This window comes from Rhinoderma darwinii, chromosome 7 (genome assembly GCF_050947455.1).
Source record: "Rhinoderma darwinii isolate aRhiDar2 chromosome 7, aRhiDar2.hap1, whole genome shotgun sequence".
NCBI classification, from domain to species: domain Eukaryota; kingdom Metazoa; phylum Chordata; class Amphibia; order Anura; family Rhinodermatidae; genus Rhinoderma; species Rhinoderma darwinii.
In genome coordinates, this window is record NC_134693.1 from 89979068 (window position 1) to 90267425 (window position 288358).

A 288358-nucleotide genomic window follows, 5' to 3' on the forward strand; every position below is an offset into this window, starting at 1 on the left:
CAAGGAATAAAGGAGAAAAAACACCAACATTTGTAAAGCAATTTCTCTCGATTACGGAAATACCCCATATGTGGTCATAAACTTATGTTTGAACACATGGCAGCCCTCAGAAGGGAAGGAGTACGCTGTAGGGTTTGCACGGAGTGCCCAATCCTATCCACTTGTTTAACACTCTGCCCATTTTTCCTCGCCATATTTTGAGACCAGAACTTCTTTATTTTTTCTCCACCGGAGCTGTGTGAAGGATTATTTGTTGAAGGACAATCTGTCGTTTTCATTGGTACCACTTTTTAAAATAAATTTCTTTATTAAGTTTTTCTGTCTTATAATACAACAAAAGATATTACATATCAAATCAGACATATAAAATACCCCCCCCCCCCCCCAATATAAGTGGAGTTTGAAAAAAATAAAAGATAAATAAATAAAAGACCTTTATTCGGAGCTCAGAACATAGGTATTTTCTTTGTCATTTAAGTTAATAAACCAGGGTTTCCATTTACTATAAAAATTATCTTTCATAAATTTACTAAAGTAATAAGATTTTTTAAATAGCAAAATCTTATAGACCTGCCCTTTCCATTCATGAAAGTGGGGGGGGGGGGGGGATCTAAATGAAATCCATCTTTTCAAGATCTCCAAACGTGCTAAAAAAAAAGCAGTTGAACTCTATCTTTATTATATACTTTATCAATTTCAATAGAATCCCCTAAGAGAAAGATCTTGATCAGGCCAAAGGCGTAAAGTCAATTTAATACAATCTATTATCTGTGACCAATAGCGATGTAATTTGGGACATCTCCAAAGCAACTGTACTAGGTCTGTACTTGCAGATCCACATTTGGGACTGTCATCTATAGTGCTATACCCCATTTTAACCAATTTTTTCAGCGTGTAGTGATAACCCCTTTAGTCTGTGACCTATTTAGTAATGTGTCCCCTATACCAAAAGGTTTTATCCTAAATCTACTTTTTTCCTTAGTGGTATGCTAAGCATGTGATACTGGAGCTTATAATAACCAATTGTGACTTGGAACCCTAAATTCATTTTGAATGGAGAAGAATGATTTTAACCCTTTCACGCCGCAGCCCTTTTTCAGATTTTCATTTTCGTTTTTCCCTCCCCACCTTCCAAAGGCCATAACGCCTTTATTTTTCCGTCTATATAGTACTATGAGGGCTTGATTTTTGCGGGACAAGTTGTAGTTTTTCGTAGCACCATTTATTTTGCAGTATAATGTACTAGGAAACGGGAAAAAAATTATTTGTGGGGTAGAAAATGAAAAAAACAGTGATTCCGCCATGGTTTTTTGCGCGACATTTTTATGGAATTCACTGTACAATTAAAACAACATATTCATTTTATTGTATGGGTCAATACGATTACGCCGATACCAAATATGTGTAGGTTTTTCTATATTTTACTACTTTTACAAGTAAAAATCTAAGTGTAAAAAAGAAAATTTATTTTGTTTCGCCAAATTCCGAGAGCCGTAACGTCTTTATTTTTCCGTCGATTAAGTGGTATAAGGGCTTATTTTTTGCGGGATAAGCTGTAGTTTTTAATAATACCATTTTGGTGTAAATGTGACGGTTTGATCACTTTTTATTTCATTTTTTGTGGGAGATTAGGTGAACAAAAAATAGAGATTCTGGCGTTTACAATTTTGTTTTTTTTACGGCGTTCACCGTGCGGGTTAAATAATGATATATTGTGATAGTTCAGACTTTTACGGACGCGGCGATACCAATTATGTTTATTTATTTAATTTTTTACTATGCTCTAGGGGGAAAATGGGAAAAGGGGGGTTTTTTGAACTTTTAATATTTTATTTTTTTTTACACAAAAAAAACAACTTTATTTAACTAATTTTTACATTTTTTATTAGTCCCCCTAGGGGACTTCAACCAGCGATCATTAGATCGCTTGCACGATATACTGCAATACTAATGTAATGCAGTATATCGTGATTCTGACAGTCTCCTATGAAGCCCTGCCGGAGGCAGAGCTACTTAGGAGTACCAAGATGGCGGACCTGGGGGACTTCGTCAGACCCCCAGGCAGCCGTGTGAACCAACGGCTCCCCCCGATCTCGCCGCAGGGGGGCCGTTGAGACGTTACAGGGGGTCGACCCCCTGTTTTTAGTAATTTAAATGCCGCGATCTCTATTGAACGCGGCATTTAACGGGTTAAACAAGCGGGATCGCACTAAAGCGCGATCCCGCTCGTAACCCGGAAGTGTCGGCTGTAACACACAGCCGACAGATTCGCTCTATGGAGCGGACTCAGCCCGTGAGCCCGCTCCATATTCCCCCACCCGGCGTGCGTCGTATATATACGGCGGATGTCGGGAAGGGGTTAAATCACCATTTCTGAATAAATGTGAGACTTGATTGAGACATGATCATAAAGCCCCAAAAGGCCAGTCTATCCTTCGCTTCTTTCCAGACCTTAGATTGTAATTTTGATAGTGGATTTAAAGAGGCTCTGTCACCAGATTATAAATGTCCCATCTCCTAAATAATCGGATCGCGCTCTCGGCGCTGTAATGTAGATAACAGTGGATTTTATTTTGAAAAACGATCATCAAGTTATGAGCAATTTTAGATTTATGCTAATTAGTTTCTTAATAGATAACTGGGCGTGTTTTTACTTTTGACCAAGTGGGCGTTGTAAAGAGAAGTGTTTGACGCTGACCAAAGTAAAAACACGCCCAGTTGTCTATTAAGAAACTAAGTAGCATAAATCTAAAATTGCTCATAACTTTCTAAAAAATGATCGTTTTTCAAAATAAAAACCACTGCTGTTATCTACATTACAGCGCCGAGAGCGCGATCCGATTATTTATGAGATGGGACATTTATAATCTGGTGACAGAGCCTCTTTAAATGCACTATCAAAATTACAATCTAAGGTCTGGAAAGATCACATTATGTAGGAGATAGGGCATTTATAATCTGGTGACAGAGCCTCTTTAAAGAGTAATTTGGTTTGGATAATACACCCGATTCCAAGAGTTGAATAACATATTTCCACACCCCTTGACCCTCTTCAATTAATATTGACTCATTAACTGACATACTATTCCAGAAAGTTAACTGTTGTAAATGACATGCCAAGAAATATATTTAACAAAAAAGTCAGGCCTAAAAAAAACACCCTCATAAATTGGGATACATAGCTGATCGGATTTAATTCGGGTTAGTCTACCTCTCCATATTAGGTCATTTATGATAGATTCAAGAGTTTTGAATATGTTTTTGGTTAACTAAACTGGTGCATTGCCAACAACATGCAATACCATTGGCAAAACCACCATTTTAAACAACGCTATATGTGAAGAATAATGGGGTAACAATTTATTCCAGATTTTAATCTTTTGTCTAAATTTTCCAAATAAGGGAAGTACGTTCAAAGGGATATATTCAGACAACCATCTGGATAATTTGATCCCCAAATATTGAAAGGAGTCTACAACTTCAATATCTACTTCCCCCCTCGCCATATAAGATGGATCAAAGGCCATAATTATTTACTTAGACCAGTTAATTTTAAGACCCGAACAGTTCCCAAACTGTTCATACACGGCAACAACATGCCCCACATCCCCGAAATCTCTTAAGAGTAGCATGTCATCGGCGTACAGTGAAATCTTCTCCTCGCTATCTTGAACCCAAAAAACTCTTATTCCTGGATAAGATCTAATCCTTATCGCCAATGTCTCTATCAGAAGGTTAAATAAGAGTGGGGATAAGGGGCAACCTTGACGGGTACCCCTTGATAAAGAAAAAGTGGTAGAAAAGGAGCCCCCCATACCTACCCTAGCGATCGGGTTATAATACAGACGTTTTACCCATTTAATAAAGTTCTCTCCCAAACCATATCTTTGCAGCCCCCCCAAAGGAAACTCCATTCAACTGTATCAAAGGCCTTAGCTGCATCTAATGACAACAGACCCCCATTATGGTATCTATCTCTTCCATATGCAATATTAACAAAGGCTCTTCGAATACGAAAATAAATAGATTTTCCTGGGAGAAAACCAGTCTTGTGAGAGACCAACAGCGAAGGGATTACCACCATAAGTCTGTTGGCTAGAATTTTAGCAAGAATTTTCAAATCGGTATTTAGAAGCGAGATAGGGTGGTAAGCTTCCAAATAAGACAGGTCCTTCTCAGTTTTTGGTATTAATAGAATAGTAGCCTCTTCCATCGAAGGGGAGAGCTTGTCCTGGAGATAGGCATAGTTATATAATTGAAGAAGATGTTCTACCAACACATCTTGATAATAAATTTAAACCTCATACGGAATTCCGTCTATTCCGGGGGCACTATACTTTGGAAGATCTTTAATTACCTCAGATATCTCTTGCAAAGAAATTGAAGCCTCTAACCCTCCCCTCTGATAAAACTGGAAAAATTTAAGAATCCAAATAGTTCACCAGGTGATCATTAGTATTTTGGCACTTAGATGCATATAAATCCTGAAAAAAATCCAGCAAAATTCCCCTAGTACCTCTTTAGGACCTGTACACCACCCAGGACCCTCCTTTTTCCTAATCGCAGAGATAAGAGTTTTGGGACCCTGAATTATTATATTTGCCAGGAGTTTCCCACCTCTTCCCATTTCAAAATAATTACTTTCCCCCATCTCAAATTAGTCCTTTATTGCCTTCCGAGCACAAAGATCCTCATATTGACATTTCAGAGCTCACCACCTTTGATTATTACCCTCAGAGGGATCATTAATATAGGAAAACTCTCCCAATTTAATTTTAAGGGAGAATTCTGTTTGATTCTCTCTCTGCTTTTTTTCAGATGCCAATTTAACCATAATGCCCCTAAAATATGCCTTAAAGTTATCCCAACATTTCTGGAATAGGGGCTGAGCCTGCATTTAACTGAAAAAAAAAAAACCTTATACTGGGAGGCCAAGTCCCCATTAACCACAGAGTCTTTAGTCAACTACAGGCTAATTCTAATAACTCGCGACAACTGGGGGGCAGGGGAGGCTTCTACCATAAGAGGAGAATGGTCTGACACCCCTCGGTACTCATAAATCAGCTTTTTAATTAACCTCAACATAGAAAGATCAACGATCGCTAAGTCAATTCGAGAAAGTTAGTCTTACTATTTGTTACAACAGCTTTTTTACGAAGTCTATTCATATCATCACTTGGTGCAATATTAAAATCCCCTATAATGAGTAGCGGACAATCTCCCTTATCAGCAAGATAAGATAGTATTATTCTAAAAATGTCCAGAGAAGAGGGAGGGGGATTATATATTGCCACAATGACAGAAAGGATACCTTCGAATTTACCATATAATGCCACAAATCTGCCCTCCATATCAATAAAAGGTATTGAATATCTGCACGTCAACATTCCTATGGATAAGGATTGATACACCCCTAGAATATGAGAATATTGAATGGTAACTTTTACCCATCCATGATCTCTCAATTTGTCTTTCCAATCCTCTAGCAAGATGCGTCTCCTGAAGACATATTACCGTTTTTTATCAAATCAAAAACTGCCAAGCCTAAGCCCCAAACCCCTTACATGCCAAGATATAACTTGCATATTTAAAAAAATAAAATAAAAAAAATATATATATTTTTATTCAAAATAATATAATAAAAAATAATAACAAAAAAAAACAATATAAAATCGAGCCCATACCTTCCCATCCCAGCCCCTTATTTAGCTCACAGGTCCTCAACCTTGCGAACTTCCAAACCTTGCAATACTCCTCCCCCACCCACCTACTCCTCCATCAGTTACAAACATCATTGAAAAATAAAAAAGACCATGCAATACTCCTTTCCCACCCACCTACTCCTCGATTAGCTATTAACAGAATTTATATTGAGCAAGACCAAAAGGAGGAAAAAAAATTAAATTAAAAACAAAATCAGGAAAGTATTTTCCCCTAGAAAAATTATAGAGTTATATCTTCCTGGAGTCCATCCAGGAAACTGCCTCCTTGGTAGAATAAAAAAAACAAACCTGTGGTCTTCAAAAAAAGACTCTTAGCCTAGCTGGAAAAAGTAGTGAATACTGCAGGCCTGCCTTCCTCAGCCTATTCTTCACCTCGATGAGTTTGAACCTTTTTTTTGATGTTGCTTGAGAATAGTTTGGATAGAGGGCTATTCTAGCTCCATTATAAGTGAGATGCGAGGCAGATCTTGCTTTCCAAAGGATAAAGTCTCGGTCTCCAGCGCTCAGAAATTTAACTAATAGTGGTCTCAGTGGAGCCCCTGGTGGTCTAGTTTTCAATGGTAACCTATGGGCTCTCTCAACTGAGAACGTATTTGACAAAGTGTTTTCCCCAAATTTACCCACGAACTAGGACTTGATGAATTGTACATAGTCTGCACCCTCAGAGTTCTCAGGAAAGCCAACCCGACGTCTATTAGCTCTGCGGGACCGGCCTCCCAGATCAGTCACTTTGTCAGATATGGACACGGTTAGAATGTTTCAGCGCTAACAATTCTTTTTGTAAAGTCACTATAGAGTCTTTAGCGTCTGATATCCTGACTTCAGCTGTATCAATCCCCACATTTATTTTAAAGATCATCTCTTATCAGAGAAACATCTGATCTAATGCCCCCCATTTGTAGTGCAAGACCAGCCACTGCCTCTTCCATTTTCCTCAGAGTACACAGAATTTCAGTAAGAACTGGGGTCCCCCCTCGTTCTGAGCCCATTTCTGCTCCACTCTCTATCTCAGGGTCTGAGAGGTTTTTAAAATATTGTTTTGGGCTTACAGGATCCCCACCTCCTTCTCCCCTTTTAGATTGCAAAGGGTTAATACGAGTAGAGGAAGTTGTGGCTGAACTTAAGAAATTGTCCATTTTAGATGATTTTAAGGGGGCACCCCCATTTATCCGTCTTGACACTGCCTCCTCAGGTTTTTTTCTTGGTGGCATGGTATCCCAGACTTTCCACCTCAATCAGAAATTCAGGCAGATTACGTAGTCCAGGTCCTAGATATTCAGCTAAACGCCAGTACATTCAGGTCAGCCGCTGTAGTAAGGTGATCAACCAGGATAGGTTTTACTTTATACTAACCAGAATGGTTCTATATGTAAAACCAAAGTAGGCACCCGCAGGAGATCAGCAGGTCAAAAGGGAGAGTACGTTAATAAGTACAAGACACTGGCAGAGGGGTATGACCAGCAAAAACCATGAATCTTCAGGTCAATACCACCTCAGTAGAGCCACGTTGTCCCTCTGACAGCAGAATTTTATTTATATATATATATATATATATATATATATATATATATATATATATATATATATATATATAAAAAACAGCAACAGCATCCATGTCCGCTCACACGCTTCCTGAAAAAAACCCAAGCAATTCTGACAATTTATTTTTTTAGTGTTCACCATGGTATTTAAATTACATTTTACTTTATTCTGCGGGTCGATATGATTACAGCAGTACCATATGTATAGTTTTTTTTTAAATGTTTTTCACCGTTTGCACAATAAAAATCATGTTTTTTTAAAAATAATAAACTTTTTTGTGTCACGATATTATGAGAGCCATAACTTTTATTTTTCATTACAAAAAAGCTGTGTAAGGGCTTGTTTTTTGCAGGACGAGTTCTAGTTTTTATTGGTCCTATTCTGAGGTACAAGCGACTTTTTGATCACTTTTCATTCTATGTTTTGTGAGGGGCGGTGACCAAGAAATTGTGTTTTTTAAAAAAAACAATTTTGCTGTGTTCACCGCGCGGGAAAAATAAGATTATAGTTTTACAGTTTGGGTCGTTACAAACGCTGTGATACCAAATATGTGTACATTTTTAATGTTTTCATGTTTTTCCTATAATAAAAGGCTTTATAGGAAAAAAGGCAGTGTTTTTTAAAACTTTTATTCAACATTTTTATTAACTGTTTGTTTTGTCCCACTAGGACTGGACTTCTGATCTTTACTCCAAGGGTATGTGCACACGCCTACTAAAAAACATCTGAAAATATGGAGCTGTTTTCAAGGAAAAACAGCTCCTGATTTTCAGCCGTTTTTTTCTTTTTTTTAGCAAACTCGCGTTTTTCATGGCCGTTTTTGGAGCTGTTTTTCTATAGAGTAAATGAAAAACGGCTCCAAAAACATCTCAGGAAGGGACATGCACTACTTTTTACAGGGCGTCTCTTTACGCGACGTTTTTTCAAAACGGCCGCGTCAAAACATGCCCCGTGGGTACAGAACGCTGTATTTCCCATTGAAATCAATTGGCAGATGTTTGGAGGCATTTTGCTTCAGATTTTTCTGAGGTATTCGGTCGTTTACGGCCCGAAAATAAGCCGTGTGCACATACTTTAATACCCACATAGTGCAATGCATTAGAGCGGTCAGCTATTCACGGAGAGCAAGCCTATTCGGCCCCGCCTCCGCTACAAGAGCAGATATAGCTTACCAAAACAGGGAATTGCACGTTGTGTGTCTGCACAGAAAACGAGTTAGTCAATAAAAGTCCTAGGCATCGATTCAAGCAATGTATAGAGGGGAGGTGCGGCAAGAGTAAATCTAGAAAGTAGTGACTGGTGCTCCACTGCATCTGTAAAATGGCACACTGTGATAACTTAATTTAAATTATGATCAGGGAGAGGTCTGCAGCACAAATAGCGGAGCTTTGAGGGGAAAAGCTTCATAAAGATACTGTACAGAAGGATCCAAAGCTCTGCGAAAGTTTTTATTTTCCACTAGAGGTTTGGTTTAACCCCTTCCCGACATTTGTCGTAAGTATACGTCATGGAAAGCCTATGCTTCCCGCAAAATGTCGTATACTTATGACAAATGTTTGGCACCGGCTCAGAAGCTGAGTCGGTGCCATAATCGCCGGATCTCAGCTGTATCTTACAGCTGACATCTGGCTGTAATGGCGGGGACCGAAATTAGCTTCGATCCCCGCCATTAACCCCTTAAGTGCAACACTCAAACGTGATCGCTGCACTTAAGGTGTTTGCAGCTCATCGGAACCCCAGCAATGAAATTGCCGGCGTTCCGGTGGCTGCAATCGCAACCGGAGGCCTAATACTGGCCTCCCGGTCTGCCTAGCACCGAAGCCGGTCAAGATCCGCCCGGCGGCGGAGCCTGATCGGCTTCCGTAGCCGCCGGCAAGATGGCGCCGGGTCAGGAGCTGATCCGGCGTCATCAGCGGTAGAAGTCAGCTGTATGTTACAACTGACATCCACCTGTAACGGCAGGAACCGGAGCTAGCGCCGATCCCTGCCATTAACCCCTTCGATGCAGCAATCGAAAGCGATTGCTGCATCGTAGCGGTTACTAGCAGATCGCCAGCCCTGATAGGCAATCAGGACTGGCGACTGCTGCTATGGCAACAGGAGACACAATGGTCTCCTGCTCTGCCATTATGGAAGCCGATTTAGGCCCCGCCGGGAGGCGAAGCCTAATCGGCTTGCTGTCAGTGAATGACTGACAGATCTAATACATTGCACTACGTAGGTAGTGCAATATATTAGAAAAAAAAAAATCTGACCGTTGGAACTTCAAGTCCCCTAGTGGGACTTGAGAAAAAGAGTAAAAAAAAGTGTAAAAAAAAAGTGCAAAAAATAAAAGTTTGAAAACAATAAAAGTTTCAAGTAATAAAATAAAACACAATCCCCCTTTTACTCTCAAGTACTTTATTATTAAAAAATAATATTAAACCATACGTATTTGGTATCGCCGCGACCGTAACGACCTGAGGTATCAAAATATTATATTATTTATTGCACGCAGTGAACAGCGTAAAAAAAAAAAAACTTAAAAAACTTTACCAGAGTTTGTTTTTTGGTCACTTTGCCCTACAAATATTAGAATAAAAAGTGATCAAAAAGTCGCACGTTACCAAAAATAGTACCTATAAAAACTATAGCTTGTCTCGCAAAAAACAAGCCCTCATACAGCTCCGTCGACAAAAAAATAAAAAAGTTATGGTTCTCACAACTTGGCGACAGAAAAAAGACATTCTTTTTACAAAAGTAAATCTTATTGTGCAAAAAGTTGTAAAACATAAAAAAGTGCTATAAATGAGGTATCGCCGGAATCGTACTGACCCGCAGAATAAAGTTAACTTAATTTATAACGCATGGTGAACGCTGTATAAAAAAGCTGTGCCAGAATTGCGTTTTTTTGTTTACCTGGCCTCCCAAAAAATAGGATAAAAGGTGATCATAAAGTCGCATGTACCCAAAAATGGTACCAATAATAACTACAGCTCATCCCACAACAAACCAGCCCTCATACCACTACGTCTGTGAAAAATAAAATTAGTTAAGGCTCCAATAAGTCAGGAAATAAAAAAATATGCAGTTGTGCAGCCCGAGGGGAACATTTCTTCTGTTTCAAGAGGCAATTTATCAAGGACCTAAAATTAGGGAACCAGGAAGGGGAGGGCCCAAACATATCCGCTGGAAGAGACGGTGCCCGTATTATACCAGGACAACACTTCACAGCAAAACTCCCCAAACTGCAAAGTTGCGGAATGTGGACCAAAAGGGGGATAAGAATGGACACCATTTATCAGTGTGACACCGGCCTGTGCAGAAAGGATTGTGTCACAGCGTCACACACATCTATGGATTATTTTATTGTTTTTTTACCCCATTATTATACCACCTGACTATGCCCCTTATATACTCCGCCCGGCTTACATGTACCCCCACATTATAAATGGAAACATCAGCAATACTCAAACAAAACTACCACCAAGCAAAATCCGCTCTCCAAAAGGCAAATGGGGCTCCCTCCGCTCTGAACCCTACAGCGTGCCCTAACAGCAGTTTCCTTCCACATATATGGCATCGTCATACCCGGGAGAACCTTTTTAAAAATTGGGGTGTGTGTCTCCAGTGTCATAAGCTGGGCATGACATATTTGCCACTGAATGGCATATCTAGGGAAAAATAAATTTTTTAATTTGCACTATCCGCAGTGCAATCATTTATGGAAAAGACCTGTGGGGTGAAAATGCTCACTACACCCCTTAATAAATGCCTTGAGCGGTGTAGTTTCCAAATGGGGTCACTTCTCAGGGGTTTCTTTTTTATTATTTTTTCACATCTGAGCCTCTGCAATTGTGAACTAATACTTTGTAAATCGCCAAATTAGGCCTCAATTTTAAATGGTACGCTTTCACTCCTGAGCCTGGTCGAATGTTCAGGCAAAAGATTAGTGCCCCATGTAGGGTGTTTCTAAAACCAGGAAACCCAGCATAATAATTAGAGAGCTGTCTTGTTATGATGGCACAAGCTGGGCACCACATATTGGCATATCTACGGAAAAAAATCCCATTTTCACTCTGCAACATCGAGTGCACACCAATTTCTGCCAATCACCTGCAGGGTTAAAATGCTTACTACACCCCTAGGTAAATGCATTGAGGGGTGTAGTTTCCAAAATTGGGTCACTTCTGGGGGTTTCCACAGTTTTGGGCCCAGAGGCGCCCAGAAACCAATCCAGCAACATCTGCACTCCAAATGGCGGTCCTTCCCTTCTGAGCCCTGCCGTTTGCCCAAACAGCAGTTTATGACCACATATGGGGTATTGCCGTACTCGGGAGAAATTGCTTTACAAATGTTTGGTTCTTTTTTTCCTTTATTTGTTGAGAAAATAAAAAAAATTTGCGCTAAAGCTACATCTTATTGAAGAAAAAGGATTTTTATTTTCACTGCCCAATTCTAATAAATTCTATGAAACATCTGTGGGGTCAAAACGCTCACTACACCCCAAGATGAATTCCTCAAGAGGTGTAGTTTCCTAAATGGAGTAACTTTTTGGGCGTTTTCATTGTTTTGTCCCCTCAGGGGCTTTGCAAATGGGACATGGCCTCCGCAAGCCATTCCTGCTAAATGTGATCTACAAAAGCCAAATAGTGCTCTTTCCCTTCTAAGCCCCGCCGTGTGTTCAAACAGCCGGTTATTACCACATGTGAGGTAGTGTTTTACTCAGGAGAAATTGTTTTACAAATTTTGTGGTGCTTTTTCTCCTTCAGTCCTTGTGGAAATGAGAGAAAATTAGCTAAACCTACCTTTTCTTTGAAAAAATGTAGATATTAATTTTCACAGCCTACTTCCAATAATTTCTGTAAAAAAATCTGTGCGGTCAAAATGCTCACTATACCCCTAGATAATTTCCTTGAGGTGTGTAGTTTCTCAGATGGGGTTACTTTTGGGGGATTTCCACCTTTTTGGCACCGCAAGAGCCCTTCAAACCTGACATGGTGCCTAAAATATATACTAACAAAAATAAGGCCCCAAAATCCTCTAGGTGCTCCTTTGCTTCTGAGGCCAGTGCTTCACTCCAGTAGCACGCTAGGGCCACAAGTGGGATATTTCCTAAAACTGCAGAAACTGAGCAACAAATATTGGGTTGCATTTCTCTGGTAAAACCTTCTGTGTTATAAAAAAAATAGTATTAAAAATTTATTTCTGCAAAAAAATATTACATTTGTACATTTCACCTCTACTTTGCTTTAATTCCTGTGAAATGTGTAAAGGGTTAAGACATTTTCTAAATGCTGTTTTGAATACTTTGAGGGATGAAGTTTTTAAAATGGGGTGACTTTTTGGGGGTTTCTAATATATAAGGCCCTCAAAGCCACTTCACAACTGAACTGGCCCCTGTAAAAATAGCCTTTTGAAATTTTCTTGAAAATGTGAGAAATTGCCGCTAAAGATCTAAGCCTTGTGATGTCATAGAAAAATAAAAGTATGTTCAAAAACCGATGGCAATCTAATGTAGACATATGGGGGATGTTAATTAGCAACAATTTTGTGTGTTATAACTGCCTGTCTTTCAAGCAGATACATTTAATTGAGAAAAATGCTAATTTTTGCAATTTTTCGCTAAATTTTGGTGTTTTTCACAATTAAATTCTGAACATATCGAGCAAATTTTGCCAGTAACTTAAAGTGCAATGTGTCACGAGAAAACAATCTCAGAATCGCTTGGATAGGTGAAAGCATTCCAGAGTTATTACCACATAAAGTGAAACATGTCAGATTTGAAAAATGAGGCTCTGTCAGGAAAGTCAAAAGTGGCTAAAGAGGGAAGGGGTTAAAGGAGACCGGTCCAAGGGCGCATTAAAGCATCTTATATCAATGTACAATCTAGCCTTTAAGAACATACATCTACCAATGTAGATAGAAAAAAAAAAAAAGAAAGCAAAGAACCCCAGTGCCCACCTCATGAATGCCAAAAAACAAGTAAACACATCTTCCATGATCTTTATTTACATATAGCAAGGTATTTATTATTAGTCTGTATATCATTGAGAAATTAAAAAATATATATATATTCACACATATATACACATTGTATATACACTTACATAAATATACATTTACATATTATTTACACACCTCTTGCCTATTACATGCAATCATAAATATGTATTTCTAGATCGGACAAGCTCCTTTGTTTGTATGTAATCTTTGCTGTAGGTTTTCCTGATGAGTCCAATGTCATTTAATGAAGTAGTCCTGTGACATGAAAACGTGTACACACAAGACGGACATATCGTGTGATTCATCGATATGCTTGACTTAAACTACAACGTTTTGGAGGTAGGAATGTTTAAAGGGGTTTTACAGTTTTATACACGTCTTATTTAAAACCGCATTAACTGAAATGTTGCACTAAACCTTATATAATCTCAGACCGCCACGTATTACCAGAACAAAGTATCTGTAGAGTAAATCCATTTGGCGCTGCTCGTCACCAAACCTCTGTGCACTTCCAAAAGGGGTTTGTATACTCTATTGAGCCCTTTCATTCTTTCATCAGTGGATGTTTCAGATCATGTACGGTGTCTGTATGATCTTCTTACATTATATAGATGATGTAGCAGAAGATCACTTTGGCAAGACTTCTCCTTAAGGAGGATCTGTCACTAGTTTATTAATACCTTATCTCCTAACTAATCTAATAGGCGCTATGATGCTGATAACTACAGTGAAATTGTTGTTTTTTTTAAAAACTTATTATTTGCAAAGTTATGAGCATTTTTTGAAATATTCTTATTGCCAAACAGGAGGGGACTGTTGCTTTTCAAACTGCGCGTTGTAATGTTTTCTGTATGACGCTGTCCAATCAGCATACAGCTTCTCCCCCTTCCCTGCCCAGCAACATAGAGTGATCATATAGTATACAGATTCCATTCCCGACTGTGTTTTTAACTGGTGATATCTCCGGTTGTTTCACAGCTAGAACTGTTCTGGTCCACAGCCAGAGATATTGTTATTTGAAGTGATCCCCCTTCCCTCCAGCTTAAAGAGGCTCTGTCACCAGATTTTGCAACCCCTATCTGCTATTGTAGCAGATAGGCGCTGCAATGTAGATTACAGTAAAGTTTTTATTTTTTAAAAACGAGCATTTTTGGCCAAGTTATGACCATTTTTGTAGTTATGCAAATGAGGCTTGCAAAAGTCCAAGTGGGTGTGTTTAAAAGTAAAAGTCCAAGTGGGCGTGTATTATGTGCGTACATCGGGGCGTTTTTAATACTTTTACTAGCTGGGCGCTCTGACGAGAAGTATCATCCACTTCTCTTCAGAACGCCCAGCTTCTGGCAGTGCAGATCTGTGACGTCACTCACAGGTCCTGCATCGTGTCGGACACATCGGCACTAGAGGCTTCAGTTGATTCTGCAGCAGCCTCGGCGTTTGCAGGTAAGTAGCTACATTGACTTACCTGCTAACGCTGATGCTGCTGCAGAATCAACTGTAGCCTCTGGTGCCGGTGTCCTCGCTCGTCTGACACGATGCAGGACCTGTGAGTGACGTCACAGCGTGATCTCTCGAGAACACGCTGTGTCTGCACTGCCAGAAGCTGGGCGTTCTGAAGAGAAGTGGATGATACTTCTCATCAGAACGCCCAGCTAGTAAAAGTATTAAAAACGCCCCGATGTACACACACAATACACGCCCACTTGGACTTTTACTTTTAAACACGCCCACTTGGACTTTTGCAAGCCTCATTTGCATAACTACAAAAATGGTCATAACTTGGCCAAAAATGCTCGTTTTTTAAAAATAAAAACGTTACTCTTATCTACATTGCAGCGCCGATCTGCTGCAATAGCAGATAGGGGTTGCAAAATCTGGTGACAGAGCCTCTAAGTCTCTCACACTGTGTGAAGCAGCGTAATGCTGATAGGACAGTGTCAGATGCTGTGAGGTAGCTCCACCTCAGGAGAATCGCTGGTGTCAACAGCCACTTGTCTAGTATAGGCTCATTTGCATATTTAGACAAAGCTCAAAACTTAAAATAAAACTCTTTGGGACACAATTTTCACTGGGATTATCAGAGTGACAGTGCAGATTAGATTAGCCAGGAGATTGGGCATTACTAAACTAGTGAAAGGGAAATCATTTTTTATAGATTACAAACTTTAAGTACGTATAGTGTTGTCCTAAATGAGATGTACAAAACAAACAAATCTTTACTAACAACACATAAATTACTTTTTATTTATTAAGAAGATGGACATCAGCAGTGACCGGTACACCAACAAGACATAAAGTACCTAGCCAACATGCTAAAGTGGAAAGGAACTGGAGAAAACCAAAAGAGGAGAGATAAGATTAATTCACTACATTGGGAGAACACATTTTCTTTTAGAACAAATCCATTTTTATACAAAAAATTTCATTATATATAGTGTACAGTGAAAGAGATAACAATGGGGAAAATGTATTAAGACTGAAGTTTCATACACCAGTCTTAATCTAAAGCACGTTAGTGTAAGATGCGCCTGATTTATGAAGAGGTGTACGCCTCTTACTTAGCTAGGCGTCTCGCTCTCCGTCCGCGCACCAGAAAATCTAGCTCCTAGCTGGCGTAGATGGTGTTCTAATTTACGCCAGTGTTCTTGCCTAAATTATAGTATATGTATTGGGCTGCATTGGCCCGGCCTCCTTCCACTAAGCCCAACCACTTTTTGAAGTGTCAGAGGTGGCATAAAATAGATAAGTGCCAAAAATGTTTGCACAAAAAGCAAGCTTTACACAAATTGCCACTTTCCTACGCCAGAAAACTGGCATAGTGGGCTCCATGAATTCCCCCAATTTCACTAAACCACTGAGCTGAAATCAATGTTCTGACACTGCATTCACCGGGTTCCATGACTCTTAGGGTATGCTCACACGCTTAACAAAAAACCTCTGAAAATACAGAGCTGTTTTCAGGGAAAACAGCCTCAGATTTTCAGGCGTTTTTGAACCTGAAAATGAAGTTTCTTTTAATTTGGAGCTTCTTTTGAGGCTTCTTTTCAGGAGTTTTTCATAGTCTTCAATGGAAAATCAGCTCCAAAAAACGCCTTAAGGAGTGACATGCACTTCTTTTTACAGAGAGTCTTTTTACGTTCCGTTTTTTTACAACAGAGGCGTAAAAAGACGCCCCATATGAACTAAATGCTGTTTTTCCCATTGATTTCTATGGGCAGATGTTTGCAGGCGTTCAGCTTCCGTTTTCAGGCGTTTTTCGAGGCGTAAGCGCCCTGAAATACGCCTGAAAACACTGTGTGTGAACATACCCTTATTCTAATGTACGTCTTCTGCTTATTATATAAGGAATGTGGAGAAATGTCTTCAGATCAGTCCTCACTGGTATTAGAGCCTTAAGTCACAAGAAGCTACGTATGGGGACGAGCGTTCGTTACTTTGATAGCTCGTCCCCATACATTGTCATGTCGGCAGTGATGTGCTGCCGACCACGATAATATTTAAGTTTTTTTAAAACGATACGATCAGCAGATCGAGCGTTTGCTCGTTCATCTGCCGATTGCTGCCCTGTTCACACAGAGCAATTATCGGCAATGAGCGTTCTTTGAACGCTTGTCTGCCCGATAATTGCCCAGTGTAAAACCCCCTTTAGGAAAAAAATGAAGCGGTCTGAAGTAGAGACCAGCATGCATATGAAGGAGTGTCCCACAGCCGTATATACTGAGAGACAAAAGGAGTACAAGTCCTCGAGTTTAGAGGTCCCAGCTGAAGAAACCAATTTCAGTGGCCTTTTTACTGTAAACTATCTATTAACATTAGTTTGTTCTGGGCACAATCATCATTACAGGCTCGTTTCTATAGGTTTGACAGGATTTTATGACAATAAAGCACAGGATTGGATATGCACATGTGTGGATAGACAGTCTGTTCCTAAACCCTGTACGCCCTCATTATTCGGAGAAAGGCTTTTGGACCAATTGTAAAGCTGCCAAAAAGCAATTTTATAGTTTATATGTTCTTAAGTTTAGACTTGCATGCTTACAGTTCTGGCAAGTCTCTAATGCTCTACAAAGATCTCTTTCACAAACGAAGGGATTTGCCATGATAGTTTCTGGACTTGTTGGCATCTTCACACTGTATTCATCTAATTGAGAGGTCAAATGAAAAATGATATGTGAAGGATAAGCCATGTGGAAACAGCAGCCTTTCTTGCAGTAGTAACAGGATTCCCTTCCTGTAAAACGATACAAGTCCCTTTTCAAATGATGTCTAATATTGCCAAATAGCTTCAGATTATAGAAAATCAGGATAAAGGCTTCTAGTTTCTACGGATAGATATGATAAATCTAAGGACTGTATGGTCAAAAGGAATCACGCAATATCACCACCAACAAGAACGATTTTCACAATGGATTTTTCCTCTTGTGTAGATATATCAAGGATTGGAGAAACATACCTGCAGCTGCTCTGCTCCAGGGTCCCCATGACAACACTTACTATTTGTGCTTTAGCAGTTCAGTAATGTCATTGTATGGATTTCAAATCACCAGATCAATGTCCACAAACTAACGCTATTCAAGGCGGCTCATGTGAATAGAGATTTGGATACTCACAATGTTCCTACAAGGCTGAACAGCCAGAACACGATAGGAAGAGTCGGTGACAGGACGCTGAAGAAAAGGAGATGCGGGCTTCCAATCTTCAATGTCAAATCAACAATATATCCAGACATGACAGTAGTAAAGAGCGTTTTAGTTACCTCTTTAATATGCAGAAAAGAAGCATTATTTAATGCTTTTGGTGCTTCTTCTTTAATAGTGCCAAGTGACTTGCTTTCTCACCTTTCCATTCACAGCACAATTATTTAAGACCAATATCTCAGCATACATCTGCGGTTGCAATAAAAAATCTAACTATACACAGTGGGCCTAAAGACTTCTGCATACAAAAAAAGGTTCGTTTTTTCCCATAACAATCAATCAGATCATTCTTGCTTGCAATGGAAAAAATAAAACCTGGAATCTGGTTGCTATGGGCAACACAGAAAGCTTGTATGTACAAGAACGGGCATATGTACCAGAGGAAAGTGGCCTTGTTGGCCACAGAAAACAATCAGCTTACCCGTTTTGCTTTTCTGGTTTAGTTAAGAATATAAAAGCCAGACTGAAATGGTTTTCGATGGGATTACAGGACACTACATGAATCCAAAACTTCTGAGGCACTGGCACTTACAAGTATATGGTCTTATAAATGGTGCAATAACAGACACACATAGTGGCTGGAAATCTAAACTTAGTCTGCTTTTAGTGCTCTAAAATTGTAACATTTTTATTAATGCCAACAGAAAATGGGACAATTTTCATGGAAATCATGTAAAGAATTATTTGTGTTGTCTTAGAAATATGCACCAGGTTTGTACAAAAAGAAAAAAAGATTTTCAGATTGTAACGGTCAATTATCCATCTAAACACAAAATGCTAATCTTGTTTATTGTGGAATATAGAAATCTCATCAATAAAGCAACTGTTCTATTCGGAGGTGATTACGGGACTCTTATTTATGGTGGTTTCCATTGGGCTGGATAGACGCACAGCATTTTCAGGCATTTATCACAGCGTTTCTTCCCCACAAAAAAATGCTGCGGCCAGTGAATTTAAAGTTGATGATAAAATATCACAAAGCCTACTTATACAGCGTTTTGGTTTTTGCTGTTTTTGGGGTCAGTGGGGTTTTCCAAAAAATGCAGCCTGCTCTAGGTATGGTGTTTTTATAGCGTTTTTCCCATAGGCTTCTCTCTAGGACTTCATAAGTGCATGTACAAAATTACGCTTTATTAAAAAAACACAATTAAAAAAAAAAACGCATGTTACAAAAAACACGGTTGTTTTTACATGCATTTAAAGAAAAATAGTCATAAAAAAAAGTGGCCTTGTTGTCTAAAACAGCCAAACTTCATCTTTTATCCTCTAAACTGTAAGGGAAAAAAATGAAACACAATTTAGTTTGTCGGAAGATGTAAGGATAGTGTCGGAGGGCCTCTTTAACGCAGTTTATCTCCTATTCAGAGCAGTAGCTTCACTGAGCAAAAGTTCTACATACAATTTACTTGTGAATAAACACAAAATAGCTGGTGTGCAAATTTAACCCTTACAAGCCAACAACCCACATTAGTGGCATATACTTTTAAAATCGATGCAGTACTGTCTAAAACTGGAGTGATCATAAAAGAATACCAAAATTATCTAGGAATACAGCATTTTATGGTCCTTCTGGTGTGGTCCCTGCTGAAATGTATACAACACAATTCTAAGTACCGTATTTTTTGGACTACTAGGCTTCGTTCACATCTGCGTCAGGGCTCCGTTCCAAAGGTTTCCATTTCCATCACCATAGATTTCAATGGTGACGGATCCGGTGCCAATGGTTTCCGTTTGCCTCCATTGTGCAAGGGTTTCGTCGTTTTGACGGAATCAATAGCGTAGTCAAAAGCTCTGACAGTACGTCAGAATGGAGCCCTGACGCAGATGTGAACGAAGCCCACACACACACACACACACACACTTTTGTCAAATCTGACTGTTCAATGAGCAAATTACACAGACATTTGTACACGCGGCACAGTGAATATATGCAGGTACTGACCTGCGAGGACCTTCTAGCCAGCCCCCTCCAGATTCACCACCATTAACCCCTGCCTCTTCACAACTCTGATGTCTGGTGAGTTCAGGGAAATATGAGGACACTGTAGCTGCCAATAAGTTGTATCACTGTCCGATATTGTATCAGGGCACTGTGGATGGCATTGTATGGGGGCACTGTGGCTGGACTGTGGTTGGACACTGTGGTACTGTATGGCCTGAATATCAGCCCTAGGACATGTACAGTAAAAAAAAAAAAAAAAACTTGTTTTCCCTTTTATGCTTTCAATTATGAGTAAGTCTTATAGTCCAAAAAAATACGGTAATAAAATGGTACTAAAACTCAATTTAAAATACATTGACACAAAACAGGACCAGGGAGGTAGATAGGAAGAAAAGGCAAGATTAAACCCTTTATGCCAAGCTAGATAGTTAAATACATTACTATATGATATCCTCACTTATAGTGTAATAGTAGTCAATCATACCATCAATAATGCCCACAGCATGTATCATGACAACACCGACAATGGAGCGCCTCAATCAAAGCACTTTCGGCTTAATAGTGAATCATGTCTTTTCTGTGTTGCGGCTTATACAGTGCAGCAATTCATTCACAACCAGTAAAACAATAATGTATAAGCCCAACACTCCTACATGAGCAAATTATTATGGTTGTTCCCTTTTATTACCCCTTACCACCGTGCGGAAAAAAAAAAAAAATTCCCTTTATAGGGTATAATATAAAATATAATCTATTCTCTTTATTTCATCCACATTGATACGGTACCTAAAAAAGGTTCCATTTGTTCATATTCATTTCTGAAAAAGTGCCAAGCCTTCAGAGACATTACTTTTTGCAGTGTCTTGTGTGCTTATTCTGACCGGCATCATATCCTTCACCATTAAGATTATCTGTTCAGGCTCTTTACGATGACATCTGAACGATAAACATTTTTCAGGTTTCTTTTAAGAAATACTTTGGGAAGTGTGGAATCATGATAAACTTGTTGATATTTGAGCACATTTAAAAATGGAAGAACCGAGTCGGAGCAAGTTACTTTAGCGCTCCAATGATCCCAGCTTAACGCAACACCCAAAAAGTTGATCTTTTTTCATCAGTCTTTTTCTTAATAATCCCACATGACTGCTGCCTGTTAGATGGTGACCAGGCTCTGTGCATAATATACACTCAGGTTAACATTTGGCAGAAACATTAATTTATAACTCAAAAACGCCAAGTTAAAATAAACGCCTTGTGCAAAACACAAACAGCACCCCCCCCCCAAAAAAAGTGCATCATACTTTCATTCTTGACACTATTTTTCCGTTCTTTCAGAACCTACAATGCATTGGCACTAATGTTGATGAAGTTACAGCGATATAGCACATACTCTCCAAAAGAAGTGATCATGTGGCAGAAGAGTATCACAATGGATTTCCAGGTTCATGCTAGTGAGCGTTAATGGGGTTATCCAGGAAGTGAACATTCTTTAGTAGGGGCTGCAGATTATATAAATAAACCCCCCAAAAAAGCAGTAATTACCGATCCTTGCCCCTGTCGATCTAGTGCTGCGACTCCAACGGCACACCCGGTGCTGGTTAACATGCACGTAGCATGTAACCGCTGCAGCCAATCAGATGGCTCGGCAGGGATCTGTGGTGATGAATCGTATTGCTGGCATAATGCCAGAAATACAAAATATGGCTGCTGAGCCCTCTGATTGGCTGCAGAGGTCACATGCTATGTGCATGTTAACCACCGGAAGTGCCACTGGAGTCTCAGAGCTGGATCAACAGGGGCAAGGATCTGTATGTACTGCTTTTTTTTTCATTTGAAGCCCCTAATAAAAAAAATTCACTTCCCGGATAAGGGTATGTGCACACGATAGCAGGCTTTTACGTCTGAAATGACAGACTGTTTTCAGGAGAAAACAGCTGCCTCGTTTCAGACGTAATTGCTCCTCCTCGCATTTTGCGAGGCTTCTCTGAAAGCCATAAATTTTGAGCTGCTCTTCATTGAGTTCAATGAAGAACGGCTCAAATTACGTCTGAAAGAAGTGCCCTGCACTTCTTTTGACGAGGCTGTATTTTTAGGCTTCGTCCTTTGACAGCTGTCAAACGACGACGCGTAAATGACAGGTTGTCTGCACAGTACGTCGGCAAACCCATTCAAATGAATGGGCAGATGTTTGCCGACGTATTGTAGCCCTATTTTCAGACGTAAAACGAGGCATAATACGCCTCGTTTACGTCTGAAAATAGGTCGTGTGAACCCAGCCTAACCCCTTTAATAGATTATAACCGATCTGATGCAAAGGAGTGTTGCTTGGAAATTACAGAAACCTTTAATAAAAGGCTCAAGCTATTTTTTCTCCCTACAATAAAGTTAGCATGCATATGAACTTGGAAGTGCATAGTCATACTCAAGTAAAATATGCAACATGATCAGTGTAACCCTTTCCTTGCTACAGGGGTTAGCAAAGCGCTGCGTATTCCCTGCAACATAAAAAGAGATAATTGGAAAGACATGTATACATGCAATGTTACATAAACAGCTGCACTGATAAAGACATACAATATCACTGTTGAAATACCACTGTGGAAGACCTCGCCACCATCAATCTCCTGATAAACCAATCCCTTAGCAACAACCCAAAAAGTTCATCACCCATCCTACCAAGCAATCTAGTGTCAATGGATTTTTCATCACAACTCCTTTGGTTAGTGGTAAATCTCATTTCCAGTGGATTCACAAGGGAGAAGATAAACAAAATTCTAAATGAAGAGTTGAAGCTGCTTAAGAGTACTACAGATTTCAACATTACTTCCCTTACCATTCACCTCAGATGTAGGGGTTTTTAACTAAGTAGCCAAATCGTTGGGGAGTTTCCATGATAAATTTAGGGGCATACATATGCTCATGGGGGTCGGCTGCTGGATACTCTTGTTTGGTTCCATCAAACCAACCCCCAGTCTTTATAAGCCATCTGATGTAGTTTAAGTCTCTTTTGTCTTCATAGTCACCCCATCTTGGAAAATCTCCATTTTGTGCTGAGATCAGCTTAAAATGGATTCCTTCTGGAGGGAAGCACCAGGAGCAGTGCCAGCCAGCAAAGTGTAAAGGGCTTCCCAAAGACCACTGAACTAAAATGTGCCCAGTTTTATTTTCATACTGACGGAAGTTGGGCATAGTGTAATACTCCCGTCGGCGAAGGCGGATACCATCTGTGCCATATACAGTACGAAGCATTCCAATGGTGCAACCAGAAATCACTTCCAAGGTCCCTGGCTGCTTCCAAAAGAAGCCATAGAGTGATTTGCGCATATGGAAAGCAATGGGCTCTGTCCAGCCCTCATAAAGCTTAAGAAATAGCACTCCTTCCCTGCTGGGGATCTCATCTGCATCATCTATAATGAAAAGGTCATCATCTCGCAAGTTGCGCAGGCGACCAATCCCATTGTGTGTCAAAAATGTCCGCAGATAGTCATCTGCTATCCACCCATCTTGTTTCCCACCTTCCGGGAAATGGTCCAGGAACACATAGACTACCTTGGATTTAACGTAGTCAAACGTTCCATTGAGAAGCATTTGGCGGAATAAGAGAGGACGCGGCTCCCCATATGCTGTAAAGTTTGATTCACATATTAAGAAAACATCCACAGCCCCCTCCAGCTCACGGAGCCGTGCCTCCAACAGATCAAATTCATGATTTATATTGATGGCATTGATAACACGACGTGGTTTCAGCCGTGGGGTTAATCGATCCTTTGTGGGGAGATTGGAGTGTTGGACCACTGTTGGCACCCCACAACTAGGTCCATGCCAGCCAGGTAAACAAACACATTCCACCCATTTCCTCCGTTTCTGCGTTTGCTGCTGCGACTGTCGAGAAATGCTAGGCGATACCTTACGTGGAGAGGACCGTTCTGGCTTCTCAGAAGGCAAGCGGTCTTGTGACTTTGTTCCTGGTTTAAAACATACACCGCCAGATTTAGTTCTCACAAAATACTCTCTTGTATCTTCCTGCAAAAAAAGTTCCTTCAGGTGCAATTCATCTGTGCTAATGCCTTGACTATGTCCTGAAGGAGGAGGCCTAGGTTGCTGAATGGCAGCCTCAGGTGGTCGGTAGTATCCAGGTGTGCGTAGAACCTGGGTGCCATCATCTGTCCTTCCTATGTGTTGAGGTATCAGAGACCGGGACTCCCAAAAGAAGCCAGAAATAAAATTTGGACTAAGAGAAACCAAGTCCTTTGACAGTGAAACATAAGACAGGGCTTTCAGAAAATGGAGAACTGAGATTACACACAGGCCAGCCATGCAAAGGAGCAGAAACATCTTGTGCCACCTCATCTTCATCCTGTAAAGAAGCAGAAACAACAGTCATTCATCAGGTCATTAACATTTTCACAACCCAATTTAAAAAAAAACCAAAACACTAGCGTAGACACAATAGGGTGACACATGTGGTTTTCTGTAGCCCACCTATCAGCTTTGTTGTGTTAGGCTTCGTTCACATTTGCGCTCCGTTCCGACTGAGCTTTCCGTCGGAACAGAGCCCTGACAGACAGAAACCATAGGTTTCAGTGGTGACGGATCCGGTGGTGATGGAAACGGAAACCTATGGTTTCTGTTTGTGTCTGTCAAGGTTCCGTTCCAGAAAGCTCAGACGGAACGGAGCCCGAGCGCAGATGTGAACGAAGCCTTAACTGGAGATGAGCAGATTCATCTCATTTTCATTAGAGGGTCAGCGAGTTAGAGGACTCACACACTATGGACGGTTTTTCATTGGAAGATAAAGTAACTTTGGCTAAAACCTTACAAAATATGCATATGCAAGAACACAAGAGTTAGATAAATACACACAAAATGAACTTTGGACTTGGAGTGTGCAGTCTAAGTGGTGACTTTGCAAAGGCAGTTACGCTGTACTAGTACACTGTGAAACTAAAGCTGTAATGGGACATATTTCATAATGGTCATGAAACAGGAACCCACCATTTGACCTAGAAAAATAGAAAGAGGAAGAAAGTACTCTTCTGCTATTGTACAACACAAAAGCGCTCGACATACACCAGCAACGTTTTTATTAATGAAAATTAAAGGGCCATTTCCATCCCATAGGTGGTATTCACACGTTGTGATCAATTCATGTTTTTTGCTGCGATATTCCCAAAATTTGTGGAAAAACAACAAATTGATCAAGACGTGTGAACATAGCCATAAAGTGAAGTCCCACAACACCCGGCCACCCCACTGTGCAGGCAACCAACCCCATTTACTTAAATAGGGACGTGCTGCAGTCCCTGCACAATGGGTGGCTGGGGTGCTGCTGTGCAGGGAATAGTTAGGACTAAATCAGCGCTACAGCCTTTTCATTTTTAGGATCATTGGCGTCTCAGAGGTCAAACCCACACTGATCATAAAGTAATGGCATATCTTTGGGATAGGATATTGGAATAATCCTTTAATGGTCTTAATGTTCTAATTCCTACATTTTAGTTTATCTACTTCTAGACATCCACAGAGCATATAGCTATAGGTAATCAATATGTCACATTTCTATCCTAAATTGTGTTTCCATGGTGCAAACATTTGAAAACTCACATAAAAAAAAGAAGTCAGCCAAAGTTCCTTAACATGGAAACATGATGTAGTAAATTCTTCAAACCAAATAACTATTTACTCAAACCTTATGACAAACATTCCACAGAAGAACTAGAAATGTTTCAGACAGAACAAACACTTTATAGACCGTCACAGACATGGTAACGTCACCTTCTGCCCACAGGCATTATATGCAAGACCATTATACATAAGAAACCATTTAAAGGGCCTCTGTCAGGAGACAGACTTATATAATGTGAGGTTGTACCGTCAAGAGCTCACACTATACAGGAGCAAGAACCCAAGTTTACTTTGAGGGGGGGGGGGTTAGTGGGGTGACTAGTTTGAAATATGCATGACATCCGGCTAAAACGAACTCGAGAGAAGTAGAATAAGCTGCTGTCTGACAGTCAGCATCCTCAAGATTGTTCTCAGTTAGGTTGTTTGGGAGGTGGGGTTGTTTTAAATGTTCAAACCTGTCTCCTAGCTTAGTGGTAACATAAAATATCAAATAGCAGATACCCCAAATAAAATACACATTTACATTTGCTGACTCCGCATAGTGCAGGGAACATAATGGACTGCCAGACACCACTGAGGAACAAAAGGATTGAACAGGAAAAGTCCATCTGTCTGACTCATGTTTGGTTTGGTCAGGCTGAGAAAAATCTATTGTTTATGGCTAGATTTAACAGCCCCAACGTAGCCAATATAATTGACAGGTACCATTAAACTCTACAAGTGTATGTATCCATAAATCACTTGAATGGGAGAAGGCTGCAATACTGTGAACCGCCACTACAAGTGTATCAGCAATTCACAGTACGAGCATATAAGGAATGAAGCGGAAGCAGCGCTCATGCGAGTGCCCCTGTAAAACAGCTGATCTGCGGGAATGTTGGGAGTCGGACCCCACCGATCAGATATTGATGGCCATCAATTTCTAATGACTGCACGCCCCCTTTAAGGGAACTGAACAAAATGTTTTCCCAGATATGTATTTACGCACAAATGTTGAAACAAATACTTGAATAATCTTTGTGCAGAATTAAACCATGATTGGACTACGCAATTATATAATAGTCCACAAGCCTGTGTAGTTATGGCATATCTCACAAAGAGTAGACAATCTAACCCTTCTTTCCCCCTGACCACAAGCTGGATTGCCCAATACACATTTAATCGATGACTGATCCCACTAAAGTTGGCGTGTTTGGCAGACTGATATAATGTGTATGGCCAGCTTTAGTGAGTCACTGCCAATTATTTTAGCAGCATTGGTCACAAATACACACAAGGTCACAGCTGCCCACAAAGACACAGAGAAACTTTGGAATGTATTACAGACATATTTTTCACAAAAGTCAGCTTCTAAGAAGACTTCATTTGGAAATATGGCAAATGCTTCGCTAAGTCTGAAAAAATGATTCACATATGTTAAAGTTACATTAATCAAGACCAAAATCCTGATACTATGACCTTGTGGCCAAAGGTGAGTTTTTCTCGAATTTTTAAAAGAGGAAGTTTGAAGTCCCTTGCCAAACAGTATGGGTTATAACTACTAAAAAAAAAACCTGCAAAATTAGCAAAACTATTTCCATAACAATAGGGTAAGATGTAGGGGAGCGGTCACTGAAGACTTGGTGAAACCAGATTACCAGTAGGGTAAGATCACATTTAGTGGCTGCTGGGGGCTGAACACTAAGCCAACATGCGGTTTTGCCACAAGTCGGTGAACAGACAGACTGAGTCCACCCATAGTACCCTCTGTCATATACACATGCCTATATGTTGGCTCTACTATATATTTAAACATAACATGCCTCACTGACTGATAATTTCACAGCGGTGTTCGCAAGACAAGCAATTAGAAAAAACAACTCTATATGTAAGCCCCTCCCCAAAAATTTAAAATAAAATATGAAAATATGAAGGAAACAATGTTATCCTCTTTAACCCCTTAATAACCAAGCTTGTTCGGACCTTCATTACCAAGCCAGATTTGTCAAATCTGGTACGTCTGAATTTATCAGAGAATAACTCTCCAATAGTTTTGCATATCCAAGTAATTCTGACATTGTTTTTTCGTCACATGTTGTACTTTATTTTAGTGGTAAAAAATAAACTGATACGATTTGCGTAAATTAATTTAAAAAAAAGACAAAAATGTATGAAATTTTGTAAAAAATAAAATTTTTCCCTATTTGGAACTGCAATATGTCATAGGTACATACATACTGTACAACTTTTTTAATTAACTGGTTCCCGACCGCTGGCTGTGTTTTTACAGCCAGCGGTCAGGGTCCTTAAAACCCGCGCCATAAACTCGGGTTTTAACTTGCTGCCCGAGCGATCGGGCAGCTGAATGTCGGGTCTCTGGCTGTCAGGGACCCTGAGGAAAAGATAGAAGCAGCTTTCACTGCTTCTGTCTTCTCTCATCACTTGTACACAGCGCTCAATAAACGCTGCGTATAGGAATAGAGGCAGCGGCCGCGCCGCTGTCTCTATTGCTCCCGCTGTTCAGGTGACTGGTCACATGATCGCTGGGTGCCATTAGTGGCAGGCTGCTGCTGGGTCTTACTATACCCAGCACAGCCTTATTAGTGACAATCGTCACTATGAGAGGGCTGATTTCCCCTGTAACTGGGGCATCGCCAGTTACAGTGGAAAAGCATGGTGTAAAAGAAAGAAAAAAATATATATAAAGTCCCCCAAAGATCTTTTTTGACTTTTGAGGGACAGACCATAGTAATAAAAAAATAAAAGTGCAAAAAAAAATTTAATAATAAATACACATAAAATAATCACCTAAAAAAAACAAAACTTTCCCCACCGCCAATCATTATTGTAATGCTAGCGCTGACCCGATTCCCCTAATATAGACATATAATATATTAAAATTTACAGTAGACAATGACCTTCACAAATAAAAGGTCTATTTTAGGGTAAAACGGTTTTTACCCCCAAAAAATAGCTGAAAAGTAAAAAAGCTTATTTTTTTACTATTATTTTCAAACTTTAAAGAGGCTCTGTCACCAGATTTTGCAACCCCTATCTGCTATTGCAGCAGATCGGCGCTGCAATTTAGATAAGAGTAACGTTTTTATTTTTAAAAAAACGAGCATTTTTGGCCAAGTTATGACCATTTTTGTAGTTATGCAAATGAGGCTTGCAAAAGTCCAAGTGGGTGTGTTTAAAAGTAAAAGTCCAAGTGGGCGTGTATTATGTGCGTACATCGGGGCGTTTTTAATACTTTTACTAGCTGGGCGTTCTGAGGAGAAGTATCATCCACTTCTGTTCAGAACGCCCAGCTTCTGGCAGTGCAGACACAGCCGTGTTCTCGAGAGATCACGCTGTGACGTCACTCACAGGTCCTGCATCGTGTCAGACGAGCGAGGACACCGGCACCAGAGGCTACAGTTGATTCTGCAGCAGCATCAGCGTTTGCAGGTAAGTAGCTACATCGACTATAACTATAACTTTTTTATTATTTGGGCTAACAACGTGATTTTTGTTATTTTTTTTTTTATTTTATATTTTTTTGTTTTTTCCGTAGACAATGCAGTCTACGGAAAAAAAATAATAAAAATCACGTTGTTAGCCCAAATAATAAAAAAGTTATAGCCATTTAACGAACACATGCTGAAAAAGGGCTAAACTATGTCTGGTCCTGAAGGCTCAAAATAGCTCGGTCCTGAACTGGTTAAATATATATTCCATCTCTTTACTCTATTTTGGCAGCACTTTTGAAAAAAATAAATTAATTTTGAGTAATTTAGGAGACTTACAAATTTAATAATAATTTTATAAATTTTGAAGTACATTTTGTTTTCCTGCACCAAGCTAGGTTTTCAGGGCCTTATAGGATGACAGAATGATGGAAACCCCCCACAAATGACCCCATTTTGAAAACTACACCTCCTAAGGTATTTATCTGGGGGTGTAGTGAGTATTTTGACCCCACAGTTTTTGTTTTTTTTTAAAAATTCATGCAAAGCAGGTGAAAAAAAATTACAAATTCCACTTTTTCCACAAATGTGTCATTGTAAAGACAGATCTCTTTGTGAAGCGAACAGGAGAATGAAGAAACACACCCCTAATTCTATCACCCTGTTTTTCCTGTTTTAAAAAATACCCACATTGTGGCCCTAATATGCTCCCTGGACACACGACAGGGCCCAAAAGGAAGGGAGCACCTGGAGGCTTTCAGGACACATTTTGCTTGAAAATGTTTTAGGCCCCACTGCACATTTGGAGAGGTTTTGAGCTGCCAGAACAATAGAAACTCCCATAAATGACCCCATTTTGAAAACTAGACCCCTTAAGGTATTTATCTAGGGGTGTAGTGAGCATTTTGACCACCACAGTTTTTTTAAAAATGTAATGCAAAGGTGGAAAAAAAAAGAAAAAAATTCCAATTTTTTCCACATATGTGTCATTGTAAAGACAGATTTCTTAGTAAAGCGAAGAGGAGAAGAAACACACCCCAAAATCTATCACCCTGTTTCTCCGGTGTTCAAAAATACCCCCATTGAGGCCTTGATCTGCTTACTAGACATGTGGCTGGGCCAAAAAGTGAGGGCGCACCCTTTGGCTTTCCGGGCACAATTGAATAAATTCTAGGCCCCATGTCATGCATTTCGAGGCATTGAGCTAGCTGAACAAAAAAAGCAAAACACCCAGAAATTAGCCCATTATAAAAACTAAACCCCTAAAATGTATTCATCTAGTGGTGTATTGTGCATGCGGACCAACAATTTTTTAAAGGAGGAAATAATGGGTATTATTTCAGACACTATGGGTATATATGGTTTTCTTCAAATTCTTCTTACATTTCCACATGAAATAGGGGAGACGTGGTAAAAGGTTATTTCGTTAGAAATATGCCACATTAACACATTTGTGCGGCACACAAAAGAGAAGTAAAGCCGTGTATTCATAACGGATGCATCTCGCTATATACGTATTTGCCTGTACTTATAACTATGTCTTGCTGAAGAAGGAGTTGTCCCACATCTGTGCCATTATGAGGTCATTGTGGACAGAATTCTGTCCGAATATAAAATCAGTCAGAGAGGAACAAATAAACTGTTCTGGAGTGGCGGGCAATATCTTCAAACAAAATGGAGGAAAATGTATCCTATGTTGCAAATTCGAGTGTTCACTAGATAGAACACCACCTGTAGGGCTGTCATGACAAGCTTTTTTTTTTTTCAGTGACTGGTTGTACAACGTCTCTTTACCTCCATCAATCCCTATATGAGGGACGAACGTGCCAAGTGATGCGGTACACCATAACCGATCCCTGCACGGCAAGGTAGGAACCGCTATGTGAACAAAACAACCAAATCGGTTAAAGTATATATAAAATGGGCAGCGTCCAAAACCATCTATAGGAACAGTAAAGGATCACTAATCCCCAAAATGTCAGTATTTCCAGAAGCATTGTCGGGTGCAAGAGTTCCTGCAAAAATCCGAATGTAGTAAAGCCCATAGTGTATTGATTAGGAACAGCTTGATTATTAGTGATCCTCCAAATAAAAAAAAGTTCATGCCCGTATAACCATACAGAAATATTAATAAAAATAACAGCTTTGTTCGGCAGGACATAGTCATAAAAACAGTCAAAAGAAACAAAATTATCAAAAATATGAAAGGGGTAAAATATTTTCAGAAAAAATTAACTCTACTATCTCTCCCAAAAGAATTCCTCCCCACTTGGAAAGGCCACAAACTAAAATGAAAATAGAAATTAAAATTGACTTCCTAAAAAGACCCCTCTCCCCCATTTTGGAATTCCCTAAATAAAAATTAATAACTGTAAACTGTGTGGTACGTTTCAAAACAGGGGTAGTTGCAGAGTCCTGGTTGAGATGGGCACATCGGGCAGTAGAAGAGACTATCCCTCCTCCTTCCATGCTTACTGCATACCCGGCACCTTTTTGAGAGATATCTTAGCATCTTGGTGGAAGGGACGGGGGTGAAGTGGCGCTCTGCAAGTCTTCGCACATCCTCAGACTCGTAGGCTTGTGCAGTGGCATTGGTGTCAAATAGGAGACACTCAATAACCTCCTCCTGGAACTGAAGGAAGGTGAGCATTTCTTGTTTTTTATTTTTATAAAGCACAAACCCATTATAGGTAGCAATCTGAATTAGGTAGATTGCTACCTTTTTATACCAGGCCCTGGTCTACCGCTTCAAAAAATACGGTTGAAGCACCTGGTCCGACAGATCTACACCCCCCGTGAATTTATTGTAGTCTGTCACACAGACAGGCTTACGCTTTTCCACGGTGGCCCCACTCTATCTAACAGCCACCGTGGTGTCTGGATGCAGAGTGGACAACATATAGATGCCCTGCTTATCATTCCACTTTACTGCAAGTAACTCCTCGCTTGCCTGTGCGAATGACGCCCCCCTTTCCACACGTCTGGACACCAATTGTTTTGGGAATCCCACCCTGTTTTACGGACTGTCCCGCAGGCCCCCTGCATTTGCAGTATGGAGAGATTTAAAAAGGGGGACACTGCTATAAAAATTATCAGTGTAGACGTGGTACCCTTGGTGTAGGAATGGCACCAGTAGGTCCCGCACAATTTTTCCGGATGTGCCAATTGTGTCAGGGCACCCTGGGGGATTAATTTGGCGGTATTTGCCTTCATAAATCAAGAAACCGCAGGTGTACCCTGTTGTGCTTTCGCACACTTTATACAATTTAAAACGCCATATTTGGCTCGTTTGGAGGAGATGAACTGGCGGAATGAAAGATGGCCTTTGTATCTCATCAGGGATTCATCCACCGATAAATTCTGATCTGGGGGTGTAGAATTTGAGGAAAGATTCTTGTAGGAGGGAAATTAACGGTCTCAATTTATTAAGGCGATAGTAGCCTGGGTCATTTCTTTGGGGGACTTGGGTCTTATCTGTATAATGCATGAAGCACATTATGGATTCATATCGGTGTCGGGACATAACTGCTGCAAATACAGGGGTAGCATGGACAGCTCTTGATGCCCAGTAGGAGCGGATAGTTCGTTTTTTGACTAACCCCATATTTAGCGTTAGGCCTAAAAAAAAAAATTAAGCTCAGGGACACTAGTGGGGGTCCATGATAAGTACACGGATGTGGGTTTCTGTGCAGTAAACTGTCTAGCATATAGATTTGTCTGTTGGACAATTAACTCCAGGACTTGGTCACTGACAAATATGTGAAAGAAGTCCAAAGGGGTATAATTAGCAACATCCACTTTTATTCCTGGGGTTGCTGAAAGTTGCGGGACCTGGGGGGAAAATTTAATTGCGGGATCCCAGAACACAGGAGGGACTGCACCACTAGGCCCTGCACCTGGGGATTCGACTGTGACAACTGATTCCACCAATATAGGGCTATGGGGTCCAGAGGTAGAAGTAGAACTTGAGTCATCACGGTCTGCTTCAGAGGTAGAACTTCTTTCAGAGTCTGTGTCACTACCTGAACTGCCAGAGCATAGCAAGGGGCACGCTTGCTCCGCCGTAAACCTTCTGAGCCATTATTTGGGTAGAACTGTGATTGTTAGGCTACTGACTTTTTTTAATTTTTTTTTTTAAAAGAATGTTCTTATATTTTCACTAAGTAGATAAGTAGATTACTAAAAGCAATGCAGAAAAAAATGACGTAAAACTGGCTAACAGGTAATAAGCAGACACTGCCAGAAAACGCACTGATCACTTGATCACTTGAAGTTTGTGTATTTTTTTACTTCACTTCTATAGCTCAGGATTTGGTTATAGTGTCTCTCTCTTCATTCACAGATCAACTACAGTGAGGGGAGAGGAAGACACAGCTCATGTCCTGGCTGTATTTGATAAATATAATAACATAGATCACTGTGATCACAGTGACGATGTCAGCAGGGACCACTCAGATTCGTCCCTGGCTGTTACTATTTGCCGTATGCTGCCACAGGCAGCATTGGCAATATGCGAACGGCGCATGCATGTGCCATTTTGCTTATCAGGGGGGGGGGGGCTTTTGGGGATCGGGTGTCTGATAGGGGTGCTGGCCCTTACTTTTTACTATTTCTCTCTTCTCACAGAATATTTTCTGTGAGAGAAGAGAGAACACTAACCGCTGCTGTTTTTACGGTGATCGCCGTTATTCAGTGAATAACAGCGATCACGTGACCGGGGACTGGACAAAATGGTCCTTGTGTGTGCTCCAAGGCCTCAGCTACCTCCGTAGCTGAGTACACAGAGTTTAAGCGCCTCCCAGGGGTACTATTTAATGCCAAAAAACCCCGCTGTGAAAAGGCGGCGCTCTGGCATAAGTATCCTTATTGGCCGCCGTGAAAACACGTATAGGCGGTCATTAAGGGGTTAAAGCAATGCCGTTTTCTATTTATTTTCTGTTCAGTTTATTTACTTCCAACATTTTGATCAGATACCATTATGCTAATTATTTTCATAACTATGTAAACAAAGGCGTTCATTTGGTCAGAATCGTTTTTCCACTTAGATCAGCTACATGGCAGTCATAACTGCAGTATCAGTTACAACTCTGTGCATGCATTGATAAGTCTTAAGGGTATGTTCACATAGGTCAGATTTGCTGTGGAAAACTCTGCAGCAAATCAGATTTTGAAAGGAATTCCGGACGAAAAGTCTGCACCAAATTGTGTTTGTTAAAGCCCATGCTCACCTCCCCTGGCTCTCCCATAGCGACTTGTGCTTGTTCCTATAGGCTTGTCTAGTTTGAGACGGCCTACTGGAATGAGGTTTCATCCCATGTGATGCTGCAGCCCGTTATGTGGAGCAGTGGCCACATGGGAGAAAACGTCAAAATGTAGAGACGGGCACATTTAAAAAATAATAGTCAACAACCTGTTAAAGTTGAAAAAATGTATATATATTCTTTGTATAAATATTATAATATACAAAATCACTATCAAAATAGTGCAGAAGTGCAAAAAGTAGTCCCCCCATATGGAGAAGTCCTTTCGCTCAGATTGGCTGGTAAGAGGTCTTGTTTTCCAGACTAGAGATCTGGAGGACTTCAGCAGAGACCTAAGTGGAGGGTAAGACGGCGTTTGACTATGCCAGGTGCGAGGTTTCGGCGGTCCTCCCATTTCTCAAGCGTGTCAGGCAACATCCGGTGCAAGCTTAAATAGTGAAAGTGAAGCAACGGATTGTGTCAACAGATGTGAGTAGAAAAAAACATATTTATGAGATTTAAAATGTAAGCTTGATAATAGTTAGAGGTATATATATATATATTATGTTTTTTAACGTATTATACAGTTGTATCAATATTATTTAGATTTTCTATCCTCTAAAATAATAGATGTAGCTAGTTAATGTGATATCCTGATTATTTATATACTTCAGTAAATGTAATCGGAATATATTATTTTAATGCAGTATTCTTATGTTCAAGATGATATATATTTTTTATAGAAAAATATCAGAGTTGCAAATTTCATTCATTCCTATTGGATTAACACTATTAAGTGTGTGTATCCAGAAAACTTCTCTTTGGAGTAGTTTGGTTTTAATGCAATCGTTGTCGTTTACCATCATTTCTTCAAGAATACGCCATTTTAATTCATAAACTTTGTTTCATTTCGAAAATGTGTTTGGCTACTGTCGTTTCGCCATGTTTTTTTGTGGTGTACTGACTGGTGTTATGGTTTGTTCCTTGGTTTTTTGACCATAGGTTTTGATCTCAATCTGTGTTCATTAATGTGTGTTTTAATTAAACGAGCTGTCTGACCGACACACACTGCCACAAGGGCATTTGAGCATGTATATTATGTTTTTGCAATTGAAATTATAAAAAAACAAAACACAGAAAATCAGAAAAAAAACTATTTCAAAGGGTACATATCCCTGCATGTCCGGTCTCAACTGCAGTTCTATCATTAAAGGAAACCATTCCAGTCACCCAACTAAAAGGTCTCAAAATTTATCACAAAGGATATTATAATTGCAAAAAACAATAGCCAAACACTTTTTTGAAATGAAACAAAGTTTATGAATTCAAATTGTGTATTCTTGAAGAAATTATGGGAAACGACAACGATTGCATTAAAATCAAACTACTCCAAAGAGAAGTTTTCTGGATACACACACTTAGAGGCTCTGTCACCACATTATACGTGGCCTATATTGTACATGATGTGATCGGCGCTGTAATGTAGATTACACCAGTGTTTTTTTATTTCGAAAAACGATCATTTTTGACAGAGTTATGACCTATATTCGCTTTATGCTAATGAGTTTCTTAATGAACAACTGGGCGTGTTTTACTTTTTGGCCAAGTGGCCATTGTACAGAGGAGTGTATGATGCTGACCAATCAGTGACCAATCAGCATCGTACACTTCTCCCCATTCATTTACACAGCACATAGCGATATAGCTTATATCGCTATGTGCAGCCACATAAACACACTATAACGTTACTGCAGTGTCCGGACAATGAATATACATTACCTCTAGTCAGGACGTGACGTTTATTCAGAATTCTGACACTTCGCTAACACAATCCCGACACTACAGCACAGCAAGCGTAATCTCGTTTGAAATGACAATTTACAGCGTAATCTCGCGAGATTACGCTTGCTGTGCTGTAGTGTCGGGATTGTATTAGCGAAGTGTCAGGATTCTGAATACATATCCCATCCTGGCTGGAGGTAATGTATATTCATGGTCAGGACACTGCAGTAACGTTATAGTGTGTTTATGTGCATGCACATAGCGATATAGCTATATCGCATTCTGTAGTGTAAATGAGTAAAGATAAGTATATGACGCTGATTGGCCAGCGTCATACACTCCTCTGTACAACGCCCACTTGGCCAAAAAGTAAAACATGCCCAGTTGTTCATTAAGAAACTCATTAGCATAGAGCGAATATAGGTCATAACTCCGTCAAAAATGATCGTGTTTCTAAATAAAAAAAACTGCTGTAAACTACATTAAAGCGCCGATCACATCATGTACAATATAGGCCACTTATAATGTGGTGACAGAGCCTCTTTAATGGTGTTAATCCAATAGGAATAAACGAAATTTGAAACTGATATTTTTTTATAAAAAATAAATAAAAAAAATATATCTTGAACATAAGAATACTGCATTAAAATAATATATTCCGATTACATTTACTGAAGTATATAAATAATCAGGCTATCACATTCAGTAGCTATATTATTTTAGAGGATAGAAAATCTAAATAATACAACTGTATAATACGTTAAACATTATATATACACACACCTCAAACTATTATCAAGCTTACATTTTAAATCACATAAAGATGTTTTTTTCTACTCACATCTGTTCACACAATCAGCTGCTTCACTTTCACTATTTAAGCTTGCACCGGATGTTGCCTGACACGCTTGAGAAAGGGGGAGGTCCCCCGAAACGTCGCACCTGGTCAAACGCCGTCTTACCCTCCACGTAGGTCTCTTCTGAAGTCCTACAGATCTCTAGTCCGGAAAACAAGACCTCTTACCGGCCAATCTGAGCAAAAGGACTTCTCCATATGGGGTGACTACTTTTTGCACTTCTGCACTATTTTTATAGTGATTTTGTAGATGATAATATTTATACAAAGAATATATATACCTTTTTTCAACTTTAACAGGTTGTTGTCTATTATTTTTTGATGTGCCTATCTCTACATTTTGACTATTTCTGGGATTAGTGAAGCATCTCAGAGGCACATAACACCCTCGTGTCTTATAAGGCTGGGTTCACACGACCTATTTTCAGGCGTAAACGAGGCGTATTATGCCTCGATTTACGCCTGAAAATAGGGCTACAATACGTCGGCAAACATCTGCCCATTCATTTGAATGGGTTTGCCGACGTACTGTGCAGACGACCTGTAATTTACGCGTCGTCGTTTGACAGCTGTTAAACGACGACGTGTAAATGGACTGCCTCGGCAAAGTAGTGCAGGGCACTTCTTTGCAACGTAATTTGAGCCGTTCTTCATTGAAGTCAATGAAGAGCAGCTCAAGATTTACGAGCATCACAGACGCCTCGCATAATGCGAGGAGGAGCTTTTACGTCTGAAACGAGGCAGCTGTTTTCTCCTGAAAACAGTCTGTCTTTTCAGACGTAAAAGGCACTTCTCGTGTGCACATACCCTAAGGTCTACTCATTCATTTTATGCACACATGGGAGTAAACGTCATCCCCAGAGGCCAGCTGCACAAAGACCTTCCGGGCAAGCGGGGACCTGTCACTAAAGGAGAGCCAGGAAAGGCGGGTATGGTATTTGTTTTTCTAGTCGCAATTTTTGCTGCAGAAATGCAGCTATTCCGCAGCAAAAATATACAACATGTAGAATTTGTTGCAGATATTTACTTCCCCATTGAACTCAATAGGAAAAATCTCTATCAAATGCACAACCATTCTGCAGCACAAATGCTACGAATATATTAATCCACAACACAGGTCAATTTCTGCATGGAAATTTTCGTCAGCGTGTGGATGATATTTGTTATATCTCATCCACTTTGTTTCTACTGTACAGCCTCATCCACACGAACGTGCTTTTGCGGCCGCAATTCCCCCGAATTGTGGTTTTCACGGTCAGTGCAAGGCTGAGGAGCCCGCACCGCAGAAAGAACGGGCATGTCTTATTACGGCAGTGTTCTGCGGTCCGTGCTCATTGAAAATAATGGCCACGGCCATGTGCACAGCCCACGATTTTCAGGCGGCTCGCGGTTGTCACTTCGCGGCCGGCCGACCTGAAAATCACGGCCGTGCACATGGCTACGGTCGTGTGCATGAGGCCTACCTAATACGTTGCAGATTTTCCAAGTTGTCAGTATAAGAAATACAGATCACGATTTTGGGAATTCTACACATCAAATCCTTACAGAACTAACTACAATGCAATGTGAATTACATTATTAAAATCCCATTCACAATCAGCTCAGATTAACGGATCAGCTATGGATTTCGCACATTTATGGAATTCATCCATTTAAATTGAATGTGAAAATACTTATGCAGAAGTCTGGCAAAATTGCTATGTAAACAGCCACACCTGCTGAACGTAGTGTTAGGGTATGTTCACACGGCCTATTTTCAGACGTAATCCGGGCATTTTATGCCTCGAATTACACCTGAAATACGCCCCTAATACGCCTACAAACATATGCCCATTGCCTGCAATGGGTTTTACAATGTTCTGTACCCCAAGCCTTTATTTTACGCGTCGCTGTCAAAATACGGCACGTAAAAATGACAGCTCGTCAAAAGAACTGCAGGACACTTCTTGAGACGTTTTGGAGGCGTTTTTAATTGACTCCATTAAAAAACAGCTTAAAAAACGGCCGTAAAAAATGCAGCGAAAAACGCGAGTTGTTAAAAAAAACGTCTGAAAATAAGGAGCTGTTTTCGCCTCAAAACAGCTCCGTATTTTCAGACGTTTTTTGTCACTGCCTGTGAACATACCCAAATAGTGACATGTAACCAAGCTGAAAAAGCATAAAAATGGGGCATCTTCCAGGTTAATGTGGACAGTTTTAGTTTTTCAGTATTGGCAGACAACGTGGTTGGATCTTAAAAGGTGGTTTTGGTCTATAAAAATTGTGTGCAAATGGTTTGAATGCAGTAAGATTAGTCACTTACTACTGTACTGTCTGTAGCTGAAAGGTCTCTGTAAGCCAGGTCACATGACCATTATCCTGGTGTTTATCTTCTGCTTGTAACTGAACATGTGGCTACAGTATCTCCCCTCTCCCTGTAGTATGGGACTTCACACATCACATGCCTCTTATCTCCACTGCTTCCTCCCGTCTCTTCCTGTCTCTGGGGGAATCGTGTTTTACATACTGGGCAGTAGATAGTGCTGAGAGGCGTCTCAGTAACAGACAGCGAGTAATTACACCACTATCCTTTCACACTACCGCTACAATACGTTTAGCTCTCTTCCATCAGAGGAAAACGGAAAGCATCGCTTCTGATAACATTGAAATCAATGGTAATTCTAATTACTTTCTTTCAGATTGCTTTCTGTTTGCCTCCGTTCGCTAGGTTTCAGGTTTTTTCATGGAAGTGCTGCAGACTGCAAAAACGGAAACCTAGCGAACGGAGGCAAACGGAATGCATTTGAAACAAAAAAATATTACCATTGAAATCAATGGTAATTCTAACGGAAGCAATGCTTTCTATTTGGACTCTTGTTCATCTCTCCTCCAACGGGAGAGAGCTAAACGGTGTTTAACGGTAGTGTGAACTTAGCCTAATAGAAGCAGCTATAAATATAGGCAATGTCTGTGAGAGGAATCATGGGAACTTTAGTCCGCTACATAAATAGTCCCACCCACAGAAAGCCCTGGCAGCATCAAAACACAGATGCTGTACCAAGCTGGCTAAGATAATGAAAAATGACTACATTGGAGCTATAGAGGCATCACCTGGTGATAATTCAGACAAATAGAAGTACTTTTCTGTATCTTTTTAGGAGCTCGGAAAACCCCTTTAATAGTATATTGTGTAAGCTATTAGGACATCCACAATAAAGATCGAAAGATTTGTCTGCTTACCATAGGATCTGTCGAATATGGCAGAAATTTAGTTTTAAAATTGGACAAAGATGTAGGTGCCCAGTGGTCAAGCATGGGCCCCCTACGGGCTGAGTGAGCGGTAGAAGCAATTTGAACCTGGCCATTGCCGCACACTCTATGTGAACTAGAGACAAATTCTAATAAACTTAGTTTTAAAAAACGATGCGGACTGAAAACAGACTGATAAAGCTCTACTGGGATTTTCTTAAAAAACAAACAAAAAAACAAAACAAAAACTCATGTATTGCGAAAGGCTAAAAACTAAAATGATGCATGTGCTAATGCAGTTTTAAAATAAAAGCGGACAGGGAATAACGTCAACTCAGACTGAGGGCATAACCTTGAGAGAAAGTGCTAATTTTTCCATTGAAGTAACGTGCTACACACGCAGATAATTTAATATAGAGAGCAAAGTTCAAGTGAGCATTCCTTTCCCTTTAAGAAAATCTATAATTTCCACTTTTACAAGACTATGGATACAGTTCTAAGTCTTGCGGCTTCCTCTAAATGTCTCATTGCTAATGCAGCTTAGACATGGGCTACACACAAACCTATGTAGCTAGTCTGCTTGGGGAGCATACGACCATCATATCATCCAATGAAGCATTCTGCGTAATGAATGCAAAAATATGACTGTTTGTTGAACGAGGATGAGCGGCACCTGAGCTAGCCCATAGGCAACAGACCCTTCTTTCCGATATGTCACAAGTTTAATCTGTTTTCATAGAAATGGAGTTAAAAAAGTTTTATATAAATATATACTTGGATTGATGCCTCACCACTCTTCCTCCGGACTCTGGGACCTGGATTTCCAAATGAAATGCAAAATTTACTTTCATCTGAAAACAGGACTTTGGACCACTGAGCAACAGTGTTGGTCCACTGTGTTATATCAAGTCCAGAGTCAATGCAGCCGTCTACCAGGAAATTTAGTGTTCAATATTTTTTCTTAGTTTTAATAGAAGAAAAGGAAAAAAAAAATATAAAAGCAGTCACCTCAATGACCAACATGTTGTTTTAGTGATACAAATATGGGTATTACAGTAACAAAAAGTAAGAACGCATTAACATGACAGGGAAGATAACCAGTACATCGTCATTTGCAATCCACATTTCAAGCATGCCCTGTTCACACTGAGTTTTTTTGACTCGTTTTTTTGATGCGGAAACCGCGCCAAAAAACTCCTCAAAAACCGCCCGAAAATGCCTCCCATTGATTTCAATGGGAGTTGGACAAGTTTTTTTACCACGAGTAAAATAAACGTGTCGCGGTAAAAAGAAGCGTCATGACCCATCTTGAGGCGGTTTCCGCCTCCAAAACCCCATTTCAATCAGTCAGAAAGAGGAAAAAAAACCTCGACGAGTGTTTTGGCGAGTTTTTGTCAAACCACTGTGCAAAAATCTACTGGAGCAGTTTTTGCAGGAGGAATTTTCCTCCTGCAAAAAACTCAGTGTGAACACAGCCTAAATCTCCTAGTATGACTCATATCTTCAGAAACATCAATAAGCTGAAAATAAAGTTAAACATAAGTAGATGCATAGCTTTTCTGTAGACAAAACAATAAAGTAATAGAAGAAAAGAAGAAGAGGAAGAGAAGGGGGGGAAACAGAGGAAGGATGAAATGGATAAATAACGTTTCCATGGACCCCAAGTCTTGTCAAACTCATCCTGTCTATTCATGAGTTGACTGTGAAGTTGATCATTGACCATTATCCATGATAAATTGTTTTTAACCAATTCCATAGGGATTGTGAGTGTGCGCCAAGACTTATCAATAGCCAATTTGGCTGCCAAAGGGTCATATCGGATCAGCCTTTTGAGGTGTCTAGACACTGGGGGCAATGATCCATTTAGTAAGGCAATAGAGGCATAAATTGGTACATAAATGTTGGTTAGAGATTTGATAAATTCAAATATCTCTTCCCAGAATTTAACCACTATAGGACAAACCCACCAAGTGTGGAGGAGGGTGCCTTCTTAACCACAATGTCTAAAGCAACCCGAATCATATGAAGGATAGATCTTAGATAACCTGGATGGAACCATGTACCATCTAAACAGAACTTTGTGGCCAAGTGTTAATAGATAATTTAGAAATGTGGAATGCCGTATCACGCCACTAATTAAGATCCATCTCCCTCCCAAGCTCCGACTCCCATCTAGTCATATAAGATAATTTAGTGCTCGGATTAACTAGCCCAGAATAAATAGACGACATCTTACCCCCAGAAAGAGGGAACGTCTACCAGGAAATTTTAGAGCACTTCATGCTTCCCTCTGCTGACAAGCTTTATGGAGATGCTGATTTCATTTTCCAGCAGGACTTGTCACCTGCCCACACTGCCAAAAGTACCAATACCTGGTTTAACCCCTTCCCGCACCTTGACGTTAATGCACGTCAATGTGTGCAGTAAGTTCGCGCACCTTGACGTGCAGTAACGTCCGTGCTTTGGCAGTTAACCGCAGCGCGACACTACACCGCAGCGGCGGTTAATTGTGCAGGGTGTCTGCCCTGCATACCCCGTTGCCGATCAGCGGCCCATCGCCGCTGATTTCGGCAGTTAACCCCTTAATTGCGGCGTTCGATTTTGAACGCCACAAATAAGGTGTCTAGCGCCGATCGGCAGCCCCCATGTGAAATCACGGGGGCTGGCGATGGTACACATGGCAACCGGACGCCAGACAATGGCTTCCGGGCTGCCATGTACAGAAGCCTATGAGGACCAGCCTCTGCTGGTCCTCCTAGGCTTCCAGTCAGTGTGACTGTGACGTCACAATGACAGTTAGAATACATTACACTACGTAGGTAGTGTAATGTATTCCAGCAGCGATCAGAGATGCAAGTCTAAGTGTCCCCTAGTGGGACAAGTGAAAAAAAGTTAAAAAAAAAAAAGAATAAAAATGTTTTAAAAAAAGTGTAAAAATAAAAGTTATAAGTGATATAAACAAGGACTGCTTTTTTTCCTATAAGTCTTTTATTATAGGGGAAAAAAAATTAACACGTAAAAAAAAGTACACATATTTGGTATCACCGCGTTCGTAACGACCCCAACTATAAAACTGTAATATTATTTTTCCAGCACGGTGAACACCGCAAAAAAAATAAACGAAAAACAATGCCAGAATCACTATTTTTTGGTCACCACCCCTCCCAAAATATACAATAAAAAGTGATAAAAAAGTCGCATGTACGCCAAAATGGTACCAATACAAACTACATCCCGTTCCGCAAAAAACAAGCCCTTACACAGCTTTTTTGACTGAAAAATAAAAAAAAACTTATGGCTCTCAGAATACGGTGACACAAAAAATAAATGATTTACTAAATAAGATATTTTATTGCGCAAACGCTGCAAAACATAAAAAAACCTATATACATATGGTATCGCTGTAATCGTACTGACCCGCAGAATAAAATATAATGGTCATTTATAGCCCAGGGTGAACTCTAAAAAATTAATAAAAATCATTGTCAGAATTGATGGTTTTTGGTCACCTGGCTTGCCGAAAAATTGAATAAAAAGTGATAAAAAAAAATGGCATGTACCCCAAAATGGTACCAATGAAATCTACAGATTGTCCCGCAAAGAATAAGCCCTCACACGGCTCCGGTGGTGAAAAAAAAAAAAAAAAAAGTTCTGGCTCCCAGAATATGGCGATGCAAAATGTGCAGTGTTCCAAAAGCGGATAAGATCAGGCGCCATTTATAAGTGCCACAAAGGCCACATATCTGCGGATTATTTATTTACCCCATTATTATACCCTCTTATTATGACCCTGATGTACTCTGCCCAGCCTACATATGCCCCCACATTATAAACTGAAATACCAGCAAAACGCCAAAGCTACTACCAAGCAAAATCTGCGCTCCAAAAGCCAAATGGCGTCCCTCCCTTCTGAGCCCTACAGCCGTTTAGGTCCACCGATATGGCATCGCCATACCCGGGAGAACCCGGTTAAAATTTTATGAGGTATTTGTGGCACAAACTGGGCACAACATATAGTGCACTAAAATGGCACATCAGTGGAAAATTGTAATTTTCAATCTGCACCATCCGCTGCGCATTAAACCCTTCGCGCACCATGACTTAATAGCATGTCGTGGAGTGGGGGGGGGTGATATATGGAGCGTCTCACGCGCTGAGCCCGCACCATATGCTGCGGGTGTCAGCTGTGTATTACAGCTGATACCCGGGACTAACAGACAGAAACAGCGAACACGCTGTTACAGGAGCCTGTAAAAACGACAATATACTGCAATACATGAGTATTGCAGTGTATTCTACCAGTGATCTAACGATTGCTGGTTCAAGTCTCCTAGGGGGACTAATAAAATGTGTAAAAACAAAAGTAAATAGTTATTATTAGTGGAAAAAATGAAATAAATATTTAAAGTCCAAAAAGAAACCCTTTTCACATTTTTGTAAAAAAAAAAAAAAAAAAAAAAAAAAACACACAAAATTGGTATCGCTGCATCCGTAAAAGTCCAAGCTATTACAATATACCATTATTGAACTAGCACGGTGAACGCCGTGAAAAATAAAGAATTTTAAACGGTAAAATCAGTTTTTTGGTCACCTTCGCTCTACCAAAAAATGTAATAAAAAGTGCTCAAAAAGTCTTATGTACCAAAGAATGGAACCAATAAAAACGACAGCTCGTACAGGGGTATAGTTTCCAAAATGGGGTCACTTTTGGGGGGTCTTTACTGTTTTGGTACCACAAGACCTCTTCAAACCTGACATGGTGCCTAAAATATATTCTAAAAAAAGGAGGCCCCAAAATCCACTAGGTGCTCCTTTGCTTCGGAGGCCTGTGTTTCAGTCCATTACCGCACTAGAACCACATGTGGGATATTTCTAAAAACTGCAGAATCTGGGCAATAATTATGGAGTTGCATTTCTTGGGTAAAACCTTCTGTGGTACAGAAAAAATGTATTACAAATTAATTTTCGAAAAAAAAAAAAAAAAATGAAATTTGTAAATTTCACTTCTACTTTGCTTTAATTCCTGTGAAACACCTAAAGGGTTAAAACACTTTCTGAATGCTGTTGTGAATACTTTGAGGGGTGCAGTTTTCAAAATGGGGTGATTTATGGGGACTTTCTAATATATAGGGCCCTCAAAGCCACTTCAGAACTGAACTGTTCCCTGAAAAAATAGGCTTTTGAAATTTTCTTGAAAATATGAGAAATTGCTGCAAAAGTTCTAAGCCTTGTAACGTCCTAGAAAAATAAAAGAATGTTCAAAAAACGATGCAAACATAAAGTAGACCTATGGGAAATATAAACTAGTAAGTATTTTGTGTGGTATTACTATCTGTTTTACAAGTAGATACATTTAAATTTAGAAAAATGCAAATTTTTGCTAATTTTCTTTAAATCTTCGTGTTTTTTACAAATAAATATTGAATTTATCGACCAAATTTTTTCCCTAACATAAACTACAATATGTCACGAGAAAACAATCTCAGAATTACTTGGATAGGCAAAAGCATTCCGGAGTTACTACCACATAAAGTGACACGTCAGATTTGAAAAATCGGCTTAGTCCTGAAGGCCAAAACAGGCTCAGTCCTGAAGGGGTTAATAACCACAGTATCACTGATTGATTGGCCAGAAAACTCGCCTGACCTGAACCCCATAGAGAATCTATGGGGCATTGTCAAGAGGAAGATGAGAGACACCAGACCCAACAATGCAGGCAAGCTGAAGGCCACTATCAAAGCAACCTGGGCTTCCATAACACCTCAGCAGTGCCACAGGCTGATCGCCTCCATGCCACGCCGCATTGATGCAGTAATTCATGCAAAAGGAGCCCCGACCAAGTATTGAGCGCATATACTGTACATACTTTTCAGTAGGCCAACATTTCAGTATTAAAAATAATTTTTTAAATTGGGCTTATATAATATTCTAATTTGACACACTAAATTTACTGTTAGGCCTCATTCCCACGACGCGGTTTCCCGGCCGGGTGCCGGCCGTTCATAAATCGGCCGGCACCCGGCTGCATTAGGAATAATAGACCCCTAATGGGGCCATTCACACGACCGATTTTTTGACGATCGGGAAAACCGGCCGTCAAAAAATAGGACATGCTCTGTCTTCGGCCGGGTAATACACGGCCATCACCGGGATGTGTCCCGAGTGATGGCCGGTTTTTCCGGCGTTTGCGCTCTATCTCCTCCTCCTCACAGCGCAGCGTGCATGTGAGGAGGAGGAGTTGATGCCATTCTGACGAATGGCTGTGCGCTGTACACAGTGTGGCAGGGCCGGGGTGTACAGCAGGTGGAAGGGAGCGCTGCGCTGGCTCCCTTCCCCTGCTTGTTTTAAAAGCGCCCTGGCCCGGCGACACCTTCGATGGCACCGCTAGCAGCTGCTGCTGCAGCTGCTACTACTGCAGCGACGCCACTATAGCAGAGCAGGGAGTTATCTCCCCACTCTGCTATGTGCTAGACGCACTTTAGCTCCTTGAAGGAGCGGAATCCCCGTGTTTTCGGGGATTCCGCTCCTGGACAGAGCGCTTGATGTCTCTGTCCATATCTGGGCAGTGACATCAGGGGAAACTCCTGAAGCGGAATCCCCGAACATATGGGGATTCCCCTTCAGGAGTTGCCGCTGATGTCACTGTCCAGATCTGCCCGGCCCGGCACGGATGCAAAACTTTATGCAAACCGGCCGGGCAAAATGGCCGATTTTACCGGCCGGCACTCGGGCGGGACCCGGTCGTGTGAATCCCGCCTTAGCCATAATCAACATTAAAAGAAAAAATATAAATCAAAATAATCATAAAATTGATCACTCTGTGCGTAATGAACCTATATAATATAGGAGTTTCACTTTTTGATTTGAACTACTGAAATAGAATATCAAAAAGTAAAATTTAATTAATTGAGAAGGACTAATAAAATATATATTTATATATAAAACATTTTTTTTATTTTTTTATTTACTTCCCCTAAAAAAAACAAACAAAGAAACCAGTGGTGCCAGGGTTCGGCATGTGGTGGAACGGGTGGACAAATTGCTGGGAGGGGCTGGTGATGATCCAGCTGTCGTGGTCCATGTCGGTACCAACGACAGAATAAATGGTAGGTGGAGGAGCCTTAAGAATAATTTTAAAGAACTAGGCTACAAACTGAAGGGAAGGACCTCCAAAGTAGTATTCTCAGGAATACTGCCTGTGCCATGCGCATCACAGGAAAGACAGCGGGAGCTCAGGGGAGTTAAATGCATGGCTGAAGTCTTGGTGTAGAGGAGAAGGATTTGGGTTCCTAGAGCACTGGGCTGACTTTTCATTGGGGTACAAACTGTATTCTGCAGATGATTTGCACCTAAATGGAAGGGGGTCCGCTGTGCTGGGGGAGAGAATTCTAGCTGGGGTGGCGGAGTATTTAAACTAGGGCTGAGGAGGGAGGTCAATGTAGAAAAAAAAGGGGTAGCCAGGTTAGAGAGGGGTCAGACTATATTGGTGGGGGGAGAAACAGAATGTGGGGAGAGGACTAGACAACAAGATAAGGAGATCCTTTCGTTACAAAACATCAGTGTAAATAAAAAGGCCCGATTAATGTCAAATCACATTTCTGATAATAAAAGTGAAAAACTGACAGGCAAGTTAAAGTGTATGTTCACAAATGCCAGAAGTCTAGCAAGCAAAATGGGGGAGCTGGGGGCCTTGATACTGGAAGAAAATATAGTTATAGTTGGTGTTGCTGAAACATGGCTGGACTCTTCACATGACTGGGCTGTAAATCTACAGGGTTTTACACTTTCGGAAAGACAGGACAAATAGGAAAGGTGGTGGTGTATGTCTGTATGTGAGAAATGATATGAAGGCGAGTGTGAAAGAGACAATAGTGGGTGAATACTGTGAGGAGGTTGAAACCTTGTGGGTGGAACTAGAAAGGGAGGTAAACACTGAAAAAATTACTTTTGGTGTAATCTATAGACCCCCCAATATAACTGAGGAGATGGAGGGTCAGATATATAAACAGATGGAGCAGGCTGCACAGGCGGGTACTGTAGTGATAATGGGAGATTTTAATTTCCGGGATATTAATTGGTGTCATGGTTCGGCTTCAACTGCAAAGGGGAGACATTTCCTCAACCTGTTGCAGGAAAATTTTATGAACCAGTTTGTGGAAGACCCGACTAGAGGTGAAGCTCTGTTGGATCTGGTCATTTCTAATAATGCAGATCTTGTTGGGAATGTCAATGTTTGTGAAAACCTCGGTAACAGTGATCATAATATAGTTACATTTTACCTATACTGTAAAAAACAAACGCAGGCTGGGAGGGCAAAAACATTTAAAGAGGCTCTGTCACCAGATTGGCGCTGCAATGTAGATTACAGTAACGTTTTTATTTTTAAAAAACGAGCATTTTTGGCCAAGTTATGACCATTTTTGTAGTTATGCAAATGAGGCTTGCAAAAGTCCAAGTGGGTGTGTTTAAAAGTAAAAGTCCAAGTGGGCGTGTATTATGTGCGTACATCGGGGCGTTTTTAATACTTTTACTAGCTGGCCGTTCTGATGAGAAGTATCATCCACTTCTCTTCAGAACGCCCAGCTTCTGGCAGTGCAGACACAGCGTGTTCTCGAGAGATCACGCTGTGACGTCACTCACAGGTCCTGCATCGTGTCAGACGAGCGGGGACACATCGGCACCAGAGGCTACAGATGATTCTGCAGCAGCATCGGCGTTTGCAGGTAAGTAGCTACATCGACTTACCTGCTAACGCCGATGCTGCTGCAGAATCAACTGAAGCCTCTGGTGCCGATGTGTCCGACACGATGCAGGACCTGTGAGTGACGTCACAGATCTGCACTGCCAGAAGCTGGGCGTTCTGAAGAGAAGTGGATGATACTTCTCATCAGAGCGCCCAGCTAGTAAAAGTATTAAAAACGCCCCGATGTACGCACATAATACACGCCCACTTGGACTTTTACTTTTCAACACGCCCACTTGGACTTTTGCAAGCCTCATTTGCATAACTACAAAAATGGTCATAACTTGGCCAAAAATGCCAAAACGTTACTGTAATCTACATTGCAGCGCCTATCTGCTGCAATAGCAGATAGGGGCTGCAAAATCTGGTGACAGAGCCTCTTTAATTTTAAGAAAGCAAATTTCCCCAGGATGAGGGCGGCAATTCAGGATATAGACTGGGAAGAACTAATGTCAAATAATGGAACAAATGATAAATGGGAGATTTTCAAATCTACTTTGAGTTATTATAGTGCAAAATGTATTCCTATAGGTAACAAGTATAAACGACTCAAATTAAACCCCACATGGCTTACACCTTCTGTGAAAGGGGCAATACATGACAAAAAAAGGGCATTTAAAAAATACAAATCTGAGGGTACAGCTGTAGCCTCTGTAAAATATAAAGAGCTTAATAAAATCTGTAAAAATGTAATAAAATTAGCAAAAATACAAAATGAAAGGCAGGTGGCCAAGGATAGTAAAACAAATCCTAAAAAATTCTTCAAGCATATAAATGCAAAAAAGCCCAGGTCTGAACATGTAGGACCCCTAGATAATGGTAATGGGGAGTTGATCACAGGGGATCAAGAGAAGGCAGAGTTACTAAATGGGTTCTTTAGCTCTGTATATACAACTGAAGAAGGAGCAGCTGATGTAGCCGGTGCCAGTGCTGTTAATATATCAGTTGATATACTGAATTGGATGAATGTAGAGATGGTCCAAGCTATATTAAATAAAATAAATGTGCACAAGGCCCCGGGACCAGATGGGTTACACCCTAGAATTCTTAAAGAGCTTAGTTCAGTTATTTCTGTCCCCCTTTTCATAATATTCAGAGAATCTCTAGTGACTGGTATAGTGCCAAGGGACTGGCGCAGGGCAAATGTGGTGCCTATTTTCAAAAAGGGCTCTAGGTCTTCCCCAGGTAATTATAGACCAGTAAGCTTAACATCCATCGTGGGGAAAATGTTTGAAGGGCTATTGAGGGACTATATACAGGATTATGTGACAATAAATAGCATTATAAGTGACAGCCAGCACGGTTTTACTAAGGACAGAAGTTGTCAAACTAACCTAATCTGTTTTTATGAAGAGGTGAGCAGAAGTCTAGACAGAGGGGCCGCTGTGGATTTAGTGTTTTTGGACTTTGCAAAGGCATTTGACACTGTCCCCCATAGACGCCTAATGGGTAAATTAAGGACTATAGGTTTAGAAAATATAGTTTGTAATTGGATTGAGAATTGGCTCAAGGACCGTATCCAGAGAGTTGTGGTCAATGATTCCTACTCTGAATGGTCCCCGGTTATAAGTGGTGTACCCCAGGGTTCAGTGCTGGGACCACTATTATTCAACTTATTTATTAATGATCTAGAGGATGGGATTAATAGCACTATTTCTATTTTTGCAGATGACACCAAGCTATGTAATATAGTTCAGACTATGGAAGAGGTTCATGAATTACAGGCAGATTTAAACAAACTAAGTGTTTGGGCGTCCACTTGGCAGATGAAGTTTAATGTAGATAAATGTAAAGTTATGCATCTGGGTACCAACAACCTGCATGCATCATATGTCCTAGGGGGAGCTACACTGGCGGATTCACTTGTTGAGAAGGATCTGGGTGTACTTGTAAATCATAAACTCAATAACAGCATGCAGTGTCAATCAGCTGCTTCAAAGGCCAGCAGGATATTGTCGTGTATTAAAAGAGGCATGGACTCGCGGGACAGGGATGTAATATTACCACTTTACAAAGCATTAGTGAGGCCTCATCTAGAATATGCAGTCCAGTTCTGGGCTCCAGTTCTTAGAAAGGATGCCCTGGAGTTGGAAAAAATACAAAGAAGAGCAACGAAGCTAATTAGGGGCATGGAGAATTTAAGTTATGAGGAAAGATTGAAAGAATTAAACCTATTTAGCCTTGAAAAAAGACGACTAAGGGGGGACATGATTAACTTATATAAATATATTAATGGCACATACAAAAAATATGGTGAAATCCTGTTCCTTGTAAAACCCCCTCAAAAAACAAGGGGGCACTCCCTCCGTCTGGAGAAAAAAAGGTTCAAGCTTCAGGGGCGACAAGCCTTCTTTACAGTGAGAACTGTGAATCTATGGAATAGCCTACCGCAGGAGCTGGTCACAGCAGGGACAGTAGATGGCTTTAAAAAAGGGTTAGATAATTTCCTAGAACAAAAAAATATTAGCTCCTATGTGTAGAAATGTTTCCTTCCCTTTTCCCTTCCCTTGGTTGAACTTGATGGACATGTGTCTTTTTTCAGCCGTACTAACTATGTAACTATGTAACTATGAATATAAATGTTATCATTTTTCAAGTTCTCTGCTGGCAAGTGTATTGGTGGTTTTTGCTTTTAATTTTTTGTATATTATATAGATAAAGGGGTATTCCTCCTATCTTACACATTTGTAGCATATTTTCACAATATGCCATAAATGCCTGATAAATGGGACTCTCATATATCGGGGAATGGGACCCCATTTGCTGATTTACAGGAGCCGCTTTCCTCAATTAATTGAATGTAGCACTGGGAGATTTTAGGCTTGCAGAATTGTGTAAGCAGCTCAAGACCCAGGATCAGTACAAGACAAATAATGCAATGTATTTGCAAAGTTACTGAACTTTTTATGAAAAATTGCAGTCATCAGTTCTGCATTTGTTTTTTCCTATTTTTGTGCTCTGTCCTGCTAGCAGAACGGAAAAAATGGAAACGCCAGATCCGTCGCATGACGGACACTAATGGCGCTTGACAACACTTTGATTTGAATGGGTTCCGTCGCTTTTCTATCATGGTGTCCTTAATTTCGCCTGCGTTATTTTGTCCGGCAAAAAACTGCCACAAAGGGAGGATACAATCTCCTTAATCTGGCATTGCCCCCTTCTCGCCGCAGCCCTTTTTAGTTTTATCCTCCCCACATTCCAAAAGCCATAACTTCTTTATTTTTCCGTCGATATAGTCCTAGCAGGGCTTGACTTTTGCGGGACGAGTTGTCGTTTTTCGTAGCATCATTTATTTTGCCATATAATGTACTAGGAAATGGGAAAAAAATTATTTGTGGGCAAGAAAATAAAAAAAACAGCGATTCCTCCATGTTTTTTTGCGTGCTGTTTTTACAGAATTCACTGTGCAATTAAAACAACATGTTAACTTTATTCTGTGGGTCAATACGATTACGGCGATACCAAATATATAAAGTTTTTTCTATATTTTACTACTTTTACAAGTAAAAACCTAAGTGTAAAAAAAATAGAGATTCTGGCGTTTCCAATTTTTTTTTTTTTTACGGCGTTCACCGCGCGGGCTAAATAATGATATATTGTAATAGTTCAGACTTTTACGGACGCAGCGATACCAATTATGTTTATTTTTTTTATACTATGCTCTAGGGGGAAAATGGGAAATTATTTTTTTTTTTACTTATAATTATTTATTTTTTTACATTAAAAAAAAAACCAACAAACTTTAACTAATTTTTTACTTTTTTTATTAGTGAAGTCCCCCTAGGGGACTTCAACCAGCGATCATTAGATTGCTTGCACGATATACTGCAATACTAATGTATTGCAGTATATCGTTAATAGGTACACAAAGATGGCGGACCTGGGGGCCTTCATTAGGCCCCCAGGCAGTCATAGCAACCATCGCCCCCCCCCCGCGATTACGTTGCGGGGGGGGGGGGGGGCGCTATGAGCTGTTAGAGGGGGTCGCCCCCCTCTTTCTAATGATTTAAATGCTGCAGTCGCTATTGACCACAGCATTTAACGAGTTAAACAAGTGGGCTCGCGCTTGAGCGCTATGCTGCTCGTTACTCTGAAGTGTCGGCTGTCACAAACAGCCGACACCCGCATGGTATGGAGTGGGTTCACTCCGTGAGCCCGTTCCATACTTCCCCCTACCCGATTTTGGCGTATGGATACGTCAAATGTCGGGAAGGGGTTAAGGGGATTTGATATGTGCCAGATTATCAAATGTTCTATATTATTAGATGCTCATAAACAAAATGATACACAATTTACATAGGAGGGTAGCGAGCACAGCCCAAAATAAAATGGTGAAATACATATCTGCTGCCTTTCTCATCTTTCTTGAACCATTACAGTGTCTGATGTACGGTTTAGCATGGTATTACATATGCCACCCCAAAAAAACATAAACAAAAATCACTGGAGATAAAAGTCTGTGGTGTTTTATTATGGTTAACATAAAATACTTCCATAAATTATTAAAACCAAAATGAATAAAGAAATAATTTCCAATAAATAAAAGCGTCCAATATAAATAAAACCCACTAATAAAACACCGCGACAGAGAGTCATTTATAAAAAACAAGGGAGGGAGGGGCTGCTTCAAATGACAAAACGCTGATCGGACCAGACAACAGGGCTTTATATCATCTGGGATTTCCCACCGCTCAGCTGCTGCCACCAATCCCTGGACTGTTGCCAACATCTGCCTGGTCACGAGGTAACCTGTGGAAACTTCCGGAAAAGGTAAATACCAACCTACACCCCAAAAGGAGGGGTGTGGAACAGACCAAAAACAACACAGACCGGTGAAAAGAAAGGAAATAGAAAATAAAAGGAGAAAGAAGGAATGAGAGAAAAGGGGGGGGGGGTGATCCCATTTGTCCCCCACGCTATACGCTCTAAAAGGGGGGGGGGCTCTCGTTATATCTAACATACAGTGTCATTACATTGCCATCAAGAAGCCAGGGCCAAACTAAACCTAGAAGCCAGGTAGTCACAGATATTTTCTCCTGGTGACTAAACTTTTTGTATGTTTTTGTTTGTGAACCCCAAAACATTCCACAAAGGCTACACATCATAGAGAGTAATCTAAAGAGAAACGCCAGTCAGAGCTGAAAATTTCAGCAACCTGTTCAGATTCATTTTCTGGGATATGGGGTGCAGGGATATAGTACGGTAGTCAAAGTTGTTAGAGCAAGCGCGTGCTACAGGTCAATAATCTAGAAAGTTACATGAGCCAAAAGTGAGCTTTGCGTTGTCACTTCCATTCCCCACACCTCATGGCAGGTCATACAAAGTGCATTACTCAGCAGGTGAAACACAGGAAAATACAGCTCCCAAGGAATAAAATGGAATGATGGAAGAGAAATTCATAATAATAATAATGATAAATAAAAAATGAACAAAAACCATCTTCACGATTGAGCCGAGGAATGTATATTGTGGCTCGAATTACTTTAACAACTGTCCGCATGCACATGGCAGATATGTGTGCAGAAGTACGTGCAGCTTATAGTTTTGTACGCCAATTTACTAAGGAGCCACAGGGACTTCGTGCCACGGTGTTATGTTCCATCATATGACATATGAACTGAGCGGTTCTCTACAAAAAATAAATGCTTCTAGGGATGAATACCTACGTACACACGGTATTTGATAGAGCAATTTTTTCTGTTATGACATTAGAAAGAAAAAAGTATCTGTTCTCCGCCATATTATATCTGAGGCCTATAAAGCTACAGTAAGGCCACAAGCACCTATGGCATATCTCCCAACTTTTGAATTGGGAAAAGAGGGACATTTTAAGCCACGCCCATAACCACGCCCAATATCCCGCATAAACACATCAAATCACGGCCAGATCCTTCTGCAAATAAGCGCACATTCTCACTGCGGATCTCTAGACTGTCTGGATATCACAGATATTATGGATCCGGTTATGTTGTCTTTATGTTACCTTTTTCCTATCTTGGGTATAACATTTGCTCATCACGGCAGCAGCAGCTGCAGGACAAACCAAAAGGCTGTGAACAATTGACAGGTAGTAGAGTTACATGATGGGGATTTTTCTTTTCCCAGTTGTGTAACTCTGCTACCGGTCAATGGAAAAATCATCCACCAGAGCCCCTGTAGATTGCGCCACACACAGCCCCCCCTGTAGATTGCGCCACACACAGCTCCCCCTGTAGATTGCGCCACACACAGCTCCCCCTGTAGATTGCGCCACACACAACCCCCCCCTGTAGATTGCGCCACACACAACCCCCCCTGTAGATTGCGCCACACACAGCCCCCCCTGTAGATTGCGCCACACACAGCCCCCCTGTAGATTGCGCCACACACAGCCCCCCCTGTAGATTGCGCCACACACAGCCCCCCTGTAGATTGCGCCACACACAGCTCCCCCTGTAGATTGCGCCACACACAGCCCCCCCTGTAGATTGCGCCACACACAGCTCCCCCTGTAGATTGCGCCACACACAACCCCCCCTGTAGATTGCGCCACACACAGCCCCCCTGTAGATTGCGCCACACACAGCCCCCCTGTAGATTGCGCCACACACAGCCCCCCTGTAGATTGCGCCACACACAGCTCCCCCTGTAGATTGCGCCACACACAGCCCCCCCTGTAGATTGCGCCACACACAGCCCCCCCTGTAGATTGCGCCACACACAGCCCCCCTGTAGGTAGCGCAACACAACCCCCTTATACTTTGTGCCACAATGCCGCCAGAGCGGAGAGCGGTAGTGGTAGCCGGCCCTACTGCTGCCGCTCTCCGCTTTGCTTTGATGTCACTCACCGTCAGATTAAGGCAGGAGTCTTGCAGCGGCGTTCTCACTGGTGTCGATGCCGGCCCGGGAGTGGACCAGTCCAGTCACCTGACCTGTTCCTGTGAACTATCTTACAATCTTTCTTAGGAAAAAATAGCTAAAATAATAATAACTTTACCAAATATTTTCCTTAATTTCTGTTGGGTGTGCTGATTTATCTCATTTTATTTAGACCCTGGGCCTATCTAGTAAACTGAACCCGGATCTAAAACTAGTGTTATTTTGTATCTATTATGGGGTTAAAACACCAGTTTTCCAACAAAATCTGCAGTGTATCTTTAGACAACATGCACATGTAAGAAATTAAAGGTTTTGAAAAATGAAAGCCACATATAGTGTTATATGTTATATCATGTAGTGTATTTTATTTGGGTGAATCAAAGATGGAAGATCATGGGTATAGTTGAATGTCTCAATGACATGTGTCTCATCAGTATGCAAGATACCTATTGTTTAATCTGATTCTCACAACAAAAGGACCCAGACATTCACAGGTATCTCTTACAGATGCTAACCGGTAGTGTGGACAAGGCGGCTCTATTCACACGACAAGGTCCAAGTGTCGGCCGATAAAAACGGCCGATTCGTTCCGTTTTTCTCAGCCGTTTTGCATCCGTTCCGGGCCGTGTTTCCGTTTTTAAGCTAGTGCCACACAGCCCCCTGTAGGCAATGCCACACAGCCTCTCTGTAGGTAGTGCCACACAGCCCCCCTGTAGGTAGTGCCACACAGCCCCCCGTAGGTAGTGCCACACAGCCCCCCTGTAGGTAGTGCCACACAGCCCCCGCCCCGTAGGTAGTGCCACACAGCCCCCCCTTGTAGGTAGTGCCACACAGCCCCCCCATAGGTAGTGCCACACAGCCCCCCCCATAGGTAGTGCCACACAGCCCCCCCCATAGGTAGTGCCACACAGCCCGCCCCCGTAGGTAGTGCCACACAGCCCGCCCCCGTAGGTAGTGCCACACAGCCCGCCCCCGTAGGTAGTGCCAAACAGCCCCCCCCCGTAGGTAGTGCCAAACAGCCCCCCCCCGTAGGTAGTGCCACACAGTCCCCCCCGTAGGTAATGCCACACAGTCCCCCGTAGGTAATGCCACACAGCACCCCGTAGGTAATGCCACACAGCACCCCGTAGGTAATGCCACACAGCCTCCTGTAGGTAGTTCTACATAGCACCGCCTCCCCCCATAGATGGCACCCCTCCTACCTTTCTGTAGATCGCACCACCGTTTCAGGAGAAGTCCCTGACTTCAATATCCATATATGGACAGTGAAGTCAGGGACTTCTCCTGAAGCGGAATCCCCAATCCCCGGCCACAGTGTTGCCGAAGCTGTGGCCGGGGGATTCCCCTCCTACAGGGAGCGAAAAAATACCCTCCTCCTCCTCCTCACATGCACTTCGCACTGTGAGGAGGAGAGACCAACCGACGGAAGACACGGCCGTCACTCGGAACACATTTGAGTGACGGCCGTGTATTACCCGGCCCCATTGACTTCTATGGGAGTCGGGTAGCCGGGAAAACGGCCGAAAATAGGGCATGTCCCATTTTTTGACGGTCCGGTTTCCCGGGCCATCAAACAAAGAAATAAATTTAAAAAAATAAAAAACGGTCGTGTGAATAGCCCTATTTGGGGTCTATTGTTCCTACTGCAGCCGCGCGAAGGCCTTAGGCTCAATTCACACAACAGAGTACGAGTGTCAGCCGATAAAACAGCAGCTTTGGTCCGTTTTTCTTGGCTGTTTTGCATCCGTTCCGTTTCTATTCCGAGCCGTGTTTCAGTTTAACGGACAATTTTGATCCGTTTTGCATCAGTTTTTTTCCCGTCCGTTTTAAAAACAGATGAATTTCATTTGTAAATCTTCTGCCACACACTTCCCTCTGTAGATACTGCTACAGGCCCCCTGTAGGTAATGCCACACAGCCCCCTTGTAGGTAGTGACACACAGACCCCCTGTAGGTAGTGACACACAGACCCCCATAGATGGCACCCCCTGTAGGGAACCGCTCCAGGAGAAGTCCCCGACTTCAATGTCCATATTTGGACAGTGAAGTCAGGGACTTCTCCTGGATCGGAATCACAGGCTACAGCATTCATTCTGTCCTGTCATTCTTGCACTTGGGGTAACTGCAGTATCCTTGTTAAACTTGTATTATATACCTTTGTACCTTTTTGTTTTTGTGGGGCTAATTTTTAACCTGTAATTTTTAATATATATTCATTCAATAAAATATTGTTCATATTTTTATCATTATTGGCTTTCTAGCACAAATTTTTTCCTTAGTCTTGCCTCATTAATTACTACAGAATTTAACCCCTTCCCTCTTTGGCCACTTTTGAGTTTCCTAACAGAGCCTCATTTTTCAAATCTGACATGTTTCACTTTATGTGGTAATAACTTCAGAATGCTTTTACCTATCCAAGCGATTCTGAGATTGTTTTCTCGTGACACATTGGACTTTAAGTTACTGGCAACATTTGCTGGATACATTCAGTATTTAATTGTGAAAAATACCAAAATTGAGCTAAAAATGTAAAAAAATTAGCATTTTTCTAAATTTAAATGTATCTGCTTGTTAGGGTAAGGCCACATGATGCGTCGTTGACGCGGTTTTGTTGCGTTTGAAAAGCGCATGCGGTCAGCTGCATGCAATTTTTGTCTCTGTAATGCTGTATTCTGTTGCGTTTTTAAAGAGGCTCTGTCACCAGATTTTGCAACCCCTATCTGCTATTGCAGCAGATAGGCGCTGCAATGTAGATTACAGTAACGTTTTTATTTTTAAAAAACGAGCATTTTTGGCCAAGTTATGACCATTTTTGTAGTTATGCAAATGAGGCTTGCAAAAATCCAAGTGGGTGTGTTTAAAAGTAAAAGTCCAAGTGGGCGTGTATTAGGTGCGTACATCGGGGCGTTTTTAATACTTTTACTAGCTGGGCGCTGTGAAGAGAAGTAACATCCTCTTCTCTTCAGAACGCCCAGCTTCTGACAGTGCAGATCTGTGACGTCACTCACAGGTCCTGCATCGTGACGGCCACATCGGCACCAGAGGCTACAGTTGATTCTGCAGCAGCATCAGCGTTTGCAGGTAAGATCGACTTACCTGCAAACGCTGATGCTGCTGCAGAATCAACTGTAGCCTCTGGTGCCGATGTGGCCGTCACGATGCAGGACCTGTGAGTGACGTCACAGATCTGCACTGTCAGAAGCTGGGCGTTCTGAAGAGAAGAGGATGTTACTTCTCTTCAGAGCGCCCAGCTAGTGAAAGTATTAAAAACACCCCGATGTACGCACATAATACACGCCCACTTGGACTTTTACTTTTAAACACACCCACTTGGTCTTTTGCAAGCCTCATTTGCATAATTACAAAAATGGTCATAACTTGGCCAAAAATGATCGTTTTTTAAAAATAAAAACGTTACTGTAATCTACATTGCAGCGCCTAGCTGCTGCAATAGCAGATAGGGGTTGCAAAATCTGGTGACAGAGCCTCTTTAAAATAAATAATTGATTGACATAGTTTTACCCATGTTGGGTTCCTGCATATAGTTCATTACAATGCATTGCAGAACTGTTAGCAAAAACGCAAGCAGTTCAGCAACAACTTTGGCAGCGCGGTCATTAACTGCATGCAGTCGGACATTATGAAGATGCAGTTAACTGCACAAAAAAAACAACACATTGTAATATAATAGCAGCAGTCTGTCCATAAACATTTCACCATTGACTTCTATTGAAAAATGACTTGCTGCAGTTTAAAAACGCAACATAAACGCACTGTGAACGCACTGTGTGGCCTTACCCTAAGACAAATAGTAATACCACACAAAATGGTTGCCAATTAACATCCCCCATATGTCTACTTTAGATTGGCATCGTTTTTTGAACATCCTTTTATTTTTCTAGGACGTTACAAGGCTTAGAACTTTAGCAGCAATTTCTCACATCTTCAAGAAAATTTCAAAAGGCTATTTTTACAGGGGGCAGTTCAATTGTGAAGTGGCTTTGAGGGCCTTATATATTAGAAACCCCCAATAAGTCACCCCATTTTAAAAACTTCACCCCTCAAATTATTCAAAACAGCATTTAGAAAGTTTCTTAACCCTTTAGACGTTTCACAGGAATTAAAGCAAAGTAGAGGTGAAATTGACAAATTTCATTTTTTTTTGCAGAAATTCATTTTTAATACAGAAAGTTTTATCCGGGGAGAAAAATCTCTATATTTGTTGCCCTGATTCTGCAGTTTTAGGAAATATCCCACACGTGGCCCTAGCATGCTAATGGTCTGAAGAACCGGCCCCAGAAGCAAAACAAGCACCTAGTGGATTTTCTTTTTATTACAATATATTTTGGGCCCCATGTCAGGTTTGAAGGGCTCTTGCGGTGCCAAAACAGTGGAAACCCCCATTTGGAAACTACACCCATTGAGGAAATTTTCTAGGTGTATAGTAAGCATTTTGACCACACAGTTTTTTTGCAGAAATTATTTGAAGTAGGTTGTGAAAATGAAAAATCTAAATTTTTTCAAAGAAATGTAGGTTTAGCTATTTTTTTCTAATTTCCACGAGGACTAAAGGAGAAAAAGCACCACAAAATTTGTAAAGCAATTTCTCCCAGGTAAAACATTACCCCACATGTGGTCATAAATGGCTGTTTGGACACACGGCAGGGCTTAGAAGCGAGAGCACGCCATTTGGCTTTTGGAGCTCAAATTTAGCAGGAATGATTTGCGGAGGCCATGTCACATATGCAAAGCCCCTGAGGGAACAAAACAGTGAAAACGCCCAAAAAGCGACACCATTTAGGAAACTACACCCCTTGAGAAATTAATCTAGTGGTGTAGTAAGCATTTTGACGCCACAGGTGTTTCATAGAATTTATTGGAATTGGGCAGTGAAAATAATATGACATAGCTTTAGTTTAAAATTTTTCATTTTCTCAACAAATAAAGGAAAAAAACAACCCCAACATTTGTAAAGCAATTTCTCCCGAGTACGGCAATACCCCATATGTGGTCATACACTGCTGTTTGGGCACACAGTAGGGCTCAGAAGGGAAGGAGCGGCATTTGCCTTTTGGAGTGTAGATTTTGCTGGATTGTTTAAAAATCTAAATCTTTCACTAGATATGCCATTTCAGTGGCAAATATGTCGTGCCCAGCTTGTGCCATTGGAGACACACACCCAAAAAATTGTTAAGCGGGTTCTCCCGGGTATGGCGATGCCATATATGTGAAAGTAAACTGATGTATGGGCACGCTGTAGGGTTCAGAGGGGAGGGATCGAATTTTGGCTAGTTTTGTTTGAAGTATTACTGGTATTTCAACTTATAATGTGGTGGCATATGTAAGCTGGGCAAAGTACATCAGGGGATTAGTCAGGTGGTAAAATAATGGGGTAAAAAAATAAAAATAAAATAATCCATAGATATTTTGCTGTGAAGCAACTGATAAATGGTGTCGTTTCTTATCCCCCTAATGGTCCACACTCCGCACCTTTGCAGTTTGGGGAATTTTGCTGGGAAAGTGTTGTCCTGGTATAATACGGGCACCCTCGCTTCCAGCAGATGTTTGGGCCCTACCGTTGCTGGTTCCCTAATTTTAGGGCCTTGAAACACAAGAAATGCTTCACTCGGGCCGGAACAGTTGCATATTTTTTCTTTCCTGGCTTATTGGAGCCTTAATAAATGTAATTTTTTTGTTAGGCGTAGTGGCATGAGGACTTTTTGTCAGCGGGGCAAGCTGTAGTTTTTATTTGTACCATTTTGGGGTACATGGGACTTTTTGATCACTTCTTATCCTATGTTTTGGGAGGCCAGGTAATCAAAAAACAAATTCTGGCATAGTTTTTTTTTTATACAGCGGTCACCAAGCGTTATAAATTACATGTTACCTTTATTCTGCGGGTCAGTACGATTACGGCGATACCAAATTCATAGCACTTTTTTAGGTTTTACAACTTTTTGCACAAAGAATGTATTTTTTCTGTCGCCAAGTTGTGAGAACCATAACGTTTTAATTTTTTAGTCGACAGAGGTGTATGAGGGCTTGTTGTTTGCGAGACAAGCTATAGATTTTATAGGAACCATTTTTGTATACATGCGACTTTTTGATCACTTTTTATCCCAATATTTGTAGGGCAAAATGACCAAACAGAAATCCAGGTGTAGTTTTCTACGGTCTTTTTTTACGTCATTCACCGCATGGAACAAATATCATAATAATTTTATAGTTCAGGCCGTTACGGTCGCAGCGATACCAAATATGTATGGTTTATTTCTTTTTTTCAATGATAAAGGACTTGATCAGGGAAAAGGGCGATTGAACATCCAACTATCTGATATTTTTTCTTCTAATACATTGCTTCACCTCCCAGCGGGGCCTAATTGGCTTCCGTAATGGGAGAGCAGAAGGCCATTGTTAGGCCGCCTGTTGCCATAGCAGCAGTTGGCAGCCCTGATTGCATGGCAGGGCTGCCGATCTGCTAGCAAACTCTAACATGCAGCGATCGATGCATCTAAGGGGTTAATAGCAGGGATCGGAGCTAGCTCCAGTTTTTGCCGTTACAGGTGAATGTCAGCTGTAACACACAGCAGACATACACTGCTGAGGACGCTGGCTCAGCTCCTGAGCTGGCATCATCTTGCCGACGGCTTCGGAAGCCTTTCAGGCTCCGCCTCCTGAACGCCTTCCATGATAGGCAGACAGGGAGGCCAGTATTGCAGCCACCGGAACCCTGGCAATTTCATTGTTGGCGTGCCGATGAGCTGCAAACACCTTAAATGCAGCGATCGCTGTTGACCGCAGCATTTAAGGGGTTAATGGCTGGGGTGTAAGCTAATTTGGGTCCCGCCATTACAGCCGGATGTCAGCTTCTGAGCCGGTGCCATGCATTTGTCGTATGGATACGGCAAAATGCGGGAAGCACTAGCTTTCCATGACGTATCCATACGGAAAATGTCGTGACGGGGTTAATGTAACATCTGGCTGCAGAAAGTTTGGCATAAAAAACAAACAAACCCACCCAGGAAATGGCACTAAAAATGCAAGCAAACAATGTTATATTTACATAAAGCTCCTAGTGCAATTCAAATAACGGGCTAGATAATGCTATAGACAAAGCATTCTCCCTTGGTTAAAGCAGAGGCCACTCCTAAGTATGAAGTTAAACAAAAGAGAAAAGACGGAGCATAGAAGCCATATATGTATAAAAATATAAAAAAAATTATTGATCACATAAATGAGACAGACATATTTTAAAAAGGTACAAAAAGGACAAGAAGACTCTATAATGTTCCAGTTTAAACATGAGAGGCAGACTCCCTATATCTATATGGAAATATATAATGCATCCTAAAAGTAGGAGTATAAGGAATGGGTGGTAGAAAAATCTGTGATCACTGAATCCTCATATAATATCAGTTAACTATAGACATAATAGTCAAATGATTTTCAAAAAGTTATATAAAAAGGACAGTTAGTCGCAGAAGAGTTTTCCACAAACCTTACCCATGTTGGTACTCATGGAAGTCTGGATACCATGTAAAGGGCCCCCTGAGGAAGCACATACCGCGAAACGCACGTTGTAGCTAAACCTACATTTCTCATTACTGCCCCCTATATTTCACTCATATTATCACTTGCACATACACCATTCATTTATTATTTTTTACTACACATCCCATGCACCACACGCCACTCCCCTCAAGACTACTGGGAGTGGCCATTATTATTTAATGCACCCGTTCACTCTCCTTCATCAGCGTTTCTGACCTGTCTGTGTCCTTTTGTAAGTATGGCCTTTTTGTTGTTGTTTTGTGTATATATGTCCCCTTGTTTTTATCTGTATAGTTTGTACAGCGTTCATGCAGTGGAAACTATGTAACAACTGCTGTGAACCCGCAGGTGCACATAAGTTTTCTATAAACAATTCGTCACACTAAATTCACAGGTAAAACCATTGCGGAGAATGTACAATGATTTCCGCACCTACAGTGAGGTTCCGCTGCAATATATGCAGAAAAAAAATTACCATTTGCTGCGGATTTCTGTGACTGATTTAAGTGTGATTTTTTTTTTTCAGATCTCGCTGCAGGTTTTCCCTTTGCGGATAATCTGCAGATTAGCCTGCCTGTGGGAACATATCCTAAGGCCTCATTCACAAAGTGCAGACTTTGCATGTATTTATTTAAGCCAAAACCAGGAACAAAACCTAAACAGAAGAAATATAAAAAGGAATGCCTTAAAAGTGTCCCCTCTCCTGGACCCAATTCAGGTTTTGGACTAAAAAAAAAATCATATGAAGCAAATATGCACTTTTTGAATAAGGCTGGATTCACACGAGCATGTCCGGTCCGTAAAGGACGGAACGTATTTCGGCCGCAAGTCCTGGTCCGAACACACTGCAGGGAGCCGGGCTCCTAGCATCCTAGTTTTGCACGAGGCTAGGAATCCCTGCCTCTCCGTAGAACTACTGTCCCGTACTGAAAACATGATTACAGTACGGGATAGTTGTCCCGCAGTGAGGCAGGGACTTCTAGCGTCGTACATAACTATGATGCTAGGAGCCCAGCTCCCTGCAGTGTGTTCGGTCCGAGACCTGCGGAGGAAATACGTTCCGTCCTTTACGGACCGAACATGCTCGTGTGAATCCAGCCTAAGGGTATGTTCACATGCAGTCGTTTCAGACGTCATTTTACGCCTCGAATTACGTCTGAAAAAACGCCCCTAATACGCCTACAAACAGCTACCTATTGCTTTCAATGGGAATTACGATGTTCTGTTACCACGAGCCTTTATTTTACGCGTCGCTGTCAAAATACGGCGCGTAAAATGACGGCTCGTCAAAAAAAGTGCAGGACACTTCTTGGGACATTTTTGGAGGCTTTTTCATTGACTCCATTGAAAAACCGCTCCAAAAACGTCCGTAAAATATGCGACTTGTTAAAAAAAAAGATCTGAAAATCAGGAGATGTTTTCGCCTGAAAACAGCTCCGTATTTTCAGACGTTTCTGGTCACTGCGTGTGAACATACCAAGTCTTAAGGGGAGGTCGGTTCATAGCCATCCACCGAACAAGCATTTGGCTAAGGGTATGTTCACACGAGGGCGTCCGTTACGGCTGAAATTATGGGGATGTTTCAGCCTGAAAACATCCCCGTAATTTCAGCCGTAACGGCATGTGCAGGCGCTTGAACGCCGCGTCAATTACGGGCGTAATTGGCGCTGCTATTCATTGGAGTCAATGAATAACTGCTCCAATTACGGCCAAAGAAGTGACAGGTCACTTCTTTGACGCGGGCGTCTATTTACGCGCCGCCTTTTGACAGCGGCGCGTAAATTACGCCTCGTGTGAACAGACAAACGTCTGCCCATTGCTGTCAATGGGCAGATGTTTGTCAGCGCTATTGAAGCGCTATTTTCGGACGTAATTCGGGGCAAAAACGCCCGAATTACGTCCGTAAATAGGCCGTGTGAACATACCCTAACAGCTCTCTGAGGGTATGTTCACACGCTTAGCAAAATACTTCTGAAAATACGGAGCTGTTTTCAAGCAAAAACAGCTCCTGATTTTCCGAAGTTTTTGTAGCAACTCACGTTTTTCACGGCCATTTTTTAGAGTTGTTTTTCAATGGAGTCAATGAAAAACAGCTCCAAAAACGTCCCAAGAAATGACCTGCACTTCTTTTTACGCTGCGTATTTTGAAAACGACGTGTAAAATTAGGACTCGTGGGAACAGAACAGCGTAAATCTCATTGCAAGCAGTGGACAGATGTATGGAGGCGTAATGGTGCCGTTTTTTTCAAGCGTAATTCGAGGCGTAAAACGCCCGAATTATGCCTGAAACCACTGCGTGTGAACATACCCTTATGTGTATGACCGGCTGTAGTATGAAATGGCAGAGAACCTAAGATAAAAGGATCCAAAAAAAAAAAGACGAAAATAGAAAATAAAAATTCACTCAAGACATTGCATATAATAAGGCCTTATTCACATGACAGGGTTTCCCGGCCGGGTGACGGCCGTTCATAAAACGGCTGTAACCCGGCCGCAGGAGGAACAATATACAATATACCCCTATTCACACGACCGCTTATTTGACGGGCCGAGAAACCCGGCCGTCAAAAAGTGGGACATGCCCTATTTTCGGCCGTTCACCCGGCCCCCATAGAAGTCTATGGGGCCGGGTAATACACGGCTATCACTGGAATACGTCCCGAGTGACAGGCCGTGTCTACCGTCGCTCGCTCTCTCCTCACAGTGCAGAATGCATGTGAGGAGGAGGAGTTTATGCCATTCGGACGAAGCGCTATATGTTGCAGGTAAGTTTCTACAATGTGGGGGTGCTGTATACAGGGGTACTGTGTGGCAGGGCTGGGGTGTACAGCAGGTGGAAGGGGGCACTGCGCTAGCTCCCTTCCCCTGCTTGTTTTAACCCCTTCCCTCTTTGGCCACTTTTGACCTTCCTGACAGAGCCTCATTTTTCAAATCGGTTTCAATTTATGTGGTAATAACTCCGAAATGCTTTTACCTATCCACGTGATTCTGAGACTGTTTTCTCGAGACACATTGGACTTTAAGTTACTGGCAAAATTTGCTCGATATGTTCAGTATTTAATTGTGAAAAACACCCAAATTTTGCGAAAAATTATAATTTTTCTCAATTTAAATGTATCTCCTTGTAAGACAGGCAGTTATAACACACAAAATTGTTCCTAATTAACATCCCCCACATGTCTACTTTATGTTTGCATCATTTTTTGAACATCCTTTTATTTTTCTAGGACGTTACAAGGCTTTGAACTTTAGCAGCAATTTCTCACATTTTCAAGAAAATTTCAAAAGGCTATTTTTACAGGGGCCAGTTCACTTGTGAAGTGGCTTTGAGGGCCTTATATTTTAGAAACCCCCAAAAAGTCACCCAATTTTAAAAACTTCACCCCTCAAAGTATTCAAAACAGCATTTAGAAAATTTCTTAACCCTTTAGACATTTCACAGGATTTAAAGCAAAGTAGAGGTGAAATGTACAAATTTCATATTTTTTTAAAGAAATTTATTTTTAATACAGTTTTTTTTATAACACAGGTTTTACCAGAGAAATGTAACTCAATATTTATTGCCCAGGTTCTGCAGTTTTGGAAATATCCCACATGTGGCCGTAGCATGCTACTGGAACGAAGCACCGGCCTCAGAAGCAAAGAAGTACCTAGAGGATTTTGGGGCCTTATTTTTATTAGAATATATTTTAGGCACCATGTCAGGTTTGAAGGGCTCTTGCGGTGCCAAAACAGTGAAAATCCCCCACAAGTGACCCCATTTTGGAGACTACACCCATGGAGGAAATTATCTAGGGGTATAGTGAGAATTTTGACCGCACAGTTTTTTTGCAGAAATTATTGGAAGTAGGCCCTTAAAATAAAAGTCTACATTTTTTCAAAGAAAACGTAGGTTTAGCTAATTTTTTCTCATTTCTACAAGGACTGAAGGAGAAAAGGCACCGCAAAATTTGTAAAATAATTTCTCCCAAGTAAAACACTACCCCACATGTGGTAATAACCGGCTGTTTGGACACACGGCAGGCTTAAAAGGTAAAGAGCGCTATTTGGCTTTTGGAGATCACATTTAGCAGGAATGGTTTGCGGAGGCCAAGTCGCATTTGCAGAGCTCCTGAGGGGACAAAACAATGAAAACGTCCAAAAAGTTACTCCATTTAGGAAACTAAAACTCTTGAGGAATTCATCTAGGGGTGTAGTAAGCATTTTGACCCCACAGATGTTTCATAGAATTTATTAGAATTGGGCAGTGAAAATAAAAACAATCCTTTTTCTTCAATAAGACGTAGCTTTAGCGCAAAATTTTTCAATTTCTCAACAAATAAAGGAAAAAATAACCAAACATTTATAAAGTAATTTCTCCCGAGTACGGCAATACCCCATATGTGGTCATAAACTGCTGTTTGGGCACAGGGCAGGGCTCAAAAGGGAAGGAGCGCCATTTGGAGTGCAGATGTTGCTGGATTGTGGGCTCAAAACAGTGGAAACCCCCCAGAAGTGACCCAATTTTGGAAACTACATCCCTCAATGCATTTACCTAGGGGTGTAGTAAGCATTTTAACCCTGCAGATGTTTTGTAGAAATCAGTGTGCACTCGATGTTGCAGAGTGAAAATGGGATTTTTTCCATAGATATGCCAATATGTGGTGCCAAGCTTGTGCCACCATAACAAGACAGCTCTCTAATTATTATGCAGTGTTTCCCAGTTTTAGAAACACCCTACATGGGGCACTAATCTTTTGCCTGGACATTCGACCAGGCTAAGGAGTGAAAGCGTACCATGTAAAATTGAGGCCTAATTTGGCGATTTACAAAGTATTGGTTCACAAACCCCTGACAAGTGACCCCATTTGGAAACTACACCCCTCAAGGCATTTATTAAGGGGTGTAGTGAGCATTTTCACCCCACAGGTATTTTCCATAAATGATTGCACTGCGGATGGTGCAAATTAAAAATTTATATTTTTCCCTAGATATGCCATTTCAGTGACAAATATGTCATGCCCAGCTTATGCCACTGGAGAGACACACCCCAAAAATAGTTAAAAGGGTTCTCCCGGGTATGACGATGCCATATATGTGGAAGGAAACTGCTGTTTAGGCACATTGTAGGGTTCAGAGCGGAGGGAGCGCCATTTGCCTTTTGGAGAGCGGATTTTGCTTGGTAGTAAATTTGTTTGATTATTGCTGGTGTTTCCATTTATAATGTGGGGGTACATGTAAGCTGGGCAGAGTACATCAGGGGCATAGTCAGGTGGCATAATAATGGGGTAAAAAAAAACAATACAATAATCCATAGATTTGTGTTACGCTGTGAAGCAATCCTTTCTGCACAGGCCGGTGTCACACTGATATATGGCGTCCTTTCTTATCCCCCTTCTGGTCCACACTCTGCACCTTTGCAGTTTGGGGAATTTTGCTGGGAAAGTGTTGTCCTAGTATAATACGGGCACCGTCGCTTCCAGCAGATATGTTTGGGCCCTCCCCTTCCTGGTTCCCTAATTTTAGGTCCTTGATAAATCGCCTCTTGAAACAGAAGAAATGTTCCCCTCGGGCCACTGCAACTGCATATTTTTTTTTATTTCCTGACTTATGGAAGCCTTAACTAATTTTATTTTTTCATAGACGTAGTGGTATGAGGGCTGTTTTTTTGTGGGACGAGCTGTAGTTATTATTGGTACCATTTTGGTGTACATGCGACTTTTTGATGACCTTTTCTCCTATTTTTTTGGGAGGCCAGGTAAACAAAAAACCGCAATTCTGCCATAGTTTTTTTATACAGCGTTCACCAAGCGTTATAAACTACATGTTCACGTTATTCTGCGGATCAGTACGATTCGGGTGATACCTAATTTATAGCACTTTTTTATGTTTTACAACATTTTGCACAATAAAACTACTTTTGTAAAAAAATTGATTTTTTCTTTCGCCAAGTTGTGAGAACCATGACTTTTTAATTTTTTGTCGACGGAGCTGTATGAGGGCTTGTTTTTTGCAAGACAAGCTATAGTTTTTATAGGTACCATTTTTGGATACGTGCAACTTTTTGATCACTTTTTATTCCAAATACGTATGGTTTATTTTTTTCAATAATAAAAGGACTTGATAAGGGAAAAAGGGCGATTGTGTTTTATTTTATTACTTTTATTGTTTTCAAAGTTATATTTTTGTCACTTTTTTTTACTCTTTTTTCAAGTCCCACTAGGGGACTTGAAGTTCCAACTGTCTGATTTTTTTTTTCTAATACATTGTCTACATAGATCTGTCAGTTATTCACTGAAAGCAAGCCGATTAGGCTTCGCTTCCCGGTGGGGCCTAATCAGCTTCCGTAATGGCAGAGCATTGTGTCCCCTGTTGCCATAGCAGCAGTCTCCAGTCCTGATTGCCTGTCAGGGCTGGCGATCTGCTAGTAACCGCTACGATGCAGCAATGGCAGGGATTGGAGCTAGCCTGCCATTACAGCTGACTTCCACCGCTGATGATGCCGGATCAGCTCCTGAGCCATCTTGCCGGCGGCTACGGAAGCCGATCAGGCTCCGCCGTCGGGCGGATCTTGACCGGCTTCCGTGCTAGGCAGACCGGGAGGCTAGTATTAGGCCTCCGGTTGCCATTGCAGCCACCGGAACCCTGGCAATTTCATTGCTGGGGTTTCCGATGAGCTGCAAATAGCTTAAATGTAGCGATCACGTTTGAACGCTGGATTGAAGGGGTTAACGGCGGGGATCGAAGCTAACTTCGGTCCCCGCCATTACAGCCGTATGTCAGCTGTAAGATACAGCTGAGTATACGACATTTTGCGGGAAGCACTGGCTTTCCATGTCGTATACTTACGACAAATGTCGGGAAGGGGTTAAAAGCGCCCTGACACCTCCCATGGCTGATGGCGCCACTAGCAGTATCTCCCTGTTCTGCTATGTGCTAGCCCCACTTTAGCTCCCTGAATGAGTGGAATCCCCGTGTGTTCGGGGATTCCACTCCTGGACAGAGCGCTTGATGTTTCTGTCCATATATGGACAGTGAAATCAGGGGCAACTCCTGAAGGGGAATCCCCGAACGCTCTGACCGGGGATGCCACACCAGGAGCAGCCAGTAATGTTCAGTGTCCATAAATGGACACAGACGACAGGGGCTTTTCCTGAAGTGGAATAGCCGGACACATGGGGATTCCACTTCAGAAGTTGCCCCTGATGTCACTGTCCAGATATGCCCGGCACGAAAACAGAACGGATGCAAAACAGATGCAAACTGGCCGGGAAAAATGGCCGATGTTATCGGCCGACACTCGGACCCTGTCGGGACCCTGTCGTGTGAATAAGGCCTAAGTGTTCCTTGTAACCACCATATATAGCAGTCTGTATGGCCCAATTATGCAAATACTGCACGACGCAACTCCTCTGCCGAGGATATGGAGTCCAGCACTTTGTAAAATACATAGTCCCAATGTAAAAATAAGACCTAAAGTTAGAACGAACCCCTTCAGGCTGGATTCACACGATTATGTTCGGTCCGTAAAGGACAGAACGTATTTCGGCCGCAAGTCCCGGACCAAACACACTGCAGGGAGCCGTGCTCCTAGCATCATAGTTATGCTCGTGTGAATCCAGCCTTAGTGTGACGGCACAAGTGTATGCAACTAAAAATCAATTCCATTCATCTGAATGGAGGTCGCTTTCGCGGCTGCTGCAGGGATTTCTGCAAGTTCCATTCAGACAAATTAAAATTCCTGCTGCATGTGACTGCACCCTAAGGCCCCATGCACATTCTGCAGATTTGTTCATAAACAGGAGCCATTGCAGGAGCACAGCTACATGTTTATCTGTGCGCTGTATTCATACGTCTGTAGCCAGGTAACCTCAGCAGGTCAGTTGGTTGGTTTTTAAACACAGGTGAATAAAGCAAAAAGCCTCATACAAGAAGCCCGCATACAACTGCTGCTAGAGGAGACTGGGACTTTTTAGGACTGTATGGTCTACTTAGAAAGTAAGTGAGGAGTCCAGGAGCAGATGATTAAAAATTACAGCCCCCCCCTCTCCTACTCCTGTATACTTCGTCCTTTACTTATGCACATAACTACCGTATGTGTCTGTCTGTCATTTTAGGGCAGGGTGCACCCTAAGGCCCCCTGCACATGCTGCAAATTTTTATGCTTGCTGCAGAATCAACCCCATTCAGATGAATAGATCGCATACATTTCTGCATCAAAATCTGCGGCGTGTGACTGCACCCTTAAAACCTCATTCATGTACTACAATTCTATAATCAACATACCATTCTCTCAAGAAATATTAGGAGCAAGTTGTGCCCCATTTTACAGTTTGTATCAACAGTTAAAAGCAGCACAATGACTTTATAGGTACATATATAGATCTATATTGGTACATACCTGAAATAAAGCAGATTTAGAGCACACTCAAAATACTGCCCAGTTTGACTTTATGGCTCATATAGGAAACATTGCTTCAACTCCAGTAAGATAAATGGTTTATTCCCTTTATCATAGATTATTCTATTTGATTATTTTCTTTTTATGTCCCTGCCTATTGAGCAGGCAGTGCTGCATGCTTGAGTTCTGATAGTGAACAGCATAGTGTAGCAGATAGGGGTGGTGGCTTTACTTAGCCCTGGGTTTATAGCCACAATTGAGTTCAAAAGACAATCAGATAGCCTTGAGTTTAAAGTTCCATCTGTCCTCAGCGTGTAACTCAAAATCAAATGATAACAGGAGCCATTGCAGAAGCACAGCTACCTGTTTATCTGTGCGCTGTATTCATACGTCTGTAGCCAGGTAACCTCAGCAGGTCAGCAGGTTGGTTTTTAAACACAGGTGAATAAAGCAAACTGCCTCATACAAGAAGCCCTCATACAAGAAGCCCGCATACAACTGCTGCTAGAGGAGACTGGGACTTTTTAGGACTGTATGGTCCACTTAGAAAGTTAGTGGGGAGTCCAGGAGCAGATGATTAAAAATTACAGCCCCCCCTCTCCTACTCCTGTATACTTCGTCCTTTACTTATGCACATAACTACCGTATATGTGTCAGTGGGTAATTTTAGGGCAGGGTGCACACTGCGTTTTGTTTTTTTTCGTTTTTAGAATGCATTTTTTTGTGTTTGGTAGATATACTCCTACATCTATCAATCATTGCTAAAAACGTAACAAAAAATGTACAGTGTGAACCGAGCCTAAAACCACCTTTTTAAATCAGTTAATTAAATTAGCACAGGAAGCTGTGGTGAGATATTAACCACTTTATAGCCACCAGTTGGATAAGCAGTGGAGAGGCTTTCTGGGTCTTAATCTGGCCATACACGAGAGATAAAAGTCAGCCAAAATAGCCAATTGTAGCCATTTCGTCCGATGACTGCTTTAAAAATGAATGCAAACGATCCTTCATAATGGGAGACAGCAGACTAAAATGCCAAATAGCCTGCTAAAAATGTGATCGGCCAGGTTGGAAAACTTCAGCAGAAACTACATGTGTAAGACATGATTCGCTGAATTTGGCCAATCATTTGCCACTTTCAACCAGCCCTAGGGAATCGTTTTTTTTTTTTTTTTTTTAAAAGGAGTCCCTGATCAGCTAGTATAGTCTTTTCTGTTGCTGGTGGGATTGTTCGTATGAAGAATCTCATGTACGATTCATCCGCTGCATTGAGGCATATCATTGGCTTTTATGTATATGGCTGGCTTTAGTAAAACCACAGTGTTCCCCAATTCTAAGGGTATGTTCACACGGCCTATGCTCGGAAAAACGGCCGAAAAATCGGAACTAGAACGCCTCCAAACATCTGCCCATTGAATCAATGGGAAAAAAGGTATTCTGTTCCGATGGGCCGTTTTTTTATGTGGCCGTTTTGAAAAACGGCTGCGTAAAAAACGGCCGCAAAAAAAAAGTGCAGGACGCTTCTTGGGACATTTTTGGAGCTGTTTTTCATAGACTCTATTGAAAAAAGCTCCAAGAACGGCCGTAAAAAAAGCTACGAAAAACGCCGCAATAATCGCGAGTGGCTTCAAAACGTCTGAAAATCAAGAGCTGTTTTCCCTTGAAAACAGCTCCGTATTTTTCAGACGCTTTTGACTCAGCATGTGAACATACCCTAAGACCTCAGCCATAACGCATCAACTCATACAAGTGCAGGGGCCCTTACTGTACCGCAGTACAAATCCAACAGAAGAAAATTGTGGCATGCTCCATCAGATGCCTTATATATGGAGGTATTCTTACCTAGAAGCAGGAGCGTAGCTATAGCGCGAAGGGGAAGAGGTAGCAGCATTACTCGAGCCATGGTGCCTGTGGGGACCCATAGGCCGCTCTGCCACATAAGAAGACACCAGTATTAAAAATAGCGCATGGTAGGTGATAGGTTTTGCATTGAGGCCTATGGGCTTCAAGTCATGCCTCTGCTGAGGCTGGGTTCACACGACCATGTTACGTCCGTAATGGACGGAACGTATGTCGGCCGGAAGACCCGGACCGAACACCAGGCAGGGAGTCGGGCTCCTAGCATCATAGTTATGTACGATGCTAGGAGTCCCTGCCTCGCTGCAGGACAACTGTCCCGTACTGTTTTCAGTACGGGACAGTAGTTCCACGGAGAGGCAGGGACTCCTAGCATCGTACATAACTATGACGCTAGGAGCCCGGCTCCCTGCACTGTGTTCGGTCCGGGACTTGCGGCCGAAATACGTTCCGTCCATTACGGACGTAATGTGCTCGTGTGAATCCAGCCTTAGAAGTTTCAAGCGGAGAATAGCTCCGTACATACAGCAACTAACAGGACATGGTACATCAGTAGAGGGAGGCTGTATGGCTCTGTACTAGGGAGCAGTACGGCTTCTGTGAGCTGTCGTGTGCATGGGACCTAAGTAATGCAACGTTTGCATACAGGTATTTGCAGCCACAATGGATTAGGTGACGCATATATCTTTCAATTATACTTCCCCCTTCCTGTAGCCTCCACTCCACTCCTTTTAGAAAAAATATGCACAGAAAAAACTGCAACGCAACAGGAAAGTGTGAACTGGATCTAACAGCATAGCGTGAGCTGGCCATAAAAATTGGACAGCTGTCTGCCAAACAATCATTCATCCTGATTCACACGTAGTTTTTTTACAATTACAATTTGTGGTGCAGTTTTCTTTTGGCCAATGCCAGAAGTGGATTCAAGATGTTTGACAATTAGGGTATGTGCACACACACTAATTACGTCCGTAATTGACGGACGTATTTCGGCCGCAAGTAGTGGACCGAACACAGTGCAGGGAGCCGGGCTCCTAGCATCATACTTATGTACGATGCTAGGAGTCCCTGCCTCTCCGTGGAACTACTGTCCCGTACTGAAAACATGATTACAATACGGGACAGTTGTCCTGCAGAGAGGCAGGGACTCCTAGCATCGTATATAACTATGATGCTAGGAGCCCGGCTCACTGCACTGTGTTCGGTCCGGTACTTGCGGCCGAAATACGTCCGTCAATTACGGACGTAATTAGTGTGTGTGCACATACCCTTATAAAGAAAAGACGTAGGGCCAGATAAACTAAGAGCTTATTCAGACGAACGTATAATAGGTCCGTGCAACGCGCGTGATTTTCAGGCGCCTCGCACGGACCTATGTTAGTCTATGGGGCCGTGCAGACTGTCTGTGAGTTTCACGCAGCGTGTGTCCGCTGCGTAAAACTCACGACATGTCCTATATTTGTGCGTTGTTCGCGCATCACGCACCCATTGAAGTCAATGGGTGCGTGAAAATCACGCGCAGCACACGGAAGCACTTCCGTGTGACGCGTGTGATTCGCGCAACAGCAGTAAAAACTATGAATGAAAACAGAAAAGCACCACGTGCTTCTCTGTTTACAAACATACAGAGTGTCATAATGATGGCGGCTGAGCGAAAATCACGCAGCCACGCATCATACGCGGTTGACACACGGAGCTGTTTAAAACGGCGCATTTTTTGCGTGCGCAAAACGCACACGCTCGTGTGAATCCGGCCTAAGACTAATATTTCAGTCAGAAGATCGTAGGAATTAGATGCGAGTGGAGGACAGGCATGGCCTGTACGCTGATGGCGTCGGCTGTCTGAATCTGTAGCTCCGCTTCGAGCCCCACGCCGAATAATTCGGATTTAACCAGCTTTTCTCTGCTGCTATAATCCACATATCTGCTTCTAGTGCGTGGTGGAGATGGGGCATGTGAGGAAGGGTTGAGCTCCGGCTAAACTGACAGTGTATTTCCTAAGATCTTCACCCGTTGCTGGGGGGTAGAAAGCGCGCCAAGCACTTTACCTCCTTCTGGATGCGGCCTCCCTCCCTCTTCCCCGGCCTCTTCTCTAGGTAATATGTCGGATGCTGCGAGTGGAAACTCGCCACAGCTCTCCCGGCAATCTGTAACGCAACCTGTAACGGAGGAAAGGATGAAAATACTGTGGGCCAAACTGCGGTCCTCTCTGCAGGAAGATATGCTGAGCCTGGCTCGAGACATTAAACGTGAGTTATCCCATACAGGGGAGAGAACCTCTAAACTAGAGGAAAAATGGCAGAGATTACCTCTTCACATAATGAGCTTACAGATGCCAATGAGGCTTTGGCGAATGTGGTGAACCATATAGTTAACAAAGTTAATGATATGGAGGACAGGCACAGACGAAATAACATCAGACTGCGTGCCATTTCTGAAGCTGTAAGCACAGAAACCTGGAAATACTGCTTAAAGATTTAATTATGCCAGCTTTGCCAAAAGTAACTGCTATGTGTTTAATTATAGCCAGAATACATAGGATCCCAAAACCTTTAAATCTAGCACCCTCTATTCCTAGAGATGCCATTGCAAGAATACATTTATTCCATATTAAAGATGCCTTTGTGAGAGCTTTAAGAGCTATCCCCATACCCCATACTTGGCAAATGAAGTTTAATGTAGATAAATGTAAAGTTATGCATTTGGGTACCAACAACCTGCATGCATCATATGTCCTCGGGGGAGCTACTCTGGGGGAGTCACTTGTTGAAAAGGATCTGGGTGTACTTGTAAATCATAAACTAAATAACAGCATGCAATGTCAATCAGCTGCTTCAAAGGCCAGCAAGATATTGTCGTGTATTAAAAGAGGCAAGGACTCACGGGACAGGGATGTAATATTACCACTAAAGCATTAGTGAGGCCTCATCTAGAATATGCAGTTCAGTTCTGGGCTCCAGTTCATAGAAAGGATGCCCTGGAGTTAGAAAAAATACAAAGAAGAGCAACAAAGCTAATAAGGGGCATGGAGAATCTAAGTTATGAGGAAAGATTAAAAGAACTAAACCTATTTAGCCTTGAAAAAAGACAACTAAGGGGGGACATGATTAACTTATATAAATATATGAATGGCACATACAAAAAATATGGTGAAATCCTGTTCCATGTAAAACCCCCTCAAAAAACAAGGGGGCACTCCCTCCGTCTGGAAAAAGAAAGGTTCAACCAGCAGAGACGACAAGCCTTCTTTACTGTGAGAACTGTGAATCTATGGAATAGCCTACCACAGGAGCTGGTCACAGCAGGGACAGTAGATGGCTTTAAAAAAGGCTTAGATAATTTCCTAGAACAAAAAAATATTAGCTCCTCTGTGTAGAAATCTTTTACTTCCCTTTTCCCATCCCTTCGTTGAACTTGATGGACATGTGTCTTTTTTCAACCGTACAAACTATGTAACTATATATGAAAGATGAGATACTCTACCGACATAAATGTAAATGGGCTCCTGACTATATTCTATACTTGGGTATTTTGCTGCCAAATAGTATAGGGAATCAGATTAATATTAATATCCAAGCTCTACTAACAGAGGTGCCGATTATGTTACATATTCTCAACACCATCTGTCTTGGATTGCAAAAATAAGTGTTGTAAAAATGTTCATCTTGCCTAAGATTGTTTATAAATTTAGATGTCTTCCTCTATGTATACCCACGCGAATCCTTCAACAACTTCAGACGGATATGATGAAACTTGTTTGGGGTTCTTTTAGATCTAGAATGAATAAGTCTGCTTTATAGCCGTCTATCAAAAAAGGAGGGATGGGAGTTCCAGATATCATCAGGTATTATAGGCCAATATAGCTGATCAAACTAAAGAATGGTGGGCACCTACCAAATTTCAACAATGGATGAGTATAGAAGAATCATATGTTAGAGGATCATCTCTTAAAGAAGCTATGTCACCAGATTTTCAAACCCCTATCTCGTATTGCAGCAGATCGGCGCTGCAATGTAGATTACAGTAACGTTTTGTTTTTTTTCAAAAACGAGCATTTTTGGCCAAGTTATGACCATTTTTATATTTATGCAAATGAGCCTTTCTTAAGTACAACTGGGCGTGTTTAAAGTTAAGTCCAAGTGGGCGTGTATTGTGTGTGTACATCTGGGCGTTTTTACTTGTTTTACTAGCTGGGCGTTGTGAATAGAAGTGTATGATGCTGACGAATCAGCATCATCCACTTCTCTTCGTTAACACCCAGCTTCTGGCAGTGCACAGACACACAGCGTGTTCTCGAGAGATCACGCTGTGACGTCACTTCCTGCCCCAGGTCCTGCATCGTGTCGGACGAGCGAGGACACATCTGCACCAGAGGCTACATCGACTTACCTGCAAACGCTGATGCTGCTGCAGAATCAACTGTAGCCTCTGTCGCCTGGTGCAGATGTGTCCTCGCTCGTCCGACACGATGCAGGACCTGGGGCAGGAAGTGATTGCCCGCAAGTCTCGGAGGTAATAGCATTAGTAAACCAACAGAACAAAAATGTATAAGAAATAGAGACCATGGTTTGAAGGTTCACATGCAATTAACTTACCTACATCCGTAATATAATGGATACATTCTTAAGGGGGCGAATTACATAAATCTTAAAAAATTATCTAAACCTGTAATTAATGCAGAATTTATAAAATTGCTACTAGTAATGGTTGACTCTTTGATTAGAAATGGCTGTATGACTGCTGTCTCCTGTTTTCTTTTCTGTGTTTTGACTATGTTGGATATGTATTAATGGTATATAATTCATATGGAACTACCTAGATTGTATACATAGAGATGGTTTTTTTTTGTATGTATGTTTTAAAATTGTCTGTTTGAAAAATAAAAAAATCGATTGAAATCAGGATGTGAGCAATTTAAAAGTGGCGCACATCTCTTAATAAATTAGTCGCATATTGTGTTCGTGCGCCTCAATGCTAAATCTGCAGCAGTTCAGAGGTTCAGTAGATTTCCGCTATAATTTCTGCCAGTCGTGCGCCTAGAATTGCCAATATGGTATTGCAAACTGTTTAATAAATGATTGCCCTACTACTTTTTTCTTTTGTATCCACTCCTGTGTTGGCCAAAAAAGACTGCAACCAAAACTGCCTGTGAATCCAGTCTAAATATATAGTATGGACAAACAGTAGCATTGTATAGGTCTTGGGTTTTGTACAGAATACCCACATAGGGGCATGGAGGCCTCCCGTATTTTCATATGCCTCTCTACAAATCAAACAGAAGAAAATAGTGGCATGCTCCATCAGATGACATATGTAAGGAGGGAGTATAGCGTCGTAGATACTGCACCAGAGTGAGCATGGTGTACGCTGAGACACGTAGTTCCTATGGTTCACTAGCCTGTACAGCCTAAGGTAATTTCCACATGGCAGTATTTTGGCCAGTATTTTGCATCAGTATTTGTAAGCTAAAATCAGGAGTGGATCCGAAGCATGGAAGAGGTACAAATGTTTCCAATACACTTCTTCTCTGAAGGTTCCACTCCTGGTTTTGGCTTAGAAATACGGAAGAAAAATACTAATCAAAATTCTGCCATGTGAAAGTGACCCAAGTCTGAAGCCCAAGGGTTTAGTCACACGGTGCACGTACATTTTTAATCGCAATTTGGCTCGATTTTGCCAATTGCGGTGCGGTTTTCGGGCACCTTAACCCTAAATCTGATTCTTGACATTTATTCTTTCAGCTCGAGTTCCAGGCAGGCTTGTCTGAATTTTACACGGTAACTCTTTATAATAGGTGTGTATAATTACTTATTAATATGTATTTAACAACAATTAAAACTTAACTAGATGTAAATGTTATCATCATAATATCTGAGATTGCTCTTTTGCTTCTCCAGAAATCTGATTTAGGCCTTTGAAGATTTGATGCAGATTTTGCATGTATTTATTTTCCAAACATGTTTTTATTCTAATTTTCCTAACAGAGAGATGAAAAGGAAATTATTGGAAACCAAGTCGATTGAGTACCAAACAGGGTAGCAAAGAAGCTTATGTCATCAGTAACCCGGGAGAAACACAATCACATACAAAAATACTAAATAGGGGTTCTGTATCCCTCCATTTCAATGGAATGAGTAGTTTAGATGCTTCTATAGATTTTGCATGTATTTTTGAAGCCAAAACCTGGAACGGAACCTAAACAGAGAAAATAAATAAAGGAAGGCATTATAGGTCTCCCCTCCTGGATCCAATTCTGGTTTTGGCTTTAAAAAAAATGCATGCAAAATCTGCATTAAATCTGCACTGTGTGTCAAGGCCTTAGGGTACAGTCACTCGTGGCAGATTTTGTTGCAGAAATTTCTGCGACTGAAAATCGGTTCCATTCATGTGAATGGGGTTGTTTCTGCAGCAAGCACAAAATCTGCTGCGTGTGAATGGGATGGGGCTTTAGGGTGAAGTCACACACGGCAGATTTTGTTGCATAAATTGGAACTTGTAGAAATCCACGCACCTGCTGCAGAAACAACTTCATGCAGACGAACAGAACTGATTTTCAGTCACTGAAATTTCTGCAACAAAATCTGTCGCATTTGAATCCATCCTAAGGGCGGATTTACATGAACGTGTAATACGTCCGTGCCACCCACGTGTTTTTCACGCATGTGGCTAGGAGCTATGCAAGTCTATGGGGCAGTGCAGACTGTCCGTGATTTTTGCGCAGCGTGAGTCCACTGCGTAAAACTCACGAAAGGTCCTATATTCCGGCGTTTTTCGCGCATCACGCACCTATTGAAGTAAATGGGTGCGTGAAAATGACGCGCGCCCCACGGAAGCACTTCCGTGGGACGCGCGTTATTCGCGCAACAGCAGTAAAAGAATGAATGTAAACAGAAAAGCACCACGTGCTTTTCTGTTTACAAACATTAAAACGGAGTGTCATAATGATGGCGGCTGAGTGAAAAGCACGCAGCCGCGCACCATATGAACATGATACATGGAGCTGTTAAGTGCCTTTTGCGCACGCAAAACGCACACGCTCGTGTAAATTCCCCCTAAGGCTGGATTCCCACGTAGCGTAAACTCTGTGGAATTTCCGCAATGGCATTCTGTGTGGAAATTCCGCAGCATTTACAGTAGCAGCAAAGTAGATGAGATTTTGAAAATATCATGCCCATGCTCCGGAAAAAAAATTCTGCAAAAATGTTTTTAACTTGACCTGCGGTGCGGAATTTATGCTGCGTTTTCATGGCGTTTCTGTTGCAGGTTTTCCCTATTGAATACAATGGGGATTCAAAACGCGCAAAAGATAGCCAAGTGTGGTGACATTTACGGCGGAATCTCATCAAAAAACGCAATTCAGAAAAAATGTAATAAAATCATACATGCCCAGAACTCTCTGCTTCTTCCTCCCGTCCGTCCTCCTGTGATGCTTCATCCCATGTGATCGCTGCAGCCAAACACAGGCTGCAGTGGTCACATGGTCTGCAGTGTCATCAAGGGAGGGCAGACAGGACGGCAAAGGAGGGACGCGTCACCATGACAGCGGCCGCGGTATGAACGTTTTATTTTCCCTTCCTAATGCTGCTTTCCACAGAGGAAAATCCGGCTGAAAAATCGCACCACAACGTGGTGCGGTTTTTCGGACAGAATGTGCTGCAGGTTCCAGGTCGGATTCCCTGCCTAGTTTATACGCAGCGTATCAGGGTATGTTCATGCGTAGCGTAAACCCTGCAGAATTTCTGACCGGATTTTCTGTGCTTACATTCTGCAGCTCACTGCAGTAGCAACAAAGTGGAAAAGATTTGAACAAATCCTCACGGTGCAAAAAAAAATAATTATGCAGGAAAGTGAGAATCTGCTTTGCTATGTCAACTTACATGCGAAATTTCGGAACAGAAAATCTAGGCGGACATCTCACAGTGTTTATGCTTCGTGTGAATCACACATGGCGTATGTGCGTTGTATTTCTACAGCATAAAAATATGCTGCGGAAAACTGTATAATAATCCTATTTGATAAATATCCTGCAAATCTCAATTTCTTGCGGTGCAGAATATCTTTCCCAGACTTCCATTGGTAAGTTTTCCGCAGTTTTTATTTTTGCACTGAGCTAATACAAAGCAAATACGCCACGTGTGACTGCACCCTAAGGGCTCATTCAGACGAGCGTGATTCTCGCCTGTGTGCTGTGCGTTTAAACAACGCACAGCACAGACCTATTGATTTCAACGGAGCCATTCACACATGCGTTGTTTTTCATACAGCGTGTGTCCGTTGCGTGAAACTTATTGGTACATTTTCATGCACCTAGCCTCCCATTGAAGTCAATAAGTGCTCGAAAACCACGGACAGCACATAGATGCACATCCGTGTGCTATACGTGTTTTACGCATCAATTACATTAAAAAAAAGAAGTGCTTGCGAGTGTGTGAAAAACATGCCACTTGCAAAGCACACTGTTGCAAAACGCAACACACACAGACCGATTCTACACGTGTTTTTTACGTGGCTGTAGCCTTACTGTGACATGGAAACAGTAACTGTTGCTGCTTAAATTATTACCCTTTGCTCACAAAATTGCGGCAAATATCTGGCACAAATACGTCACAAATATATCTTGCTGCAGATCTGAAAATCTGCAGCATGCCCTAAAATACATGCAGATTATTTTACACCATGTATGAATGTTTTTGTTTTTTTTAAACCTCATTCACTTGCATTGTACTGTGCATTGTTGCAGAAATCACGCCACGTGTAAATGTAGCATTGAACTTCTTCCCGCACATGTATGGTTTCGCTGCAATACCAATGCAATGCATAACAAAGTTAACCTGAATTTAAATTGTGCTTTGAACGATGAAAAAAACCCGGCATAATTGCTTTTTTTTTTCATTACCCCGCAGAAAATAAGCTAGTCAATTTATATGTACCCTGCAAAGTACTAAATACTGCCGTGTAAAAGTTGTTCAAATGCCAAGCCGCGCCTCTTAAAAACAACTTTTACAACACCAACGGTAAGGTAAATATACCATAAGGAAATATAAGTAATGTTATCCCTCTCCTTTGTGCCGTGATCCAATCATCCCTTTGATCTAAAAGATCTTCTATATACATATCTGCCAACTTACAAGTATCGCAAAGAGGGACAATCATGGCAGCACGCGTACATTTTTTCCATTTTAAGGGAATCACGCCCACACAGTATCATGCTCTTATAGTGCCTCACACACAGTATAATGCCCCCATAGCTGCCCCCTTACAGTATAATGCCCACATAAATGCACCCATACAGTAGAATGCCCCATAGCTGCCACCATACAGTATAATGCCCCCATAGCTGTTCTTATACAATATAATGCCCCCACAGCTGCCCCATACAGTATAATGCACCAATAGAATCCCCCATACACTATAATGCAGCCATAGCTTCCACCATACACTATAATCCCCTCTAGCTGCCACCATACACTATAATGCCCCCACAGCTGCCCCATTCAGTATAATGCCCCTGTAGCTTCCCCCATACAGAATAATGCCCCATACAGTATAATGTTCCTCTAGATGCCATTATACAGTTTAATGCCCCCATAGCTGACCCATACAGTATAATGCCCCATAGCTGTTCCTATAAAATATAATGCCCCATACAGTATAATGCCCCTGTAGATTCCCCCAGAGTAATGCCCGATACAGTATAATGCCACCCTAGCTGCCAACATACAGTATAATGCCCCTTAGCCTCCCATACAGTATAATGCCCCATAGAGTATAATGCCCCCTTAGCTGCCCCTAGTGCCAGTGCCCACATAGTGTCACAGTGCCCAGATAGTCCCACACTCTGGCTGGGGATGACAGTGGCCATGTAGATTGCGCCACAGTGTCTCCTGTAGATAGTGTCCATGTAAATAGTGCCATCCCAATATTTGCTGGGTGGCGGTGTTTTGGGGAATGTGGGGTGCATGGCTGGCTTTAACCCCTTAATGACCGGGCATGTTTGTACCTTAATGACCAAGCCAGATTTGTCAAATCTGGTATGTCTGACTTTATCAGAGAATAACTCTGTGAAAGTTTTGAATATCCAAGTAATTCTGACATTGTTTTTTCGTCACATGTTGTACTTTATTTTAGTGGTAAAAGTAGACTGATACGATTTGCGGAAATTAAGTAAAAAATAGAAAAATGGAAGAAATTTTGTAAAAATTACCATTTTCCCCTATTTTTAACTGCAATATGTCACATATGTACACACATACTGTACAATTTTTTTAATTAAATATATATTTCTATCTCTTTACTCCATTTTGGCAGCATTTTTGAAAAAATTAAATAAATTTTCAGCAATTTAGAGGACTTACAAATTGAATAATAATTTTATAAATTTTGAAGTACATTTTGTTTTCCTGCACCAAGCCAGTGGTGGAAACCCCCACAAATGACCCCATTTAGAAAACTAGACCCCTTAAGGTATTTACCTAAGGGTATAGTAAGTATTTTGACCCCACAGTTTTTTGCTAAATTTAATACATAGCAGGTGAAAAAAAAAAATAATTTCACTTTTTTTCATAAAAGTATCAGTTTGAAGAAACACACCTCAAAATCTATCACCCTGTTTCTCCTGTTTTCAAAAATACCAACATTGTGGCCCTAATGCGCTGCCCGGACACACGGCAGGACCCAAAAGGAAGGGAGCACCCGGAGGCTTTCAGGACTCATATTTTGCTTGAAAATGTTTTAGACCCCACTGTACATTTGGAGAGGCTTTGAGCTGCCAGAACGATAGAAACTCCCCATAAACGACCCCATTTAGAAAACTAGACCCCATAAGGTATTTATTTAGGGGTATAGTAATTATTTTGACCCCACAGTTCTTTGCTAAATTTAATGCATATTAGGTGAAAAAAATAATAATTTCACTTTTTTCATAAAAGTATTTGTTTGAAGACCGATTTCTTTGTAAAGCGACCATGAAAATGAAGAAACACACCCCAAAATCTATCACCCTCTTTCTCCTGTTTTCAAAAATACCCACATTGTGGCCCTAATGCGTTGTTTGGACACACGGCAGGGCCCCAAAGGAAGGGAACACCCGGAGGCTTTCAGGACTCATATTTTGCTTGAAAATATTTTAGGCCCCAATGTACATTTGGAGAAGCTTTGAGCTGCCAGAATGATAGAAACTCCCCATAAACGACCCCATTTCGAAAACTAGACCCCTTAAGGTATTTATTTAGGGGTATAGTTAGCATTTTGACCACACAGGTTTTTCGCTAAATATATTGAAATTAGTCTGTAAGAATTAAAATGTACTTTTTTTCTGAAACATAGAAATTTTTATTATTTACAAGGAATAACGAAGAAAATGCACCCCAACATTTGTAAAGCAATGTCTCCCGATTACGACAATACCCCATATGTGGTAATAAACTGCTGTTTGGACCCACAGCAAGGCTCAGAAGGGAAGGAGCGCCATTTGGATTTATGATTTTGCTGGAATGGTTTTCGGTGCCATGTCGCATTTGCAATGCACTGGAGGGACCAAAACTGTGGAAACCCACCAAAAGTGACCCCATTTTGGAAAAACCTTCAAGGAATTTTTCTAGGGGTATAGTGAGCATTTAGACCCCACGGGTCTTTTGCAGAGTTTATTAGAATTAGGGCGCGAAAATTAATATCAACATTTTTTCCACTAAAATGTTGCATTTTCTCATTTTCACAAGGGATAAAGGAGGAAAAAAACAACCATTTTTTTATAAAGCAATTTCTCCCGAGTACGGAAATACCCAACATGTTGTCATACGTTTTTTCATTAGAAATGAATTAACCCTTTCAGGACTGATCCATTTTTTGCTTTCATATTTTAGATTTTCACTCCCCGCTTTCCAAGAGCCATAACTTTTTTATTTTTCCATCAATAGAGTGGTGTGAAGGCTTATTTGTTGCGGGACAATCTGTATTTTTCATCGGTACCATTTTGGGGTACATGCGATTTTTTTTGATCACTTTTTATTCAATTTTTTTGCAATCCTGAGCAAAAAAACAGGAATTCTGACACCGTTTTTTAGGTTTTCTTTTTGCAGCGCTCACCGTACGCTATAAATGACATTTTTACTTTATTCTGCAGGTTGGTACGATTACGGCGATACCATATGTATATAGGTTTGGTCCTTTTTTTTAGCGTTTGCGCAATAAAATGACTTATTTATAAAAAAAAAAAATTCTGTGTCACCATATTCTGAGAGCCATAATTTTTTAGTCAAAAAAGCGGTGTAAGGGCTTGTTTTTTGCGGGATGGATAGAAGTTTTTATTGGTACTATTTTCGGGTACATGCAACTTTTTGATCACTTTTTATTCTTTATTTAGGGAGCGGTGGTGACCCAAAAAAATTGAGATTCTGTTGTAGTTTTTTATTGATTTTTTTTGGGGTGTTCATCGTGCGGGAAAAATAACATTATAGTTTTATAGTTGGGTTCGTTACAAACGCGGTGATACCAGATATGTGTACTTTTTTAACGTGTTCATTTTTTTTTCTATAATAAAAGTCTTATTATAGGGAAAAAAGCATTTTGTGTTTATATAACTTATAACTTTTATTTTTACACTTTTTTTAAAACATTTTTATTACTTTTTTTTACTTTTTTAACTTGTCCCACTAGGGGACACTTAGTCTTGCAGCTTTGATTGCTGCTAGAGTACATTACACTACACACGTAGTGTAATGTACTCTAACTGTCCTTGTGACGTGACTGTCACACTGACAGGAAGCAGAGGAGGACCGGCCGGACGCTGTTCCTCCGAGGCTTTCGTGCATGGCAACCCGGAGGTCATTATCTGACCTCCGATTGCCGTGACAAGCATCGGTAGCCCCCACGATCACTTCGTGGGGGCTGCTGATGTGCTTCAAACCACTTAAATGCGGCGACGGCAATCCGTCGCCGCACTTAAGGGGTTAACTGCCGAAATCAGCGGCGATGGTCCGCTGTCCGGCAAGACTGATGTCTCAGCTGTCGGGGACAACTGTCAGCGCGGGTCTGTCACTCTGTGTTTACACAGAGTGACAGTTTGAAATGCGGACGAAAATGAACGTCATGGTGCGGGAATTAGCAGCCGACCATGACGTTCATTTTCGTCCTTGGTCGTTAAGGGGTTAAGTTCCTCCTAGGAAGATTCTGCTTGCACTTGAGTAAAGTGCTGATTTATTATTGATTTGCTGTTATTTTATTATTTTCTTTCTTATGATTTACTGTACTGATAGGGGCATGTTCCTTACCTAGCTACTGACATGGCGGACACCTCTATACTTCTGATTTTTATGCACTGGATTAGCTGCATCTTCTGCTATAGTATCGCTCGTTGTTATTATCACAATGCCCTTGTCGCTTTGATGTTTCTGTTTCATTGTAAAGAATTGTTTATGGTGAAAATCACAATAAAAACATTTGTCAAAAAAAAATAGTGCCACCCCCCTGTAGATAGCGATCTCCCCTCACCCTGTAGCCATTGGAACTCCCTCTAGTGGCGAAATCCCCAGCCAGAGCATCAGCAACACTCTGTCAGGGGATTCCACTCCAGGAGGAGCCACTGCCGTCACTGTCCGTTATGGACAGTGACGTCAGGGATTCCCACTAGGAGCGGAATCCCCGGCCATAGCTTCAGCAACGCTCTGACCGGAGATTCCGCTTCAGGAGGAGACACTAACGTGAAGGGGTTTCCTGGGCTACGCGCTTAAAGAGGCTCTGTCACCAGATTTTGCAACCCCTATCTGCTATTGCAGCAGATAGGCGCTGCAATGTAGATTACAGTAACGTTTTTATTTTTAAAAAACGAGCATTTTTGGCCAAGTTATGACCATTTTCGTATTTATGCAAATGAGGCTTGCAAAAGTACAACTGGGCGTGTTGAAAAGTAAAAGTACAACTGGGCGTGTATTATGTGCGTACATCGGGGCGTGTTTACTACTATTACTAGCTGGGCGTTGTGTATAGAAGTATCATCCACTTCTCTTCACAACGCCCAGCTTCTGGCAGTGCAGATCTGTGACGTCACTCACAGGTCCTGCATCGTGTCGGCACCAGAGGCTACAGATGATTCTGCAGCAGCATCAGCATTTGCAGGTAAGTAGCTACATGGACTTACCTGCAAACGCCGATGCTGCTGCAGAATCATCTGTAGCCTCTGGTGCCGACACGATGCAGGACCTGTGAGTGACGTCACAGATCTGCACTGCCAAAAGCTGGGCGTTCTGAAGAGAAGTGGATGATACTTCTCATCAGAAAGCCCAGCTAGTAAAAGTAGTAAACACGCCCCGATGTACGCACATAATACACGCCCAGTTGTACTTTTACTTTTCAACACGCCCAGTTGTACTTTTGCAAGCCTCATTTGCATAAATACGAAAATGGTCATAACTTGGCCAAAAATGCTCGCTTTTTAAAAATAAAAACGTTACTGTAATCTACATTGCAGCGCCTATCTGCTGCAATAGCAGATAGGGGCTGCAAAATCTGGTGACAGAGCCTCTTTAAAGTAGCGCTGTGCCTGGAGTCCTCTGTATTATTGCTAATGTAGGGAGCAGACTGTTCCCTGCTTCATCATTGGGTTCAACTGTATCTGTGTTCTGAGGATGCAGGTACAGTTGGCACCAGCCCCCCGGGACACCGCCCGAAATCTGGGACTGTCCCGCTGAGTTCTTATGTGATGTGCAGGTGCTCTTCTGTACATAAACAAAATTCCCTTCTCTTCTGAAATGATAGAAGGTTGTGTTTGCCTCTGCCTGACCATTTGCCCACATAAACACCTCCTATGGATTTTGTATACAAAAAAAGACGTCTTCATGTGGGAAGTCCGTAAACATGTGAAAGATGTCTGGGCGTTGTGCGTCTATGGCTAAAGATTTGACTCCTGGAATGCTAATAAAAACACGTCTTAAAAGGCTCTAGAGATTGGCATAAATCTGCTGATGGCCCATACATAACACAAGCTGAGACAAGCTGTGATGCTAATCTCATAAGTCTTTTATTACATCACTATAAAATGCCTGTTATATTACTATTTATTTATTCTATCCAATGCCATGTCTTCTCTTGTTAAAAATTGGGGTAGCAGTAATACTATAGTAGAGATAGGTTGTAGAATTGTGTAAAAAAAAAAAGAAGTCATCTGAGCTGCTATTAACAATTTTTTAAAATGTTGGCTACTGACTTTATATTGTTTTCTACAAAATCTACAATATTTATATGACTTTTCGTCTTTGGTTAGCAGTCATCTGTGATGGTGGCTTGGTATATGTATGTCTTTACTTCCCCGGACCCTGCCTTGCGTTAAATGTCTGACTGCCTACACTTTTCACCCCATGTACCAATCAATTTTCCTCCCTCTCCCCACTGAAGTAAACATACACACACAGTCGAGCATGCTTGTTTATGGGGAGGTCGGGGAGCGGTCTACCAAACAAGGAGCTCTCTCTTCCCCAAGGCAAAATCCATGTAAGACCAGGATATTGTATCATAGGCTTTTTGAATGTCGAGCGAAAGGAGCATTGAAGCCACATTCCTCTTGCGAGCCACATGGACCAAGGATATGACTCTCTTGGTACAATCGCTTGTTTGTATGCCAGGGACAAAGCCAGCCTGGTCCCCATGGATAATCACGTCAAGGAAGCAGTGAACTCTGGTCGCCAATATTTTTGCTAGAATTTTAATATCGGTGTTCAGGAGGGATATTGGCCTGTAATTGGTCATTTGAAGGGCGTCCTTTTGAGGTTTGGGGATCATTGCAATATGGGCAGTAAGGGTTGGTGTAAAAAGGGTCGTATCAGTTCTGAGAGTATTAAAGAATTGGGTTAAATACGGGGTTAGGAGCGGGGAAAGTTTTTTATAATACAATGGGGAGAAACCATCTGGACCAGGGGATTTGGAGGGTTTTAACTCCTTGATGGCCGCCTGAACCTCCGTCTCGGATATCTCGGCCTCCAAGGCTTCAAGGTTGGAGGGGGTGATATCCGGGAAGGTCAGATTGGCAAACAGGCCCTCAGCCCTCAAGGGGTCAAAAAGTGGAGGGGAGGAGTACAATTTGGAAAGGAAAGTTTGAAATTGGGAAGTAATCTTATTAGGGTCCGCTGTTACTATGCCGGAGGCTGTCCGTAATCTAATAGGTTCTTTTGGCACAACGGGAACTCGCAGTTGGCGAGCTAAAAGTTTACCTGGTTTATTACTTTGCGAGTAATAGCGCTGTTTGGACCATCGTAGCTTACGTTCTACCTGTTCCGTTAATAGAAGATACCAATGCTTTATTAGCAGGTGAAGGGGTCTGTTTCCAAGCACATTTTTTTTCTTCTAACGTTCGATATAAGTCTGCTATCTTCCTTTCTCTGTTTTTCTTTTTAATGGACCCCAACCTAATGAGTGCCCCCGCAAGGTAGCTTTATGGGCTTCCCATAAAATAATCGGTGAAGACGTGGAACCCACATTCAGGTGAAAGTATTCCTTAACAGCCACTTCAACCTGTGCGAACGAATGTTTGGTCGTCAAAAGGGAATCGTTAAGGCACCAATAAAAAGGAGAGCCCCCGTGGGACTAGAGAAGAAAAGGAAACCTCCACGGGATTGTGATCAGACCAGGGCGCGCTTAATATCTTAGCGGCGGAACAAAGCGGTAGTGATCTCTGAGACGTGAATATGTGATCAATGCGACTAAAAGAGGAATGGGGGTTAGAGTAGAAAGTAAAATCTTTTATAGTGGGATGGAGTTCCCGCCATAGGTCCTGGAGGTCGTGGAGGCGTAGCATGTCTCTAAACGTAGAGGAAGGAGTTTGAGGTGTGGATGGAGTCAGAGCCGGGGATTTATCTACAGAGGGATTGATTACCAGGTTCGAGTCGCCCATGACCACTAATAAGCCCCGGCGATTGGCGTCTACCAATTTAAATAAGTGAGAAAAGAACCCTGTTTGAAAGTCATTAGGTCCATAATATCCCACTAAGGTCACGTTTACGTCAAATAGAGTGCCAACTAAAATCACATAGCGACCAGTAGGATCAAGAATTTCCGTGTTACAAATAAAAGGGAGATTCTTTCTGAAGGCAATAACTACCCCACGTCGCTTTTCATGAGCGTATGCGCCATGGAAAATGGGGAAGTGTGCGCTGAGATATTGTGGTCTAGAGGCGACAGAGAATCTGGTTTCCTGAAGGCAAAAAATATCGGCGTGGCAAGCTTTATAGAAATGAAATGCCTTCGAGCATTTGTGTGGGGAGTTAAAGCCTTGGATATTATGAGAGATTATTTTCAAGGCGGAGGTAGCCATATGAAGGTTCTATTAATTCGGCAGGGAGCTCTGACCGACGGGGGGGGGGGGAGGGAAAGAAGGGACGGGAAGAAAGGGGTGAAAGAGACAAATTGAATAAAAAGGGGTATAGAAAAAAGTATGCATTTGGAAATCGAGAGATAGAAAGTGCCCAGAAATGGCAAAGAAGGGTGGACAGTAGCACGGGGGTACTACTGATAGAATCCGGGGTCGCCAACACCTGGGCACAAAGGTGTGGTAACGGCATGCCGTCGAGGCGAACCCGAAAACTATGCCGTGACAGAGAGGGGAAGTCAAGCAGGAGCGTGTGGACAGAAAGAGGGGAACAGTAATAGCCAAGAACGTTCTGCTTTAGATGGCGGACCAGGCACGCCGAGGCACTTGCAATCAAAAAGTAAAAGTAAAACATGGCTGTCATTCGGTATATTAGAATATCACATACAGTACAATAGCGCAAGCCGCAGGACCAGGCCTGACTCCCACCTCCCCCAAACCGTGGGGCGGCGAGTGCCAAGCAGGCCGGATCACGGCCAAGAACCGGGCCACTGCACTGGTCGGCATCCACAACTATAGCCAACAGCGCAGGCCGCTCTCCAACGGGCCACACATGCAGCGCCACCAAAAGGCAAGGCAAAGCATGCCCGGCCCCTCGGATTTAAGAAATGGCAACCACCTGAACACATGAACAGATAGGGGGAACAGCGACAGCCACGAACAGTCTGCGCGAAATGGCAGACCAGGCACGCCAAGGTACATGCAAATAGAAAGTAAAACATGGCTGTCGATCGGTACATTAGGGTATCACATTTAATACAATACAATATCACAGGCCGCGAGATAGCACGCCCGACTCCCGCCACCCCCTTATCCGTGGGGCGGCAAGAGCCAGGCCAGCCAAATCACGGCCAGGAACCGAGCCACCGCTCCGGCCAATATCAATAAAAACAGATTACAGCGTAGGCTACTCCCCAGCGGGCCATACATGCAGTGCCACCAAAAGGCAAGGCAAATCATGCCTGGCCGGCCGGACGGAGAAATGGTAACCACATGAATGTAGAAAAGGAGAGGGGGTTAGTACCAGGCTAATGTACATTACATTCAGATAGACGGCAAACTATTTTAGATACGGCGAAACATGGCACCTATGGCAGCTAACTTCTCAGAATAGAGATCAGTCTCCGTTTTAGATAAACCGCTACACAGGGTGAATCGCACTGGAAGTACTCATCCATCAGCTGGGATCGTCACGGACATCAGGCATGGCTCCAGATCTCCCAGGCGGTCTGCAGGGAGGCACCTTGTTCCAAATGGGGTGAAGCGGGGGCCTGTCGAGGCGTACTTGAGAGAGTTGACTTGAGCCGTCAGCGTCTGCCGGTAAAAGTTGCAGGGTGACTAAAATTTGCTTAAGGTCGTCAGCCGAGCTGGCCGAATAATATTTGTTATCCAGGTTTCTCATGCTCCGCCGTTTCTGTATGGTGATCGGGGAAAGATCAGCAAAAATTTGGTACTCATGTCCCTGAAACAGAAGGTTTGAAGCAGCTCTGGCCTTTTGGGACAGAGTTTCTTTAGTGGCGTAGTAGGTGAGTTTCACCACTATATCTCGTGGTTTGCCATCCTGTCGTTTAGGGCCGAGTAACCTATGGACACGGTCCATTTCCAGCCTGTCTATAGGAAGACCCGGTGCCAACTCTTGGAATAGAGCTGTAATAGAAGAATTAAGGTCCTCATAGGTTTCGGGCAGACCTCGTATTCGGAGGTTTACCCACCGCGCACGATTCTCGAAATCCTCTAGACGGAGCATTGTAGAATCCAGGTCTGCTCTCAAGTCAAATTCAGCATCGTGCGCATTCAAAATTTCTATGGTGTTGTCCATCTTAGTTTCCAGGACGTTCGTCCTGGCTCCCAACTCGCGTGTCTCCCGGGTAAGATCTCTGGACAGCTTGGAGGCGGTAAGTTGCAATTCTTGTTGTAGGAGCTGTTTAAATTTCTGCAGCAGAGAGGCATCTCTGGTGGTGAACTGGGGTTCAGGCAGCTGAGAACCGTCCTCTTGAGAGTCAGTGATGAGCTCAGGCGAGGCCTGTATTTCGTCTTCGGAGACAGTCGACATGGCGGGCGAAGTTGCGTTCTCAGGCGTGGGGGCAGGGACGGAGGACTCTGGTGGTTTCAAGTCCTTTCGCCCCACCATACTCTTCCGAACCATGAATAAACTGGGCAGGGGGTCTTCCGAAAGGAAAAGAGGGGTAAGATAGCGAGGGGATTCACCTCAAATATTAGCTTTTGTTAGCTGTTGTGCCCAGGAGTCGCGGAGCTACCTCAGCATGCGGCCATCTTGGTTAGCAGCTCGCGAGCGCCCCCATATTTTCTTCTTTTTAATATTTTAACATTTAACCTATTCACTACTGCTATGGTCAACGTTATGTCTTCCCTTTCCTGCATGCAGAAGTTCACATAATGCAATATGGTAAATGGAAATGTAAAGCACATCTCTGAGGCAGTAGGCTATATATATATATATATATATATATTTATTTTTTTTTTGTTTTTTTACATACACATATTTACATATATATATATATATATATATATATATATATATATATATATCTCAACAAATAAATGATCGCAGCACTCCAGAAGTAGTTGCAAAAAGAATTGTGGTTTATTTAACCCATGAGGAAATTGCTACGTTTCAGTCCTGTCAGCAGGACCTTTCCAAGCATGAGAAAGGTCCTGCTGAGAGGACTGAAACGTAGCAATTTCCTCATGGGTTAAATAAACCACAATTCTTTTTTGCAACTACTTCTGCAGTGCTGCGATCATTTCTTTGCTGTTCACACAACCTATTTTCAGACTTAATTCGGGCGTTTTATGCCTCGAATTACGCCTGAAAAGACAGCTCCATTACGCCTGCAAACATCTGCCCATTGCTTGCAATGGATTTTACAATGTTTTGTTGAGACGAGGCGTAATTTTACGCGTCGCTGTCAAAAGACGGTGCGTAAAAAGACGCCCGCGTCAAAGAAGTGCATGTCACTTCTTTGGATGTTTTTGGAGCCGTTTTTCATTGACTCCATTGACAAACAGCTCCAATTACATCCGTAATGGACGCCACGAAAAATGCGAGTACTTGCAAAAACGTTTGAAATTCAGGAGCTGTTTTCATCTGAAAACAGCTCCGTATCTTCAGACGTTATTGGTCACTGCGTGTGAACATACCCTTACTGTGTATGCTTGAAGTGCTGCTTTTTTCTACCCTGTATATGTATGATATATATATTTATTTATATATTAGAATTCTATCAGCTGATTTGGCTGGCAAAGTGATATGTATGGTGGGATGTCTGACAGCGTTATAAGGGTATGGGCACACGATAGCAGGCATTTACGTCTGAAATGACAGACTGTTTTCAGGAGAAAACAGCTGCCCCGTTTCAGACGTAAATGCTCCTCCTCGCATTTCTCTGACAGCCGTAAATTTTGAGCTGCTCTTCATTGAGTTCAATGAAGAACGGCTCAAATTACGTCTGAAAGAAGTGTCCTGCACTTCTTTTGACGAGGCTGTATTTTTACGCGTCGTCGTTTGACAGCTGTCAAACGACGACGCGTAAATGACAGGTTGTTTGCACAGTACGTCGGCAAACCCATTCAAATGAATGGGCAGATGTTTGCCGACGTATTGTAGCCCTATTTTCAGACGTAAAACGAGGCATAATACGCCTCGTTTACGTCTGAAAATAGGTCGTGTGAACCCAGCCTAATGGTAAATTAGATCTCTTTGGGCTGCTCACCTTTCCCACAGGGATTAATGTGCTTGTGAAAAGGAACAATAAACCTAAAAATGCATGATAAATATAAACAGGAGTTACACTTGTTCACATTGTCAGTCTGCAGGTTTTTCTGCATGTTCCTGAAACAAATGGTCTTGTAGAAATCCTGCAGAGAACACCAGGGTTAATCTCTTTTATTTTTGGCTTGTAAAAGGCAAAGAGGTGGGGCTAAACAAACTGAGTGTCTTACTGCAGACAGTGCCATGGGGGGAGGCTCCTGCTGTAGCCAGTTCTCTAACAGATAGACACAGGATTGTCAGAAGTAGGGAAATTCCTGATCTCCTGGAACACATATAGAATAATTCTTAATATATTTCTCAGTATTAATTGCAATGTAAGGCAACATAGGATCACAGACAAGCAGGAGATTATTGCTGAGATAATTAAGAGGAATATTTTTTTGAATTAATTTGTGGATTTTTTAAATAGTCATCTGCATACTTGGTGCGGCGGATCCGGCACTCTGATAATTTAGTTCACAAAGCAGAACAACGGAATTGGCGAACGCAGATGTGAACAGAGCCTTACATCATCTACAAGAAACAGGAGGCAGTCTAGAGATTAATCCGTGACAAAATCATTCTAGCAAGGAATAGAGAGATCTGCAGCGATCAGCCATTACATTCTTGGTTTGTTGCTATGCAATGGCCCAGGTACATTCTGCCAGATATATTATTCAGAAACTTGCAAGAAACTAGTGACATCAGGGAGTTTGCCTTTAACAAATGGAACATTATTGCTTATTGCTGATACCTTTGTACAAGCAGGGCTCTACTTTGCATCTTTTTAGTAGTTATGAATTTAAAATATTGTGCAGATTTTGACATCGACATTTGCTATGAAGTTTTCGTCTTCTATTTTGATCATGAATGGAGCAATAGTGAGTCCTAAGTGACAAATAAAGAGCTTTATTTGTGCTCTGCCTAGTTTAATGTCACCGTAAAGATCTTGTTTTCTAGATGCAGAATTTGCAGAGGCGGCAATCTCGCAGCCTGTGATTTTCTTAGTTTACTCCAAAAAGCAGATGTGTTTGCAGCCATAACCCAGCTTGTCTGTAAATAAGTAGCCATACGTTTATCAGCCTGTGTACCATTAGTGCACATTCCATCCATGTCAGCTGATACAGCCAGTATATTACGCCTCCATATGGAGCTTGTGAAATTCTAGGTGTATTAGATGTGGTGTTTTATAATTAAAGTTACAGGCTTTGATTTTAAATGTCATAAATTAGCATTACCGGAGAACAAGCGGTCTCAGTCTGTGTGGATGTCAGCCCTGCAGAGCAGACCCGGTGGACAGGCTATTGTTACAAGTGAACACAGAAGGCATTTCAACCACAAAGAATGCCATTTTGAGTGCAAGTGAACACAATACCATCATTTACTTACAGTTGTTAACTCATAGTCTCCTCTGCCAACTCAGTTTATTTTTTTCTATATAAGAATGAATGATTGAAACAGGGGTGAACTAAAAATTACCATGGGACCAGAGCCGTGCCCCTGTATTCTCAAACAGCATATTTAAGCATGCTTGGTCGGCAACTTAGAATTACTTAGCCCTGGTTCACATCTGCGTTAGGGACTTCATTAGGGGCCTCGTCGCAGATCCGGCCAAGAATACCGGAAACAATAGTGCAGCATGCTACACTATTGTTTCTGGTAAAACCATGGACACCAGTGGGTTCTGTCGGCTGGTCGTGTCCATGGTACAATGGAACCGGCGCTTCTGGTTTCTGACTTGTTCTTCTCCTCTATAGGAGCAGGACAACGGAATGGCAAATGCTGGTGTGAACACAGCCTCAAGGCCCTATTTCACCAGCCGATTTTGGCCAATGCAGCGAGCGCCGATCAACGAGACAGCTCATTGATCGGCACTAGTCTGCTCCTGTCACAAGGAGCTATGGATGGGGACGGGCGGTTGTTACTACGATCGCTCGTCCCCATACATTATTATCATGTCAGCAGCGTGCCTACCTGTTTACACAGGGAGATGTGCTGCCGACAACGATAATATTTTACTTATTTAAAACAAATACCATCAGCAGATGAACGAGTGTTTGCTCGTTTATCGGCTGATCGCTGCCCTGTTTACACAGGGCAATTATCGGCAACCAGAACGCTAGTCTGCCCGATAATTGCCCAGTGTAAAACCCCTTTTACTCTGTCTGATACGCTACACTATTTCAATAAAACAAAGAATATATCACAATCATGTTGGGTTATCCAGAGACCTCCTGTTCTAGAATTTCCCCTTAGGGCTTATTCACAGGAACATAAAATACGTCCGTGCTACGCACGTAATTTTCACGTGCGTCACACGGACCTATGTTACTGAATGGGGCCGTTCAGACGGTCAGTGAATTTCACGCAGCGTACGTCCGCTGCGTGAAACTTACGACTTGTCCTATATTTGGCCGTGTTTCGCGCAGCACGCACCCATTGAAGTCAATGGGTGCGTGCAAATCGCGCTCGGCGCACGGAAGCACTTCCGGGTGCTGCGCGTGATTCGCGCAACAGCAGTACAAACGATGAATGAAAACAGAAAAGCACCACTTGCTTTTCTGTTTGTATAAAACCAGAGTGTCATCATGATGCCGGCTGCGCGAAAATCACGCAGCCGTGCACCATATGCTGATGACACACGGACACGCTCGTGTGAATCCGGCTTTAGTATGTGAAGGTAGGAATTGCACCAAGATAGCAATTTTTTCTCTACCTGGAATGAAATAATGGCCCCCTGCACAAGGGATGAAAGTGCAGCGGAATCTCTGTGGGGAAATTCCGCAGCGTTTATGCAAGATAAATTGATAAGTTGCAGATTGTACTATACCGCAAGTCAATTTCCTGCACTTGTTTTCTTTGTTTCTTTTCCGCATGTGGATGAAATTTGTTTTACTACTGTAATACGCTGCAGAATCGCAGCACGGAAATTCTGCAAATTTCCGTCCCGTGTTCTGTCTCACAAGTTCATATTTGGCGGATGTATCAATGGATTTGCCATGAATCTCTCACTTTGATTGGCAAAGGATGAAATCCAAGGTGAAAACCCGCAAAATAATTAACATGCTGTAGATTTAAGAATTCGCAGCATGCCCTGAATTCAGCACAGATTTTTTTCTGATACATGTGGATGGGCTTTTGAAAACCCCATCCACATGCATTGTACTGTAGTTAGTGAGGATTTTCAGTGCAGAATCAGCCTTGCACCCTTCCCTAGGTAAAGTGGAGGATTTAAAGTGGACCTGTCACTAGTTTAGTAATGTCCAATCTCCTAACTAATCTAATATGCGCTGATAACTCCAAAAACGTTATTATTTTAAAAGTTATGAGCTTTTTTTCTAAATATGCAAATGAGGCTATACTAGACAATGTGGCGGTAGCGCCGCTCTTTCTCTGAGGGCGTTGTTTGTGTTGTCTGTAAGACGCTGTATGATGATGGCTCATCCAGGTAGACTGTCCCTGCATTGACCGTCTCATCCAGGGACCGTCTTTCTGGAAGAGCGCTGAAGCGATGGGTTGAAGGAGCTGTGACCAGAAATGTAAACACAGCATGATCTCGTGGAGATCACGATGTGCAGCGTCATACAGAAAAAAAAATAACACAGCCCACTTTGGCTAGTATAGCCTCATTTGCATATTTAGGAAGAAGCTCATAATTTAAAATTATATTAATTATTAGATTAGGTGATGGGGCATTACTAAACTAGCGACAGATCATCTTTAAGAAGAACCTGTCACTATGACAGACCTATTAAAAGGACATCAATTATGATGCAGTCTGTGACACCTGTTTCTAAGTAGGTGTATGTCATATGATCATCTTCATACCTGCTAGATGAGAGGGATGATATGATACACCATGTGAATCCACAGATCCAAAAATGTTTTGGGGTATTTTCCAGTCCCTCCCCCCTAATTTAGCACATTGGAGGGGCTGTTTAGTAGATGCGATAACACTCACTAGTAAAGCTCCATTAGGACATCACACTGATGTTCTGTCATAGTGACAGGTTCTCTTGAATGTATTCAGTCATTTAAGGTGTTATCTTGCATCATAAAAGCTTTACAGTACATATATCTGTGCGAACAAGTGATCTAGCACACTGGATCAAGGTGCATTGACAGAAAAGATAATGCTATGCATAATTTAACTTCCTCCTGAATACTTAATACATTCGCGTTCAGTGTAATTTCCCAATATAAATACTGAATAGGCCAACACCTCTTTTTTTTTAAAAAAAGAAGAAATGCTGTAGCTTGAAGTCTAGACCCATCTATGAGTAATTACTGTTTATAGTCTCCACCGATTTAGCAATAATAAGCTAATGAATATAACTATAAACCTGTGAGAAGGTAATGTACTAAACACAGTATATACTTGCTGCAGAGAAAACACCACAAATTATTCAGAACAGGTAACTAGGTGTGTCAGGTGGCACTGATACTGCGGTCCGAAAAATACGCACGGCAGGTCAATGTCTGCTCTGAATTTTTACGCAAAATGTGGATGAGATTTGTTAAATCTCATCCATTATGCTGCTATTGTATTCTGTATTCTGTGGCAATTCCGCAGCATGTGCCCTTAGGCTATGTTCACACGGAGTATTTTGCAGGCATAATTTCTGCCTCAAAATTCAGTTTGGAAGTTTGAGGCAGATTTTCCTCTCCCTGCACGCCGATTTTCGCAGCGTTTTTCGCCTGCTGCCATTGGGCGCTGCGGGCATAAAACGCCACGAAATACGCTTTCTCTTGCTCCCATTGAAGTCAATGGGAGGTCAGAGGCGGAAACGCCCGAAGATAGGGCATGTCGCTTCTTTCTCCCGCTCGCGGGTTTTACCGCTCGCGGGAGAAAACCGCCCCCCCCCTCCCATTGAAATCGACGGGAGGCATTTTCGGGCCGTTTTTGACGAGTCAAAAAGCTTGTAAAAAAACTCAGTGTGAACATAGCCTGAAAGTGTAAATAAACTTTTTAAAAACTTTTGACATGTCAAGTTTTGATTGGTGGGGGGTCCGAGCTCTGAGATCCCCACCGATCACTAAAATGAAGCGACGGAAGCGCTCAGGTGAGTGCTGTGCCGTCTCGTTTCTGAACGGCTTTTCTCAGCTTTAATCAGAGAGGTATAAGGATTAGGTTATGTGCTGCACATACAAAATCAAAAACATCTGAAAATACGGAGCTGTTTTCAAGGGAAAACAGCTCTTGATTTTGAGACGTTTTTAATCAAACTCGCGCTTTTCGCGGCGTTTCTGGAGCTGTTTTTCTATAGAGTTTATGAGTCTTTTTGGCGGCCCTTTTTTTACGCAGCCGTTTTGAAAAACGGCCGCATAAAAAAACAGCCCGTGGGAACAGAATGCTGTTTTTCCCATTACAATCAATGGGCAGATGTTTGGAGGCGTTCTGCTTCTAATTTTTTGGCCGTTTTTCGGGCTGATCAGAAACTAAGCAGAACAGTACAGCTTAGTATCGAAATACATGAATTAACGGTATTGAACCGTTTGAGGGTGCATGGCATCTAAATAGTATCGATCAACACTGAGATCCAATGAAAACATGGATAGGAATTTGCTGCTCACTGAGCAGGCACACACTGGAGAAGATGAAGGATGGTAGCATGGAGATTTAGGCTGATGAGGCAGCTAGCAGGGTGTCAAAAGGCAGGTTAAAGGGTAGAGTGTCAGCGAGGCTTGTCCTGATCTAGCACAACCCAACAAATTTGCCAGTTCAGGGGTAGCGATACTGCATCAAGGCACTTCTTCTAGCAGTCTTCGGAATGTTTGCTCCAGTAAAGAGGGGAATAGGAGCACAGGACAGGCCAAAATGGTGCTGGTAGTGGGGGATTCAATTATTAGGGGTACAGATAGGGCAATCTGTCACCCGACTTCTCTGTTGGCTGTTCTGTGAACGCTTGTGTGCCCGATAACCGGTGTAAAAGGACCTTTAATAAAGAGGCTCTGTCACCACATTATATCTTGTACATAATGTGATCAGCGCTGTAATGTAGATTACAGCAGTGGTTTTTATTTAGAAAAACGATAATTTTTCACCAAGTTATGACCTATTTTAGCTTTATGCTAATGACTTTCTTAATAGAGAACTGGGCATGTTTTTACTTTTGACCAAGTGGGCGTTGTGGAGAGAAGTGTATGACATTGACCAATCAGCGTCATACACTTCTCCCCATTCATGTACTCTGCACATAGTGATCCTGCGTTGTTCACTATGTGTAGTCACATACACACACATTAACGTTACTGAAGTGGCTTGACAGTGAATAGAGATCGCTTCCAGCCAGGACGGGATGTCTATTCACAATCCCGAACCTTTGGTAACATTTATGTGTGACTTACTCACACAGCACATCGAGATCACGCTGTGCTGTCATTTACAGCGTGATCTCGCGAGATTACGCTTGCTGTGCTGTAAGTCCCACACAAACGTTACCGAAGTGTCGGGATTGTGAATAGACATCCCGTCCTGGTTGAACGCGATGTCTATTTACTGTCAAGACCCTTCAGTAACGTTAATGTGGGTGTATGTGACAGCACATCAAGATCTCGCAAGATCACTATGTGCAGAGTAAATGAATGGGGAGAAGTGTATGACGCTGATTGGTCAAAAAGTAAAAACACGCCCAGTTGTCTATTAAGAAATTCATTAGAATAAAGCTAAAATAGGTCATAACGTGGTGAAAATAGATCGTCTTTTCGAAATAAAAAAACACTGCTGTAATCTACATTACAGCGCCGATCACATTATGTACAAGATAGGTGTAAAGGATCTGCCAGGCACAGCTTCGGGGTTAACGCCCATAGATAATCAGTCTGCACCTGCTTCTATGTCTGTGAGACTGACTCCATCTTCCACCACTCAGGGTGGCAGGCTTAGGAGTGGGAGAACCTATCACAGCCTGGCCAGACGGAGCTAGCTCCCGCCCTCTGTCTATTTATACCTGCCTTTCCTGTTCCTCCTTTGCTTGTGATTCTTCTTGTTTGGTTTCCTGGCCCTGCTGCAGCTTCTTGTACCATTGTCCTTGATTCATATTGACCCCGGCTTGCTGACTACTCTCCTGCTCTGCGTTTGGTACCGCGTACACTCCTGGTTTTGACTCGGCTTGTTTACTACTCTTCTGCTCTGCGTTTGGCACCTCGTACTCTCCTGGTTTGACTCGGCTTGTTCACTTCTCTTGTTGCTCACGGTTTTGCCGTGGGCAACTGCCCCTTTCTCCCCCTAGCTCTGTGTACCCTTGTCTGTCGTGCACTTATTGAGCGTAGGGACCGTCGCCCAGTTGTACCCCGTCGCCTAGGCGGGTCGTTGCAAGTAGGCAGAGACTGAGTGGTGGGTAGATTAAGGCTCACTTGTCTGTCTCCCCACCCCCGTCATTACAATAGGGCACTTATAATGTGGTGACAGAGCCTCTTTAAATTAAACTGGGGTGGAAGGGAGGGGTTAGAAAAGTTAAGGGTAGGTCTAAATTGAAAAAAATCTCTAAATTTATATATGCTAACCGGCGCTAGAAGCCTGATAAATAAAATTGATGAATTGGAATTAATAATGTCAGAGGAAAAGTATGACATAGTGGGGATAACTGAGACATGGCCGGATGATAGCTATGACTGGGTGGCTAAGGTTTCATTCACATCTGTGTCAGAGCTCCATTCAGGGGTTCCGTCGGAGCTCTCCATGAGGGGAACACATGAACGGACCCTGACTGAAACAAACGGGAACCATAGGTTTTCGTTTGCATCATCATTGATTTCAATGGTGACGGATCCGGTACAAATGCTATCCGTTTGTCCACATTACGCAAGGGTTCCGTAGTTTTGACGGAATCAATACCATAGTCGACTGGGCTATTCATTCCGTCAAAACGACAGAACTCTTGCACAATGGGGACAAATGCAATCCATTTGCACCAGATCCGTCACCATTGAAATCAAGGGTGATGCAAACGGAAACCTATGGTTTACGTTTGTTTCAGTCAGGGTTTGTTCATGGGTTCCACTGACGGAAAGCTCCAACGGAACCCCTCAATGGAGCCCTGACGTAGATGTCAACGAAGCCTAATAAGGTTACAGTCTGTTCAGATAGGATTGTTAAAAATTTGTTTTGTCAAGGAGCCACAAAACACAACTTCAGGAAGGAGAAGTTTGGTCAGCTGAGAGATGCCTTTAACCTCCTTGACTTGGTCAATGTCCTCAAAAATAAGAGAACTTATACTTAACCCCTTCCCACCGCAGCCATTTTTCAGATTTTCACTTGTGTTTTCTTCCCCACATTCCAAAAGCCATAATTTTTTTATTTCTACGTTGATATAGCCGTATGAGGCTTGCTTTTTACGGGACAAGTTGTATATTTCCACAGCACCATTTATTGTACCATATAATGTAGTGGGAAACTGGAAAGAATGTCTTTGTGACGTGGAATGGGGAAAAAAACTGAGATTTCTCAATTTTTTTAGGGAGGCTTTTTTTATGCCTTTCACCATGCAGTAAAAACGGCATGTTAACTTTATTCTGCGAGTCAATATGATTACGGTGATGCCATTTATATAGGTTTTTTTCAATGTTTTACTACTTTTACAAGGAAAAAATAGAGTTTACAAGGAAAGAATTGAGTTTTAAAAATAAAACTTGTATTTTGTTGCCATATTCTGGGAGCTACAACTTTTTTTTCCGATGACATTTTATGTCTGCAAAACACGGACCAAACACCATTGAATAGAATGGGCGAGACTGATCCGCAAAAACTGAAAGGAATATGATCTGCTCTGGGTTTTGCGGATCGGACACACGGATCCGCAAAACAAAACGGATATGTGTATGGCCCCATAGAAATGAATGAGTCTGTGTGCTAGCCGTTAGAAAGACGGATAGCCCACTGAAGAAAATAACTGACGTGTGCATGAGCCCTAATTACTATCTTAGGCCCCATCCACACGACCGTAGATTTCATCCGTAATTACGGACCCAATAATTTCTATGGCTGACTGACAACTTGGTGTCTGGGCCACAGAAAGCTTCCAGTAAAAATATTTTCGTAACTGTCTTGTACTTAAAGCATGATTACAGTACGGGACAGTTTTCCTGCAGCGAGGTAGGGACTCCTAGCATCGTACATAACTATGATGCTAGAAGCCCGGCTCCGTGCAGTGTGCAGTGGGTCCGGTCCGGGAAATGCGGCCGACATACGGTCCGTATTTTACAGACCGAACATGCTCGTGTGAACACGGCCTAAGGGTGCAATCAGCAATCATACGTGGCAGATATTTAAATGGAACTTGCTGAAATCCATGCACCTGCAGCAGATTCCCTTTCACAACACTATTTATTCTAAAAAAAAATATGCCACAAAAAACGCAACACACATTAACACATTTTCTTTTTATATCAGGCTAAAAAACAACAATTGAGGTCTGCAGAAGAAAAAAACGCCACTAACTGGCTGAAAAAAAAACAACCTGTAAAAACAACCCTATACTAGGATTTAAAAAAAAAAAAAAGCCACCGACCCAAAAAATACAGACAAAAAAAAAAAGCCATTAAAAACACACTGTTAGTACGTTTAATATTTACCATCGGACTTCCAGCTAAAATCTGGCTCCAGCGGTTTTTGCACAAAAAAAACGCAACTAAAAATGCCACAAAAGTGACATTTTTTGCTAAAAACGCTGTGAATGGCATCTTAAAGAGGCTCTGTCACCACATTATAAGTGCCCTATATCCTACATGAGGAGATCGGCGCTATAATGTAGGTGACTGTGATGCTTTTTATTTAAAAAAACTATCTATTTTTACCACTTTATTAGCGATTTTGGTTTATGCTAATGAGTTTCTTAATGCCCAAGTGGGCGTGTTTTTACTTTCGACCAAGTGGGCGTTGTACAGAGGAGTGTATGACGCTGACCAATCAGCGTCATGCACTCCTCTCCATTCATTTACACAGCAGCATCGCGTTCTTACTAGAACGCCATGTGCAGCCACATACACAGACATTAACGTTAATCAAGTGTCCTGTTAATGAATATACATGACCTCCAGCCTGGACGTCATGTGTATTCAGAATCCAGACACTTCTGAATCTTTTCCGTGAGATTTCCAGCAAGGGAAACGAAATCTCGTTTACCTCGTAATCTCGCGAGATTACGCGTGGCTTGCTGGAATCTCACAGAAAATATTTAGAAGTGTCAGGATTCTGAATACACATGACGTCCAGGCTGGAGGTAATGTATATTCATTATCAGGACACTTGATTAATGTTAATGTCTGTGTATGTGGCTGCACATCATGTTCTAGTAAGAACGCGATGCTGCTGTGTAAATGAATGGAGAGGAGTGTATGACGCTGACTGGTGACTGATTGGTCAGCGTCATACACTCTGTACAACGCCCACTTGGTCGAAAGTAAAAACACGCCCACTTGGCTATTAAGAAACTCATTAGCATAAAGCAAAAAAATCGCTAATAAAGTGGTAAAAATAGAGTTTTTTTTTTAAATAAAAAGCACTGCTGTCACCTACATTATAGCGCCGATCTCCGTATGTAGGAGACAGGGCACATATAATGTGGTGACAGAGCCTCTTTAAGGGAAGAACGACTTGCTAAGTACACATGGTCTTTGTTGAGGAAGGCACAGCAAGTTGCCAGAGATGATTTTCTAGTCACCATTGTGGCCTTGCAACTGTTTTTCATAAATGTTACTCCAATATAATTGAATAATTAGTCACTTTATTATAACAATAATAAGAATGCAAATAACATGTTTGAAGGGTATTCATGTAAAAAAAATAAAAAAAAATAGAGCAGACAAAAAAATAGAGTATTAGCAGTTAGCCTACCAAAATGTACACCGGTTACAGAAAGAAATATGTATCATTGCTCCATAGAGACCGCTCCTGTGGCTCCTTTAGGGTCCATAGAGCTCAGAATATTACCATGCCACTTCATCAAGGGTGGCGTGAACGTGCATAGTACCCTCTCTATAGGCATCACAACATAACATACAAGGCAGAAGGAACCAGTCTGAAGTTCAGGCTACCTTTATCTTCAAAAAGGAATGGGAATTGCAAACTAGCACGGGCCTTTTCGGAGATAGGAGGTGTTGCTATATATGGCAGTAGCAGGAATGAGCGCAGTTTAAGGCTGGATTCACACGAGCATGTTCGGTCCGTAAAGGACGGAACCTATTTCGACCGCAAGTCCCGGACCGAACACACTGCAGGGAGCCGGGCTCCTAGCATCATAGTTTTCCATGACGCTAGGAGTCCCTGCCTCGCTGCGGGACAACTGTCCCGTACTGTAATCAGTATTTCCGTCCTTTACAAACCGAACATGCTCGTGTGAATCCAGCCTAAGTCCTGCCATGAGTGCATTTTATTTGCAGTAACTCCCAATAAGTACAATAACAACACAAGATGATTTTGCCTACTAGGTCCAACCATTCACAAATGATCTGATGAAATACAATGCAGAATCGTACTAGCTAATGCAAGGATGAAAGACTGAGAAAGGATCTTCAAATTAAATTATGGGTGCATTAAAACAAAAAATCAGCACTAATATAAAAATATCAAAATCAGTAAAAATATAATAGTCTGGATGCCTTTGAACTTTGATGTTGACAACGATTTTAGGGAATACGGGTGGATGGCAAAGAAAACAAACAAGGGAATTCTTGACCTCGTTGTTCTAGCACAAATGACCAGACTGATTCAATAATAGGAATCACAAGTTTGTCATTTAGAAGCCTAAAGTCCAAAACAAAAGCCAGGAGATTCTGGAAGCACACTAATATTATGTATTCCAGGAGCCAAAAACGACTTGTCCACATTTAAAATCTCATATCCCACCATTGATGGCATATCGACAGGATATGCCATAAAACCCCTTTTGGGGTATAACCCCATAATCCTCAACAATCCCAAAAATGAAGAGGCGGTAGTATTAGGTAAAGCACATTGGCCCCTATATCGTTTACCACAGCATCACTCCTGACCAGGTGTAATTTGAACTGCAACTATAACAAGGTTGTGTTGTAATTTTCTATATGCAGTGACTGGTGTCATTAAAAAAGCTGACGGGGCTGCGGTCCTTTAGTTTTACGTATTGGTGGTGGTTGGCCCCCATCGATGTATCCTAGTAATATGTCATCAATATCTGTGATTAAATAGCCCTTGTTCCATTTTGCCAACTTTACAATTGATCTTGCTAATTTTTGGTATTGCCATAAGCTTTATGTTTGAATGCTCACAACAACTAAAGGGATTTTCACATCTTGGACATTTATGCCATATCCACAGGATATGCCATAAATGTCTGATGGATGCGGGTCCCACCGCTAGGACCAGCACCTATCTCTAGAATAGTGATTTGCCGAAGGCAAGAAAACGCCCATTATTTCCCATATACCTATGTGTTGTAACTAAAGCATAACGTTACGGGATGTCATATCATTGACACCGAATGTCACATATCGAAGGGGTAAGAACTTTAGAGAATTCCTGGTCCATAGTCACTATTCCAAACAGACAAAAAACACACACAAGGGAATGTATATGGCAAAAAGTCTATATACAGTAAATATAGTATATATAAATTTTATTAATGACTGTTACACCACATAAACACTACATTTTGGGTTAGCCCTAATCATCAATATTAAAATATTTAAATGCTGGAAATAGATCAGTGTGTGTTTGTAATGAATCGATATAATATAGGAGTCAGACAATTAGATTATTATATAAGCCCATTCATTACACACACACTGATCTATTTCCAGCATTTAAATATTTTAATGTTGATGATTATGGCTAACAGTTAATGAAAACCCAAAATTTTGTGTCTCAGAAAATTAGAATATTATATAAGCCCAATTAAAAAAATTATTTAAAATACCGAAATGTTTACCTACTGAAAAGTATGTACAGTATATGCCCTCAATACTTGGTCGGGGCTCCTTTTGCATGACTTACTGAATCAATGCGGCGTGGCATGGAGGCGATCAGCCTGTGGCACTGCTGAGGTGTTATGGAAGCCCAGGTTTCTTTGATAGCGGCCTTCAGCTCGTCTCCATTGTTGGGTCTGGTGTCTCATCTTCCTCTTGACAATACCCTATAGATTCTCTATGGGGTCTAGGTCAGGCGAGTTTGCTGGCCAATCAAGCACAGTGATACTGTGGTTATTAAACCAGGTATTGGTACTTTTGGCAGTGTGGGCAGGTGCCAAGTCCTCCTGGAAAATTAAATCTGCATCTCCATAAAGCTTGTCAGGGAAGCATGAAGTGCTCTAAAATTTCCTGGTAGATGGCTGCGTTGACTCTGGACTTGATATAACACAGTGGACCAACACCAGCAGATGACATGGCTCACCAAACCATCACTGGCTTTGGAAACTTCACACTGGACCGCAAGCAACTTGGATTGAGCCTCTCCACTCTTCCTCCAGACTCTGGGACCTTGGTTTCCAAATGAAATGTAATATGAAAACAGGACTTTGGACCTCTGAGCAACAGACCAGTCCTTTTTCTCCTTAGCCCAGGTAAGACACTTCTGACGTTACCTCTGGATCATGAGTGGCTTGACACAAGGAATGTGACCGTTGTACCCCATGTCCTGGATACGTCTGTGTGCGGTGGTTCTTGAAGTACTGACTCCAGCCGCAGTCCACTCCTTGTGAATCTCCAGCAGATTTTTTGAATGGTCTTTTCTTGACAATCCTTACAAGGCTGCAGTTATCCCTTGTGCACCTTTTTCTACCACACTTTTTCCTTCCTCTCAGCTTTCCATGAATTTGCTTGGATACAGCACTCTGGGAACAACCAGTTTCTTTAGCAATGTCCTTTTGTGGATTAACCTCCTTGTGGAGGATGTCAATGACTGTCTTCTGAACAACTGTCAAGTCAGCAGTCTTCCCCATGATTCTGTAGCCGACTGAACCAGACTGTTAGGCATCATTTACACGAGCGTAATATACGCGCGTGCTTTTCACGCGTGTCGTACGCACCTATATTACTCTATGGGGCAGTGCAGACAGTCCTTGGGTTTTGCGCAGCATGAGTGTGCTGCGTAAAACTAACGACATGTTCTATATTTCAGCGTTTTTCGCGCATCACGCACCCATTGAAGTCAATGGGTGTGTGAAAACCACGCAGGTCGCACGGAAGCACTTCCGTGCGAACTGCGTGATTCGCGCAACAGCTGTCAAACTCTGAATGTAAACAGAAAAGCACCACGTGCTTTTCTGTTTACAAACATCCAAACGGAGTGTCATAATGATGGCGGCTGCGCGAAAATCACGCAGCCGCGCATCATACACTGATGACACGCAGCTGTTAAGTGCATTTTGCTCAAGGAATGCGACAGTGTACACCATGTCCTGTTTACATCTGTGGGTGGTGGCTCTTGAAGCACTGACTCCAGCCGCAGTCCACTCCTTGTGAATTTCCCCCAGATTCTTGAATGGTCTTTTCTTGACAATCCTTTCAAGGCTGCGGTTATCCCTGTTTCTTGTGCACCTTTTTCTACCACACTTTTTCTTTCCTCTCAACTTTCCATTAATATGCTTGGATACAGCACTCTGGGAACAGCCAGCATCTCTAGCAATGTCCTTTTGTGGCTTGAGGGTGTTGATGACTGACTGTCTTCTGGACAACTGTCAAGTCAGCAGTCTTCCCCATGATTGTGTAGCCGACTGAACCAGACTGTTGGACCATTTAAAGGCTTAGGAAACCTTTGCAGGTGTTTTGTGCTGATTGGAGTGTGACACCATGAGACTACAATCTTGAACTTTTACCCAATATTCAAATTTTTGGGATTGGGATTTCATTAACTGTTAGCCATAATCTTCAACATTAAAAGCAAAAAAACGCTGGGAATAGATCCCTCTGTGTGTAATGAATCTATATAATATATGAGTTTCACTTTTTAAATTGAATACATAAAATCTTTAATGATATTCTAATTCATTGAGAAGGACAGGACTCCCTAATCATTTCAGACTAGGGATGTCACGATACCAGGATTTGGACTACGATACCGATACTTTGTGTAGTATTGCGATTTCGATACCAAAGCAATACTTTGCCAACAGTAATAACAAAAAAAAAGTTCTTCCATTTTCTGATGTGAGGCGCGTGGTGTGATGATGAATTTAATCTCCGCATGCCTCACATTAATTGTAATTAAGCCAATTATGTTTCTCAGTCATAATGGGTTAATGTGTGAGGTACATGATGGGGTTAATTACTATTAATATGAGGCACATGGAGGTTAAATTCATCACACCTCGTGCCTTAGGCCTCATTAACATGAGCGTGCGCAAAAGCCACTTAACAGCTCCGTGGGGCAGCAGCATATGATGAGCGGCTGCGTGCTTTTCGCGCAGCCGCCATCATTATGACACTCCATTTGGATGTTTGTAAACAGAAAAGCACGTGGGGCTTTTCTGTTTTCATTCATCCTTTTGACAGCTGTTACGCGAATCACGCTGTTCGCACGGAAGTGCTTCCGTGCGACATGCGTGGTTTTCACGCACCTATTGACTTCAATGGGTGAGTGATTCACGCAAAACGCCCAAAGAACAGACATGTCGTGACTTTGTTTCAGCGGACTCACGCTGAGTAAAAATCACGGACATGTCTGCACGGCCCCATAGACTAATATAGGTCCGTGCAACGCGCGTGCAAATCACGCGCGTTGCACGGATGTTTTTCCCGTTCGTCTGAATAAAGCCTTACATTAATAAGTGAAAGCAGTTTTTATTTTATCCTTTTTACAGCGTACACATCATAAATTACGCAAAAAAATTGTTGTGCAGGTTCTTACGGCCGCGCCAATACCGAATATGTGTATGTTTTATGTATTGAGACTTATTTTAATGTTTATTGTAAAAAAAGGTGTATGTGTATTTTTTAAAATGTAATAATTCTGTATATTTTTACTTTATTTAAATGCCAGTACATTAGCCTGTGTACGTATAGTACACATGCAGTTGTTAGGCCATACCTAAGTCCTTCAATAGACCCTGGGCTGTCTGGCCATATATGGTATGGCCCTCGATCGCGTCACAGGAATTCCCTGTGACGCGATCCAGGGGCATCCCCCCTTCTCATTTTCTCCTGAATGCTGCAGTCAACTTTGATCGCAGCATTCAGGGGAATAGCGGCGGAGATGAGAGGTTTCTCTGATCTCCGCTGTTATAGAGCGGGGCTGCGGCTGTGTAATACAGCCATTGCCCTGTTCCTGACATAAGTGCGTGCGCGGATTACATGAGGTGATGCGGCCGGCTCTGCACTAATAAGCGACGGTTCAGGAGCTGAACACAGAACATGGGGGTGTTTTGCAGCGCGCCTGCCATGTTCTGTCTTCAGTGCCGCCGCTCATTAGTGCAGCGCTGGCCACATTGCATCATCCTGACGGCGCGCACTTGTCAGGACTGAGGAGCAGGTCAATGACTGTATCACACAGCTGCAGCCCCGCTCTCATACGTTCATGTGTTACAATGCTGAGCTGTGCGGCCGCACAGCTTAGAATCGAAATACATGAAAAAGCGGTATCGAAAAGGGGATAGTTCAGCGTTCGGCGCCAGTAGCTCCTATACCCCTGAAGACGCCACGTCTAGTGGTGAAACATGTTGGGGGGGCCATCTTATTTTTATTGATTTGCGCATGTGCAATAGTAGTCTTGAGATGGCTGCCGCGATCAAGACACTGCATGATGTTATTCCCTAGTTTATAAAAGGGGATAGTTCAGCGTTCGGCGCCAGTAGCTCCTATACCCCTGAAGACGCAACGTCTAGTGGTGAAACATGTTGGGGAGGCCATCCTATTTTTATTGATTTGCAGTTCTCTAAATAGCCGTACCCGAATGCGGACTGCAGCCGCTTATAGAAGATAATACATGTCTTGAATAAATCAATGTTACGCCGTTAGGAGGTTGTCCTCCCTTTTACATCAATTTGCAACAGTGTTGTAACACTTATAGCATTCATTACCTCTGCTATTAGACCCCAATATAATTTTAAAATATTAATGGTTAGTTTGTTTTGTCTCTTTTTATTTGAAAATAATAAAAGTTATGTTTTAGTTACAACACATAGGTATCTGGGAAATAATGGGCATTTTCTTGCCTTTGGCAAGTCAGTGTTTTTGATTATAGTATATGTGCCCACCAGCTAGCTGGGTCTATTTGCCTTTGTATATCTCTAGAATGGGGCCCCTTCACCCCCGTCCTACCTTGCTCATCTTCCGCTGCTCTCCAACCACTGTTTGATGAGGTTTTTTGAAGTGATGGAAACAACTATGCATGCAAAGCTACGCTGTTTCCACAACTCCAATATAAGTAAGCTGCTGCAACATATTGTCCGGCTGCCTCTGCAGTCAAATAATGTAAACACGTACAGTGAAGTGGTTTTTCACCAACTTTTATTTATTACATGGAAGCATGTGAGTAGCATTATTTTACACGCACCCTTTAGTTAGGTGCTATGAAAACAATTGCTGTGTCGACCATTGCGTTCTTTTCCTCTGGAGGATACCTGAGGCCTCTGTGCTTTTTAGCTTCTAGGTGTTTTGCAACCTAAAGTTTGTTCCAAAATAATGAATCTTTTGAAAAGCCTCCAAATAGTCCGTCTATTGTCAAATCAAAGTTCTGGAATAGTCCAGATATGCTAACACATGTTAAAGGTTGTCACACATTCATGTAGCGCAATTATTACTAATAATAATAATCTTTATATAGCGCCAACATATTCCACAACACTTTACAGTTCAAAGGGAACATGTACAGACAGTATCAGACCTTACATAGTGACAAAGCTAATTAACAATTAAAAGAAGGGGAGTGAGGTCCCTGATCACAAGAGCTTACAATCTATGCAATTCTTTTAGCTGTGTTTCACTTCCCTTTTACAATTATTGCAAAGTTATGCCACCAACACAATTAGGCTATGTCTGGCCATATGCCATTCATTTTTGCCCGAGGGCACAGCACATGAGTGCTTTCCATGCTAACACTTTGTCAACTCACCAAATCTCCAATAGCCTTTTTACAGCTATTGATTATACAGAACAATTAGAGCAATCATTTAATTTTTGTGCCCTGCATCATAATTACCCTGTTCAATGGCTACTGTACACTACTGAGTGCCAGGGACAGATAAAATAACAGTTTCCTTTGGAGAAGCTTTCCACATATGATCTTTAGCTACTCTCCCCAGAGGCAGCAGGAATTACACTATATGGACAAAAGTATTGGGACACCTACACTTTAAACCTACCGGAGCTTTTATCACAACCCATTCTAAATCCATAGGCAATAATATGGAGTTGGTCCCCCTTTGCAGCTAAAACAGCTTCCACTTTTCTGGGAAGGCTTTCTACAAGATTTTGGAGTGTGCCTGTGGGAATTTTTGCCCATTCATTCAGAAGAACATTTGTAAGGTCAAACATTAGAGTTTGAAGAGAGGACCTGGCTCACAATCTCTGTTCTAGTCTATCCCAAAGGTGTTAAATTGGATTGATGCTCTGTGTGGGCCAGTCAAGTTCTTTCACACCGAACTCCCTCAACCATGCCTTTATTGGACCTAATGGGCCTTGGCCAACCCCTGAAAAACAACCTCATAGCATTATCCCTACCAAACTTTACAGTTGCCACAATGCAGTCAGGCAGGTAACGTTCTCCTGGCATTTGAAAAGCCCAGACTCGTCCATCACATTGCCAGATAGAGAAGAGGGATTTGTCACTCCACAAAACACGTTTCCACTGCTCCAGAGTCCAGTGTGCTTGGTGATATAAGGCTTGCATGCAGCTCCTGGGCCATGGAAACCCATGCCATGAAGCACCCGGCGCACAGTTTTTGTGCTGATGTTAATGCCAAAGGAGGTTTGGAACTCTGCGCCACAGCATTCTGCAACCCCGCGCTGTGGTCTGCCACTTCGTGACTTAGTTGCTGTGGTTCCTAAGTGCTTCCACTTTGCAATAATATCATTCATAGTTCATAGATTGTGGAATATCTAGAAGGGAATACATTTCACAAACTGACTTATTGCAATAGTGGCCTCCTATTTCATTATCACGCACGAATTTAGGGAGCTCTTTAGAACAACCCATTCTTTCACAAATATTCGTAAAGGCAGGCTGCATGGCTAGGTACTCGGTTATATACAGCTGTGGCAATGGGACTGAATGAAAAACCTGAATTCAATAATTAAGAGGTGTGACCAAATACTTTTGTCCCTATAGCATATTTCAAAATTGCTCAGGCACTGTCGCCTTAGCCACCCATGTGCCACACTAGGTAATCATTGATTACTATTACAGCTGCTACTCAGTAGATATATAGAGCCATAGGCACTAGTACAAAACATTTGTGTACAACGTTCTTAGGCCGTACAATAGTCTGTATACATAGAATAAAAATGAACAATATCTGGTAAATTCACTTTTTATTTTACTACTACGTATCAGCTAGTGAAACTCAAATTCCCCGAGATTATTTTGTTACAATGTCTAAATAATTGCTAGAATTTGGTTTAAAAAGGTTTTCAGAGCTTCTTAAAAAAAACAATACAGAAAAGTACTTACCATATTTTTCGTACTATAAGACCCAGTTTTTAGCAACAATAAATCTAAAAAGTTCCTGCGTCTTATAGTCCGCAGTCAAGGGACCCGGCTGCGTGGGCCCCCTGACCACTTCATTACTTAACCCCTTCCTGACCCAGGACGTGCCGGCACTTCATGGAGCGGGGGCGTGATGTATGGAGCAGTCTCACGCGCTTAGCCCGTTTGATACACTCCAGGTGTCAGCTGTGTATCTACAGGTGTCAGCTGCTCTAACGGCCAGGAACAGCAATTTAAAGGAGTTGTGCCATAAAACACATGTATCCCCTATCAGCGATAAGAAGAACGGGGACCGAAAGTCACAAAGACCGCTACATGAGAAGCTATGACTTCCGGGTTCCTTGTCCGGCAGCTCCATAGAGATGAATGGGATTCTTCTGCGCATTGAGTTCTATGGAGCTGCCGAACAAATAAGCCGGACACAGAACACGGAAGTCGAAGCTTCTCATGTAGCACTCTGGGTGACTTTCGGTCCCCGTTCTCCTTATCACTGAGGGTCCCAGCGGTCAGACCCCCAGCGATGACACATGTATCCCCCTATCCTGTGGATAGGGGAAATGTGTTTTATGGCAAGCCCCTTTAGTTAAATGCCACGGTCAATAGCGACCGCGGCATTTATAGGGGTTTTTCCATAAATGTCAGATAGATGCGGGTCCCACACCTATCCCGCACCTATCTCTAGAATGGAATAGATACAAAAGGAAAGGACCTCAATAGTTGGTGGGCATTAAAGGGATCCTGTCACCAGCATTTTAGCTATAAAGCCAGCAATACCTGGTGAAAGTGGGTGAAAAATCATTGTCATCTAAGCTATAAATATGTTCAAAGTATGCTCTGTAGCTTTAGTATTCAGTTTTTCAGTGGTCCCATGCCGTATGCAAATGAGCAGAAAAGAGTCAAATCTTCATCTGAAAAGAGTCAGATTTTCATTCCTCCAGCATCTCAGAGTGGACTCCACCTCCTTCTTTTTGATTGATAGCTCCTTAGCCAGTCAGGGCCGGACAGGTGGTGGCAGTGGGCGTGGTTAAGAAGCTGCATCCCAGAGGGAAAAATAATTACCATTAAATGCGGGAAAAGTTTAAACAACGATATTTACAGACAGAGGAGGACTTCAGGAAAGAAGAGAACAGGAATGAACTCTGCACAGCTGCGGCCATTGAGGGGTCAGGCGAGTTTAACAGGTAAGATGTTGATGACAGGATCCCTTTAAACAGTTAAATTCAAAAAGAGCTGCCTGCCGGAAGAAAGAAGCCCTGTTTTCCAACTATTATGTAAAAATAAAAAATTCTTTATTAGATTTGCAACAGGACAGACTACATAAAGTTTAAAAGTTAATGTCCATTTCTGACAGCAGTCAGCATAATGCCAGACGTAGGAGCTCTGTCTAGAAAGGGTTAAGTACCACAACCACAGAGCGCTACATTCAATTAGTTAGTAGTTAGATTCTAGAGCGTCAATAGGACAATTATTAAAATGAAGGTAGAAGCCCCCCCGACATGTTTCGCTACGATGTAGCGTCTTCAGGGGTATCGGAGCTCCTACGTCTGGCATTATGCTGACTGCTTACCTACAGGGGGCAGGGTGGCATTACCTACAGGGGGCAGGGTGGCATTACCTACAGGGGGCAGGGTGGCATTGCCAACAGGGGGCAGGGTGGCATTGCCAACAGGGGGCAGGGTGGCATTGCCAACAGGGGGCTGGGTGGCATTACCAACAGAGGGCTGTGTGGCATTACCTACAGGGGACTGAGTGACATTACCTACAAGGTTAGATAAAGTAGAAAAAAGAACACGGCGCCGCAAATCAGGATCTGATACAATAATGATAAAAATGGTCCGTGAGACAATTCCGCTCACCTCGGGTGATGGACACCAAGGAGGTGTCAACAAAGCTTGGGAAGCTGCAGCCAGGTCCACATCACAGCCAAACAAAGTTTGCTGTCGGTTTGTAGTAGTTTAGCAGTAGGAAAAACGGGACCACCGGTGCTGCTTGAGTCTTTAGACAATACACAACCAACGTAGTGGATTAAGTGTATAGAGTTTTATTGTTGTTAGGCTACGCGTTTCGACGTCGGACTGACGTCTTCCTCAGGCCAATACAGACTGTGCGGTTCCTGCCTTATTTATACATCAGGGCGAGGAAAAAAGGCCGCCAGATACAATAGGTCAAAGGTCACATGAAATAAAAAATAAAAACCAGAATGAAGAAACAGTATTAAAATAAAATACGAGTGTCATAATACAATAAGAAAGAACGGGATTAACAACAAGTTTAAAAGCTGTTTTAGAACTCTTAGTTACACTGACAGATCGGTACCGTGTCTTCAAAAAGAAATTTTTTTGAATGACATAACTTCTATTTATGTATAGGACTGTGGGTAAATGAACGATCATATATTAAATATTTAATTATGTCTGAGTTTTGATGTGTTTTGACTAATGTTTAGCAGAAAAAACTAATAACAAATGTAGTCCAGGAACTGCTGAGTCAGAGCGTCCTTGGTTACTAGGAGTCAAAAAACTACGGAAGCCGTGGGGGACCAAAAAAGTTGCAGTGGACCGCATGTTTGGAACGCACGGAAATGATACAATGGTTAAGAGCGTCCTTAGCTACTGGTAGTCAAGGGCACACAAACGTCACGGGGGAAAGAAGGACTTACGCTGGATCGCACAATAAACTGCATAGGGTCACGGGTCTCAGCGGCAAGAGATCTAAAAAAGGCACCTGCATCGGACATGGTGAGTGACAGAACGTCATGAAAATGGGACATTCGTTGATTTGGATTACTATGGGTCTCTTTCGTGAATATCAAAGTAGGTAAATGGTTATTTCTTAAAAACAACCTAAAAAGTTATAATGTTAAAGGATGGGTCTAGATTGATATTGATCAAATTGATTTTGTATGCCAATACCATATATGTTTGAAAAAGTTTATAGAAGGACCGAAGAAATTTTTTTAAATAAAATTTTTTATGAAATTATAATAAGAGACCTTGTACATAGACAGGGGAACGGGGGTTCAAGCCTATTATTATTAGGGACTGGGGTTGTTCTAATCGGTATTGCTCTCATGGATGTCACAGGGTAGATAGTTAAAGAACCATTTATAGTTGAGGTTATGTTTGCTGTTTGGTTGTTTATTCATTTTTATTTTAATTTTAATTTATATTTTATTCTAAAGATGACTCCGTGAGGTCATTCAGACCATTTGGATGTAGGGTTTCCAATTTGAAAATCCAAAAATTCTCCCTTTGCTTGAGCTTAATAAATCTATTGGGTAGGTCCACTGATATCTGTTCGATTGGGGTGACCTTAATCTCAGAAAAATTGCAATTATGTTTATACATACAGTGACGGGACACACTTTGTTTTAAAAAAAACCTCGTGACATTAAACCTATGGTTATTAATCCGGTTCCTTAAGGTTTGTGTGGTTCGGCCCACATATTGAAGATTGCAAGTGCACTGGAGTAGGTAAATGACATAGGAGCTGCCACAATTTAAAAAATCTTTTATCATGAATTTTTCTCCTGTTTTTATGGAGTAATATTCCCTGCATTTGTTTGAAATATTATTACAGCAAAGGCACCTGTTTTGGCCGCATCTAAAGGAACCTTTCAGATCTGGGAGTAAACAATGATTTATTGTTTTGGCGTTCCTCAGTTTGCTAGGGGCTATTAGGTTTTTTATTGTTTTAGCCCGTCTATATGTAATAATAGGTTTCGCCGGTATTAGGGGTTTTAAAAGAGGATCGTTTGTTAAGATGTGCCAATGTTTTTTAAAAACGGTGGCTATGGTATTACTCTCTTTGTTGAATGTAGTTATAAAATTGGTTTTAACCCTCTCACTGCTTAATTTTAGCTTAGTGTTTGTAAGTTTCACTTCGATACATTCTTTTTGGGTTAGGCTTTTGGCTTTACATTCAGCACCTTCGATAAGACTTTTTGGGAAACCTTTTTCTTGGAATCTCTGCTTTAAAATCCCACATTCCTGGTTGAAGGTTAGATTATCTGAGCAATTCTTCCTAATTCTTCTGTATTGTCCGAACGGGATATTTCTGAGCCACGGGGGGTAGTGAGCACTTTTAAAATCAAGATAACTATTCACGTCAACTGTTTTGAAATGAGTTTTAGTTGTAAAAAGGCCATTTTTCTTACCAATTGTTAGATCTAAAAAATCAATGTTCGTGTCTGAAAAATTATGAGTAAATGAGAGGCCAAAAGTATTATTGTTTAAAACCTCCATAAAATTATTGGCTGTACTAGCATCGCCATTCCATAAAAAAAACAGGTCATCGATGAATCGCCTATAAAACAGAATTCTATTTCTAAAGGCATGCTTACTTAGAATGAGGGCTTCCTCGAAAGCCCCCATATATAAGTTTGCATAGGAGTCATCTTTAGAATAAAATATAAATTAAAATTAAAATAAAAATGAATAAACAACCAAACAGCAAACATAACCTCAACTATAAATGGTTCTTTAACTATCTACCCTGTGACATCCATGAGAGCAATACCGATTAGAACAACCCCAGTCCCTAATAATAATAGGCTTGAACCCCCGTTCCCCTGTCTATGTACAAGGTCTCTTATTATAATTTAATAAAAAAATGTATTTAAAAAAATTTCTTCGGTCCTTCTATAAACTTTTTCAAACATATATGGTATTGGCATAAAAAATCAATTTGATCAATATCAATCTAGACCCATCCTTTAACATTATAACTTTTTAGGTTGTTTTTAAGAAATAACCATTTACCTACTTTGATATTCACGAAAGAGACCCATAGTAATCCAAATCAACGAATGTCCCATTATCATGACGTTCTGTCACTCACCATGTCCGATGCAGGTGCCTTTTTTAGATCTCTTGCCGCTGAGACCCGTGACCCTATGCAGTTTATTGTGCGATCCAGCGTAAGTCCTTCTTTCCCCCGTGACGTTTGTGTGCCCTTGACTACCAGTAGCTAAGGACGCTCTTAACCATTGTATCATTTCCGTGCGTTCCAAACATGCGGTCCACTGCAACTTTTTTGGTCCCCCACGGCTTCCGTAGTTTTTTGACTCCTAGTAACCAAGGACGCTCTGACTCAGCAGTTCCTGGACTACATTTGTTATTAGTTTTTTCTGCTAAACATTAGTCAAAACACATCAAAACTCAGACATAATTAAATATTTAATATATGATCGTTCATTTACCCACAGTCCTATACATAAATAGAAGTTATGTCATTCAAAAAAATTTCTTTTTGAAGACACGGTACCGATCTGTCAGTGTAACTAAGAGTTCTAAAACAGCTTTTAAACTTGTTGTTAATCCCGTTCTTTCTTATTGTATTATGACACTCGTATTTTATTTTAATACTGTTTCTTCATTCTGGTTTTTATTTTTTATTTCATGTGACCTTTGACCTATTGTATCTGGCGGCCTTTTTTCCTCGCCCTGATGTATAAATAAGGCAGGAACCGCACAGTCTGTATTGGCCTGAGGAAGACGTCAGTCCGACGTCGAAACGCGTAGCCTAACAACAATGAAACTCTATACACTTAATCCACTACGTTGGTTGTGTATTGTCTAAAGACTCAAGCAGCGCCGGTGGTCCCGTTTTTCCTACTGCTAAACTATTACCTACAAGGGGCAGGGTGGCATTACCTACAGGGGGTAGGTTATATATATATAGAGAGAGAGGACACTGGCTTAGAGAGACATTTCAGCTACAGACCGTACAATAGTGACTAATCTTACGACAGTGAAACCATCTGCACACAAGTGTGTGCTCATACATGTCTAACAGTAATTCCAAATGTAACTGCCTAGACCATATTGAAACGTGTGAATACTAAAATTAACAGATATTAAGTTACTATTTTTAAGTTTGAAGTGGAGTTACAACTTGGAGCCACAGAGAGTCCATGGAGTACAGATGACTATGGAGAAGGGGGGATTCTGTGCAATCAGCAGTTAAAAGCATTTCAAGGTAAAGGATTATGTGGTGACTATTTAAATCAATGGGTATTCATTGATCATTGACTCCAATAGATGCTGGTGGCTCTGCACTTTGTCTCTCTTTGCGCTGATAATAGAGCAGGAGGTGGGGAAGGAGGACCCTACCTCAATTACCTTAACATACATAAAGAAAGACATTTTCCAAGAGGTTGTCTAAACAAGAGAATTCTATTACTCTAGGAAACTCTATAAATCACGATTCCCTAATATAATGCTGCAATCATATATTCTACCTCATAACAGTACATAGGTATATAATGGTAGAAATGTTAAGATACCAAATTAGATAGACAAAATAGACGAGGAGACAGCACTTCCAACATATGTCAGCTTTTTAATCACCCATGCGACGTTTCAGTCCAACAGGACCTTTCTCAAGCATGTCCTGTTGGACTGAAACGTCGCACGGGTGATTAAAAAGCTGACATGTTGGAAGTGCTGTCTCCTCGTCTATTTTGTCTATCTGATATCGGGGACCGCGGATCCGGTCCTATTGAGGCGTGCACCCACTTGTGGTCCAGTGCTGTGGTAATTTTCTGCTTTGAAGATACCAAATTAGACATTTAATGCCTAAAATTGGCTGAAGATGTGGATTCCTAATTAAATATTGTATAAAGACCAGGGGTGCTGCGCATGCGCTGTACTGCCGATTAGAACGGCGAGCAGAGAGATCGTGCCGCGTATGCGCAGGTTGAAGAGGAGGGACGCGCACGTGTTACAGATAGTACGGGGCCAGGCGAACGAGCCGATTACGCTGCCTGGCCTCTGTCAATCACTGTAAGAAGGAAGGGAGCGATGTTGAATTGGGGAGCGAAGTAAGAGCTCTTAGGTGCAATGGTAACGCCCTCATAAATGCTCATTAGCATAAACTAAATACAATTTATTTCTCGACAAAGGAAGCAGTCAGCAGAAAATGAAAATAAACACTAGAAACAGGTTAGTCTCCTCCACAATACCCTGTTACTAGTTTAACTCAGACATTCTGATGACAGGCTCCCTTTAATAAAACTGTTCCGTTTGAGAAAGTAGTGCTTAGAAATAGACGTCCACAGAAATTTGTGATAATATGGGGCGCATGGTGTGTATCTACTCTCAAGGGAAGACAAAGAAATGGATCCAGCGCTATGTCCTTGAAGTTTGTTTAAAATAGGAAACTATTTCCAAGTTTTATTAAGTGATAGAAAAATAAAAACAAGTGACATTGCAGGTAGATATTATCAAATGAGTAATAGGATTTATGGCAGTGTGAGCGGTGCCTACGCGTTTCTGACGCATGCAGCGTCCTTAGTCATGGCTTCTGCTTCTCATTTGAGAATATCTACCTGCAATGTCACTTGTTTTTATTTTTCTATCACTTAATAAAACTTGGAAATAGTTTCCTATTTTAAACAAACTTCAAGGACACAGCGCTGGATCCATTTCTTTGTCTTCCCTTGTACTCCATACGTGTGCCGACACGAGGACCCGTGCGCAAGTCCACATATGCAATAAGGTGAGCTGGAGGAATCCTCCCAAACTTTTTTTCTATCTACTCTCACTTTATATCTTGCTAATGTACTTGTGGCATCATTAGATCGCCCATAGCATTCCACTTGATTTGCCATTTGATTTTTTTATATTCTGATTGTATGTAACTTGGAATTTGTTTCCTGTTTTATGGTATGAAGGGTTTCATACCTTCTTCCTTATGCCAGATATTTTATATGATACTATGACTAGTCTATGTATGTAATGCTTTCAGTTTTGTGTTTAATAAAACAAGCTAAACATTTTTTATTATAATGTACATTTACGCCAGGGGTCTCAAACATGCGGCCCGCACGCACATGTGGCCCATGAGGCTGTTATCTGCGGCGCGCGGGGCACCGTAACTCCCTCGGGAGAGGAAAGAGCAGGCCTGAAGGAGGAGTGCGCCGGCGAATGACGAAGCCCCTGACATCCCTGTCCATATATGGACAGGGATGTCAGGGGCTTCCCCCGAGCCGGAGTCCCAGAGCAGATCTTATACTAGCGCTCTGCTCCGGGACTCCTGCTCTGAGGAAGCCCCTGACATCACTGTCTATATATGGACTGCGTCAGAAGCAGAGCTGGAGTGCCAGTCAGAGTGCTAGAAGCGGCTCTGTTCCAGGACTCCAGCTGGGGAAGCCCCTGACATCACTGTCCATATATGAACAGTGATGTCAAGAGCAGAGCTGAAGTCCCAGGCAGAGCACTAGAAGCACTCTGCCCGGGGCTCCGGCTCTGGGGTTGCCCCTGACATCACTGTCCATATATGTACAGTGATGTCAGGGAATTCCCCAGAGTTCCGGAGCAGAGCCTACACAAGTGCTCTGCTTTGGAACTCTGGCTCTGGGGTTGCGCCTCACATCACATTCTGGTCCAGGAGGATCTCATGATGTCAGTGGCTCCTCCAGCAGAGGAATTCCCGGCCAAAGCGTTGGCAATGGTCTGGCTGGGGATTCCACTCCTAGATGGAGCCACAATGCAGCTATCTACAGGGGAGTGGGTGTGTGTGCGTGTGTGTGTGTGTGTGTGTGTGTGTGTGTGTGTGTGTGGCCCTATCTATAGAGGGTGTGTCTGGCATTATCTACAGAGGCCACTGTTCCATTATCTTCGAGTGGTTGTGTGTTCTACAGAAGGCACTGTGGCATTATCTAGGTGGGTGTATGGCACTATCTACAGAGGGAACTGTGGTACTATCTACAAAGGGCACTGTGGCACTATCTAAAAAGGGGCTGCCAATCTTCATATTTTTGTGTCTACCAAACGCTGCCAACTGAGCAGCCAAACTGCATTTAAAATAAGCCCGTGGAGTAAACTCGCAAATTTCCGTTAAGTTTAAACTCAGCGCTATTATTATAGTAATGTAGTATTGTTATAGTAGTTCAAATAACTAGTTGATTAACAAGAATTTTGTATTCCCTCACGTCCTACAGCAGAACAATAATGGGGTATTTCTGCCTCTGTGTTCTAGTAGGACAGATGGAATTTTTAATTTAATCAAACTAAGTAACTAGAGTCTCCTAACAACATAAGTACATCTAACCCCTCCTACCGTGGGTGTTTTCTGTCCTGTGGACTAGGACAAGATGAGTTTGCACTGATTGTTTGCATTGTGTTACTGTTTTTATTTGTTATGCTGCACTTCCTACATTCCTGGGAGGTGTTCTATTGGTGTTTAACTCCTTCAGGACACAGCCTGTTTTGGCTGGTCCTCATAGGCTTCCAAACATGGCTGACCCGGAGGCCGTTGTCTGGCCTCCGGATGCAATCACAAGCATCAGCAACCCCCACAGTTGCATGGGGGCTGCCGATGTGCTACAAACCCCCTAAATGCTGCAATCGCAATCGATCGCCGCATTTAAGGGGTTAATTGCCAAAATCAGCGGCAATGAGCCGCTGATCGGCAACACTGGAGTGTCAGCTGTCGGGGACAGCTGACCTCCCGATTCCCAATGCACACCTTGTCGCCAACAGTGTGCATCGGGAACGACACAGTGACTTCCTGTCACTCTGACAGGAAGCCTATCAGGACCAGTCGGAGGTTGGTCCTGATGGGCTTCCGTCCATGTCAGACACGGAGGCCATTGTTCGGCTTCCGTTTGCCATGCTAACTATCGGCAAACCCCGCAATTTCAGACCAGGGTCTGCCGATATGCTAGAAACCCCTAAAATTCGGCGATCGTAACCGATCGCCGCATTTAAGAGGTTAGTAGACAAAATCTGCGGCAAAGGACCGCTGGACAGCAAGAGTGGAGTGTCAGCTGTCCTCCCGGTTCCCGATGCACTGTCGCCGACAGGGGTTAAACTCTAGGCAGTCTGGGGACTGCTGCTGCAGCTTGCTATTAATGTTTTAGCGGTTTATTGCAAAAATGCACCTTAAAGATGCTCTGTCACCAGATTATAAGTGCCCTATCTCCTACATAATGTGGGCGTTTTTTGTGCTGTGAGTACAAATGGACTTGAATGGAGGGAAGTGTATGACGCTGATTGGTCAGCGTCATACACTTCTCTTTATAATGCCCACTTGGTCAAAAGTTAAAAACCGCCCAGTTGGGCATTAAGAAACTAAATAGCATTAATCTAAAAGTGTTCATAACTTGCTAAAAAATTATCGTTTTTCAAAATAAAACCACTGTTGTTATCTACATTACAGCACCTATCCGATTATGTAGGGGATAGGCCATTTATAAACTGGTGACAGAGCCTCTTTAAAGAGGCTCTGTCACCAGATTTTGCAACCCCTATCTGCTATTGCAGCAGATAGGCGCTGCAATGTAGATTACAGTAACGTTTTTATTTTAAAAAAACGAGCATTTTTGGCCAAGTTATGACCATTTTTGTAGTTATGCAAATGAGGCTTGCAAAAGTCCAAGTGGGTGTGTTTAAAAGTAAAAGTCCAAGTGGGCGTGTATTAGGTGCGTACATCGGGGCGTTTTTAATACTTTTACTAGCTGGGCGCTTTGAAGAGAAGTAACATCCTCTTCTCTTCAGAACGCCCAGCTTCTGACAGTGCAGATCTGTGACGTCACTCACAGGTCCTGCATCGTGACGGCCACATCGGCACCAGAGGCTACAGTTGATTCTGCAGCAGCATCAGCGTTTGCAGGTAAGATCGACTTACCTGCAAACGCTGATGCAGAATCAACTGTAGCCTCTGGTGCCGATGTGGCCGTCACGATGCAGGACCTGTGAGTGACGTCACAGATCTGCACTGTCACAAGCTGGGCGTTCTGAAGAGAAGAGGATGTTACTTCTCATCAGAGCGCCCAGCTAGTAAAAGTATTAAAAACGCCCCGATGTACGCACATAATACACGCCCACTTGGACTTTTACTTTTAAACACACCCACTTGGACTTGTGCAAGCCTCATTTGCATAACTACAAAAATGGTCATAACTTGGCCAAAAATGCTCGTTTTTAAAAAATAAAAACTACTGTAATCTACATTGCAGCGCCTATCTGCTGCAATAGCAGATAGGGGTTGCAAAATCTGGTGACAGAGCCTCTTTAACTTTTTCCTCCCTCTAGGAATCCCGAGTCAGCGTCCCTTGGGACGTTCCACGTGTTGAGGCGGAAGTGCACTGAGTGTTCAGCGTTTCTCAGATAAGAGTTTTTGAGAAAATTAGTATAAAGAGGAAGCCTCTTCTTATGTTCATGTGTGCATTTAGTCTTAGGGTATGTGCACACGTAGTGACCAAAAACGTCTGAAAATCCAGATTTTCAGACGTTTTTTGACCAACTCGCATTTTTCGCGGCGTTTTTCGCGGCGTTTTTTACGTCCGTTTTTGGAGCTGTTTTCATTGGAGTCTATGAGAAAACAGCTCCAAAAACGTCCAAAGAAGTGTCCTGCACTTCTTTTGACGAGGCTGTATTTTTACGCGTCGTCGTTTGACAGCTGTCAAACGACGACGCGTAAATAACAGGTCGTCTGCACAGTACGTCGGCAAACCCATTCAAATGAATGGGCAGATGTTTGCCGACATATTGTAGCCCTATTTTCAGACGTAAAACAAGGCATAATACGCCTCGTTTACGTCTGAAAATAGGTTGTGTGATCCCAGCCTTAGTCTGAACATAGTGCTGCATTGCCTCACTGAGCGCAGCTATCACTTGGTTTTATACTTATTTTTTTCTTGGTATAGATTTCTAATTAAAGGGGTTGTCCAACTTCTGACAACTGATAACCTATCCACCGGATAGGTCCTCAGTATGTCATCAGTCTGACACCCGGACTTCGCACCAATAAGCCGCTCCGGTGGCCTGCGGGCACCGGAGGTTGTGGCACATAATGCTATGGACGGAGCCCGGAAGCAGTTGGCTCCGTACATAGCATAGCGGCCATGCTGCAGAACTGCAGGTCCGCTCCTATTCACTTGAATAGGAGCAGAGCTGCAGTACTGCAGCTCAGCCGCTTTTCCGTGGCCGGAGCTAACTGCTTCCGGCTTCTATGGCCGATGCACGGAGGCACCGGACCAGCTGATCTGTGCGGGGCTCGGGTGTCGGACCCCCACAGATCATGTACTGATGACCTATCCGGTGGATAGGTCATCAGTTGTCAGAAGCTGTAAAATCCCTTTTTTTTTTTTTTTTTTTTAATCAAATAGTTTTTATTGACACCTGTTTTCATAATATACAAACAAGTAACATGAGACAATAACATCCCATCTGCCCGATCCCTCCCACCCACTTGCAAAGAGTACTATGCACTGTATTACTCGAGCCTCCCAACACTTCCCTACCTGCGCACCGTCCCCCACCAGATAGTAGTAAGTCTAATCTAATAGCCTGACAGGTACACTGTTCATAAGAGAAGCTGAGGGCAACCCTGGTTACATCAACCACTTTGTCTATTGACCTTCAAACTTTTTAAGCGCAACAAGTTTGATGTAAACTGCCCTCTCCAACTGTATAATACCATTCATATGATTAACCAATTGACTATATGCAGGTGCAGATGAGTTCAACCACCTCATAGCTACCGTGTTTCCCCGAAAGTAAGACAGTGTCTTACTTTCTTTTTATCCCCAAAAGCCCCACTATGTCTTACTTTCGGGGTATGTCTTATATTGGAAAAAAATTGTCGAATTATTTTTATTTATTTTTTCACAAACTTTATTTAACTGTTTTACATTTTTTTTTTTAGTCCCACCAGGGGACTTCACTATGCGATGTGCCGATCGCATATATAATGCTTTGGTATACTTAGTATACCGAAGCATTATTGCCTGTCAGTGTAAAACTGACAGGCAACCTATTAGGTCATGCCTCCGGCATCGCCTAACAGGCAGATGCTGAAGGCAGACCTGGGGGTCTTTGTTAGACCCCCGGCTGTCATGGAAACCCGACGGCGACCCGCGATTTGTTTGCGGGGGCGCCGATCGGGTGACAGAGGAAGCTCCCCCCTCTGTCAAACACATTAAATGCCGCTGTCACTATTGACAGCGGCATTTAATGGGTTAAACTGCCGGAATCGGCGCGCGCTTCGATTCCGGCAGTTGCAGCAGGAGCCAGGCTGTGTATAACAGCCGTGCTCCTGCCGCTGATCGCGTGGGTACAGTCTCAGTACCCGCGCCATCACAGGACGGATATATCCGTCCTCCTGCGCGAACTAGCAGCTGCTGAGGACGGATATATCCGTCCTTCGGCGTTAAGGAGTTAATACTGTGTGCATTACCGTATTTTAAGCAGGAGGCGGCATTGACAAGTGCAGGGGACGGCGCGGTGACGTATGGAGAGGGGGGCGGCGCGGAAGTGGGCAGGAGGCGGCAATACCCCCGTGTTTCCCCGAAAGTAAGACATATGTCTTACTTTCGGGGTACGGCTTATATTAGCCGACCCCCCTGAAACCCCCGATACGTCTTACAATCTGGGGTGTCTTACTATCGGGGAAACACGGTATCAGCTTACGAGCTTGATACAGTATTTTTTGGATCACCAATTTTTGGAAATTAGTGACTTCAAGATCCTCCACATAATCCATATTATGCTGTCAATGCATGCCTGATAAAAGATATTGGGCAGAGTAAACTCCTCCTGCAACTGTTGGAAAGATTTGAATACACCCTCTTTATATATTTGCAATATATATTTGACCCCAATATTGTCCCACTGTTCAAACCCCCTTAATTGATGCAACTCCCATAGCCATAAAGGTGTGAACCAAGTAATCCCCATGATGCCTTGTAAATCCCGAGTCTTCCACAAAACCTTATGAATCAAGGAAACAGTCGGCATAGGATTGGGTGGGAGTCTAAAGTGGTGTGCTTCAAGCACAGAAAACAAGGAACCCTGTCCTAACAAATGAGATAATATTGCCCCACTGGAACTCCCATGATCCGAAACTCCCCAACCTTTAAAATGTTGCAATTGCGCCGCCAAAAAGTATGTTTGAGGATTAGGGACTGCCAGACCTCGCACATCAGCGGCCAACTGCAGAGTTTCCAATTCATCCTAGGGGTTCCCTCTCCCCATATAAACCCCCTGAATATTTGATTCATTCTGTAAAACAGAGAGTTGGGAATCCATACTGGGGAGTTAAGCAAGACATAGAGTAGTTGCGGCATCAAGATCATTTTTAGTAAATTAACTCTGCCTACCAATCCCAATGGTAAAAATACCCCAGGCCTCAGTCTTCATTTCAAATTTTCCCAGAAGTGCCAAGATGTTCAGAGGAATAAAGTCCATGACTCTACGAGTAATCTGTACTCACAGATACTTAAACTGTGTCATAACCAGGACCATAATCAAATTGGACGGTAAGGAATCTATTAATGGATCTACTGGAAGCAAAGCTGATTTGTTCCAATTGATAGTGAGACCAGAATATGTACCAAACAAAGGGATAGTGCGGAAAGCCTGAGATAGGGACTCCTTCTCATCTCCCAGAAACAAGAGGAGATCATCAGAATATAATGCCACTTTATCCTCTAACTTTCTAAACTGAAACCCTACAATTTCCTGAGTCATTCTAAGCTTAATTGTCAGGGGTTCTATCACCAGAGCAAAGAGTAATGGTGACAAGGGGCATCCCTGTCTCGTACCTCTTTCCAGAGTAAAAACATCAGACACCATATTATTGACCCGTACCCGAGCCATAAGTGCATTATACATTATTCGCAACCACAAGATATATCGGAGCACAAATCCCATTTTCTCCAGGACGGCTTACAGATAAGCCCATTCCACACGGTCAAATGCTTTAGCAGCATCCAAAGACAACACAACCCGAGTCCCAGGATTATCCAGGATCGCCTGCAGATTCAGGAACAAACGCCTAATATTTATAGTAGTGAATTTAGATGGCATGAAGCCCACCTGATCATTATGCACAAGAGATGTAACAACATTTCCCAATCTCAGCGCCGGGACATTAGCCAAAATTTTAATATCTGTTGGAAGTAAAGATATGGGACGGTAGGAATCAGAACACTTCGGATCCCTATCCGGCTTCAAAATAACAACTATGAGTGCTTCCATCATTGAAGAGGGCAGTCTCCGCCCCCCCCCTCCCTCCTCCGCCACCTGTAGCATTGACAACATCTGGGGTAACAATAGGTCAACATATGTTTTGTAAATATCAACAGGATACCCATCAGTTCCAGGGGCCTTGTTATTGGCCATCTGCCGTACTGCCACCTCTAACTCCTCCAGCGTGAGTAGCGCCTCCAGGAAATCGCATTGCTCAGTCAATAAAGATGGTAAGGAAATACCATTGAGATAAACATTTAAATCCTCATCAGAGGCCACAACCCTAGAGGCGTATAACGACCTGTAATACTCGCAAAATGTATTTAAAATACCTTCGTAGTCAGTGACAAGATCACCCCGACCATTTCGAATACCCGCCACAAAGTGAGCATCCTGTTGTGTTCTAACAATAGTAGCCAAAAATGTCCAGTACGTTCCCCTTCTTCAAAATATCGCTGTCTCATAAACATGCGTCTATTCTCCGCTCTGTTTATCATTTGCCGTGAGTGCATCCTGCGCTTCCTTGCAAAGGTTCAAATTTTCCTGCGTAGGCTCGAATATATATTTCCCCTCCGTTTCCTGCATTCTGGATTGTTTCAGTACTCCTAATTCCCTATGTTTACTTTTAACACTAGACACCTCTTGTATGAAGACACCCCGCAGGAAAGCTTTCATTGCTTCCCAAACTACAAGTATAGAGGTAGAACCCACATTCTGTTGAATATTACTCCTTCAATCTATCTAATACACCCCCACCCACCAATTTCAACCAGAATGGATTAAGCTTCCAGCCTGGATGCCTATTAGGGGCAACTAACTGTAACCCCAAAGTCAGTAAGACAGGAGTGTGATAAAGTGCGAGGGAGGTATCTTACACAGTCAATATTGTCTCAGGTCTGGTGCCCGGAGCTTCCAGAGGTCTTGCAAGTCCAATTCTCGTAAGAAATGAACGAGTCTGGTAATACCAGAGGAAGCAGTAGCAGCAACCACCGGGAATTGATACAATAACGGGTCAATAAAATTATTCAAATCTCCTAAGATGACCAATGAAGCCTCCGGAGCACTTAATAAGAAACCCAGAGCTGACAAGCATCGTACTAGAAAATGGTGGTGGGACATTAATAGCAATGATAATACACAGAATACCATATAGTTTACAATATAAGCAATCATATGTGTCCACTTCCGACTTGAGACATTCGAATGGCAGATTTCTATCTACTAAAATACTAACACCCCTCGAATAAGAGAACATGGATGAAACTCATGTGCAATCCATGCCCTCCTAAGTGCACGGATTCAGGCAACAGATGTGTTTCCTGTAAGCATACCAGAGCAGGCAAATGTTCCTGCAGGGCAGTAAAGATTTCATATAGTTTAGTAGCATTATTTAAACCTCGGACATTGCACGTTAGAAGATTAACTTTTCCCGCCATAGGAACAAGTAGAAAATGGCCAACAGAGGACAACTAGATCACTGAGTGAAATAAACAATGACTCCCTTACAAGTGCATAGTACTCCTTAGCAAACACATCCGCTCACCCCCCTCACCCACAAACAAACCCAACAAAACAAAGAAGGACAGACAGCAATTTCAGCCTCCCAGATGAGAAGGTGGGGGGGGGGGATTGAAACAAAGCCAGTGCCAGAGAACATGCATTTTAACTGGTTCCCGATCGCTGGCTGTGTTTTTACGGCCAGCAGTCAGGGTCCTTAGAACCCGCGCCATAGACTTTTTACGGCGCAGGTTTTAACTTGCTGCCCGAGCGATCGGGCATCTGAATGTCGTGTCTCCGGCTGTCAGTGACTGCCGGGGACCCTGAGCTGCTTCTGTCTTCTCTGATTACTTGTACACAGCGCTCAACGAACGCTGTGTATAGGAATAGAGGCAGCGGCCGCGCCGCTGTCTCTATTGATCCCGGTGTTCATGTGACTGGTCACATGATCGCCAGGTGCCGTTAGTGGCAGACTGTTGCTGGGTCTTACAAGACCCAGCACAGCCCTATTAGTGACAATAGTCACTATGAGAGGGCTGATTTCCCCTGTAACTGGGGCTGCACACAGTGGAAGAAGAGGGTGTAAAAGAAAGAAAAAATATATATAAAAGTTCCCCAAAGGTCTATTTTGACCTTCGAGGTACAGACCATAGTAATAAAAAAATAAAATTAATAATAAATACACATAAAATACCCACCCCCAAAAAAACGATCACAAATAGAAGGTCTATTTTAGGATAAAACTATGTTATTACCAAAAACAATAGCTGAAAAGTAAAAAAGCTTATTTTTTTTACTATTATTTTCAAACTTTAAGAACAAAAATTCTAAAATAGCAAAAAGGATGTGTATGAAAATGATAAAAAAAGAAACCTACATTGTCTACGGAAAAAACATCGCAAAAATCACGTCGCTAGCCCAACAAATAAAAAAGTTATAGCCATTTAACTAACGCATGCTAAAAATGGCTAAACGGTGTCTGGTCCTGAAGGCTCAAAATAGCCTGGTCCTGAACTGGTTAAGCATTGCCGAATTTCAGATGAACCAGCATCCAGAAGTAGGAAGCACCAGAGCAGACAAAAGCCACCCAGTCTCAAAACTGCAATGTTATTATCAAAAGACATGTGAAACATAGTCCAGGACAATATCTTCAATACCATCCCTCGCGCCATCAATAGGAGATGAACTACCAGCTAGCGTGCAAAATAACAAGTATATGGATATAACACAATATAATTTGCAAAATAGCTCAGACCAGTAACCAGCTTGGTAGTTTGAAGCTTTACACAGTCCAGGTCCAACTTGCTTCATAACTGAGCAAGAAGATACACTTCTGTAAAAATCCGTTCAAGATAATCTCTCAAGTACCCTCTCTTCCCTCTTGGCGCAACCGTCTCTCATGTCGCTCAATCCAGGACATCGCTTCCACTGGCATAATAAAGAAGTGAGTCTCACCAAGTGCAGCAACACATAACTTGGCCGGATACAGCATACCATACGCCACATTCAGAAGGCGCAATTTGCGTCTGACTTCAATAAACTTAGCTCTTGTCCGCTGCACATCTTCTGAGTAATCAGGATAAATAAACACATTAGCACCCTGAATGGTAAGATCTGCGTGATACCGCGCTTTACATAGTACCGTGTCTCTGTCTATGTAATGTAACAATTTGATCAAAATGGGGCGAGGAGGAGCCCCAGGTGGTAAAGACCTCGTGGGGACTCTGTGAGCCCTTTCAATAGCGAATAATGGTGTCAAAGTAGTGCGACCAATTTTCTCCTGCAGCCATTTTTCAAAGTAGTTGTCAGGATTATTGCCTTCAGCTCGTTCAGGGACACCCACCAATCTGATATTATTGCGACATGATCTATTCTCCAGATCATCAGCTTTCGCCTTCAAATCCGCAATTTCTTGTGCATGTTGTCTAGTTTCTCTAACCACTGGCGCCACAGTATCCTCCAACTCATAGACCCGACCCTCCATCGCCGTCGTGCGTTCCGTGACCCGCTGTATGTCATGTTTGCTTATAGCCAGAGATTCGATTATGCCCCTCACTTGCAGCTGAAGGGGACAAAGGGCAGAATTGCATTGTTTGACCGCCATAAACACGTCCTTAAGCGTGGGCTCAGGTGCGACCTCAGGCTGGGAAGAAATCTCTGTTTGAGTAGAAGCAATATTTATCAATCCCTGTACATGTGCATGTATTTCAGACCCACAGACAAAGCAACGTTAGCAGGGTTAGTAGATGTCTCGTCCGGCATTGGCGCGGGTAGAGAGTGAGCATATTGCTCAAGGCGGGCCGCTATCTCCTTTTGCATATCAGGTTTCCTGGTTTCTTTAACAAACATAACAGCACCCTCCGGATTGCCTTAGTACTCGGTCCACCCTTGCTTTTTTTAGACATACTATCGTCTTGTGTGCTATAGTGGAGGGAATTAGGGCCGCACGGGAGATTTCGTGTAGATCCTGCTATATAGCTACCTCGTGTTCATGGTCCCAGTGGCAGCCGGGAGAACATGAACTCATGGTCCCCACGTGGCAAGCTTTTCCAGCAATCCCTGCAGGTAAGGCACGGTCCAACAGCCCTGTGTAAAATCCAAGTCCTTCAGAGCAAGGAAAAGAACTGCACACCAGCCGCCACACCTCGTGGCTGCAAGATGGCGCACAACTCCTCCAACGCTCCCAGCGAGAAGAGGCAAACAGCACAGCAGGTCAGCGAAACAAAAGAGTCACTGCACTTCTCGGTCCCAGAGAGATTCAAAAGTCCGGCAGATAGCAAATAGTCTCCATGAATGAATTTTCTGGTAGATTTGAGTTATTCAGGATGTAGGTCGGGAGCTCTTGCATCACACATTTGGCTACATGCTAGGCTAGGCCACGCACCCTGGAAAACCCCTTTAATCTATTCCTTAGATGTCTTCAGCAGGTTCTGGCAACAGAGATTGGAGGAAGCTCCTCAGCAGAAGCAGTTGCCTGCTAGAAAAGGAGCATATTACTCTAGACATATTGGAGCATGTCTGCAGTGTAAGGCTGGATTCACACGAGCGTGGCGTTTTTGAGCACGCAAAAACGCGGCGTTTTGCGTGCGCAAAAGCCACTTAACAGCTCCGTGTGGCAGCATCATATAATGCGCGGCTGCGTGCTTTTCGCGCAGCCGCCATCATTATGACACTCCATTTGGATGTTTGTAAACAGAAAAGCACGTGGTGCTTTTCTGTTTTCATTCATCCTTTTGACAGCTGTTGCGCGAATCACGCTGTTCGCACGGAAGTGCTTCACGCACCCATTGACTTCAATGGGTGCGTGATTCGCGCAAAACGCCCAAAGAACGGACATGTCGTGACTTTTTTTCAGCGGACTCACGCTGAGTAAAAATCACGCACATGTCTGCACGGCCCCATAGACTAATATAGGTCCGTGCAACGTTGCACGGACGTATTTCCCGTTCGTCTGAATAAAGCCTAACAAGGGTCTGAGTACAGTCCCAGCTGTGGGTTTTAACCCTTTCACGACCAAGGACGAAAATGAACGTTCTGGTCGGCTGCTAGTTCCTGCCCCGGGACGTTCATTTTCGTCAGTTTTTAAAACTGTCACTCTGTGTAAACACAGAGTGACAGGCGCGCGCTGAGAGCTGTCCTAGACAGCTGACATATCAGTCTCGCCGGACAGCGGACCATCGCCGCTGCTTTCGGCAATTAACCCCTTAATTGCGGCGACGGATTGCCGTCGCCGCATTTAAGTGGTTTGAAGCACATCGGCAGCCCCCACAAAGTGATCGTGGGGGCTACCGATGCTTGTCGTGGCAATCGGAGGTCAGATAATGACCTCCGGGTTGCCATGTACGGAAGCCTAGGAGGAGCAGCCTCCGGCCGGTCCTCCTCGGCTTCCTGTCAGAGTGACAGTTACGTCACTTTGACAGTTAGAGTACATTACACTACGTGTGTAGTGTAATGTACTCTAGCAGCGATCAAAGCTGCAAGACTAAGTGTCCCCTAGTGGGACAAGTGAAAAAAGTAATAAAAATGTTTTAAAAAAAGTGTAAAAATAAAAGTTATAAGTGATATAAACACAAAATGCTTTTTTTTTCCTATAATAAGACTTTTATTATAGAAAAAAAATGAACACGTTAAAACAGTACACATATTTTGTATCACCGCGTTCGTAACGACCCCAACTATAAAACTGTAATGTTATTTTTCCCGCACGATGAACACCCCAAAAAAAAATCAATAAAAAACTACGACAGAATCAAAATTTTTTTTGGTCACCACCGCTCCCTAAATAAAGAATAAAAAGTGATCAAAAAGTCGCATGTACCCTAAAATAGTACCAATAAAAACTTCTATCCGTCCCGCAAAAAACAAGCCCTTACACAGCTTTTTTGACTAAAAAATAAAAAAATTATGTCTCTCAGAATATGGTGACACAGAATTTTTTTTTCTTTTTATAAGTCATTTTATTGTGCAAACGCTAAAAAAAAGGACCAAACCTATATACATATGGTATCGCCGTAATCGTACCAACCCGCAGAATAAAGTAAAAATTTAATTTATAGCGTACGGTGAACGCCGCAAAAAGAATTCCTGTTTTTTGCTCAGGATTGCTAAAAAATTTAATAAAAAGTAATCAAAAAAAAAAAATCGCACGTACCCCAAAATGGTACCAATGAAAACTATAGATTGTCCCGCAACAAATAAGCCCTCACAGGGCTCCGGTGGTGAAAAGAATATAGCGATGCAAAATGTGCAGAGTGTCCAAAAGCGGATAAGATCGGGCGCCATTTATCAGTGCGACACCGGCCACACATCTATGAATTATTATTTATTTACCCCATTATCATACCCTCTTATTATGCCCTGATGTACTCCGCACAGATTACACATACCCCCAAATTATAAACTGAAATACCAGCAAAACCCCAAACAAAACTACTGCCAAGCAAAATCTGCGCTCCAAAAGCAAAATGGCGTCCCTCCCATCTGATCCCTACAGTGTGCCCAAGCAGCAGTTTGCGCCCACACATATGGCGTCGCCATACCCGAGAGAACCCGCTTAACGTTTTATGAGGTATTTGTCTTCTGTGGCACAAACTGGGCACAACATATTATGCACTAAAATGGAATATCAGTGGAAAATTGCAATTTTCACTTTGAACCATCTGCTGTGCATTAACCCCTTTGCGCACTATGACTTAATTGCCCGTCATGGTGCGGCGGTTCATGTATGGAGCCGGCTCACGTGCTGAGCCCGCTCCATAAGCTGCGGGTGTCGGCTGTGTATTACAGCAGGCCCCCTCAGTACTAACGGACAGGTACAGCGATCGCTCTGTTACAGAAGCCTGTAAGAATAACAATATACTGCAATACATTAGTATTGCAGTGTATTGTACCAGTGATCCAATGATCCCCTAAGGGGATTGATTAATAAAATGTGTAGAAGAATTATAGTTATTAGTAGTGAGAATTTTTTTTTTTAAAGTTAAAAAAACAATACACCTTTTCGCATTTTTCTTCTAAAGTAATGTAAAAAAATGGACAAAATTGGTATCGCTACGTCCGTAAAAGTCCGAACTATTACAATATACCATTATTTAATTTGCACAGTGCACACCTTAAAAAAATGTAATAATTTAAAACCGCCAAAATCGCTGGGTTTTTTTTTGTTACCTTAGCTCTAAAAAAAAAATTTAATACAACTTTTGAATCACATTTTATGTACCAAAAAATGGTACCAATAAAAACTGCAGCTCCTCCCGCAAGAAATAAGCCCTCACACCACTCTATTGATGGAAAAATAAAAAAGTTATGGCTCTTGGAAAGCGGGGAGTGAAAATCTAAAATATGAAAGCAAAAAATGGATCAGTCCTGAAAGGGTTACATAGTTACATAGTTAGTACGGCTGAAAAAAGACACATGTCCATCAAGTTCAACCAAGGGACGGGAAAAGGGAAGGAAACATTTCTACACATAGGAGCTAATATTTTTTTGTTCTAGGAAATTATCTAACCCTTTTTTAAAGCCATCTCCTGTCCCTGCTGTGACCAGCTCCTGCGGTAGGCTATTCCATAGATTCACAGTTCTCACAGTAAAGAAGCCTTGTCGCCTCTGCAGCTTGAACCTTTTTTTCTCCAGACGGAGGGAGTGCCCCCTTGTTTTTTGAGGGGGTTTTACAAGGAACAGGATTTCACCATATTTTTTGTATGTGCCATTAATATATTTATATAAGTTAATCATGTCCCCCCTTAGTCGTCTTTTATAGGTTTAATTCTTTCAATCTTTCCTCATAACTTAAATTCTCCATGCCCCTAATTAGCTTCGTTGCTCTTCTTTGTATTTTTTCCAACTCCAGGGCATCCTTTCTATGAACTGGAGCCCAGAACTGAACTGCATATTCTAGATGAGGCCTCACTAATGCTTTGTAAAGTGGTAATATTACATCCCTGTCCCGCGAGTCCATGCCTCTTTTAATACATGACAATATCCTGCTGGCCTTTGAAGCAGCTGATTGACACTGCATGCTGTTATTGAGTTTATGATTTACAAGTACACCCAGATCCTTCTCAACAAGTGAATCCGCCAGTGTAGCTCCCCCTAGGACATATGATGCATGCAGGTTGTTGGTACCCAGATGCATAACTTTACATTTATCTACATTAAACTTCATCTGCCAAGTTGACGCCCAAACACTTAGTTTGTTTAAATCTGCCTGTAATTCATGAACATCTTCCATAGTCTGAACTATATTACATTGCTTGGAGTCATCTGCAAAAATAGAAATAGTGCTATTAATCCCATCCTCTATATCATTAATAAATAAGTTGAATAATAGTGGTCCCAGCACTGAACCCTGGGGTACACCACTTATAACCGGTGACCATTCAGAGAAGGAATCATTGACCACAACTCTCTGGATACGGTCCTTGAGCCAATTCTCAATCCAATTACAAACTATATTTTCTAAACCTATAGTCCTTAATTTACCCATTAGGCGTCTATGGGGGACAGTGTCAAATGCCTTTGCAAAGTCCAAAAACACTATATCCACAGCGGCCCCTCTGTCTAGACTTCTGCTCACCTCTTCATAGAAACAGATCAGGTTGGTTTGACAACTTCTGTCCTTAGTAAAACCGTGCTGGCTGTCACTTATAATGCTATTTATTGTCACATAATCCTGTATATAGTCCCTCAATAGCCCCTCAAACATTTTCCCCACGATGGATGTTAAGCTAATGAAAAAACGTATGACCACATGTGGGGTATTTCCGTACTCGGGAGAAATTGCTTTATAAAAAATGGTTGTTTTTTTCCTCCTTTATCCCTTGTGAAAATGTTTAGTGGAAAAAATGTTGATATTAATTTTCGCGCCCGAATTCTAATAAACTCTGCAAAAGACCCGTGGGGTGTAAATGCTCACTATACCCCTAGAAAAATTCCTTGAAGGTTTTTCCAGAATGGGGTCACTTTTGGTGGGTTTCCACTGTTTTGGTCCCTCCATTGCATTGCAAATGCAACATGGCACCGAAAACCATTCCAGCAAAGTCATAAATCCAAATGGCGCTCCTTCCCTTCTGAGCACTGCTGTGGGTCCAAACAGCAGTTTATTACCACATATGGGGTATTGTCGTAATCAGGAGACATTGCTTTACAAATGTTGGGGTGCATTTTCTTCGTTATTCCTAGTTGTAAATAATAAACATTTCTATGTTGTTTCAGAAATAAAGTACATTTTAATTTTTACAGACTAATTCCAATATATTTACCGAAAAACCTGTGTGGTCAAAATGCTAACTATACCCCTAGATAAATACCTTAAGGGGTCTAGTTTTCGAAATGGGGTCGTTTATGGGGAGTTTCTATCGTTCTGGCAGCTCAAAGCTTCTCCAAATGTACAGTGGGGCCTAAAACATTGTCAAGCAAAATATGAGTCCTGAAAGCCTCCGGGTGCTCCCTTCCTTTGGGGCCCTGCCGTGTGTCCAAACAACGCATTAGGGCCACAATGTGGGTATTTTTGAAAACAGGAGAAAGAGGGTGATAGATTTTGTGGTGTGTTTCTTCATTTTCATGTTCGCTTTACAAAGAAATCGGTCTTCAAACTAATACTTTTATGAAAAAAGTGATTTACATTTTCTTTTTTCACCTGATATGCATTAAATTTAACAAAAAACTGTGGGGTCAAAATACTTACTATACCCCTAGGTAAATACCTTAAGGGGTCTAGTTTTCTAAATGTGGTCATTTGTGGGGGTTTCCATCACTCTGAGACCTATGAGCCTCTGAAAACCTGGCTTGGTGCAGGAAAACAAAATGTACTTCGAAATTTATAAAATTATTATTCAATTTGTAAGTCCTCTAAATTGCTAAAAATGTATTTTATTTTTTCAAAAGTGCTGCCAAAATAGAGTAGAGATAGAAATATATATTTAATTTAAAAAATTGTACAGAATGTGTGTACATATGTGACATATTGCAGTTAAAAATAGGGAAAAATTGTAATTTTTACAAAATTTCTTCCATTTTTCTATTTTTTAATTAATTTCCGCAAATTGTATCAGTCTACTTTTACCACTAAAATAAAGTACAACATGTGACGAAAAAACAATGTCAGAATTACTTGGATATTCAAAACTTTCACAGAGTTATTCTCTGATAAAGTCAGACATACCAGATTTGACAAATCTGGCTTGGTCATGAAGGTACAAACATGCCCGGTCATTAAGGGGTTAAAAGGAAAACAACCTCCAATTGAGAGCACAGTAGCTGCATGGATTGTGATATCCACTGCCTGTAGCTATGAACTTTTAGGTGCCAAGATGCCCTTGCATCCTTTCGGATGAACCATCTCCAGAAGATGATGTACGTGGCTATTTTAAACTAATGTGCCTGTCCTTGTCAGACTGCAGAAGCTATAGCGCTTAGGGCCCGGCAAGCACCAATATGGAAGACCGGTTATTTAAGGACTGTTTAAAAAGCCATGCTGAAATGGAAGTATCAGTCTTCCTTCTATCAGGAAAGTCTAAGGGTATGGGCACACGCTTACTGAAAAACGTCTGAAAATACGGAGATGTTTTCAAGGGAAAACAGCTCCTGATTTTCAGCCTTTTTTGTTTTAGCAACTTTTTTTATGCCCATTTTTGTAGCTGTTTTTCTATAGCGTTAATGAAAAACGGCTCCAAAAACGGCTCAAGAAGTGACATGCCCTTCTTTTCCCAGGCTTTTTTTTACGCAGCCGATTTCCAAAACGGCAGCGTAAAAAAATGCCCGTCAGAACAAAACGCTGTATTTACCATTGAAATCAATGGGCAGATGTTTGGAGGCGTTCTGCTTCCGTATACGGCCTGAAAAACGGCCAAAAATAAGCCGTGTGAACATACCCTAAGCGTTGCAATGGGCAATGCTCAAAGTCAATCATTCTAATGAAAATTGTTGAAGTCCATCCTGTCAAGGGACCAGGATGTTGACCAGGGGGACGCTCTCGTCTCCACCTCTAGGGGGCCTAAAGCCTTCAAAGTGGATGAAGCTTTCGAAAAAAGCTGCGATGGCAGTAGAGGAAACATCCTGAATACGGTCCATGTTTCCTCTGGATAAGCTACACTTAAAGGAACAGTGTCACCAAATTTTTTTTTTTTATATCAGTTTTATGTTAGGGTTTTATTAAAAACGTTTATATTTATTTGTGTGTTTGTGTGTTACTTTTTTCTAGTTTTACACTTTTTCTTCCCTATGGGGGCTGCCATTTTTTTTTTCCATTTCTGTATGTGTCGATTAACGAAACATACAGACATGGAATACGGCAGTTCCAGTCCCATAGGGACTGCGAACGGGGCCCGTTCCATCCACTATGGTGTACGCCGTGTGTGTGGGAACGGCGCATGCGCCGCTCCCACACAGTCCAATTTGAAATGCGCGCCGTCCGGCGCCATTTTCCTGTGGACCGGAAGTCGCGGCCGGACAGTAAGATTACTACTTCCGGTCGCGGCTTCCCGACTTGTGCACATGGAGCAGCAGCAGCAGACGGAGCGGATGGACCGGAGGCGACTGGAGCAGGTAAGTGATTTCTATGTATGTTCGTGTTTCAGTGTGTGTTTACTAGTGTATGTAAACCTTCTACACTGTGTGTTAGCTCAAAAAATGGCGACACACAGTGTAGGAGGTTAGACCGTTCCAACCCCTCGTTTCTCCCGGCACTAGCCAGGATAAAGGAGGGGGGGATTCTGAGAGCTCACTAGAGCGAGGGATTTTTTCCCAATTTTGCAGCATAAAGCAATGTGGTTGCTTTACCACATGCAATGCTGCAATTTTGGGAATTGCTCCATCTAATGACCAGTGCTGGGAAATATTATAAATTGAATCCAATTTATAATATTTCCTGACTCGTGAAAAAAATAAAAAAAATTAGAACAATGTTTAATCACCTACACACTAATTGTTTAACTAAAAAAAAAAAAACATGTTTTGCTGGCAACACATTCGCTTTAAGCAGCGACGTCCTCCTCCAGGATTATATGAGAGAGAAGGGCCAGTGGCGCAATTTATTATGGACCGTAGAAGTGCACAGCAACCTTTAGCCCTCCAGCTGTTGTGAAACTACAACTCCCAGCATTTCCTGACAGCCAAAACCTTTATTAAAAAAAATATATAAAATAAAGTACTTATCCTGCAGCTAAGCTAAATATGGCAGGCTAGGCTGTAGGTGCCTGCTCCCGTCAAAACGCAGACGTTACTCAGCTTGAATCCTCGCAAGTATCAGCGTGGGAGAGCTGGCTGGGAATCCGTGCCTAGTTCCATTGACTTCTGGAAATTTCCATAACTCACCAAAAATGGATTCTAAGGCCCCATGCACAAGACCGTATTTTTATCTATCAGTAAATACGGAACCTTGGTCATCAGTATATTAGCCCTACTTACGAACCTGTATCCGTAATTACGGACCGTAGTGAATCCGTATTTCATCCATATTTACGGATCAAAAAAGGGGGGCGGCAAATTATGTCACAAACATGTCCCAACCCCTTAAAACGGTCACACGATCGCTCTTGCGCTATTTTCTCAGGCATTTGTGCATTGTGAGATCTGTGCTGGATTCCTATGCTGATATACCTTTGGTTTTTGGCATTTCTTTCATAGCAAGGATGTCATACACTCGTGCGGATGATCCTCTGCTGTGCTGGCTTGTCTCGCGGCGATTAGGACAGCTATGCTGGAAGAGCCATAGAGGAGGAGGTAATGGGTTCACCCCATTGTCACCCAAAGGCCCAGGAAGGGTAATTTCCATACCCTTTAGGCCCTGTTCACACTGAGTTTTTTTACTAGTTTTTTTACGCGGAAACCGCGCCGCAAAACTCCTCAAAAACCGCCCGAAAATGCCTCCCATTGATTTCAATGGGAGTTGGATGAGTTTTTTTTACCGAGAGTAAAAAAAAACGCGTCGCGGTAAAAAGAAGCGTCATGACCCATCTTGAGGCAGTTTCCGCCTCCAAAATCCCATTTTAATCAGTCAGAAAGAGGAAAAAAATACCTCAACGAGTGTTTTGACGAGTTTTTGTGAAACCACTGTGCAAAAACCGTTTGGAGCAGTTTTTGCAGGAGGAATTTTCCTCCTGCAAAAAACTCTGTGTGAACACAGCCTTACGATGACCTGCGGCAGCACCCGGAGAAGTTTCACAACTTCTGCTGCATGTCAATTTCAGACTTTGACCATCTGCTCTTGGATCTTTGTCCCGGGATCACCTTCCAGGACACCAACATGCGACGGTGCATCTCTCCACGACTGATCGTCACCCTGATACAAGTAGTATAACTGTAATTGGCCCCTACGCACATTTCCGCCATGTCAGCCTGCTACAGCTAGTATAAACGTAAATGTCCCCTGTGCTCATTGCCACCATGTCACCCTGCTACAAGTAGCATAACCGTAAAACTGTCCCTTGAGCCCATTGCTGCCATGTCACCCAGCTACAGCTAGCTTTTATGAATTTTTTTAGATTCCTGGCAACAGGGAATTCATTTGAATCCCTGCATTTTGCGTTTCTGCTTGGCTCATCAACAATTTCTCAGATAATCCGTCTTACCTGCAAAGCTATCTGGGAGCGGCTAAGAGCGGCGGTGATGCCAGAGCCCAAGGCACAAGACCGGCTTTGAATGGTCGAGGACTTCTACAACCGAGCAGTTTCCCAACTGTGTGGACGCGCCAGATGAGAAACACATTTGTGTGAAGAAGCCGCCGCCTCACTCAAGGTCCCTATATATCAATTACAAAAAGTATTTCTCAGTGGTTCTGTTGGCCTTGGCGGCAGCGACTACTGGTTTGTAATTGTAGGTAAAAGAGGCCCTATCGGAGCTCTTCGGATGCTGGCATCTTCAGGGCTTCCAGAATGGGTACACGGCTTCAGTCCAACCAGCTCGTCCTTCCAGAACCGAGACTACTGCCTGGATCTACAGCCCCATTCGTCATCGTGGCAGATGAAGGATTTGGACTTTTTCCCCATGTGTTGCGGCCATATTCCCAGCATGGTTTGGATGAAAGGAGGCATATTTTTAATTACCAGCTCACCTGTGAGAGATGACATGTGGAGTGTGCCTTTGGGATTCTGAGCAGCAAATGGCAGGTATTCCAAAGCCCTCTTCAAATGGATCCACAGAACATGATGCTGGTTATGCAAACCAGCGTCATTCTCCACAGTTTCTGCAGGCTTCATGAGTCTGCGCTTGCCATTGACCTGGGCAATTTACATCCAAATTCTAATATCCCTGTGGACTGTTGACACAGGAATTCTATGCAGACTACTTTGTGTCCTCTGCTGGGGCGGTTCTTTGGCAGATGGCTGCAATCCATGGCGTTAGATAGTTGTATACGGGCAGTTGTCATTTCTGTCTTGGATCTGGACTGTTTTTGTTAGCTGTTCCTAGTTAGGGACTCGCAAGACAATAGGCACCCTTGACGTGGGTTGCAAACTTATGTATTTCTGCCAGAATATCTTTGTATTTTTTTGGAAGGTAATGGTTAAAAGGTATTGTGTGCAGAAATACATACCAAATACCTCATTACATATGTGATATTTCCACTTTTTATTTAAAAGAAAAAAAACTGCAGACACAATAGACCAAATTCACGAAGGACGGATACGCAGTTTAGACGCATGCAGCGTTTCGTTTCGGCACTGCAGAGGCATAACTATAAAATTGCAGCATTTCTTCGTGCTCACTGAATAGTCAACACGGAAGTAGCGACGATTCACTGGAAGTGCAGCCTTTTCTCCTATTCATCTTAATGGGAGAGACGGCTGCAACACCTGTGAATCGCCACTACATCGGTGTCGGCGAATCACAGTGAGCGAGAAGAAATTAAGGGGAAGCAGCGCTCGTGCGAGAGCTGCAGCCCCTTCAAACCAGCTAATAGGCGGGGTTTCCGGCAGTCGCCCCCCAACCCTTCAGCTATTGCTGGCCTATCCGGAGGATAGGCCATCATTTTTTAGGGGCTGGATAAGCCCTTTAAAGAAACTAAAATAAAAGACCAAAACACTTAAAAATGCAGCATTTACCTGTTAACTAAAAAGAATGCACACTCCAAAAAGAATGTTGCTGAAATTCAAACATTTGTGTGTAGTGTAATGTGCAAGTCAACATACATTACGCATACAGTACACCTAATCATACATTCCACAACGACCGTAACCATACAGTCCACATAAACCACGCATAGCCATACATTCTACATAAATCTAAATGTGCCTAATAATTACACATAAAATATCAAACACATACGAGAAAGAACAGACAGAGTTTTGTTTTAGAGAGTTTTTTTTAAAAAAAATAAAACAATAAAATAACAAACAAACGTCAACAGACAAAACAAAGAATTGCAGGCAGACCAAAGAGTCCTCGTTTGAAGGGCCAGCAACATTACCGCCTTGAGGTTCCCCTCCCTGCCCTTGGTGGTAGGTGTACTGCCCAGCGGAAAACTGGCTGGGTGCATTATACTTGGCCCGATCCTGGGGAAAAAAAAGCAGCTGGGAGGATGGCTGATATCCACGATAGGTGGAGGAACATGGCGGTGGTGCTGACATGGGGGAAACCTGCATAACCTGCCTGCTCGGATGGAACTCTTGCAGAGTTCCATTAGAGCAGGATTGCACGAATGGTCATGAAGACGTCGATTATGCAGAGTATTGCCATTTGACAACGTAGTGGTCTGAAAAGTACGCTGTGCGACAAATGCATGGCAACATTCCGGCCAAAGATGTCCTCACTTCTACGTTGGAGAAGGGCCAGCACCTGGGCTTCAATGGAAGCCTCCTCTTGATGCAGTCGTCTTTTTCGGCCACAAAGTATGAGCATTGCCATGTCGCTGGATTATTCAGTGTGTCCTGGCTCTACTGCACATTTCTCTTGGGTGGAGTCTTTTCTGGATCCAGATAGAGACTCAACGTAGGGGACATCCGAGTAGTCATCCTGAAGGAAATCTCTTGATCTAGGATTTAAAACAGAATTGTCAAAAAAAATAAATAAATACAAAACAAACAATGTTTGTTGACGGATGGAGCTATCCTATGTTCCATAGGTATCTGAGGTAAATAACATAGCCCCATGCGATTAAACGGAGCACACTAGCAGCACACCTAGCAACATAACATTTGGCTGGAGCTATGCTATGTTCCACAGGTATCTGTGGGACATGACGAATGGTGGTATGCCATGTACCTCATGTTTATGGGGGACATAGCAAACGCTTCAAAAAGGAAATAAAAAAAATTACATAATTATAAAAACTTACGGGCCAATGTCCATCACATCTTTTAAAAACCGCAGTTTTTCTGTATACATGTACAGTTTTAATTTGGATTGTCCATCCCCGCTACGGCCCTTCGTCATAAGATCCCTCTGGAACTGGTCGCGGCAGGTATTCCAGCACGACATCACATTGGTCACTGGGAATATAAGGTCGAAATTTCAAGATTAATGTAGGAAAAAAAATAATTTACAAGTATTTTAGAAAAGGGGAGGGGGTAAAAATGGGGGGGGGGCAACTTACTGAACTTTCTGCGCTCTTTTGGTGTTGAGGAATCACATTCTTCTGGGTGGAGTGACATGACCACCTCTGTCCAGGCCTGCTCCTTGAGGATGGCATCTTTATGTCTTGAATGTGGAGGATCAGGCTCTCCACCTGCAGTTTTTTTAGTGACATGTTGTCTCCAGCAAACACAAACTCAAATGAGGCTGTGGCCTGCAAACTGGGGAATCCCCTGACGTCGCCTAGCAATGCTCCCGTATATACGGATGGCTACAGATGCACGTCCGTATTTATGCAAGCTCCCATAAACTTCTATGGGCATGTCCGTGCCGTAATTACGGCCAAAAAAAGGACATGTTCTATCATTTTTTTGAGCACTGACACCTCTCCGTAAATATCAGGAAAGGTGTCCGTAGCCAATAGAACTGTATGGGTCCGTAATTACGTACCGTAAATAAGGTCCTTAATTACGTGTGAAAAGTACGGTGCATGGGGCCTAATAAATAGGTGATAAAGATGCCAGTTACATGTGATAATATCATCAATTTGACCCCTACCTGGGTGATACTATCCCAACAGGTAAGGCTCTCAGACAGGACTATGGCCCCATCTACCATTGGTAGACATTCTCTCTAACTTAAACTCTGAGTCACAGTTAATGCTTCCAGGTACAGCCTCGGAGTTCAATTATGAGTCAAGAGAGTGATTCCGAGCGGATTAAAAGTATAGAAAGCTTCTGTAACAAGAAGGGATAATCATTACCGCAGTTATTTAAGATCGTTCAGCGTGGAAACTTTCTATGACTACATAGAAGTCAATACCGAGGCAGACCAAGGTTAGAAGGGGACTAAGAGGTTACATAGTTACGTAGGGGGCGCATCCAACTGTCTTTTGAAGCTGGCAAAGTATAACCTTTCCTACGGTTGAAGATATGCAGTCTGGCTATTCACTAGATTTTCATTCAATTCCTGTGGAAGGATTTCCCGTACTGCTCCTTTACATCAGGTCATCCTGGATGTCTCCTTTCTACAGTTGCTAGGAAGGAACATCCTAAAGGAGGTCCCTACTCCTGGGAGAGGAACTGGAGAGTATTCTCCTGCAATTCTAGCTCCCAAACCTTTGGGCAAATGAAGGAAAGGTATTGACCTCCGATTCTTCAGGAAGAAGAAAAATTAAATAGGAGACAATCACATCCATGGAAATTAGATTTCATGGCTCCCTAGTTCTGAAAGATGCATAACTTTACATATTTTCTGAATAGGCAGAAAAATATGGCAAAGAACAGCTGTGTAGATAATAGGCAGTGTCAAGCACCCTGCAATTCACAGCTCTTCTGTTCAGGATCACTTCAGCTCCTCACACCTTTTTGAAGGTGATAACTGCTACAGCTGCCTGTAAGAACACAGGGGATACCTGTGGTTCCATACCTGGACGATTAATCGGATGCTCCACCTTCAAACTACTGTTCAGTAATTCCAACGCTGTTGGTTAATAAATTGGGAAAGTCCGACATTGTTCCAGCAAGAACAAACTTGTTCTCAGGCTCTGTCATAAATTCCCTGGAGATATTCTCTCCCTTCCTCCTACCTAGCAGGTAAGAATCTTGGCAGCAGAGGGTCTTCTGTTCATGTTAGCAGCTGCAAAAGCAGGTCTTTGGGCCTTCGGGCACTTGCGACCCCTCTGGAGAGAGATCCAAAACCTAAGATATGCAACCTGGGGTGCACCTTGTCATTTGAAACTCATGAATCCATCAGATGTGGAAACATCTTAGAAATGGGAGTTCCCTGATCCAGAATCTGGATACTGTTGACTACAGATGCATCTCAACTATGTTGGTGGTACACCTGCAGTGGTATACAGTCCGGGCCTCAAAGGGCAAAAAGTCCCCGCTAGAGCTCTAGGTCCTTGACCATAAAAAGGAACTCAAAGTCATACTATATACTGTGCAAGTCCGAGTAGGCAGACATCATAACATCAGGCAGGGTGGCACCAGATCAGAACTCCTTCTCAGGGAGGTGGGAAAGATCTTGATATGGACAGAGTTGAACCTACCCATCTGTCTACTGTATATATTCAAGGCTCCCTCAACATTATTGCCGACCGACGGAGTCTAAGTCTCACAGGCCAAGGAGCAATGTCTCTGTATCTAGAGCTCTTCAAGCAGATCACCAGGATGTTGGAAGTGCCAGAGATTGATCTAATGGTGAACAGGTTCAGTATTAAGGGGGAAACACTTCTCTCCCTTTATCAGGGGCACAATCCCTTGCCAGCAGATGCACGGTCCATCCCTAGTAGGTTCAGCCCGGCCTATGTTTCCCTCTGGTGAAGTCAAGGATGTTACTGGAGACTCCCCCCACCCCTAATGCATAACTTGGTGTCTAACTGAACTCAACTCTGCCAGGTCCTGAAGAGCTTCAACCTGACAGCCTGAAGGTTGACCAGCCCCTTTTATAATCAAAAGGGCTCTCCAATGAATTTATGAAGACCTGCCCACAGTCCAGGTCTGGATCGACCAAGAAGGCTTACACAAGGGGCGAATAGATTTTTTCAGCTTCGTATTCTACTCAAGGGAGTGGATAGTCCCAACCCACGGTTTATCAACATCTTACACTTCCAGCAGAAAGGATTCGGAGGACTGAGAGTCTATCGACCTGAAAGGTCCAAAATTTATTCCAGGTCCGCTTTTTGGGTAAGATCCTTGTCACAAAAGCCCTTGGTGAAAAGGTTCCTGAAACGGTCTGCTAAATGAGACCTGTTATCCAAAGACATATTGCAAAATGAGACTTTTGCCTGAGTCCTAAAAGGTTTATGATCACCTTCCTCTGAACCTTTGGAAGAAGTCCCACATAATTACCTATCCTAAAAGGTTATTTAGTTTTGGTCATAATCACGGGTGGACACAGGCGGTGGAGAGACCCGTGTAGGGGGAGGGGTATGTGGGGCCCCATAATCTCCAATAGTTTACCATGGTACACTACGTTGTGTCATTCCAACAGTGCACTAGTAACTGTGAGCCAATGTCACAGTCCCTTAATTATATTGTACCGGGCTCCTGTGCTTCTGCACGGTTTGTGCATGAGGGGTGTCCGCCCCTAACTCTAACATCTGTCAAGAGAATAGGGGAACTTCAAGCCTGGTCATCAGTGGATTCATACATCAGATCCCTCCAGGACATGAGAGTTTAAGCAGGAGAAAAAAGGATCATTCCAGGGGCGCTGCTGAGTGGTGATAATAACAGGAAACATGTCCCTCCAGGACATGGTCTTGCTAAAGCTACTACCGAGCTTCACTCCAAAGTTTCTAATTTGTAACCTGAAATCAGGTCAATTCCCTTCCAGTGTTCTGGCACGTGTCTTCCTCTCATGAGGAACATAATCTCCATTCCTAGATCTCTGCTGTTGTCTCGAGATCTATTTGGCTTGGAGCAAGAGATTAGGAAGGTTGAGAATTTATTTTTTCCTGAAAGAAACAAATACTTAAAATCCACCAAAACTATACTGGGTAGATGAAGTCTAGAGGCCAGTAGACTGGCTTACATTGTTAGATTGCCAATTCACCTCATTTTTCTAAAACCCACTCTACTAGAGCAGTGGACACCTCTTGGGCTGAATAAAGTCTGATCCCACTGGATCAGATTTGCTGGGCAGCTTGGAGCTCGCACTTAATATTTATCAACCTTTTATAGGCTGAATTTTTGGTTCTCCGAAGATACGGCTCTAGAGCGGTCAATTTTGAGTCCCACCAGTCAAGAGGGCCCTCCCTATGGGGTTACTTTTTGCTATTTTCCCATTATTGTGCCGCTGTAGGATGTAAGAGAAGAGTAAATTTCTAACATTAATCTGTTTTCCTTTAGTCCCAACAGCAGCACAAGCTTCCCGCCCATATTAAAGAGGCTCTGTCACCACATTATAAGTGCCCTATCTCCTACATATGGAGATCGGCGCTATAATGTAGGTGACCGTAATGCTTTTTATTTAAAAAAACGATCTGTATTCACCACTTTATTAGTGATTTTAGATTTATGCAAATGAGTTGCTTAATGCTGAAGTGGGCGTTTTTACTTTAGACCAAGTGGGCGTTGTACAGAGGAGTGTATGACCAATCAGCGTCATGCACTCCTCTCCATTCATTTAGTCAGCGCATATGGATCCTTTTAGATCGCTATGTGCTGTCTTATACCAACACATTAACAATACTGCAGTGTTTAGACAGTGAATAGACATTCCACGGGATGTCTATTCACAATCTGTCTATTCACCGGACTGGTCAGCGTCATACACTCCTCTGTACAACGCCCACTTGGTCTAAAGTAAAAATGCCCACTTGGGCATTAAGCAATTCATTAGCATAAATCTAAAATCGCTAATAAAGTGGTGAAAACAGATTGTTTTTTTAAATAAAAAGCACTACTGTCACCTATATTATAGCACCGATTTCCTTATGTAGGAGATAGGGCACTTATAATGTGGTGACAGAGCCTCTTTAAGGCTACTACATTATAATAAACACATGGTAGGAGGGGCTAGACGTCTTTATGTAGGGAGGAGACTAGTAAGGGCCTGTTCACATCAGCGTTCGCTTTCCGTTCCGGGGTTCCGTCGGAGGTTTCCGTCGGGTGAACCCCGCAACGGAAAGTGAAACCACAGCTTCCGTTTCAGTCACCGTTGATATCAATGGTGACGGAAACATCGCTAATGGTTTGCGTTCATCACCATTCCGTCAGGTTTCCGTTTGAACACCGGAATCAATAGCTGAGTCGACTGCGCTATTGATTCAGTCGGAAAACCGGAAACCTGCCGGAATGGTGACGAACGAAAACCATTAGTGATATTTCCGTCACCATTGCTATCAATTCCATCTGTCCTACTAGTACACATCGGCAGAAATACCCCATTATTGTGCTGCTGTTAGGACTAAGTGAAAACATATTAACGTTAGAAATCTACTCTTGTATCAAATTTGAAAGTAATGCAGCCCGTCAACTTCAACTTTTTTCTATAAGCGCGCCCTTTCCCAGGCCGGAGTTTGAGACCCCTGAATTACGCCTTCCTAGAGACTAAATATTGCAACCTCTCAGAAGGAAAGTATCCCCGGGAGTCATCTTTTTTTAGGTCTACAGTTCAACAGAATGTGCAGAATTATGTGATTTTTCTGATGTACATATCATAGTCCATGAAATAAACATTATAGTAAGTGGATGGGATATTGTGCAACTTTTTATAGTTCATTTTGGTTTTAGACCAATCCCATCGCCAGCTCTCAAGTAAACAAAACTGAAAGCCATTTTTAAAGATAAAATTTACCACTGTAATGATATCTACATAAGTCATGATGGAGACGCCAGCACACACCCTCCTTTGTTTTGTTTTTTACTCAAATTTCAGGTTCTAGAATAATAGTCTCCTTGTGTTTAATAGATATGTGACTTGGCAGAGTGATAGGTGATATTCATATCCAGAGAGAAGACTTGTATACCTGGTTAGTACACCTGTGTGATCCATAGCTATTAGCATAGTACATCTTCTGAGGTTATAACTGCTTGCTAATGCCAAGAAGTTTTCGAAAGGAGAAATCTTTCAGAGGTGGCCCAACATGGTGACATACCAAACTGCATGTGATTTTAGTAAAACATTAAACCTATACAACATACAATGGCTATACTGCACTTACACTGGGGAATATATAGCAACTTTACAAAATGTCTACTTTATTAGACACCTAAAATGAACAAAATTATGAGGACCTATGTTTCCCCAGAACGGTGTTCCCTGCAGTATACTTGTCATGGGTGGAATACAGTCTTTGGGCTACTGTATTCAGAGAACGGTTAGTTGGTGATATATTGGTAGTCGCCATTGTAGAAACATTTCTGGTCAGTGAATGCTGAGAAATATGCTGTTGCCACTATGTGGCAAGAAAAAAATAAATAAATAGGCCTTAGGGGCTGTTCACATCACCGTTCATTTCCGTTCCGGGTTCCGTCGGAGGTTTCCGTTGGGTGAACCCCGCAACGAAAAGTGAAAGCACAGCTTCCGTTTCAGTCACCATTGATCTCAATGGTGACGGAAACATCGCTAATGATTTTAGTTCGTCACCATTCCGGCAGGTTTCCGGTTTTCCAACGGAATCAATAGCGCATCGACTCCGCTATTGATTCAGTCGTTAAAACGGAAACCTGCTTGAATGGTGACGAACGGAAACCATTAGCGATGTTTTCGTCACCATTGCTATCAATGGTGACTGAAACTGAAGCAGTGGTTTCAGTTTCACTTTCCGTTGCGGGGTTCACCCGACGGAAACCTCAGACGGAACCACGGAACGGTAAGCGAACGGTGATGTAAACAGGCCTTTACTGTTAATAGCTACCAACTGTCTGAGAATACAAACATTTGCCTTGTTACAAGGCTTTTCTAATCAGAAGAATTTCCTCCTCCCCCACAAGGTCTATGTTATAAGAGTCTGCCAAATATGTGGATTATAATTATGTTTCTCTTTTCCGGTTTAGAGACACAGGAAGGATGGTGACCTCAATATAAAAAAAAATATCCTTGTGGTGCCCTCAATTATAGAGAGGTTTCGAGTTTTATCAATACTATGCTCGCCAATACATTTTTGTTCTTTTAGACCTAGCTATAACCTTGCTAACATGCTGTGTCCAGACGGCTGTATGATGAGAAGATTAGTGGATAGCACACTGACCCAATAATTTCTATAACCCACATATACACGACAGTGATTCTCACGGATCTGTGTAGGGTCCGTGGTACCGAGTCGCAAAACTCAGAGCAAGTCCTATTCCTGTGCCTGATTGCGACTTAGTCTCCCCTATTCAAGTGCATGGCGACGTGAAAACCATGCACAACACACAAAATCTGCCGTGTGTGAATCAACCATAGCAGTACATAAATCTTGGAGACAATTAATACACAGAGTTCAACATTAGAAATGTTTTTTAAACCCCCAACGATTACAAAAAAAGATTAAAAACGCAAATTTACAAGTGCACACTATTGGAAAAAAGTCAGAGGACCAACATCTACAATAAACCACGTGACAAACAAAGGTTGTGTGCATCATCTTATAAATAAATCGGCAAGGACGTGGTGTCCGAGGGACAGTTGAGAGGACACCACATGGTTTCTGAAGGAACTGCAACGTTAGCTCCGCCCACAGCCCGACCTGCAAGAAGCCTGTGAGGAAGGAGATGTGACCGAGTGACGGCCGTGCATTGTGCCGCTCGCTCGCTCTTTTCTCCTCCTCACAGTGCAAAGTGCATGGGAGGACTAGGAGAGTATTTTGTTGCTCCCTGTAGGAGCGGAATCCCTAAACCCCGGCCACAGCTTCAGCCGGAACTGTGGCCGGGGATTACGCTCCAGGGTAAGTCCCTGACTTCACTGTCCAAAAATCATAAGGAGTCAAATTAGTTTTACAGTCTAAGTACTGAGCTTTGTTCTGGTGTTGTATATATGTATGAGCTTTGTTCTGGTTCTGTATATATGTACTGAGCTTTGTTCTGGTGCTGTATATATGTAATGAGCTTGGTTCTGGAGCAGTGTATAGAACTATATTGCTTGTAAAATATACAAATGTTTTTATGCTCGAGTTGCATAAAAAAATAAATGTGGAAAAGTAGTGACACGTCATTGATTGGTAAAGAAAACAGTCATGGCGAGGGGGAAGGAGATGTCAGGAAAGAGGTTTGGGGGGGGGGGGGCAAACTGAATCTTTTGCCCGGGTGCTGGAGAACCTAGCTACGCCTCTGGCAAGTACGGCCAGTAGTTCATGGCTTATGTAGCAGATAAGGGAAGTTATCTGTCACATTCTGCTTTTAACAATGGTGAGGGAAGGGAGGGTTAAAAAAATAAATCAGCCATCTACTTTAAAATAAAGTCCTCCATGATCCTTCAGCACTATTATGTAGTCTGGTGAAGGTGTTGTCTGAGTGTGGATGTGAAAATAGCTGGGTGTGTATGTCTGCAGTGAGACCTGTTATCACAAGTGTGTTGCCACATAGTAATTGTGTACTGTGCAGCAACTTACTTCATGAGGAGAAGCATGTAAACTCTACTACAATCAGCACGCTTGTTATTACCGTGTGTTTTGTCTCTATAATGACGGCGTGTTTAGTGAACGGCATAAGTAGATGTCAATTGCAAGCAATGCTGAACAGAAATTTCTGGTCAGGAACTCAGTTTGTCAAGGGTCCTAATTAATAGGCCGCCACATACAACTAAGCAAGGAAGCAGTAAATAGAAAGAACGTAAAAATTAGGATGCCGTACGCATTGAAAGAAACTACAACTGTTCATTACCTTCTAAAAATCAATGCAATTATTATTGCCAAGGTGGAAAATGACAGCTAATACCCTTCACACTCCTGTGCATCGCATAAGCGTGAACCTCCTTCCACTTCTGGGCTTTGGAGGAGTAAGGACCAGTTCACAGTGTTTTTTGGTGCAGATTTTGACGTGGAAACTGCGTCTGAATCAGTGCCAAAAGAACACACCAAATGTTCCCCCATTGATTTCAATGGGAGGCAGAGGCGTTTTTTTTGACTGCATGTGGGAAAAAAAAAAAATGGCATGCCCTATCTTGGAGCAGTTTCCGCTTTTGAACCTCTACTGACAGTGATAGCAGAAAAAAAAACGCGCCACACATTTGAATCGTTTTTTGACCAAAAAAAACACCAGCCGTTTTTGCATTTGACTCGTTTAAAAAAAATAAACAGCAGCTGAAACAAACACCACGTAAAAGTAAAAAAAAAAAAAAGCTTGCATTTCAAAATCTGCTTAAAAAAGTAACAGCATAGGAATCAGCAGGAAAAAATAGCGGGCAAAATCACCTCCCATTGATTTTAATGGGAGGCAGTCGTGTTTTTCCAGGGTGGCTTTTAGGCACTCGTGGAAATAAAAGTGGTATGTTCTTTCTTGCTGCGGTTCCAGCTTTCTGGCTCTGACCTTCCAACAATATCAATGGGAGTCAGAAAAAGAATCTTCCACAGCGTCTTTTTGCCCGCGGCCCTCAGTGGCAAAATAAGTGCAGGCAGGTCAAAATATGATTTTTACTGCCTGACAAATGCCTCCGTGTGAACTTTCAAGACACAATCATACAGGAACACAACTCTTTGACCAGCTTACTATAAAAGATCACATTCTTAAAAAGGTATAAGTGAACATAAGAAACTTAATATATCTTATTAGAAAAAAAAAAAAAAAAAAGTCTCTTTCTCCACTTCAGTCTCCTTTCCACCTCCCTCCTAAACTATTCACTGTGAGTTTACTGCTACATGCAGTTTGAGTGGAGATCAGGTTATAGCTGCCCATAGAAGTCTATGGAAGGGTAGGGAAAAGCAGTTGCAGAAAAAAAAAAAAAAAAGACACACTGCAGCTTCCAATAAGTGCTGGATATACAGCTACACTGCTCATTATTGCGGTGTGTTACTGCGGTTTGAGGGTGTGCTATGAAGTGAGCAGAGAACATCCAGATCTACTATCTGTGCTATGTACAGGTCCTTCTCAATGAACTAGAATATCAAAAAGTTAATTTCAGTAATTCAATTCAAAAACTGAAACTCCTATAGATTAATTACACACACACAGTGATCTATTTCCAGCATTCTTTTCTTTTAATGTTGAAGATTATGGCTAACAGTTAATGAAAACCCAAAATGTAGCAAATTAGAATATTGGATAAAAGTTGAAGATTGTAGACTCATGGTGTCACACTCTAATCAGCACAAAACACCTGTATATGTTTCCTACGCCTAAGGCCTGATTTACACAAGCGTGTGCGTTTTGCGCACGCAAAAAACGCGGCGTTTTGCATGCGCAAAATGCACTTAAAGGGGTTGTCCCAAGTTGATAAATGGAGCTATAAAGCTCCCCCATGTAAAAATAAGAAGAATTCGAATTACCTGTCCGTCGTCCAGCGATGTCGTTTTCTTGATATCGTTGATTGAAGTTGCGGTCGGTCCCTCTTTGTATCCTGCTCGTTGCCTAGGTTCCCGGCCACCGCTATTTACCTTTAGCGGTGGCCGCGCATGCGTAATGACATCCTCTGCGTCCGGAGCAGAGGATGTCATTTACTCATGAACGCGCATCCCGGCGCATGCGCAGGAGATGCAAGGAGATGAAGTGGAAGGCACCCGTCGCGAGAAGTCTGCGCTCCGCTAAAGGTAAGTGTGTGTGTGTCTCTGTGTTTGTGTATATATGGGTGTGTTTGTGTATATGTGTGTGTGTGTGTGTGTGTGTGTTTATGTGTGAGTGTATATATGGGTGTATTTGTGTGTATATGTTTGTGTATATTTTTGTGTTTGTGTGTGTGTATATATGGGTGTGTTTGTGTATATGTTTGTGTGTGTGTGTGTGTTTTTGTATATGTGTGGGTTTGTGTATGTGTTTGTGTATATATGGTTGTGTTTGTGTACATATGTTTGTGTATATGTGTGTGTGCTTTTTTGGTGTGTTTATGGGTGTGTTTGTGTATATGTGTGTGTGTGTGTGTGTATATATGGGTGTGTTTGTGTATATATGTATATGTGGGTTTGTTTGTGTACATGTGTTTGTGTATATGTTTGTGTGTATATGTGTGTTTGTGTATATGTTTGTGTGTGTGTTTGTGTGTTTATGTGTGTGTGTGTTTGTGTATGTGGGTGTGTTTGTGCATGTTTGTGTGTATATGTTTGTGTGTTTTTGTATATGTATATGTGTGTGTGTATATGTGTGTATTTGTGTATATATTGGTGTGTTTGTGCATATGTGTATATGTATGCATATGTGTGTGTGTATATGTGTGTGTTTGTTTGTGTATATATATGGGAGTGTTTGTGCATATGTGTATAGGTTTGTGTGTATATGTTTGTGTGTGTTTTTGTATACGTGTGTTTGTGTATATGTGTGTGTGTGTGTATATATGTTTGTGTATATGTTTGTGTATATATGGGCGTGTTTGTGTACATGTGTTTGTGTATGTTTGTGTGTATATGTGTGTGTGTGTATATGTGTGTGTGTATATGTGTTTATGTGTGTGTTTGTGTAATATATGGGTGTGTGTTTATATGTGTTTGTGTATGGTTGTTTGTGTGTGTGTAGGTGAGTATAAGTATCGGTATTGTTCACATTGCTAACTTTTTTTTATGTTGTTGCAAGCAAGCAAGCATACATACATACAAGCAAACATACATGCACATATACACATACATGCACACATACATACAAGCAAACATACATACAAGCAAACATACGAATATGCAAACATACATACATGCAAACATACATGCAAGCAAACATACATACAAGCAAACATACATACATGCAAACATACATACATGCAAACATACATACATGCAAACATATACATACATACATACATACATACATACAAGCAAACATACATATACATACATACATACACATACATAACAACATACATACAAAAATAAACTCACCTAAGACGTTCCCACGAAGGGCTGAACGGTCCCGTCACTTTTCTTCTCCCATTCACAATAACAGAGCGGTGGGCGCAGATGAAGTAATCACGTGGGCCTGATATGATTACGTCATCTGCGCCACAACGCATTGTTACTATGAATGCGAGCGGCGCCAAGAAGAAGGAAGATGGCAAGTGACGGGACCGTTCAGAGCGCCGTTAGAACGTCTTAGGTGATTATTATTTTATTTTATATATTTTTAGTTGTTCGCCGGGTGCTGATGCAGCACCGATGCGGCGGGTACAAAAATGTAGTGACAGGGTGGGGGAGGGAAAAGTGGCTTGCCGAAACGGGGTGAATGTAGTGTAGTGTAGTGTAGTGTAGGGTAGTGTAGTTGACATTCACGGTAAGTTCGTCTCAATCGGGCTTACCATGCCCGCTTGAGACGAACATTCTCCCGATGTTGCTAGAACTACAGTATCTAGCAACATCGGGAGCGCGCACACTGCAGAGCGGAGCGGCTTGATTGACATCGAGCCGCTCACGCCCCTTTTTAGAAAAGATAACCAGCACTTGCTAAGTTATCAAGTGTAAAAAAAAGGCACTTAGGAAATGAATTTTAATTTTTTAACACCAAATGTTTTCAAATTCATTTCCTGCTTAGAATGTATAAAAAAAAAAATTTGAGTCAACTTGGGACAACCCCTTTAACAGCTGCGTGTCATCAGTGTATGATGCGCGGCTGTGTGATTTTCGCGCAGCCGCCATCATTATGACACTCCGTTTGGATGTTTGTAAACAGAAAAGCACGTGGTGCTTTTCTGTTTACATTCAGAGTTTGACAGCTGTTGCGCAAATCACGCAGTTCGCACGGAAGTGCTTCCGTGCAACCTGCGTAATTTTCACACACCCATTGACTTCAATGGGTGCGTGAAAAACGCTGAAATATAGAACATGTCATGAGTTTTACGCAGCGCACTCTCGCTGCGCAAAACCCACGGACTGTCTGCACTGCCCCATAGAGTAATATAGGTGCGTACGACACGCGTGAAAAGCATGTGCGTATATTACGCTCGTGTAAATGATGCCTAACAGTCTGGTTCAGTCGGCTACACAATCATGGGGAAGACTGCTGAATTGACAGTTGTCCAGAAGACAGTCTTTGACATCCTCCACAAGGAGGGTAATCCACAAAAGGACATTGCTAAAGAAACTGGCTGTTCCCAGAGTGCTGTATCCAAGCAAATTCCTGGAAAGCTGAGAGAAAGGAAAAAGTGTGGTAGAAAAAGGTGCACAAGGGATAACTGCAGCCTTGTAAGGATTGTCAAGAAAAGACCATACAAGAATCTGCTGGAGATTCACAAGGAGTGGACTGCGGCTGGAGTCAGTACTTCAAGAGCCACCGCACACAGACGTATCCAGGACATGGGGTACAACGGTCACATTCCTTGTGTCAAGCCACTCATGATCCAGAGGCAACGTCATTAGTGTCTTACCTGGGCTAAGGAGAAATAGGAGCGGTCTGTTGCTCAGAGGTCCAAAGTCCTGTTTTCAGATTAAAGTAAATTTTGCATTTCATTTAGTAATCCAGGTCCCAAAGTCTGGAGGAAGAGTGGAGAGGCTGGTTTGGAGAGCCATGTCATCTGCTGGTGTTGGTCCACTGTGTTATATCAAGTCCAGAGTCAGCGCAGCCATCTACCAAGAAATTTTAGAGCACTTCATGCTTCCCTCTGCTGACAGCTTTATGGAGATGCAGATTTCATTTTCCAGCAGGACTTGGCACCTGTCCACACTGCCAAAAGTACCAATGCCTGGTTTAATAACCACAATACCACTGTGCTTGATTGGCTAGAAAACTCGCCTGACCTGAACCCCATAGAGAATCTATGGGGTATTGTCAAGAGGAAGATGAGACACCAGACCCAACAATGCAGATGAGCTGAAGGCCGCTATCAAAGCAGCCTGGGCTTCCATAACACCTCAGCAGGGCTACAGGCTGATCGCCTCCATGCCACGCCGCATTGTTGCAGTAATTCATGCAAAATGAGCCCCGACCAAGTATTGAGGGCATATACTGGACATACTTCTCAGTAGGCCAACATTTCGGTATTAAAAAAATATTTTTGAAAATGGGCTTATAGAATATTCTAAATTTTCTGAGACTAAATTTTGGGTTTCCATTAACGGTTAGCCATAATCATCAACATTAAAAGAAAAAAATGCTGGAAATAGATCACTCTGTGTAATGAATCTATATAATATACGAGTTTCACTTTTTGAATTGAATTTGACATTTACAAGCCAGATATGGGTCAGAAATAGTGATGATCTATGTGCACATCTGTATCAAAGGCTCTGCCAGAAGCCTTCATCACAGACTCCATAATTTTTGCTGGACAAAGTAGTGCAGCATGCAACACTATTTTGTCCGGCAATATGATGGAAACCAATCCGTAAACCCGACAGAATCCATTAAGGTTCCGTTGGTTTCCATGTGACTAATCTGGTGCTTCCATTTTCCCCATTATTCTGCTCCCTTGACAGAACAATATGATGGAAATCGTAGCGCAGATGTGAACAGAGCCTTATTCCTCATGCACACACACACACACACACACACACACACACACACACGACAGTCTATTCTGAAAAGTCAGTTGAAAGGTTAGGCACGCTTTAAGATGTAACAACATTTTTATTGATTAGTGACTAATTGTTTTCTCATGATATTTAATTAACAAATCATGGAAGGTATTTCCCCACGTGGCACCCAGTGAAAAAGATTATCTACTGTGCAGTTAAAATTACATCAGATCATCAGGGTTTTAGTCCATATTTTATATCTATGAATAGAATTTTAACAAAACTAAAGCGGTTCTCCAAGATTTAAAGGAAGGACAAGTGACAATTTGAAATTAATAGGAAACTTATTCTGTCCTGGCCACCATTGCATTTCTGCAAAGGTGGTTATATAAATAAATTATTTCTCTGGGGAGGCATCCCGGAATTAGCCAACTAAACAATCAACATTTGATCAAATTAGGCTTGATCCCAGACCCAACCTGGTTATTCTCCTGGCCTGCTTGCTCCCACTCATAACAACCTAGAATCCTCCATGGAGTAGCATTATGATCCTCTATAAATCAATACTCCCTCTTCTAGACATTATAGAATCTTCGGTGTGCCAGCTGATGCGCCACTCTAGCTTGAGGGTCAAATTCAGCTGATCAGCAAATTGCTGGCACGGTCTTGGGAGCTGTGGAATCAGCGTATGGGTCATCTTTTGTGCACATATCACAATTCCGAAGGACAAGTCTGAAAAGACTAAGGCTGGGTTCACACTACCTATTTTCAGACGTAAACGAGGCGTATTACGCCTCGTTTTACGTCTGAAAATAGGGCTACAATACGTCGGCAAACATCTGCCCATTCATTTGAATGGGTTTGCCGACGTACTGTGCAGACGACCTGTCAATTACGCGTCGTCGTTTGACAGCATCACAAAAAAATTCAATACTATACCTCTGCAGCCGCAAGAAAGACAAATGTTACAGGTCTGGATTGGTAATACTTCCCCCCCCCCCACTCATCACATTTTCTTGGAAAAATGATCCTAATTATTCTGAATGGAATGGGTGGAAACCTCTTTGTAAAAGAAAATAAAAGTTGAAAAATCCTTTGACCCATGGGAAAAAAAATAATTCATACCCCTTCTCCCATCACAGGTAAAAACAAAAACTCTGTTTTAGCTCAACAAATTGGTACCTAGAATGGCAATTGACGGACCGATTCGGATATAATCTACCTTTCCTAATTACTCTACCATGAACAACAAACAGTACACGGGTCTGCCTCATTATTTCCCCCCTCCATCCTTCCCTCCCCTAATCCCCCCCCCCCCCAAGTTGTTTTCTAATGATTTAGTACTCCATGATTACGCAACTTTTGATAATCATCTAGTTGGGTAAAATCTCCTAGGTGTACCGACTACATTTTCTTAACCCCTTAGTGACCAGCCTATTTTAGGCCCTAATGACCAAGCAATTTATTTTTTTTTTCGTTTTTCTATAGTCGCATTCAAAGAGCTGTAACTTAATTTTTTCGTCAAAATAGCTGTATGAGGACTTGTTTGTCGCGGGATTAGTTGCACTTTCTAATGGCACAATTCTGGGGTACATCATTTGATTAACTTATATTAAACTTTTTTTGGGGGTGGGGTGTAATAGAAAAAAAAACCTGAAATTATGCCACTGTTCTATGAGTTTTAAATTGACGCCGTTGACTGTGTGGCGTAAATAACATGTTACCTTTATTCTATGGGTCGGTACGATTGCGACGATACCACATATGTATAGTTGTTTTTATATTTTATGACTTTTGCACAATAAAAACTCTTTTGAACTAAAATTATTTGTTTTTGCATCGTCGCTTTCCAAGAGCCGTAATTTTCCGTCAATGTAGTGATATGTGTGTTTATTTTTTGCGGGACAAGACGTAGTTTTAATTGGTACTGTTTTGGGGTACATGGCACTAAACATGACTTTTTTGGGGGGCAATGGATAAAAATAGCAATTACATTGTTTTTTTTTCTCGGTGTTCATCTTGCGGTTTAATTACATATGTGAGGTTTAATTTTTTACACTTATTAAATAAAACCACTTATGGAAGAAAATAGTTTTTTTGTTTTTTTTACTGTAATCTTATTTCACATTACTTTTTCTTTTGTCCCACTAGGGGACTTCGCTGTGCGATCTTTATATGGCTGCTATAATGCTTTGGTATACTTTGTATACCAAAGAATTATTGCCTGTCAGTGTAAATCTAAGGCTGGATTCACACGAGCATGTAGACATGTTTTCAGTACGGGACAGTAGTCCACGGAGAGGCAGGGACTCCTAGTGTCGTACATAACTAGGATGCTAGGAGCCCAGCTTCCTGCAGTGCCTTCGGTCCGGGACTTGCGGCCGAAATACGTTCCGTCCTTTACGGACCGGACATGCTCGTGTGAATCCAGCTAATAGGCATATAACCAAGGCAGACCTGGGGGGCTTTATCAGGCACCCCATAGGCCTACCCATAGTGATCGCCGTGAAAAGGAATATTGGTGGTCACTAAGGGGTTAATGATATCAGGACGTAAAAAAATCTTATTTGCATGCGGATACCAGTGTTATGAGAAGTCTTCACCATGGAACATAATGTTGACTTCCTTATTCTTTTGTTCTGATGCTAAAAATAAATTGGAAACCGCATAATAAAAACATGTTTAAAAAAATATGCGCTCCAAACGCCAAATGGCGTTCCCTCCCTTCTGAACACTACAGTGTGCCCAAACAGCCGTTTCCATCCACATATATGGCATCACCATACGCGGGAGAACCCACTTAAGGCCTTATTCACACGAACGTGCAGTTCCGTGTGTCATCAGTTTTGGCTGCGTGATTTTGATTTTGCATATTCCATGCGGTTTTGAGGTTTAGAAGAAAAAATGAAGGCAGTGCTTTTATTTTTTCCTTAATTTTTTTTATCTACTGTTGCGCGAATCACGCGCGACACACGGAAGTGCTTCCATGTGCCGTGCGTGATTTTCACGCACCCATTGACTTCAATGGGTGCGTGATGTGTGAAAAATGGCTAACAGTTAATGAAAACCCAAAATGTAGCAAATTAGAATATTGGATAAAAGTTGAAGATTGTAGACTCATGGTGTCACACTCTAATCAGCACAAAACACCTGTATATGTTTCCTACGCCTAAGGCCTGATTTACACAAGCGTGTGCGTTTTGCGCACGCAAAAAACGCGGCGTTTTGCATGCGCAAAATGCACTTAAAGGGGTTGTCCCAAGTTGATAAATGGAGCTATAAAGCTCCCCCATGTAAAAATAAGAAGAATTCGAATTACCTGTCCGTCGTCCAGCGATGTCGTTTTCTTGATATCGTTGATTGAAGTTGCGGTCGGTCCCTCTTTGTATCCTGCTCGTTGCCTAGGTTCCCGGCCACCGCTATTTACCTTTAGCGGTGGCCGCGCATGCGTAATGACATCCTCTGCGTCCGGAGCAGAGGATGTCATTTACTCATGAACGCGCATCCCGGCGCATGCGCAGGAGATGCAAGGAGATGAAGTGGAAGGCACCCGTCGCGAGAAGTCTGCGCTCCGCTAAAGGTAAGTGTGTGTGTGTCTCTGTGTTTGTGTATATATGGGTGTGTTTGTGTATATGTGTGTGTGTGTGTGTGTTTATGTGTGAGTGTATATATGGGTGTATTTGTGTGTATATGTTTGTGTATATTTTTGTGTTTGTGTATATTTGTGTGTGTGTATATATGGGTGTGTTTGTGTATATGTTTGTGTGTGTGTGTGTGTTTTTGTATATGTGTGGGTTTGTGTATGTGTTTGTGTATATATGGTTGTGTTTGTGTACATATGTTTGTGTATATGTGTGTGTGCTTTTTTGGTGTGTTTATGGGTGTGTTTGTGTATATGTGTGTGTGTGTGTGTGTGTGTGTGTATATATGGGTGTGTTTGTGTATATATGTAAATGTGGGTTTGTTTGTGTACATGTGTTTGTGTATATGTTTGTGTGTATATGTGTGTTTGTGTATATGTTTGTGTGTGTGTTTGTGTGTTTATGTGTGTGTGTGTTTGTGTATGTGGGTGTGTTTGTGCATGTTTGTGTGTATATGTTTGTGTGTTTTTGTATATGTATATGTGTGTGTGTATATGTGTGTATTTGTGTATATATTGGTGTGTTTGTGCATATGTGTATATGTATGCATATGTGTGTGTGTATATGTGTGTGTTTGTTTGTGTATATATATGGGAGTGTTTGTGCATATGTGTATAGGTTTGTGTGTATATGTTTGTGTGTGTTTTTGTATACGTGTGTTTGTGTATATGTGTGTGTGTGTGTATATATGTTTGTGTATATGTTTGTGTATATATGGGCGTGTTTGTGTACATGTGTTTGTGTATGTTTGTGTGTATATGTGTGTGTGTGTATATGTGTGTGTGTATATGTGTTTATGTGTGTGTTTGTGTAATATATGGGTGTGTGTTTATATGTGTTTGTGTATGGTTGTTTGTGTGTGTGTAGGTGAGTATAAGTATCGGTATTGTTCACATTGCTAACTTTTTTTTATGTTGTTGCAAGCAAGCAAGCATACATACATACAAGCAAACATACATGCACATATACACATACATGCACACATACATACAAGCAAACATACATACAAGCAAACATACGAATATGCAAACATACATACATGCAAACATACATACAAGCAAACATACATACATGCAAACATACATACATGCAAACATACATACATGCAAACATATACATACATACATACATACATACATACATACATACAAGCAAACATACATATACATACATACATACACATACATAACAACATACATACAAAAATAAACTCACCTAAGACGTTCCCACGAAGGGCTGAACGGTCCCGTCACTTTTCTTCTCCCATTCACAATAACAGAGCGGTGGGCGCAGATGAAGTAATCACGTGGGCCTGATATGATTACGTCATCTGCGCCACAACGCATTGTTACTATGAATGCGAGCGGCGCCAAGAAGAAGGAAGATGGCAAGTGACGGGACCGTTCAGAGCGCCGTTAGAACGTCTTAGGTGATTATTATTTTATTTTATATATTTTTAGTTGTTCGCCGGGTGCTGATGCAGCACCGATGCGGCGGGTACAAAAATGTAGTGACAGGGTGGGGGAGGGAAAAGTGGCTTGCCGAAACGGGGTGAATGTAGTGTAGTGTAGTGTAGTGTAGGGTAGTGTAGTTGACATTCACGGTAAGTTCGTCTCAATCGGGCTTACCATGCCCGCTTGAGACGAACATTCTCCCGATGTTGCTAGAACTACAGTATCTAGCAACATCGGGAGCGCGCACACTGCAGAGCGGAGCGGCTTGATTGACATCGAGCCGCTCACGCCCCTTTTTAGAAAAGATAACCAGCACTTGCTAAGTTATCAAGTGTAAAAAAAAGGCACTTAGGAAATGAATTTTAATTTTTTAACACCAAATGTTTTCAAATTGATTTCCTGCTTAGAATGTATAAAAAAAAAAATTTGAGTCAACTTGGGACAACCCCTTTAACAGCTGCGTGTCATCAGTGTATGATGCGCGGCTGTGTGATTTTCGCGCAGCCGCCATCATTATGACACTCCGTTTGGATGTTTGTAAACAGAAAAGCACGTGGTGCTTTTCTGTTTACATTCAGAGTTTGACAGCTGTTGCGCAAATCACGCAGTTCGCACGGAAGTGCTTCCGTGCAACCTGCGTAATTTTCACACACCCATTGACTTCAATGGGTGCGTGAAAAACGCTGAAATATAGAACATGTCATGAGTTTTACGCAGCGCACTCTCGCTGCGCAAAACCCACGGACTGTCTGCACTGCCCCATAGAGTAATATAGGTGCGTACGACACGCGTGAAAAGCATGTGCGTATATTACGCTCGTGTAAATGATGCCTAACAGTCTGGTTCAGTCGGCTACACAATCATGGGGAAGACTGCTGAATTGACAGTTGTCCAGAAGACAGTCTTTGACATCCTCCACAAGGAGGGTAATCCACAAAAGGACATTGCTAAAGAAACTGGCTGTTCCCAGAGTGCTGTATCCAAGCAAATTCCTGGAAAGCTGAGAGAAAGGAAAAAGTGTGGTAGAAAAAGGTGCACAAGGGATAACTGCAGCCTTGTAAGGATTGTCAAGAAAAGACCATACAAGAATCTGCTGGAGATTCACAAGGAGTGGACTGCGGCTGGAGTCAGTACTTCAAGAGCCACCGCACACAGACGTATCCAGGACATGGGGTACAACGGTCACATTCCTTGTGTCAAGCCACTCATGATCCAGAGGCAACGTCATTAGTGTCTTACCTGGGCTAAGGAGAAATAGGAGCGGTCTGTTGCTCAGAGGTCCAAAGTCCTGTTTTCAGATTAAAGTAAATTTTGCATTTCATTTAGTAATCCAGGTCCCAAAGTCTGGAGGAAGAGTGGAGAGGCTGGTTTGGAGAGCCATGTCATCTGCTGGTGTTGGTCCACTGTGTTATATCAAGTCCAGAGTCAGCGCAGCCATCTACCAAGAAATTTTAGAGCACTTCATGCTTCCCTCTGCTGACAGCTTTATGGAGATGCAGATTTCATTTTCCAGCAGGACTTGGCACCTGTCCACACTGCCAAAAGTACCAATGCCTGGTTTAATAACCACAATACCACTGTGCTTGATTGGCTAGAAAACTCGCCTGACCTGAACCCCATAGAGAATCTATGGGGTATTGTCAAGAGGAAGATGAGACACCAGACCCAACAATGCAGATGAGCTGAAGGCCGCTATCAAAGCAGCCTGGGCTTCCATAACACCTCAGCAGGGCTACAGGCTGATCGCCTCCATGCCACGCCGCATTGTTGCAGTAATTCATGCAAAATGAGCCCCGACCAAGTATTGAGGGCATATACTGGACATACTTCTCAGTAGGCCAACATTTCGGTATTAAAAAAATATTTTTGAAAATGGGCTTATAGAATATTCTAAATTTTCTGAGACTAAATTTTGGGTTTCCATTAACGGTTAGCCATAATCATCAACATTAAAAGAAAAAAATGCTGGAAATAGATCACTCTGTGTAATGAATCTATATAATATACGAGTTTCACTTTTTGAATTGAATTTGACATTTACAAGCCAGATATGGGTCAGAAATAGTGATGATCTATGTGCACATCTGTATCAAAGGCTCTGCCAGAAGCCTTCATCACAGACTCCATAATTTTTGCTGGACAAAGTAGTGCAGCATGCAACACTATTTTGTCCGGCAATATGATGGAAACCAATCCGTAAACCCGACAGAATCCATTAAGGTTCCGTTGGTTTCCATGTGACTAATCTGGTGCTTCCATTTTCCCCATTATTCTGCTCCCTTGACAGAACAATATGATGGAAATCGTAGCGCAGATGTGAACAGAGCCTTATTCCTCATGCACACACACACACACACACACACACACACACACACACACACACACGACAGTCTATTCTGAAAAGTCAGTTGAAAGGTTAGGCACGCTTTAAGATGTAACAACATTTTTATTGATTAGTGACTAATTGTTTTCTCATGATATTTAATTAACAAATCATGGAAGGTATTTCCCCACGTGGCACCCAGTGAAAAAGATTATCTACTGTGCAGTTAAAATTACATCAGATCATCAGGGTTTTAGTCCATATTTTATATCTATGAATAGAATTTTAACAAAACTAAAGCGGTTCTCCAAGATTTAAAGGAAGGACAAGTGACAATTTGAAATTAATAGGAAACTTATTCTGTCCTGGCCACCATTGCATTTCTGCAAAGGTGGTTATATAAATAAATTATTTCTCTGGGGAGGCATCCCGGAATTAGCCAACTAAACAATCAACATTTGATCAAATTAGGCTTGATCCCAGACCCAACCTGGTTATTCTCCTGGCCTGCTTGCTCCCACTCATAACAACCTAGAATCCTCCATGGAGTAGCATTATGATCCTCTATAAATCAATACTCCCTCTTCTAGACATTATAGAATCTTCGGTGTGCCAGCTGATGCGCCACTCTAGCTTGAGGGTCAAATTCAGCTGATCAGCAAATTGCTGGCACGGTCTTGGGAGCTGTGGAATCAGCGTATGGGTCATCTTTTGTGCACATATCACAATTCCGAAGGACAAGTCTGAAAAGACTAAGGCTGGGTTCACACTACCTATTTTCAGACGTAAACGAGGCGTATTACGCCTCGTTTTACGTCTGAAAATAGGGCTACAATACGTCGGCAAACATCTGCCCATTCATTTGAATGGGTTTGCCGACGTACTGTGCAGACGACCTGTCAATTACGCGTCGTCGTTTGACAGCATCACAAAAAAATTCAATACTATACCTCTGCAGCCGCAAGAAAGACAAATGTTACAGGTCTGGATTGGTAATACTTCCCCCCCCCCCACTCATCACATTTTCTTGGAAAAATGATCCTAATTATTCTGAATGGAATGGGTGGAAACCTCTTTGTAAAAGAAAATAAAAGTTGAAAAATCCTTTGACCCATGGGAAAAAAAATAATTCATACCCCTTCTCCCATCACAGGTAAAAACAAAAACTCTGTTTTAGCTCAACAAATTGGTACCTAGAATGGCAATTGACGGACCGATTCGGATATAATCTACCTTTCCTAATTACTCTACCATGAACAACAAACAGTACACGGGTCTGCCTCATTATTTCCCCCCTCCATCCTTCCCTCCCCTAATCCCCCCCCCCCCCCAAGTTGTTTTCTAATGATTTAGTACTCCATGATTACGCAACTTTTGATAATCATCTAGTTGGGTAAAATCTCCTAGGTGTACCGACTACATTTTCTTAACCCCTTAGTGACCAGCCTATTTTAGGCCCTAATGACCAAGCAATTTTTTTTTTTTTTCGTTTTTCTATAGTCGCATTCAAAGAGCTGTAACTTAATTTTTTTCGCTTTCCAAGAGCCGTAATTTTCCGTCAATGTAGTGATATGTGTGTTTATTTTTTGCGGGACAAGACGTAGTTTTAATTGGTACTGTTTTGGGGTACATGGCACTAAACATGACTTTTTTGGGGGGCAATGGATAAAAATAGCAATTACATTGTTTTTTTTTCTCGGTGTTCATCTTGCGGTTTAATTACATATGTGAGGTTTAATTTTTTACACTTATTAAATAAAACCACTTATGGAAGAAAATAGTTTTTTTGTTTTTTTTACTGTAATCTTATTTCACATTACTTTTTCTTTTGTCCCACTAGGGGACTTCGCTGTGCGATCTTTATATGGCTGCTATAATGCTTTGGTATACTTTGTATACCAAAGAATTATTGCCTGTCAGTGTAAATCTAAGGCTGGATTCACACGAGCATGTAGACATGTTTTCAGTACGGGACAGTAGTCCACGGAGAGGCAGGGACTCCTAGTGTCGTACATAACTAGGATGCTAGGAGCCCAGCTTCCTGCAGTGCCTTCGGTCCGGGACTTGCGGCCGAAATACGTTCCGTCCTTTACGGACCGGACATGCTCGTGTGAATCCAGCTAATAGGCATATAACCAAGGCAGACCTGGGGGGCTTTATCAGGCACCCCATAGGCCTACCCATAGTGATCGCCGTGAAAAGGAATATTGGTGGTCACTAAGGGGTTAATGATATCAGGACGTAAAAAAATCTTATTTGCATGCGGATACCAGTGTTATGAGAAGTCTTCACCATGGAACATAATGTTGACTTCCTTATTCTTTTGTTCTGATGCTAAAAATAAATTGGAAACCGCATAATAAAAACATGTTTAAAAAAATATGCGCTCCAAACGCCAAATGGCGTTCCCTCCCTTCTGAACACTACAGTGTGCCCAAACAGCCGTTTCCATCCACATATATGGCATCACCATACGCGGGAGAACCCACTTAAGGCCTTATTCACACGAACGTGCAGTTCCGTGTGTCATCAGTTTTGGCTGCGTGATTTTGATTTTGCATATTCCATGCGGTTTTGAGGTTTAGAAGAAAAAATGAAGGCAGTGCTTTTATTTTTTCCTTAATTTTTTTTATCTACTGTTGCGCGAATCACGCGCGACACACGGAAGTGCTTCCATGTGCCGTGCGTGATTTTCACGCACCCATTGACTTCAATGGGTGCGTGATGTGTGAAAAACGGCCACGTATAGGACTTGTCGTGAGTTTTACGCAGGAGACATACGCTGCGTGAAAATCACGGACTGTCTGAACGGCCCCATTCACTAACATAGGTCCGTGAAAATCACGCACGTATCACGGACGTTAAAAACGTTCGTGTGAATAAGGCCTAACAGTTTGAGATATTTGTCTTCGGTGGCACAAACTGGGCACAACATATTGTGCATTAAAATGGCAGATCAGCTGGAAAATTGCAATTTTCACTTTGCACCATTCGCTGCGCAGTAATTTCTAATTAAAAACACCTGTGGGGGCAAATTGCTCACTACAACCTTTAAAATGCCTTAACCCCTTCCCGCCCAATCACGTACAGTTACGTCGTCAGTGATAATGTGTTAGCGCCTTCTCATGTAACTGTACTCAGAGACTGAACCTGTATATTACAGCTGACATCCCGCTGTAACGGCCAGGACAGGAGCTAGGCTCCGATCCTGCCGATTAACCCCTTAGCTGGTTTCTAGCCTGTAGGCATCCATGCGCCGCTGTCGCCGGGATGCGGTGCTTGCAGTGGCAACCGGAGGCCTAACAATGGTATTTGGTATGCCAAGCATGGGAAGTATTTTATGCCGCGCCCGGAGTCGGGGCCTAAAAGGCTTACTGTCAGGGCCAAGAAGATGGCACAGGCTCAGAAGTGGAGCCTGCACCAGCATCCGCGGATGTCAGCTGTTCGTTACAGTTGACATCCTGATGTAACGGCCAGGATTGGAGCTAGCCTCCGATCCGGCCAAGTAACCCCTTCGATACAGCGAACAAAAGCAATCGCTGCATCCAGTGGTTAGATCCCAGCCGATGGTTGCTATGGCAATGACCGACACCCGCGCTGTTGCCGATGGTTGCTATGGCAACCGGAGGCCTAACAATGGGCTCCTGGTCTGCCTAGTACAGAAGCCTATTAGGCCCCGCCTGCAGGCGAAGCCTAATAGGCTCGCCGCCAGTGAAGAACGGACAGCTCTAATACACTGCACTATGTAGGTTGTGCAGAGTATTAGAATAGCGATCAGAGCTTCATGCCTTCAAGTCCCATAGTAGGACAAAAAGAAAAAAAAAGTAAAAAAAACAATTCAAGTTAAAAAAACAAACAAACACTGCCTTTTTCACATAATAAGCCTTTAATTAAAAGGAAAAAAACTGAAGACATTTAAAAAAACTACATATTTGGCATCGTCACGTCCGTAACGACCCAAACTATAATGATATCACGTTATTTCCCCGCACGGTGAACACCGTAAAAAATAAAATAAAATCCAGAATCGCTTTATTTTGATCCCCTCCCAAAAAAGAATAAAAAGGGATCAAAATGTTGCATGTACCCCAAAGTTGTACCAATAAAAACTACAACCGTCCCGCAAAAAAAATAAAAAAATCCTCCCACAGCTTTGACGGAAAAATAAAAACCGTATGGCTCTGAGAATACGGTGATATAAAAAATAAATGATTTAAAAAAATAAAGTTATTTTATTGTGCAAACGCTGTCAAATATAAGAAACCTATATACATATGGTATCGCCGTAATCGTATAGACCCGCAGAATAAAGTGATTGTCATTTATAGCACATAGTGAACCAGTCAGAATTGATGGTTATTGGTTACCTCGCTTGCCGATTTTTTTTAAATAAAAAGTGATAAACAGAAAAACGCATGTAGCCCAAAACGGTACCAATGAAAATTACAGATTGTCCCACAACAAATAAGCCCTCACACTGCTCCAGTGGAGAAAAATAAAATACAAAAGTTCTGGCTCTTAGAAAATGGTGACGCAAAATGTGCAGAGCGTTCCAAAAGCGGATAAGATTGGGCACTACTTAGGAGTGCGACACCAGGAACACATATGCAGATTAATTATTATACCCTTTTATTATACCCTGATGTACTTTGCACAGCTTACATATGCCTCCACATTATAAACTGAAACAACAGCGAAACCCCAAACAGAACTACAAAGCTAAATCTGTGCTCCAAATGCCATATTGCGTCCCTCCCTTCTGAACCCTACAGTGTGCCCAAACAGCAGTTTACATCCACATATATGGCATCGCCATACCCGGGAGAAGCCGCTTAACAGTTTGAGATATTTTTCTGCAATGGCACAGACTGGGCACCACATATTGGACACTAAAATGGCATATCAGCGGAAAATTGCAATTTTCACTCTGCACCATCCGCTGACTGCTCATTTCCAATTAAAAAAACGAAAAAACACCCTGTGGGGTTAAAACGCCCACTACACCCCTTAAATGCCTTGAGTGGTGCAGTTTCCAAAATAGAGGTCACTACTTGGGGGTTTGTTTTACTATTTGACCTCGGAGCCCTGCAATTGTGGGTCAATGCTGCAAAAATCACCAAAATAGGCCCCAAATTGCATTGTGGGAGAGGCGCAAGCGCGTGGGACTGATGGTGGATGTGCGTCACTACAGCTCCACACCTCAACAGGAGTATACAGCTAAAAGCTATTTTCAGCCACTCACCTCGATCGCCTTCCACCTGGATTCCTCTTGCTTCCTCTCAGGGATCTTTTGATGGTGAAAGGGAACGGCAAACAGTCAGAGATCGTAACCAGATCGACAGCTGCAGAAGCGGCGACTCCATTGCAGATTGCACATGCGGAGCAGGCCATGATGGCACCGGACCCGCCTCACTCTCCTTAGTTGTAGGCACCCTCGCCGGACACAATACACAGTGAGGATGGAGTTGCCCATTGTTTTCATAGCCCAAACGAGAGGGTTTTCAATTAGCCAGGCTGGACAGGAGGGTTCTCCTCCATTATCCTCTCCACAGCTGCAAGATGACACCAGGACATATTTGGGCGACAAAGTTCTTATTGCACGCTTTTCACAACTCTTGCAGCAAGAGCTGGAAAAACACGTGTGATGATCACATCTGAACTTAAAGCCGACTTTCACCTCTGGCATCTAGAATGGAAGCAATGGAAGCTAAAATTGATAACACGGTGACGACGGTTATCCAGCACTCTGATTGTATTGATGATATATACCAACAGCTTTAGGAGGCCCACTCTAAGCTTGAAGACATGGGAAATAGATCCTGGCAGGGAAAATTTCCATATAAGAGGTCTATCAGAGAATGTATTGGATTTGGAAACTGCGGTACATGAGCTTTTCAAACAGCTCCTTCCTGATTTATCGGAGCGATATTTTGACATTGATAGAGTGCATAGGGCGCTTACTGGTCCCCGCACGGATGGTCTGCCGAGAGATGTGTTGGTGAAGCCTCATCATTATTTTGTGAAGGAAAAATTTATGAAAGCTTCTAGGTCCTCAGAACAGTTACGACTGCGTAGCTGCGACATTCAGATCTTTGCTGATTTAGCTCCTCGTACCGCTCCTCCAAGTCCTGATTCGTCATGAGATTAGATATCGATGGGCCTTCCCTTTTCGTCTTACATTTTCCTATTGCAATCGGTCACACAGCTTTGTTTCTCTCAGAGAAGCAGCCATTATGGAACGTTTGGGCCTTCTTTCAAAAGATTGTACTCTTCTACAGCACGCCTTCAACTTGCTTTCATCTGGACGCACTCCTCATGGGATCCTGCGACTGGAACTTTCTTCACGTACTAGTTTCCTTTGATGCTTACTATTAATTTGCTTTTATTACGGTGGTATTTTTTGCTGTTGTCTTCCAGCTAGATAAGGGCTGGGCTATTGAGAGTAGGCCATTCCGTTGGGTGATGGCATGCCCTCCTTGGGATCTTGAGACCCCACATATTGTATTGTTCTTGGGGTGGTGCTCTCTCAATATCCCTTATAGCCCTGTTTGGGCGTTGTTTTACATCTTGTTATATGTACCGAAATAACATCTGTTTATTGCTCTCTTTTTTACTTTTGCGCCTCTCCCCTTCTTTCCGGTTCCTTTCTTACGATGGTCGAGTGTCTTCGGTATTGTGCTTTCTGTGAACATTTAGGTCATGGCTGACCGACCGTCCTCCTTTAACATTGTCAGTCCCAATGTTCAAGGCCTCAATTCGCCGACTAAACGGCGCAAAGCTTTACAAACATACGTCATTGCATTGTATTTCTCCACTAGCTCTTGTCCTAAATTTATGCATAATCATTATCCTTTGTATTACCTAGCAGTTGCTGTGGAGAAGGAGAGGAGTGGGCATCTTTGTCAAAAGAAATATTCCCTTCACACACCAAACCACGGTGGCAGATCCTGAGGGCAGGTATTTGCTCGTGAATGGTACACTACAGGACACTCCGGTCATGTTCATTTCTTATTACGCTCCAAACAAGTTTTTTCAATGCCATGTTTAGACATTTACTTCCTCATTTCCTTGATAAAGTGTTTTTGGGCGGGGATTCTAATGTAGCATTGGATAACCTCCTTAACAGAACGATCACAGGTACCTACTCCCGTTGCAATTAGCCAAACCCTTACACGCCCATGATTTTGTAGATGCCTGGATATCTGACAGTTTCTCCACCAGGGATTATACCTTTAATTCTCATGCCCATTCATCTTACTCTCATATAGACTATCTATTCCTTCCATCTCAGCTCTTAAAAAGTCTACTTCGAGCCAAAATACATCCTATTTCGTCGTCAGATCATGTTGTATACATTGGATTACTTCTGGCTTAAACCTAGGTCTAGCTCATGGCGTTTGAATGAGTCCCTTCTGACAAACCCCCAAATATTCAAAGAACTTCCAACTTAACTGTGCGACACTTCCGGCAATTAACTGGGAGGCCCACCAAGCTATCCTTAGAGGGAAACTTATTCAGATTGCTTCACGTCTGAAAAGTACTAGAGACCAAACTCTAAAAAGGTAAGGAAGCGACTTATTTAGCTTTATTTAGACAACAGAAGGCAGATGCTAGCCTAGATATGCGGTCTAAAATAGAGGATGCCCGTACTGAACTTAATTTATGCCTTACGACGAATCGCAGAACATCACATTCGTTGGCTGCAATACAGTTTTTTTTTTCCCAAAGTGACAAACCCAGCACCTTTTTAGCTCAAAAACTTGCTCCATTGTCTCCCAACTTTATGGTCCCTAAACTAAGGCTAGCGAATGGTAATCTCACACAGCACCCTAAAGAAGTTCTCAATAGTTTATTTTCATTTTATTCCTCCCTGTAGAAATCCCTTCCCCTGCTAGATGAAATCAAAGCTGATACATTTAAAGATATCTCCTTTCCCATATTAACAGACCCCCACAGAGAGAACATGGAGGCCCCTACATTGATTCAGGAAGTTCTGGCTGCGATTAAATCTCTCAAACCTGCTAAATCCCCTGGACCAGATGGGTTCTCGAATCTCTACTATAAAAAATTTGCGGATATTTTGGACCCTCACTTGGTCATCCTATTTAACGCTTTAAGGGATGGTAGTACTCCTGGTCCTGACGCCCTCAGGGCGTACATTTCAGTGATCCCAAAACCAGGTAAAAACCCCTCTTGTCAAAATTATAGGTCAATATCATTAATTAATGTTGACATGAAGATCCTCACTAAACTCTTGGCCACGAAACTCAATGCCTCTCTAGAATACATTCACCCTGATCAGGTGGGTTTCGTTCCAAAAAGACAAGCGGCTGATCGGACTAGAAGGATCATTGATCATATATCCCTTGTTCGTTCACACTGGGATGGAACACGGGAAATGGGAGCACTATGCCTGCCACTAGATCTGCATAAGGATTTTGATTCCCTGACCTGGGAATGCTTATTTTTCGTTCTGAGGCGTTGGGGATTTGTAGATAAAGATATTACCCTTTTGAGAAGTCGATATTCGGCTCCATCTGCCCAGGTAATGATCAATGGATTCTTCTCAGACCGTATAACTATAGGCCGGGGTACAAGACAGGGGTGCCCTATGTCACCCTATCCTTTTTTTCTTGGAAATTGGGCCCCTGGCCCATCTGATCAGGATGAAGAACGACATAAAAGGAGTTGGTTAGGTGTCAGACACATAAATTTACACTTTATGCGGACGACATCTTGTTGGTTTTGTCGTTCCCCCTTACGTCCCTCCCGAATCTCTATCACATTTTAGACCAATTTTCCCAGATCTCGGGATTAAAAGTCAACCACGACAGGTCTTAGGTTTTGAACATCAGCATTCCGCATTCCATGGCCAAGTTGATACAATTTAACTTTGAGCGGAGATGGAGGGAAGACTAAATCTCCTATCTGGGGGTTCACCTTTCTCCTTGCTATTCCACACTTTTTCGCACAAATTTCCTCCCTCTCGAACAAAAATTGAAAACAGACCTGTTGCACTGGGCTTCTATGCCGCTTTCCTGGTTCGGTAGGATAGCAGCTGTTAAAATGAAGGTTCCAAAGTATCGGAGGGTTTGGGCCTACCGAACCTCACTAAATACGACTATGCTGTTCGTTTGACACCCTTAGTCTCACTCCACAGCATAAGTAACCAAACACGTTGGATTTCTATAGTACAGGCAGCTACTCCTAATGTTCCTGTAGACCAGTTGTTATGGCTGAAGCCCAAACACAGACCACACGTGTTATGTCCACTCCCCCCTCTACTTCCTTGGCGCTGTGGGATAAGTGGAGTTATAGGTTCCGGCTAGGTCCTGTGCACACACCTGCAGCCAGCTTATTTGCTAATCCTATTTTTGCTCCTGGAATGCAACCGGCAGCGTTTCAATGGTGGCTGGATAAAAATCTATACCGAATTGGTCAATTTTGTGACTAGGCGTAAAATCCTGTCTTTTTTACCAGTCCATTCATCACATGCCAGACTGAGATTTTTCTCTTTCACAAGATTCACTATTTTATGTCCTCATTTAAATCTACTTCGGTACTGCAGAATGCTTCAATCTTTGGGAGTTTGTTTAAATAATTCTAGTGGTCATCACCTCTTGTTTAATATTTACTAATTTTTTATTTCTCCGTGGACAAGCTGTCATATGTCTATGTGGGAGAGGGACTTACGCACATCCTTTACTGTTAGGGAATGGCAAGATATGGCTGAACGTACTCCGAAAATTTCTATTAATGCTTCGCTGGTCGAAGCAAATTATACAGTATTTTTACGATAGTATTTAGTTCCCTCTAGACTGGCCAAAATGTTCCCTTCTACCTAGTCTACTTGCTTCAGACACTGTGGATGTGTGAGACCCCTCTGCATACATGGTGCGGTTGCCCAAAGGTACGCCGGTTTTGGCGAAGAATCTTTAATAGGGTATATTCTATAACTCAGATTAACTTGAAACTGTCCCCATCATTCCTTAATGAGACCATCCCTAGATTATCAAAAGCTTCACATAAATTTGTATCCATTCTTTTCCTGGCAGCCAAAATTGTCATAGCTACATCCTGGAAAAGTCCTCGGATTACTCTTCATCAGGTTAAGACTAAACTGAATTGGATTATGGTCAAGGACCGTTTACACTGTATGGTCTCAGATGAGGAAGAGCTCTTCCTTCAAGTTTGTCAGCCATGGCTCAGATACCTTGGGACTATCTCTTGGGTTCATTTTGCCTTGTGGACACTTGACCCTCATTTTCCACCCCCTTTCTCTCTCTCCCTTATTTATATATTTATATTTATCCCTCCCTTATTTTTAATTTCCCTTATAAAATTGTCAAAAATACGTATTGTGCACGTTTATTCATGAGCTCTGTCATAAGTCCAGGCAAAAGATAAATGCCTTGAGGGGTGTAATTTCCAAAATGGGGTCAATTCTCTGGGGTTTCTATTGTACTCTGATACCTCAGGGGCTCTGCAAACACGACTTCGGGCCAGTACACCAAATCTGCGTTCTAAAAGCCAAATGGTGCTCCTTCTATTTTGAGGTCTGCCATGTGCCCAAATAGCACAGCTAAGTATCGAAATGCATTAAATAACGGTATTGAACCGTTTGGGGATGCAAAGTATCGAAGTTTTCGATGCATCTTGCATCCCTAATGTGTAGGACGATCCACATCCATTTTATTTGGACTGCGCATTTTGTGTTTTGTTGAGGCGTAGTATAGCACTGCTTAAAATATGCTATACCGCACCCTATCGCGCGTGAAGGGGAGAGAGAAAATAAAATAAATAATAATATTACTCCTCAAACAACTACTAACACATTTCAAACTAGCCCTAATGTCTTTCTCTGTTCAGGGGATAGTTCCAATATCCATGTGTACCAGCTCTTATAAAAAAAAAAATCATCACTCTTTACTTAGCAACAAGTAATATGATCTTTCTAAAAGAATCACTCTATTCACCTTATGGTGCCATTCTACTTCCCATGGGAAATATTATGAGATCCATTTATAAATGATAACCAATCTTGCCAGAAACAAAATCTTTCTAAATTAGTTTGCTACAATCAAAGTATTTCAAAAGACCAGAGATGCCAGAAGTAAAAAGCATTGGTTCGATTGGAACCGCTTTCCAAATTAATTTAGAAATAGATGCTGCTACTCCACTCCAGGATCTATGTAGCTTGGGACAACGGCACAACAAGTGGGTGAGATCCGCTTGATGTATACCACATTTCTGACAATTATCGTTATTCCTTAACCCCATAACTTTTAAGAGCTTCATGTATAATAAAATCTATGATTGATCATAAAACATAAGATCGGTGCTCGTGATTCAATGATTCTTCTCTGATAGGTTTATAAAACGAACCCCAAATTGACCCCAATCCCAAGATCCTTATCCCATTTTCCTTGTGATTTTAATATGATGTCCTTGATCCCCTAAAAGGGACTTATTGTACATGGTGAGGACAAAAGTCCTTTCTTACTTTTTAAACATTCTGATGATTGAAAAGGTGTAAGACCAAACCATGATTTATATTTAATGGCCAAAAATGCATGTTTAATTTGAAAATATCTAAACAGACCGTAATCACGGACCTTGTACAGTCTCGGCAGTTCCGTAAAAGTTTTTAGTTGTGCATTATCCTTTATATGTGTGATATCCTTGTTATGTGATGCATTTTCCACAAAAAAAAGTCCGGGAGATCGTCAAGCTCCCCAATATTCCTATTGTCCCATAGAGGAGGGACTTCAATAAAGTTATTAATTTTTTCAGTGAGTTTGACAGCATCCCAGACCCGCTGCTGGTTATCATAAATAGGCCCAAGTCCCAAAAGAAGGGAATTCAGAACCCCGGCTTCTAGAGCTTCAAATATATTAGACCATTTGTCCCCTAGTGTTTTCAACAAAAATCTATTAACCCCAAGGCCCTCCCAGTTCCGAAACGGTTGGAACTGAGAAGTTAAAAAGTACTTCCTCCAATCAGGAACGGCTAAGCGCCCTTTGGTTACCGGTAAGGTAAGACCATAGTATTTAATGCAGGGTTTTTTTTCCCCGTTTCAAATTAGTCATTAAAGATAGCTTTCAGACTTTTACATTTTTTTCCCAGTAACCAAAATCGGACAGTTGGAGAATTTTTGTAAAAATATTTTAGGTAAAAAAAAAAAACACAGCTTGATCAGTGCAATTTTTGCAGCTCTGGTCAATGGTAACTTTCCCCCTCAAAAATGCAAACAGAGGAGAATATTCAGTGTAACGTAGTCAGCGCGGTCCCTAGAAATTTTTACGCCTAAATATGCAAACACCTCAACAGAGTTCAAGGGGAAAATCTGACGGGGTTAACCTCGGCCGAGTTATTTAACAAACTAGATTTTCGATATTTAATTTGAAGGCCAGCCCGCTAACCAAACTCTTGATATATCTGAATTGCATGGTCGACCAAAGATACATCCCCTATAAACAGAAGAACATCGTCTGCATATAACGAGATACTATATTCTCAGAGGTTCTTATCTTCAAGTAAATGAGAGGGGAGAGAGGACAACCCCTTTCTAGGTTGAAGTAAGCGGATTTCTCACCATTCATGCCTACTCTGGCCTGTGGTTTTAATTTTTATTATTATTTTTTTCTCTCTTTTTCTCTCCCCTCCCCACGCGATAGTTTCCAGGGTTTTAGGGGCATTTACTTTTGGGATAGTGTCTGTACTACATAATACTTTGTTTAATATATTGTTAACTAGGAACATTTTCTTAGTTTTTTTTTTAATGCAGTATGGAATATTTTGTTACTTAAATAAACAATAAAAAATTATATTATAATAAAGAGCTATACCGTACCCCATGAACCACATAATTGCGCAGTCCAAATAAAATGGATGTTTGGAGGCGATAGGTGGGGCACACACCTCATTTGACAAGTTCCACTGTTCCTCTTCCACTATTTTCAAGTGGAGTCTTTCATGGCACCCGATAGTTTTCAAGGACCCATTCACTTTAGCGGTGAAAACGGACCCGACTTTCCGATCCATGGAAGGATAGGATATGTCCCATCTTTCCACAGATCGGGGATGGGACCCTGGCTGGCACACAGGGTCATGTGCATGAGGCATTAGTCTATTTTCATGGTCTTCTGCCCTGGTCCCTCAGTGACAGGTGTCATACTTCAAGAAAGGTAGTGTTCACATCTTATATAGATTTTAGAAAGTTTGTTTCATTGGTTTAAAATCAAGCTCAGCTTGATGCCCCAGAGGAAGCCGGAAGGGCGAAACCCAGGGTCGGGCGAGAGTGTTTGGCGTGCCGCCTAGAAATTTTAAAGATTTTTACTTACCTTGATGCTTTTATTTCTTGTTACTTCTGTGAGTATGGATTAAACTTGGCGTGGAGCAATCTTTTTCAGAGGGTGTTGCACTATGTGTCTTCCTTTTTCCATCTATTAGAGACATAAGATCCTTTTCCTACCAGGAGTTCTTTGAATGTGGAGGGAGACGATAAGGAGCTTGGTGGAACTACAAGGATAAGAATTACCATCCACACCCTCATTGGATTGCGGACTGTCCACTGCATTTTTCTGGGAGAGAGTGTCTATACTGAATGATATTGGACTGTTACCAGTGCCGTCTGAGCGGTAAACTTCACTGTACTTTATATAAGCTCAGCTTTTATTTCTCAACTTGCATTGGAAAGATGAAAGCCGTGATCTGATGGGATGCTGTGGGTAACTGCCTCATGTCTGCTGGGGTTTCTGTACAGGGGGAGGCCGGTTCTCTGACAGGATTGAGGCTGTGGCAGACATGACCGGTGTTTCCAGTCAGCGGCACAGGTGTAGACTTCCTCTCATTACCACACAGAATCCTGTCAGGAGCTGGAGCCATAGTACAGGCCTGTCTTCCCTGCTGAGAGAAAACGCACTACAGGTTGTACAGTGAGAGACATTACTGACCAGTATTAATAACTGACAGGAATCTACTGTGACAGGGATGTGGTGTCGTCTCTCTGCGTTTTATGTGCGATGTGTTTTATGGGTGAGAACGGAGACTGTCTTTATGGGGGGGGGGGGGTCACAGTGACTGTCTATATGGGGGGGGGGGGTTACTGTGACTGTCTTTATATGGGGGGGGGGTCACTGTGACTGTCTTTATATGGGGGTTTAATTGTACAAATTAAAAATTAGAAAGCGTTGGAATAGAAACATGCAGTCCTAAATCCTCACTATATAAATCTGTAATGAATATATTGCTTCATTTCTTTTCTTTTATATTTCCAACAACATTATTTACACTCTCTAGCAATTAAATTCATACTGAGAGGTATTTAAATAGTGAGCTTTCACTCTATCCATACCGTAAGTCAAACTCCAGAGCAGCGCCGGGTATAAAAGCTAGTATAAAATAGGTTTAGAATTACATTAACTCCCTATATATGCAGAAAGCAATAGCGAAATTTTAACACCACGTATCCCTACGTATTATTAGTTTGAATTACCGCAAATTACGTACTATTCTTTGGCTAAAATTACTTCTCAAAAATTCTAAAAGGAGTATTTTTACCCTGCTGGAAAATATGTAGTGCGATCTTTGGTGAGGGAGGACTTGAGTATGATTGCAATGTAGCACGCAGTTGTGAGGATGACGGAGGGAGTACATTTTTATAAAAACATCAAATTCAAAAGCCATCTTATTCTTCATGAAAAGGGCAAAATAAAGAAAAATATCCTGGAAAACCCCTAAGAGTCCTGGAGAACCCATTTAAAGAGGCTCTGTCACCACATTATAAGTGCCCTATCTCCTACATAATCTTATCGGCGCTATAATGCAGGTGACAGCAGCGCTTTTTATTTTGAAAAACTATAATTTTTTAGCAAGTTATGAGCAATTTTAGATTTATGCTAATTCGTTTCTTAAAGACCAACTGGGCGTGTTTTTACTTTTGACCAAGTGGGTGTTGTAAAGAAGTGTATGAGGCTGCCCAATCAGTGTCCTACACTTCTCATTGTTCCAGCCCAGCATGATCCACAGCACAGTGGGATTATGCAGTGGAAGAAGCTGGGCTGGAACAATGAGAAGTGTATGACGCTGATTGGTCACTGATTGGTCAGCGTCATACACTTCTCTTTAAAACACCCACTTGGTCAAAAGTAAAAACACGCCCGATTGGTCTTTAAGAAACGAATTAGCATAAATCTAAAATTGCTCATAACTTGCTAAAAAATGATCGTTTTTCAAAATAAAAACCACTGCTGTTATCTACATTACAGCGCCGATCAGATTATGTAGGAGATAAAGCATTTATAATCTGGTGACAGAGCCTCTTTAACCCCTTCACGACCAGCCCACGTAGATTAACGGGCTGCCGTGCTGGGCTTTTGTCCTGCAGCCCGTTAATCCACGTGCTGTCAGAACAGAGTGCACAGCGCTCTCCCTGTGCTCTGAATCTCTCAGCACACGCTGCTACTAGCAGCCTAAGGCCTCATTTACACGAGCGTAATATACGCGCGTGCGACGCGCGTGCTTTTCACGCGTGTCGTACGCACCTATATTACTCTATGCGGCAGTGCAGACGATAGACGATGCGTGAATTTTGCGCAGCGCGAGTGCGTTGCATAAAACTCACGACATGTTCTAAAATTCTGAGTTTTTCGCGCATCGCGCACCCATTGAAGTCAATGGGTGCGTGAAAACCACGAAGGTCGCACGGAAGCACTTCCGTGCGAACTGCGTGATTCGCGCAAAGCTGTCAAACTGAATGTAAACAGAAAAGCACCACGTGCTTTTCTGTTTATAAACATCCGAACGGAGTGTCTTACACATGAGCGAACCGACCTTTACCGGGTTCGGCCGAACTCGTTTTGACCGAACCCGGCAGGAGATTATGTATACGGCATATCCCGGCAGGATTCCAATATACGTGAACGTGTAAAAAAAATAATAAAGTTCTGACTTACCGATAACTCCCGGCTTCTTCCTCCAGTCTGACCTCCCGGGATGACAATTCAGTCCAAGTGACAGTTGCAGCCAATCACAAGCCAAGCACAGGCTGCAGCGGTCACATGGACTGCCGCGTCATCCAGGGAGGTGGGGCCAGATGTCAAGAGAGGCGCGTCACCAAGGACGCGTCACCAAGGACGCGTCACCAAGGCAACGGCCGGGAAGTTCTCGGTAAGTACGAACCTCTTTTTTTTTAAACAGGTTACTCGATATGGTGATCGGAATGCACTGTCGAGGGTGCTGAAAGAGTTACTGCCTATCAGTTAACTCTTTCAGCACCATGGACAGTGACTGACGTCGACTAGCCTCATCTCTATGATGGCGGCTGCGCGAAAATCACGCAGCCGCGCATCATACACGGATGACACACGGAGCTGTCAAGTGCCTTTTGCGCACGCAGAACGCTGCATTTTTTGCGCGCGCAAAACGCACACGCTCGTGTAAATGAGGCATAAGTGCTAAGAGAAGACATCAGGACCGGATTGGTGTCAGTCCCGATGACGTGATCACGATGATAAATTTATCATGGTGTTCACAGCAAAGTTTGTTGCAGCAACAAACTTACGCGCTGTTTGTTACAATGTTTCTCCTCCCTCCCTGCCAGATCGTTCGGAGACAGTGGGGGAGAAGAAGCACTGTGCCGAGCACCTGCTGTGTGTCTCCTATAAAGATACACCGACTGTAAAAAAAAACACACAAAAACACCTCCACATAGATAGTTTAGTGTAGGCAGCTAGATACAGTTCAGGTAGTCTGTTAGGTAGATAGTACTCAGACTAGGACAATTAATTAGTTAATTAATAATCAATTAGAGGTTATAATGTGTATATATATATATATATATATATATATATATATATATATACACACATACACACACACACACACACACATAATATATATATACACACACATATATATACATACATACACACACACGTAATATATATATATATATATATATATATATATATATATATAGACATATATTTGAAATTTGTTAATACTAAAAATTAATAATTAGGGATATTCTATATCTATAACATCATATAGATATATACATACATGTAATATATACGTATACATACATATACTTATATAAATTTCTTCATATATGTTACACATCTGTAAATTCTAAATACATTGATTCATTGTTAGGCTGTGTTCACACTGAGTTTTTTGCAGGAGGAAGATTCCTCCTGCAAAAACTGCTCCAGACGTTTTTTGCACAGTGGTTTGACAAAAACTCGCCAAAACACTCGTCGAGGTGTTTTTTTTACCCTTCTGACTGATTGAAATGGGGTTTTGGGAGGCGGAAACCGCCTCAAGATAGGTCATGTCGCTTCTTTTTTATGCGATGCGTTTTTTTGCTCACGGTAAAAAAGCTCGTCCAACTCCCATTGAAATCAATGGGAGACATTTTCGGGCAGGTTTTGACGAGTTTTGCAGCTAGTTTTCAGCGCCGAAAAACTCGTAAAAAAACTCAGTGTGAACAGGGCCTTAGGGTTGTTCATAAATTTATTGATCAATGGATTAGTGGACTTTTTCTTTGTTATTTTTATTAAAACGGTTACAAAAAATAAGTAAAAAAATGGCACGCAAGTTATATACCACTGAAGAGCCATTTGCTCTCTTGGATTCTGATGTGAATAGAGTCACTTTTGGGGGGTTTTCGCCGTTTTGGTCCCTCCAGGGCGTTGCAAATGGGACATGGCACCGAAAACCATTATAGCAAAATTTGAGCTCCATAACCCAAATGGCGCTCCTTCCCTTCTGAGGGCTGTAATGTGTTCAAACATAAGTTTATGACCACATATGGGGTATTGCCGTAATCAGGATAAATTTCTTTACAAATGCTGGGGTGCTTTTTCTCCTTTATTCCTTACAAAAATTAAAAATGTCTATGTTTCTTCAGAAGAAATGTAGATTTTCATTTTCACAATAAATTCAGCAAAAAAAAACTGTGGGGTTAAAATGCTCACTATACAACAAGACCTCTTCAAACCAGACATGGAGCCTAAAATATATTGTAATAAAAAGGAGGCCCCAAAATCCACTAGGTGCTCCTTTGCTTCTGAGGCCTGTGTTTCAGTCCATTACCGCACTAGGGCCACATGTGGGATATTTCTAAAAACTGCAGAATCTGGGCAATAAATATTGAGTTGCGTTTCTCTGGTAAAACCTGTGTTAGGCTATGTTCACACTGGGTATTTTGCCGAGTTTTTTGACGCGGAAACCGCGTCGCAAAACTCGGCAGAAACGGCCCGAGAACGCCTCCCATTGATTTCAATGGGAGGCGTCGGCGTCTTTTTCCCGCGAGCAGTAAAACTGCCTCGCGGGAAAAAGAAGCGACATGCCCTATCTTCGGGCGCTTCCGCCTCCGACCTCCCATTGACTTCAATGGGAGGCAGGAGAAAGCGTATATCTCGCTGTTTTATGCCCGCGGCGCTCAATGGCCGCGGGCGAAAAACGGCACGATAATTGCCGCGAAAATCGGCGTGCAGGGAGAGGAATATCTGCCTCAAAGTTCCAAACGGAATTTTGAGCCAGATATTCCTCCCCCAAAATACTCCGTGTGAAAATAGCCTTACAGAAGTTTTTCTATTACAAATGAATTTCTGCAAAAAAAAAAAAATGTACATTTGTAAATTACACCTCTACATTGCTTTAATTCCTGTGAAACTCCTAAAGGGTTAAGAAACTTTCTGAATGCTGTTTTGAATACTATGAGGGGTGAAGTTTTTAAAATGGGGTGATTTATGGGGAGTTTCTAATATATAAGGCCCTCAAAGCCACTTCAGAAATGAACTGGTCCATGAAAAAATAGGTTTTGGAAATTTCTTGAAAATGTGAGAAATTGTTGCTAAAGATCCAGGGGATTCCGCTCCTGGACAGAGCGCTTGATGTCTCTGTCCATATCTGGGCAGTGACATCAGGGGAAACTCCTGAAGCGGAATCCCCGAACACATGGGGATTCCCCTTCAGGAGTTGCCGCTGATGTCACTGTCCGGATCTGCCCGGCACGGATGCAAAACTTAATGCAAACCGGCCGGGCAAAATGGCCGATTTTACCGGCCGACACTCGGGCTCGGGAACGACCCGGTCGTGTGAATCCCGCCTAAGGAGCTGTCAATCGAAAAGAAGGAGGTGGAGTCTACTCTGAGACGCTGGAGGAATGAAAATCTGACTCTTTTCAGATGAAGATTTGACTCTTTTCTGCTCATTTGCATACGGCGTGGGACCACTGAAAAACGGAATACTAAAAGGTACAGAGCTTACTTAGAACATATTTATAGCTTAGATGACAATGATTTTTCACCCACTTTCAACAGGTATTGCTGGCTTTATAGCTAAAATGCTGGTGACAGGTTCCCTTTAACCCCTTCCCGCCGCTGCCCTTTTTCAGATTTTCATTTTCGTTTTTTGCTCCCCACCTTCCAAAAGCCATAACATCTTTATTTTTCAGTCGATATAGTACTATGAGGGCTTGATTTTTGCGGGACGAGTTGTCGTTTTTCGTAGCACCGTTTATTTCGGCATATAATGTACTAGGAAGCGATAAAAAAAATTATTTGTGGGGTCAAAAAAATGAAAAAAAAAAACTGCGATTCCTCCATGGTTTTTTGCGTAGTTTTTACGGAATTCACTGTGCAATTAAAACATGTTAACTTTGTTCTGTGGGTCAATAAGATTACGGCGATACCAAATATATTTTGTTTTTTTCTATATTTTACAAGTAAAAACCTTAGGCTGGGTTCACACACCCTATTTACGGACGTAATTCGGACGTTTTAACCTCGAATTACGTTCGAAAATACGGCTCCAAAGTGCCGGCAAACATCTGCCCATTCATTTGAATGGGTTTTACGATGTACTGTGCCTACGCTCATTGATCAAAAGACGGCGCGTAAAAAAAGAGGCCAGCGTCAAAGAGGTGCATGTCACTTCTTGGGACGCAATTGGAGCCGTTTTCCATTGACTCCATAGAAAAACAGCTCCAATTACGTCTGTAATGGACGCTGCAAAAAACGCCTGCACATGCCATTACGGCTGAAATGCAGGAGCTGTTTTCTCCTGAAAACAGCTCCGTCATTTCAGGCGTATCGGACGTGTACGTGTGAACATACCCTAAGTGTAAAAAAGAAAATTTATTTTGTGTCGCCAAATTCCGAGAGCCATAACTTTTTTATTTTTCCGTCGAAGTGGTAGGAGGGCTTATTTTTTGCGGGATAAGCTGTAGTTTTTAATACCATTTTGGTGTACATGCGACGGCTTGATCACTTTTTCTTTAATTTTTTGTAGGAGATGAGGTGAACAAAAAATAGAGATTCTGGCGTTTACAATTTTTTTTTTTTTTACGGCGTTCACCGTGCGGGTTAAATAATGATATATTGTAATAGTTCAGACTTTTACGGATGCGCCAAAACGAATTATGTTTATTTATTTATTTTTTTACTATGCTCTAGGGCGAAAATGAGCCGCATAAAAAGAAAAAAAGAATACGTCTTATTTTTCACATTAACAGTCCGTGCTCCTATATTTATAACTATCAATACAAAGGGATGCCTGCCGGCAACAAAAGCCCTGTTTTAAAGGAACAGTGTCACCACCCAAAAAATTTTCATGTCAGTTTTATGTTAGTGTTTTATTAAAAACGTTTTTTATTTATTTGTGTGTTTGTGTGTTACTTTTTTCTATTTTTTCACTTTTTCTTCCCTATGGGGGCTGCCATTTTTTTTTAAATTTCTGTATGTGTCGATTAACGACACATACAGACATGGAATACGGCAGCCACAGTCCCATAGGGACTGCGAACGGGGCCCGTCCCATCCACTTCTGTGTATGCCGTCTGTGTGGGAACGGCGCATGCGCCGCTCCCACATAGTCCAATTTGAAATGCGCGCCGTCCGGCGCCATTTTCCTGTGGACCGGAAGTCGCGGCCGGACAGTAAGATTACTACTTTCGGTCGCGGCTTCCGGACTTGTGCACTTGGACCAGCGGCAGCAGACGGAGCGGACGGGCCGGAGGGAGCCGCGGCGGCAGGAGCAGGTAAGAGATTTCTATGTATGTTCGTGTTTGTGTGTGTTTACTACTGTATGTAAACCTACTACACTGTGTGTTAGCTCAAAAAATGGCGACACACAGTGTAGGAGGTTAGACCGTTCAAACCCCTCGTTTATCCCGGCACTAGCCAGGATAAAGGAGGGGGGGATTCTCAGAGCTCACTAGAGCGAGTGCTTTTTTCCCAATTTTGCAGCAAAAAGCAATGTGGTTGCTTTACCACATGCAATGCTGCAATTTTGGGAATAGCTCCATCTAGTGACCAGCACTGGGAAATATTATAAATTAGAATCTAATTTATAATATTTCCTGACTCGTGAAAAAAATAAAAACAATTTGAACAATGTTTAATCACCTACACACTAAATGTTTAATTTAAAAAAAAACAAAAACATGTTTTGCTGGCAACACATTCCCTTTAATGTTAACATTTCAAAAAGAGCCCCCCCTGACATGTTTCACTGCTGATGTAGCGTCTTCAGGGGTATCGGGGCTAATGACGGCGCGCCGCGGATTTCTCATGGCTAAATACATAGTAGATTCACTACAGGTGTCCCTTCATTATAGGAATCGGAGTAGAGGACCAAGCCTCCACTGTTAAGATGGACAGATGATCCGGCAAATGGTAAGTTCAGCAACGAACTATCAATAAGAAGTGATCGAAATTTTAACATGTTCCTGCTGACCTCTGATACTATACCTGTTGGAGTGCGGCGTCCTGCAGCCGCTGACACTCTGTACCTCCAGCAAAGCATTGTTACACATTGCACTATGCTGGTCAATGTCAGCAACGGACATAAATCTTTTAATTTCTGTGTAGTTTGTCCTTTGCTACAATAGCACAATAACATTTTGTTATTTTAACCCCTTAATGACCGGGCCTGAAAAGACCTTAATGACCAGCTCAATTTTTCTGTTTTTGCCTCTCTGCGTTTCAGCAGGCATAACTTTTTTATTTTTTCATTGACGTGGCTGTATGAGGCCTTTTTTTATGGGAGAGAAACAGTATTTATTTTTCCCCACAGTTTGGGGGTAAAAAAAAATTTTTTTTACGGCGTCAATATAGGAAAAGGCGATTCTCTGAATAGTTTTTTTGGGTTTATTTTTTATCCCGTTCACGTTTCACGCTAAATAACCCATTAGATTAATTCTTCAGGTTATTACGGTCGTGTAGATACCTAATATGTGTAGGTTTTTTGTTTTTATTTAGTGTAGGGGCAATAAAATGTATTTAATGCAAAATAAAGACTCTTTTTGGGACTTTTTTTTTTTTTTAATCCCATCAATGGATAACTTTATTTGTAACTTTATTTTTTACTTGCAATGTATTAGCATACTTCTGTACGCTAATACATTACACTGTGTCACTATGACACATGCTGCTGATCGGGCAGCACATAGTGTGCCCGAACAGCAGGCACACGGAACAGACAGCCCTGGGGTCCTTTGTAGGTCCCCAGGGCTGACTGCAGAGGGATTCCCCAGTGTTTGATCGTATCACTGGAATCCCAGTGATGCGATCAAAGAGGGGAATTCCCTTTGATCATGCCACGGTCACGGACCGTGGTAATCAAAGGGTTAAACAGCTGGGGTCCGAATGTTTGCCGACCCCAGCTGTGTTCAGGAGGCTGCTCTAAGATCAGGAGCGGTTAATAACAGCTCCTGCTTAGAGGATGAGCGCTCACACGAGCGCTCATCAGCCTAATCTACAGCGACGCCAAAAGACGTCTCTGTAGACTAAGCACCCGCACCACCTGACGTCAAAAGACAGTGGGCGGTCGGGAAGGTGTTAATTCCATTTATAGTTGGAAAACAGGGCTTTTGTTGCCGGCAGGCATCCTTTTGTATGGAGTTATTTTGCCCACCAACTATCGGGGTCATCCTCTCTAGTGTTCGTTAATAATTGCAGGGTTAATCACCCGTACTTCTAGACCCTGTTCCAAATTCGGAACTTCATATATATCATATATTGTGAATGATGGCAGGTTTTCTGTCCAAAAGGATCAATTCAGAAACATTGTCCGCGGAGGCAGCATATGTATTTTCTACAGATAATATCCCACTACATCAATTCGATATACACGCGGCTTTTAAAGATCTACAAAAGACTTACCAGAAATACATTAGATCTTGCTGGGAAATTGCTAGCCTCGAGACCTATAAACAACAGAAACACGCCCAGTTGCTAAAAACACAATACACGCCCAGTTGTCCATTAGAAAGGCTCATTTGTATAAATATAAAATTGCTCATAACTTAGCCAAAAATGATCGTTTAAAAAAAAAACAAAAAACGTTACGGTTATCTACATTGCAGCGCCGATCACATGCAATAGGAGATAGGGATTTGATAATCTGGTGACAGAGCCTCTTTAAGTGAATTTAATAATTGTGAAACTCAACTACAAAAAAAATATTGAAAAATTACAAGCTGAAATAAAAGAAAGGAAACATCGCAAATACGTTAGAGATCACAGGGACTTTGATACTGGTCAGGCATATACCTATAAAACACAGTCACATTTTCCCCATAAACGTGTAAACGTTTTTTACAGATTATTCTGATCCCGAGGTATCTGGTACCGACGAATCTGTACGTTCTCCCAATTCTAGATTGGGCACTAAACGCAAAATAAAAAAATAACAGATTTAGTTCCTCCAAAAGAAGCACTGTACAGAATAGATCAAATACGAAATGCCAGCCAAATCCGACTCCCACTATTACTTCCAATTCCTTACTATCAGCTTTCTCTGTACCATCAGTCTCTGCCACCCCAAATATACCATCGACTTCTCCAACAACTGGTATTGCCTACAGCAAAAACTCTAGTCACCAAATGCCCTACGGGCGCTACCAACCACACAAGTGGACCCTTCAACACCTTTCCTTTTTTAGGACCACACAATCCTCGGTGGAATCTGGGTTAATGGTACCACAATCTACCTCCTCTGCCCCAATCAGAAGTGACCAAATGCAGGTATATAATATATCCTCCGTCCACTTAAATAGCTCTCAGCTAACATTATTACGTAGAGGCCTATCTTTTACTCCTACTCCTTTGTTCGATGAATTTGTCTGGACAAAGGATGTTAATTTATTCGCTAGAAAAGTGGCCCTACATAAATATTTTAAAAACAATACATCGGGTATGGGAGATATAGATAGGGCTGAAATTAACACAGAGATCTTGAAACTCTCCTGTATGAAAATGAAGTTGGGCCCATGGCAGCTGTTGGTCCTTTCTCCTCGCTACGTCCTAAGTCTAAGCTCACACCATCATTTTCACAATACGCCCATATTGACGTCTTCGTTAAATTGGTATGTGCGGATCTGAAAAGAATCAAATTAGATAGAACTAGAGCACTTGCCAATCTTTGTGAGCCAGAAAGAGTGGCACTGGACGAACTTTGCCAATGACCAAATTACCATTAAACCCTCTGACAAAGGGGGCAACATGGTCGTCATGAACTTGGACGACTATGTTGCCATGGCTCACAGACTGTTGGACGATGTTACGACTTACATCATTCTTGAAAAAAATAAAAAAAACACTGATCTATTTCTAAAGGATCTACACATGCTACTTGATGAAGCAAAGACACAGAGCATGATCACCAGCGAAGAATTTAAATGGATTTACAATCCTTGCCCTACTTTGGCGACCTTTTATGCTCTGCCCAAAATCCATAAGGCATCCCGCCCAGTTCCGGGCAGGCCTATTGTGTCAGGTAATGATAGCCTTACTCAGGGTATCAGTATGTGTCTTGAGGAGATCCTTTCCCCCTGTTACATCTTTGCCATCATTTCTGAAAGACACCATCAACAGGATCCAGGAGATTCACGTCACTTCCTCCACACTAATCGCCAGTATTGATGTGGAGTCCCTCTACACCAACATTCAGCATGAATTTGGCCTCACTGCAGTTGCACACTTCCTGAGTTGAAAAGGGCACTCAATTTCATGCACATAATAAATTTCTATTGTCACTACTTCAATATCTTTTGACAACTATTTTTTGTTTGACCAAAAATTCTATCAACAGATAAAAGGAACGGCTATGGGAACCGTTTGCGGATTTATTTTTGGGATGGTGGGAAGACACCATAGTGTTTACTGATAAACTAGTTTCCTACACCTGTCATTCTTTTCTGGGGGAGATATATAAGACGATATTCTCCTCCTATGGGACGGTGACTTAACTTTATTTCATGGCCACGCTTAACAACAATCAGGTGGGCATGAAATTTACTCACGTTATACACAAAAAAAGAGATCACTTTCTTGGACCTTAAAATCTCCTTGGACCCTGCTGGTGGTGTTCATACAGATATTTCACGGAAACCAACATCAACTAATAGTCTACTACATTGGGAAAGCTACCATCCTCCCACTCTAAAGAAGGGCATTCCTATAGGGCAATACCTCCGAGCCAAAAGGAACTGCTCCGATGAGCAGTCCTTCCAATTTGAGTGTGATGGGACTATTCTCTAAATTTCTGGCACGGGGATACCCTAAGAAATGGCTACACAAAGCATACGCGAGGGCAAGGGCCACAGATAGAAAGGAACTGTTATGCGAACGGAAACCCCAGGGTACCCAGAAATCTCTAACTACCACCAAATCTGTGGGATTAACCAACATCAGATGTATTGGTACCTTTGACACGGGCTCTCGTCAGGTCCGTGAGATCCAATTCTTTTGGCTGACCCTGACCTTCAGGATGTAGTTCCCCTTACTCCCAGGATAACTTATCGTAGAGGTAGGAACCTGCGCGACTATTTGGTGCATAGTCATCACTCTAGACCCACTCTGGTATCGAAATGCTGGCTTAAATCATCGGCTATTGGCTCCCATCCATGTGGCCGATGCACCTTTTGTTACCTTATGCCTACGGTCAAGCAATTTACTAACCCACTTGATGGTAGATCTTACCAAGTTAGACAATTCATCAACTGCCAGAGCAAAGGTGTAATCTATGTAGCAAAATGTCCGTGCCCTAAGTTGTACGTAGGAAAAACTATCCAGGAGTTAAGGAGAAGAATTTTGAAACATCTGAGTACCATAAATCAGAAAGATGACACACCACTGTCTAGACACATCCGTTTTACACATGGCGGGGACGTTCGTTCTTTACAATTCTGGGGTATTACTCAGATTAAACTAGGCCCCAGAGCCGGTAATTTAGATCGTAGATTGCTACAGGAGGCGGCACGCTGGATTCATCGCTTCGGGTCCCTCAGTCCAGGTGGCCTTAAATGAGGGGTTCACTTTTGCAGCGTTTCTTTGACCCTTTGGACATGTATTTCTTTTTACCCAATATATCTATATATTTTTTTGCATCTTTGCACTGCTGTGGACATAGCACTCGCTAGGCTTGATCACCATTATGGTGACTAGCCCTGATTGATGTGTTCTTTACCTGTGGACACATTTCCCTGCATAATGTTAACTATATTATAACAGTAACGAGTATTATTTATTTACTCTCTCATCATTCCTTACTATCTTACAGTTTAATGTTTTTATGTGTGATCATGGATACATTCAAACTACACTTCTGACGGCTATCGCTGCGGTTTCTCCCTTGTAAGAAGTGTCATTATAACCAGATTATGATGATCGATGCTATCATCATTCTTACTGGCAATATTTTGCTATTTAGCAGAAATAGGCTATCTCCTACCCCCCTTTTTTTGCCAGTGTTACACACTGGCACTTCTTAACTTTTGCAATTCTAATTGCTACTTGTGACCCTTGAGCACGGGCTCCGGACATTGCTGTTTCCATTGAGATATATACCGATTCTTACATCTATTGACTGGGTCCGTTCGGCTCCCTGGCATTCGATGCCCGGTCTTTTGCGCATGCGCCTAGGTGAGACTCTTCTCTTGACCGTAATTTTCTGTTTTTGTCATACGAGTCACTGCGCACGCGTTTTGGTATCACTTCTCATTGGTAGTTTGTTGCTGAACTTACCATTTGCTGTCATCTGTCCATCTTAACAGTGGAGGCTTGGTCCTCTACTCCGATTCCTACTGGCCGAAGCCATAATGAAGGGACAGCTGTAGTGAATCTACTTTGTATTTAGCCATGAGAAATCCGCGGCGCATCGTCATTAGCCCCGATACCCCTGAAACATGTCGGGGGGGCTCTTTTTGAAATTTTAACATATGTTCCTGCTGACCTCTGATACTATACCTGTTGGTTGGAGTGTGGCGTCCTGCAGCCGCTGACACTCTGTACCTCCATCAAAGCGTTGTTACACATTGCACTATGCTTGTCAATGTCAGCAACGGACATAAATCTTTTAATTTCTGTGTAGTTTGTCATTTGCTACAATAGCACAATAAAATTGTTATTTTAATTCCATTTATAGTTGGAAAACAGGGCTTTTGTTGCCAGCAGGCATCCTTTTATATTGAAAGTTATTTTGCCCACCAACTATCGGGGTCTTCCTCTCTAGTGTTCGTATATTTATAACTGAGCACGGTCCGCAAATGCGGATGACACTCCGCAGCCCATACGGGTTGTATTTACAGACCGTAATACTGCACGGACATGTGCATGAGGCCTTAAAAAATATTATTTATAGTAGGCTAGCCTTAGAGTAGTGTGCCAGCTGATGCGCCACTCTAGCTTGAGGTTAAAATTTAGCTGATCAGCAAATGCTGGGCACAGTCTTGGACCTGTGGATTCAGCGCATGGGTCATCTTTCGTGTACACATCAAAATTCTGAAAAATCTGTAAATGCAACTATACTGGCTGAGATATATAAGGATCTGACAGCTGAAATCACTACCTGCTGCAGTTGGCATGACTATGGGATGGGCTCAAATCAGGAAGTATGATTTACCTTAGTGACTCATCTCTGACACACATTACTCCCAAATAGATAGCTGCATTTAATTATAAACAATATATTCGCAGACGCCTCACAAGTATTACATATCTGTAATATCTGGTATTTCAATAAAGGTAACCATGTAAAAACCTAGTCAAAAAGGTATCTAAAGGTTCCCATACACTTTACATAGCTGTTGGCTGAATGCCTATTCAGCAGACCGCTAAATCCTTCGGATCCATTTCTCCACCTATTAACTAGCGCACTTGGCATTTCACTGGGGAAAGGGGAATAAATCGCTGCCGGACAACTCTTGGCAGAGGAGTGCCTCAAACAAAAAAAAAGGGATCAAGCATTATGGAATACAATATGCCCGACCCTTCATTCCTCTGAAATTTCCCATCAGGGGAGAGTCAGGAGAACTAAATATACATTACATAGCTGATCGATCTTGCCGAAGTTGGCAGGTTCGACCGACTTTCTACTAATGTGAATGAGCACCTTAACACTAGAGGACGATTAGATTGATAATTTACTTGATACAATTTATACGTTACTTTAAAGAGGCTCTGTCACCACCTTATAAGTGCCCTATCTCCTACATAAGGAGATCGGCGCTGTAATGTAGATTACAGCAGGGTTTTTTTATTTAGAAAAACTATCTATTTTCACCAAGTTATGAGGGATTTTAGCTTTATGCTAATGACTTTCTTAATGCCCAACTGGGCTGGTTTTTACTTTTGACCAAGTGGGCGTTGTGGAGAGAAGAGTAGGACGCTGACCAATCAGCGTCATACACTTCTCCCCATTCATGAAATCAGCACAGCGTGTGCTATCATTTACACCCACATTAACATTACTGAAGTGTCTGGATAGTGAATAGACATCACCTCCAGCCAGGATGGGATGTCTATTCACACTCCCGACACTTCGGTAAAGTTTTTGTGTGGAACTTACAGCACAGCAAGTGTGATCTCGCGAGATTACGCTTGCTGTGTGTAAGTGCCACACAAAAGTTACCGAAGCGTCGGGAGTTTGAATAGACACCCCGTCCTGGCTGGAGGTGATGTCTATTCACTGTCAAGACACTTCAGTAACTGTGTGTGTGTGTGTGTGTGTGTGTGTGTGTGTGTGTGTGTGTGTGTGTGTGTGTGTCTACACATAGTGATCCTGCGTGTTCACTATGTGCTGATTACATGAATGGAGAGAAAAGCGTATGACGCTGATTGGTCAGCGTCATAGACTTCTCTCCACAACGCCCACTTGGTCAAAAGTTAAAAAAACACGCCCAGTTGGGCATTAAGAAAGTCATTAGAATAAAGCTAAAATAGGTCATAACTTGGTGAAAATAGATTGTTTTTCTAACTAAAAAACACTGGTGTAATCTACATTACAGCGCCGATCACATTATGTAGGAGATAGGCCACTTATAATGTGGTGACAGAGACTCTAAGAACACAATTTCACATAACTCTGTACTGTATATATAAAACTTTCACACGTTAAGTAATGTAAATCCATCAATTCCTCAGCTTTAGAGAACAGGTCTACACAGGATAAACACAATATACTGCACTGAGCACATCATGGTGCTGGAATTTTATTTTTGTCAGGTTAAAGAAACCAGTTTCAAATACCCCATTAGGAAATTCTGGGTTAATAAAGGGAAGTCCCTTGTTCAGTGCATTTATCAATTAGCAGAGTAGAGTGGCTACAAAGAGAGTCTCTCTCTCCTTGGAGGACCCAGCATGTGCATTACCAAGTTAACTTTTTTTAATTGGCACTACGTAGTACTTTATATTTCCTGAAGTGGTGGTGCTGCAGCTGATCAATAGGGTCCCCAGAAGAGGGACAACCTGTGATCAGGTTATTTTGGGGGAACCCTAACGAAAACAATAGTGAAAAATGGACACCATTAAATGCAGATGAAATTTATTGAGTATTTAAAAAGTCAGAGAATATAAATAGATCAGTCCGGTAAAGGAACAGCTAAAGCAATAGGAGACCCTGCTAGCCGACGGGCATTATATTACCACAAAATTTTACACTAATTTGCTGTTAAGCAAACAAAAGCCCTAATTTACGGCTGGCTGCAATAGTGTGGGCTAAAATATAAAACTTATTATTTATTTGTTAAAACGACAATGCAAAGAAACACAAAACTTTAAAAATTAGCCAATGCTCGCTGACAGTGAGAAGTTTGCATGACACGTTGTTATGAAGCACACATTTAATGCAGCACTAGGTGTCAAAGTAAAGACAGCGCCTGCAGACCGCTGTATTAGTATGTTTATATGGAGAATATCACTGGCTGCCAATGGAACAAACGCTCGATCACCTGCTGGTCGCATAGTTTTAAAAAAGTGTAAACGTGTAAATGGCTCGTCCCTATCCATAGCTTCGTGTGACAGGAGCAAACAAGCGCCGACCAATGATGTCTTGTTGATCGGCGCTCGCTGCCACTTATCGTCCGGTGTAAAAAGGCCTTCAGAAGCCCATAAAGTTTTACATAACAGTCAGTAAACAACTTCTAGTAGAATTGTCCTTGTAATCTTTATTGTTCCGGATCTACCTTAACTGGTTGCCGACACAGGACGAGTATGCTCGTCCTGAGCGGCGAGCACTTCGCGCATTAGGACGAGCATACTCTTCCTGTGTGACAGCCGTCTCTGCGCGCGTCTGTGCGCGCAATCGATAGCGGGGCAACGGCTGTAATTCACAGCCACGGCCCCGCTCTGACAGCGGAGAGGAGAGAAACATCTTCTCTCCGCCGTTAACCCTTTGAACGCCGCGATGAAAGCAGATCGCGGCTTTCAAAGAGGGGGGGACTGCACATTGATCGCGTCACAGAAAATAAATGTGACGCCATGAAAGCCCACAACTCGTATGGCCAGACAGCCCAGGGTCCATTGAAGGACCCCAGGGCTGTCTGAACATATTTCCTGTTGTTAGGGCATACTGAGGTATGCCCTAACAACTGCCTGTGTACAATCAGTACACAGGCTAATGTAGTGGCATATAGATCTATGCCAGTACATTACAGTTACAAAATCAAAATGATAAATCCCTTTAAGGGGTTAAAAAAAAAAAAAGTTACACAGAAACACATTTTTTATAATAAATTAACTTTTTAAAATATAAGTCCCAAAACATGAAATAATATAGACATATTTGGTATCGCCACGACCGTAACAACCTGTACAACAAATGTATAAAGTTATTTAGGATGATCGCTGTATGGTGTAAAAAAAATAAAATATTGCTCTGTCCACAAGGCCAAAATTGGCCGCGTCCTTAAAGAGGCTCTGTCACCAGATTTTGCAACCCCTATCTCCTATTGTAGCAGATAGGCGCTGCAATGGAGATAAGAGTAACGTTTTGTTTTTTAAAAAACGAGCATTTTTGGCCAAGTTATGACCGTTTTTATATTTATGTAAATGAGGCTTTCTAAAATAAAGTACAACTGGGCGTGTTTACAGTAAAAGTCCAACTGGGCGTGTATTGTGTTCGTTACATCGGGGCGTTTTTACTTCTTTTACTAGCTGGGCGTTGTTTATAGAAGTATCATCCACTTCTCTACACAACGCCCAGCTTCTGGCAGTGCAGACACAGCGTGTTCGAGAGATCACGCTGTGACGTCACTTCCCCAGGTCCTGCATCGTGTCGGACGAGCGAGGACACATCGGCACCAGAGGCTACAGTTGATTCTGCAGCAGCATCGGCATTTGCAGGTAAGTCGATGTAGCTACTTACCTGCAAACGCTGATGCTGCTGCAGAATCAAATGTAGCCTCTGGTGCCGATGTGTCCTCGCTCGTCCGACACGATGCAGGACCTGGGGCAGGAACTGAGTGACGTCACAGCGTGATCTCTCGAGAACACGCTGTGTCTGTGCACTGCCAGAAGCTGGGCGTTGTGTAGAGAAGTGGATGATACTTCTATACACAACGCCCAGCTAGTAAAATAAGTAAAAACGCCCCGATGTAACGAACACAATACACGCCCAGTTGTACTTTAGAAAGCCTCATTTACATAAATATAAAAATGGTCAGAACTTGGCCAAAAATGCTCGTTTTAAAAAAAACAAAAACGTTACTCTTATCTCCATTGCAGCGCCGATCTGCTGCAATAGGAGATAGGGGTTGCAAAATCTGGTGACAGAGCCTCTTTAAGGGATTAAAAAGAAAAGTTAAATGAATGTAAAAAAAAATTAATAATAAATAAAAAGTAGAAAAAATACACAGAAACACAAATTTTTTATAATAAATAAACTTTTTAAAATATAAGTCCCAAAACATGAAATAATCTAGACATATTTGGTATCGCCACGACCGTAACAACCTGTACAACAAATGTATAAAGTTATTTAGGACGATCGCTGTATGGTGTAAAAAAATAATAAAAAATATTAAAACTGCAGCGGAATTGCCTTTTTTCTACATTTGCCAAAATAAAAATGTATAGAAGTTAAACCATAATGTATTTGTACCAAAAAAAAAATGGTACCTACATAAAGTACAACTCGTCCCGCAAAAAACAAAGTCTCATACAACTACGTCGTACAAAAAATAAAAGAGTTATAAGCGTCGGGATGCAAAGAGGGAAATGTAAAAAAATTGGCCGCGTCTTTAAGGGGTTAACCCCTTCAGGACACAGCCTGTTTTGGCCTTGTGGACACAGATGATTTTTTTCAAATCTGACATGTGTCACTTTATGTGGTAATAACTCTGGAATGCTTTTACCTATGCAAGCGATTCTGAGATTGTTTTCTCGTGACATATTGTACTTTATGTTAGTGAAAAAATTTGGTCGATAAATTCAATATTTATTTGTGAAAACCGTCAAATTTTAGCAAAAATTAGCATTTTTCTAAATTTAAATGTATTTGCTTGTAAAAGAGATTGTAATACCACACAAAATAGTTACTAGTTAACATCCCCCATATGTGTACTTTATGTTTGCATCATTTTTTTCCACGTACTTTTATTTTTCTAGGACGTTACGAGGCTTAGAACTTTAGCAGCAATTTCTCATATTTTCAAGAAAATTTCAATAGGCCAATTTTTCAGGGACCAGTTCAGTTCTGAAGTGGCTTTGAGGGCCTTCTATATTAGAAAGTCCCCATAAATCACCCAATTTTGAAAACTGCACCCCTCAAGGTATTCAAAACCACATTCAGAAAGTATTTTAACCCTTTAGGCGTTTCACAGGAATTAAGGCAAAGTAGGTGTGAAATTTACAAATTTCATTTTTTTTGCCGAAATCCATTTGTAATAAAAAAAAAATCTGTAACATAGAAGGTTTTACCAGAGAAACGCAACTCAATATTTATTGCCCAGATTCTGCAGATTTTAGAAATACCCCACATGTGGCCCTAGTGTCCTAATGGACTGAAACACCGGCCTCAGAAGCAAAGGAGCACCTAGTGGATTTTGGGGCCTCCTTTATTTAGGAATATATTTTAGGCACCATGTCAGGTTTGAAGAGGTCTTGTGGTACCTAAACAGTCGAAACCCCCAAAAAGTGACCCCATTTTGGAAACTACACCCCTCAAGGCATTTTTCTAGGGGTATAGTTAGCATTTTGACCCCACAGTTTTTTTGCACAATTTAGTGGAATTAGTCTGTGAAGATGAAAATCACCTATTTTTCTGTGGAAACATAGAATTTTTTCATGTTTACAAGGAATAAAATGAGAAAAAGCCGCCCAACATTTGTAAAGCAATTTCTCCCGATTATGGCAATACCCCATATGTGGTCATAAACTGATGTTTGGACCCACAGCAAGGCTCAGGAGGGAAGGAGCGCCTTTTGGATTTTGGAGCGCGGATTTTGCTGGATTGGTTTTCAGTGCCATGTTGGGTTTGCAACGCCCCGGAGGGACCAAAACAGTGGAAACCCCCCAAAAGTGACCCTATTTTGGAATCTACACCCCTCAAGGAATTTTTCTAGGGGTATAGTGAGCATTTTGACCCCACAGGATCTTTTTTAAAGCTAAGGTGACCAAAAAACAGCGATTTTGGCGCTTTAAATTCTTTATATCTTACAGCGTTCACCGTGCGCAATAAATTACGTTTTACTTTATTCTGGCGATCGGTACGATTACGCCGATACCATATGTGTATAGTTTTTTTTAAGTTTTGCAGCGTTTGCACAATAAAATTACGTTTCTATAAAATAATTTATTTTCTGAGACACGATATTCTGAGCCGTAACTTTTTTATTTTTTCGTCAAAAAAAGCTGTGGGAGGTCTTGTTTTTTGCGGGACGGGTTGTAGTTTTTATTGGTACCATTTTGGGGCAAATGCCACTTTTTGTTCACTTTTTATTTTATATCTTGGGAGGGGTGGTGACCAAAAAATAGCGATGCTCACAGTTTTCCGTTTATTTTGTTTACGGCGCTCACCGTGCGGAAAAATTAACATTATAGTTTCATAGTTTGGGTCGTTACGAACATGGTGATACCAAATTTGTGCACTTTTTTTAAAGTTTTCATTTTTTCCCTATAATAAATAACTTATTATAGGAAAACAAAACCTTTTATTTTTACACTTTTATAAAACATTTTTATTAGCTTTTTTTTTTACTTTTTACACATTATTTTTTTGACCTGCAGCTCTGATCGCTGCTAGAATACATTACACTACCTAGGTACTGTAGTGTATTCCAACTGTCAGTGGGACGTCACAGTCACTCTGACAGTTAGTCTACGAGGATCAGCCAGGCTGATCCTCATAGACTTCCATACATGGCAGACCTGGAGGCCGTTGCCTGGCCTCCGGATGCCATCACAAGCATCAGCAGCCCCCACGATTGCATGGGGGCTGCTGATGTGCTACAAACCCCCTACATGCGGAGATCGCAATCGAGCTCCACATGTAACGGGATAATTGCCGAAATCAGCGGCGATGAGCTGCTGATCGGCAACACTGGAGTGTCAGCTGTCTGGGACAGCTGATCTCCAAGTTCCCGATGCACACCTTGTCGTCAACAGTGTGCATCGGGAACGACACAGTGACTTCATGTCACTCTGACAGGAAGCCTATCAGGACCAGCCGAAGGTTGGTCCTGATGGGCTTCCGTCCATGGCAGACACGGAAGCCATTGTTTGGCTTCCGTTTGCCATACTAACTATTGGCAAACCCCGCAATTTCGGACCGGGGTCTGCCGATATGCTAGAAACCCCTAAAATTCAGCGATTGCAAACGATCGCCGAATTTAAGGGGTTAATTCGCCGAAATCAGCGGCAAAGGACCGCTGGCCGGCAAGAGTGGAGTGTCAGCGACAGCTGACCTCCCGGTTCCCACTGTCGCCGACAGTGTGCACCGGGAAAAACTCAGTAACTGTACATCGTCGTGCGGGAAGTAACCTCCCGCAAGGACGTACAGTTACTTCCTCATGCCGGTAGGGGTTAAGGCCCTGTTCACACTGAGTTTTTTTGCCACGGTTTTTGCCGCGGGAAAAACCGCAGGAAAAAAAAAGGCCCGAAATGGACTCCCATTGATTTCAATGGGAGGTGGAGTAGTTTTTTTTACGACGAGAAAAAAAAAACGCTTGCGGGAAAAAGGAGCCACATGCCCTATCTTGAGGCGTTTTCCGCCTCAAAAATCCCATTGAAATCAACGGGAGACTGAAATAACAATTTTTGTCACGATTTGCTGCGTTTTTCGGCAAAAACGCACGCGGTTATTCCATCTTTCTGTTGAATAGCTAAAAAAAAAGCCTCATAAAACGCGTAAAAAAAAGACGCGACAAAAATCGCGGCAACAAAACGCCTGAGGTACAAAACCACTTAAAAAAATGCGGAGCTGATTTTTCCTGCCTGCAAAAAAACTCAGTGTGAACAGGGCCTTGAGGCCTCACACCGGCCGATGCAACGGGCGCTGATCAACGAGACAGCTCGAAGATCGGCGATCGTTTGCTTCAGTCACAAGGAGCTGTGTATGACGACAAGTGCTCGTTACTCCGACAGCGCCTATTACACGTCCTTCTCAATGGATTAGAATATCAAAAAGTTACATTTAAATAATTCAATTAAAAAAAGTGAAACTCATTATTTAGATTCATCACACACAGAGTGATCTATTTGCAGCATTTTTTTCTTTTAACCAGTTCAGGACCGGGCTATTTTAAGCTTTCAGGACCAGACACCGTTTAGCCATTTTTAGCACGTGTTCGTTAAATGGCTATAACTTTTTTATTTGTTGGGCTAACGACGTGATTTTTGGGATGTTTTTTTTCCGTAGACAATGCAGGGTTTTTTTTTTTAATCGTTTTTATACACATCCTTTTTGCTATTTTAGAATTTTTATTCTTAAAGTTTGAAAATAGTAAAAAAATAAGCTTTTTTAACTTTCAGCTATTTGTTTTGGTAATAACATAGTGTTACCCTAAAATAGACCTTTTATTTGTGATAGTCATGATCTACCGTAAATTTTTATATATTACATGTCTATATTAGGGTAATTTGGTCAGCGCTAGCGTTACAACAATGATTGGCGGGGGGGGGATGGGGGTTTTTTGGGGTGGGTATTTTATGTGAATTTATTATTACTTTTTTTTTTGCACTTTACTTTTATTTATTTTTTTATTACTATGGTCTGTCCCTCAAAGGTCAAAAAAAGACCTTTGAGGAACTTTATGTATTTTTTTTCTCTTAATTTTACACCATGCTTTTCCACTGTAACGTGGGCTGCACAGCAGCCCCAGTTACAGGGGAAATCAGCCCTCTCATAGTGACGGTTGTCACTAATAGGGCTGTGCTGGGTCTAGTAAGACCCAGCAGCAGTCTGTCATTAACAGCAGACCAGTCACATGATCACCGGGAGCAATAGGACAGCGGCGCGGCCGCTGCCTCTATTCCCATACACCGCATTCATTGAGCGCTGTGTACAAGTGATCAGAGAAGACAGAAGCAGCAAAAGCTGCTTCTATCCTCTCTTAAGGGTCCCCGGCAGTCACTGACAGCCAGAGACCCGACATTCAGCTGCCCGATCGCTCAGGCAGCAAGTTTTAAAGGACCCTGACCGCTGGCCGTAAAAACACAGCAAGCGGTCGGGAACCAGTTAATGTTGAGGATTATGGCTAACACTTAAAGAAAACCCAAAATTTTGTGTCTCAAAAAAATTTGAATAATATTATAGAAGCCCAATTTCAAGAATGATTTTTAAAACCGAAAAGTATATACAGTATATGCCCTCAATACTTGCTCGGGGCTCCTTTTGCATGAATTACTGCATCAATGCGGCGTGGCATGGAGGCGATCAGCCTGTGGCCCTGCTGAGGTCTTATGGAAGCCCAGGTTGCTTTGATAGTGGCCTTCAGCTTGTCTGCATTGTTGGGTCTGGTGTCTCTCAGATTCTCTATGGGCTCTAGGTCAGGCGAGTTTACTGGCCAATCAAGCACAGTGATACTGTGGTTATTAACCCCTTAACGACCGCCCACCGTCTTTTGACGGCAGGCGGGGCAGATGCTTAGTCTACAGCGACGTCTTTTGGCTGTTTCTATAACGGAGGATAGAAAAAATATATAAAAAAAAGACCACCAGATTTGTGCAGCAGTGCCTATTACATGGTGCACATGTATGGAATGGTTACGCTGACTACATTTCTGTTAATTCCATCTATTTTAAAAGAGCATAACCAAAACTTGCGGCCAAAACTCCACTGAAATAGAAGGGGCCACGGGTTCACATGATTAGTTGATGGCTACAACTACTGGACCCCACCAGTATCTTGCTTGCCACAAATAATGACTGCTGCCTGATCTGGCCAGTTTTAATAAGTGACAGACATCATAGTGCAACAAACACCCATCCCACCAAGCTTTGGTAAACAAATTTATTTTTTCTTTTAGAGTGTGGTTATTGTTTTTTCCAAGTCCCGGGGCAGGTAGGATTCATTTTTAAAGGGGGTACTACAATGTTAAAAAAAATGGGTTTAATTGGGACCTTAGCAAAACGTGCATGTTTATTTCAATGGGAGAGGGAGACAAGGCGCCGCGAGACAGAACAAAGGAGCGGCAAGCTGAAACCCGGCAACATTTATCCTGTGTGTATGGGCAACTTCAGTGATCAGTTTTGATGTGGATCTGTACACATTACTATTCTTTCCGCTGGAATGAGACCCACTAACCTCCATGCGGTATATCACGGAGCGTAAGTACCACATATGGCAGCACTACAATGTCCATACACATTAGGTAGAAACAGGCGGATATGGCTAATTTGGACTGGTTTGCCATGGTGGTGTGGAAGTTTTGAGCAAACGTCAGAATCGACAGATATCTGTTGAAAAGTTAGTCGTTGACTTTTTCCACTTGTGCGTCATCTCTAATGGAACGTGGATGGCATTTACGGCCGGGCATCCGAACTGCTTGAAAAGCGAATAGATGTACGGCTCCCTGTAAATGACTAACAGCATAATGTGGATGGCCAGCTTTAGATCTGACACGGACAGTTGTACAAAGTCCTCACATATACATGGACCTCAATAGTTCACAGACCCTGGGACTTTGTAGCGTGCAGTTCACACACAGCAGATTTTGTTGCAGACATTTTCTGTGACTGAAAATCAGTTCCATTAATCTGAATGGGGTTGTTTCAGCAGCAGGTGCATGGATTTCTGCAACAAAATCTGCGTCGTGTGACTGCTGGCCAGGGAAGAACTTGTATGTCCAGTGAGTGCCCTGATTAGAACCAGTCATTTGCAGGACACCATCAGTGGTTGGTACATGTGGCATATAAACTACCTTAGTTGACTGTGGTCATCAGAGATGAAACGTGGCCTTGTGTTAACCCTTCGTCTCCTTCAGTTATAGAAACTCAACTTTACATTGCAATAAATAATTGTAATGATATTAACCATCACAATCTGGTTATAACGGTTACACCCTGGCGCTATAGAGACAAGTTATGTACCCAACTGCACGACATGTATATGTACAGAATATTACATGGCACCAGCTCTGCCCGTAGCCCCCCCAATATGGACATACATAGATAACAGTAGAAAATGACCCCATTTCAGATTATGGTTGCTGTGTTAAAGGCCAATTGACCCATTACTGACAATGCAAATGACAAACATTGGTAACCATAATCAGACCTAGATATACAATTCAGCGCATCATTTGGAACCTTGACGGTGCATACATGTAAACCATAGATTATATGAAATTATTCATCTCTATACATCGGTTTATATTGATTGTAAATGCAATTGTTATCTCAGGAATTAACCCTTTGTAGGTGATCAGAAGACCATGGTGAGGGTTGTGTGAAATGCACCTGTGTCACAAGGTCACACACGATCAGGGGCTGCTGTGGCCCAGTGCTGGGAGAGGCAGTAACTTATTGCGCATCCCAGGCATATTCTGCTCAAGATAATCATCATGTAATGGGGGGTGGGGCACGGACCTGGAAGAAGCCGTATGTAGGATGCACATACAAGATAGGTCAGAATATATAGATTTGTTTATTTATGCCTAAATCCAAGAGCACTGGACATTTATGTACCTGCTCCACATAAATCTGCAATGGCATCAGTGACCAGTAGAGCCAGCTGCGAGGATTGGCAGCAGCCCATCAGTGACTTCTACCCGGAGATCTCACAGAGAGGATGATGGTGGATGGAAATCACATGCATCGCCTCATGCAGGATCACTCCGAGCTGCAGTGGATGATGTGTGTGATGTCCATGGCTGTGTTCTACATATGTACTGCTAATTTGTGAGGTAGTTGTAGAGGAGATCGTGTGGGGGTGGGTGTGCATCATCCCCCGCCCCCTCTGAATTATACCCACAACCTCCCCCATCCCTGTAGTCCCCATAAGGAGCCCCCCTACTCACCCATTGCAAAGAGTGGGTCCCAGACGGCGGATCCTCAGTCTTATCAGGCAGGGGAGGCACTAGTACCCGACAGTGCCCGGGCACCTGTGTAGTGACCCTCTCGTCAGCCCCGGGAGACCCTCAGCCTCCGAGCCCATATCCAGTGAGGCGAGTGCGCTCTGTCTTCCGCAGTGTGCCAGGGTGGTGCCAGCTTCCAGGCTGTAATAATGGTCTATGCAGCGGTCAACAAAGAGCAGCTCTCTGTGTATACCCGGAACCCTGGCTCAGACCGTGCCCCCTGCAGACACAGGGACTATGTGCTGTCCTCTGGAGCCGGTGCTGCGCCCTCCCCTCCTTCCTGTGCAGCTATGCTATGTAGATGTGAAGGTATCGCTAGAATAGACGCCTCTGTCCCGTGGTGACATCTCAGCATCTTCCCCGCACTCTCCTTCCTGCGTCTCCTGATGTCTCCATAGCCTGCAGCTCTTATCGCTCCCTCATTCCCTGTTCCCCATTTCTGTGGCCCCCTCCCTCTCACTCCTTGTGTTTGCTCGGAGCCTATGTGGAGAGCGTCTGTTCTCCCTGTTACCGTCCAGTCAGTGACTCCTCCTCCTCTCATGATAAGTCAAATCAAAGGAAATAAAAGCGAGACAGCAGCAGCCCCTTATCTCTTCCCGTGCATTGCTGAAAGACACCTGAAAAGCAAAGGCACATGCCTCATATAAATATATATATAACTTGTATACACACATATATTCGCAGATTGCATAGATACATACACACACATATATATATATATATATATATATACACACACACACACACGCACGCACGCACATAGCTTACATCTTTGATACATACACAACATAGATACGCACATATACACATCATAGATACACACATCATAGATACACACATACGCAGCATAGATACACACATATACACATCAAAGACACAAACATACACAGCATAGACACACACATATACGCAGCATAGATATACACATCATAGATACACACATATACACATCAAAGACAAACATATACACAGCATAGACACACACATATACGCAGCATAGATATACACATCATAGATACACACATATACGCAGCATAGATACACACATATACACATCATAGATACACACATATACGCAGCATGGACACACATATACACATCATAGATACACACATATACACATAGATACACACATATACGCAGCATAGATACACACATATACACATCATAGATACACACATATACACAGCATAGATACACACATACACGCAGCATAGATACACACATATACGCAGCATAGATACATATACACAGCATAAATACACACATATACACATCATAGATACATCATAGATACACACATATACGCAGCATAGATACACACATATACACATAGATACACACATATACGCAGCATAGATACACACATATACACAGCATAGATACACACATATACGCAGCATAGATACACACATATACACAGCATAGATACACACATATACACATAGATACACATACACATCATAGATACACACATATACACATCATAGATACACACATATACACAGCATAGATACACACATATACACAGCATAGATACACACATAAACAGCATAGATACACACATATACATAGCATAGATACACATACACATCATAGATACACACATACGCAGCATAGATACACACATATACACATCATAGATACACATATACGCAGCATAGATACACATATACGCAGCATAGATACACACATATACACAGCATAGATACACACATATACATCATAGATACACACATATACGAAGCATAGATACGCACATATGCGCAGCATAGATACACACATATACGCAGCATAGATACACACATATACACAGCATAGATACACACATATACACAGCATAGATACACACATATACGCATCATAGATACACATATATACATCATAGATACACACATATACGCAGCATAGATACACACATATACACAGCATAGATACACACATATACACAGCATAGATACACACATATACACATCATAGATACACACATATACACATCATAGATACACACATATACGCAGCATAGATACACACATATACACAGCATAGATACACACATATACATAGCATAGATACACACATATACACATCATAGATACACACATATACATAGCATAGATACACACATACACAGCATAGATACACACATATACACAGCATAGATACACACTTATACACATCATAGATACACACATACGCAGCATAGATACACACATATACACATAGATACACACATATACACATCATAGATACACACATATACACAGCATAGATACACACATACACAGCATAGATACACACATATACACAGCATAGATACACACATATACATAGCATAGATACACACATATACACATCATAGATACACACATATACGCAGCATAGATACATATACACATCATAGATGCACACATATACACAGCATAGATACGCACATATACACAGCTTAGATACACACATATACGCAGCATAGATACACACATATACGCAGCATAGATACACATACACAACATAGATACACACATATACACAGCATAGATACACACATATACACATCATAGATACACGCATATACACATCATAGATACACACATATACGCAGCATAGATACACACATATTCGCATCATAGATACACACATATACGCAGCATAGATATACACATATACACAGCATAGATTCACACATATACACAGCATAGATACACACATATACATCATAGATACACACATATACACAGCATAGATACGCACATATGCGCAGCATAGATACACACATATACACAGCATAAGACTTAACCCGTTAGTGACCGGCCCATAGTGTTTCTACGTCGGTCACTAACGGGCCATATTCCGATGCCATAGACTTTTTACGTCGCGGCATCGGAATAAGTAAACAGAGAAGGGAGCTGTCAAATCTCACTGCTCTCAGCTGCCAGAGGTAGCTGAGGGCTGGGAGCGTCCCTGCTCTGCCGGGTGAGATCGATATTAGTATCGATCTCACCCGTTTAACCCCTCAGATGTGGTGCACAATAGCGTGCACCGCATCTTAGTGGTTTTGGAGAGAGGGAGGGAGCTCCCTCTTATCCAACTGACACCCGGCGATAAGATTGCAGAGTGTCTGTTTCTCCAATGGCAGCCGGGGGCCTAATAAAGGACCCGAGGTATGTCTGTGGTGAATGCCTGCTAGGTCATGAAAAAAAAAAAGTGAAAAAAAAATTAAAAACCCACTTTTTCCCCTTACAAATTGCTTTATTATTAACAAACAAAATAAAGTAAAAAAAGTTACACATATTTGGTATCACCGCGTCCGTAACGACCCCAACTATAAACTTATTACATCATTTAACCTGCACCGTGAACGTCGTAAAAAATTAAATAATAAAACATGCAAAAATTGCTGTTTTCTTTGAATCCAGCCTTAAAAAAAATTTGATAAAAAGTGATCAAAAAGTCGCATATACTCCAAAATGGTACTGATAAAAACGACAAGTCGTCCCACAAAACAAAAGCCCTCCTACAATTGCATCGGCGAAAAAATAAAACCGTTACGGCTCTTCAAATATGGAGACACAGAAACAAATAATTTTGAAAAAAAAGTGCTTTCACTGTGTAAAATTAGTAAAACATACAAAAACTATATAAATTTAGTATCATTGCAATCACAACAACCCACTGAATAAAGTTATTGTGTTATTTATACCACACGGTAAACGGCGTAAATTTTGGACGCAAAAAAGTGTGGCGAAATGTAAGATTTTTTTCTATTCCCCCCAAAAAAAAGTTAATAAAAGTTAATCAATAAATTCTATGTACCCCAAAATGGTGCTATTAAAAAATACAACTTGTCCCGCAAAAAACAAGACCTTATACAGCTATGTCGATGCAAAAATAAAAAGTGTATAGCTATTTGAATGAGACGATGATGGAAAAACGTAAAAAATGGCTTGGTCATTAAGTTTATCTGGAATAATAAACGAGCAGGAGTAGCTAAAACACTGCTGTACTGTAGGATTAGGGACGGGGTTTTGGGGGTTCTTGACATTGTTTCCTATAATGTTGCAGCTTTAATGGACCAATTAAGGGAGTTATGGCACGCTTCTCCTATGCACTTGTGGTCACAAATTGAGCATGTGCTTGTCCCACACCAGTCTCTCAAAACGCTTATGATATCATCATATATGGGGGTTCAGTTCCTCCTCTTCCCCTACAGTCTATGAAAGACTCCATCCATGTATGGTCGCAGTTTGTGTGTAAACAACATTGGGTGTATGTCTCCTTAAATCTTATGCCCGTGACTTCTATTCAAAATTTTATTCCTGCCACTCCAATGGCTGAATGGGAATCCGTGGGTTTGAAAGTTCTCTCTGACTTTTATGATAAAGGGGTCTTTAGAAAATTTGCAGATCTGGACTCATTTAATATTTCTCATAAAAAGTTATTTCAATATTTTCAAATTCAGCATTTTTTACAAGGTTTAAAAGCTTCCTACCCAACTGCTCCAGCTCTCCACATTTCATAAATATTTGTTTAAATTGTTTAAAGAGGCTCTGTCACCAGATTTTGCAACCCCTATCTGCTATTGTAGCAGATAGGCGCTGCAATGTAGATTACAGTAACGTTTTTATTTTTAAAAAACGAGCATTTTTGGCCAAGTTATGACCATTTTCGTATTTATGCAAATGAGGCTTGCAAAAGTACAACTGGGCGTGTTGAAAAGTAAAAGTACAACTGGGCGTGTATTATGTGTTTACATCGGGGCGTGTTTACTACTTTTACTAGCTGGGCGTTCTGATGAGAAGTATCATCCACTTCTCTTCAGAACGCCCAGCTTCTGGCAGTGCAGATCTGTGACGTCACTCACAGGTCCTGCATCGTGTCGGCACCAGAGGCTACAGTTGATTCTGCAGCAGCATCAGCATTTGCAGGTAAGTAGCTACATCGACTTACCTGCAAACGCCGATGCTGCTGCAGAATCATCTGTAGCCTCTGGTGCCGATGTGTCCTCGCTCGTCTGACACGATGCAGGACCTGTGAGTGACGACACAGCGTGATCTCTGGAGAACACGGCTGTGTCTGCACTGCCAGAAGCTGGGCGTTGTGAAGAGAAGTGGATGATACTTCTATACACAACGCCCAGCTAGTAAAAGTAGTAAACACGCCCAGTTGTACTTTTACTTTTCAACACGCCCAGTTGTACTTTTGCAAGCCTCATTTGCATAAATACGAAAATGGTCATAACTTGGCCAAAAATGCTCGTTTTTAAAAAAATAAAAACGTTACTGTAATCTACATTGCAGCGCCTATCTGCTGCAATAGCAGATAGGGGTTGCAAAATCTGGTGACAGAGCCTCTTTAAATGGCAGGGTTTTCAGAAAGGCCTCACTTTTAGTTATGACGTATTACTGCATAGAGGGCATTCTACAAAAGATTCTTACATGTTAAAATGGGAAGGAGAGTTGGGTAACTCATTTTCTTCAGAGCAGTGGATTTTCAAGCATTCTAGATGTATAAATCATATTGAGCTAGTAAAGAAAATACATTTAAGGTGGTACTTAACGCCTTCCAGATTTTCCCATTTTGGAGGGGGCAGTTCCAATACATGCTGGAGAGGATGTGGGAATAAAGGTTCCACATTACATATGTGGTGGGCCTGTCAAACTATTAGTTTACTATGGAAGGAAGTTTTTCAACTGATCTCTGAAATTTCGGGTATACCTCTTGCGGGGTCCCCAGAATTAACTATATTACATATAGGCCTGGAAGAAATTCCACACATGGTAAGATTAATATCTCATCGTATTCTTATAGCTGCGAGAATGTCAATAGCTAAAATGTGGAAGTCTCCTATATCACCTTCCTTGTCAGAGGTCATTAGACAAGTAAACATAGATTGTAGTCATGAAACGTCTTTATTCTATTACTTTAGTGCTCCTCAAACTAAGGTGGCAGCATGGAATTTATGGAAGGAATCTAAGTTTTTTAAGTAATTCGTGACTGTATATGAGCGGAGACACAGTATGTACAGGATTTGTTTTCTGTTATGTTATTAGGCCTTCTCATGTTGGGAGACCTTTGGGTGCTGAGTTTTTGATGCATTTGTTTTCTGTGAAAATCACGCGCGTCGCACGGACCTATGTAACTCAATGGGGCCATTCAGACAGTCCGTGATTTTCACACAGCGTGTGTCCGCTGTCTCCTTGACATCAAGGAGCGCTCCAGGAGCGGAACCCCTGGCCCCATGAGGATTCCGTTTCTTAAGGGAGCTACAGTGGCGCTAGTAGATAGAAGAGCAGGGAGATACCTCCCTGCTCTGATATAGTGCCGTCGCTACCGCTGTAGCAGCGGCTGCTAGCGGCGCCACAACTCTAATGACCGGTGTCGCCGCTAGCAGCGGCTATGGCTGCTACAGTGGTAGCGACGGCCACTAAGTGAATAAGCGCCTGGGCGGAAAGTTGACTGCCTAAGGCTGGCCATGGGTGCAGTTAGCGAGTGGCACCTGACCCACCGGTAGTTGCAACGGCACGGGGATACACACACCCGCTGGCGCCCCTCATGCAGTGTGGCGGCTGGCGCCCTGTGGGACCGCACTGGTCGAACGTATCTAAGGCCGGCCATGCTTTTGCTACCCCACTGCTCACTATTTATAACAACTATTTGTTTTCTGTCCCGTAACCAATTCTTTGCCCACTTGCATACACGTTCCCCCAGTCCCTGTGTCTGTAGCTTTAGAACAAGACAGTTGTGTGCAACCGTATCAAATGCTTTTGCAAAATCCAAATAAATCACATCAGCCGCATGACCAACATCCAGATTTGCACTTACCTCCTCATAGAAACCGAGCATGTTAGTTAGGCAAGAAATGTTTTTCATGAATCCATGATGGTTAGCAGTTATTAGACTTTTCCCTTCTATATACTTTTGTAGTTCATCTTTTAGAATATCCTCAAATACTTTACATACTGTCACGATGTGCACCCACTAGGCCGCAGAGCCGTATCGGGGTAGCAGCTGCCCAATAAACAGTGTATCAAGTCAATATAAAGTCAGAGCACAAGGGTACCTATAATAGTCCAGACAGTAGCAATCAGGGCCGCCATCAGGGGGGTATTACTGGTACTCCCGTCAGGGGCCCAGCCACATGGATGAAGAAAAGGGGCCCGCCGGGCTATCGTCGCCCCCCCCTCGGACTGTTGCCCCCCCCCTCGCAACGCTCACGGGCCCCCCCTCGCAACGCCCGCGGCACCCCCCTAGCGACCCCCCCCTAGCGACACCCCCCTAGCGACACTGTTAGGGATCTGCCAGGTACTACGTCTAGGTATACTCCTGGGATTAATCAATCCACACCTGAGGCCAGACCTGTTCGACTGACACCATCTCCCACCAACCAGGGTGGCAGGCTCAGGAGTGGGAGAGCCTATCGCGGCCTGGTCTGTCGGAGTTAGCTCCGCCCCCTGTCCTTTATTACCTGCCCTGTTCTCTTCCTCAGTGCTTGTAATTCTTCTGGATTCCTGGCCTCACTGCTGCTTGCTCCAGCCTGCTTCTGCCGTGCTTCTGCCTTGCTGCAGTTCCGCTTGACCTGCTTTGCTTTGCCCCTGGCTTGCTTCTGTCTCCGTGCCCGCTTGGGTGTACTCACTTCGTCCTGGTCCTGACTGTTCGTTCGCCGCTCCGTTTCCTCGTGGCGTTCCGTGGCTACTGCCCCTTCCCTTGCGTGTTCCCTGTTTGTTTTCCCGTGCACTTAGACAGCGTAGGGACCGCCGCCCAGTTGTACCCTGTCGCCTAGGGCGGGTCGTTGCAAGTAGGCAGGGACAGGGCGGTGGGTAGATTAGGGCTCACTTTCCCATCACCTCCTTCCTGCCATTACATAATTACAAGCCCTTACCTAGTCTACCATTTCTCCTACGCTGACGCTATCATGGACCCCCTTGAGACCCTGACCCAGCAGATGCAGGGCCTCTCCCTACAGGTCCAGGCCCTGGCCCAAAGGGTCAACCAGGGTGACGCTGCTTTAGTAGTACCCTTCACCTCACCTCTAGAACCCGACCTCAAGTTACCTGACCGGTTCTCAGGGGACCGTAAGACGTTTCTCTCCTTCCGGGAGAGTTGCAGACTGTATTTCCGCCTAAAGCCCCACTCCTCAGGTTCCGAGAACCAGCGGGTGGGTATCATCATATCCCGACTCCAGGAAGGGCCCCAAGAGTGGGCCTTCTCCTTGGCTCCTGACGCCCCTGAACTTTCCTCTGTTGATCGTTTTTTCTCTGCCCTCGGACTCATTTACGACGAGACTGACAGGACTGCTTTAGCCGAGAGTCAGCTGGTGACCTTACGTCAGGGTAGGAGACCGGTTGAGGAATACTGTTCTGATTTTAGGAAGTGGTGCGTAGCTTCTCAGTGGAACGATCCGGCCCTAAGGTGCCAGTTTAGGTTAGGATTATCTGACGCCCTGAAGGATCTGCTGGTTAGCTACCCCTCGTCTGACTCCCTTGACCAGGTTATGGCCCTAGCAGTACGACTTGACCGACGTCTCAGGGAACGTCAGCTAGAACGCTTCAATGTGCTCCCCTCTGACTTTTCTGCGATCCCCCCCGAGGTCCCGTCTCCTCGCCCCTCCATGGAGGACTCGGAGGTACCTATGCAACTCGGGGCCTCCATGTCCCCTCGACAACGTAGGGAGTTTCGCAGAATGAATGGTCTCTGCTTCTACTGTGGGGACGACAAGCATCTACTGAACACCTGTCCCAGGCGCAAGAATAAGAAGCCGGAAAACTTCCGCGCCTAAGTGATCATCGGGGAGGTCACTTGGGCGCACAGGTATTTCCCGTTAATGTGAAACACAATAAAATTTTGCTTCCCTTTCAGGTCTCGTTTGCTGGCCGGTCTGCCACGGGCAGTGCTTTCGTGGATTCTGGCTCATCTGCTAATATCATGTCTGTGGAATTTGCTATGTCTCTAAAGATGCCTTGTATTGATTTACCTTATCCTATCCCTGTAGTAGGAATCGACTCAACTCCCATTGCTAATGGTTATTTTACTCAGCATACTCCTGTTTTTGAACTCCTGGTTGGCTCCATGCATTTGGAGCAGTGCTCTGTACTGGTGATGCAGGGATTATCGTCTGATCTGGTATTAGGTCTTCCCTGGTTGCAGTTGCATAATCCCACGTTTGATTGGAATACTGGGGATCTCACCAAATGGGGTAGTGAATGTCTTATGTCATGTCTTTCTGTTAACTCTATTTCTCCCCGGGAGGAGGTAAACACGCTTCCTGAGTTTGTTCAGGACTTCGCCGATGTGTTTTCTAAGGAGGCCTCCGAGGTGTTGCCCCCCCATAGAGATTACGATTGCGCTATCGACTTGGTGCCTGGTGCCAAGCTTCCTAAGGGTAGGATATTTAATCTTTCATGTCCTGAACGTGAAGCTATGAGGGTGTATATCCAAGAATGCCTGGCCAAGGGTTTCATTCGCCCCTCGACTTCTCCTGTAGGTGCTGGCTTCTTCTTCGAGGGGAAGAAGGATGGTGGTCTTAGGCCGTGCATTGATTATCGTAACATGAATAAGGTCACCGTAAGGAACCAGTACCCACTTCCTTTGATTCCGGATCTTTTTAATCAGGTTCAGGGAGCCCAATGGTTTTCTAAGTTCGATCTACGGGGGGCATATAACCTTATCCGCATCAAAGAGGGGGATGAGTGGAAAACTGCGTTCAACACACCCGAGGGTCATTTCGAATACCTGGTCATGCCCTTTGGGTTGTGTAATGACCCTGCTGTCTTCCAGAATTTTATTAATGAAATCATTACCTGGGTAATTTTCTTGTTGTGTACCTTGATGACATACTGGTGTTTTCCAAGGACTGGTCCTCCCACGTGGAGCATGTCAGGAAGGTGCTCCAGGTCCTTCGGGAGAATAATCTGTTTGCTAAGACTGAAAAATGTGTCTTTGGTGTACAGGAGATACCATTTTTAGGGCAAATCCTCACTCCTCATGAATTCCGCATGGACCCTGCCAAGGTTCAGGCTGTGGCGGAATGGGTCCAACCTGCCTCCCTTAAGGCGTTACAGTGTTTTTTAGGGTTCGCCAACTATTACAGGAGATTTATTGCCAACTTCTCGGTCGTCGCTAAGCCTCTTACGGACCTTACCCGCAAGGGTGCTTATGTTCTCCATTGGCCCCCTGAGGCCGTCCAGGCCTTTGAGACCCTCAAGAAGTGCTTTATCTCGGCCCCCGTGCTGATTCAGCCCAACCAAGAGGAGCCATTTATTGTGGAGGTTGACGCATCCGAGGTGGGAGTGGGGGCCGTCTTGTCCCAGGGTACCAGCTCCCTCACCCATCTCCGCCCCTGTGCTTACTTCTCTAGGAAGTTTTCGCCCACGGAGAGTAACTATGATATTGGCAACCGCGAACTTCTAGCCATTAAATGGGCTTTTGAGGAGTGGCGCCACTTCCTGGAGGGGGCCAGACACCAGGTAACGGTCCTTACGGATCACAAGAATCTGGTTTTCCTAGAATCGGCCCGGAGGCTTAATCCTAGACAAGCTCGGTGGGCACTATTCTTTACCAGATTTAATTTCTTGGTTACCTATAGGGCTGGGTCCAAGAATATTAAGGCTGATGCTCTGTCACGTAGTTTCATGGCCAATCCTCCTTCCGAGAAAGATCCTGCTTGTATTTTACCCCCTGGTATAATCGTCTCTGCCACGGATTCTGATTTAGCTTCTGATATCGCGGCTGATCAGGGTGCAGCTCCCGGGAACGTCCCTGGGGACAAACTGTTTGTTCCCCTGCAATACCGGCTGAGGGTACTCAGGGAAAACCATGACTCCGCTCTATCTGGTCATCCTGGCATCTTGGGCACCAAACACCTCATTACCAGAAACTATTGGTGGCCTGGGTTGCCTAAAGACGTTAGGGCTTACGTCGCCGCTTGTGAGGTTTGCGCTAGGTCCAAAACCCCTAGGTCCCGACCTGCGGGCCTACTACGTTCCTTGCCCATTCCCCAGAGACCTTGGACCCATATCTCCATGGATTTTATCACCGATTTGCCTCCATCTCAGGGCAAGTCGGTGGTGTGGGTGGTAGTCGACCACTTCAGCAAGATGTGCCACTTTGTGCCCCTTAAGAAGCTACCTAACGCCAAGACGTTAGCTTCTTTGTTTGTGAAACACATCCTGCGTCTCCATGGGGCCCCAGTCAATATCGTTTCTGACAGAGGGGTACAATTTGTTTCCTTATTTTGGAGAGCTTTTTGTAAAAAGTTGGAGATTGATCTGTCCTTCTCCTCCGCCTTCCATCACGAAACTAATGGCCAAACGGAAAGGACTAACCAATCCCTGGAACAATATTTAAGGTGTTTCATCTCTGACTGTCAATTCGATTGGGTCTCATTCCTTCCCCTTGCTGAATTTTCCCTGAATAACCGGGTCAGTAACTCGTCAGGGGTCTCCCCGTTTTTCTGTAATTTCGGGTTTAACCCAAGGTTCTCCTCCGTCTCCCCTGGTTGTTCCAATAATCCTGAGGTAGAGGATGTTCATCGGGAACTGTGCACTGTCTTGGCCCAGGTTCAGAAGAACCTAGAGGCGTCCCAGAGTGCACAAAAGATTCAGGCGGATAGTAGACGTTCTGCTAACCCCCGGTTTGTCGTCGGGGATTTGGTCTGGTTGTCGTCCAGGAACTTGCGCCTTAAGGTCCCGTCCAGGAAGTTTGCTACCCGATTTATTGGACCTTATAAGATCATTGAAGTCCTCAACCCTGTATCCTTCCGTCTGGAGCTCCCCCCATCCTTTCGCATACATGACGTCTTCCATGCCTCCCTCCTTAAACGCTGCTCCCCGTCCTGGTCCCCCTCGAGGATACCTCCTGTTCCCGTTCTCACCCCTGAGGGGGTGGAATTCGAGGTGGCCAAGATTATGGACAGTAGGATGGTCCAGGGCTCCCTCCAGTACCTGGTCCATTGGAGAGGATACGGGCCGGAGGAGAGGACTTGGGTACCTGCCCGTGATGTTCACGCTGGGGTATTGATCAGGAGGTTCCACCTTCTCTTCCCCACTAAACCGGGTCCTCTTAGTAAGGGTCCGGTGGCCCCTCATAAAAGGGGGAGTACTTTTAGGGATCTGCCAGGTACTACGTCTAGGTATACTCCTGGGATTAATCAATCCACACCTGAGGCCAGACCTGTTCGACTGACACCATCTCCCACCAACCAGGGTGGCAGGCTCAGGAGTGGGAGAGCCTATCGCGGCCTGGTCTGTCGGAGTTAGCTCCGCCCCCTGTCCTTTATTACCTGCCCTGTTCTCTTCCTCAGTGCTTGTAATTCTTCTGGATTCCTGGCCTCACTGCTGCTTGCTCCAGCCTGCTTCTGCCGTGCTTCTGCCTTGCTGCAGTTCCACTTGACCTGCTTTGCTTTGCCCCTGGCTTGCTTCTGTCTCCGTGCCCGCTTGGGTGTACTCACTTCGTCCTGGTCCTGACTGTTCGTTCGCCGCTCCGTTTCCTCGTGGCGTTCCGTGGCTACTGCCCCTTCCCTTGCGTGTTCCCTGTTTGTTTTCCCGTGCACTTAGACAGCGTAGGGACCGCCGTCCAGTTGTACCCCGTCGCCTAGGGCGGGTCGTTGCAAGTAGGCAGGGACAGGGCGGTGGGTAGATTAGGGCTCACTTTCCCATCACCTCCTTCCTGCCATTACAGACACCCCCCTAGCGACACTCCCCTAGCAACACTCGCGGCAGCCCCTGCATACCTGTTGTAGCTTCACAGGACGGGGAAGATGCAGCATGTGCTGAAGCTGCGTGTGGAGATCCCGCCCCCCAGCTCCTCTACACTGCCGACCGGACCTGTAGGCTGGTGAGTATGTTCCCCTATCCATCCTGCTTCCCATCCCCCTGACCCCATTTGTAGATTGTATAAAGTTGGTTAAAAAGTTTTTTGGTATTTTTTCGTTTTCCTAGCGTTTTTTTGCCGCGATTTTCGTAATCGCGGCAAAAATGGCGCAGTTTTGCCGCGATTATATAAAAATCGCGGCAAAACCGCGTGATTTGTGCCGCAATTACGAAAATTGCATAAAAAAAATATAGAAAGCATGAAAAGTGCTATTAGGCTATATTCTCACAGTGCGGTCAAGTCACGTTTTTGCAAAAATTGTGGCAAAAAAATGGGATTTCACCGCACTGTGTAACTAGACTAAGGCCTTATTCAGACGGCCGCATTCGGTCCGTGACATATGGAGCGTGTATCGGCTGTATTTCACAGGCTGACCACAATTCATGGAGCCGGACTCCTAGCATCATAGTTATCAGTGTTGCTGGGAGTCCTTGCCTCTCCGTGGGAATACTGTCCCATATTGTAATGATGCTTTCAGTACGGGACCGGGGACAGTATTCCCACGGGAAGGGAGGGACTATGATCATAGATAACTGTGATGCTAGAAACCCGGCTCCCTGAACTGTGGTCGGTCCGGGAAATATTGCCGATACACGGTCCTTATATCACAGACCGAACATGGACATCTGAATAAGCCACTTACTTGCCTCCTATTTTTGGTGCGGATTGCGCACTGAAAATTCACTACAAATGACAATATAAGGCCTTATTCACACGAACGTGTTATACGTCCGTGATACTTATTACGTCGCGCGGACTTATGTTAGTCTATGGGGCCGTTCAGACTGTCAGTGAATTTCACGCAGCGTGTGTGCGCTGTGTAAAACTCACGACATGTCCTATACTTGCCTGTGTTTCGCGCAGCACACACCCATTGAAGTCATTGGGTGCGTGCAAATCGTGCACGGCACACGGAAGCACTTCCGGGTGACGCGCGTGATTCGCGCTACAGTAGGTAAAGAAGTGAAGGGAAACATAAAAGCCCCTCCTTCTTTACTGTGTTGTCACATCAAAACAGAGTGTCACAATGATGCCGGCTGCGCGAAAATCACGCAGCCGCGCACCATATGCTGACGCCACACTGAACTTTTGCTCGGGCAAAATGGACACATTCGTGTGAACAAAGCCTAAGGCGATATTCAGACCAACGTGTGTGAAAGCAGACGTGAAGAACGGCCGTTTTTTGTGGCCGATTTGCAGCCGTGCGGGACCCGTTTTCACACATCCCTCATAGACTTGAGTCTATTGAGGGATCCGTGAAAACGCACAAAAATAGGACATGTCCTATTTTTTTACAGGCCGTTCACACGATCCGTTAGAACAACAACCGTGTGAATAGCCCCATAGAAATACATGCAGCCGTGTGACGGCCATTAAAAAAACGTCCTTCACACGGACGATTAACACATTAGTCTGAATAAGCCCTATCTCATATGAATGGGGTTTGTCAGAAAGTCATGCACGTGCAGCATTTCACCCTACAAATAATTTTTTTTCAGCTTCCCAATACATTATGCGGTACAATAAATGGTGCCATGAAAAACTACAACTTGTACCGCAAAAAACAAGCCCTCAAGTAAAAAAAATTATAGCTTTTGGAAGGTGGAGAGGAAAAAACAAAAGTTAAAATCCCAAAAATGGCTGAGGAGGGAAGGGGTTAAATAAGCTACATTCCTATTAGCCCTTATTCACACGACAGGGTTTCCCGGCCGGGTGACGGCCGTTCATAAATCAGCCGTCACCCGGCTGCAGTAGGAACAATAGACCCCTAAAGGGCTATTCACACGACCAATTTTTGGACGGGCCGGGAAAACCGGCCGTCAATAAATGGGATATGCCCTATTTTCGGCCGTTTACCCGGCCGCCCGGCTCCCATAGAAGTCTATGGGGCCGGGTAATACACGGCCATCACCGGAATGTGTCCCGAGTGATGGCCGTGTCTACCGTCGCTCGCTCTCTCCTCACAGCGCAGAGTGGATGTGAGGAGGAGGAGTGTATCTCATTCAGAAGAAGCGCTCTATGCTGGAGGTAACACTGTGGGGGTACTGCTGTAGCGACGTCCCTGCTCTGCTATGTGCAGGGGTACTGTGTGGCAGGGCTGGGGTGTACAGCAGGTGGAAGGGGGCGCTGCGCTGGCTCCCTTCCCAAATCGCCCTGGCCAGGCGAATCAGCCTCCTTTCCGCCCTGGCGCTTCTTCAGGCATCGCTACAGCTATAGCAGCCATAGCGGCTGCTAGCGGCGACACCTACCATGGCCGATGGCGCCGCTAGCAGCTGCTGCGGCTGCTACTGCTGTAGCTTCGTCCCTGCTCTGCTATGTGCTAGCCCTACTTTAGCTCCCTGAAGGAGCGGAATCCCTGTGTGTTCGGGGATTCTGCTCCTGGACAGAGCGCTTGATGTCTCTGTCCATATCTGGGCAGTGACATCAGGGGAAACTCCTGAAGCGGAATCCCCGAACACTCTGTGACCGGGGATTCCACACCAGGAGAAGCCAGTAACGTTCAGTGCACATAAATGGACACAGACGACAGGGGCTTTTCCTGAAGTGGAATCACCGGCCACATGGGGATTCCCCTTCAGGAGTTGCCCCTGATGTCACTGTCCGGGAAAAACGGCGGGACACTGTCGTGTGAATAAGGCCTTAGGGTATGTTCACACAATTAGCAAAAACAGTCTGAAAATACAGAGATATTCAGGGTATGTTCACACGATGAGAGGCATTTACGTGTGAAAAGACAGACTGTTAACAGCTGCCTCGTTTCACACGTAAATGCTCCTCGCATTTTGCGAGCCGTCTGAGACGCTCGTAAATCTTGAGCTGTGCTTCATTGAGTTCAATGAAGAACAGCTCAAATTACGTGGCAAAGAAGTGCCCTGCACTTCTTTGCCGAGGCAGTCCATTTACGCGTCGTCGTTTGACATCTGTCAAACGACGACGCGTAAATTACAGGTCGTCTGCACAATATGTCGGCAAACCCATTCAAATGAATGGGTAGATGTTTGCCGACGTATTGCAGCCCTATTTTCAGACGTAAAACTAGGCATAATACGCCTCGATTACGTCTGAAAATTGGTCGTGTGAACCCAGCCTTAGGGTATGTTCACACGGCCAAATTTCAGACGTATACGAGGCGTATTATGCCTCGTTTTACGTCTGAAAATATGGCTACAATACGTCGGCAAACATCTGGCCATTCATTTGAATGGGTTTGCCGACGTACTGTGCAGACGACCTGTTATTTACGCATCGTCGTTTGACAGCTGTCAAACGACGACTCGTAAAAATACAGCCTCGTCAAAAGAAGTGCAGGACACTTCTTTCAGACGTTTTTGGAGCTGTTTTCTCATAGACTCCAATGAAAACAGCTCCAAAAACGAGTTGGTAAAAAAATGAGTTGGTAAAAATGCGAGTTGGTAAAAAACGTCTGAAAAGCAGGGTCTGTTTTCCCTTGAAAACAGCTCTGGATTTTCAGACGTTTTGGTTGACTACGTGTGAACATACCCTTAGGGTATGTTCACACGGCGGGGGTCCGTAACGGCTGAAATTACGGGGATGTTTCAGCCTGAAAACATCCCCGTAATTTCAGCCGTAGCGGCATGTGCAGGCGCTTGAACGCCGCGTCAATTACGGCCGTAATTAGCGCTGCTATTCATTGGAGTCAATGAATAGCGGCTCCAATTACGCCCCAAGAAGTGACAGGTCACTTCTTTGACGCGGGCGTCTATTTACGCGCCGTCATTTGACAGCGGCGCGTAAATATACGCCTCATGTGAACAGACAAACGTCTGCCCATTGCTTTCAATGGGCAGATGTTTGTCAGCGCTATTGAGGCGCTATTTTCGGGCGTAATTCGGGGCAAAAACGCCCAATTTACGTCCGTAAATAGGCCGTATGAACATACCCTTAAGGGAAAACAGCTCCTGATTTTCAGAAGTTTTTTAAGCAAACTCGTGTTTGCTCATCCACTTCTCTTCGTTACCACCCAGCTTCTGGCAGTGCACAGACACACAGTGTGTCCTCGCGAGATCACGCTGTGACGTCACTCACTTCCTCCCACAGGAACTTCATCGCGTCGGATGAGCGAGGACACGCTGTGTGTCTGCTAACTGCCAGAAGCTGGGTGTTAACGAAGAGAAGTGGATGATGCTGATTCGTCAGCATCATACACTTCCATTCACTACGCCCAGCTAGTAAAAGAAGTAAAAACGCCCAGATGTAACGAACACAATACACGCCCAGATGTTACACACACAATACACGCCCAGATGTTACACACACAATACACGCCCAGATGTTACACACACAATACACGCCCAGATGTTACACACACAATACACGCCCAGATGTACACACACAATACACGCCCACTTGGACATAACTTTAAACACGCCCAGTTGTACTTAAGAAAGGCTCATTTGCATAAATATAAAAAAATGCTCATAACTTGGCCAAAAATGCTTGTTTTTGAAAAAAATAACCTTACTGTTATCTACATTGCAGCGCCGATCTGCTGCAATAGGAGATAGGGGTTTGAAAATCTGGTGACAGAGCCTCATTAAGGCCCCTTTACATCGTATTGTTGCCCTAAGTTTATTGTGTAGTCAGGAAATCTCCTACCTTACAGTATAAACAACGTAGACGATAATTCACAGGGCTCCATTATGTCCTTTTAGCCTCCGTCGGGCTGGTGGACGTCGGTTTACCTTCTTTTTGAAGGATGAAATGGCGTAGTAAACTTTGTTATTCCGGAGTCCCCAGGCAGCATCACAAGTGCTCTACCTGTGGACTTTGTCCCTGGGAGCTCCTGACATCACTGTCCATATATGTAAAGTGACATCAGGGGATTCTCCAGGGCTGGAATCCCTGCCCAGAATGTTGCCGACGCTCTGGCCGTGTACTCAGGCTTTGTGCAGCTTCGGACGTCACTTTATGTATATGGACATCAGGAGCAGCGCCATAGTCCCTGGGCAGAGCGCTAGTAGAAGGCTCCAGCTCTGTTCATGGACAGTGGCTTCAGTAGTTTCCCCTGGGCCATTCCCCAGGCGACGTATCCCACTATATGCCATACAGTCGGATACGTTTTAGCTAAATAGATCAAAATCCGGAGCATGAACCGGTCACTGCCGGCTCCATGGTTTCCTTCACTGTAATTGACATCAGCACCAAAATCATTTAATGCGAATAACGTACAAACGTGAGCGCCACACTTTCCGTTGCCCACCCCCGGTAATGGAGGGGTGGGGCCCAGACATTATGGCTGTATGGGGCCCAGAAATTCCTGATGGCGGCCCTGGTAGCAATGGCTAGGCATAGATGGGACCTTGGCGGAAGGTGATGAAATACGTGACATATGGCACCAGACGTGGTATAAGTCAGCAGGCGTATTAAACGGCACAACACGACTCCAACACTAGAGATGGCACAGGAACAAATACATCACGGGATACTGGATACAAGTAGCAGGGCACGGGAAAACTGGGAGCAGTATAACACTAAGGGACAATTTGCAAGACTAACAGAGGAATACAAATAACGCTCAGGCAAGGAGTGAAATGGCGGGCCCTTTTTATAGTCCAGGGATCTGGGAGTAATTCGTTAATTCTTAACATGTGCGCGCGCAGGCCCTTTAAGGCCGAGAATGAGCTCGCGCGTGCACCCTAGTGGTCACTGCAGGATAGGATGGCCGCATGTGCTGGCATCTCCGGAGAGGAATCAGTAGATAGAAAAATCGCAGCACACACAAGTATCAAAGTTTCAAAAGGAGAATCTTTATTCCACCATAAATAGCGAAGTTTCGACCCAAGTGAGGGTCTTTCTCAAGAAAGACCCTCACTTGGCTTGAAACGTCGCTTTTTATGGTGGAATAAAGATTCTCCTTTTGATACTTTGATACCTGTGTGTGCTGCGGTTTTTGTCTATCTACTGATGTCTATCTGGAGTTAGACTGGCTACAACTTCACACTGCTTGCACCGATTGAAACCTTTTCCTGTTTAATGCCGCTCATGAATTCTTCAGGGACTGGGGTGTGCAGCTGATTTCTCTTTTTTTTTTTTTATCTCTGGAGAGGAAGACGTCGGCAGGATAAAAGGGGTCTGCGGTCTGCGACCGTGGCTGTTACACGTATGTCAAACTTATTGGACGGTAGTTACTCATTATACAGCTATCTTTATTCACATATAAATGAATACATTAAAGGGCTTATCGCACAAGTCATTTCAAGTCCTAAAATGCTGTTATTAGCTGTTTTAAAGTAATTTGCAGTGTTTCTAGCTTATAAAAATACTTTTCTCATCGTTTTTTTTTTTTTGCTTTCCTGTGTACCCCTTTGTGTTGCTGCTAATCTGTTCTACTGGGGGAGGGGCTCTGAGCAGAATCAGTCTTCTTACATCTCTGACAGCTGAAAATATAGTCCTTTTTTAATTAACCTAAACCTGCAGATAGCTAACTTGGAATACAAAACTGTAGGTATATACTATGCAAGAGCATAGCTAGGGTGGCAGGCGGGGCATGTGCCTTGGGCGCAACTAGGATAGAAGAAGGGGGGCAGTCTGCAAAAACAGGTGTTTTTTTCTAATTCTCCCGGACCATTGCACTGCACATGCGCCAAAAGGGACATGCGCAGTGCAAAGGGAAGAGTACGTGGCTGCGGGCATATTTTAAATCTGAGAATATTCAGGCTGCGGCCAAGTGAGTAAGTTTGAGTGAGGTCGGTGTCAGGAGTGGACAAATCTAGTCGCCTGACCTGAGTCACCTGTCCACATCAGTGATGTGAGGTCAGATGACTGACTCAGGTCAGGTGACTGGACTGGTTCATTCCTGTGCTGGCACCAACCTCACTCAGACCTGCTCCTAAATGTGGGGTTGTGTGGCATTATCTACAAGAGGGGGGCTTTGTGTGGCGCTATCTATATGGGGTTGTGTGTGGCGCTATCTACAGGGGGATGTGTGGCGCTATCTACAAGGGGGCTGTGTGTGGCGCTATCCACAGGGGGCTGCGTATGGCCTCTTTAATTTTAGTTATTGTTATATAACTATATTGCTATATTATACTTCACTGATTGGTAGAAAAAGCAAACATGTCGAGGAGGAAGGAGAAGTTGGGAAAGAAATGGGGAGTGGGGCGCGAATCTGAATCTTTGCCCCGGGTGCAGGAGAGCCTAGCTACACCTCTGTACTGTGTGACATTGGCATGACGAGGGATAATAGAGTGCGGTCTTGTCTTACCTCACCTCCCGCTACTGTACCAATTCACACCCTGCGTCCCCCCACTTACCATACTGCTAACTAGCCCAATAAGACACAGAGACTTTGGCTTGGAATGAATTTGGCCACAGCAGCCATTTTATTAACAAAACAAAACAATTCCACACATCAATACAAGAAATAAATAACAACAATTTTCATAACATTGGGGAGGAAGGTCCTTGAAGCTCAGGAAGGAGAATCTGGCGCCAATCTGCCCATACAATTGTAATTTTACCCCCAGCCGTCCAAAATACAGGCTCAAGGGCAACATGACCAACCACAGATGGCTAAAAACGTCACATGTACCTACTCCTCGGGACACCACCCAGCAAGAGCCCAAATCCACCAGATCCCCCAGAACATAATTTTGGGAGGGACCATCCCTACTATTAGTCCCTCCCCCACCAAATTTGACCAACTACAAGAACCCCCAACCCCGCCACAGCGAGCATAATATGACCCCCTCAAGTATGCGAGTTCCCCCACAACACCAAGGCCCGCTCGATTCCTTCCTGAATCCTCAATGCCCACAGATCCACACCCATTGCATTCAAGTGCACACCATCCAAAATGTACCCGCCCCATTCTCAAAATCCACATGCCGCACAAACACTTGCCACAAATGCAGACACAGCCTGATTCACCTTCACCCGTGCCCTATTGATCCCCGACACGGACCTGACAGCCCCCCATGATTTTCGCGGCATGATTTACGACCAAACCACCACCACCCTGGGAAAAACAGCCCATAGCCGCAGGAGATCGAATCGTATGTCCCTAATCAGCTCCCGAAAAGGATGGACGCCTAGGTAATTTCCCCCAACATGCAGCACCATGACATCCGGCGCCCTGTCCAGCCCTGCTGAGTGATTTAACTCCGTCAACATCCTCGCCCACGACATGCCCCGGAAACCGAGTCACCGCAACGTGGCTACCGATCTATCGAATCCCAGCTGGCGCCCGTCCGGCCGAACATCTGCCCGAACCGCCCGCCAATGGACATATGAGTGTCCAAAGATCCATACTAAGCACGGGGACTGGTCTGATAAAGTATGAAGACAACCGTTAGGCATGTGCAATAACAAGAGCCTCAGGCACGAACCCCCACCCTCGGAAACCACTCCCCCACTTATGTAAGCAAGTGTGGATGCACATATGTTTTATATCGACGAGATTCCCACCTCCCTATACGACGAACCCCCTCCGGTGCCAATCCCCAGCTGGCGCGTAAGATCTATCCTCTAGGCCCATGTACCTCAGACACCTGCGAAAAACAGCCGTGAACTGGAAACAAGACATAAACCCCCCGTCCGCATGCTGTAGCAATTGACCTGCCCCCAACTCGTTAGTCCCTAAATAAGACACTAAGGTACGCACCGGACACATGATTGCCCCTGACACTGTATCCAACACCACTCGCTTTCCCCTTCCTGACTGATCCGTTTTAGACCGGCGAATCCAGAACTCCACCCTCCCGTGCAGCTGCGTTACAGCCTCCCTTAACACACCCCCCGGTCGCGATCTACTTGGCGACACCAGCTCCCCCAACCTAAGTTCCCCTGAAAAATGCCCAGGAGAACGCCAATCTTAACAAAACCACCTCATACCAGGAGGTGCACACCCCCTCCACTGCCGAACCCAGTTGTTCGAGCAATGCAAATGACACTGGGCGCTGCCTATCAGACACCACCCTTCCCCTTCTGAACCTCCTCAGGGCCTGGCCGACTAGATAATCCTTTGTGACGTCCCGCCGTCCCCACCATTTGCATCCAAAAGCCAAGGCCGCCACAAAACGATTCACCTTCGCGACTGACCAACCCGCAGCTGACACATAGCCTAAAAATGCAAGCAACGCAACGATCCAGTCATCTTCCGTTACCACGCCATCCATTTCAGTCAACCACTCCTCCCACTCTCTCCAATCTGCCTCATAAGCTAGCCACGTCCCTGGAGCCAATGACGAACAGATCAGCTGACCTGCTCCCTTCAGACCAGATCACACAAGTGCGCCGGACTGACAAGCCCCTTTGCCTCCGCTTCCGGGGCCAACATCAGGAACCGATCTCACTGTAACCGAGAAAGAGAATCCGCAATTGAGTTGTTGACCCCTGGTATGTGAACCACAGTAACCCACGCATCCAAAGACAAACACAACAAGACTAGATGTCGCAACAAACAGACAACAAGGATATGATGCCGAAACATTGTTAATTGCCATCACCACCCCCATATTATCACAGTGTCACCTTTCTGTTCCTAAACCGCTCCCCCCATATTGTAATTGCTACGACAATGGGAAACAACTCTAAGAAAGCCACGTTACGAAGCCAACCCTCCTCCACCCAGGTGTCGGGCCACTGACCCACACACCACTGCCCCCCGCAGTAGGCACCAAAACCCACGCTACCAGATGCATCGGTGAATAAGTTCCAATCAAAACTATTGACCACCGGTGCCATAACTAATCGGCCATTGTACTGGTCCAGAAATTCTGACCACACCTTTAAGTGGTCCCGATGTTCCCTGACTAAGCGGACAAAATGATGAGGTGCCCCTACCCCCACCATAGCTTGTGCCGACCGCCTACAAAATATCCTGCCCATGGGCATAATCCGACATGCAAAATTAAGCTTCCCCAGGAGAGGTTGCAAGTCCCGCAGCGTGATTTTCCGCACGTGTTGCATTTTTCCCACTAGCAACTTTAAATCCTGCAATTTCTCCGGGGGAAGGCGGCATTCCATACGTTCAGTGTCAATGGTGATACCCAGAAACACCATTACTGAACTGGTGCACTCTGTTTTTTCCGGCACAAGCGGCAGACCGAACCACCTACAAACCCACAGTACAGTTGATAACAGGTTGCTACAGACCAGGGAACCTGCTGGCCCAACACAGAGAAAATCATCCAAGTAATGAATGATTGAGGCCACCCCCGACACCTCAGAAATTATCCACTCCAAGAAGGAACTAAACGCTTCAAAATAGGCGCAGGAGATCGAGCAGCCCATCGGCAAACTTCTGTCTACAAAATAACCCCCCTCCCAATAGCACCCCAGCAGCCGAACGCTCTCTGGATGTATTGGAAGTAACCGGAAAGCTGATTCTATATCCGTCTTTCCCATAAGCGCCCCCGTCCCATACCGCCTAACCCAATCAACTGCCGCATCAAAAGAAGTGTAAACCACTGAACATATAGACGGATCGATGCCATCATTCACAGAAGCCCCCTTTGGATGCGACAGGTGATGAATAAGCCTAAACTTTTTTGGTCCCTTCTTGGGGACCACCCCCAGTGGGGAAACCACCAAGTTTGGAAAGGGGGGCGAAACAAAAGGCCCCGCCATTCTACCTAGCCCCACCTCCTTGCTCAACTTTCCTGTCACTGTCGATGGGAACTCCAGAGCCGACTTTAAGTTACACAACGAAAAGGGGACCTCATGCTGCGGTGGAGGTATGCAAAACCCGTCCCTAAAATCTGCCTCCAGCAACTTTGCCCTCTCCATATCCGGATATCTACCTAGATACGGCAACATCTCTGCCAGTTTCACCGGTGTCTGCTACATGGGCACCTCACTGGCTCCCTTTCCCTTTCATTTCTTGAAGCAGCGGGATGACCCATGGGACGCCCCCTGCAAACGGAGCAGGAGTGCTTAAATTTGCATCCTGCTCCGAACTTACATTGGCCGTCATTAAACTGCCAGCACAAACCCGTTTTGCTGTTTTTCAGCCCTGCCCGACTGGGCCCCCCCCCTGTTGTTCATACTGGCCGGACACCACGGCCCCCCCTGGAAAGGACTCCCTGCCAAAGCTCACTGGTGCCATTACCCTGAGCCATAACCCAATGTCCTTCTGATCCCACCATATACTGGGGCAGACCGCCTTACGCTGTCTGAATTGCTCGTCATATCTGAGCCAGGTCACCCCCCCCCCCCCCGTAAACCCTGTACGCCTCACTTATGACATCTAAATAGCAGAAATGTCCGGAACAGTTATCCGGCGCCTTCTCCCCTATGACACTTGCTAATATAGCAAACGCCTGTAACCAGTTAGGAAAAGTTTGGGGTATTAATCTATACCTACGCTTTCTTACTCTCCACCCGCTTTGGCTTATCCAAATTAAATTTCTCCAGTGGTAGCAGTGAAAAAATCTTCACATACTCGTCCTTCCATATCTTCTCCTTAACCTCTGGTTTTAAATGCGCTCCCAAAGGGCCCTCAAAGCAAACATAAACCTCCCCCTTTGCCTTATCATCTAACCGCACCCGATCCACCTCTCCATCCTTATCAGTATGAACCGACACTGCCACGCCCGACTCCCGAACTGCAACCCCCTGCCACCCGATGCCTGTCCCCAGTGACCCTAGAGACGCTCCTGTGGCACCTGCCCACGCATCAACCGGCGACAGACTCCCCAAGAAACCGAAATTCTGACACTGCGACAATAATTCCCGTACACCCACCAACAAATCATGCAAGCTATTGTCCTGCCCCTGCCCCACCCTACCCGCACATGATTCCTTTACTAACCCCCTAGTGGCGCCCCGCCCTGGGAAGTTAAGGCTAGCATGAGTAAAATACGGACTTGTGTACTCACCGGGCTACGTAGGAGTTGTGGGCCCCCCAGCCGGGGAAACCGGATCATCACGTCGTCCTCCGCGAAGTTCCTCCTGTTCTCCCGCATGGTCCTCCTCGTTGGTCTCGTAATCCGTCTCAGCCGTCACTGGAGGGCCACTCCTGCCGCCCTCCGCCCATGCTGGCAACAACACCATCCGCGATGTCTGTGCCCTTTGGTCCTCCATCACAGAGCCAGTGAGGCGCCGCCCACTGCCGTTGTCCCGCACAACCACCGACTGTGGTCACCGAGCGATATCATCGATCCCGTCGTGGAGACAGGCAGGCCGCCCGACTGGAGCATCGCTAGGTCGGCCTGCCGTAGATCCTGGCACCAGTGTTCTGGGGCCCAGGGGTGTCCCCCGACTTCTGGGGACCTGACCCCCATACCCCGCTAGCTCTGGCCGGGAGATGGGATTCCTGCTAGCCCGAGGCCTAGGCCCAGGATGAGAGGGCAGCAGGCCCTGGTCTCCAGGGTCCCTGGTGGGGCTCCCAACCCTGCGCCGGGCCCTGGGAGTTCCAACTGGGCTCAGCCATGCCGGCGGCCTGGCCCTCCTGGACCACCGTGGATTACCCTTCTGGTCTTCCTCTCTCCTACCTGTAAGTCTCCGTCCGTTCCAGGTGCGGTCGCGCCGCTCACCGCCAGTTCCTCTCCTTGTGTGGCCAGCAGGGACCTGAGCCAGTCCGTGCTTCGCTCGCCTGCCATCCTCCCAAGCTGCTCCAGCAGGCTACGGACATCCGACATTCCTGGTGAGTACGAAGGGGTAGTGCAGGTAAGTGTTTTTTCAAGCGTGGTTGCGAGCGCCGAAGGACACAACCATCTTGATGTTACTTCCGGGTTAGACTGGTGCTCAGCACAGATCGCTTGGTCCGGCCGTGCTGTATGCCCTCCCTTAGAAACTAATGAAAAAAAGAAATAAAATAAAAAATACTGAGTGGGAATGTGCAAGGTTTATATCTGCTGTCAGGATGCAGAGCTTTACAGTCCTATTATGCTGAATAGAAGTCTCCTCAGCTATACTGCCATGCTGCTGCAAAAGAGCTGCTCCTTTCCTGGGAAGAATAAAGAAAGCTGTTTCTACTGGCTGCTCTGCAGTGAAGAAAGGATCAGAATGCAGAGACCTGGCAGCGGGGAGAGTGACTGAACATGCGAGTCCACCAGCATTCACCTCATTAGGTGGATGTACACATTGCTATACACTTTGAACACCAGGTGGACTATGTAAGTAAATGTCATAACTCACCGGCATGTAAATGGCTAACATTGTTAATTTTTATGATCTATAATACTATCAAAATAATATTTAATGGTGGGGCAACCACTTTAACCAGTCTGACTTTCATGTGCTTATTAGAAGATGCTGCCATATGAAACCACATTGATTTACAGATGACATCAAAGGTTTTGATTCTGTTTGTTTTCTTGTTTTTGTGGATGCCACAGTGAGATTCTGTAGAGAAGGCTGGAATTTCTTATTGAAATCAGTGGGCAGATGTTTGGAGGCGTTCTGCTTCCATTTTTTCAGGCACTTTTCAAGGCATAAACGCCCCCGAAATACGCTTGAAAACACTCCGTGTGAACATACCCTTACACTGCAATGCAATATTGAGGTCACAAAGTTGCCTCTGTAGCCCCAAGTTCTTTTTAAGTCTCATTCACAGACTTTTTTCCAAAACGTATGTAAAAAAACGCCATAAGTTTCAAGCATTTTTGATGGGATTTTTTTTCCTTTGTTTTTGGTGGCCTTTTTATTTAGTATTATTTTGTACAAGTGTTTTTCCTGGTGTTCTTTAAGTCCTATATATAAGCCTATAAAAAAAAATGCAAGTAAAAAATGCCCCAACCTAAATCAGCCTGCATTTTGAAAATCAGCTAATTGATGGCCTATCCTGATTTTGGGCCATCAATTTTTAGTGGCTGGAAATCCCGTTAAAGGGTTTGAATACATCCCCCTTGAATTCTCTGACTAAAGTATTAAATGTTATTTCCAACATTCTCGAGTTTCATACTATAAATTAGTCCGTAATGTTACCAATTAATATCCCTAGCTCCCTAAAGGTGGATTTATCAATGCTTCAGTTTACATGAGCTGAGGCAGGAATTCCTTATTTAGGTATAAAGTTATTTTCAAGTCCTTCTCAAATACTTTCTGAAAATTATTCTGCTCTTTTATTGTCCATAAAGGAGGAATGTCCCCGGTTAAATAAGTTTCAATTATCTTGGATCGCTAGGATAAACTTGGTTAAGATGTTCTTATTGCCTAAAATCTTGTACTTATGTAGAACCATTCCATTTCTTATGCCTGTCTCCCTCTCTACACAATTCCAAAATGTTTTTCTTAAGTTTATCTGGAATAATAAACGAGCAGGAGTAGCTAAAACACTGCTGTACTGTAGGATTAGGGATGGGGTTTTGGGGGTTCCTGACATTGTTTCCTATAATGTTGCAGCTATAATGGACCAATTAACCCCTTAATGACCGGGCATGTTTGTACCTTAATGACCAAGCCAGATTTGTCAAATCTGGTATGTCTGACTTTATCAGAGAATAACTCTGTGAAAGTTTTGAATATCCAAGTAATTCTGACATTGTTTTTTCGTCACATGTTGTACTTTATTTTAGTGGTAAAAGTAGACTGATACGATTTGCGGAAATTAATTAAAAAATAGAAAAATGGAAGAAATTTTGTAAAAATTACCATTTTCCCCTATTTTTAACTGCAATATGTCACATATGTACACACATACTGTACAATTTTTTTAATTAAATATATATTTCTATCTCTTTACTCCATTTTGGCAGCACTTTTGAAAAAATAAAATAAATTTTCAGCAATTTAGAGGACTTACAAATTGAATAATAATTTTATAAATTTTGAAGTACATTTTGTTTTCCTGCACCAAGCCAGGTTTTCAGAGGCTCATAGGTGTCAGAATGGTGGAAACCCCCACAAATGACCCCATTTAGAAAACTAGACCCCTTAAGGTATTTACCTAAGGGTATAGTAAGTATTTTGACGCCACAGTTTTTTGCTAAATTTAATACATAGCAGGTGAAAAAAAAAAAAATTTCACTTTTTTTCATAAAAGTATCAGTTTGAAGACCAATTTCTTTGTAAAGCGACTATGAGAATGAAGAAACACACCACAAAATCTATCACCCTGTTTCTCCTGTTTTCAAAAATACCAACATTGTGGCCCTAATGCGCTGCCTGGACACACGGCAGGACCCAAAAGGAAGGGAGCACCCGGAGGCTTTCAGGACTCATATTTTGCTTGAAAATGTTTTAGGCCCCACTGTACATTTGGAGAGGCTTTGAGCTGCCAGAACGATAGAAACTCCCCATAAACGACCCCATTTAGAAAACTAGACCCCATAAGGTATTTATTTAGGGGTATAGTAATTATTTTGACCCCACAGTTCTTTGCTAAATTTAATGCATATCAGGTGAAAAAAATAATAATTTCACTTTTTTCATAAAAGTATTTGTTTGAAGACCGATTTCTTTGTAAAGCGACCATGAAAATGAAGAAACACACCCCAAAATCTATCACCCTCTTTCTCCTGTTTTCAAAAATACCCACATTGTGGCCCTAATGCGTTGTTTGGACACACGGCAGGGCCCCAAAGGAAGGGAACACCCGGAGGCTTTCAGGACTCATATTTTGCTTGAAAATGTTTTAGGCCCCAATGTACATTTGGAGAAGCTTTGAGCTGCCAGAATGATAGAAACTCCCATAAACGACCCCATTTCGAAAACTAGACCCCTTAAGGTATTTATCTAGGGGTATAGTTAGCATTTTGACCACACAGGTTTTTCGCTAAATATATTGAAATTAGTCATTTGGATTTATGATTTTGCTGGAATGGTTTTCGGTGCCATGTCGCATTTGCAATGCACTGGAGGGACCAAAACAGTGGAAACCTCCCAAAAGTGACCCCATTTTGGAAAAACCTTCAAGGAATTTTTCTAGGGGTATAGTGAGCATTTAGACCCCACGGGTCTTTTACAGAGTTTATTAGAATTAGGGCGCGAAAATTAATATCAACATTTTTTCCACTAAAATGTTGCATTTTCTCATTTTCACAAGGGATAAAGGAGGAAAAAAACAACCATTTTTTTATAAAGCAATTTCTCCCGAGTACGGAAATACCCCACATGGGGTCATACATTTTTTCATTAGAAATGAATTAACCCTTTCAGGACTGATCCATTTTTTGCTTTCATATTTTAGATTTTCACTCCCCGCCTTCCAAGAGCCATAACTTTTTCATTTTTCCATCAATAGAGTGGTGTGAAGGCTTATTTGTTGCGGGACAATCTGTAGTTTTCATTGGTACCATTTTGGGGTACATGCGATTTTTTTTGATCACTTTTTATTCAATATTTTGGCAATCCTGAGCAAAAAACAGGAATTCTGACACCGTTTTTTAGGTTTTTTTTTTGCGGCGCTCACCGTACGCTATAAATTACATTTTTACTTTATTTTGCGGGCTGGTACGATTACGGCGATACCAGATGTATATAGGTTTGGTCCTTTTTTTTAGCGTTTGCGCAATAAAATGTCTTATTTATATAAAAAAAAATTTCTGTGTCCCCATATTCTGAGAGACATAATTTTTTAATTTTTTAGTCAAAAAAGCTGTGTAAGGGCTTGTTTTTTGCGGGACGGATAGAAGTTTTTATTGGTACTATTTTCGGGTACATGCGACTTTTTGATCACTTTTTATTCTTTATTTAGGGAGCGGTGGTGACCCAAAAAATTGCGATTCTGTCGTAGTTTTTATTGATTTTTTTTGGGGTGTTCATCGTGCGGGAAAAATAACATTATAGTTTTATAGTTGGGTTCGTTACGAACGCGGTGATACCAGATATGTGTACTTTTTTAACGTGTTCATTTTTTTTCTATAATAAAAGTCTTATTATAGGAAAAAAAGCATTTAGTGTTTATAGAACTTATAACTTTTATTTTTACACTTTTTTTAAAACATTTTTATTACTTTTTTTTTACTTTTTTAACTTGTCCCACTAGGGGACACTTAGTCTTGCAGCTTTGATCGCTGCTAGAGTACATTACACTACACACGTAGTGTAATGTACTCTAACTGTCATTGTGACGTGGCTGTCACACTGACAGGAAGCAGAGGAGGAACGGCCGGAGGCTGTTCCTCCGAGGCTTCCGTGCATGGCAATCCGGAGGTCATTATCTGACCTCCGATTGCCGTGACAAGCATCGGTAGCCCCCACGATGTGCTTCAAACCACTTAAATGCGGCGACGGCAATCCGTCGCCGCACTTAAGGGGTTAACTGCCGAAATCAGCGGCGATGGTCCGCTGTCCGGCGAGACTGATGTCTCAGCTGTCTAGGACAGCTGTCAGCGCGAGTCTGTCACTCTGTGTTTACACAGAGTGACAGTTTGAAATGCGGACGAAAATTAACGTCATGGTGCGGGAACTAGCAGCCGACCATGACGTTCATTTTCGTCCTTGGTCGTTAAGGGGTTAAGGGAGTTATGGCATGCTTCTCCTATGCACTTGTGGTCACAAATTGAGCATGTGCTTGTCCCACACCATTCTCTCAAAACGCTTATATCATCATCATATATGGGGGTTCAGTTCCTCCTCTTCCCCTACAGTCTATGAAAGACTCCATCCATGTATGGTCGCAGTTTGTGTGTAAACAACATTGGGTGTATGTCTCCTTAAATCTTATGCCGGTGACTTCTATTCAAAATTTTATTCCTGCCACTCCAATGGCTGAATGGGAATCCGTGGGTTTGAAAGTTCTCTCTGACTTTTATGATAAAGGGGTCTTTAGAACATTTGCAGATCTGGCCTCATTTAATATTTCTCATAAAAAGTTCTTTCAATATTTTCAAATTCAGCATTTTTTACAAGGTTTAAAGCTTCCTACCCAACTGCTCCAGCTCTCCACATTTCATAAATATTTGTTTAAATTGTTTAAATGGCAGGGTTTTCAGAAAGGCCTCACTTTTAGTTATGACGTATTACTGCATAGAGGGCATTCTACAAAAGATTCTTATATGTTAAAATGGGAAGGAGAGTTGGGTAACTCATTTTCTTCAGAGCAGTGGATTTTCAAGCATTCTAGATGTATAAATCATATTGAGCTAGTAAAGAAAATACATTTAAGGTGGTACTTAACGCCTTCCAGATTTTCCCATTTTGGAGGGGGCAGTTCCAATACATGCTGGAGAGGATGTGGGAATAAAGGTTCCACATTACATATGTGGTGGGCCTGTCAAACTATTAGTTTACTATGGAAGGAAGTTTTTCAACTGATCTCTGAAATTTCGGGTATACCTCTTGCGGGGTCCCCAGAATTAGCTATATTAGATATCGGCCTGGAAGAAATTCCACACATGGTAAGATTAATATCTCATCATATTCTTATAGCTGCGATAATGTCAATAGCTAAAATGTGGAAGTCTCCTATATCACCTTCCTTGTCAGAGGTCATTAGACAAGTAAACATAGATTGTAGTCATGAAACGTCTTTATTCTATTACTTTAGTGCTGCTCAAAGTAAGGTGGCAGCATGGAATTTATGGAAGGAATCTAAGTTTTTTAAGTAATTCGTGACTGTATATGAGCGGAGACACAGTATGTACAGGATTTGTTTTCTGTTATGTTATTGATGACACTCTTTAGGCCTTCTCATGTTGGGAGAACTTTTGGTGCTGAGTTTTTGATGCATTTGTTTTCTATAAGTGTTTGGAAAATTTAAATAAAAATTTTATTGATTTAAAATGTTTTAATACAAAAATATATATTTAATAAACGTAACTTAATATTTAATAAATGAATGTACAAATATCAAACTAACTAAACCTCAAAGATTTAGAGGTGATGCCAAATCCACTAGTAGATCCATTGATCAATTTCAAGGAGGGAGACAGGTGAAGGAAAGGTAGATGACACAGATTTGACCTTATCTGATATGGGGACTTTGGCCGACCTGGAAGACCTCCTGAGAGAGGGACATTAGGTTGAAACCCAGAACCCAGAAACCGTGAACAGTCCCTTAGTGCCAGAATTTACTAATTTGTGCAAAAAAACTAGCACTATGCCTAACTTCTATTTGAATAGATACACTCAGGCCTTTTTGGAAGCTATGAATAGGGATTTGGATGCCGTTAACTGGTCCTCCTGCTTGAGTGTGGACAACCTCACCAGAGAGGAACGACGATCTTTGACAGAATTACAAAAAGTTAAAAATATAATTATTAAACCTAGTGATAAAGGTGGTAATGTTGTCCTTCTCAGGGAGGAATACTATGTCGGCGAGATCCAAAAACATCTAAACTCCACAAACTATTGTCCCTTACAGGAAAATCCAATTGATGACATAAAACGAGCCCTAAATAGGAAACTGATCTTTGCCCTTGATGAGGGTTTGATTAACAAAAAGGAGTTTGACTTCTTAGAGGTTAGAGAGCCACGTACCCCTACAATCTACTTGCTTCCCAAGGTGCATAAAAATGAACAATGTCCACCGGGAAGGCCTATTATTTCAGGCTGCAAGAGTCCCACTAATCACCTTGGCAAGTATGTTGATGCAAAATTACAACCCTTTGTCAGTAATCTCCCCTCATTTGTTTTAGACACAGGCGATCTTCTTAGAAAGATCGATTATCTGCCTATTGAATGAGAATTTCTTCTGGTTGGTCTGGACGTAGAGTCCCTCTACACATCAATTCCACATGATGTTGGACTGCATATTTATTGGAGAAAAGGGGCGTGGATTGGGCCCATCAAAATTAGTTTTAGAATTATAGAAATGTTGGAATTTGTTTTAAATCATAACTTCTTCTGTTTTGATGGGAAATACTACCGCCAGACACGGGGGAACCGCAATGGGGGCTTCTTGTGCGCCCTCCTATGCCTGCCTACACCTGGGTTGGTGGGAGGAATTTATAGTCTACGCCCATCCATTCTTCAAGAGATATGCAGCTAACTGGCTAAGATACATGGATGACATATTCCTTTGTTGGAGGGGGACACTTGACACTTTGGAAAGTTTCATTACTGAGTTAAATTGTAATAATTTAAATATACATCTAACTTTTACATATAGTGATAACCAAATTAGTTTTTTGGATCTAAACATTCACAAACAAAATAATAAGTTGATTACCTCCACTTATAGGAAACCTACGGCAGGAAATACCCTGTTACATGCCAGTAGCCATCATCACTCCTCGCAAATAAAGGGAATCCCAGTTGGACAGTTCCTTCGAATCCGTAGAAACTGTACTAACGTTGAAGATTTTAAAAAAGAGGCAGTGAATTTATCTGAACGGTTCCAAAAGAGGGGGTATTCAAAAAAAATCTATTAAATATGGCTATAACAAGGCCTTGAGAACAAATAGGGAGGATACCTTAAATAGGAAGAACGACTTAAAGAAAGATGATAGAGTGAGATTCATCTCCAGATATGGCTCCCACTGGGATCTACTCGTAAATCTTATGGTCAAAAATTGGCCACATTTGACTTAAAATAATTGGGTCCATAGTAGGAAAATCTCCTAGTATGGTTCCAAAAAAAGCACCGACACTAAAAAACATTTTAGTTAATTCTGAATTTCAGAGGACAAAACAAGAACATGAATCGTGGATAAATAGTCGCCCTAAGGGAAAGTAAAAATGTGGATCCTGCAATTATTGCAAATATTCACTCAAAACAAATGTATTTACTGATTCAGAACATAAAAGGGATTATAAGATCCTTTCATTCATTAATTGTCGTTCTAGCATGGTGGTGTATGCCATCACATGCCCTTGTGGAAAGATGTTTATCGGTAAAACAAAACGAGAATTACAGAAATGCATCAGTGAACATATCTCAGATATAAGAAGGGGAGAATTGAAGAGTCCTCTGGCAGTTAAATTTAAGTCCCATCATAAGCAATCGCCAAGGGGCTTACAATTTATGGGGATATATCAGCTGCATGAGGATTGTAGGGGTGGCGACAGAAATAAACTGTTGCTCCAAAAGGAAACCATGTGGATCTCCCAGAGGTCTCAACAATGAGATTAAGTTTAATATGTTCCTTTGAAATACTTGGACCCTTGTTCTTCATACTCAATCCTCCCCTTCTTTTTGGGTGTGTTGTTTTGTTTTTGGGCTTCCTTGGAGGCTGGGGACCCGGTCGATGGCCAGGAAATTTTCTTGGCACACTGACCTGCTCCCTGCCCCCTAGGGTAGCTCATCGCAATTGCTAATAGGAAGAATCTCTTGTTTATTTAATCACCCATAAAATTGTATTAGTGTATGGGTGGGAGGATCTGATACTAGCTGGATTTGCTGTATACCAGCGATTTAGTTGTCTTACATCCCCCCGTCCTTATACTTATCTGAATAATTATATTTTTTCTGAGTTTAAATAATTAGAATGAGACTTGAATTGCTCTTCCTTGGGTTATGGTGCCGTTTGGGGTCCCCTATCACCCTCATCTAGATTCTCTGTACGGGCTTAGGGTCTTGCTGTGGGGGGTGGGGACCAGGCCGATGACCTTATTAGGTTCTTGGCTGGCTCCCTGCCCGCTCTGGCTGACCTTAGTAACCATGTACAGATATACACAATTACTGTGTCTTGATATAATTCCATTTTTTCATCCTTTTTAATTTACTTACCTTTATCTTTTCTTTTTTGTTTTTATTTTATCTTTCCCTTTCTTTTTTGTTCTTATTTTATTTAATTTTACTTTTTAATTTATTTATTTATTTTATTATTTATTATTATTATTATTATTAATATTATTATTTTTTCTGTTATCATTATTTTTATTTTTATTTATTTTTTTATTTTTTTATTTTTATATGTATTTATTTATATTTATTTTTATTTATTTTTTGATTATTTAAAAAAAATTATGTTTATCATTATTATTTTTCTTTATTTTCTTTTGGAACAGCGATGCCTCCCTCTATGGATTACAATCTTTGTATTGTTAGCTGAATTTATGTGCAAAGAAATGAGGACTATATTGTGCCTTATTTGTTACATAATAGTTCTGGTCATATTTGATTACCAAAAAAGTATATAACAATTCTTTCTGGATAATGATTGTTACTTTCTTTAATAATGTCTGTGTATTGTATACATATTTCAACTTAACTTAAATGCTTATATAACTCTTAATACTTTTCAGTATGTAACTGATTAAAATATTTAACACAGGTAATGTACCCTTTAAATGCCTATGATATAAATATAGGTACTTTTGAGAATATATAGAACCAAAGAAGAAAGAATGGATGCTGGGAAACAAAGTAGTATTGACAATACAAAAATATTTTATTCACATAATTAATTTATACAATAATAAAAGAATCCATAGACCAACAATAAAAACATGGATACTCAGCTGGGAATTGGTCTAAATATGCACAAATAGTGCATAAAACATGTGTGAGTCTCTCAATTGAAATGGTACAGGATATGTATACAGTGATATTATAAAGAAGTCAACCTAATTACATAAGTCAGGTGTATACACATGCATAGAGGCAAAAAATAATAATAAATGTCATGAACACATAAATAAACATCTGAAAGCCATTTCAAGTAGTGGCTAGTGTTATAATCATGACATGAAAGCCTGTGTGCCATACATATATTGTGCTGCGGAAAAACAGAGATAGAGGAGTATATTCCACAAAGAATTAGGATGTAGTATAAGAGTTTAACATACCCATAATCGAGAGACGGAGTAACCACAACTGAGCTCCACCCCAACGCGCGTTTCGGCGCTAATGCCTTCGCCTTCATATTTTGAGAATATTTCTGATTGTCTCTGATGAAGTCCCAGCTGGGATGAAACTCGTTAGACAGACTGTTGCATGGTGGTGAGAAACGTCATCACACCGTTTACTTCCGACGTGGCTGCTTGCAGCGCCATGCCACAAACCATGCTGGTTTGTTAGAGTCAAGCTACCGCTGACCGCTGACCTTTATGATACATATTCTACCCTTGAACCTGAGGGAAAAATGCCTTGATACTACACAAAAAAACAAGACATCATTATTAGAAGGGTATTAACCTGGGATTCCTCATTTGAGGGAACGGACTTGCATGCATGCAGTAATCACAACCTTATCCACCTGTCTCTTGAGTTCCGGAGCTGATCCACTTCGTTATGAAGTTGAAGTGAGGAGGGAGACTTACTCCTAAAACAACTGGGAGCTGTGCTATGGGTCAGGAAATCCTATTGAAAATAGTTATCATATGTTATCATATGTCCTAGGGGGAGCTACACTGGGGGAGTCACTTGTTGAGAAGGATCTGGGTGCAGGGCCGGCCCTAGGATAGATGGCGCCCTGTGCGAAATGATCTTTCGGCGCCCCACCCCATCATTAAAAAAAATGCCCCATAAAACAATTATAATGCCCCTTTAGTGCCCCCATACAGTATAATAATAATATTTAATAATATATTACACTCCCTTTAAGGACACAGTATTTTGTCCTCTAATTGTGCCCACAGTATTATGCCCCCTGTAGTACCCCTACACAGTATAATATCCGCTTAGTGGCCCCCACACAGTATAATGCCCCCCTGTAGATTTTGCCATATAGCCTCCCTGTAGACAGTGCCATAATCCCCCACCTCCTTTTTGTAGATCGTGCCATACAGCCCCCACACCTCCCCCTTGTAGACAGTGCCATACAGTCCCCCACCTCCCCCTTGTAGATCGTGCCATACAGTCCCCGCACCTGCCACTTGTAGACAGTGCCCCCAAACAAAAACATAAATTGTACTCACCTAGGCCCTGTTCCCATGAAGAACTGAGCTGCTCCATGACGGGACCCTAGTACAGAGTTTCCCAACCTTTTCGGACTCGAGGCAGCACTGGAAAAACAACATTTCCTCAGGGCCCCCCTACCAAAAATTGTTTTGAGAAAGACAGAAAACGACTAAGAACAAGCACTCCACTCGTAGGGCATGTTCACACACGTTTTTTGTTAGGCAAAAAAAATCTGCCTCAAAATTCCTTCAGCAACTGACAGCGTTGTGTGACCTTTTTTTTGTGTTTTTTCTTAAGCTGTTGAAGGGAATGCAAAAGACGCAGGGAAAAAAGCTCCAAACGAGCGCCGCAGGTATCTTCTGCCTCCTATTAATTTCAATTGGAGGTCAGAGGTGGAAACCACTTGAAGACCATCAGCCCCTCACTCACAGAAAAATGACCATTAACCCCCCCACTCACAGTAAAATGACCATCAGCCCACCACTCAGTAAAATGACCATCAGACCCCCACTTACAGATTCCCCCTGTAGGTAGCGCCACACAGCCCCTTGTAGGTAGCACCACACAACCCCTTGTAGGTAGCACCACACAGCCCCTTGTGGGTAGTGCCAGACAGCCCCCTTGTAGGTAGCGCCACACAGCCCCCTTGTAGGTAGCGCCACACAGCCCCCTTGTAGGTAGCGCCACAAAGCCCCCTTGTAGATAGCGCCACACAGCCCCCTTGTAGATAGCGTCACACAGCCCCCTGTTGAGTATGGCACACAGCCCCCTGTAGGGAGGGCCACACAGCCCCCTGTAGGGAGGGCCACACAGCCCCCTGTAGGGAGTGCCGCACAGCCCCCTGTAGGGAGTGCCGCACAGCCCCCTGGTAGGAAGTGTCGCAAAGACACCTGGTAGGGAGTGCCACACAACCCAGAGCCCCCTGGTAGGGAGTGCCACACAGCCCCCTGGTTGGTAGTGCCCACAGCCCCCTGGTTGGTAGTGCCCCACAGCCCCCTGGTTGGTAGTGCCACACAGCCCACAGCTCCCTGGTTGATAGTGCCACACAGCCCACTGGTTGGTAGTGCCACACAGCCGACAGCCCCCTGGTTGGTAGAGCCACACAGCCCACAGCCCCCTGGTTGGTAGAGCCACACAGCCCACAGCCCCCTGGTAGGTAGTGCCACACAGCCCCCTAGTAGGTAGTGCCACACAGCCCACTGGTTGGTAGTGCCACACAGTCCACAGCCCCCTGGTTGGTAGTGCCACACAGCCCACAGCCCCCTGGTAGGTAGTGCCACACAGCCCCCTAGTAGGTAGTGCCACACAGCCCACTGGTTGGTAGTGCCACACAGCCCACAGCCCCCTGGTTGGTAGTGCCACACAGCCCACAGCTCCCTTGTAGGTAGTGCAAGGACTACGAAATGACCGATAGCTGGCGGGCAATAGACATTCAAAAAAGGACAACTGTGCAGGAGCACACAGAATACCCAGCTTTCCCAGCTATCAAATAAATGTCTGGAAATAAACTAAGTTATACATTTTATTTAGTCTGAGTAAAGGATTAATCCTTTTAGCTAGATTAAATAAAAGTTTATTTCCACACTTTTTTTTTTTGATACCCAGGAAAGCTGGGTATTTTGTGTGCTCCTGCACAGTTGTCCTTTGTAGGTAGTGCCACACAGCCCACAGCCCCGCTGTAGATAGCAACCCCCGCTCCTTCCAGTAAAGATAGCGCCACTGTAGCTCCCTGAAGGTGCAGAATCCCCGTGTGGCCGGGGATTCCGGTCCTGGAGCGCTGCTTGATGCCTCTGTCCATATATGGACAGTGACATCAGGGAAAACTCCTGAAGCGGAATCCCCGGTCACAGCGTTACAGACGCTATGACCGTCGATTCCACTCCAGGAGATGCTCCTGACATCTGTGTCCATGACGTCATTGGCTTCTCCTTGAGTGGAATCCCCTATCATAGAGTCTGCAATGCTGTGACAGGGGATTCCGTTTCAGGAGTTTTCCCTGATGTCACTGTCAATATATGGACAGAGGCATCAAGCAGCGCCCTAGGACCGTAATCCCCGGCCACACGGTGATTCCGCTCCTTCAGGGAGCTACGGTGGCGCTATCCTGGAAGGGGGGGGTATGATATCTACAGGGGGGGCACTATAGCAGAGCAAGGGAGGTATCTCCCTGCTCTGCTGTCTACTAGCGCCACTGTAGCTGAAGGGAGCTACAGTGGCGCTAGTAGACAGCAGATCAGGGAGATATCTCCCTGCTCTGCTATAGTGCCGTCGCTACCGTTATAGCAGCCACAGCAGCTGCTAGCGGCGCCACCGCCCTCATGCCCGGTGTCACCGCTAGCAACCGCTATGGCTGCTACAGCGGTAGCGATGGCCACTAAGTGAAGAAGTGCCCGGGTGCGACTGCAGTTAATGTGTGTATCCCCGCTGGTAGTTGCAACGGCACGGGGATGAACACACCCGCTGGCGCCCCCCTTGCCGTTTGGCGGCAGGCGCCCTGTGCGACCGCACTGGTCGAACATAGCTAAGGCCGGCCATGTCTGGGTGTACTTGTAAATCATAAACTAAATAACAGCATGCAGTGTCAATCAGCTGCTTCAAAGGCCAGCAGGATATTGTCGTGTATTAAAAGAGGCATGGACTCGCGGGACAGGAATGTAATATTGCCACTTTACAAAGCATTAGTGAGGCCTCATCTAGATTATGCAGTTCAGTTTTGGGCTCCAGTTCATAGAAAGGATGCCCTGGAGTTGGAAAAAATACAAAGAAGAGCAACGAAGCTAATAAGGGGCATGGAGAATCGAAGTTATGAGGAAAGATTAAAAGAATTAAACCTATTTAGCCTCGAAAAAAAGACGACTAAGGGGGGACAAGGTTAACTTATATAAATATATTAATGGCACATACAAAAAATATGGTGAAATCCTGTTCCATGTAAATCCCCCTCAAAAAACAAGGGGGCACTCCCTCCGTCTGGAGAAAAAAAGGTTCAACCTGCATATGCGACAAGCCTTCTTTACTGTAAGAACTGTGAATCTATGGAATAGCCTACCGCAGGAGCTGGTCACAGCAGGGACAGTAGATGGCTTTAAAAAAGGGTTAGATAATTTCCTAGAACAAAAAAAGTATTAGCTCCTATGTGTAGAAAATTTTTCCCTTCCCTTTTCCCGTCCCTTGGTAGAACTTGATGGATATATGTCTTTTTTCATCCGTACTAACTTAGTCACGTATGTAACTTAGTCACAGCAAGTTTAGTGTTAACAGATGGACTCTGGACTGACGATCTCATAACCAGATGAGTATATTCAATCTAATCTAGGTCATATATGTTCTTATCTTCAACTTCTGCTTGCTGGCTATAACTTGGCTCCTCTACTCAATTAACCCTCAATATGTCTGACAGGCTCAGTGTGCTTACGTCCTTCTTGTTCTAAAAGGGTGATATATTTACTCTCTATTTGTGCACTGCATATGTTTTCATTGGATATGTTTATACAAATTATGTGACCTTGCTTCCATATATTGTTGGGTGAGTGCATTCACTGGTTACATTTTCATGAATTGTTACTATTTGTAATACCAATGTTCTCTTGTGCTTTATAGAATATTTTTCCTGGCCAGGTAGCTTTTTTTTATTGTGTCTTCTTTATATCACTTTTTGGTATTTCCTTATGGGAATTGGTCTGTGATATGACTTTTTCTCCTTTTATTACTACTCAATTAATAAATTATTTATTCTTATTAAATGTGAGTGCTTGATATATCCTGGATGGCCTTTTTGTTTTTTCTTTTCTGCCAATTTCAAGGAGGGCCTGGATGCCTTTCTTGAAAAATATAGTGGGTCATTTATCAACTTTTCTTTGGTAGTTTTCAGGCGTAGAAAAGTCGTGTTGTCTTTTTTTTGTCACCCTTACCACTTTTGGGGACAGGGGCATGGTTTCTGGAAACGAAGGCGTGGTCACGGAAAATTTATTTTAATTTATAAATTATTTGTGGCCCGACAAATTTATTTTGATTTGTGCCATAAAAATGGCGTAAATTATTATGGAAATCTTTGCCAGCTCCTAGCTCTATAGGGGAGAACAAGTTGTAGCTGGAGCGATGAGGGAACTGGAGCAGAGAAGAAGAGCCGTAAGGTAAGAATGTGTTTTTTAAAAATTATTTTATGGCCGACAGAGGGAAGGAGTGGTGCATGCCCACCGATACATGCGACACATTTATTAAGAGGCTTTTACCTCTTAATAAATGTGTCATAGTTTAAAGAGGCTCTGTCACCAGATTATAAAATCCCTATCTCCTATTGCATGTGATCGACGCTGCAATGTAGATAACAGTAAAGTTTTTTGTTTTTTTTGGAAAAACGATCATTTTTGGCCAAGTTATGAGCAATTTTATATTTATGCAAATGAGCTTTGAAATGGACAACTGGGCGTGTTTTTTTTGGGTATTTCCAACTGGGTGTGTATTGTGTTTTTAACAACTGGGCGTGTTTACTTGTTTTCCTAACTGGGCGTTGTGAATAGAAGTGTATGATGCTGACAAATCGTTACCGAAGTGTCAGGATTCTGAATAGACATTACGTCCTGGCTGGTAGTGTTGTCTATTAACTCTCAGAACACTTCAGTAACGTTAATGTGTGTGTATGTGGCTGCACATAGTGAACAACACAGGATCACTATGTGCTGTGTAAATGAGTGGAGAGAAGTGTATGACGCTGATTGGTCAGCGTCATACACTTCTCTCCACAACGCCCACTTGGTCAAAAAGTAAAACATGCCCAGTTGGACATTAAAACTCATTAGTATAAAGCTAAAATAGGTTCTAACTCCGTCAAAAATGATCGTTTTTCGAAATAAAAAACACTGCTGTAATCTAGAGTACAGCGCCAATCACATTATGTAGAAGATAGGGCACTTATAATGTGGTGACAGAGCCTCTTTAAAGTGGTATTACACGGCACGACTTGGGTCGTGTAAACGAGCGCCGATCAGTGCCATCTAGTGAATAAGAAACGATGGATGACAAGGGATTAAACAAAAATAAAAAATCATCAATTAGTTGTAGACCGTAAGGTAGAATGTTTGGCAATATCACTGAAAATGCACTTAACCCTTTCACGACCAATGACGAAAATGAACGGTATGGTCGGCTGCTAGTTCCCGCACCATGACGTTCATTTTCGTCAGCATTTCAAACTGTGACAGTTACGTCACAATGACAGTTAGAGTACATTACACTACGTGTGTAGTGTAATGTACTCTAGCAGCGATCAAAGCTGCAAGTCTTAATGTCCCCTAGTGGGACAAGTAAAAAAAGTAAAAATAAGTAATAAAGGTTTTAAAAAGAAAGTGTAAATATGAGTTTATAAGTTCTATAAACACAAAATGCTTTTTTTTCCTATAATAAGACTTTTAGTATAGAAAAAAATGAACACGTTTAAAAAGTACACATATTTGGTATCACCGCGTTCGTAACGACCCCAACTATAAAACTATCAATAAAAAACTACGACAGAATCGCAATTTTTTTGGTCACCACCGCTCGCTAAATAAAGAATAAAAAGTGATCAAAAAGTCGCATGTACCCCAAAATAGTACCGATAGAAACGTCAATCTGTCCCGCGATAAACAAGCCCTTACACAGCTTTTTTGACTAAAAAATAAAAAAATTATGGCTCTCAGAATATGGTGACACAGAAAATTATATTTTTTATAAATAAGTGATTTTATTGTGCAAACGTTAAAAAGAAGGACCAAACCTATATACATATGTTATCGCCGTAATCGTACCAACTCGCAGAATAAAGTAAAAATGTCGTTTATAGCGTACGGGGAAAAGAAAACCTAAAAAACGGTGTCAGAATTCCTGTTTTTTGGTCAGGATTGCAACCCCAACTTTCCCTAAGGTTGCTTATATCTCTTTTTCATTGTCCCCCCAATACACAAAGGGCATTTCCACCTTTTATAACTCCTTTTTTGAGCCTAACTCATTGGAAAAATCCCCTCAAATGATGACCTGGGAATCAGATTTTAACAAACACTTTTCGTTTGTTGATTTGTTTCCCTTAAGGCTGGGTTCACACAACCTATTTTCAGACGTATTGGAGGCGTTTTATGCCTCGAATTACGTCTGAAAAAATGCCTCCAATACGTCGGCAAACATCTGCCATTACTTTCAATGGGTCTTACAATGTACTGTGCCGACGACCTGTCATTTTACGCGTCGCTGTCAAAAGACGGCGCGTAAAATAACAGCCTCGTCAAAGAAGTGCAGGACACTTCTTGGGACGTAATTGGAGCCGTTTTTCATTGACTCCAATGAAGAACAGCTCCAAATTACATCCGTAAAAGACGCGGCGAAAAAGACCAGTACATGCATTTACGGCTGGGTTCACACACCCTATTTACGGACGTAATTCGGGCGTTTTAACTCAAATTACGTCCGAAAATACGGCTCCAAAGCGCCGGCAAACATCTACCCATTCATTTGAATGGGTTTTACGATGTAATGTGCCGACGGTCATTTTTTTTACGCGCTGCTGTCAGAAGACACTTCTTGGGACGTAATTGGAGCCATTTTCCATTGACTCCATAGAAAACCAGCTCCAATTACATCCGTAGTGGACGCAGCGAAAAACGCCTGCACATGCCATTACGTCTGAAATTTAGGAGCTGTTTTCTCCTGAAAACAGCTCCATAATTTCAGGCGTATCGGATATGTACGTGTGACCATACCCTACGTCTGAAATTAGTGACATACCCTAAGGCTGGGTTCACACGACCTATTTTCAGACGTAATGGAGGCGTTTTACGTCTCGAATTACGTCTGTAAAAACGGCTCCAATATGTCGGCAAACATCTGTCCATTACTTTCAATGGGCTTTACGATGTACTGTGCCGACAACCTGTCATTTTACGCGTCGCTGTCAAAAGACGGCTCGTAAAATTACAGCCTCGTCAAAAGAAGTGCAGGACACTTCTTGGGACGTTTTTGGAGCCGTTTTCTCATAGACTCCAATGAAAACAGCTCCAAAAACGGCCGTAAAAAATGCAGCGAAAATGCCACGAAAAAGCCGCGAAAAACGAGAGTTGCTCAAAAAACGTCTGTAAATCAGGGGCTGTAAATCAGCTCCGTATTTTGAGACGTTTTTGACTCTACGTGTGAACATACCCTAAGGGAACCTAGTTCCATATGTGGTGGTCGTGCCCGGTAATCAAGTCCTTATGGGTCACTATATTTTCTTTCATATACGCGGTAACTAAGCACTTGATTCCACCTAACACGGAGCTAGCATTGTGCTTCCTGGGAGGAAACCGCCTTCCGACAGATAGTGCAGTTGTCATTAGTTACATAATTCTTGCTAGACATTGGAAGCCCCCTACTACCCAGTTGTTACGGAAGGTCATTTCTGCAATTTCCCACTCCTGTAAAATGGAGCAGCTTTCGTTCTAACTTGTCAGCATGGCTCCCATGGACTCTCTTTCAGGTTATTTTTTCCACGTGATCACACACAGGACTCGGTTGTGATCAGATGTTAAAGTGTAAGCACTTATAAATGTTCGCTTCACAATTTTATTCATGTGATTATATATATATATATATATATATATATATATATATAAAATTTATATTTTGTCTTTGTTGAAGTTCTAGTAATGCATGAAGTCTTGTTATACCAATCCATGCTCAAGTATACTTCTGTTCCCTTTTCTTCCATCCTCCTTGTCCATTCTTACCTTATACAACTGTGCTAGATGATGATGATGATGATGATGTACTTGTACTAATTATTTAGTGCATTGTGTGCCTTATTTACCCTGTTGTTTATTTGAAAAATTCAATAAAAATCTCATTTAAAATATAAATATAATAATAAAAAGGTTAATACTTACCATACCAACGCATTCTTCTGTTCTTAGTGCAGCCCGGCCTCCTGGGATGACGACAATCAAAGGCTGCAGCAGTCACATGGACGGCAGCGTTATCCCAGAAGGTGTCGTTTTTTTTAAGCGGAATTCCATGCGGGTTCCAGGAGGTATACGCTGTGTACTTTAACACAGCGTATCCGCCCTGTGTTCACCCAGCCTTTAGGCATCATTTACACGAGCGTAATATACGCGCGTGCTTTTCACGCGTGTCGTACACACCTATATTATATATTATATATTAGTGCAGACAGTGCGTGAATTTTGCGCAGCGTGAGTGCGTTTCGTAAAACCCACGATATGTCCTTTCTTTGTGCGCTGTTCGCGCATCACGCACCCATTGATGTCAATGGGTGCGTGAAAACCACGCAGGTCGCACGGAAGCACTTCCGTGCGAACTGCGTGATTCTCGCAACAGCTGTCAAACTCTGAATGTAAACAGAAAAGCACCACGTGCTTTTCTGTTTACAAACATCCAAACGGAGTGTCAAAATGATGGCGGCTGCGAGAAAATCTCGCAGCCGCGCATCATACACTGATGACACACGCAGCTGTTAAGTGCCTTTTGCGTACGCAAAACGCCTCGTTTTTTTGCGTGCGCAAAACACAGACACTCGTGCAAATCAGGCCTTAGGGTGAGACTACTGCCTGAAGAACCAAAGGAAAGGTCAGCACCTCCAGAAACATCCAGCCCAAACAGTTTCTTTACAGTTCTGTTTAAGGCCTCATGCACACAAACGTATTTTTGTCCTCCTGTAAATACTGGCGTAAATACAGGTCCTTGGTCACACGTATTCGACCCGTATTGCACCAGTATTTACGGACCCGTGCCTGTAAATACGGGTCCGGTATCACCAGTATTCCACCTGTATTTATTGGCACGTTTTCGCTGCAAAATTGCACTGCTCTAATCGGCAGCCCTTCCCTCTATCAGTGCAGGATAGAGAGAAGGGACAGCCCTTTTTCGCAGTAAAAGTAAAAGAAATTCATACTTACCCGGCCATTGTCTTGGTGACGCGTCCCTCTCTTGACATCCAGTCCGACCTCCCTGGATGACGCGGCAGTCCATGTGACCGCTGCAGCCAGTGATTGGCCTGTGATTGGCTGCAGCGGTCACATGGGATGAAACGTCATCCCGGGAGGCCGGACTGGAGGGAGAAGAAGAGTTCTGGGTAAGTTAAAGGACCAGTGTCACGAAAAACTTTTTTTTAGACCAATTTGCTTTTAGTGTTTTATTAAACATTTTTTTATTTATTTGTGTGTTTGTGTTTTACTTTTTTTTATTTTTTCACTTTTTCTTGTCCATGGGGGCTGCCATTTTTTTTCCCATCTCTGTATGTGTCGATTAACGACACATACAGACATGGAATACGGCACATACAGTCCCATAGTGAATGCGAACGGATCCCGTTCCATCCACTATGCTGTACGCCGTCTGTGTGGGAACGGCGCATGCGCCGCTCCCACACAGTCCAAATAGAACTGTGCGACGTCCGGCGCCATTTTCTTGTGGACCGGAAGTCGCGGCCGGACAGTAAGATTACTACTTCCGGTCGCGGCTTCCGGACTTGTGCACTTGGAGAAGAGGTAGCAGACAGAGCGGACGGACCGGAGGGAGCGGCGGCGGCAGGAGCAGGTAAGTTAGGTCTGTGTATGTACGTAACCAGAAAGAGAAGAAAAGTCACGACCAAGTATTTGAAAAATTACAAACAATCTTTATTTCAGTCAAAAATACACAGAAAAAACACATTACAACTATACACAGTAAAAAGAATGAACCCTCATAAAGAGATGGAATCCGAACATGAAAGCAGCCTGGTCCCCCAGATGTTAAAATGGTAACAAGATCCCACAAAGAGCATAAATCAATATTATTAGGCAGGTGCTAAGCATAGTACATTTGCACAGATAGATACCTAAAAAAATATACATGCAAAGTGCAGTCATAAGCAAACTAATGAGCAGTATACCTACACCTACGTAGTGGAAAATGAGCAGGAGATGAGGACCGGGAGGGGAGACCGCTGCTGTGTATGTACGTGTTTTACTGTGTGTTTACTACTGTATGTTAACCTACTACACTGTGTGTTAGCTCAAAAAATGGCGACACACAGTGTAGGAGGTTTGACGGTTCAATCCCCTCGTTTCTCCCGGCACTAGCTAGGATAAAGGAGGGGGGATTCTGAGAGCTCACTAGAGCGAGTGAGTTTTCTCAAATTTTGCAGCATAAAGCAATGTGGTTGCTTTACCACATGCAATGCTGCAATTTTGGGAATTGCTCCATCTAGTGAACAGCGCTGGGAAATATTATAAATTAGAATCTAATTTATAATATTTCCTGACTCGTGAAAAAAATAAAAAAATTAGAACAATGTTTAATCACCTATACACTAACTGTTTAACTAAAAAAAAAAATAATAATTCTAGCGACACATTCCCTTTAACTTTTAATACTATTAACTCCAGCGGTTGTAACTGTCCCGGGTGCTGAGAGTTACTGCCGATCAGTTAACTCTTTCAGCACCCTGAACAGTGACTATCCCCTGACCTCGCCTAGCAACGCTCCCGTAATTACGGGTGCACATACGTAGCCACCAGTAATTATGGGAGCCCCATAGACTTCTATGGGCCTGCCCGTGCCGTTATTGCGGCCTGAAATAGGAAATGTTCTATATTTTTCAACGGCACGGGCACCTTCCCGTAAGCATACGGGAAGGTACCAGTGGCCAATAGAAGTCTATGGGCCCGTAATTACGGGCCGTAATTACAGCTCGTAATTACGGGCATTTTTACGTTCGTGTGCATGAGGCCTAATACAAGCTTCGCTACACTTGGCCCAGGAAGAAACTACTACTTTGATGGAATGGCCCTTAAGGCTATCTGGAGGGGTAATGTTCAAAGCAGAGAAGGCCAAACAGATAGACTGTTTGATCTAATTTGAAATGAAGTTTTTACTCGCATTTAACCCTTTGTTTTTTCCAAAGAATTGGAGGAATAAGTTAGGGAATTTACTCCATTCACTGGTACTCTGGCAATTCTACAAAACACATCTTTTAAAATCTAGAGAGTGAAATTCCTATTCTTTCATAGATTTGGGGTCCTCACAAAAAGAAGGCAAAATCATCTCCTGGAATTGCTGGAACTGGGTGAACACTTTGGGAAGGAAAGCAAGTTCAGGCCTTTAGATAATTTTGGGATAATCGTGTCATCTAAAATCTGCATATATGGCATTTCGATGGACAAGGCCTGAAAGCTCTTCCCCCCTTTTGGCTGATGTTATCACCACATGAAAAACTGATTTGAGGGTAATAAGTCTGATGGAAGCCTCAGACAAGGGTTTAAATGAGGATTTAACCAGACTACTGAGAGCTATGTTCAGATCCCATGGAAGTATTGGGGATATAACGGTAGGATATAATCTGGCAATGGCCTTTAAAAGTTCTAATTATCCTGGCAACTGTGGCTAATCTCAAATGGAAAGTGCACTTAATGTGGCAATATGAACTTTGTGGGTAGTTAACCCTTTGTCTAAACCTGCTTGTAGATCTGGGTGATTTTTCCAAAGGAACCCCAAAAACTTTATATATAGTTTTTGATTATAATCTTGATTTATTTTTTTGTATTACTAAATTGCCTATTAGGGTGTATTGACATGGTGCCCTCTTACTGTGATTTGCAGCAATTTAGCAAATAGCTGTAAAAATGCATGCGTTTTTCGGTGTGATTTGCGGCCGAGTGGCAAAATTTGCATTAAAGCCACACTGTGTGAATACGTAAAGTGTCTTCAGTTTTGGATCTAATTCTAGTTTTGGCTTAAAAAAAATGCATAAAAAAAACCGGAATCAAATCTGCGCTGTGTGAACAAAGCATAAAAGTTCACACTGCCGTTCATAAATGTACGCACACATACCTGTATGATCACTCACTGCACACATATGCACACTCACTTCATAAATGCATTCATACTTGCACACTTAGGCCTCATTTACACGAGCGTATGCGTTTTGCGCGCGCAAAAAACGCTGCGTTTTGCGCGCGTATGCATGGCGTATGCACTGCGTATACGCAGCCTTGTTGCGTTTTAAACGCGCAAAAGGCATTTGACAGCTCCGTGTGTCATGATGCGCGGCTGCGTGATTTTCACGCAGCCGCCATCATAGAGATGAGGTAGTCGAGGCCCGTCACTGTCCAAGGTGCTGAAAGAGCTAACTGATCGGCAGTAACTCTTTCAGCACCCTCGACAGTGAATGCCGATCACAATATACACCAACCTGTGAATAAAAAAAGACATTCATACTTACCAAGAACTTCCTGCTTCCCCCAGTCCGGGCTCCCGGCCGTTGCCTTGGTGACGCGTCCCTCTCTTGCCATCCGGCCCCACCTCCCAGGATGACGCCGCAGTCCATGAGACCGCTGCAGCCTGTGATTGGCTGCAGCCTGTGCTTGGCCTGTGATTGGCTGCAGCTGTCATTTGGACTGAACTGTCATCCCGGGAGGTCGGACCGGAGTTATCGGTAAGTCAGAACGTCTTTTTTTTTTTACAGGTTCATGGATTTTCGGAGCGGAAGTCACTGTCCATGGTGCTGAACCAGTTTAACGCTTTCAGCACCGTGGACAGTGACTGTCTCCTGACGTCGCGTACCCGAACATTTTTTACCGGTTTCGGTCAAAACGAGTTTGGCCGAACCCGGTGAAGTTCGGGGCGCTCATCTCGAATTTGACACTCCGTTTGGATGTTTGTAAACAGAAAAGCACGTGGTGCTTTTCTGTTTACATTCAGGAGTTTGACAGCTCTTGCGCGAATCACGCAGTTCGCACGGAAGTGCTTCCGTGCGGCATGCGTGGTTTTCACGCACCCATTGACTTCAATGGGTGCGTGAGTGCGCGAAAAACGCACGATTATAGAACATGTCGTGAGTTTTTTTCTGCGCACACGCAATGAGCGCAATTCACGCATCGTCTAAACAGCCCCATTGACTAATATAGGTGCGTACGACATGCGTGCAAAGCACGCGCGTCGCACGCGCGTATAATACGTTCGTGTAAACGAGGCCTTACTATGTACACACTTGAACACATACTCTAGATGAAGGCACACTCATTACCGGAAGGTTTGCACCGAGGTAGCAACACATACACATTTTAACTACTACATGCACACATACTCACCACTGACAATCAAACAAACATACGTATTCTCATTCACTACACACACACACACACACACACACACACACACACACACACACACACACACACGTACATACTATTGCGGAAGTCATGGCTCAAAATATATTAGACTGAAATTTAGACAAGTGTTCCAACAGACACTAACTCCAGGAAATTTACAGATAAATAAGAGAAGCACCTCCAGCTCACCTTGATATGCAGATGTATTTCTAGGAAGGTTCATGCACGGATCCTTGTGTCGGCACACATATAGACGAGACTAGAAAAAATGGGGTTGAATCCAGCACGGACAGTTGTTTTAAAATGGAAGAACTATTTCCAAGTTTAATTGGCCAGTATGTTTGGCAAGTTAAAATCAGGAGTAAAGAGCACGGTGTGACATCCTGATATAGTGGAGAAAAAATTGTGGTAGTGGTAGATAGAGAGCCTACGCGTTTCAGACGCTCCAAGCGTCCTTAGTCATGGCTGAAGCTTCAGCCATGACTAAGGACGCTTGGAGCGTCTGAAACGCGTAGGCTCTCTATCTACCACTACCACAATTTTTTCTCCACTATATCAGGATGTCACACCGTGCTCTTTACTCCTGATTTTAACTTGCCAAACATACTGGCCAATTAAACTTGGAAATAGTTCTTCCATTTTAAAACAACTGTCCGTGCTGGATTCAACCCCATTTTTTCTAGTCTCCAGGAAATTTACCCAGATCCTAATCATAGATTATATCGATATATCGGAAAGGAGTAAGGCACACAGACATTGCTGGTATTCTCAAAAATACTCCTCTGAGTTTTATTGCCAAAATCAATTGAAGTTAACCAAAATCAGAAGCAATGTGACAATAACTCTGATTCAGCCAATAGCATACAATGAGAATATTTAATATTGAGCCAATCACAGACATACAATACATTTCAAATGTAATAGTATAATTTCATTACATGCTTACGTCAGGCTTGCACCTGCTTTATTTGGCCTCTATATGGAAAAAGTGTGGGAGTGCAGGAGTAGGGAAGAGTTATTTGTAGTATGTATGTGAATGCTGAGATAAAAGTGAATGCTGAGATAAAAGTGAATGCTGAGATAAAAATAAATAATTGCAAATGTGATAACTTTATGTCTGGGCGTTCAGCCAGACTGCTAATTGCAAGGTTACAGAAGAAACATTCAGAGATGACATATTTCTGAAATAGAAGAAGGGAATAAAGTCATTACAGGTGGAATAGAATCTGGCATCCTGTTTAATAATTCACAATGTAATTTAATACAGAGAATATAAGCAAATTCACCATCCATCACAAACTCTTTTTCTCATATTAAATTATTGAGATTATATATTATGATTATAAACCTCAAACAATATAATCAATAGGGCCACAGCTAATAATATAATGCTATCACCAATCTCAGGTTTGGCTTTTTGAGGTCCCATCAGTGCATTGACAAGTCCTGTACATCTTAATCCTCTTCTGTCTTGTGCTCTTCACTGACTGTCACCCTTAGGGTAACCCACATAACTGTGGAGTCAGACTATACGATGGTGTCCAGTGGGGGATTTATTATTATCCACCTCCTGGTCACTTACTTATCTTCCACTGTAAAACACTTGGATGTTGCTGACTGATTCACTCAGGTCTTTGGCTTTTGCTTTACTTTGACAGTTGCTGATGTAGGCAGGACTTGGTTTGGTCCGTCTCATCTGTCAGTCACTGTCTCTTGTTAGTATACATCACCGGGCTTTAAACAGCACCTTATACTGTGAGCCTGGGTGAGTTCCCTCGTAGGCGGATTAGTGGAGTTTTAGTATGTCACAAACCCTCCGCATCAAAATCCTCTTCCTCCGTCAAGTTGCTTGTCTGCACGGCTGCTTAGAATTGTGACACTGCCTTCAGTTCATGACAGGCACGTTGAATTGGCTCAGGCTGTGACTACCACATCTCAGTGATGAAGTTCATCATATTAAAGTCTTTAATTTAAGTTTGTTGGTACTTGATGGGGACCCAATCATTATCAATTGTTAAAATAAATGCTCATCTGGTGATAACAACATCTGCATACTCTATAAAAAAAAATCTAAATACATACAATAACAATGACAGGCCCTTAACCCCTTAATGACCGGGCCTGAAAAGGTCTTAATGACCAGCTACATTTTTCAGTTTTTACCTCTCTGCATTTCAGCAGCCATAACTTTTTTATTTTTTCATTGACGTGGCCGTATGATGCCTCGTTTTATGCGGGAGAAATTGTATTCTTTTTTTTCATAGTTTGGAGGTAGAATTTTTTTTTTGCCATAGTTTTTCTTATTTATTTTTTATCCCGTTCATGTTTCATTCTAAATAACCCATTAGATTAATTCTTCAGGTTATTACAATAGTTTAGATACCTAAGATGTGTAGGTTTTTTGTTTTTATTTAGTGTAGGGGCAATAAAATATATTTTATGCAAAATAATGACTTCTTTTTTTAATTTATTTATTTTTGTTACTTTTTTATCTCATTAAGGGATAACTTTATTTATAACATTATTTTTTACTTGTAATGTATTAGCATACTCCTGTATGCTAATACATCAAACTGTGTCACTATGACACAGGCTGCTGTTAGGGAGGCACAAAGTGTGCCCAAACAGCAGGCTTACTGAGCAGACAGCCCTGGGGTACTTTCTAGGTCCACAGGACTGACTGCATAGGGATTCCGTCACCATGTTTCCAATGACAAGATCAAAGTGGGGAGTTCCCTTTGATCTTGCCGCGTCACTGACCGCGGCGATCATATGGTTAAACAGCTGGCGTCCGAATGTTTTCAGACCCCAGCTGTAGTCAGCAGGCTGCGCTAAGATCAGGAGCTGTTAGTTACAGCTTCTGCTTAGAGGATGAGCGCTCACAGGAGCGCTCATCAGCCTCTTCTACAGCGACGCCAAAAGACGTCGGTGTAGACAAAGGACATGCACCGGCTGCCGTCAAAAGATGGTGGGCGGTCATTAAGGAGTTAAACTAAATCAAACACTTTATATAAGGAAAATTTCTCTGTTCCACTGGACAGGACACCTAGAAAATATGCAGCTACTGGGTACATTTTATTTTGCATTTGGTGTTACACTTAGGCCTTATTTACACTAACGTGTTAAATGTCCATGGGATGGCCGTTGAAACAGCGGCCGTCCAACGGACCTATGTAATTCAATGTGGCCGTTCACACAGCCGTTGTTTCAACGGACCGTGTGAAGGGTCCGTGGGAAAATAGGACATGTCCGTTCTTTTCACGCATCACGCATCCCTCCATAGACTCTCATCTATGGGGGATGCGTGACATAGCGTCCCACAGCGCTGAACACGGATGCATTTCAGACGTGGAAAATTGCAGTTTTTCCTGTCCGAGATGCGCAGCGCTCGTGTGAATCAGGCCTTACGGTGGAATTTGTACCTTGTCCTGAGCTGATTACCTATAACAGCTCCTACCCACAGAAATATTCACAGATACCATACATTTGATCTGACAAGTGTCTCAAACCAATTTTTTTTTCTTACCTACTCTGACATTAAATGAACACCCTTCATATATTCCTAATATTTTAGGAAGCTAAAAATAACTTGTATTACCTGGGAAGGCCTCTCAAGGTCTCTTCGTGGGAGGCAGGTATGATGATAAGTCTGGCACCAGTCTGCCAGGACTGTTCTGTAGGCAAATCAAACAGCTCTAACACAATTGATCAGCAACAGCTGTAAAAACTGGGACATACCAATTAGATCTTACCAAATTGATCCTTGCAGTCCGGGAGGCATATGTAAGCCATATCATCAATGGAAATGCCATCAAGAGTACCTTGGATGCTACTGGTTTACCTTCCTTTATCCGTCCATTAGACTCTGGTTTTCACGCCTTGTGCTCCCAGTTAGACACTTCCTGTGGAGAACAATCTTTTTCATTGCATAATCATTAATTGATCTTAATCGGGTAGTTCAAATAAAGAGAAATAACTCAACAATGACATATTTACATTAAACATTCACATTAGGCAGTATACTAAAAGTGATGCATACAAACAAATTTTTCTTCTTTTTATATATGCTGCACAGAATTTTATCAAACAGCTGGTTCAATCCTCAGCAAAACTAAATAATATTGTGCAATGGGAATCTACTTCCACTGAAAAGTTATAATTTACAAATTATAACACTGATACATGCAAGAACTTTACATAAAACTTAGGCTTCGTTCACATCTGCATCAGGGCTCCATTATGATGTTCCGTCGTAGCTTTCCGTCAGAATGGAGCCCTGACTGAAATAAACGGAATCAATAGGTTTCTTATTCTATCACCATTGATATCAATAGTGACGGATCCAGTGCCAATGGTTTCCATTTGTCTCAGTCGTGCAAGGGTTCTGTGATTTAGACAGAATGAATAGCATAGTCGACTACGGTATTGATTCCATCAAAACGACTGACAGGAACCTCCGACAGAACGTCAGAACGGGACCCTGACGCAGATGTGAACGAAGCCTTAAGCCTTATGCACACGGCAGGGTTTCCCAGCCAAGTGAAGGCCGTTCAAACAAGGTCCGTCACACGGCCACAGTAGGAACAATAGACCCCAAATGGGGCTATTCACACGACCAAATTTTTGACGGCTCGGGAAAACGGGCCGTCAAAAAATGAGACATGCCCTATTTCCCGGCTGCCCGGCACCCATAGAAGTCTATGGGGCCAGGTAATACACGGCAATCACTTAATAATAATAATAATAATAATCTTTATTTATATAGTGCCAACATATTACGCAGCACTTTACAATTTAGAGGGAACATGAAACAAACAATATCAGACATTACATAGTGACAAAGTTCATTTACAATTCAAACCTGGGGAGTGAGGACCCTGCTCGCAAGAGCTTACAATCTATGAGGAAATAAGGGAGACACAAAGTGTAACAGTGTTTGTTCTGTACAATGGTCCGGCCATTTTTATACACATGCGGTGGTAACATAAAGCTGCATGAGCCGGTCACCAGCCAGTATCCGTGTATGACGGACATGAAGAGAAGGAGTGTGAAGGAATCTTATTCTGATGACTAATCTAAAAGGAGGGCCATGGAAAGGAGTCAGATTAGGGAATGTTATAGGCCTGTCTAAATAGATGTGTTTTCAGGGCACGTTTAAAACTGTGGATATTGGGAATTAATCGGATTGTCTGGGGTAGCGCATTCCAGAGGACGGGTCAGCACGAGAGAAATCTTGGAGACGGGAGTTGGAGGTTCGGATTATGGAGGATTTTAATCTAAGGTCGTTGGCAGAACGTAGGGCCCGAGTAGGGTGGTAGACAGAGATGAGGGAGGAGATGTAAGGAGGGGCAGCACTGTGGAGAGCTTTGTGGGTGAGAGTAATAAGTTTGAATTTTATTCGGAAGGGAATGGGCAACCAGTGCCATGACTAGCACAGATTAGAGGCGTTGGTGTAGCGGTTGGTCATAAAGATGAGCCTGGCTGCTGCATTGAGGATAGATTGGAGAGGGGAGAGTTTGGTGAGGGGAAGATCGACTAGTAATGAGTTACAGTAGTCAAGACGAGAGTGAATCAGAGCAACAATGAGAGTTTTGGCGGTTTCCTCCGTAAGAAAAGAGCGGATTCTGGAAATGTTTTTGAGGTGAAAAGGACAGGAGCGTGAAAGTGATTGTATGTGAGGAGTAAAGGAAAGATCTGAGTCAAAAATAACCCAGAGACAGCGGGCGTGCTGCTTAGGAGTTATGATAGTGCCACACACAGAGATGGAGACATCAGGTTTAGGGAGGTTAGTAGATGGTGGGAACACAAGGAGCTCAGTTTTAGAAAGATTCAGTTTCAGATAGAGAGAGGACATGATGTTAGAGACAGCGGACAGACAATCACTGGTGTTCTGTATTAGAGCAGGGGTGATGTCACGGGAAGAGGTATATAATTGGGTGTCATCAGCGTAGAGATGGTACTGGAAGCCAAATCTGCTGATGTTTTGTCCAATAGGAGCTGTGTAGAGAGAAAAGAGAAGCGGACCTAGGACTGATCCCTGAGGAACCCCCTGATAGCAAGGGGAAGAGGAGAAGAAGTGGAACCAGCAAATGACACACTGAATGAGCGGTCAGAGAGATAGGAGGAAAACCAAGAGAGAGGCCAATAGAGTGGAGCATGTTAAGTAGGAGTTTGTGGTCTACAGTGTCAAAGGCTGCAGAGAGATCCAGAAGAATCAGGAGAGAGGATTTACCGTCCGATTTAGCCGCCAAGAGATCATTTGAGACTTTAGTAAGGGCAGTTTCTGTGGAGTGTAGAGTGCGGAAACCAGATTGTAAGGGGTCAAGAATGGAGTTAGCAGAGAGATAGCGGATAAGGCGAGAGTAGACAAAGCATTCCAGGACTTTGAATGTACTCCTAGTGAGGCCAGTGCGAAGTGCATGTGAGGAGGAGGAGGCGGGAATTTTTTTGCTCCCTGTAGGAGCGGAATCCCCAATCCTTGGCCACTGCTCTGGCAACGCTGTGGCCGGGGATTGGGGATTCCGCTCCAGTAGAAGTCCCTGACTTCACTGTCCATGTATGAACAGTGAAGTGAGGGACTTCTCCTGGAGCCGCCCCCTAGAGGAAAGTAGGTGGTGCCATCTATTGGGGGTGACTATGTACAAGGGGGCTGTAGCACTACCTACAGGGGGGCAGTGTGTCATTACCGACAGGGGGGCTGTGTGGCATTGCTTACAGGTGGGCTGTGTGTCATTACCTACAGGGGGCTGTGTGGCATTGCATATAGGGGGGCTGCGTGGCCTTACCTACAGGGGGAATGTGTGGCACTACCTACAGGGGGGCTATGTGGCACTAGCTACAGGGGGACTGTGTGGCACTACCTGCAGGGGGGCTGTGTGGCATTGCTTACAGGGGGGCTGTGTAGCATTACCTACAGGGGGGCTGTGTGGCACTACCTACAGGGGGGCTGTGTGGCACTACCTACAAGGGGGTCTGTGTGGCACTACCTACAAGGGGGTCTGTGTGGCATTACCTACAAGGGGGCTGTGTGGTACTACCTGCAGGGGGTCTGTGGCAGTATCTAGAGAGGGCAGTGTGTGGCATTAACTACAGAGGAAAGTGAGTGGCAAAAAATGTACAAATTAAATTCATCCGATTTTAAAACTGACACGGAAAAAAACGGATGCAAAACGGGTCAAAATCAGCCGTTAAAAATGGAAACAAGGCCCGGAACGGAAAAAGAATGGATGAAAAACGGCCCAAAATGACCGTTTTTATTGGCCGAGACTCGGAGCCTGTCGTGTGAATAGAGCCTTAAAGGGAATGTGTTGCCAGTAAAACATGTTTTTTTTTTTTTAGTTAAACAATTAGTGTGTAGGTGATTAAACATTGTTCTAATTTTTTTTATTTTTTCCACGAGTCAGGAAATATTATAAATTGGATTCAATTTATAATATTTCCCAGCACTGGTCACTAGATGGAGCAATTCCCAAAATTGCAGCATTGCATGTGGTAAAGCAACCACATTGCTTTATGCTGCAAAATTGGGAAAAAATCCCTCGCTCTAGTGAGCTCTCAGAATCCCCCCCTCCTTTATCCTGGCTAGTGCCGGGAGAAATGAGCGGTTTGAACGGTCTAACCTCCTACAATGTGTGTCGCCATTTTTTGAGCTAACACACAGTGTAGAAGGTTTACATACACTAGTAAAACACACTGAAACACGAACATACATATAAATCACTTACCTGCTCCAGTCGCTGCCGCTCCCTCCGGTCCGTCCGCTCCGTCTGCTGCCGCTGCTCCATGTGCACAAGTCCGGAAGCCGCGACCGGAAGTAGTAATCTTACTGCCCGGCCGCGACTTCCGGTCCAGAGGAAAATGGCGCCGGACGGCGCGCATTTCAAATCGGACTGTGTGGGAGCGGCGCATGCGCCGTTCCCACACATGGCGTACACCAAATTGGATGGAACGGGCCCCATTCGCAGTCCCTATGGGACTGGAGCTGCCGTATTCCATGTCTGTATGTGTCGTTAATCGACACATACAGAAATGGAAAAAAAAATGGCAGCCCCCATAGGGAAGAAAAAGTGTAAAAATAGAAAAAAGTAACACACAAACACGCAAATAAATATTAACGTTTTTAATAAAACCCTAACATAAAACTGATATAAAAAAAAAATGTTGGTGACACTGTTCCTTTAACATCATTATTTAACATTCCCACAACATTTCTTGAATACCGTTATCAAACAAACTAACTTTGGGATAGCATCCAGAGAGCTGCTGATATCTTAATCATTGTTCAAACAGCAGTTCAGAACTTGGGAGATAACTATTCCCCTGTATCTACACACAACTTCAGCAGTGGGGAAAATACTGGCCAGGCTTCAGCCACCCTGAAAACAGGTCTACATATATGAGTACATTGAGTACCTCGGGTAGTTGTTTTTTTTGCATTCGCTGGAATGGGTAATCTGGCCAGGGTGCACTTTTCATAAGTACCTTTGCTGTTTTACCTGTCATGCCGTGCGCACATTGTCACGATTTGTGGGTATGTGGACCCACTAGGCCGCACCGCCGTAGCAGGGAGGCAGCTGGCCAAACAACAGGGAACCCCAGAAATGCAAAGTCCCGCACAAGGGTACCTGGATAGCCCAGACAGTGGCCACAGCTTTGGCAGGGATGGAGATGGGTGCAGCAGGTAACGCCAGACGTGGCGGATGACAGCATGTGCTGCAGGTTCCGCCAGACGTGGCGAATCCCTCTGGGCGTGGCAGATGACACAGGACGTGGCGGATGACAAAGGTGCAGTAGAAACGACTCCAACTAGTAGGCACAGGAACAAGAGCACAGCACATGATACAGGAACAATTAACAGGGCATGGGTAACAACTGGAACTGGAAACACTAAGGGACCATTTGCAAGACAGACTTGGGATATACTGACAACGCTCAGGCAAGGATCAGACAGCCTGGAGCCTTCTTATAGTCCAGGAAATCATGTGCGTTGATGATGATTATTCTCTTCATGTGCTCGTGCTGGCCCTTTAAGAGCGGGCACGAGCGTGCGCGCGCTCCCTACGGGACACAGCGGAACGGTGTGGATCCATGGCTGCGGGCATCAGGAGGTGAGTAAACACGACGGCCCGTGGCCATGGACGCTTCACATATCATGCAGGCTGCTACAAACCTAGTGGTGGCATTATTGAATCCAGGGATAAGCCAATTTGCTGATACCTGACTGCACATACTCGCCTTGCCAGTTGTGTCATTTCCTGTGCTCTCAATTGGCTTACCCGATGATCCAACAAAGGTCATATCAGTAATTGGCCCATAATCGCGGGCGATGCCAAAAGCGTTCCTAGAATCAGTGTAAATGTCGGCCGTCTGTCGGCCAGTTTGTGGAAGACCCGACTACAGGTGAAGCTCTTTTGGATCTGGTCATTTCTAATAATGCAGAGCTTGTTGGGAATGTCAATGTTCGTGAAAACCTCGGTAACAGTGATCACAATACAGTTATATTTTACCTATGTAACGTCCGTGGTCGCTGACCACAAACTCCTTCCATCCGGTCGACGCCATTCTCTCCAGAGATGTCTGCACATGCGGCCGTCCTGTTCCACTGTGACCACCACGAGCTCAGTCCAGCCTTAAGGAGCCAGAGCGCACATAGGTGTGAGATTGAGCTGATTACTCCAGGAGCACCCTGGACTATAAGAAGGGCTCTGCCCCTTCCTGTATTGCCTGAGCTTTGTTGTCGTTACCCTAGTCTGTCTTTGCAAATGGTCTCCTAAGTGTTTTCCAGTTCCCAGTGTTTCCCGTTCCTGCTACCTGTAACCTGTTTCCCTTGCTATCCTAGTCAAGTGCCGTATTGGGTTGAAGTCGTGCTGCACTGAGTACCACGCCAGTCCTGCTACACCACGCCTGGTGCCTGCCTGCTGCCTAGTCCCATCCGAGCCTGTCTTGCTGCTGTCTGAGCTGCCACAGGTACACCTATATGAACTGTGGACTCTGACCTGTGTCCTGTTGGCCAGCTGCCATACCGTTAAGGCGGTATTGCCCAGTGGGTCCACGTACCCAACGTTACACCTATACTGTAAAAAACAAACAGGCTGGGAGGGCAAAAACACTAAATTTTAAGAAGGCCAATTTCCCCAGGATGAGGGCTGCAATTCAGGATATAGACTGGGAAGGACTAATGTCAAATAATGGTACAAATGATAAATGGGGGATTTTAACATCTACTTTGGGTAATTTAGCAGTGCAGCTACTAAAGGGCAGGATTTGGGCCCAGAATCATATATTTAAAAGGTCTGGGTTGCTGCAGTGGAAGAGAATAGTAAAAGTTCCACTCTATCTTCAGTACAGTCCAGGGTTTGGGCTGCCTTATAAGAAAGGTGTGATCTAATCACACAAGGCTCCCAGTCTGGGGTAGACAGGCATTGCTAGCCTGTTGGAGTCAGGAGCTCTGGTAAGCATGTGTGTGTTGCGAGGTGCTCGGCAGAAGGCCTTTTATCTTGATAGCTAGGGAAGCTATATTTTTAGTTAGAGGCTGGACGGCCTAGGGTTTATTCTGAACTGTTTTGTATAACTGCTTGCTGTATTGAAGACAATAAAGCTGGTTGTGGCCAGTTTTATACCGAATCCCCGTGTTGGAGTGGAAATTCTTGAGTGTGCCAACCATCTTACCCTGGAGATGGAGATCCTGTGAGCTAACTTACCCCAAGTTGTCACAGTAATTATAGTGCAAAATTATTCCTGTAGGTAACAAGTATAAACAACTAAAATTAAACCCCACATGCCTTACACCTTCTTTAAAAAGGGCAATACATGACAAAAAAAGGGCATTTGAAAAATACAAATCTGAGGGTACAGCTGTAGCCTTTGTAAAATATAAAGAGCTTAATAAAATCTGTAAAAAGGTAATAAAATCAGCAAAAATACTAAATGAAAGGCAGGTGGCCAATGATAGTAAAACAAATCCCAAAAATTCTTCAAGTATATAAATGCAAAAAAGCCAAGGTCTGAACATGTAGGACACCTAAATAGTGGTAATGGGGAGTTGGTCACAGGGGATCAAGAGAAGGCAAAGTTACTAAATGGGTTAGTAAATAGCTCTGTATATGCAACAGAAGAAAGAACAGCTGATGTAGCCTGTGTCAGTGTTTTTAATATATCAGTTGATATACTGAATTGGCTGAATGTAGATATGGTCCAAGCTAAGTTAAAGAGGCTCTGTCACCAGATTTTGCAACCCCTATCTGCTATTGCAGCAGATAGGCGCTGCAATGTAGATTACAGTAACGTTTTTATTTTTAAAAAACAAGCATTTTTGGCCAAGTTATGACCATTTTCGTATTTATGCAAATGAGGCTTGCAAAAGTACAACTGGGCGTGTTGAAAAGTAAAAGTACAACTGGGCGTGTATTAGGTGCGTACATCGGGGCGTGTTTACTACTTTTACTAGCTGGGCGTTGTGTATAGAAGTATCATCCACTTCTCTTCACAACGCCCAGCTTCTGGCAGTGCAGACACAGCCGTGTTCTCCAGAGATCACGCTGTGACGTCACTCACAGGTCCTGCATCGTGTCGGCACCAGAGGCTACAGATGATTCTGCAGCAGCATCAGCGTTTGCAGGTAAGTCGATGTAGCTACTTACCTGCAAATGCTGATGCTGCTGCAGAATCAACTGTAGCCTCTGGTGCCGACACGATGCAGGACCTGTGAGTGACGTCACAGATCTGCACTGCCAGAAGCTGGGCGTTCTGAAGAGAAGTGGATGATACTTCTCATCAGAAAGCCCAGCTAGTAAAAGTAGTAAACACGTCCCGATGTACGCACATAATACACGCCCACTTGGACTTTTACTTTTAAACACACCCACTTGGACTTTTGCAAGCCTCATTTGCATAAATACGAAAATGGTCATAACTTGGCCAAAAATGCTCGTTTTTTAAAAATAAAAACGTTACTGTAATCTACATTGCAGCGCCTATCTGCTGCAATAGCAGATAGGGGTTGCAAAATCTGGTGACAGAGCCTCTTTAAATAAAATAAATGTACACAAGGCCCTGGGACCAGATGGGTTACACCCTAGAGTTTTTAAAGAGCTTAGTTCAGTTATTTCTGTCCCCACTCTTCATAATATTTAGAGATTCTCTAGAAACTGGTATAGTGCCAAGGGACTGGTGCAGGGCAAATGTGGTGCCTATTTTCAAAAAGGGCTCTAGGTCTTCCCCAGGTAATTATAGACCAGTAAGCTTAACATCCCTCGTGGGGAAAATGTTTGAGGGGCTATTGAGGGACTATATACAGGATTATGTTACAAAATAGTATAGTATTATAAGTGACAGCCAGCATGGTTTTACTAAGGACAGAAGTTGTCAAACCAACCTGATTTGTTTTTATGAAGAGGTGAGCAGAAGTCAAGACAGGGGGGCCGCTGTGGATATAGTGTTTTTGGACTTTGCAAAGGCATTTGACACTGTCCCTCATAGACGTCTAATGGGTATAATGGGTAAGAACTATAGATTTAGAAAGTATAGTTTGTAATTGGATTGAGAATTGGCTCAAGGACCGTATCCAGAGAGTTGTGGTCAATAATTCCTACTCTGAATGGTCCCTGGTTATAAGTGGTGTACCCTAGGGTTCCGTGCTTGGACCACTATTATTGAACTTATTTATTAATGATATAGAGGATGGTATTAATAGCCATATATCTATTTTTGCAAATGACACCAAGCTATGTAGTATTGTTCAGTCTATGGAAGATGTTCGGAAATTGCAAGCTGATTTGAACACACCAAGTGTTTGGGCAGGAAGTGTTTTAGAAGTATCTGGTTATACTTGTAGATAATAAACAAAATAACAACATACAATGTCAATCAGCTGCTTCAAAGGTCAGCAAGATATTGTCGTGCACTAAAAGAGGCATGGACTCGCGGGACAGGGATATAATATTACCCCTTTACAAAGCATTAGTGAGGCCTCATCTAGAATATGCAATTCAGGTCTGGGCTCCAGTTCATAGAAAGGATGCCCTGGAGTTGAAAAAAATACAAAGAAGAGCAACAAAGCTAATAAGGGGCATGGAGAATCTAAGTTATGAGGAAAGATTAAAATAATTAAACCTATTTAGCCTTGAAAAGAGACAACTAAGGGGGGACATGATTAACTTATATAAAGATATTAATGGCACATACAAAAATTATGGTGAAATCCTGTTCCATGTAAAACCTCCTCAAAAAAACAAGCGGGTACTCCCTCCGTCTGTAGAAAAAAAGGTACAATCTGCAGAGGTGACAAGCCGTCTTTACCGTGAGAACTGTGATACTATAGAATAGACTACCGCAGGAGCTGGTCACAGTAGCTACCGTAGATGGCTTTAAAAAAGTCTTAGATTATTTCCTAGAACAAAAAATATTAGCTCCTATGTGTAGAAATTTTTCCTTTCCCTTTTCCCATCCCTTGGTTGAACTTGATGGACATGTGTCTTTTTTCAACCGTACTATCTAACTATGGAAAACACTGAGAACAAAGGAGTCATACACTATTGGGATGAAATTTGCCAATGGCATAGAAAAATAAGCTTTATTAGGACAATACAAATTACATACAATTTAAAATTAGACTGCAAAATCCAAGACCTGTACACCTCCCAAGTGGCATGAAAGAACACAAAGGAACCACCTCTTATAAATGCAGCTCCAAGAAGAAGAAGGTCTTTATAACAGATAAGCTAGGGCTCAAGCAACAGAATATAAGTTAAATATGATTAAGTATCAGTAAGGGCAAAAAAGCCAAACTGTGAAATATGAATGAAATTGTATCATAAATTCATCCAGACTCATAGTAACCTTTTGAGTAAATAATTATATGCTGGACTCAGAATAATGACAACGAATAGTTTACATAAGCCCACATCAAGCAAGACAGGTCTTCCCAGCAAGTAAAGCCACAAGAAGAAAGGCAAGTAGAAAAAGTACAGGGTACAACGTAAAGTACTACTAACCCATATAGTTCCTGTAGTTCAGTGACTTCCCGAGTACGGAGGGACCCCGACGCGCGTTTCGCGTGGATGGCTTTTTCAGAGGGGTATACTATCTTCGATCTAGTCTTTCTACCTTAAATACACTGTTTAATCCAGTCAGCTGGTCCCCACTACACATGCGCGGCTCCGGAATCCGCGCACGCGCAGAGAAGCACAAACGGCAGACAGGGTTAGAGCCAGCGATGACGCGTATGACAGGCAGGGCCGGTATACAACGTTATAGGATGAAATAAAGGTAAGTTTAAAAGACAAATTTTAATGCTACGAAGTTATATACTACAGTAATATTGTTTAGTGCAGATGTTAGAGCACACATCGATCCACGAAGGTTCTCACTGGAATTGATCATAATAAGATCAGTGTGGAAGAATCGATACAATAAATCGGGATCGCAGAAAAAGTGCTAAATGACAGGTGAACCCCAAGGTGCTGTGATAAATTAATAAATATAATACATGGAAAAGAAAAAGGTTCATCAATAGGAAAAAACAAATAAGAGATGAGAAATATATACATAAATATAATAAGAGTGCAAACAATACAATCCATGTTATAATGGCATGTTTATGTTATATTATCAGCATACAATGCTGAATTTAATCAACAGTGAAAAAAATAACGAATTAGGAGAGTCCCACTCTAAAGCGGAACACATTATGTGTTTGTTCCAACCATATCCCAGGCCGTCAAAAAAGCATAAAAAATAACATATATACAACAATAATGACAGAAGATTATAAAATACAGTGAATTATCCCACGACGTGTAGAGATACTGGACACGATTTCAAGCAGATCCACATAGTGGGAATTAAAGTCCCACGAACAGTAAGACAGGTGTTCCAAAGATATCGATCTTGGACCAATCTAAATACATGAAGGTCAGAGAATGGCCAAAGTAGAAGACTAGAAGGAGAAAATATAAAAATTAATAGACATACAGTTTAAAAACACAAGCATTTAAAAAATGGTAGAGGGATTGCAGAAAGGGCGCAAAACTAAGTGTCTCATTCAGACCAACAGGGGCCATTGTTCCAAGCGTGATAATCCACTTGCACTCCCTCTGAGCTAGCAATTTCTTGGCATCCCCACCTCTGATGCCACATATCACCCTATCTATACCCCAAGCTTTGAAAGATCTTGGGTCACATGCATGATAGATTTTAAAATGTCTGGGGATTGTTTTCAGCAAAGTAAGATCTTCAATTTCCCTAGCGGCGACTATGTCGCGCACATGTTCCCTAATTCTGATCCGTAGTTGTCTGGATGTCAGACCGATATATACCTTTGAACAACCACATGTGGCATAGTATATGACGTTCGTTGTACTACAGGATATATAGTATCGGATCTTGAACTCTCTATTGTCAATCATAGAGGAAAAATTAGATGTGCGGACCATATTTGTGCATGCCACACAATCGCCGCATGGGTAACAGCCATGTCTAGGGTTTTTAGATGCAAATAAATTGCATTCTCTTGGCACGTAGTGGCTTTTTACCAGCATATCTTTTAAATTCATGCTCCTACGTGCTGTCATTTGTGGCTTTTTTGATAATTTATCAGCCAGGGCAGGTTCAGAGTGTAAAATTGGCCAGTGTTTTTCCAATGCAGATCTCATCGCCTGCCAATGTGGTGATGTATCGAATACTAGTGTCATCACTTTTTTTAGTGGCGTTCAGTTTTGATGGATGTAGGATTGAATTACGATCCGTAACCTTTGCCCTTCTATATCCCTTCTTTATGCTTCTATGGCTATATCCCCTATCTCGGAATCTCTCCTCCAGGTCTCTTGATTGTCTCTCAAAATTTCCGTTTAATGAGCAAATACGCCTCATTCTTTGGAACTGACCAATAGGGACGGCCCCAATCGTGGACTGGCTGTGGGCAGATGTAGCATGTAGCAAGGAGTTAACGGATGTCTTTTTCCGAAACACATCGGTCTGAAGACATCCTATATTGTCCACCTCAATGCTGATATCCAAAAACTCCACCTGATGTTTATCAAAAACATAGGTCAGTTTTATATTCAAATCATTGGTGTTAAGACCTAGCATGAAATGTGTGAGTTCAGTCTCCGTCCCCTGCCAAATGAAAAGGACATCATCTATGTATCGCATCCAGCACTGCACATGGTCAGCGGCGTGCGCGCTGTCACCAAGGAAAACCTGCCTCTCCCAGAGGCCGAGAAACAGGTTCGTATATGACGGTGCACACGCCGCACCCATGGCAGTGCCCCGCTTCTGTAAATAAAAGGCGTTCTTAAAAACAAAGAAATTGTGCGTAAGAATATATTCTAGTAGCTCCACAACCAGTTCACAGGTAGGGCCGTCCCAATTGCTCATCCCCAAGAAGAGGCATACAGCGGTGATCCCATCATCATGTCGGATGCTGGTATACAGCGATTCAATATCAGCTGTCACCAGAAACGTATCAGCGTCAAGGGTAACACCATCTATCCTTCTCAAAACGTCTGTTGTATCCCTAATGTGGGATGGTAAACATTCCACTAGGGGTTTGAGGTAGTGATCAATAAATCTACAGATAGGGTCACACAGCCCCCCAATCCCTGATACTATAGGACGTCCTGGGGGGTCTGTCATACTTTTGTGAACCTTCGGCAAAAAATAAAAGCGTAGGTATCCTAGGGTATTGAACCGTAAGACCAGTAAGTATATTTTTGGGAATTAGACCTTTCTCAAAGGCTAGATTAAGAACCTTCGATAGCTCAGCTGAAAATTTGCCCACTGGGTTATATGCTAATTTTTGATAAGTGTCTTTATCCCTCAGGTGTCTATACGCCTCCTTTTCATATTTATCGGTTGGCCATATCACGATGTTCCCACCTTTGTCCGCCGCCTTATAAACAACATCCTCAAAACCTTGAAGTTCCTTCAATTCATTACGTTGACATTTAGACAGATTGTCATTTTTTCTATTTGAAGAAATGCATTTAAAGTCATTTATTACCATTTTAGTAAAAATCTCAACTTGCGGACATATGGACAAAGGTGGGAACCTCACTGATCTGGGCACAACCGATTTGGGGAACCTACCTTGATCAGTAGTAATTTGCTCCTGTAGGAGATCCTCAAGAGCCTTTAGAGCTTCCTTCTTCATTGCACTATTAAGTCCCAGATCTCCACCCGGTCTACTCTGTAGTTTTTTAAGGACTAACTTACGTGCAAAGAGGTAAAGATCTTTCATGGCTGAAAAAAAGTTAAAGGGATTACTCGGGGAAAACGTTAGTCCCCTACTAAGTACGTCACATTGTGCTGCAGATAGGGAGTGCTTAGATAGATTTATCACCTGCAATACGTTCTTGGATTTCTTCCCCTGTTGATAAGACGAGATCTCCTTACGTCTAGCCACCTGTCTCTCTCTATTCCTACGGGGGTAAATCATTTCGTGGGAATTGAATCCTTCCTCGTTACGTTTGGATCTCAAAGGGTTCTCACTAGATGTTGCAGATGAGAAGGATGTGGATCTTGATCTAGGTGTAGGTCTTAAACCAGGCTTGCGCCATTTGTACATTTTGCCCTCCAAAAAGTCGTTGTTATCTCTTTGAAATTTGGAGGATTTGACTGAGAGAATTTCCTGCTCCCATTTCTTAAAGTCCCCATCCAAATCTACATTAAGTTTTTCCAATTCCAAATTTGAGAGGTCTTTTTTCAAAATGGTTTGTAACTCCTCTATTTCCTTTTCCAAATCTATCAGGGTTGTTTGGTTGCCTTGTGATAATAATCCCATAAATCCCCTGGAACACTCAGAGGCTAGCTCCTATGTGTAGAAATTTTTCCTTTCCCTTTTCCCATCCCTTGGTTGAACCTGATGGACATGTGTCTTTTTTCAACCGTACTATCTAACTATGTAACTATGTAACTGAGATGTACCTGATCAGTCTCATCACTACTCCCACCTTTTTAGACTCTGCAGAAGTAATGTAGCAGGGTTCAAAGCGACATATCTCAACATAGTGAGGTTGGGCACTCAATCTGGGGGCACTAATTTGGCCCCATGTAACATGCAATAGCCTAGAACAACAATGACTTTCTCCTGACAAAACCGCATTTTACCTTTTCTTTAAAACAACATACATTATCAAAATGACATTTAGTCTTATTCTGACTTACAGGCCAGAAGTATGTAAATGACTGTAAACCAATAAACTGTGTGTGTGAGTAGGGAACTGTAGGGGTACATGCAATTTCAATACCCTGTATCTCATAAGATCTGTATTTTAATTTATTTGAATTAACATCAAAACATTACAACGTCAAATCATAACATATCATAATACATGAATATGTAACGAAGCACCACACATTCCAAAAGGTCCATATTTTTTAACATTTCTTTTATGCAGCTGTAATATTTTACTCACTGCGCACTTACGAACAACAGCGCATGTGTAGAGATAAGACACATTTCTTTACACAAAGGAGAGGAACTAATTACATTTATAACTCTAATTATTTAACCCCATACCCAAGACACACTAAAAAGTTTACATAGTACCGCTCTTAAAAATGAGAGCATGCAATATACATCTAAAATCAATGCTATATTGTGGCCACTGGTCTCCTCAAACTTCACACACACATGTCTCACACATCACACCCGTTCACATTACACTCCCACCGTTTTGACCCACATTAGTCACTCCAATGAACCTGTCAAAATCTACACCTGTATTCACATCTCTCTTACACCAACTTACTTGTAACCACCTGTAATCACTTACGCTGCCATTTTAAACTACGCCTAGTTAACTCAGTTAACTCCTGGACATCCACCATCCCTTGTTCTTCTCTCCACAAACCATTCTATTCATCACATGCAAACAACCACCTTCGGGCATGCCAGCCTTTATAATAAAAATTTGACAGTGTGTTATAAACCTTTTTGAACCACGTTCTTCAGACGTTTCACAAGATCCAACACCCATCACTTTTTAACCTGCTCTGTGGCTTGAAAAAACAAGTGGTTTGTAGATCAAGTGGAGTTCCAAAAACCGGATTGATTTACTGTGTTGTGTGTGATAAAGTGGGGGGCCATTGTATGTGATATATGTATTGATTGCTTGCTTGCTACAAAGTTTGCAAAAGTGACATTATTTAAAACCATTTTTCCCTTGCAGTTTCCTTCCTGAGTAGCTGAGTAAGGGGGAGGGGTTAGCTGGTCCCAGGTGCTATAAATCAGGCCTCAGTACTCTGTAGAGCCTGCTCTGTGGCTTGAAAAAACAAGTGGTTTGTAGATCAAGTGGAGATCCAAAAACCGGAGTTGAAAAGAGGAGTTAAAGCCCCAGTAAGTGCTCTTCTACTTCTTTTTCTTTTTGATTAACACCTGTTCGCTGTTTTTTTTGTAACTTGGATAATGGATAGCAAGATTGGAAGTTTTCTTCAGTGCACAGTTTGCCATATGTATGCACGACTGGAGCCGGAGTTCCAGGGTGAATATCTCTGTGGCAGATGTGAGCATGTTGTTCACCTGGAAGCTCGTATTAGAGATCTGGAGGAGCAGAATGCAACACTGAGGAGGATAGACAATCTTGAGCTGAGCTTGCTGCTCACGGAGCATGCAGTTAGTGGGTTACAACTGGAGGGTGAAGACATGGGTGAGCAGGATCAGGTAAGTAGCTGGGTTAATGTAGTTAGGGGCAGTAGAAAGGGGTCAAAGAAAAGGAAGGCCGATCCGGTTTCTGACATTCCAGGCAAAATTGCCAAGTTGGGTGATGATGCAAGGGTGTCGGTCTCAGAAATGGCAGCCCTAGTGGACACTGATCTCCCTAACAGCCGGGAGAACAGCCCAGCTAGTAGTCGGCGGGATGGTCATGCAGGTAAGCCAAGACAATTGATAGTCGTAGGGGATTCTATAATCAGGAAGACGGATAGAATAATTTGTCGCCAAGACCACCTCAACCGAATGGTTTGCTGTCTCCCTGGTGCCAGGGTTCGGCATGTGGTGGAACGGGTGGACAAATTGCTGGGAGGGGCTGGTGATGATCCAGCTGTCGTGGTCCATGTCGGTACCAACGACAGAATAAATGGTAGGTGGAGGAGCCTTAAGAATAATTTTAAAGAACTAGGCTACAAGCTGAAGGGAAGGACCTCCAAGGTTGTATTCTCAGGAATACTGCCTGTGCCATGCGCATCACAGGAAAGACAGCGGGAGCTCAGGGAGTTAAATGCATGGCTTAAGTCTTGGTGTAGAGGAGAAGGATTTGGGTTCCTAGAGCACTGGGCTGATTTTTCATTGGGGTACAAACTGTATTCTGCAGATGATTTGCACCTAAATGGAAGGGGGTCCGCTGTGCTGGGGGAGAGAATTCTAGCTGGAGTGGCGGAGTATTTAAACTAGGGCTGAGGAGGGAGGTCAATGTAGAAAAAAAAGGGGTAGCCAGGTTAGAGAGGGGTCAGACTATATTGGTGGGGGGAGAAACAGAATGTGGGGAGAGGACTAGACAACAAGATAAGGAGATCCTTTCGTTACAAAACATCAGTGTAAATAAAAAGGCCCGATTAATGTCAAATCACATTTCTGATAATAAAAGTGAAAAACTGACAGGCAAGTTAAAGTGTATGTTCACAAATGCCAGAAGTCTAGCAAGCAAAATGGGGGAGCTGGAGGCCTTGATACTGGAAGAAAATATAGATATAGTTGGTGTTGCTGAAACATGGCTGGACTCTTCACATGACTGGGCTGTAAATCTACAGGGTTTTACACTTTTTCGGAAAGACAGGACAAATAGGAAAGGCGGTGGTATATGTCTGTATGTGAGAAGTGATATGAAGGCGAGTGTGAAAGAGACAATAGTGGGTGAATACTGTGAGGAGGTTGAAACCTTGTGGGTGGAACTAGAAAGGGAGGTAAACACTGAAAAAATTACTTTTGGTGTAATCTATAGACCCCCCAATATAACTGAGGAGATGGATGTTCAGCTATATAAACAGATGGAGCGGGCTGTACAGGCGGGTACTGTAGTGATAATGGGAGATTTTAATTTCCGGGATATTAATTGGTGTCATGGTTCAGCTTCAACTGCAAAGGGGAGACATTTCCTCAACCTGTTGCAGGAAAATTTTATGGGCCAGTTTGTGGAAGACCCGACTAGAGGTGAAGCTCTTTTGGATCTGGTCATTTCTAATAATGCAGATCTTGTTGGGAATGTCAATGTTCGTGAAAACCTCGGTAACAGTGATCATAATATAGTTACATTTTACCTATACTGTAAAAAACAAACGCAGGCTGGGAGGGCAAAAACATTTAATTTTAAGAAAGCCAATTTCCCCAGGATGAGGGCTGCAATTCAGGATATAGACTGGGAAGAACTAATGTCAAATAATGGAACAAATGATAAATGGGAGATTTTCAAATCTACTTTGAGTTATTATAGTGCAAAATTTATTCCTATAGGTAACAAGTATAAACGACTCAAATTAAACCCCACATGGCTTACACCTTCTGTGAAAGGGGCAATACATGACAAAAAAAGGGCATTTAAAAAATACAAATCTGAGGGTACAGCTGTAGCCTTTGTAAAATATAAAGAGCTTAATAAAATCTGTAAAAATGTAATGAAATTAGCAAAAATACAAAATGAAAGGCAGGTGGCCAAGGATAGTAAAACAAATCCCAAAAAATTCTTCAAGTATATAAATGCTAAAAAGCCAAGGTCTGAACATGTAGGACCCCTAGATAATGGTAATGGGGAGTTGATCACAGGGGATCAAGAGAAGGCAGAGTTACTAAATGGGTTCTTTAGCTCTGTATATACAACAGAAGAAAGAGCAGCTGATGTAGCCGGTGCCAGTGCTGTTAATATATCAGTTGATATACTGAATTGGATAAATGTAGAGATGGTCCAAGCTAAATTAAATAAAATAAATGTGCACAAGGCCCCGGGACCAGATGGGTTACACCCTAGAATTCTTAAAGAGCTTAGTTCAGTTATTTCTGTCCCCCTTTTCATAATATTCAGAGAATCTCTAGTGACTGGTATAGTGCCAAGCGACTGGCGCAGCGCAAATGTGGTGCCTATTTTCAAAAAGGGCTCTAGGTCTTCCCCGGGTAATTATAGACCAGTAAGCTTAACATCCATCGTGGGGAAAATGTTTGAGGGGCTATTGAGGGACTATATTATGTGACAATAAATAGCATTATAAGTGACAGCCAGCACGGTTTTACTAAGGACAGAAGTTGTCAAACTAACCTAATCTGTTTTTATGAAGAGGTGAGCAGAAGTCTAGACAGAGGGGCCGCTGTGGATTTAGTGTTTTTGGACTTTGCAAAGGCATTTGACACTGTCCCCCATAGACGCCTAATGGGTAAATTAAGGACTATAGGTTTAGAAAATATAGTTTGTAATTGGATTGAGAATTGGCTCAAGGACCGTATCCAGAGAGTTGTGGTCAATGATTCCTACTCTGAATGGTCCCCAGTTATAAGTGGTGTACCCCAGGGTTCAGTGCTGGGACCACTATTATTCAACTTATTTATTAATGATATAGAGGATGGGATTAATAGCATTATTTCTATTTTTGCAGATGACACCAAGCTATGTAATATAGTCTATGGAAGATGTTCATGAATTGCAGGCAGATTTAAACAAACTAAGTGTTTGGGCGTTCACTTGGCAGATGAAGTTTAATGTAGATAAATGGAAAGTTATGCATCTGGGTACCAACAACTTGCATGCATCATATGTCCTAGGGGGAGCTACACTGGCGGATTCACTTGTTGAGAAGGATCTGGGTGTACTTGTAAATCATAAACTCAATAACAGCATGCAGTGTCAATCAGCTGCTTCAAAGGCCAGCAGGATATTGTCGTGTATTAAAAGAGGCATGGACTCGCGGGACAGGGATGTAATATTACCACTTTACAAAGCATTAGTGAGGCCTCATCTAGAATATGCAGTTCAGTTCTGGGCTCCAGTTCATAGAAAGGATGCCCTGGAGTTGGAAAAAATACAAAGAAGAGCAACGAAGCTAATTAGGGGCATGGAGAATTTAAGTTATGAGGAAAGATTGAAAGAATTAAACCTATTTAGCCTTGAAAAAAGACGACTAAGGGGGGACATGATTAACTTATATAAATATATTAATGGCACATACAAAAAATATGGTGAAATCCTGTTCCTTGTAAAACCCCCTCAAAAAACAAGGGGGCACTCCCTCCGTCTGGAGAAAAAAAGGTTCAAGCTTCAGGGGCGACAAGCCTTCTTTACAGTGAGAACTGTGAATCTATGGAATAGCCTACCGCAGGAGCTGGTCACAGCAGGGACAGTAGATGGCTTTAAAAAAGGGTTAGATAATTTCCTAGAACAAAAAAATATTAGCTCCTATGTGTAGAAATTTTTCCTTCCCTTTTCCCTTCCCTTGGTTGAACTTGATGGACATGTGTCTTTTTTCAGCCGTACTAACTATGTAACTATGTAACTATGTAACCTTCTTTACAATCAGAGCCTCAGCTCCTTTTGCTCTTTCTACTATAATGATGACAGGGACACATGCCCTGGGGCGTAGCTAGGGGGGGTGGCGGGGCGGTATGTGCCCCGGCGGAACTAAGATTGAAGGTGGGGGGGGATCGTCGGGCCAGGCGCACAGAGTCGCACTACCATGAGGCAGGTAGAGCTGCAGCCTTCAGCATTGTGTGGGGTGGCAAAAGAGAGATCACCACACAGACAATGTAGATATTAGACCAGTATGCTGGAAACCTCTCTTGCTGCATCACACAGGACTTGTTTCTCCACCCCGCATGTCCCTTCTCTGCTCCAACTGTTCTATCATTAGCTGTCAGCAGTCGGGGACGAGCAGAAGGGAGGGGGAGGAAGTCTGCAGAGACAGTACAGGCAGAGAGCCGGTTGGGGAAGTTTACATCAGGCTCTAATGTCACATCGGCTGAAGCAGTGATAACAGCTAGAAGATAACAGAGCCTGGTGTGCACTCTGCCTGACCTCCTCTCGGGGCAGCACTGTATCTGCAGGCTCTCTACCCCTCCTCCTCCTGACTACTGGACTCCAGGAAACCATCACTGCTGACCTACTAAGAGGCTCCAAGTTCTTGACCAGACTGTCTGCATGTGAAAAGTCCAGCTGTGTACAAAAGGTAAGTGTATATATATGTGTGTGTGTGTGTGTGTGTGTCTATATTCTGTTTGTTTGTTTGTTTGTTTGTCTATCTGTGTCTGTCTGTTTCTATCTATCTAATCTATCTAGAAAATACAAAGAAGAGCCGCACCGACGAATGAAGAAAATCACCTTTGCAAAGGTTTTGTGTGTGGAAGCCTCCAGACCACGACCAACAGTCCAAAAATTTAGGAATTCAAAGAATAGGCAGCACTCCACATCATAGTATCAAAAAAGTGAGAAAGGTTTTAGTCACCCATATGACAGATTGCAAAGTTTTAGTCCTAATTCGGACCTTTCTCAAGCAGTTCTAACAATGAGGTTTAAATACCATGCAACATATAATTTTATGATTACATCCATTTAGTGAAAAAATATTATAAACATAAGTTTTTGTAAAATATGGAGACATATTACATATATCCCTAAGTAGAAAAGAAGTGCCATATGCATAGTGCTAAATATTAAACATCTAATACATACTGTCACGTAGCGGGTTAGTGGACCCACTAGGCCGCACCGCCGTAGCAGGGAGGCAGCTGGCCGAACAACAGGAACCCCAGAATATAAAGTCCCGCACAACGGTACCTGGATAGTCCAGACAGTGGCCGCAGCTCTGGCACTGATGGAGATGGGTGCAGCAGGTATCGCCAAACGTGTCGGATGTCACAGGTGCTACAGGTTTGCCAGACGTGGCGAATTCCTCCGGACGTGGCAGAAGACACAGGACGTGGCGGATGACACAGATGTCACAGGTTGCGCCAGACGTGGCAAATTCCTCTGCACGTGGCAGATGACACAGAACATGACACGACTCCGACACTAATAGGCACAGGGACAAGAACAGCACGGGATGCAGGAACGGGTAACAACTGGAACGGGAAACACTAAGGGACCATTTGCAAGACAGACTGGGAATACTAACAACGCTCAGGCAAGGATCAGAAGGCCTGGGGCCTTCTTATAGACCAAGAAATCATGGCAGTTGATGATGATGACGATTTCCTCTGTGCGGGACACAGCAGACCGGGGCAGAAGTGAGCGCTGGCGTCTCCTAGGAAGGAGATGGGGACCAGCGCTCACGGATCCATGGCTGTGGGCGTTGGGAGGTGAGTAAACCCAACGGCCCATGGCCATGAACACTACAGTATCCCCCCTCTTACGTCCCCTCTTCTTGGGGTCAGAGCGAGAGAGGATTTTTTTTTAATAAGAGCTGGGGCACTGAGTTTCTCTTCTGGCTCCCAGGACCTCTCCTCAGAACCAAACCCTCTCCAGTCCACCAAATAGAAAGTCCTTCCTCCTACCCTCTTGCAGTCCAGGATCTCCCTCACCTCGAACACATCAGAAGAACCACTGGGAGCAACTGTGGAACTAGAAGTCTTGCTGTAGCAGTTCAGGACCACAGGCTTCAGGAGGGAAACATGAAAGGAGTTGGGGATTCTGAGGGCAGGAGGCAGCCACAGCTTATAGGAGACAGGTTTTATTTGTTGCAGAATTTTGAAAGGACCAAGGAACCTGGGAGCAAAATGGTATGAAGGCACCTTCAAACGAATGTTCTGAAAGGATAGCCAGACTTTAGTCCCAGAAGATACTGAGGTGGCTCTCTTCTCTTTGTATCTGCTTTTAGACTGCCAGCAAAATAGAGGACCGGGTTTGTTGCCAGATTTGCAGAAAGTCGGCAGTGGGTACTTGAGATGTGGTCGACACTTAAAGAGGGACTCTAGGTTATTGACTGTACACAATGTGAAATGGAGTGGAAGTGGTGGACTCACTTGTGTGGTTCTTGTACGAGAACTCGGCCAATAGAAGAAGTTGTACCCAGTTATCGTGCTGTGAAGAGATGAAGTGGCGGAGATAATTCTCCATGATCTGGTTGATCCTCTCAACTTGCCCATTGGACTGGGGGTGATAAGCTGAGGAAAAGTCCAATCTCACATCCAGGAGTTTACAGAGGGCTCCCCAGGACTTTGAAGTAAACTGAACCCCCCAGTCGGACACATGTGAAGAGGCAAGCCATGCAAGATAAAAGATGTGTTGAATGAAGAGACTCGCCAGTCAAGGATCAGAAGGTAGGCCAGTCAACGGGATAAAATGTGCCATCTTAGACAGTGTTGCATCCTGCTGAGGGGGGAAGGTCTGTGACAAAGTCCATCGCAATGTGCTGCCAGGGGGCATTGGGTACAGGCAGAGGTAGAAGCAGGCCGGCAGGCTTGGGGTGAGTAACTTTGTTAGAAGCACACACCGTGCAAGAAGAGACAAAGTTTAGAACATCTTTAGATAGCGTGGGCCACCAGAAGTGATGAGCAATCAGGTCTCGGGTTTTACGTGCCCAGCTAGTTTAGAACTGTGTCCTCAGCGGAGAATTCTTCTCCTGTCTGTCAACCAAACAAAAGTCCTCCCTGGAGGGATGTCTCTAACATGCAGAGGATTAGCAGTGACAATGCAGGACGGGTCTATGATGGTCTGAAGGGACTCCACCGTGTCTTCCGTCTCAAACGATCTGGACAGGGCATCGGCCCTTACATTCTTGTCCGCGGGACGGTAGTGGAGCACAAACTGGAAACGGGTGAAGAACAGCGACCACCTGGCTTGACGGGGATTCAGTCGTTGAGCACACTGAAGGTAGGTAAGGTTCTTGTGGTCGGTGAAGATCAGGATGGGGTGAGCTGCGCCCTCCAGCAGATGTCTCCACTCCTCCAGAGCCAATTTGATGGCCAGTAGCTCCTGATCTCCAATAGAGTAATTGCGCTCAGCAGAAGAAAAAAGTCTAGAATAGTAGCCACATACGACTTTCCTTTGGAGCTCCTCTGGAACAGAAGTGCACCAGCACCAACAGAGGAAGCGTCCACTGCCAGTGAAAATTGCCGAGATACGTCAGGATGATGGAGGATTGAAGCTGAAGTGAAGGCTCTCTTGAGGCTAATAAATGCGGACTCTGCCTCTAGAGTCCACACCTTGGTGTTCACACCTTTCTTGGTAAGGGTAGAGATGGGAGCTGTCAGTGATGAGAAGTTTGGAATAAACTGCCGGTAGAAATTGGCGAATCCCAGGAACCGCTGTATGGCCCTTAAGCCTTGAGGACGTGGCCACTCCAGGACAACTCTCACTTTCTCAGGATCCATCTTGAGACCTTGATCCGAGATGATGTAGCCCAGGAAGGGCAGAGAACTCTTCTCAAAGATGCACTTCTCCAGCTTGGCATATAAATGATTCTCCCTTAATCGTAGTAGAACTTGACGGACTTGCCTCCGATGAGTCGTCGGATCTGGGGAGAAAATAAAAATATCGAGCTAAACAACAACACAGACATAGAGGAGATCTCGGAAGATATGTACGAAATCCTGAAACACTGCGGGAGCGTTACACAGTCCGAAGGGCATCACTAGGTATTCGTAGTGCCCGTCTCGGGTGTTAAATGCTGTCTTCCATTCATCACCCTGGTGAATCCGGACTAGATTATAAGCCCCCCTCAGGTCTAGCTTAGAAAAAAATTTGTCTCCTTGTATGCGATCAAACAGCTCGGATATAAGTGGCAACGGGCATTTGTTCTTGACCGTAATCTGGTTGAGAACACAGTAGTCAATGCATGGTCGAAGGGATCCGTCCTTCTTTTTAACGAAGAAGAATCCAGCCCCAGCCGGGGAGAAAGACTTTCGTATGAAACCCCTCTCTAGATACTCCTTGATATAGGCCGACATGGATAGAGACTCTGGCAAGGAGAGAGGATATACTCGGCCATGGGGGAGAGAGGCATTAGGAACCAGTTCAATGGGGCAATCATAAGTCTGGTGTGGAGGCAGCGTCTCAGCCTCCCTCTTGCTGAAGACATCTGCAAACTGAGTGAAATGGGGAGGGGGGGGGCAGTCCCGCCAATGACTGAGGCAGAGGAGGCTTGACAGGATGGATCTGCAACAGACAACGACCAAGGCACTTGGAGCTCCATTGGAGAACCTCTCCAGAATTCCAGTCCAGGACTGGTGCATGTTGTCGAAGCCAAGGCAGGCCCAGCAGAACAGGATTGATGGCCTTGGGCAAAACAAAGAAAAAAATCAGTTCAAAATGAAGGACTCCAACCCGGAGCTTCAACGGCTTGGTTTTGGAAACGATGGGATCAGGCAGAGGCAGTCCATTAACTGAGCCAACAGCCAAAGATGTCTCTAGGGGAACTGTGGGCAACTGAAGATGATCCACTAGCTCCTTTTGAATGAAGTTTGCCGCAGAACCAGAGTCAAGATAGGCAGAAACTTGTTGCGTTCTCTGGCCGGATACTAGGGTCACAGGAATAGTCAGCTAGGACAGAATACTCTATTAGGTAAAGTTCCACCTAGGGTTGTCTCTCCAACCAATCCTAGGCAATGGGGTCTCTCTGGCCTCTGGGGACACATACGCACAATATGGCCTCCGAGGCCGCAATACAAACAAAGTCCAGAAGTGCGTCTGCGTTGTTTCTCCTGGGTAGACAATTTGACATAGTTAATCTGTATAGGATCCTCTGGTGGGACGACTGAGGAGGATTGCTGGAAAGTAGAATCCAGCCTAGGAAGTTCTTTCTCCCGGAGAAGCTCTTGGGAACGCTCCCGGATCCACATATCAAACCAGGAGGCGAGTAGGATAAGATTATCCAGGGTAGATGGCAGATCGCGAGCAGCCAGCTCATCCTTCATCCCTGAAGACAGTCCCTGCCGGAATGTGGCCACCAAAGCCTCGTTGTTCCAGGTCAATTCAGCAGCCAGGATACGGAACTGAAAGGCATACTCGCCCACGGAGAGGTCTTCCTGGTGTAGGGTCAGCAGGGATGCAGCAGCCGAAGAAACTCTCCCAGGTTCCTCAAAGATCGAGCGGAAGGTCTATAAGAAGCACTGCAAGTCACAGGTCTCTGGTCCCTGATGTTCTCACAGAGGATTAGCCCATGCCAGGGCTTTGCCAGTAAGGAGAGAGATGATGAAGGCGATCCTGACGTCATCTGAAGAGAAGGACCTGGCATGTAGTCTGAAGTGGATCAGGCACTAATTCAAACATCCCGTGCAGGACCTCGGGTCTCTGTCATAGCGTGGAGGTAGCGGCAGGAACCACAGGGGATTAGTACCGGTACAGACAGGAGGTGTAGCAGGAGGAACAGCAGGAATGGGTGCGGTGATGACAAGCAGCCGATGGGCTATTGCGTTCACCAACAGGAGGAGTTGGTCTTGTCGTGACTGGAGATCCTTCATCTCGGCCAGCATGGCTTGTGTCGTCAAGGTCTCAGGTTGACCATTGCCTGAGCGTACAGTCACGTAGCGGGTTAGTAGACCAACTAGGCACCACCGTAGCAGGTTTGGACAGCTGGCCAAACAACAGGAACCTCAGAATACAAAGTCCCGCACAAGGGTACCTGGATAGTCCAGACAGTGGCCGCAGTTCTGTCACTGATGGAGATGGGTGCAGCAGGTATGCCAAACGTGGCGGATGTCACAGGTGCCGCAGGTTGCGCCAGACGTGGCGTTCTCCTCCGGACGTGGCAGAAGACAGGACGTGGCGGATGACACAGATGCTGCAGGTTGCGCCAGATGTGGTAAATTCCTCTGGAAGTGGCAGATGATACAGGACGTGACACGACTCAGACACAAATAGGCACAGGGACAAGAACAGCACGGGATACAGGAATGGGTAACAGGGCTTGGGTAACAACTGGAACGGGAAGCACTAAGGGACCATTTGCAAGACAGACTGGGAAAACTAACAACGCTCAGGCAAGGATCAGAAGGCCTGGGCCAGGACATCATGGCAGTTGATAATGATGACGATTTCCTCTGTGCGCGCGCTGGCCCTTTAAGGCTGGGCACGAGCGTGCACGCATACCCTACGGGACACAGCAGATTGGAGCGGAAGTGAGCACTGGCTAGGAAGGAGATGGGGACCAGGGCTCACGGATCCATGGCTGCGGGCGTCGGGAGGTGAGTAAACCCGACGGCCTGTGGCCATGGACGCTACACATACACTGATCCATCAAATCCCTATCATATTCATAATTGATTCATCACATTTCATATAAACACATGATGTAGTGTATATCTTAATTAATTACTCACTGCCCATAAGTCCATAACAATCATAGTGTACTATATCTCGAGGCCGAGTCTCGGCGTCTACCTATTCGAACTGCGCATGTCTACACACCTATTCTCATCCAGTGTTCATACTCCGTGACCTAGTCTATCGAAAAGCCGACAGAGAAGAGAAGGGAAAATATGCCCCTTGATCGATAAATTCAGTCACCGTGTATCCAGAAAATGCCTATACATAATGTATGAAGTGGACGAGGGATACCTATTCGTACCTATTTTTTGTTTTTATTTTATGTATATAAAAAAAAAATGAAGTGCATCTCCTGTCATTCTAAACGGAGTCGGCTGATCTCTTTTATAATCTTTTATAAATTTGTGTAAATCATTGTCTATCAAGTCTGTCGCTTTCGCTTCATCTATGATGAATTTAATCTTACGCATTATGTCAAATTTAGGGTCAGACGACACCTGTCTATAAACATTGTGGTCTCTCAGTTGACGACGTATCTCGGACACACGTATTTTTGTCCATGACCACGATTGCACCCCCCTTATCGCCGGGTTTAAAAACCAGATCGTGGTCATGGACAAGATCCGTAAGTGCCCAAATTTCGTCCTGCCTCATGTTCGGATGTCTGAAGCTGCTACAGTCATAATTCTCCTTTAGTACGTCTATTTCATTCCTCACTATTGACATAAATGTTTAAATTGGAGGTACATTAACCGGAGGTGTAAAGTTGCTTTGATTATATAATCCAAAATCAAACCAAAGAAGAAAAATGGTCACGACCATGTAATTGAAAAAATACAAACAATCCTTTATTAATGTTACTTATACACATGCAATAAGACAAAACTAGACAAGGTAAAATAACATAACCCTCGCAGGATAAAAGATGGAATTAGAACACTGAAGCAGCGGAACAACCAGATAGCAACCCGGTCATAGGATCGCCCAAAATGCTAAAGTGCATGCATAGTAAGTTTTAAACAGGTGAAAGATATAACATATTTGCATAGATTGGTATACATACGTACATAATTCTGAGTGCATTTGAAAAAACACGTTCAAGCAACAGTATACCTACACCTGCAAATACGGGAATAGCTGGGAGATCAAGACTAAGGGTCCGCTGCTGACCCGACGCGTGTTTGAACGTGTTTTTTCAAATGTACCCACACTTATGTACGTATGTATACCAATACTGGACTCCAGGCAACCATCACTGCTGACCTACAAAGAGGCTCCAAGTTCTTGACCAGACTGCCTGCATGTGAAAAGTCCAGCTGCATACAAAAGGTAAGTGTATATGTGTCTACAGTGAAGGAAATAAGTATTTGATCCCTTGCTGATTTTGTAAGTTTGCCCACTTTCAAAGTCATGAACAGTCTAGAATTTTTAGGCTAGGTTAATTTTACCAGTGAGAGATAGATTATATTTTTAAAAAAAAACAGAAAATCACATAGTCAAAATTATATATATTTATTTGCATTGTGCACAGAGATTTGATCCCCTACCAACCATTAAGAGTTCAGCCTCCTCCAGACCAGTTAAATGCTCCAAATCAACTTGGTGCCTGCATTAAAGACAGCTGTCATAAATGGTCACCTGTATAAAAGACTCCTGTCCACAGACTCAATCAATCAGTCTGACTC

At 42.8% G+C, this 288358-nt stretch overlaps 1 protein-coding gene across 1 annotated transcript; it reads right to left on the bottom strand.

Moving 5' to 3' along the window:
- Nucleotides 1-15110: 15110 nt before the first annotated feature.
- MGAT3 (beta-1,4-mannosyl-glycoprotein 4-beta-N-acetylglucosaminyltransferase) lies at nucleotides 15111-207405 on the bottom strand. The gene is made up of 2 exons (XM_075833659.1): nucleotides 206833-207405; nucleotides 15111-24243 (listed from the first exon to the last, which is right to left on the bottom strand). Exon 2 carries the CDS (start codon nucleotides 24240-24242, stop codon nucleotides 22728-22730), a length of 1515 nt encoding a protein of 504 aa, XP_075689774.1. The 5' UTR covers nucleotide 24243; nucleotides 206833-207405; the 3' UTR covers nucleotides 15111-22727.
- Nucleotides 207406-288358: the final 80953 nt, after the last annotated feature.

Bases quoted from the DNA above. Each gene is read 5' to 3' on its own strand.
- MGAT3 (XM_075833659.1), bottom strand. From the start codon at position 24,242: ATGAAGATGAGGTGGCACAAGATGTTTCTGCTCCTTTGCATGGCTGGC.